At 41.7% G+C, this 285,258-nt stretch overlaps 14 protein-coding genes, 5 long non-coding RNA genes and 1 other non-coding gene across 32 annotated transcripts in view; 10 read left to right on the top strand and 10 right to left on the bottom strand.

The window, feature by feature from the left end:
* LOC112433408 (alpha-tectorin-like) overlaps positions 1-16,737 on the top strand; it is a 31,983-nt gene extending 15,246 nt beyond the window's left edge. The window contains exon 15 of the mRNA XM_076882123.1: positions 16,714-16,737. The gene's annotated coding sequence lies outside the window, so the exon portion shown is untranslated. The remainder of the gene's footprint in view (positions 1-16,713) is intronic.
* On the top strand, positions 974-9,005 carry LOC112435407 (uncharacterized). Its single transcript, XR_013095501.1, has 6 exons — positions 974-2,229; positions 3,348-3,566; positions 3,641-4,579; positions 4,653-4,711; positions 5,047-7,487; positions 7,593-9,005. It is a non-coding gene; the product is annotated as an uncharacterized LOC112435407 (long non-coding RNA).
* Positions 6,500-10,554, bottom strand: LOC143414893 (uncharacterized). Of its 2 annotated transcripts, none has more exons than XM_076879806.1 (9): positions 10,367-10,554; positions 9,979-10,285; positions 9,821-9,912; positions 9,543-9,595; positions 7,987-8,026; positions 7,811-7,878; positions 7,591-7,677; positions 7,197-7,510; positions 6,500-6,634 (listed from the first exon to the last, which is right to left on the bottom strand). In XM_076879806.1, the coding sequence occupies exons 1-9, from the start codon at positions 10,454-10,456 to the stop codon at positions 6,600-6,602; spliced, it is 1,086 nt and encodes a 361-aa protein (XP_076735921.1). In that variant the 5' UTR covers positions 10,457-10,554; the 3' UTR covers positions 6,500-6,599. The 2 variants fall into 2 exon arrangements, with proteins under 2 accessions (XP_076735921.1, XP_076735918.1); XM_076879803.1 differs by lacking the exon at positions 6,500-6,634 and adding an exon at positions 6,687-6,964.
* Positions 12,837-13,869, bottom strand: LOC143416974 (uncharacterized). The gene is made up of 3 exons (XR_013097217.1): positions 13,772-13,869; positions 13,379-13,496; positions 12,837-13,291 (listed from the first exon to the last, which is right to left on the bottom strand). It is a non-coding gene; the product is annotated as an uncharacterized LOC143416974 (long non-coding RNA).
* Positions 16,738-17,314: 577 nt separating the features above from the next.
* Positions 17,315-32,458, top strand: LOC112430838 (alpha-tectorin). The gene is made up of 19 exons (XM_076879818.1): positions 17,315-17,469; positions 18,010-18,085; positions 21,614-21,705; positions 21,994-22,218; positions 22,894-22,968; positions 23,117-23,222; positions 23,353-23,482; positions 23,616-23,853; positions 24,075-24,225; positions 24,353-24,440; positions 24,547-24,609; positions 24,797-24,996; positions 26,479-26,610; positions 26,704-26,891; positions 27,052-27,200; positions 28,627-28,872; positions 28,986-29,148; positions 30,856-30,948; positions 32,300-32,458. Exons 2-18 carry the CDS (start codon positions 18,040-18,042, stop codon positions 30,946-30,948), a joined length of 2,385 nt encoding a protein of 794 aa, XP_076735933.1. The 5' UTR covers positions 17,315-17,469; positions 18,010-18,039; the 3' UTR covers positions 32,300-32,458.
* An 11,465-nt stretch (positions 32,459-43,923) lies between these two features.
* On the bottom strand, positions 43,924-47,035 carry LOC143416973 (uncharacterized). Its single transcript, XR_013097216.1, has 3 exons — positions 46,792-47,035; positions 44,713-44,791; positions 43,924-44,026 (listed from the first exon to the last, which is right to left on the bottom strand). It is a non-coding gene; the product is annotated as an uncharacterized LOC143416973 (long non-coding RNA).
* Positions 47,036-85,634: 38,599 nt separating this feature from the next.
* LOC112431375 (alpha-tectorin) lies at positions 85,635-89,592 on the top strand. The gene is made up of 13 exons (XM_076882122.1): positions 85,635-85,671; positions 85,713-85,842; positions 86,003-86,246; positions 86,566-86,722; positions 86,847-86,934; positions 87,044-87,106; positions 87,263-87,462; positions 87,583-87,714; positions 87,808-87,995; positions 88,156-88,307; positions 88,390-88,634; positions 88,748-88,884; positions 89,194-89,592. The coding sequence occupies exons 1-13, from the start codon at positions 85,635-85,637 to the stop codon at positions 89,278-89,280; spliced, it is 1,860 nt and encodes a 619-aa protein (XP_076738237.1). The 3' UTR covers positions 89,281-89,592.
* Positions 89,593-95,410: 5,818 nt separating this feature from the next.
* Positions 95,411-110,647, top strand: LOC112429863 (alpha-tectorin). The gene is made up of 19 exons (XM_024799966.2): positions 95,411-95,557; positions 96,098-96,173; positions 99,891-99,982; positions 100,271-100,495; positions 101,171-101,245; positions 101,394-101,499; positions 101,626-101,755; positions 101,889-102,138; positions 102,360-102,510; positions 102,638-102,725; positions 102,841-102,903; positions 103,091-103,290; positions 104,762-104,893; positions 104,987-105,174; positions 105,335-105,483; positions 106,815-107,060; positions 107,174-107,336; positions 109,045-109,137; positions 110,489-110,647. Exons 2-18 carry the CDS (start codon positions 96,128-96,130, stop codon positions 109,135-109,137), a joined length of 2,397 nt encoding a protein of 798 aa, XP_024655734.2. The 5' UTR covers positions 95,411-95,557; positions 96,098-96,127; the 3' UTR covers positions 110,489-110,647.
* A 1,364-nt stretch (positions 110,648-112,011) lies between these two features.
* LOC106676844 (PRELI domain-containing protein 1, mitochondrial) lies at positions 112,012-119,236 on the bottom strand. Of its 2 annotated transcripts, none has more exons than XM_024799967.2 (6): positions 119,110-119,236; positions 118,186-118,309; positions 117,661-117,886; positions 115,925-116,038; positions 114,462-114,540; positions 112,012-113,786 (listed from the first exon to the last, which is right to left on the bottom strand). In XM_024799967.2, exons 2-6 carry the CDS (start codon positions 118,275-118,277, stop codon positions 113,695-113,697), a joined length of 603 nt encoding a protein of 200 aa, XP_024655735.1. In that variant the 5' UTR covers positions 118,278-118,309; positions 119,110-119,236; the 3' UTR covers positions 112,012-113,694. The 2 variants fall into 2 exon arrangements, with proteins under 2 accessions (XP_024655735.1, XP_076735910.1); XM_076879795.1 differs by lacking the exon at positions 119,110-119,236 and adding an exon at positions 118,436-119,096.
* On the bottom strand, positions 118,730-118,801 carry trnag-ucc (transfer RNA glycine (anticodon UCC)). The gene has a single exon. It is a non-coding gene; the product is annotated as a tRNA-Gly (tRNA).
* Positions 119,237-119,255: 19 nt separating the features above from the next.
* On the top strand, positions 119,256-145,024 carry LOC101475654 (uncharacterized). 5 transcript variants are annotated; one of them, XR_003022489.2, is made up of 5 exons: positions 130,620-131,145; positions 132,786-133,015; positions 134,683-135,738; positions 138,791-139,139; positions 141,775-145,024. XR_003022489.2 is itself a non-coding variant. In XM_076879778.1 (4 exons), the coding sequence occupies exons 2-4, from the start codon at positions 132,899-132,901 to the stop codon at positions 138,836-138,838; spliced, it is 1,221 nt and encodes a 406-aa protein (XP_076735893.1). In that variant the 5' UTR covers positions 119,256-119,379; positions 132,786-132,898; the 3' UTR covers positions 138,839-145,024. The 5 variants fall into 5 exon arrangements, 4 of the variants coding, with proteins under 4 accessions (XP_076735893.1, XP_076735882.1, XP_024655729.1 ...); XM_076879778.1 differs by lacking the exon at positions 130,620-131,145 and adding an exon at positions 119,256-119,379 and having other exon boundaries at positions 138,791-145,024; XM_076879767.1 differs by lacking the exon at positions 130,620-131,145 and adding an exon at positions 125,868-125,966 and having other exon boundaries at positions 138,791-145,024.
* Positions 145,025-151,969: 6,945 nt separating this feature from the next.
* LOC101475943 (uncharacterized) lies at positions 151,970-166,165 on the bottom strand. Of its 2 annotated transcripts, none has more exons than XM_004575230.4 (4): positions 165,885-166,165; positions 162,351-164,836; positions 161,192-161,323; positions 151,970-154,689 (listed from the first exon to the last, which is right to left on the bottom strand). In XM_004575230.4, exons 1-4 carry the CDS (start codon positions 165,972-165,974, stop codon positions 152,679-152,681), a joined length of 4,719 nt encoding a protein of 1,572 aa, XP_004575287.3. In that variant the 5' UTR covers positions 165,975-166,165; the 3' UTR covers positions 151,970-152,678. The 2 variants fall into 2 exon arrangements, with proteins under 2 accessions (XP_004575287.3, XP_004575288.3); XM_004575231.4 differs by having other exon boundaries at positions 165,767-165,902.
* Positions 166,166-169,382: 3,217 nt separating this feature from the next.
* LOC101476432 (uncharacterized) lies at positions 169,383-172,473 on the top strand. Its single transcript, XR_001167310.3, has 3 exons — positions 169,383-169,547; positions 170,095-170,227; positions 170,868-172,473. It is a non-coding gene; the product is annotated as an uncharacterized LOC101476432 (long non-coding RNA).
* Positions 172,474-179,795: 7,322 nt separating this feature from the next.
* LOC101476620 (atrial natriuretic peptide receptor 1) lies at positions 179,796-189,992 on the bottom strand. The gene is made up of 23 exons (XM_004575232.3): positions 189,913-189,992; positions 189,615-189,726; positions 189,302-189,434; positions 189,079-189,211; positions 188,442-188,546; positions 187,146-187,248; positions 186,751-186,896; positions 186,597-186,669; positions 186,165-186,309; positions 184,839-184,925; positions 184,609-184,752; positions 184,308-184,429; positions 183,846-183,984; positions 183,622-183,670; positions 183,428-183,529; positions 182,389-182,508; positions 182,129-182,222; positions 181,858-181,945; positions 181,550-181,689; positions 181,013-181,165; positions 180,833-180,931; positions 180,618-180,709; positions 179,796-180,531 (listed from the first exon to the last, which is right to left on the bottom strand). Exons 1-23 carry the CDS (start codon positions 189,946-189,948, stop codon positions 180,340-180,342), a joined length of 2,607 nt encoding a protein of 868 aa, XP_004575289.3. The 5' UTR covers positions 189,949-189,992; the 3' UTR covers positions 179,796-180,339.
* A 2,149-nt stretch (positions 189,993-192,141) lies between these two features.
* LOC101476894 (nephronectin) lies at positions 192,142-204,698 on the top strand. Its single transcript, XM_004575234.3, has 13 exons — positions 192,142-192,750; positions 193,610-193,710; positions 194,362-194,454; positions 196,147-196,266; positions 196,506-196,625; positions 196,708-196,842; positions 197,741-197,815; positions 199,815-200,330; positions 203,171-203,254; positions 203,419-203,517; positions 203,714-203,900; positions 203,973-204,057; positions 204,138-204,698. Exons 1-13 carry the CDS (start codon positions 192,683-192,685, stop codon positions 204,222-204,224), a joined length of 1,770 nt encoding a protein of 589 aa, XP_004575291.2. The 5' UTR covers positions 192,142-192,682; the 3' UTR covers positions 204,225-204,698.
* A 1,128-nt stretch (positions 204,699-205,826) lies between these two features.
* Positions 205,827-235,102, bottom strand: LOC101478398 (scavenger receptor cysteine-rich type 1 protein M130). The gene is made up of 24 exons (XM_076882121.1): positions 235,031-235,102; positions 231,816-231,892; positions 228,913-229,299; positions 228,338-228,769; positions 225,488-225,874; positions 224,913-225,344; positions 222,931-223,317; positions 222,356-222,787; positions 220,288-220,674; positions 219,713-220,144; positions 217,647-218,033; positions 217,072-217,503; positions 215,755-216,011; positions 215,377-215,533; positions 215,162-215,249; positions 214,996-215,058; positions 212,420-212,619; positions 212,180-212,311; positions 211,899-212,086; positions 208,953-209,104; positions 208,622-208,867; positions 208,377-208,539; positions 207,225-207,311; positions 205,827-206,774 (listed from the first exon to the last, which is right to left on the bottom strand). Exons 2-23 carry the CDS (start codon positions 231,862-231,864, stop codon positions 207,225-207,227), a joined length of 5,877 nt encoding a protein of 1,958 aa, XP_076738236.1. The 5' UTR covers positions 231,865-231,892; positions 235,031-235,102; the 3' UTR covers positions 205,827-206,774.
* A 10,055-nt stretch (positions 235,103-245,157) lies between these two features.
* On the bottom strand, positions 245,158-249,340 carry LOC143414847 (Fc receptor-like protein 4). The gene is made up of 6 exons (XM_076879754.1): positions 249,304-249,340; positions 248,874-248,909; positions 247,186-247,446; positions 246,861-247,106; positions 246,589-246,786; positions 245,158-246,501 (listed from the first exon to the last, which is right to left on the bottom strand). The coding sequence occupies exons 1-6, from the start codon at positions 249,332-249,334 to the stop codon at positions 246,452-246,454; spliced, it is 822 nt and encodes a 273-aa protein (XP_076735869.1). The 5' UTR covers positions 249,335-249,340; the 3' UTR covers positions 245,158-246,451.
* Positions 249,341-250,502: 1,162 nt separating this feature from the next.
* On the top strand, positions 250,503-260,365 carry LOC143414817 (uncharacterized). Of its 6 annotated transcripts, none has more exons than XM_076879752.1 (4): positions 250,503-250,892; positions 250,971-251,143; positions 258,287-258,622; positions 258,861-260,365. In XM_076879752.1, exons 2-4 carry the CDS (start codon positions 251,128-251,130, stop codon positions 259,115-259,117), a joined length of 609 nt encoding a protein of 202 aa, XP_076735867.1. In that variant the 5' UTR covers positions 250,503-250,892; positions 250,971-251,127; the 3' UTR covers positions 259,118-260,365. The 6 variants fall into 6 exon arrangements, with proteins under 6 accessions (XP_076735867.1, XP_076735864.1, XP_076735868.1 ...); XM_076879749.1 differs by lacking the exons at positions 250,503-250,892; positions 250,971-251,143 and adding exons at positions 254,524-255,324; positions 256,758-256,827; XM_076879753.1 differs by lacking the exons at positions 250,503-250,892; positions 250,971-251,143 and adding an exon at positions 254,525-256,827 and having other exon boundaries at positions 258,861-258,901; positions 258,947-260,365.
* Positions 260,366-263,237: 2,872 nt separating this feature from the next.
* On the bottom strand, positions 263,238-264,382 carry LOC143416972 (uncharacterized). Its single transcript, XR_013097215.1, has 3 exons — positions 264,007-264,382; positions 263,803-263,920; positions 263,238-263,671 (listed from the first exon to the last, which is right to left on the bottom strand). It is a non-coding gene; the product is annotated as an uncharacterized LOC143416972 (long non-coding RNA).
* A 13,733-nt stretch (positions 264,383-278,115) lies between these two features.
* LOC106676845 (myelin-oligodendrocyte glycoprotein) lies at positions 278,116-282,321 on the top strand. The gene is made up of 3 exons (XM_014414269.3): positions 278,116-278,357; positions 279,658-279,981; positions 280,220-282,321. Exons 1-3 carry the CDS (start codon positions 278,288-278,290, stop codon positions 280,378-280,380), a joined length of 555 nt encoding a protein of 184 aa, XP_014269755.3. The 5' UTR covers positions 278,116-278,287; the 3' UTR covers positions 280,381-282,321.
* The last annotated feature ends 2,937 nt before the right edge of the window (positions 282,322-285,258 follow it).

Here is a 285,258-nt window from a genome sequence, read left to right as displayed (position 1 = left end):
CCTCTTGTACCCTTCCTCAATATTGAATCTTAACATTACTTTTTAAAAACACGATTTACAACCTGAAGAGGTGATAAAGCTTTCAGCCCAATTCTACTTTTTCTGCATAATCCATCATACAAAATGTAATCAAATGGAAAAGTCTCTTTTTTTTTAACTTGTTTTATCAGTTTTAATCTTTTAACTTTATGCATCAAGCAAAAATTTAATTATATGCAACATTCTCTGACTTGAATAAATTAGTTTAACATTTAAACCTATTTTCTACACATTCCAGCACATAAAATAAAATATTTTTTGTGTTTACACTCACTCTTTCAAATAGATGCAAGTAAAACACAGCAGAAAATAAATAAAGTCAAAGACTCAGCGGTCCTGTTGCTCTATTTTCTACGGTGGCTGGGAAGTGCAAATCGCAACAAATTAAAAAACCGCAACAAATTACAAAAACCCCACAACAAAATACAAAAACCCCACAACAAATTACAAAAACCCCACAACAAAATACAAAAAGCCCACAACAAATTACAAAAACCCCACAACAAATTACAAAAAGCCCACAACAAATTACAAAAACCCCACAACAAAATACAAAAACCCCACAACAAATTACAAAAACCCCACAACAAATTACAAAAAGCCCACAACAAATTACAAAAAGCCCACAACAAAATACAAAAACCCCACAACAAATTACAAAAACCCCACAACAAAATACAAAAAGCCCACAACAAATTACAAAAACCCCACAACAAATTACAAAAAGCCCACAACAAAATACAAAAAGCCCACAACAAAATACAAAAAGCCCACAACAAAATACAAAAAGCCCACAACAAATTACAAAAAGCCCACAACAAAATACAAAAACCCCACAACAAATTACAAAAACCCCACAACAAATTACAAAAACCCCACAACAAATTACAAAAAGCCCACAACAAAATACAAAAAGCCCACAACAAATTACAAAAACCCCACAACAAAATACAAAAACCCCACAACAAATTACAAAAAGCCCACAACAAAATACAAAAACCCCACAACAAAATACAAAAAGCCCACAACAAAATACAAAAAGCCCACAACAAATTACAAAAAGCCCACAACAAAATACAAAAAGCCCACAACAAAATACAAAAAGCCCACAACAAATTACAAAAAGCCAACAACAAAATACAAAAAGCCCACAACAAATTAAAATAAACCCGCAACAAATTAAAAATCCTTGACGGAAAGGGATTGTCTGAAATACCGGAAGTGACACAACGATTAGGCTTACTCCATATTTGTAGCTCAGAAAAGTGATTCGGGATGTAAACAAACGTCGAGAAACGCACTCCTCACAGCGCTTCCTCATTACCCTGACCGTGCTCGCTGCACTAAAAATAGATGGAAAATGTTTTGTCCGTTTTGTGGCGTTAGCTTCTGCCTCTTCACCCCTTTTTGTGCTTCCTGTGGACGGTCTCTGGAGCTTTTGCGGGACACAGACCAGGCCGAAGGATCAGACAAGCTACAGTGCTGCATTAAATATTTCAACGAAGGTCACTCATATAGTGTTATCATGGACATGATGTTAACTTTGCATGGTGTAAAGATGAGTTTAAGGAGTCTTAAAAGTAAACTCAATAATGCTGGACTTTACCGAAGAAAACATTTTCACTCCAGAACAACAATCATTAACGCAATCAGAGCGGAGCTTCAAGGACCTGGGCGATTGTTTGGGTATCGAACAATGTGGCAGGTACTTAAACAAAAGCATCATCTTAAAGTGAAGAGGGATGATGTGATGAAAATACTCCGGGAGCTTAATCCTCATGGATGCCAGATGAGAACACGCAGAAGATTCATTAGGAGAACCTATCATTCGCTGGGACCCAACTACATGTGGCATGCTGATGGTTATGACAAGCTCAAACCATTCGGTTTGGCCATTTCAGGGTGCATTGATGGATTTTCACGCAAGGTTTTGTGGCTAGAATGTGGACCAACCAATAATAATCCAGTGGTTATAGCTTACTATTACTTGTCATGTGTTGGGAGCCTTGGTGTTGTACCGATGAGACTGAGAACTGACTGTGGGACAGAAAACGGCATTATGGCTGCAGTTCAGTGCGCACTACGTCACCATCATGATGACCACTTCAGCGGAGAGTCCAGTCACATGTTTGGTTCATCAACGAATAACCAGCGAATTGAGTCCTGGTGGTCCATATATCGAAAAGGAAGGTAAATATAACATTTCATTTTGCCTGATATTTAAAGGTGTAACAAATTTGAATGTTGTGCAAAAGTTGATTTATAGTCAGTCTGCCCCAGGGCAGCTGTGGCTACAACTGTAGCTGCCTCCACCAGTGTATGAATGTGAGAGTGAATGAATACTGGAATTGTAAAGTGCTTTGAGGGCCTCGAAAAGTGCTATATAAATGCAATCCATTATTATTATTATTATTATTATTATTTCAGTAATTCAACTTAAAAAGTAAAACCGATATTAAATACTCATTATTTGCCAAACTAGACATTTTTAGCCCATTTAGTAATTATGATGATTATGATTTTGAACTTAAGAAAACCCAACTCCAAAACCAGAATATTGTGAAAAGGTTAAATATTTTAGACTTAAAGTGCCACTCTACTATGAGCTAATTAATTCAAATCATCTGCAAAGGGTTCCTGAGCCTCTAAATGGTCTTTCTAATTTAGGACGACTCACAGGATGGACATGACTGCTGTCCTGACAGCTGTGGGGAAAAAAACACATAATTGACACCCTCCATAAAGAACACCTTAAAAGACGTTGGCTGTTCCCAGAGACTATCAAAGCACATTAATAGAAAGTTTTGTCCAATGTAAGTGTGGATGAAAGGGGTGTCACATAGTGTAGTGGCTAAGACCGCAAGGCTGCTACTGAAGCATCCTGGTCTTCCATAACACCTCAACACATCCACAGACTGATAGCATCCATACCACGCTGCATGGAGGCAGTAATTTATGCAAAAAGGACCCAAACAAATAGAACATGTTTTTCATAAGTTCTACGTCTTAATTATTAACATTATAACAAATACTTGAAATGCCTCACTTTGTATGTAATGAGTCAATATTGGTAATTTCACATTTAATTTGAATTACTAAAATAAATGAACTTTTGCACATTACTCAAATGTTTTCGATTTTTGCCTGTATGCAATCCCTTTCAATAGAAAACATTTAAACTGACTGGAGTCTATATATGATTCAGTTAAAATGAACTGTAAAGTGCCATGCGATGACATGTTGTGAAACGATGCCATGTAAACTAACTAAACTATTTCTAAACAATTTTTTTTTAACAATTTCTGTAGGGCTCAGTTTTGGTTGGAGCTGTTTGCGGATCTTCGAGACGCTGGATACTTCAATGGAAGTCATGAGCATCAGTGCCTTTTGAGATTTTGCTTCACTGACATTGTTCAGAAGGATCTTGATGAATGTGTGAAGTTGTGGAACACTCATCGGAGTCGTCCTTCAAGAACAGCTTCATGTCCAGGAGGCGTGCCAAATGAACTGTACTACCTACCCCACAGGTAATGGATAATAATGATCAAATAATTACTTTGTGTAAACCTATATTAATGCAATTGTCTTCCATTGACCACAGATACGGCTCCAGGGACTGTGGATTCCTGATTCAACAATCTGAACTGGACACTTTTCCTGAGTCTAGGTTGTCAGTAGTTGTATGTGGGGACTCAAACATACAGGAGTATCTGGATTTTGTAATGGAGCAAAATCATTTTCAAAAGCCCGTCTGCTGGGAGTCTGCCACTGAACTCTACATGAAGTTATTAGAAATTGCAAATTTCTAAAAAAAAAAACCCAAAAAAACCAACCTTTTTTTTTTTTGGTTTTTTACCAAAACCTATAGCATATGCTGTATTTTTGGACTAGGCTACATAAGTTGGCTGAAGATGCCAAAAGTTTAAGTTAGTGTTTGTAAAAGCACATTCTTACTGCAATGTCTTGCAAATTGTGATGCTTGTTTAGCTGATGGAAGTTGAGATACAGTCCTGAACATTTCGATAAATAATAAAATCAAATCTTGCACTGTATTGTGGGTTTATTACAACTTTTAAGAGTAGAACACGGTGCACTTTTAAATGCCTTTACTTTTAGCGGCACTGTCAAACCTTTGAACAAATCAAGTCAAGCCATTGTATTTTCAATCTCCTTTGAACATATGTACCTACATTTTAGAATAAAAAAAAACACGCTCAAATACATAACTGATTTCTGGATAAGTCCTGTATCAAAAAAACCTACAGAATTTACAATGTAATGCCAAGAAGAAGCAGCTGTAAGTGACTGGGTTATCTAATAAAATTACACCTGGTAAACCAAAATGGATTTGTGCTGTACCACTATGTAACCCAGAGTAATTTCCTGCACTTATTTCCTGCCATTGAACGCATCACAAATGCATGACTCCAACCACATGACTTTGCTCAGCCAATCGAATGGCATGTAGGCCATAGTAAGCCTGTCCCGGCTTCCTCCCGTCAGATGCGTGGAGGCAAGCCAGGTGACAGAGCTGTTGCAGGTGTGTATTGGCAAACATTTGCTTTTCCCGTTTTAATGCATTTTTTTAACACCAACTAACTTATGCAACTTAGATGCTGATTACTGTGAGCCAGAGCCATAATGTTGTTGTGCACTGAACAGAACGGAATTGGTGAGTTTGAACTTTTAATTGACTGTTTGTATTGCTACCAGCTGACCCTAATCGGCTGCTGCCGGTCCAAACAATTTGATTTTGATTTGACTGATAGTTGTTGAATAACAAATGTTGTGGAGCTACATAGTATGTATGTATGTATGTAGCAGTTGAAATGTTTTCAGTTAAATCCTTATTGGTTAGAAATATTATATTTAACCAATATATTGTTTGTTTATTTTTATAAATTGTGTACACAGGAACAAGAATAACTTAATGTATTTAGCTTAATTGGCTGACATTTTTGTATGTTATTCTTGTGATTTCTTATTGGCCTTGTTTATTTAATGCAGGCCAGGTGAACATTTTTGGGGTATGGAAAAGGATGGCGAGCCAATGAACGGCTAGGAGCAGGACTCATTCTGCATTAAAGCTTCCACTGGACTGGTAGGAAGCTATCAAAGACTACGCTCTGTCCCGTAATATCCGAATACACTGATTTCCACAATCATACACACCAGTTCCCCCGTTTATGGACAATAGCGCTTGGACATCTCTCATGGATATTCAGATAAAACTCATGGACTTCAGTGTGGATCAGTGTTTTCGATGTTAACATGTGTTATTTATGGGGAACTTTTTTTGAGAATCTATATTGCTTTGTATAAGCCAGAAGAATTTGCTTAGTTGTTTTTGTGCACCCCCACTGGGTTTTTCTATTAATTAAATAGCTACAGCAGGAATGATTATTTAAGCTTTCATTTTCTTTTCTTAATTTTCTTTGCTTTCGGTTAAATACATGGTACCTGCAAAAGCATTTTGTGTTGTGTGTATTTAATTACTGCCCATCAGCTCCAGTAGCATTCCTAAATCTTCTGATTAATAATAATCACACTCAATCCCTAGCCTGTATTAACTCATTAGCGCTACATCAGTGTTACAACTAGTATGTCCCACCTTCTCCTATTCATAACATATTTTAAAAAAATCTTGACTTAAAAACTAGAGAAACAAATCAACAGCAGGTTTGAAATACAAGGCCAGACATCCTAGAAACATCCAAATCCTGGGGAGTTTTGAATTCCAAAATCCATGTTGGATTTAAACACAGAATATGAGGTTGTCATGGGTAGTTTCAATAAGTTTAAGCATGTATTTGCCATCGGGAATAAAGAGTCATCCAGGAACTGTAGGCTTGGTAGTGGATCTAATCCAGAAGGTGGCAGTGATGTTAGCCCAGTTGCAAACATCAGAACATCGCCCACCGACACAGCAGTTTGTGATTCTGCAAAGAATTTAAAAAAAAAATAAAAAAATTATATATGTATATGTGAATTCAACACATTGTCTTGTAATGAGTACTAAAAGAAATACTGGTATAAACCTTCACAGTCCAGCAGATAGTCTGACCAGTAGCCCACAGTTTGACTTTCCAGATGTCTCCTGTTACTTCCAGATGGGCTGAAGTCAGGTTTGAAAAGTCTCTCAAGTTCAAGAGCTGTGAGTTTCTTTTCCATGTGACACAGGACCGGGGAAAGCAAAGTAGGGTGTTGCTGGAGCGCACTCAGGAAATTAAGTGCTGAAAGACCCTCTTTAAATCTAAAGAATGAGGAGAACTTTGTGTCATTTACCAGTTCATAATACATGCATAAACTATGGACACACTTTGAACTTTGGAAACCTTGGAGAATGTAAAACATTTCAGTTGGAAATTATAGAATTATTGTTATGACGGTGTTGTGCATAGTCTCTTCTATAATAGTCTTACCTGTCAATTACAGATGAGTTTCGAGCAATTATATACCACCGGAGATAGTCAGACACAATGTCTTTCTTTTCCTCAACTGTGGAAACATGCCTTAGACAACCAGCCACCTGTAGCATAGTACTGTGTTTTATGACACAGTCACGCAGGACATCCACTGAACCAGCACTGTCGATCTGAAAAACCCATAAAAATGGACATACACAATGTAAGCTTACGTGTCTGATTTTCATTCCTGTTTTTTTCCCTACACAAAGAAGATTTTAATTTCATACAGATGAAGAAACTATAGTTCTATCCTGCATTCAAATCCTGCGCTGTCCTCACCTCTAGTAAAGCTTTCCCTATGTCGTCATCTGTGACTGAGGCAACTGTTGCTTTTACTGAAGTCTGGCCTGCAAGATAATGTACCAGCTCTTCTGACAGGAAATGGGGCCCTGGACCACCATGCACAACTGACACAGCTATCATCTTTCCTGCTAGGTAGTAGTCATCCTCTCTTACAGCTGTGAATGAATACAGTAAATGATAAACTCTCTCACACACACACACCTCTCTCTATCAATCGATCAGAGCCGATCGATGTCAGATCAATCGACCAGATAGACATACTAATGCTGTGTTGAAATAATCCAAAAAAAAAATGAGTTGCTTCTGATAATAATTAAAAACAAATTGATTTACAAGTCCCAAAAATGTTTTTAAATTAAGTTTATCAAAGATCTGATCATTGCATACCCTTTGCATTGTAGACGAGGAATCGATGTCCTTCTGGTCCATCAAAAATGGGACGATCTTTCATGTGTTTCATTAGCAGACTCAAAAACTCTCGTTTTGGGCCACCTGCATCAAGTCCTTCTTCTAGAATGCCAGCATCATCAGTAAATTTAACCAACATGTCATTGGTTTCAGAGTATGACAACCGCCTGAAACCCCTGACTGCTCCATCCCAGACATTTGCTCTTGAGATGTTGAATCTGCTGACACTTCCATGATGAATAGCACTGGATAAGTTTGCAATGATGTCAGGTAGAGTAATGTTAACGTCTTCCCTGTAATCACAAAAATGAAAGACAGAATGCAAGACTATACAATTTAGCGTTGTTATTTGAAGTATTATTTGATATTTTACAGTGTTTTGGAATCCATCGGTGAAGCAACTTCAACCAGCTCTTCATCCTCGTCCTCAATGCAGGGGGCACACAGGTCTGCATATTTACTGTTGAGAAATTATAATTCCAACATTAGAAAAACTTGTGTTGACCCTATAACTATCTTTACCCATTTCACAAACCCAAACGTGTACTGTAGTTACAGGTTTAAAATTACGTATAAGACACAATTTTATTTACCTATAGGGACTCATGACTGGATTTGTTTCGTTTTGGTGATCAAGATCCTCTGTATCAGATATTACAATCTGAAAAACAAGAACAACAAAGATTGCATACTGTACATAAACATACATAGCATTGTATTATTTCAACAATAGCAAAAAACCTCATGCTGACATAAATTGCCCAAATACCTGACATGGCTGTATGGTAGATGAAGGTCCTGGAGCATGTCTGAAACAGAATTGGAATTAAAATGTCCAGATAAGAAGCTCATACAGTTTTATATTTTTTATGATACCAACATTATAAAAATGCTATGAAACCAATAAATATTTGTATTAGGGCGGGGCAATAAAATAACAATATGTATTGCACTATACTTTTTTCTCAATGGAAATATGAGACTATTGCAATAGAGCTATCCATCCATTTTACATGCTGCTTATTCCTCTAATCCCTCTTTTTTTTCATTGACATAAGAATAGTCAATCCTTATCAAGTTGCGCAGCAACCAATTGCTATGGGAACAGCGTCATGTCCAGTTAGGGTGACTTGTTACCTGCAGCACAGTGAAGTAGCAACACCACCCGTGGAGATGTTTGGGCACCATTTACATCTAAACAAACCATTAAAATAAATATACAAGGAGAGATTAGGAGAATTTGCTTTTATTTCTGTCATGGTCCTGGGTCGTTGACCCAGCGTTTTGTGTTTATTCTGATTTTGTATTAGTTTAGGGTTGAACCTGAAGTTTGGTGTATATTCAGCCCTACCTGTGTCTGTCCTTGGTGCTCTGTTCATGTCCCCGTGTTGTGTTGTAAATCAGTCTGTGTGTTTCCTGCTTTACTTTGAAGGCTCGTGTTCTGGATTTCCTGTTCTATTCTGACGGTCTGTGTCTGTTATTGTGTTCAGCTTGTGTCCTCCAGTCATCATGTGTATTCAGATCAGCTGTTCTTCCCTCCTGTGTGCGATTACCCGATTACCTTGTGTATGTGTGTGTGTATATAGTGGGTGTCGGTCTGTGTTCGTTGTTGGCTCGTCTGCGTTCTATGGTGTTCCGTTCCTGTCTCTCTGCCCCGCACCCCTTTTGCATGGTCTCAGGTTTGTCATTTAGTTCTCCCAGTTTAGGTTTCTGCAGTTGTTTTGTCATGCCTCACTGCCTGTTTTTGCCACTCCACCACTTGTAAATAAACACTCGAATCATCAGTCACTGCCGCATTTTGGGTCCTCCTTTTCCCCCACACCACACGGCTCACCCCGCCAGCCGTGACAATTTCTTAGCTTATTCATATGATATTGACAAAAACTGTCAATTTTATGTCTGTTCTCCTGTAAAACTTACTGTAAACTAAGATTTATTTTTAGAATCATTCTTTTTGGTTTTTAAATGTAATTGACCAAGCAATTGAGTGATATGGTGTTTGTTGTCTTTTGAAACTGGAAATCTTTATCCCTGACTTTTTATCTAGTTTTTAACATGTACCTTTTTTTAGTTGTCTGAAAGGAATGTAATATGGTAATACATCTGTCTGTCTGAACGTATGACAGGAAATAAATATTTAAATCAAAACAAGCTTCTGAGGATTTCACATCTTACTTATGAGCAACGGCACATTTAATATGTACAAATCTAGCTGTTTATATTGTGATGTATATCAATATTCCCTGAAATAAAACAAAGAAATATTGTGACATATTGTATTGCCCAACTCTAATATATAGCAGAACAAGCTCTGAAATAACTTACTCCTTCTCTGCATGTTTACCATTAGGGGTACTCTGGTCTTGTGGTTTGAAAACCTAAGATGAAAAATATGCACTTTTCAAAGCTTTCAACAACTTCGTATTGCATTTAGTTCATCAAAATAATAATAATAATTTTTTTAAAGAACATACAATCACACAATGAAAATAATCCACCCATGGATGTTACAGAATTATGATCATTATAGAGAAAAAAATAGAGCACTCAGCCTGGGCCACTCACAGGCCTCTGGCATGGTGGAGGGGGAAAAAGGTACACACCAATGTGTCTGCCTGGTTGAACTCAGCTGTGCTTCTTGATGTAATCACAATCTCAGGGTCTGAGTCTGAGGTACCATCCTCTGCAATCAGAGCTGAGAAAATAAACACATTATTAGTTGTTGTGTATGTAAATACATCAAAATATAAAATTAACAAACCTTGTTTGAAGTGGCTCTCTGGGCAAATGAAAAGAGAAATCCTGTTGTAGTTCTTTCCTATTTCATCTTTGTAGTCTGCCAGTCGGAATGGCCTTTCTGTCCCAGGCACATTTATCACCTCTGTGCAGTCGGGATACAAAAGGACATATGGTCCCTCCACCAAGTCCTTGTTGAATGTTATCATTTTTTCTACAGCCTGCTTCAGGAGGTCAGGGGCTGTAATTTCGGGGCTAATAAATAAGGGCAGTGTTTTCCCTCTTAGCGGTTTTAAGTCCGTTTGTTGTTTCGCCATTATTCCTATATTGATCTAGAAACAAATAATAAAAGCAAGATCACTTTAAGAATAATTGCCAAATCCTCGTTTATAAATTTACCTGTGATGGCTTACCTTGACAGGTTTACTCTGTTGCTTGAGTTTTAATTTTGCTCCACAGTTGAAGGCTTGACGCTCTTTGGATTTTGATTTTTTGTACTCCATGAACTGCTTGTATGACGGACATGTTTGTTCTGGTTGAATGAAAAACGTTTAACATCAAAACGGGGTTATAAGCACTCTCCATTACTAAACGTAGACGAGAATACAGTATAAGGAAACATAAAAAGAAACAAAAGCCAAAATGGTAAATAAACGTGCTATTTAACTGAAATAGTATAGACTGAAGAGAAAAAAAGTGAGTAATATATCAAAATTACTTTGTTCAGAATTTTTTGTATGTTTTGATGTCCCTGGGGAGTCTGATCCTTCGGCCTGGTCTGTGTCCCGCAAAAGCTCCAGAGACCGTCCACAGGAAGCACAAAAAGGGGTGAAGAGGCAGAAGCTAACGCCACAAAACGGACAAAACATTTTCCATCTATTTTTAGTGCAGCGAGCACGGTCAGGGTAATGAGGAAGCGCTGTGAGGAGTGCGTTTCTCGACGTTTGTTTACATCCCGAATCACTTTTCTGAGCTACAAATATGGAGTAAGCCTAATCGTTGTGTCACTTCCGGTATTTCAGACAATCCCTTTCCGTCAAGGATTTTTAATTTGTTGCGGGTTTATTTTAATTTGTTGTGGGCTTTTTGTATTTTGTTGTGGGCTTTTTGTAATTTGTTGTGGGCTTTTTGTATTTTGTTGTGGGCTTTTTGTATTTTGTTGTGGGCTTTTTGTAATTTGTTGTGGGGTTTTTGTATTTTGTTGTGGGCTTTTTGTATTTTGTTGTGGGCTTTTTGTAATTTGTTGTGGGCTTTTTGTATTTTGTTGTGGGCTTTTTGTATTTTGTTGTGGGCTTTTTGTAATTTGTTGTGGGCTTTTTGTATTTTGTTGTGGGCTTTTTGTATTTTGTTGTGGGCTTTTTGTATTTTGTTGTGGGCTTTTTGTAATTTGTTGTGGGGTTTTTGTATTTTGTTGTGGGCTTTTTGTATTTTGTTGTGGGGTTTTTGTAATTTGTTGCGGTTTTTTAATTTGTTGCGATTTGCACTTCCCAGCCACCGTAATTTTCACCTGTAAAGCAGGACTGGGGGTAGGCGGAGGTTTACCCTGGTGCAGGTGAGCCGCAGCGGTCAGTTGAAGAATCCGCGAGTTTCTCTGTGAGTTTCCCATTACGTCGTTGCGCACTCGGTGCTTGTTTGGAAGTTTAGGGGTTTTTTTCGCTGTAAAAAGTTTTCTTCCCACGCACAACGGACACTAATGTTTTTGTCACTTTTTATGGAATCAAACACAATATAAGGTCAGTACTTCCACGCTTTAAACGCTGCACGCTCATACTCTCTCCCACAATCGATATATGATCCATTGTTGATCTGCACACAGCTGTTGTCACTAGCGGCGCACTCGCTTACGTCACTGTCGTGAGACATTCTCGCAAAAAAATCACGGTTTTAGTAACGCAGTAACGCAGCGTTCCTACGGGAAAGTAACGGTAATCTAATTACCGATTTTGCAATAGTAATCCCTTACTTTACTCGTTACTTGAAAAAAGTAATCAGATTACAGTAACGCGTTATAAGTAGCGCGTTACTGCCCATCTCTGGTGACCATAGCAAACAGGAAACTAATGTTGTAGGAGATGAGGCAAGCACTGAATTATTTTAAATCTTGTTAGGCAGAATTTAGAAGTTGACCACACATGTACACAATACTATGCACCCCAGATTATTTCAGAGCATTAAAAACAAAACAAAAACTAAGCTTTATGCAAAAAGACTACAAGAATTTCAGAATTTTTTGGGATGAGTTTTTGGGTTCACTTTCTCACAAGAAGAACGCCGGTGAGATTTGATCCAGGAGTTTAAATCTGTACCATGACCGCTTTCGTGCATTTTTCAGGATGTCAGTGGGGCAGTTTGAGGTTTGGTTAGCAGAGTTGGGAAGACATCTGTGGAGGCAGAGAAGTAATTTTAGGGAACTGACTGACAGGGAACAGGAGCAGCTTCTAGCTGTGTATCTGAGGTAAAAATAAAGGCCTGAATACTTGCAGATGATTTTGAGCTTCTAGAAATAAATTGAACACATCATTTTTGAAGTGAGAAATGTATTTGGTGACTCAAAGTCCTCCAAGAAGCAAGTCCTTCCACTCAGTTTCTTAAAAGCCTCCTGACACTTTAAACATTAGAAAAATTTATTTCAGTTGGCTGTTTAATGTTTTTGCCAAGTACTCTTTAAAATACCAGAATAGAGAGGATGGAGGATTTAAGTTTATTAGATTGATCAGTATTGCTGAACTATGAAATATTTTGAGTGCAGTGTGTTTTTTGCATACAGGCATAACAGAATAGCTTTAGTGTTTTGTTTTTTAAACTTGAGAATGAACTTATACAAAATGCAGCAAGATATTCAAAAAACATTTTTAATGATTAAAAAATACACTATATCGGATTCATATCGGTATCGGACATATAAAGTGGTATCGTGCCATCTCTAGTATATACAGAATGTGGCAACTGAAGTATACACAGAGGGAAATTCAGGGAAGTGCAGACAGCCATGTAGAACGAGACCCAGCTGAACTAAATTATCAACAATGGCACAAGGAAAGCACAAGCACACCAACTCAAAATAAACCAAAAATGTCATAATTATATGTCAAGTTTATTTCTAAAGTACATTTAAAAACTACAGCTGATGATTAAAGTTATGTACATCTAAAAGAAAATTCAAGTAACATAAAACAGAGGACACAATCAAAGTTTAGATTCAACAGTTTTTCCAAACAGTTAGAGTTGAAGCATTCGCAGAGACAACCCTGTGTTTCATCCCTGACAACCAAATACAGCACCGAGCTCCTGTCAGAGCTTCACACTGCAGCGATAAAGCTGTGCTGCACAGTGGGGACCTAAACATAATCATCAAATTAATGACAATGATAACACGATCACATGCTTAACTTGTTACAGACAAATATACACAATACACCTTTTACCTGACATCCTGTCAGAAAACACTGGAATTCACCCTACACCTAAAAATTTCCATGTATGGTGGATCCTAGATGCACTCCAGCTGTCGATGGTGTACTGCCCACAACTCAACAATGGCCTCTGGGAACAGACATAAATAAAAAGTTGTGTAATGTTCAATCTCACATCCTGTCCAACCTTTTGGAATGAGGTCTGTCACACTAGGTGTTTTGGCAAGATGCACTCCAGAAAACATGCCTGTCACCTTTTCATTGACATTGACATTAATTTTAATGTAAATCAAATTAATTTGATTTACATTAATTAACATTAATTATGTGTAACCACATAATTTCCTCAGGGATTAATAAAGTATTCTGAATGTGTCATTTAGTTCACTAATTAGTAGCATTTACCTTCACGACAGTGGTGATGTCTTTCAATTTGTAGCACAGCAAGTTTTTTGTGTTTATGATTCTGTGAGAATCGCTCCACATGGTTTACCCAAAGTATGTTGATTTCCTCAAAATCAAATGTGAAATGCGCCCTTATATCTGCTCCTCCCAAGCCTTGACATTCTAGATGTCTCATCTCAAAATACCTAAAAATTGTCTTTGTGTCCTTGCATGATGATACTGTAACTAGTTTTGTGTTTTTGCAAATATTTTGTTGACTCTTCATAAATAAAGGAGGTTTTCACATAGTTCACTCAAGTAAAATTGTTAAAAGTTAAATTGTCTACATTCCCCACTGGTTCCTGGTCCCTAAAAAGGTACCGTCTGAGCAGAAGCAGATGTAGATTAAAGTTGTTGTAATATGATGGCATTAACAGGACTCTAACAGTGTGAATACACGGTCATCCCAAAGATGAGGTGCAGTGAGGGTGACACGAAAACTTTCAGTGCATGCAAAATGACATCATTGCACTGAAAGATCCTCATTTTACACTCGGCTCCACTAAAATCCCATCTTGATGCAGTCTGGCCAGTTTAAAATACGTGTTCTTGCACAAAAGCACAACCAGAATACCATAGTAAAATGTCATGTGATTGAAAAAGTGAGACTGTGATGAAGATGATGTACATATGACAAAAATTAAATTTTTGCAAGAAATGCATTTTGAAAGTACACATAGTGTACTTTCTGTGGTGCAGTTTGTTAGCCCGAGTACATAAGCATACGCCGACAGATGTTCACCATCAGAGAAGCATGTACAAACTTAACGGTTCTTGATTCAGAGCCCAAATGTCAGAGTAAAGGAAGGCTTTCAGAATGTAAAGTGCGTATTGTTGTTAGCTGTAATAAAATCCCAGTGGGAACAAAATGTACACTAAAGTCCTTATTATCCAAACTGTTCCACATCCTGTATCTGTGTCTACACCGAGTCAAAGCAACATGACGTATAATGGGGTTTTTCAGATGAGTGTGTTAAGGACTGATAACAACTACGTAACACTGACACGATTACCTGTAAACATGCTGTGTACTCAAATGCATCTTTTGATATTTCAGAGGGCTGATAAAGGGACTGTGGGAGCTTTTCTATCTGTTACACCCAATAATTCTGACATGAAGCTGATGCTAATGACACTTACTAGAGATTTTTGTCAAACATCAGAAAACCTGCTCACAAAGGATTGGATCAATGGGTCAGTGAGTCCAAAGACTAAGCACAATGATCCTTCTAACATCTTTAAATGTAATGACCAATATTTTACATCCTGTTATGTTCCCTCCATTCATCCGCTAAAATTTAAAATTTGGGTTAAAACTTTTCAAACTTCAACATGGCATGTGTAAACATACTAGTTTTCTTAAGTAAGCCTAAATTATTTCTGTTTCAGAATCTTATTGTCAAGAACAACAAAATTGTAATCAAACCCGTCCTGAAAAAAATACTTTTTTATTAAGCCACAGCTGTGCAAATGATCTAGTTTAACTTTAAATCCACAAAACTTGTGAAATAAGTTAAAACTGAGGATTATCTTTCAACTTACACAGATAAATTATGTCAAAACCAAAAGAAATCAGTTTAGACTTGAGAAAAAGACTTGCTGAGGCTCAGAAAGCTGGAGCTAAAAATACAACATTAACAAAAATTTTCCAGGTGTCAAGAAGTGGAGTGAGAAGGATCATCGATACATTCAAAGACAGCCAGACAGTACAGAACAAGCCTGGCAGAGACTGGAAGGAATAGATCTCAAAGACTGGACAGAAAACTAGTGAGAGACGTGTCTAAAGACCCCAGAACAACCAACTCCTAGCGAACCTCGTCCCCACAGTGAAACACGGTGAGGATGCTTCATAGTGGAAGGAAACATGAAGAAAGAAAATGTGACAACCCTGAAGGAAAACATCAAGCAGTCAGCAGCAAAACTGTGCTTGGGTCTTCACTTTGTCTTCCAACATAACCGCAAAACAAAACAGACGTGGCTCCTTCAGGAGGCGATGAAAAACCAGCTCACAATGAGCATTACTGACTGGCCTGCACAAAGTCCTGACCTGAAGCCTGCTGAACATCTGTGGAGGGAACTGAAGACCGAGCTCCATAAAAGATGATCGTCAAATCTGGAGGTGCTTGAGAATTTTGCAAAAGAAGAATAGGCTGGGGTTACTCGGTTCAGGCTGTTATCCAACAGAGACCACACACAGCTGACTGTTAGCATCAGTGATGCTAATAATTCTGACCCTGCTAGTTTTGTGTTTTTGCAAAGTAAGAAGTAATGTGAGCATTCAAAATAAAACTAGGATGTTTGAACACGCTGTTTTAAACATTCCTGCTCTGTTTAATGAAATGTTCATTGAGCGACTAATGACCTACAGTGAAGTGATCATATTAGCCAGTGAAAGAGTGACATTATTCCATTTTTACCTATAACAGTTGTGGCCGATCTGTGTTTAATTCTGGGTAACTCACTCTTACTGCTTAATCAGTCTCTCTGTAGCTACTTAGAGTTGTGTTGCTGGCATATGCGACGTGCTTCTGACAAAAATTGATTAGTGTATTAATCTTTTGTTAATCTGTCAGCACAAGGAGTGAACTAAAGGAATTTTTGTTTGATACGATATCTCTGGCCTCAAACGTTCCAGCCTTGGGACTCTCCTCCATCTCTGCCATCTCTGTATCTTGGTGGCCTTGACGACTTTCTTGCCCGTGTGCACTTGTGTTTGCAGCCACGTGGTGATTAGAAAGCTGAGATTACGAACGGGACCGGGACAAGATGTTGGTCACTAGAAAAATCTCAGCAATCAAAATTCATAAGGAATTATTTCTAATTTTATTCCATTTAAGAAGACATAAATGTTATATGCTGAAAGGTTTCAAAAAACACCTGAAGCTCTCGGGGGCTTATTTCAGGTGTCTCTCTGTAAGAGGCTGATTCATCAGTGGGAGGTTCCCATCAGGTAGCTCCTCCAGCCCTCCTCTCTACCCCACTGGTTCCTGGTCCCTAAAAAGGTACCGTCTGAGCAGAAGCAGATGTAGATTAAAGTTGTTGTAATATGATGGCATTAACAGGACTCTAACAGTGTGAATACACAGTCATCCCAAAGATGAGGTGCAGTGAGGGTGACACGAAAACTTTCAGCACAAGGAGTGAACTAAAGGAATTTTTGTTTGATACGATATCTCTGGCCTCAAACGTTCCAGCCTTGGGACTCTCCTCCATCTCTGCCATCTCTGTATCTTGGTGGCCGTGACGACTTTCTTGCCCGTGTGCACTTGTGTTTGCAGCCACGTGGTGATTAGAAAGCTGAGATTACGAACGGGACCGGGACAAGATGTTGGTCACTAGAAAAATCTCAGCAATCAAAATTCATAAGGAATTATGTCTAATTTTATTCCATTTAAGAAGACATAAATGTTATATGCTGAAAGGTTTCAAAAAACACCTGAAGCTCTCGGGGGCTTATTTCAGGTGTCTCTCTGTAAGAGGCTGATTCATCAGTGGGAGGTTCCCATCAGGTAGCTCCTCCAGCCCTCCTCTCTACCTGGGTGTGGACAGCAGGAAGGATCCAAATAAAGAGAGACGGACGGCTCACAGAGACACCATCACCAGACAGCCTCCTTAGCAGCAGCCTCCACCCTCCTCATCCTCCAACAGAGCTCCAGAAGGTAAGACGAGCTGCACGAGTAGAACAATAAAGAGTCACTGACGGGCATCTCTGTGGCTTTAACAGGATAAATAACAGACAGACGAAGGAGTGGGCAAAACTCGCACACTGACTTTTAGAACTTTTAAATGCCGAGTCCTCCTTTTAAAGGATAAATTTAGGGTTTTCTTTGTTTTTTTTGCTCATGATACGCATTCCTCCAGTCTTTTATTCATATTGTTATGTTTCTCTTCTTTGAAGTTTGGTGTTTAATGAGAAAATAAACTTAGATTCAGAGAGGAAATGTGCCAAGTGTTGGTGCAAGGAGACAAATTTCACTGACAGCTGAAGGAGCATGGAGATGTTTAACTCGCACAGTGATGATTGTTCAGTTAGTCTGTTTCTGTGACATCTTCAGAGTCATAATTTCAAACATTCTGCATGCTGGGATTTTCCTAACCTTACAGATGATGTACAGTAATAACTCCAAGTGTTACCATTTGATGTTTGTGCTACTTTCTGTCCAATCACAGACGTCCAACTGTGTTTTTTTTTCTTTCAGGTCTTTGTCAGGCGATTGGTTCCCTCCAACATGCTGTGCCCACTGCTCTTCCTGTCTGCATTCATTGTACTGGCAGGTAAGCATGCACCGCAGCTACTTTAAAAGTATCCTTACTAGACTTGAGTATTTGGTGATTAGTATTCAGGAACTGATAATCAGAGACTGAGGAACAAAGACCAAATGACCTGAAGTAAGGAGGGACAGTGAAGGCCATTTGAAGTGCTGATAATCTGACAAACATGGACAGATTTTCCTGGGATCCTTGCTTTCATATCTTTATTTTAGAATAAACAATCATACAAACAAACAAGCATTTTTAAAGAGTTCAAGGGATGTAGATCTCTGTCATCTGCCCATCCATCAATCTGATGGTTCATTAATTACATTCAACACGACTCCCTGAACTCTTTCAAACGCCCTGTCTTGTCTTTTAGTTTCTATGTTTTTCTCGTGGAAGGTTTGGCGCGTTTGACAATGCTATGGTCTTTTTTGCATTGAAAACACTGAGCTTTACTAACATTTTGCTCACATTTAACATGTTTGTGTCCTTCAGGGTCCAAACACACTAAATATAGTTTTGGTTCTATGTGGAAGAAATTATTTCCTGTTTTCTGTTCACATTCAATTTAACTCACTCATCTTAAACTTTTCACGTAATAACTGAACATTTCAAGTCCTGTTTTTTGTTAATATTGAGTTATTTTCGTGGCATTTTGAACTAATAAGACTCAGACAAATTATAACCCCTAGTCCTGATCCTAAACTTGAGTTACTAAATTGAAATTTAAAGACAATAAACCAAAAGTGTAACTTGCAGTTAACTGACAGCATTTTTTTCAGTGGCAGAAACAAGCTTCCATATTTACTGGATGCAGGAAGATAAAACTGTACCATGGGGAAAATATGGATCGCTACACACAAAAATAGCAGTGTGTGTGTGAAGAGAAAGGCACTGTAGAGAAATATATAGTACTAAAAGTTTATACTTCAAGCACTTCAGTTAGTAAAACTGAAAAATGTTTAACAAGGTCACCAATACAAATATCTGCTCTCTTTTAGAATAATATATTAATGCTTATAAAACAGAAAAGATGTGTTAAGATATCTGCAGCCAGCCAGGAGAAAATCAGCAAATAAAGTTGAGAATCTTTTTTTTTTCTTAACTGATACTCAGAGAAATACAAAAACATTAGATGTCATTGAAAAAGTTTAGACCCTCCTTACTCGCCATCAGACGCGTTACTGTAATCTGATTACTTTTTTCAAGTAACGAGTAAAGTAAGGGATTACTATTGCAAAAACGGTAATTAGATTACCGTTACTTTCCCGTATAGGAACGCTGCGTTACTGCGTTACTAAAACCGTGATTTTTTTGCGAGAATGTGTCATGACAGTGACGTAAGCGAGCGCGACGTTGGTGACAACAGCTGTGTGCAGATCAACAATGGATCATATATCGATTGTGGGAGAGAGTATGAGCGTGCAGCGTTTAAAGTGTGGAAGTACTGACCTTACTTTGAGTTTGATTCCATAAAAAGTGACAAAAACATTAGCGTCCGTTGTGCGTGGGAAGAAAACTTCTTTTTACAGCGAAAAAACCCCCCTAAACTTCCAAGCAAGCACCGAGTGCGCTACCACGTAATGGGAAACTCACAGAGAAACTCGCAGATTCTTCAACTGACCGCTGCGGCTCACCTGCACCAGGGTAAACCTCCGCCTACCCTCAGTCCTGCTTCACAGGTGAAAATAGAGCAACAGGACCGCTGAGTCTTTGACTTTATTTATTTTCTGCTGTGTTTTACTTGCATCTATTTGAAAGACTGAGTGTAAACACAAAAAAATATTTTATTTTATGTGCTGGAATGTGCAGAAAATAGGTTTAAATGTTAAACTAATTTCTTCAAGTCAGAGAATGGTGCATATAATTTAAGTTTTGCTTGATGCATAAAGTTAAAAGATTAAAACTGATAAAACAAGTTTAAAAAAAGAGACTTTTCCATTTGATTACATTTTGTATGATGGATTATGCAGAAAAAGTAGAATTGGGCTGAAAGATCTATCGCTTTATCACCAATTCAGGTTGTAAATCGTGTTTTAAAAAGTAACTAAGTAACTAAGTAATTAATTACTTTTGAAAATAAGTAATCAGTAAAGTAACGGCATTATTTTTTGGGGAGGTAATCAGTAATTAGTTACTGATTACTTTTTTCAAGTAACTTGACCAACACTGCTCGCCATACAGAGGTCCGAGGGATCTCCCAGAAATGGCCAAGCTCATTTCTGGAGAATAGGTGATTGATTTCATACCTGCTGATCTCTTACCCAGTGCAGGTTAGGTTTGCAGTATTAGTTACCATCATGATATGCCCCAGTCACACTTTCACAGGACAGGAAACCCAGCGTAAATAAGATTGAATCCACACTTTTAAGCTTAAATTTCAAAACTTACATTTAACTACTGATTTTATCTACTGTTCTGTTTTTATCTGTTTTGATTTTATATACTGTTTTGTTTGTTTGTTTGTTTGTTTGTTTGTTTGTTTGTTTGTTTGTTTGTTTGTTTGTTTGTTTGTTTGTTTGTTTGTTTTATTAGTTTCAGGTTGGCCATTCTTGTATTTTGCTCGTTTGTGTTGTTGTGTTTGCACATCTCTGTTGCTTGTGGGGCTCGCACACAAGAATTTCACTCGCATGTGCTGTGCCAGTGTGCCTGCACATGTGATGTGACAATAAAAAGTGATTTGATTTGATTTGATTTGTTAATTAGTTAGTTAGTTTATTTGCTTGTTTTAATCAATTTTAAATCATGCTTTTTATTTTTTTTTTGTTTCTAATGTCTCTGTAAAGCACTTTGAATCACCTTGTTGTTGAATTGTGCTATACAAATAAACTTGCCTTGCCTTGCCTTGCCTTGAATCCTGCTTCGTAGTGGACCTCCAGTCTTTGCATTTGGAGTATTTTCCCTGTCCATATCTGTCTGTTACTGGTTTTTCAGCTTCACCCTGATTATCTGTGAGTCCCTGTCATGTATTTCATACATTTTGTTTTACTTTGTTTTAGCCTCACTGGCACTCTGAATGTTATCAACTCATCATATTCAGATCAAAACAGCTCTCATTCTCTTTTCCAAACACTGCATAGCTGATCTATACAATGCAATATCTGAAGTTACAACATAGTAACATTTCTGTACTTTAGTGTTTAGGCCTGTCGTGAGAGTACATGTTAATGTACTACCGTAACATAGATAAGACTTCATAAGTCCCCATATATCCATCAACCCTATTTCTTTAGCAAAATAATTTGAATAGTTGTTTTACACCAGCTATGAGACTGATCATGACCTATCCGGCTGTCCATCGCTGCATCGAGTATGCTCTGCTATTACAAATGAGAGTGTAAAGTGAGTAAGTAATAAAAACGTTAAGTCTACTATACCCATCCATATAAGTTCCCCAAGTTTAACTTGTAATCTACCCTCCTTTTCCAAGATTTTGGCAACTTGTACGAATACTTTGTTTCTACAAACGCGTGAATGTGAACCTTTGTTTGTCCTAACAGCTAACAGGCTGCAGCTCACACCTCTCACGTGTGTCTGTGTCTTCAGGTGCTCAGCAACAGACAATCAGTGAGTCTTCAGTGTTGGACATCAGCTCATGTCCCATCACATATTATGGACAGACGTACGGGAAGCTCTATGTGAGTAGGATGAAGCCTGATGTTTTAGCAGAGCTTTATGTGTTGTTGCTGTTTAATCTCCACCTGTAGCAGAGATGATGTTTGCAGACTGAGTGAAGAGTTCAGAGATCAGCGTCTTATTAATGTCCTCTGCAGTGATGCTGAGTATGTAACCATCACCTGATGCAGCTTCCTGAAGCAGAGCGAGAGCTCTGACTGAAACCTGAGCACCAACAGTTCAGCTGTACATGACAGAAAAACCCACAAAATATTTTGCTATTTGATTTGTTGTGTCTCTGATTTTTACAGGCGAACTTCACAAGAGAAGTGATTGCGTTCTGTTTTGACAAGTTTTACAACCCTGGGAATAAAGGCGACTGCATCATAGGGAGCTCACCTGACAAAAGGAGAGCAGTTCTTTCTATAGTTCAAGCAGATTCTTTTCTTGAACGTTGGATTAGAAATAAAACACAAACAATTCAGAACAGTTTGAGATGCAGTGTGCAAATAATCATGCCGATCCGCCATTTAACGGTGAGTCCTGCTCTGTATCACAAAGCCTGAAGGGTGTGCCTAAAATTAATAGTTTCAATCAACACTGAAAACAAACATAAAATGAAAAATGTTTTTTTTATTTTTTATTTTTTAAAGGGACATTGTAGACTAATTAACATGAGTATGTCAGATGCAGCCGTACAGGCTAGTTTTCACCTGAAGGGTGAAGGAAAACCAAAGATGCAAAGGCATCTAAGCGTACACAGGAGACAGGACCAACGCATGTGAATGGTAAAAGTAATGCATAATCATAACCAAACAAACTAAACATCAAAAGCAACTATTAAAGATTGAAAACAGAGGCACTTTAAGACAATACAGACCATGAAAACAGAGACTTGCATGGATACCACTTCAGTATATGACAACATGTTGGATTATGATCGTGTTTGTTTAAAAATCACTTTTTCTGCTATTTTTGTTGCTAGCAGAAGGATTGGTCTGATGATTGGTTATATAATCACCTGATTTAAAAACATGTGTGATGACTGTAGTTTTTATAGCATATGGAAACACTCCATTATGAAATTCAAAATGTTTTAGCAATGCAGCTCAACAGGCCCAATGTTAATGTTGTGAACCTGAGCTTTTCTAAACACTTTCAGATGAAACTTCTTCACAGTGACTGAATCTTTCCTGTTAACCTGTTTACAGATGATCTTAAACCTATTCAACTTTGGGACAGAAGCAGCTCTGAGTTTGGAAGCACATGGCACTGGTTTAGTGGCGGTGAGTCTGTGTGTATATGAACAATAACACTTTGACGTAATATGTTAAATACTTTATATTTAATGCCAACATTTGTGTCTGTTTTCAGCTTGATGTCAGTTCTTTCTGTTCTGTGATTATAACATTAGCTGTGTTTGTTTCTGTTTAGCTCCAAACTCGGGTCAGTGATGTCGTAATCGACACATTAGCAGTTAATAACGTTCTTAACAAGTATCGTAATGATACCGTAGATATCAGTGGATGCAGACACTCAGGTTAGTGAATCTTAAACTCCTACCGTGACTTTGGGATTATGTAATTCTGAAAGATTTGATTGTTACTGTTTTATTTGCACTTACAGTTGGAAAACTGTTGAACTAAAGTGAAGCCTCTATCTCTTCCCAGGTACTGTGTATAAACCTGGTACTGTGGTCAACTCTGACCCACAAATCTGCTCCAATGTCACCTGTTCTGAGACTGCAACCCTCCAGACCTCTGGTTGTGGTCCATTGGAGTATTGTCAAGGCAACGGCATGTAAATATTTTCTCTTCATATTTTGTTACTAAAAGGTTCTACAGTGAAATAACTTAAGAAATAGAGGGTCCCCTGCGGTAACCTTCTTTGGCAGCAACTCATGGTGATGTTTGTGGTTGGTTGCCTTTGTTAGCTGCAGGTTGGCCTCCACCTGCACTGTGACCGGCCCCACTGTCATCGACGTCCACGGCCATATGAACTCCATCCAGGATCGCTGTGCGTACTCTCTGTTCTCGACTCCGTTACTCCCAGATTTCCTTGTTCTGGGGAACTTCAGGGAAAGACGTCGTAAAGATGTGAGCTTTTTGGACAGTGTGACGCTGCGTGTGGACGGGCATGACATTCACCTGGAACAAGGTGGGAGAGTTCAGGTAAGCGACCTACAGCTACAGTTCATGTGTCAGAGTGGAGTCTGATCCAAAGTCCTCCCTCATCCTCTGCTGTGTCTCCTCGCATCGTTCTTCTCAGGGCTGTTAGAAGCAGTTCTTTCAGAGCTGCTGAACTCAGTGGTTGTTGCTGTGAAATCAGCCTGTTTGTGTGTTTGACATGTTTCACTCAGTGTTTCCTCCACTTTGTCTCTGCTGTGATGCAGCTGGACGACTCCACACTGACCCTCAGCAGCTCATCTCAGCTGGTTCATGGTGTGCAGCTCTCTAAGGACCAAACTGGAGTCACTGCCGAACTCACCAAACTCAGCATCTCTGTCTTCTTTGATGGCGACACCGCACAGATCGTCTTAAAAGGTACAGAAAATAAAGTTTAACTCATGTAATGTAAACTGTAAACTGTGCTGTTATTTATTGAGCTGCTGTGTTCCTCCAGTTTGAATATTGATGCTGATCTGACTCATTCTGTCCTGATCCTGTGCAGGACAAGCTGGTTCATCTGTGGAGGGTCTGTGTGGAAACTCCAGCAGCTCTCTGAGTGACCTGAGGCTCTCTGAGTACAGCTCCACCAGGTAAGACCTCATCACAAGCTCAGAGTCCCTCTGACTGCTGCTGCTGATGTTGCAGATATTCTGTTTGTATGAATGAGCCTGAACTTTGTTGTTTGTCGCCCCCTAGCTGTGAGATGCAGTACAGTGAGCCTGCTGACACCACGATCGACTGCACCAGTGTGACTGAACGGTGAGCAGACTGATCCACAAGGCAGGATCTGTTTACCCTTTGACGTAATAAAAAACATGTGTGTTGATCTGTCTTGTAAATTACATGGTACATCACATGTGACTGTAGCATAGATGGAAGATAAACACAACTGATTACAGATTATTATTTTATTGTCTTCAATTTTGTTTCTCTATCTGTGGTACAGCTGTAATCTCCTGAAGGAGGCGCCCTTCTCCTCCTGTAACACTGACATCGACCCAGAGCCCTACATAACCGCCTGCACCGACACTTTGTGTAAATATCCTGCAGTGGACGGACTCAACTGTCAGTTCCTGAAGGCCTACGCCAGAGCCTGCAGTCTACACAACCACACTCTGGATGGCTGGACATCAAATACCGGCTGCTGTAAGATGTTAATAAGACCTTAATAAGACGTCAGATTGTCACTGATTTCTAGAATCGATTCAATTCTGATTCGATTTGATTTGAATCGGGGAAATTTGGCCTCAGACAGTCAGAAATATTATAATTCAGATCATGCATCGGTACATTTCTATATTTTTATATCTATAAAAAGAAAGCTGACACTTGCGAGACTTTATCAAAGGTGTAAGCATCACAGCAGATACCTTTGTGTCAAAGTAACTGAGGATAAAACACAGAAAAACATGAAGGTGATTTTCCTGGCCTGAGATTTTATAAAAATATTCTGTAGTAGATCAAAAACGAAAGAAACCCATTAATCAGCATATGAACATTACCTGATGCTGCTGAAGTGAAGCAGAGCAAAGTTACAGAGGTTTTATTAGAGACACAGCTAAACGTTTTGCAATTTTGCACAATTTTAAAAAGTTTAAATTTGTTCAGTAGCCTATTGAACAGAAGAAATTAGCTTTTCTTTTCGGAAGTAAGTAAAAGGAAAAAAACAGCGGCCAACAGTGCTGTAAACAATGGTAGACTTGTGCGCAAGCGAATAATGAAGAAAACAGATTTTTAGACTGGAAACTTGTTAGCAGAGACGGGTCTTCCAGCAGAATCTGCATGAATATTGAAGATACTTATTATCTAGACGGAGGAATAATCACACGTGGGGCATCGGCTTTCATGGGAACATTCACACCAAAAGGTGACTTTGTTTATTGAACTCTCGCGTATACTCCGCAGCATAACAGGAAGCATCCTTTCAAAATAAAATCACAACAGATGACAATGAGGGCATACCTATTAACTAGCTCAACAAAACTGTTCTTGAAGTAGACTGAGAGAGAGAGAGAGAGAGAGAGAGCTGTGCATGAAGTGTGATTGTATCGTGGTGGAAGCAAAACAGCAAAAGTAAGAGGGAATTCACGTCGATGTTTATCAAATGTGAAGCGTAGTTTGCTGCTTCTTTTGCTGCTGGTTCAGTGAATTTTGGTTGGAGAGAGAAACCTGCAGCTTCGGAATCTAGAGCAAAAAAGCGTGGACCCGCCGAAACATCAGAATCAGCGAGCTGTCGGCTTTCAGCTCCAGTCCGTGCCGTCGGGTGAGAAAGGCAACATCTCACTAATCCTGATCCTGATCCGCGGGTCCGCGCTTTGTGTTTACGTCTTTGTGCAGAATCCGTGTACCTGCTCTCATTTACTGTTTTAGCTGTTTGGTGGTTGTTGAAATTTTGTGAGGTTTAACCTGAGATTCTGGCTTTTTGGGCAAAATAAATTTAGATTAAAAAATCGATTCAGGATTTTAATGAATCGATATCACGTTATCCAAGCTAGAATCGATTTTAATCGATAAATCACTAATCAAAACCCACCCCTATTAATAAGCTCTCCTTTGTTAAAGAACTGAACTGTGGAGTTTTAGAGCTCCCATGTTTTCAGGATAATACATCAGTGTGTTCCTCTGTAGCCTCTGAGGCCTTCTGTCAGGACAGGACCTGCAGCGATCACGAGTTCTGTGGTGAGAAGACGGTCAGTGGTGACACTCGCTGCTTTTGTCGGACCATTTTTGCCTCCAAGTACCAAGCAAACAACTCTTTGGGTACGACAGCTGTGACATCACCATGACAACAGGGCTGAATAATGGAGGAAAACTTCTAACTGTGATTTTTCTGACTGATATTGTGACGTTCAGGTGATGCAGCGGTCTGCAAGGAGAACACTGCTTCAGTCACTCTGGTCGGTTGTCTCCTGGAGGACAAAGACATCAATTACTCTGCTTTACAGCTCAACGACCCGACCTGCAGGGGTCAGGTGGACGAGCTCACCCACATGGTGACCTTCAGCTTCAACAGCAGCAACAGATGTGGGACGGTGGTCACGGTGGGTTTCATCTCCTGCTGTTTAAGCTTTGATCTCTGTGAATTCTAAAATTTTTGGTCATCTGAAGTTTATACCAGTCAGTCAACATCTTAAACAGTATCAGATGTTAAAGATGAAACAATGAAGAACTTGCTTAGTATCTGATTATGTGACCCTGCAGACCAACAACAGCTACATCATCTATAAGAACACCATCAGGAGCCAGAATTACTCTGACGTCATCACTCGCAAAGACCAAGTCCAGATCGACTTCTCCTGTGTTTACAGTCAGCCAAGCATCCACACTGCAACCTTCAGAATCAGAGACTGGTTTGTAGTGGCTGCTAGGTATTGTTTGAATATTTGTTAAAATGTGGGCATTGCTAACAGTGCAAGTATTTTAAGATGTTGGGATTAGGGCTGCTCGATTATGGCAAAAATGATAATCACGATTATTTTCACTGAAATTGAGATCTCGATTATTTGACGATATTTATTTAACCCTTACGACCTACTATAGAACCAAGTCCGCCAGAGCTTATATTATTTTTTTACATGTTGTAGTGCCATTTGTGGGAGCATTTCAAGTTGCTATACAACTATTATAGCCCATATTTTAATAATATGTATGCATTAAGTCCATAGTAACTACATTAATTGCAAAAAAGTGCAATAAACTACAAAAAAATTGAAAATAATTTTTGTTTTTTTTACATATATTTCTACTTGGAGAAATTTAAGAGGTTTATCCCTCAAAACTTTAAATACAAAAAGTTGCAAAAAATAGTTTACAACAACAGGAAATTTATTTTGAGTGTCTTCATAGTTTTATTTTGGAGATACACCAATTTTTATATACTGCAGGAAAAACGAAAAAACAATCCTAGCATGTGCATGAAAATAAACTATTTCCAGCAGTGCAATTCGAGTTCTAAGCATCCCAGAAACTATTCAGAAAAGTCAAACATGACTTATAAAAACACCAGTGTAGGCTTTTAAGGCCTACAAGTAAAAACAACTACATTTCTGCGAAAATGACGTCATTTCCGGTTTCGGGCAGGAAATGGCGGACATGCGATAGTTCGCGCTGACGTCTGTTTCACTGTGGGAAGTGTTACGAACAGCTGATCGGATCGGCAAAGCGTGTTTCTGGAATATTATGTTTTTGTTCCTGCAAGAGCTTTTTATGCAATTTTTGCAAAGCTTTATGTGGAAGGAAACCGTGACCGAGGACAAGCTGATGGCATAAGATGTAAGTACAACTCCTCCGGTTTCATATGCAAAACAAATTATTGCGCTAGCTTACACGGCTCAGGGTTCTTCAGGGATTTAAAAATAGTTACACAAAACGGAGCATGCTGCTCTGACCGGATTTAAAGGGTTAACAATGACTTTAAAAAATAATATAAAATAGTGTGCAACACCACTGAAGTTTGTTCTTTTTTTTTTTTACCTCTCTTTTCAACCAACGGCAGTCACTCTCCTCTCCAAATAACTTCTGCTTAGCTTTCCGAGCTTCCCTCGTGTCCTCTTAATCAGCGGTCTCCACCCTTTTTTGCGCCACGGACCGGTTTATGCCCGACAATATTTTCACGGACCGGCCTTTAAGGGTAAATGAGGGAGGGGCTAATAATCGGCTCAGTCATTTTTAATGATCGTTGAAAGCCCAGATCGTAATTGTGATTAAAATTCGATTAATTGAGCAGCCCTAGTTGGGATTGTTGTTAACAACAGTGTAAATGTGTGCATTCTGCAGGTCTGTTGCACAGCGCATCACATCTGGAGCTTGGAATTACACTCTGACTATCAAGGCCTACACTGATGCCGGCCGCACACAACTTGTGGAGTGGAACAGTGAATTGCAGTTGAACGAGAAAATCTGGATGGTGTTGAAGACCGATGGCTTGGATGGAAGCATGGTCAGTGTGGTGACCGACTCCTGCTGGGCAACTGACAAGGCATCACCCACCAGCAGTCCAAGACATGATCTGATCATTAACGGGTGAGAGAAACTCAGAGGTGGTGGTTGCTCGCTGCTGCTCAGAGATTAATTCAACTCCTTTTGATCACTATTATGGACTCCTGAACAAAGTTTATTTTCCTGCTTATGATCAGCTGTGCAAACCCTGCTGACCCGACGGTGCAGGTGGAGGAAAACGGACTGGCAACCTCCACTTACTTCTCCTTCAACATGTTCCGGTTCACTGGGGGCTCTAGTGACATCTTCCTTCACTGCCAACTCCACCTGTGTCCCAAACAGGGGAACAACTGCATCCCGGTACGCAAATGTTCATAGAAAGATATACCAAATCTGGCCATCTTTTCTGATTTCATGAGACATTGCTCTGCACATAGACATTTCTCTTCAGTGTGCAAATGTTCAAGCACTGAAGCGCATTATTTACTGTTCCTTATCCATAGTGTCTTTTGCTATTGATGTCCAAATAGCTTCTAGATGTCCACAGAGAATTGGTTTGCATAAAACGAGCTGTCTTTGAATACATTAAATCTCAAATCTGCTCAACAGAACTGAAGTCTGACCTTTCGCTTCGCCATTTCATCAGGTCCAGAACTTCACATTCTTTTTTCTTGGTCAAATAGTGTCTGCACAGCTTTGACTTATGATTGGGGTCAATGTCTTGTTGGTATATGAACCCACGACTAATCAGCTCCGGTCCAGAAGAGACTCCATAATGCACTAAAATGTTGTGGTAGACTTTCTTGTCCATGACACCATAGATTTTTTTCCTAATTTGCCCGAGCTGTTAGATATGGGTGCAGTGCATCAAGCATTAACCCTTTAAAGGCGGTCGGAGCAGCAACGCTCCGTTTTGCGTAACTATTTTTAAATCCCTGTAGAACCGGAACCATGTAAGCTAGCACAATAATTTTGTTTTGCATATGAAACCGGAGGGGTTGTACTTACATCTTATGCCATCAGCTTGTGCTAGGTCACGGTTTCCTTCCACATATAGCTTTGCAAAAATTGCATAAAAAGTGCTTGCAGGAACAAAAATGTAATATTCCAGAAACACACTTTGCCAATCCGATCAGCTGTTCGTAACACTTCCTACATTGAAATAGACGTCAGCGCGAACAATCGCATGTCCGCCATTACCTGCCCGAAACCGGAAGTGACGTCATTTTCGCGGAAAATGTAGTTTTTTACTTGTAGGCCTTAAAAGCCTATACTGGTGTTTTTAAAAGTCATGTTTGACTTTATGCTTTTCTGAATAGTTTCTGTGATGCTTAGAACTCAAATTGCGCTGCTTTAAATAGTTTATTTTGATGCACATGCTGTTTTCTTTGCAAATTTGCATTATAGGATTGTTTTTCAATTTTTCTGCAGTGTATAAAAATTGGTGTATCTCAAAAATAAAACTATGAAGACACTCAAATTAAATTTCCTGTGGTTGTAAACTATTTTTGCAACTTTTTTGTATTTAAAGTTTTGAGGGATAAACCTCTTAAATTTCTCCAAGTAGAAATATATGTAAAAAAACAAAACAAAAACGATGTTCAATTTCTCTGTAGTTTATTGCACTTTTTTGCAATTTATGTGGTTAATATGGATTTAATGCATAAATATTATTAAAATTTGGGCTATAACAGTTGTATTGATGTATAGCAACTTGAAATGCTCCCAAAAATGGCACTACAGCATGTAAAAATATAAAGTAAGCTTTGGCGGCCTTGGTTCTATGGTAGGTCTTAAAGGGTTAAAAGGTTCTTCAGCTTTTGAAAATGCTGTTTCTGATGCTGTTCATTGTTATCACCGGAATTCATCATTTTTAAAAGATGAATCGACCCATATATAATAGATGCTGATCGACTTTCAGAGACTACTATCATCAGATTCAATAAAAATGTTATAATTGGAGGGTTTTGACACAAAAGATGAAATGTTTGCTGTCAGTGGCTTCAGTCCTAAATGAATGGATCACTCTTGGTTTTGTAAAGCCTGGACTTTGTCTTTAACTTCCAGACGTGTAACACACCTGCTCGGGTACGCAGATCTGCCAGTTTGACATATGAACCTGAAGCTCCAGCCTTCATCAGCGTGTCCTGGACTTATTAGGTAAGGTACAATCGGCTTTTGTGATTTACCATCATATATGTTAAGTGGTGATTGCTGAAGAGAACAGTGAAGTTTAAGTAAGAAATTCAGAAAGAGGAAAAATGCCTGAGGAAACCTCACTGGTGGAGGTGGAAAGAGACATTACAGATATGTTAGCAATTTTTACTGGAGTTAAGTTTTCTGCCCACCTAAACTGATGGGTTTGTATTTCCAACTTTGCCTGATAAGCTGTTGAGTGAATAAAATGTCCTAGTTTATACAGTGGTTCAAAAAGGTGTTTCCCCCCTTCCTGATTTGCTATTTCCTTTGTAGATTTGTCACACTTAAATGTTTCAGATCATCAAAAGAATTTAAATTTAAAATTTTAAGAGGAAAAAACCTACATGGCCCTGTGTGAAAAAGTGATCGCTCCCTTAAACCTTATAACTGGTCGGGCCAAACTTAGCAACAACAGCTGAAACGAAGCGTTTACCATAAATGGCAGTCTGTCTTGTACAGTGCTGTGAATGAATTTCGGCCCGCTCATTTTTACAGAATTGTTGTAATTTAGCCACATTGGAGGATTTTCAAGCCTAAACCACCTTTTTGAGGCCATGCTACAGCATCTCAATCAGATTCAGGTCAGGAATTTGACTTTGGCCACTCCAAAGTTTTCATTTTGTTTTTCTTAAGCCATTGAGGTGGACTTGCTGTTGTGCTTTGGATGATTGTCCTCCTGCAGAACCCAAGTGAGAATATACGGCCATCTGTTCGTGATCTCAGCTTGAGGTCAAGAATCGTTCTTTTGTGACCTCCTGGATGAGTTGCTGATGCACTCTTGCAGTAATTTTGGTAGGCTGGCCTGTGAAAGTTCATCACTGTTCGAGGTTTTGTCCATATGTGGATAATGGCTCTCACCGTGGTTCACTGAAGTCCCAAAACCTTAGAAATGGCCTTCTAACCCTTTCCAGACTGAGAGATGTCACCTACTTTGTTTATCAGCCGTTTCTTTGGATCGTGGTATGTTGTTTTGCTTTTTGAGATCTCTTAGCTTGCTTCAGTTTGTTAGAAAATTTCTATTTAATTACAAATACTTTTTCATACAGGGCCATGTTATCTTTGTCTAATATTTAAATTTGTTTGATGATCTGAAACACTTAAGAGTGACAAATACACAAAAAATAGGAAATTAGGAAGGGGGCAAACACTTTTTCACACCACTGTACGTCACCTGACAGTCCAGCATCAGGGCAGAGGTCATCCTCAAACACAGATGATTCCAACAGAAGAACTGGGATATGATTTGTGAAAAGGAGCCAAGGTCTGTGACAGAAAGAACAGCAGTCACAGTTTACTCTGGTTGTCTTCTCAGGTGGTTTCCACGGTGACTTTGATGGACTGACTGACCAACCGAGTGCTGACCTAATGTGACAGTGTTCGCAGAGACAAGAGACATGCTGCTTTTATCCATCTCCTTTATACTTGTGCTATTTCTGCTAAAGGATGGAAAAATAAAACGTGTGGTAACCAGTCTGTGTTTTTCCAGAATTTCATTACTTCTACTTTTTGGCTCTGAAACTGTTCAGCTTGAACTCCAGTCTTTTCAGCTTTAATGAATATTTCCTGCAATACATTCAGAGGCTTTGAAAAGCTGACGGGCTTAGAAAAATGAAAAGATGTGCACTAATATTAGTGTTACAGACACCACCCATTCATTCCACATTTAAACATACAGTTGTGGTCAGATGTTTATACACACTCATCATGAATGTCATGGTAATTTGGTTTTTTTAAATAAGTTATTGGAACTGGCCTTTTTCGATGGTGGAATGATGGTATAGCATACATCTTTAATTACTTTAAAAAATAAGAGCTGGGTGCTCAAGTTTGAATTTATTTGGAATTTTCTCTAATTCACACAGGGTCGAAAACTATGCATAAAGACTTAAATATATACTTACATCCTCACTAGTATTTGGTTAAATGTCTCAGAAGGTTTGACCTCAACCAAACACTTTTGGTATCCATCAACAAGCTTCTGGCATAATTCAGGCTGGATAATTGACCATTCATCATGGCAGAATTGGTAGAGTTTATTTCAATTGGTTAGTTTCCTCGCAAAGACCTGGCTTAGCTAATGTGAGCTAATGTGCTTTATCCATTTGAATCGAGTTTTCGTTCGTGTTTGGGATCGTTGTCAAGTAAAAAAAAAAGGAGAGTCCTGTATTATTGCATCCACATTGTGTAATGTACCAGTAGCAATAGTGTAAAAGCAGCCCCAGAGCATGACGCTACCACCATGCTTGACGGCCGCTGCAGTGCTACTCCTCCAAACACACCACCTGTCATTTTGGCCAAATAGTTCAACCTTTGTCTAATAATAATAATAATGGATTGTATTTATATAGCGCTTTTCGACACCCTCATAGCGCTTTACAATTCCACTATTCATTCACTCACACACTGGTGGAGGCAAGCTACAGTTGTAGCCACAGCTGCCCTGGGGCAGACTGACAGAAGTGAGACTGCCATATCACGCCATCAGCCCCTCTGGCCAACACTAGTAGGCAGTAGGTAAAGTGTCTTGTCCATCGAACCGGCAACCTTCCGGTTACATAGATGAGCTTCCCAACCCGCCGTCCCGGTCGTCTAGTCTCATCATAAAGATGTTCTGCAGAATGCATTTGGCTTGTCCATATGGGCAGCTACAAATTTCAGTGGAGTTTGAAGGTGTTATTTTTGGAGTAGGAGTTTGTTTCTTGGTCAGCACCCTCTCATTCCGTGGCAATTTAAAACTGACGTTGCTATCGACGTTGATGCTGGTGTTCCAGAAGTTTCCTGTTCATGGCAGGCTTGAGCCTGGGGGATCCCTGAACATCCTGACCAATTTCCTCTCATCTGATAGTGACAGTTTGGCTCTTCTTTCAGTCCTTAGCAATGAGACATCCAAATAACTTGTACTTAGATGAAACTGCTTGAACTGATGATCTTGGAATCTGCAGTTGCTTAGAAATGGCTCCAACAGACCTTCCCAACTCATGTTAATCTACAGTTTTCCTTCTTATATCTTCACTTAGGCTTTCCCATTACAAGCATTGGTCAATCCAGTGAGGGTTGTTTAACAAATTCTTTTTATCCGGGCAATGAGAAACTACCATTTGCAGCCTACATTTTTTTCTCTTTTATTTTCAGGTGCTTACTTTACCATGTAAGAACCATGTAGAACCTTCAGCGTCAAGATGTGTGAATAGATATTATATAGAACACACAGGGAGTGGGCAGAAGTTTTAACACTGATGTCCCTCTTCTAGCCAACATGCAGGACAGTTTATATGGCTAAAATATATTTTTGTAGCAGGCTGTAAATATCTTTATTTCTGTTGTAAAGTTTGACATTTTGCGTCTGTGGGAACTGACTCACTTTTGGTCACTTTTAGAACCAGTCTGAAGTGGATATTAGAGAAACTGCAGTGTTCAGTGCTTTAACATTAGCTTTATTTGTTAGCCCCAGAGGTTGATTTTGCATAATGCAGCTTGGCATGCTGCAATATTAACATACACCAGGTTACTGACAACCCTTTTTCAAGCCAAAACGGATAAGACTACATCTAAAACACAATATCCTCTTTAGCATGAGACAAAACAAAACTCAACTCTGACCTTCCCCTTGGTCTCAATGGGTTGGCCAATTATCCAGAACATAAATCTATTGGAATTTTAAGATCAGAGCCATACCACCAGAAAACAAACATCTACTCAAACTGGCATATGGATACTATGAAACATGCATTTCTACAACAGTCTGATTCTAAACTACCTGAATCTGATGTAAACCCGTTCCTATTGATAGAAAATCTCTTAAGACATTTACTGTGGGAGGTCCCAAAGAAATCCAAGATGACAATAATCATTCAGAGAATTCTACAAAATAAGACAAAAAACTATTTCCATATAAAAATATAAAAACAAAGATAAGAAAAGTCAACATAAACTTAAATTATTAACTTAATATCATGTTTACATTACATAACTGACAAATTACAAACTGCAAACTTAAAAAAAAAATTACTAAAACTTTAATAAGATGATTAAATCAGTCTCAAGGAATCCTGGGAATTATTGTAGTTCATTGCTCTGGTGACTTTGAAAAGTAATCAGTATCAGCTAATGTGTCACCAATCAGAACTGAGGATGAGTGGATGCCCCACCGTTTTAGTGCTGCTCTTCAAACGAGCCATAGAGATTGAAAATGTGACGTCATTCAAGGGTAAAACCGCAAAGGATTCTGGGAATTCGTGGCAAGAGGTACTAGCGCATACAGGCTTTCAATTGAAATCAGTTACACAGCGATAAAAAGAAACACAAAAAATGGAAAGAAGCTGTTGTATTATTAACTGCAATAGCCGGTCACATGACAGCCACGGGAAGCCGACGGGTAAAGCAGATAAAACAGGTTTTTTGTTTTTTTGTATCACTAATTGCCCAGTACGATTACAGCATACAATATTATTGTCACTGCTACATTTCTGTAATCCGTACCAGAAATTATTTCCACTACTAATTAATTACCATTGAGCTTAAAGGTCCTAATAATAAACGGTTAACGAATGTGTATTTATGAAGACGATTTGTGAGACTGGTAAACTTACCTTTGTTTGTACGATGGTCTTTCGTTCTACACGGTGCATTTCAAGGTCCTGCACCCATCTGTCAGTAAACTGTACCTGGGCTTGTTGCAGTGACCTGAAGTTACTAAACTTCATGAATGTATGCACTGGTGGTTTTCTTTGCCTTTTCGTCGAGTCTGTCTTTGTACAGACCGGCATTGTTATCCTTCGTTTTGTACATACCTTTTTTGGGGGGCAAAGAAAAAGCAAGAAGGTATTGGAACCGGAGAATGAACGTTTTGCAGTGCTGCAAATACTTGCATTTGATGCGGTACTTGGATTGTTTTGCCACGAGTTCCCGGCATGCAATGTGCGAAAGTCACGTGGTCTGTCAATCTCTATTGTGGGCTTGTTGTTCCTTTTTTTTTTTTTTTTTTTTTTTTTTCTAAATGACATCAGAAACAGCAGTATGCGACATTACGTGATGGCAGAGCTTCAGTTCATCCTTTGTCTTTTTTTTTTTTTTTTTTTTTTTTTTTTTTTTTTTTAATAAATAGGACAGGGGGAATGAATGAGAGAAAGAGGGGGAGAGAAAGAAAGAAAACCAAAGGGGAGAAGAGACGGTGAGAAGGGGGGGGAAGAGAGAGAGAAAAAAAAAAAGAACTCCTGGGTCACCTGTATGGAGAAAAAAAAAACAAACAAACAAAAAAAACAAACAGAGGAGACAGCAAACAACAAAGAGCAACATAATAATAGAGAAAACAAAGCACCATCACAATAAACTAGCTAGTCATAGATATCAATATTTACTCAATAATAAACGATATTGTGCAGCACGCAAGATAGACAGCGCACAGTGTGCTTTGAGGCAGCAGCCAAGAAAGCTTTAGTCCGCGTCTGTGAATACCCATGTGTGCATACCTGTGTGGATCAGCATGCTTGCATTCCAAAGGTTTCTCCATGTAATGATCTGCTAGGGAGTGTGGGGGGGCCACAGCCCCGTCCTCCAGGGTGTGAAGCGGGTATGGAGGAGATCAAAACTCCAGACATCCAGAGGCCCCCAGAACACAAGAGACCAAGGAAGACCAACAGAGGGGCAGCCGCGCCACTGTTCCAGTAAGAGCTGAGGAGAGTCCCAGATGAGGGCTCGCCCAGCAGCCGCGGAGCAGAAGTCAGGGGGAGTTGCAGTGACGCGCCCGTGAGCTCCGCCGGCCCCCAGCTGTGCCTGAGTGACCAAGCCCCAGGCCGAGAGGCCGGGGGCACCCCACCTCCAAAGGGGCCCGAGCGAGCCCCAGGCCCCAGGCCCCGACAAGCGGCCGCCAAGGAGTGAGCCGGTGTGTACCCGGACGCCCACCCCCAGACACAAAGAACCACCAACACACCGACACCTGAGGGAGTCCGCCACCGGCAGGGGAAGTGGTGGTGGGTGGAGATAGGCCTCCAAACCTTGGAGGGCCTGAGGTGTCCCCAGAGAGGTGGCGTCTGATACCCAACCTGACATATAGACACAGACATACAGGCACACACAGATACAAACATCCATTCCCACCCTCATGCTCTCATATGCACTCACTCCACACTCAACCAACGTGGAGACAGACATAAAGAGACGCTGTACACACAATCACACTCCCCAAGCGTACTCTACAAACCGGGTCTAGGTACCCTTGCCCCTGGAGGGGGGAATTGCACCCAGACCCAGGTGGTGTTACCCTTTTCCCTGCGGTGGGGAGAGGCAGACCACCCCGACTCCGCAGCAGCAGGGAGGCCCCACACCCCAGACCGCAGTCGGACGGCCAACTCCTCCTACTAGCCCTCCCGCTCCAGCAGGCCGCAGCAATGGGGGTGGGAGAAGACTCCAAACCTCCCTCCACCCGCTCATTGTAGTGTTGATGCATATGTGTTCTAAGGTGCAATTAAAACCCAGGAGGGCATGGAGCTACCTGCCAAGGAGCAGCAGGTAAGCGCATAGTCCCTCCTGCTAGCCCTCAATGACTAAGTGTATTTAAAATTGAGAGGTGGGCAACGACGTCAGGGGTGAGGTATACACCCTGATGGTAATTTGGACTCCGTGATTGTGCCCACCCCCAAGATCCTATATGTATGTGTAATGAGAGTGTGAATAATGTGAATGTCTAAGTTGTGGGATAAAATTGAGGCAGAGGCAGCCAGAAGGGGACGGGGGGGGGGGGGGGGGGGGTAGCCTCCTCTGCACCCTGGTGACATACCCCCACTCCAAGGCCCTGCATGTGTGGGTGGTTGTGGAGGAGTGGGAAGAGGGAGGCAGCTGGAGATGGGGAGGGAAGGAAGGGAGGGGCAGGTAACCCCTCCCTGGGGCCAGCTCCCCCGCTGACCCCAGTAGGCACTCCCACCCTTCGCGACCCGCCAGGGAAGGGGGGCCCAGGCCCATCAGACCGGGGCCCAGTGCAGTGGCGCCCTCCGGCTCCACAGAGCCCTGGACAGTCCACCCAACCCCACCACAGAGAAAACTGCACCCACCCCACCATCCACACATCTTCCAGACTACATAAGACGGTAAACGCCCAGGCTGAGATCTTCCTCCACCTCTCCTGTATCTCCCCCTCCTGCAGAGAGTTCCTGAAGAGAAGAAAGCTCCTGCAAGATGTGACCATCCCCCCCACCAGTTGAAGAGCCCCCCAGGCGGCTCGACGCACCGGCGGCACCCTGCTCCAGGGCCGGGCCCCCATGCACCCACCCGCCCACAACCCCGGCAACACACCAACCAGGACCCAAGCCCCCGAGGCCCGGCCCGGGCCCCAGCCCAGAGACGGAGCGCCCCCAGAACCTCACGCCCATCCCGGACCCACCCAGGGGCAGCCAGGTTGCCAGGTCAGTAACCCACGTCCGTCAGCACAGACCCTCCCCTAGCCCCGCTGCACGCAGCCGCGAGGAAACAGTCACCTGAGAGCCAACAGAGCCCCCAACCGGACGTGACCGCTACCCCGGGTTGAGCCCCCCAAGGAAGATGCCTCCGGGGAACCCCCCGACGCCCTAAGCCTGTCCCTACCCCCTCACCAATCACAACAGTGAAGGCGGGACCAAACTATGACCCCCCACCCCCACTAGGTGATGGAGCTGATAAAAGGGGCCCAGAGCAATTGATCTAATGTGGTGGCAGAGGCTGTGTCAAGACTAATGTAATCTAATAGATAATTTCTATATTGGTTAGAATTAAGATTATTTTTATTTTTCCAGTTCATGAGGACTGTTTTCTTGGCTATGCATAGGGCAGTGAAGATCATATGGGCTATATTCTTTTCTGAAGTGACATTATCTAAGCTGCCCAGTAGACACACTAAGGGGGAAGTTGGAATGTTACATTTCAGACACTTTGATAAGTCTTCACATATCTCGCGCCAAAACTTTTGCACTGGTGGACAGAACCAAAGAGCGTGGATGTAATTGTCTGGTGTATTGCCTTGACAGTGTGAGCAGTTGTTGGAAGATGTAAAGCCCATCTTGAACATCCGATGACCTGTATAGTGCACTCTATGAAGTATTTTGTATTGTATTAATTGCAGACTGGGATTTTTAATTAATTTAAAAGTTTTTAAGCAAATCTGAGACCAGAAGTTTTGGTCTAGGTTGACTGATAAATCTGCTTCCCACTTTGCAGTAGGAAGGGATATTGATTCATCTAATTTAGAAAGTGTTCTGTATATTTTAGATAATAATTTGGGGGATTTAAGAGTAAGAAAATGTGCCGCACTTAGTGGTGTTTGTAATTCAACTTGACTGAGGTTAAATTTCTTTTTTACTATGGATTTAATTTGTTGATATTCTAAAAACCTTGTCTTGTTGATCCCATATTGTTCAACTAGTCTGTCAAATGGAATAAATTCTGTTCCCTCTAATATATGTTCTAAGTATTTAATTCCTTTACAACTCCATTCTGGGAAATTAATCATATTATTGTTTTGTAATATGTCAGGGTTATTCCAGATAGGTGTACGTTTGCATGGGATTAATGAAGACTCCGTTATTTTTAGAAACTCCCACCATGCTGTTAGAGAAAAGCTGATGTTGATACTTTTAAAGCATTCATGTCTTTTGATGTTTGAGCTAATAAATGGTAGGTCTGAAATCTCTAGATCCTTGCATAGTGCCTGTTCAACATCTAGCCAGGGCTCAACTAAGAAGGTATGTTTTAACCATTCTGAGATGAACTGAAGCCTGTTGGCTAAGAAGTATTGGTGAAAATTAGGCAGATCTAATCCTCCTCTATCCTTGGTTCTTTGTAGCGTTTTTAAGCTAATACGCGGGGGTTTATCTTTCCAAAGGAATTTGGAAATATATGAATCCAGAGATCTGAACCAATCTTGTGATGGTTTGTTAGGGATCATCAAAAATAAGTAATTTATTTTTGGCAAGATCATCATTTTTATAGTGGCGACCCTTCCCATGAGTGATATGGGTAAAGATTTCCATCTAGTCAGATCGCCTTCTACTTTCTTTAGAAGTGGGATGTGGTTTAGTTTAGTTAAGTCTGAAAGCTTAGGAGAGACATTAATACCTAAATATTTAATATTTCCAGATTGCAGTGGGGCAGAGGAAGAATTATGGAAGGAGCAGTTAATGGGGAGAACTGTAGATTTTGGCCAGTTAATTGAATAATCTGAAACTCTTGAAAACCAGTTTATTAAAGTAATTACCTCAGAGAGGTTGGTTTGTGTGTTTTGCAGAAAAAGCAACACATCATCCGCATAGAGACTGATTTTATGTTCTATGTTCTTACATTTTATGCCCTTAATTGTCGTAGCCTGTCTAAATGCTGCTGCTAGAGGTTCGATAAAAATTGCAAAAAGTGAAGGGGAGAGTGGGCATCCCTGTCTGGTGCCCCTCAGGAGACAGAAGCTGGAGGATGTCTGGTCATTTGTTCTGATACGAGCCGTTGGGGAATTGTATAATATTCTTATCCAGTTTATGAAAGAGTTTCCAAAACCAAATTTGTGTAAAGTTGCGAATAAAAATTTCCAATTAACTCTGTCAAATGCTTTTTCTGCATCTAGAGATAATATTATGGTTTCGATGTTTTTATCGTATGAGTAGTCTATTAAATTAAGTAATCTACGAGTGTTTGTTGAGGAGTGCCGACCTTTTATGAAACCAGTTTGGTCAGGATGAATTAAGAGGGGGGTCATTTTCTCTAATCTCTTTGAGAGAGCTTTGCAGATTATTTTAAGGTCTACATTTAAAAGAGAAATTGGACGATAGCTTGAGGGAAATAAAGGGTCTTTGCCTGGTTTTAGCAGGAGACTAATGTTGGCAGAATTCATATTTGGTGGTAGTCTGCCCTTTTCCTCGATTTCCTGCAACATGCCGTGGAATACTGGTGCCAAAATTGTCCAGAATTCTTTGTAGAATTCTGCAGGGAAGCCGTCTGGACCTGGAGCCTTATTATTGGGCATACTTATCAGGGCTTCCTGGAGTTCACTTGGCGTCAGTGGCGAATCCAGTTCCATTGCTTGACTGTCTAGTAATTTTGGAAGAGTTACGTTGTCAAGAAACAGATCAATTTCATTTTTAGATGGGTTTATTTGTGGTGAGTATAAAGTTTCATAGAAATCCCTAAAAATGTTGTTTATTCTTCCAGGATCATATATTGTGTTCCCCGATAAATCTTTAGCAGCACATATAGTTATTTTTTCTTTATTTATTTTTAGCTGGTTAGCTAGAAATCGACCTGATTTGTTACTGTGTTCAAAATTCTGCAAGCGAAGTCTTTGTATAAGGAATTGTGTTTTTTTATTAATAGTTTCATTTAATTCTAGTTTTGTTTTGCATATTTTGTTCAATGTTTCCTGATCTTGGTGGGACGCGTAGGCTTCTTCTAGTGATTTGATGTTTTTTTCTAATTCCTGAATATTTTTGTTTTCTTCTTTCTTTTTGTGTGATGAGAAAGAAATTATTTTACCTCTCATCACAGCTTTCCCTGCTTCCCATAGAACAGAAGCAGATATTCCGGGAGTGTCATTAAAGTCTAAATATGAAGTCCATTCCTTTTTAAAGTATTTAATAAAGTCTTCATCTTTAAGTAGTGATATATTAAATCTCCAGTTTTTACTTGGCGTAGTATTATTCTTGTGCATTAGTGTTAAAGATATAGGAGCATGATCGCTGACAGCTATAGGATGAATCTCAGTGTCTGAAATGTCACACAGCAGTGAGCTGCTGACCAAAAAATAATCCAGACGAGAGTAAGAGTGATGAACATGCGAGAAAAAAGTACATTCCTTACTGGTGGGGTGAAGAGAGCGCCATGCATCGCAAAGACCAAAGTCGTTCATATACTGTTTGATTATATTTGTGGACTGCCAATTACGCTGAGTTCCTGTTGTGTTGAGCCTATCCATTTCTTCATTTAGTCCAAGGTTGAGGTCACCGCCAAGAATGAGTGTGCAATCAAGGTGTTCAGAGAGTGCACTAAAAAAACCGTGGAAGAATGAGGGTTCATCAACATTTGGACCATATATACTAACAATACATAGTTTTTTGTTCAATATTGATAGTTTAATAATTAGAAATCTACCCTCTGGATCTATAACTGTATCGAGTACTGTAAAATTAACATTTTTATGTATTAAAATTGCTACTCCCCGTTGTCTAGAATTATAACCGGCTGCAAACACGTTAGGAAACTCAGGTGTTTTAAGTTCATTTAAACCTGTGACAGGTTTGTGAGTTTCTTGTAATAAAACAACATCTGCCTGTAGTTTTTTAAGCTGGTTAAATATTTTTAACCTCTTTCCTCTGGTGCCAGCTCCATTTACATTCCATGTGACAAACCTCAGCATGCCCTTAATTGTGCGTGTATGTCTAATGATGTATGCTGGGTGTTTCGTTTAGACAGGTGGAGAGAATATGGAAACATCCCTTGTTTGTAAATAGAAAGAGAAAAAGAAGTGTGGTCAGAGACTCCATAATTCTGACTATGTGTGTGAATATTCACTAATATGAACAAGCGTGGCTTGCTTATGTGTCCTGCAAGTCTGTGCGTGCTGTGAGGCTGTTGTGAATGTGCTGCCGTTGAGCTGATGTGTTTGCGTGATCGTGTTGTGAAAATATGGAGAAATAGAGGGTGTTGTTTGTAGGTGAGTGGGGAAGTAGGTGACCACAGCAGTGAAAGACAAGAGAAAGAAAGAAACCACATGAACTGTGAGCGACAACAAAAAAAAAGAAACGAAACGGAAACATTCCAATTAAAGCAATGACGGAGGGTGACGGTGTTATATCTGCTATGACATCATATTGATATTACTAGCTTAAACTCATGTTAAAGGATAGAGTGTGAATGAATAAGAAAAGAGTGTAGCGGGTTCTTATCTGGAGTGCAGTTAATATAACCACGGTGTGGTGCCGAGGTCGCGGTAAAGCTGTCCGTCCACGTAGAGCCGGTCCACGGCGATGACAGCACGGGAGCCTTTCTGGATGAAGCTACGTCGAACTGGGAACAGGACCTTGCGTCGTTCCAGGATCTCTTTGGGGAACTGGTCGTTCACGCTGAAGTCCGTTCCTTTCAGCTCTCTGCCGCGACTCTTCACCTGTTCCTTCTGTTTGAATTGACTGAATTTGGCCACAATAGGCCGTGGTCTCCCGGTCCGCGACCGCGCGCCCCCCAAGCGATGTACTCTATCGAAGTCGATGTTCTTTACGGTGTCCTCTGGCAGCTTCAGGTGGATTTTAATGAAGTTTTTCACCGTTGCCTCTGCGTCCTCTCCGGCAGTTTCTGGAATACCAGAAAACACAAGATTATCTCTCATGCTACGGGCTTGTAGATCGATAACGGACTCTTTTATTTTTTTATTTTCAATGTTTAGCTGGGTCACGTTATCGGTGAGAGATTTAACCGACTCCCGTAGCGTGGCATTTTCAGCGGCAAGCGTTTCCACCTGCTGCTAGCTGAATTCCAGGGATTCTCTCAGAGATTTAAATTCCCGGTGTAAAATCTCCACCAGGGACAGCCTTGCATCGAAACTGGACAATCGCTTGTCGATTGACTCCAGGATTTCTGCGATGTCTTTGCCGGCAGGCGATGTTGTACCGGGGGAGTCTGCCTGGCGACTTCTCTTCGATGACGGCGTCTCGATTTTGGCCGGGGAAGATGCACTCTGGGCCTTATGCATTACTAAATCTTGAAAACAGCGGTCGATGTAATCTTGGAGAGCGTCTAAACTCTCCCCGTTGTCCTCCAGGGTGTTAGAGATGATAAAGCAGATGTTGTTAGTTATATGACAATTGATTAGTATATTTGGTAATACTGAAGCTTGGAAAACCTTTGTTAAACTCTATGCTACCATTTGCTTTTTCTCCGCCAAAATCTCCGGCGTCTGATGTCACCTACAACATCACTTCCGTCACTCTTGTTGTTCCTACTGAGGTTCAGACAAACTGTTTGGGTTTCTGGTTGGGGGTCGGCGTGGCTTGTGGTGGGAGGGGCTTTTGCTTCTCTGATGACTCTCCCTGGTCACTAGCTGTGGATAAATAAAAGTAGAAAATGAGGAACTGTCACACTGATCTGAGCCCTGAAGTGAAAAATAAACTGAATATGAGCATAATGGAGCTGAAAATAGGTTTAAGGTTTAAAACAAGAAAAGAAAATGCACAGTTCTCACACCCGGAGTGTACCGTCGTCTTTTATATGCAATCTAAGGTTTAAGTTCTAATGACCGAAAATCAGGCTGATCTAAACTACATCTACATAAAAAAGTCAAAAGAGAAAACTCATATGACATTTGTTATTCATATTTTAATAAATAAAAAAAATTGTGAATCCTGTGACCAAATCTAAAAATCAATGAAAAATTTGACATCACTCTAAGCCACCACCAAAGGTGTGCAATACAGTAAATGTTGATCTCAATCTGATACTAGATTGAGACCAACGTTTAATGAAATGCTCTAAAAGTTAAATTAGACAAAGATGATCAGAGAAAATAAAAACCATAGTTTTTAAATGATGATTTCCCTTTTTAAGAAAGAAAAAAACAGCGGTTTTGTGATAGGCTGACGTTTGTTTTCTTGGTTTTAACTGGATTTCTTTTTACAGTTTCAGGACTTTTGTACAAAAACACATAGCTTGTGGTAATTAAGCTTCAGGTTTTGGTGAAGCCCTCAGAGGTGAAATACAAATGTGTGTGTGCATGTATTTGTGACTTACTCTGTAGCTTGGAGAGAGAGTACTCCAGCCCTCTCATGGCTTTAGCTTGGTTACTTTTAAACCTGGCGAGACCGAATTCCTGGCGGAGAAAGACAAAGAATTAGTCAAAGATAAATACCCGCACCATACGCAGTGTTGGGAAGGTTACTTTTAAAATGTATTCCGTTACAGAATACAGAATACATGCCCCAAAATGTATTCTGTAACGTATTCCGTTACGTTACTCAATGAGAGTAACGTATTCTGAATACTTTGGATTACTTAATATATTATCGTGCTTTTTACAACAACGTGAATGTACTATTGCTGTGTGATTTATTACTATTACTGAAGGTCCGCGACTCCGAACTGTAGTAAAGGGACCTCTGACTAATACGGCGGGGTCCCTGTCGGCTCGTAGCCGAAAAATAGCTTTACTTTGTTGTGTGGGTCAACTTTTCTTGCGAGAGACAGAGAGAGGCGTTGAAAGGCTGCTCCAACGGAACTTATTGTTTTCGGAGGAAAACACGAACACGGTGTACAGTCGAGTCTTAATAGCTTACTTACAACTGGGCTCGTCAGGCACTCTTCTTGGCTGCAGTGGTTATTATTATATTTACATGCTTCCAGCTCCCGTTTTTCCTCGACGACAACTCGTACCTTTCCACTCGCCTTTTTCTCCCTCCTCGCGCTCACAGACACATAACGTGTATGGCAGTCCATTCTCCCTGCAACACGGACTACACTGCCCATGATGCTACATTCTTTAGAGCTATGCTTGTAGCATTCTGCCTGTTAGCTTAGCACAACAACAACAACGAAAAGGCGCTCTCTCACCCAGGAAACACACAGTCGCAGAAAGAGAGAGAGAGCATCGCCCTGTAACCATGGCAACCGTAACGCTGCCGCCTGGAACAAAAGAACGTAGCTGTCAAACAAAACCCAAACAGTCCTGACCCGCGACAAAATGAAACAGGAAAGTACCGCAGTGTAATCCATTTATTTCAACAAAGTAACTGTATTCTGAATACCACCTTTTTAAACGGTAACTGTAACGGAATACAGTTACTCATATTTTGTATTCTAAATACGTAACGGCGGTACATGTATTCCGTTACTCCCCAACACTGACCATACGTTAGCTGTATATAGATACTGACGAAGTGTCACATAGTTGGTTTTGGTATCTTGGCTTGGCTTGAGAGCCAGGAGGTATTACTTCACAATTTTCTGAGTGTTTGCAGACAAGTCAGCATCTTCCATGCAAACTATGGGCGACAATGGACAATCTGATAAGAGACCAAACCAATCGCAGACAGAATTTTGGTGCAGCACCCTCTTTGCAACGAATTTCCCCAGCAACAACTCGCTAACTAGTCATGCCAGTTATAAAGAAAGACAATAAATTGAATGAATTATGAAACGCTTATTTTTTTTCTATTAGATCTGAAAATGTTGTGTAATACTACAACCTGAAACTACAAACAGATTTTGTTGGCCTGTACAGAAGAAAAAGGGAAAAAAATTTAACAACAGCTGTGAAATGGAATAGTCCAAATCACCAAAAGTAAACTGGACCTGGGCTTGTTGCAGGGATCTGAAGTTAATAAACATGAAGTGCATACACTCACACTTAGGACCATACAATAATAAATATGTCCGTGATGAAAGTTGGGCAGCACGCTAACGTCCTTACTCCACTCTGTATGCTCGTATGGGTCTGACCCTTTCAATCCTTTGATTTTTTCCTTGTCCTTTTTTTTTGCCTTTTCGTCAAGTCTGTCTTTGTACGGACCTGCCGTGTTGTCCGTCGTTTTGTACATAACTGTTTTTGGGGTAAATAAAATGCAAGTAGGGATTAAAACCACAGAATTAATGATTACCGGTGCTGGAAATACTAGCGCTTGATGCAGTGTTTTGATTTTGTTGCCACGGGTACCCACAAAGCAATGCACGAAGGTCACGTGGTCTGTCAATCTCTATCAGAAATACACTAAGAGAAGCTGGTGTGTTCTTTATACTTTAAGTGATAGTAGGTTGAGTTTGGGTTTTGGTGGCCAATTTTCCCTAGGACTGAAACATTTGTATGTTTGTGTATACCTGTATGGGTCGACCCAGTCCATATACAGCTGTGGAGATCCAGGCCTCCCTCCTCAATTTGGTCCAAGATGGCCGACCATGGTTCTCTTCAAACAGACACCGCTCCACAACAGTCTTAGAGGCAGAGACGGTAGAAAATGTACAAAAAAGCCCGTTTTTACTCCAAACACAAACTATGTTCAAGCACAGGAAAAAGTATTATATTCAACTTAGTTAAATACTGAAAATGTTAAAACCAACCAGACTGTAAGAGGCCTTGTAGTTTTCCAGTCAAAAAGCATTTATACCTGTGTTCAGTGCAGTTCTTTAAATCTGCAAATTCATCCATTTTCTTGTCCTTTCTGAGATGAGCAAAAGTGGAGAGAATGGCCTCATTTAGGAAACTATCTCCAGCCTTTCCAGCAAGGCATTCCCAGTCCAGTCCTGTTTCTGTCCCAGGTCTCCTCACAGCTGGACATGCCCAAAACCCCTGACCTAGTCCATCAAAGTCTAGATGTGCAGGAGATCTCCTATTCAGGTGCTCAAACCATGTCAGCTGGTTCCTCTATTACAGTGGTTCCCAAACTTTTTTTTGCTGCCTTTGTTTTACAACACGCACGCACACGCACAAACACATCCTCCAACCACACACGCCCATATTTTGCTCCATTGCGGTTTCTTTCACACCTCAAACATTTAGTAAACAACTAAGCAAATACAAGTAACTTGCAATAAATTACAGGCAGTAAGAAAGTAAACTATTACGCTACGTCCACAACTACATGGGTATTTTTGAAAACGCAGCTGTTTCGTTCACACATAAACAGCATTTCGAATCACCGAAAACTGAGATTTTTTTAAAACTCCTTTTTTTCCGTTTACGTGTGGATGAGTGTCAGAAATTTACAGTTAACAAACAGTCAGGTGAATAAACAACAATGAGACACTTGTGTAGGTTAACGTGCTGCACGGGTGAAAAACTCAGAGCAAATCACACCGAACTGAAGTATTTGTTTATTTTTATAGGTTACATCGTCAATATGCAAATATAATCACATTTCCTGTTACGCAGGTCCTGATGTCTGTCTGCATGCAAGCTGTGTGTGTGTGTGTCACAGAGTATGTGACACACACACACACCACTTAATCATACTTTATTATCAGCCAACAATCACTTGCTTTCAACACTTTCAATTGTAGCATCATTCAGTATGTGTGAGTGTGTGTATTCCTATACTAAATCTTCTTCGTCCGGTTCATCTTCTTGTGGCAGTCCAACATAGGTGATTACTGTGGCCTGTACCATTTTGTCAATCATCGATCTGATACAGGGTAGAATGCATGTAGAGAACATGCAAAGCAATAAAAGAAGAACTCCTATCAAGACAAGTCCTTTGATCATGAGGGTCCTCCAGCTGCCGCTCAGCAGCCAGGTCAGCCAGTTCTCTGTGTTCATGACATAGTCTTGTTGCTGTGCATTACTAAGTTGTCGTAACTTCTCCAGGGCGGTGGTCATGGTCAAAGAATGCACGTTATCTGGAATATAGGTGCAGCAAGTGGTGTTGAATAAGACACAGAGGCCCCCTCTCTCAGCGAGAATCATGTCCAGGGCGACTCTGTGTTGCATGACCACTATTCTGATCGCGTCGATTTCCTCATTCTGAGCCTTGTTTATCCATATTGAGCTGTTCAGGAAAAGTCCAAATCGGTAGTCAAGAGTCTCGATTCTTAGCATGGTTTTTCCATTCCCGATCCATGGGAAAAGTGAGTGCAGGACTTTCTGTCCGGTGGTCCACAACTTGAACTCCGCTGGCACATCACTGCCCCAGATTGGATCATGAGGTTGCACATCATCAGTGCTCCTCTTGCGTCTTGGTTGGTCCTTGTCTTTCCTGCGGCATCCGGAAAGTCTGGGAGCAGTTTTGGTTCATCCCCAGCTTTCTGTTTCCGTATGCGAAGGTGAAACACATTGGATGTTGTATTCCTGGTTCCCTCCTGACGTTGAAAGATTTTCCCTTGTCATTGGTCGCATTCAGGTTTACCCAGTATCGGTCATCACAGCTGTAGTTCCAGTCTGAGACCTCTGGTGCACAAAATACTACCTCATTAGGTTTATAGTTGATCAGTGTTCCATTACACCGTCGCAGGTCAGTTTTTGTGACTTGTCTTTTTAACTCCAACTTGAAGGCGAAGATGTCTTCGGGGGAACATGTTCCGCTGTTGGCTTTGTAGAATATACATAGGGCTTCGGAAAGGCTGGGTGATTTTCCATACAGGGTGGCTTGCATTGCTGTTGTTGGGAGGTGTGAACAGACGTAGCAGCCAGTGTGGTTGTCTTCTGTATGTACTCGGTTGTAGACGTACCGGTACCAGGCATTGTTCAGTCAGGGGTGGTTGTGGTCTTTATCCATATCCTTCAGGTGTAAGTTGTCATATGACCATTTCTTCTGCAGGTGGTGCTGTGGGTCCTTGTCTCTCCAGGTGAGTATCAGTAGGCTCACTAGGAGCGCAATGCCAGCCACTATGAGGACAAGGTTCTTCATGATGACCAGGCACACCCGGGCTCCAAGTGAGTAGACCACTGGCGAGAAGAGAAAAGGGCGGGATATACCCAAACAGCCCTTTCCTCCACCAGGAGAACACCTAGGAGTCGGGGGAACCGGCGTCTATGCTTGTGTTGTCACTCACTTTTTTGCAGTGGCTTTGGTGGATCCAATCAACTGGTTGCAACCTGCAAGAAACTGGAGAGATATTGCTCGGCAGTTTATTGTTAGCACAATCTCTTTATTCTCAAATAACTTAGTCATCCACTCTGCTAGGGTGGTTTCTCTTATAGACTTATTAATAGGCTCACTAGTGAGAGGCAGCGGAAATAGCCTCCCGTGAACGATTTCAAAGGGTGTGAGCTTTTTGCGAACCCTGGGTTAGTTGCATCCACATCTTCACCAGGCCCAAACACTCAGGCCATTGTCTTCCTGTTTCCTCCATACATTTTCTCAATCTCTGTTTTATTGTGCCGTTAGTTCTTTCCACTAATCCTGCGCTTTGTGGATGATATGCGCAGTGATGTTTGATGCTGAAACCCAGAGCTTCAGAGACTTTACTAATTACATCATTAACAAAATGTGTTCCATTGTCTGATCTTATCAGAGAAGGAATGCCGTATGTAGGAATGAAATGGTTGCATAAACATTTTGCTACTGAGATTGCATCTGCTCTTTTCACTGGATAAATTTCTGGCCATTTGGAGAACACATCCACAATTACTAGAGCGTATTTTGATGCTTGACATTCGTTCAGTTCAATAAAATCCATGTGGATTGTGTGAAATGGATGCGGTGGTGTTGGGGAAAAGCCTCTTTTAGGCTTGAGGTTTCCCTGTGCATTATGTTTCTGGCAAATCATGCATGTTCTGATAAACTCTTGTGCTGAAGCTTCAAAATTTTGAGTATAGAAGTGTTTGGGGAGGATACTCATCATTCCACCCCTTGACAAATGCTTTAAGCTATTTGTCACTAATGCTGCTGTCTTGTGTAGCAATTTTGTAGCCGTGCTCCACACTTTAACCATTTCTTTTGCTCCGCTATAGGAGCGGCTTCCTATTCATCTCTAAGTACATCAAGTGGTATTAGCTGTGAAGTTTCAGACATTAAAGTTCATATTGGTTGCTGTGCGGCCTTCTTTGCGGCTTGGTCTGCGAAGTTATTGCCTTTAGTAATTTCTGAATTATCTTTTTTGGTGTGCAACGCATATTGACTGTCAGTGTGAATATTTATATCTTGACCTTTGCGCAGCATGCACGTATGATAGCCGCTAGTTCTGCACTCTGTGCTGAAAAAGAGGAAGCTAAAGGTTTCGCTTCTAAAACAGTAGGCTGCAGTGTACTAAAAATGTCTGGTCGGGGTTTCATTTTTTCAGTTAGCTTCAGCATACAGCTGTGTTCGGCACCATCTACTTCCACAGGAAGGAGAGTGCTTGTCACAGTCAGGCAAAGCTAAAACTGTGCTTGTTTGCAGGGCAAGTTTTAAGTCAATAAATGCTTTGTCTGCCTCTGGTGTCCATTCTATTTCATCTTTCAGAGCTAAGTGTTTGCCATAGATCAAGTTTTGCAAAGGTTGGGCAGTGCATATTCAGGTATCCAACATCTGCAAAAGTTGCAGAGACCTAAATAACTCATCATTTGTTGTTTGGTGACAGGCTTAGGGGGGGTTTTGTACAGCTACTTTTCTGCTGTCTAACAGCTGTCTGCCTTGTCCTGTCAGTCTGTGGCCAAGGTACGTTACTTCTTGGCTCCACAAGTGCAATTTATGCTGTGAGACTTTATGGCCTTGCTCCGCTAGATGTTGCAAAACTGTCAGTGTGTTTGCTACGCAATTAGTCTGTGTGTAGCCTGTAATCAAAATATCATCAACGTATAGCAGGAATTTACCTGGGGCAGGAAGCGTGCAAAATGACATGGGTTTTCTTAGAGCTTCTGCATAAAGAGTGGGGCTATTCTGGAATCCCTGAGGCAACCTTGTATAGGTATACTTCTGGTTGGCAACAGCGAATCCAAATAGCTTTTGTGAGTCAAAGTGTAGGGGTATGGAAAAGAAAGCATCGGATAGGTCTATTACAGAAAACCACTGTTCCTTTGGTGTTACTTGATTTAAAATTGTGTGTGGATTTGCCACCACAGGTGGGGTTTGTTCTGTTATGTCATTTATCGCTCTAAAGTCATGTACTAGTCGATATTTCCCCGTGTCTACTTTTTTCACTGGGAAAATTGGAGTGTTACAGGTTGTTTCAGTTGTTTTTACTAAAATGCCTGCTTTTTCCATATCTGCAATTACTGGTCTGATCCCTTTTTCTGCTTTTGTGCTTAAGGGATATTGTGGATTAACTGGCCTGTAAGTTGTGGTAGTTTTTACTACAACTGGATCTGCTAGATCTGACAACAGAGGGTTTGTGTTCAGAGCCCAGAAGTAATTGTTCTATGTTATACACGTCTGTGTTTCCATTGCTCTTTGCCTCTTCGTCTTTTTTTTTTTTTTGTTCATTACGTTTTCACTTGAGGCATTCCTAGATACCGTCTAGTTTTTCAAAGAATTCACACATTTCACACATCTTACATATTCCAACTTTGAAGTTAAAGTTTTCTTATTTTTATCTCTCTATATATATATTTAAACTTTGAATTGCTCACAGTTTACAGCTCTAAAACTGGGCATTTGTAAATCATGTACGTGAATTCGCATATGTTGCTTTTGCAGTGTTTCAGACCCCTTAAGCAGTCAGTTTTCTTTCCCAAATTTGCTAACCTATGGGTTTCTTCCGACCGCTGCACCTGGAGAATTGGTCCAGGTCTGTTTTGCTCCTGAAGAAACACAACTAAGACATTTTCATTATTATCCTGAGTACTTAAACTACCCGTTTCCCTCTCTCTGGTCAGAAATACCAACTCATGTTATGTGTATAAGTGTAAGCAGGTCTTCATTACTTGTCGTATGCATGTTAATGTTCAGTGAGTGTAAGCTGCTTCCTTCATTGCCTCTGTATGTTATTATCAGGTTTAATTCATGCATCTTTACACTGATGTCTTAATTCAAAATCATCTCACTTCTGATTCTTTCCAAAAATAATTTCACATGTAACAATTTGTGTATGTGTGTTTTCTATTCATTGATAGACAGCTCCCTGTGCTGTCCTCTATGCAACTTCTGCTTTAAAACAAATAAATAAAAATGTTTAACTTGCTCATTAGCTTAGTAGTGTCCACATATTTAAATCAGCTTTTCAATCTTGTAGCTTTAGCTATTATCTACAGGGTTGGGCTTATTAGTTGTCATTATAAATGTGCTCTACATCTCAGTAATATTTATCTAGGATAAATGACAGATTTTCAAGCAGGTTAAGTGCCTCTATGCACCTAATTGGTTTAGATATTGCCTTTATTTTCTTCATCTCATATGTCATTATACTGAGTTTGAGCAATCCTTAAGCTTGATGCAGACTACTTCATAACAATTATCCATCTCACATCATACTGACTAGGATACTTCTTGTCATTAATATTATATTTTTATTAATATTATCATCTTTTTCTTTCTATATAATGACAACAGTATAATTCCCTCGAAGCACAGGCAGACGCAAGTGGTTTTCTGTCACTGGTTTATTTGAAGACTTCTCTCCAAAGCCACCGTGAAAACTATACAGCATTAACAAAATAAAACTCAGCATAAGACACAGCAGTAAAAACACTGTACAACAAACACGATAAATAAATAAATAAATAAATACCTCGTTGGCTGCATGCTGCAAAAAGGGAATTAGCCGCCGTTCTTCTGAGGTTTCCTTTTAACCGTGTGTAGTCAAAGTCCACTTAACATGTCTTTCAATAAAAACCATCCTTTCTGCGCGCTTACAGGTGTTTTTCTTCGTTCTACCCAAAGAGGAAACTAGCGCAACTTGTAAGCGAACTTGACTTTCAAAATAAAAGCACCAAAACGTTGACTACAAAAAACAAACAAAGTAATGTACAGCTTAAATAATTTACAATCATGACATGGATCTTGACGAGATAAAGAAATAATCCAAATTATATACAATGTCATCATGCCAACAGTTACACTCCCACCAAATCACACAAATCTTTACGTGGGATTTCCCTAATGAAATAGTCTCTCCAAACAAGCATTTCTACTTATCACCAAAGACTTCTCGTTATCAACCCTTTGTCAGGTAACTTCCAGCAAATAACCATTTAGTCTGCTTCTAAGAGAGTAACCACTCTTTGAACAGGTCTCTCAAGAACAACAGTTTTAGCTGTGTGGCTCCCTCCTTTGTCATGTGTATCACTGACGTGCAACTTTATTCTCCTCACTCGATTATCTGATCCTGGATAAACTTCTGTGACTCTAGCCATCTTCCACTCATTGCGTGGTGCCAGATCATCTTGTAGAAGGACAATGTCGTCAACCTTGATGTTCCTTCTGTTCTTCCGCCACTTTTGTCGCTCTTGTAAATTTAGAAGATATTCTTTCTTCCATCGAGTCCAAAACATATTAGCCAAACACTGCACTCGACGCCATCTTTTCCTAAGATAAACATCTTCTTTGACAAACTCTCCAGGCGGGGGCAGAATGATCTTGGACTTCATTGTTAAGATGTGGTTTGGAGTCAATGGTTCAAGGCCTGATGGATCATTCAAATGTTCAGTCGTGAGTGGTCTGCTGTTGATGATAGCCATGACCTCATACAGAAAGGTTCTCAAGGAGGTGCAGTCAAGCCTTTGAGATGACTGATCGAGAATAGCGGTAAGAACACTTCTTATAGTCCTTATTTGACGCTCCCAGACACCTCCCCTATGGCTTGCTGTTGGAGGGTTCATGAGAAATTCACATCCTAGAATCTTAGCCTTTTCTTGATCCATTCCCTTCATTAACTCCATGAACTCTCTCCTAGCACCAACAAAATTTGTTCCTTGGTCGGATCTTAGCTGTCGAACATTTCCTCTTATGGCTATGAATGCCCTTAAAGCATTGAGAAATGCATCAGTTGTCATGTCATCAACCACTTCTATATGTATGGCTCTTGAACATAGACAGGTAAACAAAAGACCATATCTTTTGAGAGTCTTTCTTCCTTCCTTAACATAGATTGGACCAAAGCAGTCCATGCCAACGTAGGTAAAAGGCGGTGTTGTTTCTGTCCTATCTTGTGGCAAGTCACCCATTTTTTGCTCTTCAGTGGATCTTCTGTACTTCCTGCAGGTCACACATTTAAAAATATGTGATGAAACTGCACCGCTACATCCCAGGATCCACCAACCATTTGCTCTCAGTTCGTTCATTGTCATTCCACGTCCTTGATGATGGATTCTTTCATGAAAATGCTTGATTAGTAAAACTGCTACGTGGCTATTTTTTGGCAGAATTGCTGGGTGCTTCACATGAGGGTGCAACGTGGCTTGACTTAAACGTCCTCCCACTCTTAAGATCCCTTCTTCATCCAAGAAAGGATTTAACTTGCACAGTGGACTGTTTTCAACTATTGTCTTTAGCTCCAAGCTCTTTATCTCATCTGAGAATGCTTCTTCCTGAACCAACTTGACAATCACAAGTTCTGCTTCTTTTCTCTCCTCTAGACTTGTGCTATCACTTGTTCTTTGCTGAATACCTTTGTGCATTCTGATGTATCTTTTCAGTCTGGCAACTGCTCTCGATAACCTTGACCAGTCAGAGAATTTCTTGAAGTTATCCAACAATGATTTGTCTTCCTTTGACTTTGTGTTACACACAATCAGCTTGCGGAGTTCAGGATCATCCTCCTTGATTTCACCCACCTTGCATTGTCTGCCAGGAAGTTCTTTTTGCCAAAGAAATGTTGGGCCGGTAAACCAATTTGAGGTCCTAAGCCGCTCTGCAGTCAAACCTCGAGAAGAATGATCAGCTGGATTATCTTCTGAAGCGACATAACCCCATTGTTCAGGGTTTGTACTTGACTTGATCCTCTGTATGCGATTTGCTACATATACCTGAAACCTTCTGGCGTCGTTGTTTATGTAGCCAAGAACAACAGTGGAATCTGTCCAGAAGAATTCCTGAAGATCCTGGATTTCCAGTTCACTGCGAAGCATGTCGCTGGTTCGGGCTGCAACAACTGCTGCAGTGAGTTCCAGTCTTGGTATCGTAGTAACACTGATTGGGGAAACTCTGGATTTTCCCATTACCAAAGAGCAATGTACTTCATCAGATTCACTGATGGCTCGCAGGTAAGTACATACACCATATCCTGAGAAACTGGCATCTGAAAAATGGTGAAGTTCATACCTTTTGACATTACCAAAATCAGAAGGTAAGAAGGATCTTTTGACTTGCATGTTAGTCAGGTTGGGAAGGTCTCTAATCCAGGACTCCCACTGAGGTTTTAGGATTTCTGGAAGCTCCTCATCCCAGCCAATCCTTTCTTTACACATTTGCTGGAGCATTTGTTTCCCTACAAGGACGAAGGGTGCGATGAATCCCAAGGGGTCATATATAGAGGCCACAGTAGAGAGCACACCTCTTCTTGTTAGTGGATTGGATTTCACTTGAACTCTGAACTTGAATGAGTCAGACGTGACGCACCACTCTACTCCAAGAGCTCTTTCCATATGTGGTAAGTCCAAAGCCATGTTCAAATCCTTGATTGTGGCACGCTCTTCTTGTGGAATGGTTGCCATGACATTCTCGCTGTTGGAAACAAACTTATGCAGTCTCAATCGTCCGATACTACAAAGCTCTCGTGATTCCTTGACAAGCTGGATGGCTTCCTTCTCAGTCGGAACACTTGCCAATCCATCATCTACGTAGAAATTCCCTTGGATGAAATGTATAGTTTCTTCGTTGAACTGACCTTGTCCTTGAGTTGCCAGATGTTTTAGGCCAAAATTGGCACAGCCAGGCGACGAGGCCGCTCCAAACAAATGAACCTTCATTCTGTAAACTGATGGTGAGGTTTCCAAGTTGCCATTCTCCCACCATAGGAATCTCAAATAATCTTGATCTTCCCTTTTGACATGAAACTGGTGGAACATTCTCTCAATGTCGCACATGATTGCAACAGAACCTTTTCGAAAGCGACAAAGGACACCCACCAATGTGTTCGTTAAATCTGGACCAGTGAGTAGATGGTCGTTGAGAGATGTTTCTTGGAATTTGGCAGAGCAGTCAAATACCACACGTATTTTCCCTGGTTTCTGTGGATGATAAACCCCATGATGTGGAATATACCAAGCCAATTTCTCATCATTTTCTTCATCAGAGACCTTCTCTGCATCACCACATGAAATGATGTCATTCATGAAGCTTACGTAGTCTCTGTAGTACTGTTGGTCTTTCTTTAGTCTCCTTTCCAGGCACTTCAAGCGATGTATGGCACATATCTTGTTGTTGGGTAATTTAGGCCTGTCTTCTTTGAATGGCAGTGGCATTTCAAAGTGACCTGTATCATTTTGCACAGTGTTTTTTCTCAACTTTGTCAGGAACTTGAGATCATCTTGAGACACAATATCATCTCCAGTTCTTTCTGAGAAGTCTGATTCCAAGACCCTTATGATGTCTGAAGGAGTTACTTCCTTCACTTTGGTTTGGCTCACATAATGCACTACCCTTTTGAGGTTGACAGAAGACTCAACATCTGGTATCACTTGTCTCACTACTATGCGATGACTGATTCCGATTGCGTCCCCATAATCAACACAGGGGTTTCCATTACCAACAATACTCCATCCAAGGTCTGTACGTTGTGCATAAGGCTCGTTCTCTTTGCCAGACACAACTTCTCTCGGAAGCAGGGCTTGTGAACAGTCATATCCGATAAGCAGACCCACGTCACAGTCCTGCAGAGGTGCAATTTCTGACTGTAAGTGTACTAGATGGGGCCACGCTTCTGCAGTTTCATTGGTTGGGATGTGAGTTCTGTTAGCTGGGATGAAATCACGCGTGTACACTGGTGGTAAGGAGATTCTCTTGTTGGAGTAAAAGCCACGGACTTGTAGGTTACTTACTCTTAGAGAACTCACCACTGTAGTTCTTGACGTCATGGTAGAAAGCTTAAGCTTGACTTGCTCTCCATTTGTCTGTAAGGTTTCTGCTGCTTCACTCAACACAAATGTTGTGTCACTCTGCGAGTCCAATAAAGCATACACAAGGACTTCTTGTGCTGGTTGTGTTGTGCAGGAAAGCCACACTGGAACTATTGCAGCTGTTTGCATTTTAGCTCCATGAAGCATTACTGTATTTGAAGTAGCAGTTCTGGTCATTTCGTAATCCTGTACTAGTTGTACTTCTTCATGAACCTCACTCGAAGTTTCATGATTCCGATTTTGCTTGGCCTGTGGTGGTTTTTGCTTCTCTTTGGTTCGTTCTTCGTGCAAACAAGTAGGATGACGCTTCTGGCACTTGTCACAAACACTCCTACTGATGCAACTCTTTGAGTGATGACCGTACTTCAGACAACCAAAGCACAACTTTTCCATTTGAATGAATTTAATTCTATCATTAACTGCTTTCTCCCCGAACTTCCTGCATTGGTGCAATGTATGCCCAGTCCTTTTGCAGAAAAGACATGTATCAGCATATTTTTCACTGGAACTTGTGATGAGTGTCTTTGCTGCAAAGTTGAAATGTCTTGAGGATTTGGTTTTTTCAGTTTCATCTTGTTTCAGTGCCTGCAGCGATGTGAGAGGGTTGCAAGCAATTTTCACCTCTCTTGTCAAGAACTTCACAAATTGGCTGAAGGAGGGAAATTGATTAGTCGCTTCTTCTATTTCAATAACTTGTCTATTCCATCTTGCTGTTAGCCAATCTGGTAATTTTGACAAAATTTTTCTGTTTTCATTACAGTCATTCAAGATTTCCAGTGCCTTAATATGGACCATGGCGGCTTCACAACTACGGAGAGAGTCAGAAAACTCTCTGAGTTCAAAGCTGTCCTTGGAGCCTATCTTGGGCCATGTCTGAAGCTTATCTCTATATGCCTTTGCAATCGTGAATGGGTTTCCATATCTTTCCTCCAGAATCTCAACTGCAGCAGCATAGGCTGATTCAGTTCCAAGAAGGAAATAGCCATCGATTGCTTTCTTAGCTTGTCCACTTACATACCGGCGAAGGTAGTAGATTTTCTCCTTGTCTTGAATGCTCTTCTGGTCAATCAGCGTTTCAAAGGAGATTTTCCAATCACTGTATTTCAATGGATCCCCACTGAATACTGTAGGTTCAGGAATTGGAATTCGGTTGGCACTTAAAGCTCCTGCCAGCACTTTGACAAGTTCTACAGTACTGTCACTTGAAGAAGTGGTCACAACTTGTGGTGCAGGAGGCATACACTGGGGCAAAGAGCCTGTGGAAGCACAAACTTTATTATTCACTACAACCTCAGGTTGCAGTACGTCCTTTTGCTCTTCCTCTTTGTCATTCTCTTGATTGTACACCAGCATTCTCGCCCTTGCTGCACTGAGATCCTTCATTGCCTCCAGATGCTGTAATTTTCTCCGCTTTTCCTCCAGAGTCCTTTGTAGAGCTATGTGCTCTTCCTCTAGTTGAGCCTTAATTTTAGCTTCTTCTTCCTCTCTCTGCATTCTTCGTTTTACCTCTTCTGCCTCTCTTTCTAACCGACGTTTTACTGCTGCTGCCTCCTGCTCAGCTATCTTTTTCTTAGCTTCGGCTTCTAGACGCTCGATCTCTAACTGTTCTTTTTCTTGTTCTTGTAACACTTTAAGAACAGCCTGACTTGCAGCAACATCAGCAGCAGCATCTTGTCGCCTTGCAGAAGACCTGCTTGAAAGTACTGAGGTGCCTTTCAAAATGGAAGCAACAAAACCTGAATTGCAGGTGCTTGAATTAAAGAGAGAGCCTGCTTCTGGCCAGTCTTGCTCCTCCTTTTCTGGAGACCTTCCATGCAACCTACTTGAGGCTCTGGATGCAACAAATGTAGAAATCTCTACACACCGATCCACTCTACGACGCGTGACCTGGTCTGGAGCAGAGATCTTTCGTAGCTCTTCATAGACACGCTGGACATCTGCAGAAAGACCTGTGACATCACTTATAATGTCATTAAGCAAGTCCTCAGATAAGGTCTCTGTTGTCTGTGATAAGGATTGTCTTGCAGATTTAACTTGTGTTTTCCATTTGTCATATATATAGTTAAACCTTTGCTGGAGTGCTTTAATTTTCTCATCTTGCATTTCTTTGCCTTTCTCTGTTAGAGTTCTGATTCTTTCACTTCGTCTTGGCTGCTGCGCTTCCTCTTGCTGAGCTTCAGCACCATGCACTTGACCTTCTTCAGACTGATCTTGAAAGTCTGCACTGTCACTAAACTGAACTGTAGGCTCGCTTGGTTCTGACATTTTACAGCACTTCTTAATCAACCCACTTAGAAATAAGAAATGTAGATGGTTAACCAAGCCTCAATGTTTAACACTTACTCATATGTAAATGGCACAAAAATAACACAGTTCAAATGGAAGTGTTATCTTACAAAAATACACCTGATAATAAACTTCAAAACAGTTCAAGAATTTACATCCAAACCTTCACTTATTGCTTCCCAAATGCACTTTTATCTTAAAATCTTCAAAAGTTTTAGCTTACACCAAAACAAGATGTACTATACACCACAGTAGTTATCAATCACAGTATTCTTCAGCAATGTTTGCAAAGGTCCCTTCTTAGGCCACTTAACTTAAACACCTTTCCTTAAAACACTGCCCTTTAATACTTGTGCATGTGTCATATCACCATATGCATATAGTACTTTCAGCTTATCTGCCAGTTCTTGTCAGCTCCGCTGCGCTGTAGACATGTAGGAACAAGCCCGCTGATGCTTTGAAGTTGCCGCATCGTCAATTAGTGGCCGCTTGCGTTGATGAACAGTCCGAGTTTTCACTATAATTCCCTCGAAGCACAGGCAGACGCAAGTGGTTTTCTGTCACTGGTTTATTTGAAGACTTCTCTCCAAAGCCACCGTGAAAACTATACAGCATTAACAAAATAAAACTCAGCATAAGACACAGCAGTAAAAACACTGTACAACAAACACGATAAATAAATAAATAAATAAATACCTCGTTGGCTGCATGCTGCAAAAAGGGAATTAGCCGCCGTTCTTCTGAGGTTTCCTTTTAACCGTGTGTAGTCAAAGTCCACTTAACATGTCTTTCAATAAAAACCATCCTTTCTGCGCGCTTACAGGTGTTTGTATTCGTTCTACCCAAAGAGGAAACTAGCGCAACTTGTAAGCGAACTTGACTTTCAAAATAAAAGCACCAAAACGTTGACTACAAAAAACAAACAAAGTAATGTACAGCTTAAATAATTTACAATCATGACATGGATCTTGACGAGATAAAGAAATAATCCAAATTATATACAATGTCATCATGCCAACAGTTACAAACAGTATATTACAACATTTTATCAGTGTAAATCACTATACTACTACTGAGCCAATTTAATAGTTTAGGATCATCTTACTCAGCAAACAGATAATTTAGAATTCATCCAATCCGTACAAATTTGCTTTTTCTCCGCCTACTTTTTAGACTGGTCTTCTGTTTGCCTCATCTCAGATCCAACCTTCAGTCACATTCATTCTCTCTGTTGCATGTTGAACCAAGTAATTTATTATTATTATTATTTTTATATTTTATTTTGTATCCATCAAGGGCTCTGGGTGGGCTGCAGTCCCACCCGTCATCCAGGCTGGAGACATTTACCTTTACACACACTTTCCTTGGCTGAACAATGAGACAGCCTTAATCTACCTTATGCATCTCTCTTTTTATAGAAAAGGTTTTCATGTGAATGATTTCCTTTTATTTATTTTATACAATCTGGGAATGATCGTCATGCCAACTATATTTCATTATTTAGTTCTGTTTGTAAGGTTCCTCTTAAAATAGTTACTGCAGAGGGACTGCAAACCATTTGGTTTCGTTTTGTAGAAGATTTGTTTACAAGGTATTTTATTGAGTTAAATATACAGACAGACCCGTGAAGCTGTCACTGGCACGAAGAATGAGATAAGTTATCAACAACAGGCTTCTACTTTCAGCTATTCTTGAAAGCGGTTGTCGATTTTACGTGATGACGCACAACTTTAATTTCCCATTCAGCCAGTACGTGAGCTATCAACGGTAAACAATTCAGTGGAGTAGTTCAGCCACCTTAATGTGCTGTTAAATCAACTTACTCCACCAACAAAACAGTAAAAACAGTTTATGCGCGCAATTTCTATCCTATGTTAGTTGACACTTTCCGTACACTTATTTACTTTCCAGTAAATTTAGACTTCCAGCCTTTTTTTAACTGCGAAACGAGTGTCTATTACACTGCCAGTTTCGACTTACAAGCGAGTCTTAAAACTGCCAGTCCCCGTAGGACGAGTTTTCTTGGAACAGTGTCACCCTAAACACCGATAATTTTACGCAAGGTGTGTCAAATGTGGAATAATCACCTGGCTTCGCTGTTGCCGGTCTGTCAGGCGTCCCCCTTCAAGTCCCACAGCCGTGGGCCTGTATAACGTCGGCCAGGACCCGAATTTTAGCTTCCCTGGACTTTCAACCCTATCTGGAGGGCGCTCTGCAGAGACTTCGACGCAGGTTTGTCACGGCGTCGGGACTTGAGGAAGGATACCACTGTGAAATGGAGCATAATATTATTATTAATACCAGTCCATTAACGACTTCGAAGGACCAATTAAATGTCAGAGATTTACAGTTAACAAACAGTCAGGTGAATAAACAACAATGAGACACTTGTGTAGGTTAACGTGCTGCACGGGTGAAAAGCTCAGAGCAAATCACACCGAACTGAAGTATTTGTTTATTTTTATAGGTTACATCGTCAATATGCAAATATAATCACATTTCCTGTTACGCAGGTCCTGATGTCTGTCTGCATGCAAGCTGTGTGTGTGTGTGTCACAGAGTATGTGTGTTGCAGGTCAATTTCTAAGAATAATATAATGCAAGTCAACTTCTGCGGATATGTATTTCTGTACTGATCTCTTGTCAGCGTCACAGGGTCAGCTTCCTGTTTCAACAGAAAGCTGTGTCTGGTGAAATATGTATAACATAACATTTGAAGCATAATCAAATAAAACAATAAAAATTCCTTAACAATGAGGAATACAGAGTTCGTCACGCAACGTCAAAGGTATGTGCCTTTTTTCACGTCACGCTGTGCGCACGTTATTGTTTACATGAGATGAATTGCAGAATGGCAGATAGAGACAAAATACTGTTAATCTTACTGTCTACAGGTTTTACACACTAACATATACAAACGCAGTTACTGTCCCTCCATTTAGAAAGGCAGAGGCGTCACGGTGTGATTATTTTACTGTATGTGTAATAATATTCAACATTGCTATCAATGCATTTTTCAAAAAATGCCTCTCTGTGCAAAATGGGTTTAAAAACATAAACAACTGTGGGATACTGTTTGTCCGTGATTGGGAGAGCACAGTGCTGCTCCTGTCCTTAATTGGAAAACCAATCCTGCACGGGAGACCTACCTTGGCACTTGTGCAGGTGAAACCAAAGGGCAAATATGCTTCACCAGATTTTCTAGTCTTTGGCTTAGAATGAAGTTGGTTTGGAAACATATTCAGCGATGCTTCATCTCCTGCTTTGCATCTCTGTGGGCGCCCTGTGCTAGCAGTGTCCAAGAGTTTTGTTTTTTCTCTCCCCCCCCCCCCTTTTCATACCCCCCCCCCCCCCTGCATTGGCTCTGTCTTGGTGATGAGCGTGTGGGCCTGAGGGTCCACGATAGAATCTTCCAGGACGTAGACCCAATGGCGTGTCCAGCGGGGTGGCCTGGGGGGGCACAGGCCACCCCCCAAACCAGACTGGCCACCCCTGGTGCCACCCCAAAGGCAAAACAATAAAATTCAATCAAATATCAAATGTCCGATTATGTTTTCACGGTGACGCTCAGATATCCGAGTGTAAGTGAATGCAGCATCGCTTCTGCGCTATGCGCATCACGTTAGCAAAGGTAGGAGAGCCAAGCACGAAAGACGGCACTGCAGGAAACAATTTTTCGGTGAAAGAAAATGAGGACAGAATAAATGTCCCGGTAAGTAATATCAAGTTTGTTGAGTTTAGTAAACTTCGGTGAAATTAGAATACCAAGGAAAAAAATAACACTTAAAGAATTATTGCTGCCATCAAATATTTCAGACAGTATGCTACTGAGGGCAGCTAACATAAGAGTTATGAGTTATAAGATAATCTAAGTCGTAACATTGCTGTATGGAGCTGCAGATTTGGTTGCAGGTTAACATAGCTGGACTGGCCATCGGGCATACCGGGCATATCCCCAGTGACTTATTTTTTATTTTTTTTGTAACGGCATGAACAATGAGAGGTGGTGGATTGGCCAGATGCAGGTCGATGTGTAGAAATAACTCCGTTGTTTGGTGGTGGCTATGACGGGGCTTCCACAGAGGCAACAGGTGGATGAGGGAAGGGGAGGCAGGACGAGAGACCCGAAGCAGCCGCCAGTCCGAGTGTCAGGTGAACTGAACTTCAGGTAAGAAGTTATGACCTGCAGTCTATCTGGGTCAGATATAAACCAAGTTTAGGTGGAGTTTATTTTCATGTTGCTGACTTTTTACTGTCAGTTGCAATAACTCATACTGCGTTCTAGCCAGTTTGACGGAGTTTTTATACAGCTGGGTGGGTGCTATGATGTTACTGATAGTGAACTTTATTTTATTCATAAGGTTAGTAGAGTTGCCAACGGCTCCTTAAAAAAATGGGATGGTCCCTCATTCAGAGAAAATATTACGCGTTTCGTATTGAGCTGAGAAGAGACGCAGTTTGTCCCGGACTTTAGCTAGAATGGAAAAAAGACACAAAGCTGGAGTTATTCTGTCGTTACGCTGCACAGCTGCCTCTTCTCTCATTCTCCCCCCTCCCTCTCCTGTTGCTACTTCAATCATGAAACTGATCAATGATCAGCTGATCGTCTCTCTTATTTGTTTATCGCCCACTTTGCGCCAGAAAGAGGAAACCAGCGGATGTCGCGCTAAACAACAGCAGCACGTTTAAGCTTGATCAGCTGTTGTTAGAATGTATTTAATATTAATTTCTAGTATCAGCTGATGTTTGCTGGAGCCACAGCTGTAAAGCTGCTGGTCATGATGTCTGTTTAGATATGTGGTGAGAGGGAAACATGAAGATGAAACCAGGAGATGTCCTTACTGAATCATCAGAGCTGAACAGGTGATGGAGAAACAGGTTTACCTTTTAGGTGACATGAATGAGTTGAAGTTATGAACTGTTTCTGAGAGACAAATAACACCAGGATCCTTTTTTATGTAGCTGACAGCTGGTAACTGTGCAGGGGCGGGTCTAGCAAAGTTTTGCCAGGGGGCCAGGTAGGGCATTAACAGGGAAAGGTGGGCACAAAGAAATACTTTTCTTTCTTATTCTCATTTAAAATACCTAGTTTTTATTAAATAATTATCTAAATCTTACAACCAAAGTTTTTATCTGACGTAAAATGTATAGAAATCATACATATACCAACAAGACTGTACATCACTGTCACAACAGCATTTGTTTTCATTCAAAGTCTTTATGGCTTTACTACCTGGTGGGTCGGTCTGTAGTAAAAATGCCCAATTTTTTTGTCCCAGTCCAGCCCTGCAGGTTAATACTGGCAGTGTCACCATACCAGCTGACTGTATTTCATCATCAGCCAGTGTTGTTCTTGATCAATATTACCAAAGTTTACCATAAGGCAGCATAGAAAGTATTTACTTGCTTTCAGGTTTTATTCAAATGTTAGTCTTTTCATTTGTTTCCCCACTTTTTTCCTGTTTCAAAATCAAAAACCAGTTTGTGAGAAGATTATCTTCTTTTTTTAACAGGCAGATAAAGTTTTGCATTGGCATTGGCTAATTTGTCAATTGTTTGTTACAAATGTTCGTATTTTAATTTTCAAAAATGTTTTTGCCCAAAACATATGTGCACTATATGTCAGTAAAAATACTATGCAAATATTGATGTCCTTGAATGCTGAGTAAACACTGACAAAGCACTGATTGTATCTCTTGTACTTTATCAACGCAGTATCTAAAAACTTTGCACCGTAGTGGTTAAAATCTCATTCTAATAAGAGTTAAAAGTGCATTTGGTTATTAGGTTTATAGGATTATTGAATTATGGTTAAGGGTTGGTAGAATTTTTTTTTTAAACATTATCTGCCAATTAAATCTGCCACCCTTCTCCAAATCTGTGCCCCTACCTGGCCCCCCCAACAAAAATTTTCTAGACATGCCACTTCGTAGACCGCCCGAGCCATGTGCATGGGGAAGACCCGCTCCGCCCAGCCCGGCAGGCGGTTGGTCTTCGTCAGCAGTCGCCTGGACAGCAGGTGGTTGGGTTGGGTTGAGTTCCTCTTCATGTTTAAGTTTGTAGAATAAAATTTATGTTCCCGTTGCTATGAACACTCACTGACTTTGATCACGGCAAGCAAGAGAAGATAGGACAGTCGTGCCAAAGTCCCCATTAACAGGACATAGACAGCTGATTGTGCCTGCATTAGTGCCTGAAAATCCGGGTAGCTTTAAATTCTAACAGTGTGTTTAAATGACTTTAGTTTTCATACCACAAAAAGTTTTCAGACGCTAGTTTTCAGACACCAAATGAAAACCGTTGGGGTGAGCACGTTTTTAAATATGCAATTGTTAACAGTAGAATCTAAAGTTGCCACTTTAGTGAAAAAATGACTTTGCATTGGCTGGGAATTGAACCCGGCTCAATTGCTTGGAAGGCAGCTATGCTAACCTCTATACCACCAATGCTCACATTAGGAGAGTGGAAAGTAGAGCGACTTATCCTGTGATTAACACAATACTAGTACTTCTATGCAATGCTTTTCATCATAGCATTTGTTTACTGTAAAAACTGTTAGCTGCGACCGTTATTAGGTGTTGCTACAGCTCCGAGGCCAGCATTGCTAATCCCTTTGTTTTATAACCGCACTTCACCAGCGGGCTCAAGCTAGTTAGCTGTTTAACGCGGTCGCCGGTCGCGGATAAAACCGCCCGCAGGGGCGTGCTGGGTGTTATATAAAAACACCCAGCACGCCCCTGCGGGCCTGTCCTTCCATGATGGTTCCTCGTCTCCCTCCTCTTTCTTGGGTTTCTGCTGCCTGAGGTATTTACTGAGCACTCGGTCAGTTGGGGCCATCTTCCCAATGTATTCTTGGATGTTCGTTGTCTCATCCTGGACTGTGGTGCTGACACTCACCAGTCCCCGGCCCCCTTCCTTCCGCTTAGCGTACAGCCTCAGGGTGCTGGACTTGGGGTGAAACCCTCCATGCATGGTAAGGAGCTTTCTTGTCTTTATGTCAGTGGCTTCTATCTCCTCCTTTGGCCAGCCTATTACCCCAGCAGGGTACCTGATCACGGGCAGGGCGTACGTGTTGATGGCCCGGATCTTGTTCTTACCATTCAGCTGACTCCTCAGGACTTGCCTGACCCTCTGCAGGTACTTGGTGGTTGCAGCTTTTCTAGCGGCCTCTTCATGGTTCCCATTCGCCTGCGGGATCCCCAAGTACTTGTAACTGTCCTCTATGTCTGCAATGTTGCCTTCTGGTAGTTCAATCCCCTCAGTTCTGACTACCTTCCCTCTCTTTGTTACCATCCGACTACACTTCTCCAGTCCGAACGACATTCCAATGTCATTGCTGTATAGCCTGGTAGTGTGGATCAGTGAATCGATGTCTCGTTCACTCTTGGCATACAGCTTGATGTCATCCATGTACAGGAGGTGGCTGACAACTGCTCCGTTCCGTAGTCGGTATCCGTAGCCAGTCTTGTTAATGATCTCACTGAGGGGGTTCAGGCCTATGCAGAACAGCAGTGGGGACAGAGCATCTCCTTGGTAGATCCCGCACTTGATGGTGACTTGTGCTATGGGCTTGGAGTTGGCCTCTAGTGTTGTATGCCACATCCCCATTGAGTTCCTGATGAAGGCTCTTAGGGTCCCATTGATCTTGTACAATTCTAGGCATTAGGGCTGGGCCATATTATACCGTTCACGGTAATACCGGTATAATGTTAGGCAACGATAGGAAAATGAAATATCGCGATAGAATATGAGTAAAACGCGCATGCGCAGTGCCTTTGTTTTCATACGCACATGGCCGATTGTTGAGTGAAACAGATGAACCAGAATTGGTTTGTAAAAATGGTGCAACTTCAGTGATGTGGAACTGGTTTGGTGTTTGTCCGTCAGATACACGACAAAGCACATTTTTTTGCAGAACATGCAAGCGGCCGTCGTTATTGTCGTATTTGTCGGACTAAGATGCTCTTAAATCTGGGAGTAATCTGGGTCCTAAACTCCGTATTCTTCAGGTCAAACGAACACTGCAGCATCACTGAGCGTTAAAAACTGTCTAAATTCTTTCATCTTTAATAAAACGATCAGCATTGCTGCTTTACCAGGGGTAACTATGAAGTTTAACTTCCAGGCATCCATGAAAACAAAATTTATTACATTTAACGGAGTTAGAAGTTAGCAGGAAGCTAGCGGAAGTTAGCTCGCTAGTTTCGCTAGTTACCTAAGCATGATATAGCATGTTCTGACTGAGAGATTTCTGAAAAAATTCAAACGTACAGCTCTGCTATCACTTCCAACATAAATGAAGACAGGAAACTAAACAGCAGTGATGTTTGTAGGGTTACTGAAGTTGGGCTAGCTACGTAATCGCTAGCGACACAGCTATGTTAGCATAACATAAACAGTGAAGCTGGAGGACAAACACTAACACTTTTCCACTTATAAAAGTTAACGTGAAGGTTCCTCATGGTTAGAGACAAATGCAATCGCATGGCAGGATGCTGTAAACGGACCAAACTTCGGTCCGGAGAACAACTGAGATAATCCATCCACAATACGAGGTTAGTCATTAATATACTGCAACAACATGGGAATAGAGCAGCTGCTAGAGAATTCAACATTAATGAACCAATGGTACAGAAGTGGAGGAAGCAAGAAGAAGGAGTTTAATAAAGTTTGATTTATCTGACTGCTTTGTTTCGCTTAATGTGCCTTATAATCCCGTGCACCTTATGGTCCAAAAAATACGTACTGCACACTGCAGTTTAATGTTGCAAAGCACCTCTTTTTAACTTCAGTGGATATTATATATGGTTATGCTCAGGATATGTCAGCCCATTTCTACTGGAAATGCCTTTTGGTTAAACTTTCAGCAAGGAATTAGCATTTGCACTGTTACATTTTTATAAAGCTTTAATGTACATAAAAACCAGCTTCTTATTTAAGTGAAAATAAATGGAAGGTTGTCTTTTTGCGCTAGTAATGTTGTGGAGTTGTATTTTGTCTCGCATCAATTATATCGTCAGTTATATCGTTATCGCAAATTTTCAAATATATATCGTGATAAATGTTTTTGGCCATATCGCCCTGCTCTACTAGGCATTCCAGTATCCAGCTGTGGGGCATTGAGTCATAGGCCTTCTTGTAATCAATCCAGGCAGTGCACAGGTTGGTCAGTCTGGTCTTGCAGTCTCGGCTGATTGTTCTGTCTACCAGTAGCTGGTGTTTTGCGCCTCTGGTATTCTTGCCAATTCCTTTCTGTGTCCCGCTCATGTATTGACCCATGTGCCTGTTCATCTTAGCCGATATGATGCCTGACAGGAGCTTCCATGTAGTACTGAGGCAGGTTATTGGTCGGTAGTTGGAGGGGACCGGTCCCTTCTTGGGGTCCTTGGGGATCAGGACCGTCCGGCCTTCAGTTAGCCATTCCGGGTGTCTCTCGTTAACTAGCAGCTGGTTCATTTGTGCTGCCAGACGCTCGTGGAGTGCAGTCAGCTTCTTCAGCCAGTAGGCGTGAACCATGTCGGGCCCTGGTGCTGTCCAACTCTTCATACTGGAGACCCTTTCTTGGATATCTGCCACTGTGATGGTTACTGGACCCTGTTCAGGGAGGTCGCTGTGGTCTGCCCTCAGATCCTCTAGCCACTGAGCATTGCCGTTATGGGTTGCATCCTTCTCCCATATGCTCTTCCAGTATTGTTCCGTCTCCAGCCTTGGTGGTGCTGTTCTCTTATTGTTCCCTTGCCACTGAGAGTACACCTTTGCTGGTTCTGTGGAGAACAGCTGGTTTATTCTCCTGCCTTCTATCTCTCTGGTGTACCTCCTCAAGCGGCTGGCCAAGGCTGTGAGTCTTTGCTTGGCAGTTTCCAAGGCCTCAGGTATGGACAGCTTGCTGTATTTCTTAGGCACCTTATTTGTCGCACCTTTCTGCAACTCCGTTAGTTGGCTAACCTCCCTCCGTGCTACTTTGATCTTGCCCTCTAGCCTCCTTCTCCATGGAGGGTACTGCCCCTTGTGGCTGTGTGGCTGTTCAACTTGTAGCCAAGCATCTCACTGATCACTGCTGCCGTATTGTAAATCAGCTTGTTAGTGTCGGTAATCGTGGTTGTACAGTGGGGCAAAAAAGTATTTAGTCAGCCACCGATTGTGCAAGTTCCCCCACCTAAAATGATGACAGAGGTCAGTAACTTGCACCAGAGGTACACTTCAACTGTGAGAGACAGAATGTGAAAAAAAAATCCATGAACCCACATGGTAGGATTTGTAAAGAATTTATTCGTAAATCAGGGTGGAAAATAAGTATTTGGTCAATAACAAAAATACAACTCAATACTTTGTAACATAACCTTTGTTGGCAATAACAGAGGTCAAACGTTTACTATAGGTCTTTACCAGGTTTGCACACACAGTAGCTGGTATTTTGGCCCATTCCTCCATGCAGATCTTCTCGAGAGCAGTGATGTTTTGGGGCTGTCGCCGAGCAACACGGACTTTCAACTCCCGCCACAGATTTTCTATGGGGTTGAGGTCTGGAGACTGGCTAGGCCACTCCAGGACCTTCAAATGCTTCTTACGGAGCCACTCCTTTGTTGCCCGGGCGGTGTGTTTTGGATCATTGTCATGTTGGAAGACCCAGCCTCGTTTCATCTTCAAAGTTCTCACTGATGGAAGGAGGTTTTGGCTCAAAATCTCACGATACATGGCCCCATTCATTCTGTCCTTAACACGGATCAGTCGACCTGTCCCCTTGGCAGAAAAACAGCCCCATAGCATGATGTTTCCACCCCCATGCTTCACAGTAGGTATGGTGTTCTTGGGATGCAACTCAGTATTCTTCTTCCTCCAAACACGACGAGTTGAGTTTATACCAAAAAGTTCTACTTTGGTTTCATCTGACCACATGACATTCTCCCAATCCTCTGCTGTATCATCCATGTGCTCTCTGGCAAACTTCAGACGGGCCTGGACATGCACTGGCTTCAGCAGCGGAACACGTCTGGCACTGCAGGATTTGATTCCCTGCCGTTGTAGTGTGTTACTGATGGTGACCTTTGTTACTTTGGTCCCAGCTCTCTGCAGGTCATTCACCAGGTCCCCCCGTGTGGTTCTGGGATCTTTGCTCACCGTTCTCATGATCATTTTGACCCCACGGGATGAGATCTTGCGTGGAGCCCCAGATCGAGGGAGATTATCAGTGGTCTTGTATGTCTTCCATTTTCTGATGATTGCTCCCACAGTTGATTTTTTCACACCAAGCTGCTTGCCTATTGTAGATTCACTCTTCCCAGTCTGGTGCAGGTCTACAATACTTTTCCTGGTGTCCTTCGAAAGCTCTTTGGTCTTGGCCATGGCGGAGTTTGGAGTCTGACTGTTTGAGGCTGTGGACAGGTGTCTTTTATACAGATGATGAGTTCAAACAGGTGCCATTCATACAGGTAACGAGTGGGGGACAGAAAAGCTTCTTACAGAAGACGTTACAGGTCTGTGAGAGCCAGAGATTTTCCTTGTTTGAGGTGACCAAATACTTATTTTCCACCCTAATTTACGAATAAATTCTTTACAAATCCTACCATGTGAATTCATGGATTTTTTTTTCACATTCTGTCTCTCACAGTTGAAGTGTACCTCTGGTGCAAATTACTGACCTCTGTCATCATTTTAAGTGGGGGAACTTGCACAATCGGTGGCTGACTAAATACTTTTTTGCCCCACTGTAGGTATTGCCCGTAGTGCTGCATTAACATCATCTAGCAGACCTTCTGAGGGTACTTCACGTAATCTTGGTAACCGGCTACGGGGGATCCAGGTTTCAAGCTTGGCCAAGCTTGGCCATATATATATATATATATATATATATATATATATATATATATATATATATATATATACATATATACATAAAAGTCACTTATCAATAAATAGCTGAAAAAGAAACATGTGTAGCTGTAGCAGTAAACAGTGTGTTAAGTGGATGCTTTGTACAGGGAGATGGCCACAGGCAGGAATGATTTCCTGTGTCGTTCAGTGGTGCTTTTCGGTAATCTCAGTCTCTCACTGAACGTGCTCCTGTGACTGACCAGCATGTCATGGAGTGGGTGGGAGGTGTTATCCAACATTGTCTTTATCTTGGACAACATCCTCCTCTCCGACACCACCTTGAGGGAGTCCAGCTCCATCCCCACAACATTACTGGCCTTACGGATCAGTTTATCGAGTCTGTTGGCATCTGCGACTCTCAGCCTACTCCCCCAGCATGCAACAGCATAGAGGATCGCACTGGCCACAACAGACTTGTAGAAAATCCTGAGCATTTTCTGGCAGATGTTGAAGGACCTCAAAAAATAGAGACGACTCTGGTCCTTTCTGTAAAGTGCTGTGGTGTTTTTAGCCCAGTCCAGTTTATTGTCAATGTGTACTCCAAGGTATTTATAGTCCTCCACAATGTCAACACTGACCCCCTGGATTGAAACAGGGATCAAGTGTTTCCTGGTCTTCCTGAAGTCCACGATCAATTCCTTGGTCTTTGCCACGTTGAGCTGCAGATGATTCTGTTCACACCACGTGACAAAGGAGTCGACCACAGCCCGGTACTCTGTTTCATCATCCCTGCTGATGCATCCAACCACCGCAGAGTCATCAGAAAACTTCTGAAGATGGCAGGTCTCTGTGCAGGGGATGAAGTCTGTGGTGTAGAGGGTGAAGAGGAAGGGGGAGAGGACAGTCCCCTGTGGTGCCCCTATGCTGTTGATTACCTTGTCAGACACACACTGTGGGAGACGTACATATTGTGGTCTTCCTGTCAGGTAATCTACAATCCAGGACACCAGAGAAGCATCCACCTGCATCGCTGTTAACTTATCACTTATCACACACACACACACACACACACACACACACACACACACACGGTACTCTTTGTTTGTATGTAGACGTCCGTCGTATGTTATGACCCTATGCATATTCATGTAACCACAATAAAAGGAGTGCTATGGGGAACCTGGCTGGGAGTCTGACGGAGGTCAAGTGGTGGAACGACACTTGGCTCCAGGCAGGTCTCCCTCATGCATGAGTAACAAGAAGAACTTTGCCTACTTCGTGTCTTGCTTGCTGTGTAATTATATTGTCTTCAACGTTCCAGCGAATAGGTTCAAACTACAAACCTATCATTAATTGGTCCTTTGAGAGCCGGAGCCCTGGAGTCGACATTCACCAAGGGGAGAAGAGACACGCTGAAAGACTGACGTCAGCCAGGAAGTTCCTGTAGTAAAGTCCCAAGACGTGAGAGTTTGTCATCAGCCCAGTGAATGAGCTGTCTGTTTTCTCTCCTTGATGAATGGCGATCGGCGGGATCTGAGGCTATACTACACGCTAAGCAACAGCGAGTAAGTTTAGAGTCCAACTCTATAACTGTACGTCTTCGCCGCTCAGTGGGGCGTTGTCCATGGCCGCTTAGTGGGGATAAATTCGCCGTCTTAGTGGGGCGATGTACAAAGCCGCTCAGTGGGGTTTTTTTGTACAGAAGCATTAAGTCGCAGAGTTGCGCAGTTCGAACTTTTTTGGTTCGCCGTCTTAGTGGGGAGAAATGTAGACCGCTTTGTGGGGTCCGCCGCTTTGTGGGGTATTGAGAAGTTCCGCGGGGTCCAGATTGTGCTGGACAATAGCCCTTTTTTGTGTTGTTGTTGTGTGAGTGTGTGCGGAGCAGAACACGTGGTCTGTGACGTCAGCAGCTGTTGTTGTTATCATGAATTCCTAAGCAACCAAGAGTGTGTCGGAGGGTGACAGACGTTTATGCTGGACTTTGCTCCTGGCAGCACAAAGTATTTAAATAAAAATAAAAGAGAGCAACGGCTCCATGGCTGCGCGGGTTTCACGCGGACCTGAGCCGTGCGGTTAATCGCAGGCTTATAAATGGAAGAGATTCAAATGTTAGAAGTTTTCAGAAAACACATCAGCCTTGAAGAGCGTGTGGAGAAGGCCAGCCCACATCAGCAGCACTTAAGATATGCTCTGGTGAATGGCTTTCCCCCACCCCTTGCTGACACAAAATGTTTATTCTTTAGCTTGTTCGACAACAGCCTGTGCTCCAGACCATAGATTTAATTGAGGTGGATAGTTGTTAAAAGTAATCTGCATTAAGCTTAGGGTTGCTCAAATTCAGTACAATGACATATGAGATGAAGTAAAATAGGCAAATATTTAAACTAATGAAGTGCATAGAGGCACTTGACCTGTGTGAAAGACTGTCGTCTTAATATGAGCCATTGTTGAGATATAGAGCACACCTGTGAAAACAACTGTTACGGATTCAAATATTGGGGATGGATACAAGAGGAAAAGCCAAAAGAACAACACTGGTCCGGCCGGGTTAAGTCAAACAATGATTTTAATGGTCACACGCGTGGGAGATGGACACTGTACGCAGACAGCATCAGATCTCAAAATGGTGGAGCATTGATCAAACTCTTATAGCCTCTAGTGGCCCCCACCTAATTATAAAAGCCTAAACATTCACATTCTTTCTCTCACACAGCGCCTAAGCTACGGCCTTGGCTCCCTGTTTATCTGCTCCTGCTGAGATGGGGCAGAAAACTCCAGTATGTTCTGTTCTCTTCTAATCAGACAAATAAGGCGATGACTTTCTGCGAACAGTATTTCTTATAACTCAGCAGTATAATGCATCATAAAACAATATCATTCATTCACAATAAATCAGCAGTCTAATGCAATGCAAATCAGTTTAACAAATGCAATAGTTATCACCTTCTTCTAATTCAGGAGAATAATGCAAACCAAAACTACATAATAATTCACAATCTTTAATTAGGGGTCTAACATGGCATACAATAATATTATAATCCCACACTCCCCCTGTTGAGCTCTTTAGAATAAAGAGCTCACCTACACCCTGCATTCCAGTGTGGCCGGGTTCATTTCTTCTTACCGCTCAGGTCCTTTGTCCCCCTGTTGGGTGAACCATATGTGAGATGGCCTCTGTGTTTGCGCAGTTCAGATGCAAGAAAAACTATTATTACAACAGTAGCAGGTACAGATGACACTCCCCAGTTCTGCCACAGCTTTATTTTGGTGCTACCTATACCCTCCAGACGTATTCAGACTAGAACCCCTGTCCGAGGAGCTTTTAGCCTCTATTTTATTGCTGCAGCTACCAGTGTCGTCCAGTTGGGTGATCATCTGCTCGTCTTTCTTCAACCTCAGGGGTTAGACAACCCTTCAGTCGTTGCACAGATCAGGGGATTATTCTGCCCCGATTTCAAACAACAATCTGTGTATCCTCCGGTCCTGTGTATCCTCCAGAAAAAGGAACAGGAACGTGTCCCCCTTTTGACCAAGAGCCTCTCGAACCTCGCTGGTCTGGTGTTCCTGGATTTCCGCCAACCCCTTCATGGTTATTGCTGTGTTTATGGGATCCATCCTTTTGAGGTGACTAATCGGAGCCCAAGCGCCATGACACTTGAACCCAGTTAGTGTCTCGGCAGTCACTGTGTCTGTCTCTGCTGCGAAGGATCCTCGTATATCTGTGACCTCGTCTGGTGTCTGTTCCTTTCTCTGTAAGAGACAGAAAACCAAAACACCTCTCTGCCTAGCCCTAATAATCTAATGTTGTTATCTACTGATCTTCTGGCGATTCAGAATTGGTTTAGAATATTCAGAATGTCCCAGGGACTTATTCTAATCATATCCTATGTGTGTGTAAGCGTGTTTGCATTTAGCCCTCTGCACTCAAAGTCAATACCTGCAATATATCAGTCCGGACCATCACGCCGAACGAAGCTTATGACCTTCAAAAGACCAAGTGCCAACTCATTATAAGCACATTTGCAAGGCGTGTCTGAAAATTATTAAAACCACTCATTTTAACAAAAGACATCAAAAACAAATTAGCCATTTTTAATTCTAACATTTGCCCCCCGTTTTCATGTGTTTGCTTCCGCCTACTGTCCCACGGTTTCCTCTCCAGTGTGGTACTCAGCTTCTCATGAACACAGGCATTTTATCATCTAAACGCTATTCAGTTCATTTCAATGATTAACGCTTAAACATGGAAATAATGATTTATGCTTCTCACGGATTCTATAAAAAAGTCCGGAAACCTCTATTAGCTTAAGCTTTACCATACCTACGTCATTAAAACACAAATGAAGTCATAAAAATGTTCATATAATCCTTGTTTGATGTTAAAACTCAACTTCCCCCCCTTTTTTGACACATTCCCATGTGTCAAATCAACAGAGCTAGAAAATTAAAAGAAAAGGTTAGTGACCTCGTATCTTAGAAAGTATGAGACTTTCTCCTATCCAGTGTCGTTGCTCCAGTCCTGTCATCCTGTGTTAGAGAATGAAATCATTTTAATTGTCATGTTAGATCTGTTCAACTCCTGGCTCTGCCCAGAGCCTGCGTCCGCAGAATTGCCAAGAAACAAAACCTGTAATAATATGAACTTCACTTCAATATGAACCTGTTGACTATTTCTGAGACAGCAAAGGAAGATTCTCTCCTCCTCGAGGACAGGCACTGACTCCCACTTATCTCCTGGAGCCAACTGTCCCTTATGGAGACACAACAATGCAGCCACAAGGTTTTGCAGATTGTTAAGTTGATCTGTGTGTAATGCTCGGAATCAGGTATGTAATATTAAATGAATGTTGTTTAATCAACTGCCACTACTTAAAACTTAGCAAAAGATATAACTGAATAAAAGAGCACAAAGAAAAGCATGATATCAGTGTTATGTAAGCGCGTGCGGCCTTCTATGCTCGAAGTCACTCCAGTCCATAGATCAGCCAAACATCGCGTTGACTGTAGCTTTTAACCCTTATTAACTTGAGCACAACTCTATAATGAGCAACAAACTGCAATATGTATAAAAATGATCATGGTTACACCTGCAATGAAAGATTATATGATTATTCTAACACCTGTAAATAGAAGATTAACCTGAGGTTATAAAAATCACTGTAAAACAAATGTTAATGTAATGTCAATAGCTTCAATAAATGTTTAATGCAATGCTTGTTATATGATTCTTATGTAATAATAATGCTGATGCTAAAATAACAGTAAAACACCCCCTTTTATCCTGTTTATAACCTTCACACATAAACGTTTATCCATGCCTCTTTTAATTTCACTTCCCCCTGTTTTCCCCTCACTGACCACAGCAGGGGAATCTATGTTTTGATTCAGCCATGAATGCAGCTCACCTGATTAATCACTGAGCCCCACCGTCACTGGCGTCTGACAGGGTGGCGCTGCATATTCTTCCTTTAATGTCACTATTTTCAATCTGTTAATTAGAGTGCTTAAACATGACTGGTTCATCCAGAGCTGTATAATCTTGAAACATATATGCAACAAGCCAAACCACACCTTGGTCACACCAACACTTTTCCGCCCTGAAGATGTCCAACGCCATCTTAGTCTGGACCAGGGTTTTAATAGTTTTGCAATTTTCATTAGTTTTATTTTTATTTAGTTTCGACTTCAGATTTTCAATTTCCTGTCAGTTGTAATTAGTTTTTACCAATTGTTTGCTAGTTTAGTTTAGTTTCTATTTTTTCCTCTGAAAATCCTTAGTTTCAGTTTAGTTTTGATTAGTTTCAGTTATAGCTTTAGTTGTGTTTGCAATAACTAAGTGAAATGAAATCCCCGTTCCATCATATCAGTCATGCTCTTCTGCTTATCCTTGGGTATTGAGACTATTAACTCTTGCAGCACCAGGATGGTCGTAATTTTGGTTCAAGTGAATTGATAAACTTTTTGAAGGCAATTGACTCACACAGTTATGTAGATGTCCCCGTCCTGTTGTCTCGGGATGCATCACGCTGCCTTGCCTGGGGTTAGCTTCTGTTTTCTGGGGAAGAGGGTTGAGTGTGCTCCCTTACCTTCTCAAGGTAAGCTAGGTTAGCCTTCTGGTGTGAGCTTTTCAAGTGCACTTTAAGATTTGTGGGAGTTTTTTCCCTTTAGAAATGTCCCTTTATCCAAAACACAGTCATATTCAAAGTAATCCCAAATTGGACTCTGGCGCTTTCTCCCGACTTTTCCTGACCTGAGTCTGCGCGTGGACGGAGCAGCAACCAGTGTCGCCAACTCCTCAGTAAGGAAAATCGCTATTGGTTGTCCTAAAAGTCGCTAGAAGTCGCTAAATGACGTCATCGCCTAATTTGCATAATTGGTCATGCTAATCTCATTGTAACCTAAGTTGTTGGAGAGAGAAATAACATCGCTAGGTGTGCGTTACAGCACCCGCTGCTTGTTGAGAGTAAAAGTGATACGCGCTTTCACGTCTTTTTTTTTAGCTAAGGGGTCTGAAAGGGGTCGCAGATGCCAACAGACTTAATAAACTGATCCGTAAGGCCAGCAATGTTGTGGGGATGGAGCTGGACTCCCTCAAGGTGGTGTCGGAGAGGCGGATGTTGTCCAAGATAAAGACAATGTTGGATAACACCTCCCACCCACTCCATGACATGTTGGTCAGTCACAGGAGCTCGTTCAGTGAGAGACTGAGATTACCCAAAAGCACCACTGAACGACACAGGAAATCATTCCTGCCTGTGGCCATCTCCCTGTACAACGCATCCACTTAACACACTGTTTGCTGCTACAGCTACACATGTTTCTTTTCCAACTATTTATTTATAAGTGACTTATGTATGTATGTATGTATGTATGTATGTATGTATATATATGTATATATTGTACTATTCTTAGTTAGCGTATTGTCTGTCTTGTCTTAATGTTGGTTTAAAATGGAGCACTGTAACAAAAAATAATTTCCCCCAGGGATCAATAAAGTATTCTGATTCTGTGTCACGAGCTGAAAGCAGGGACTCAAGCGCAGAGCAGGTTGATGTCTCAGAACACGATTTATTTACACACCCGTGCAATAATATATACAGTGACGGGAAATTCAGGGTTCCAGGGGATTAGGGGAAGGCTCTCTCTCTCTCACGCTCGCTCACGTCCTCACACACGTTCGTACCGCGGGGAGGTCACAGGTCCGGGAAGATAAGCTGGAACAGGGAAAGGGAGACATCACTCACAAATCACGAAGGCATAAAGGTGTAAGACCACGGGAGCTGGAAAGGTAGACTAACGTCAGTAGCGCAATCATCCCGCGATGAGAGGATCTGTGACCCAGCCTCAAATAGAAGACGATAATCAGCTGATCGCCAACAGCTGTGAGAGCCAAGGGCGGGAGCCAGCTGTGAGCTCCGCCCAGGCAGAGAGATAGGGGGAGAAAGAGAAAAAAAACACAAGTGTAGCCTTGTGAGGCCGGCTGGGCAGGCACGGGGACCATGACAGTACCCCCCCCTCAACGGGAGCCTCCCGGCGACCCACCAGGCTTACCTGGATGCCTGCGATGGAAGTCCCGAAGCATATTCCTGTCCAGAATAGCCGCCCGAGGCACCCAGGAATGTTCCTCTAGCCCGTAGCCCTCCCAATCCACCAGGTACTGAAAACCCCTGCCGCGGCGCCGGGAGTCCATGATGCGGGAGATGTCATAGACCAGCTGACCACCCACAAGCCGGGGGGGGGCGGCGGGGGCCTGGCAGGAGGACACAGCGGGCTGGAGAGCACCGGCTTGACCTGGGACACATGGAAAACATTGTGAATCCGCATGGTACGAGGCAGCTTGAGGCGAACGGACACAGGGTTGACAATGGAGTCTATGGGAAAGGGGCCAATGAACTGAGGTGACAGCTTCTTAGACTCCGTCCGCAACGGCACAAAACGGGTAGACAGCCATACCTGTTGACCGATGGAGTATTCAGGGGCCGGTGTCCGGTGACGGTCAGCGAGGGCTTTGTTGCGCTCCTTAGTGCGGAGTAGAGCGGCCAGAGTAGCACGCCAGGCCCGGCGGCACCTGCGGAGGTGAGCCTGAACAGAGGGGACAGAGTGCGCACCTTCGACAGCTGGGAGCAGGGGTGGTTGGTAGCCCAGGGATGCCTCAAAGGGTGACCTGCCCGTGGCGGCGGAGGCGTGGCTGTTGTGGGCGTACTCGATCCATGGCAGCTGTTCACTCCAGGTCGATTGATTGTGGGAGGCAACACACCGGAGGGCAGCTTCCAACTCCTGGTTAGCCCGTTCGGACTGTCCGTTGCTCTGTGGGTGGAAACCGGAAGAGAGGCTGACCTTGGCCCCCAATGCGGTGCAAAACTCCTTCCATACTCGGGAAGTGAACTGTGGTCCCCTGTCCGAGACGATGTCCTCGGGGATCCCGTGGAGCCTGAACACATGTGAGGCGAGGAGCCGAGCCGTCTCCAGAGCCGTAGGGAGTTTAGGAAGGGCGACAAAGTGTGCGGCCTTAGAGAAACGGTCGATGATAGTTAGTATGGCGGTGTAACCTGCAGAAGGAGGCAGTCCAGTGATGAAGTCCAGCGCGATGTGTGACCATGTTCGAGCCGGCGTAGGGAGAGGTAGAAGATGGCCCGACGGAGGTTGGTTTGACCGCTTGTTCTGGGCGCAGGCGGGGCAGGCGGTCACAAACTCCCTGGCGTCCCTCGCCATGGTGGGCCACCAGAAGTAGCGTCGAAGGAAGGACAGGGTACGGAAGACCCCGGGGTGGCATGAGAAACGGGCAGTGTGAGCCCACTGGAGTACCTGGGAGCGGACCGCCGAGGGGACGAAGAGGCGGCCCGTTGGGCCGGTCCCAGGATCCGGTTCAGTCTCTTGTGCCTCCTGAATGAGGGATTCAATCTCCCAGGAAACGGCTCCAACCACCCAGGCCGCCGGCAGAACTGGTTCGGGTACCGACTCCTCCTCCGTGGTGGAAAACTGCCGGGACAGGGCATCCGGTTTCACGTTGCGAGATCCGGGCCTGTAGGTGATGGTGAAATCAAAGCGAGCGAAGAACAATGCCCACCTGGCTTGCCGAGAACTGAGGCATCTGGCCGAACGGATGTACTCCAGGTTCTTGTGATCCGTCCAAACAATGAATGGGTGAGCAGCCCCCTCCAGCCAATGTCTCCATTCCTCCAAGGCGAGTTTTATGGCCAAGAGTTCCCGATCCCCGACGTTGTAATTGCTTTCTGCGGGTGAGAGACGGCGAGAGAAGAAAGCACATGGGTGAAGCTTACCGTCCTCCTGTTGTGAGAGAACCGCCCCCACCCCGGAGTCAGAAGCGTCGACCTCCACCACGAACTGCCTTGTGAGGTCCGGCTGCCGGAGGATGGGCGCTGAGGAAAACCTCTCCTTGAGCTGGACGAAGGCTCGCTGAGCGGCAGGGTCCCACAGAAAAGGAACCTTCGGAGAGGTGAGTCTAGTGAGAGGGAGAGAGATTTTACTGAAATCGCGAATGAATCTCCTGTAGAAATTAGCGAATCCCAGAAAACGTTGCAGTTGGCGGCAATTAGGAGGGACTGGCCATTCAACCACCGCACGCACCTTCCCAGGGTCGGTACGTAGATTTCCGTTCTCAACTATATAGCCCAGGAAAGCCACCGCAGGCGCGTGGAACACACACTTCTCCCCCTTCACAAACAGCCGGTTCTCCAAGAGGCGTTGCAGGACCTGTCTCACATGCACCTGATGCTCCGCGAGTGACTTAGAAAAAATGAGAATATCATCCAAGTACACAAAGACACAGCGATTAACAAAGTCACGAAGCACCTCGTTCACCATGGTCTGAAAAACAGCGGGAGCGTTGGTGAGGCCGAAGGGCATAACAAGGTACTCAAAGTGCCCCTGGTGAGTATTGAAGGCCGTCTTCCACTCATCCCCCTCCCGGATGCGAACCAGGTGGTAGGCGTTGCGCAGGTCCAGCTTAGTAAAAACAGTCATGCCCTGGAGCAGCTCAAAAGCAGAGGAAAGCAGCGGCAAAGGATACTTGTTCTTGACAGTGATCAGGTTAAGGCCACGAAAGTCGATACACGGGCGCAACGAACCGTCCTTCTTGTCCACGAAGAAGAACCCAGCCGCAACCGGGGAGGAGGAGGGACGGATCAAGCCCGTAGTGAGCGACTCAGAGATGTAACGCTCCATAGCGACCCGCTCCGGCTGGGAGAGGCTGTACAGGCGGCTAGACGGCAACGGAGCCCCCGGAAGGAGATCGATAGCGCAGTCATACGGGCGGTGGGGGGGAAGGGACCGCGCCCGATCCTTGCAGAACACGCCACGCAAGTCATGATAGACCCGCGGAACCGCCGAAAGATCTGGGGAGTCGGACGGCGAACCAGAGGGCAGAAGCGGAATGGGCGCCGTGGCCGCCCGAAGGCAGGACATGTGACAATTAACACTCCAACCCAGGACGTCACCCTTCTCCCAGTCAATGTGCGGGTTATGGAGCACAAGCCAGGGGTGACCGAGAACCAGCGGAGTGAGTGGAGCCGTGAATGCAAAAAAACAAATCCTCTCCGTGTGATTGCCCGAGAGAGACAACGAAAGGAATTCCGAGACATGAGTGATATCGGGCAGGCGGTGACCAGAGAGCCCGTGCACGCGGAGAGGGCGTGACAAGGGCTCCAAAGCGATGTTCAGCTTGGCGGCGAGCGAGGTGTCAATAAAGTTCTGCTCAGCCCCAGAGTCAATGAGTACTGAAAGCGAGTGAAAAACAGATTGTACTTGAAGTTTGGCCGGTAAGAGAAGTCTGGGGAGAGGGTTTTTACTAGACAGATCGCCCACCAGCACCCTCTCAATCACTGGCGAGCGCGCCCTTTTGCCAGCGTCGGGCACGAGGAGACAGAGTGACCCTTACGGCCACAATAGACGCACTCACCGGCGGCCAGACGGCGCTGGCGCTCTGCAGGCGTTAGCCGCGAGTGTCCAAGCTGCATGGGCTCCTCCTCATCACCGGCGTCAGAGTCCCGCGGCCGGCTGGAGAGGCCCCGTGATAATCCAGTGATTCCTGTCCCGTCCGTGTGTGCGCGCTCCGGTGTGCACGTACTCTGTCATCCAGCCGAACGCACAGGGTCATAAGCGCGTCTAGGGAAGAAGGCAGTTCACGAAGCATCAGTTCTTTCTTTATGTCTTCGTTAACATTAGAAAGCAAAGTACTCTTTAAAGCCTCCTCCCCCCACTCTGTCTGTTCAGCTAAGGTGAAGAAGTCAATAGAGAAATCAGCCAAACTCCGCTTGCCTTGTTTGAGCGCGAGCAGGCGCTGGCCGGCTGTGAGCGTGGTGGATTTTCTATCGAAGACGCCTTTGAACTTATCCAAAAAGTCAGAATACGTTATGTCAGGGTTGGCGTGAAGCACAGCTTGAGCCCAAATCAGAGCCCGATCCTGGAGTAGTTGAACTATATATGCAATCTTAGCACCATCGTTAGCAAAAGCTTGCAGTTGCTGACGAAACTGAAGGGCACATTGAGTGAGGAAGCCAGCACATTTATCAATTTCTCCGGAGAAAGCTTTCGGTGTGGGTAGAAATCTGTTAGCTTGGGAAAGTGAAGAAGCAGGAGGTGTGGCACTTACTGCTGAGGCCGAGGCTTCCTGGAGAGGAGCGGCGGCAGGTGGAATTGCCGGCAGGGGTGTTCGTTGGGCCACAGCCTGCGTGAGAGCAGCGAGCTCGCCACGGAGATGAACAAACATCTGTTCGTGTCGCTCCAGCATTGCGGCCAGGGTGGCGAGAGTGGGAGTGGAGGCCGCCGAGTCTGCTGAGTCCATTTCCTGGCGGGATGATTCTGTCACGAGCTGAAAGCAGGGACTCAAGCGCAGAGCAGGTTGATGTCTCAGAACACGATTTATTTACACACCCGTGCAATAATATATACAGTGACGGGAAATTCAGGGTTCCAGGGGATTAGGGGAAGGCTCTCTCTCTCTCACGCTCGCTCACGTCCTCACACACGTTCGTACCGCGGGGAGGTCACAGGTCCGGGAAGATAAGCTGGAACAGGGAAAGGGAGACATCACTCACAAATCACGAAGGCATAAAGGTGTAAGACCACGGGAGCTGGAAAGGTAGACTAACGTCAGTAGCGCAATCATCCCGCGATGAGAGGATCTGTGACCCAGCCTCAAATAGAAGACGGATAATCAGCTGATCGCCAACAGCTGTGAGAGCCAAGGGCGGGAGCCAGCTGTGAGCTCCGCCCAGGCAGAGAGATAGGGGGAGAAAGAGAAAAAAAAACACAAGTGTAGCCTTGTGAGGCCGGCTGGGCAGGCACGGGGACCATGACATTCTGATTCTGAAACTCGCTAAATATAGCGACAAAGTTGCTAAGTTGGCAACACTGGCAGCAACACAGATGACACGACTAACGTACTGCCACCTTCTGGCATAATGAGACAGCAAGAAAAAATCTGGAAACTAAACTTCATCTTCACCCTTGACTATCGTATGTCACACACACATCAATGAAAACGAAACACATTTTGCTATAAATTCAGTTAATTTTAGTTAGTTTTGTGAACACTCATTACAGTTTTAGTTAGTTTTCCTTTTTTGTTTTTATTTTTATTTCTGTTAACGAAAATGTTTTTTCACTTCTAGTTTTCGTTATTTCGTTAGTTTTTGTTAACGATAATAACCTTGGTCTGGACTGTCAATGGTGACTTTAATGCTGACTGTTCCGACAATCCATTTTATAACATTTCCTGGTCAGATTAGCCAATCTCTGTACACTGGAATAAACATAATCAACATGGTCAATATTTTTCTTGCGTGTTATTTCACCATCTTATCAATTCCAATGCTCCATCCTTATGTGGTTTGCGACATTATGTTTATCCACTCTGTCTCTAAATGTTTGAAGAATTTTTCAAGTTTGGGGTCAAATTTTGAGAATTTGACCATAAGTGAAAGTTATGGTGTTATCACCCCCTTCGGGGCTTACCTTTCCCAGTTTTGATGATATTCCTCCCTATTCTTTGCAAGTACCCCCTGTTGGTGACGAGAAACTGTTGGTGTGGTCAAGTGGGTGCTGTAAAAACAAAAGCTCAGGACAGAACAGTTATCAGTCATGTACTCACACACAAAATTAGCATATATCGAATTTCATATTGATCCTCTGAGTGTAATGGTACGTTTTAATTTGAATTTCTCAAAGCTAAACACAATATTTTTCTTTATTTTGCTCTTGTTCTTGTGCAGCACCACCCCTCAGCACATGCCCCTGTCGGTTATATCTGTACTTTTCTGAATTATTGACTATTTCAATGAAAGGACCTAAAAGACGGGGACCAGTGTTTATTATTACATATCTCCATTTTGAGTGTGACAAGTCTATCATTCCCCTGTTATTCACAGACCTCAATAGAGGGTTTTTTGGCTTTTTTTTTTTCCTCTATAAAAGTTAATTGACTCTTTACAGTGGCCTGCTATGGTTAATAATAACACGTTCAGTCATGAGTGAAATCAAACCTTTTCTTCACTTTAGCATTTAACATTCCCAACAATATAATGTGATACATTAATCGAAACACAGCTACAAAAACACAATTTTCTTAATGCAAACATCAGTAACTCAAAATTAGCAACCAAAGGGTTAAGTCTGCATTTCACACTCATGTGAAGCTACAGCCTCCCCCTTTAGTCTCTGTCATCCTTCTGTTCCTGCAAAAACAAAACGAAGCAAGACAAAACATCCACCCTTCTTTTACAGGCTGGGTGAATTGTTTGTGGACATTTACTAATCCTAAAGTCAGTACCGTTTTTGTCTCAGTATCAAGTCAGTTAAAACTTTTAGTCGTCAGTCCATCACAGTCCAGTCACATGCATACATCCACACACATTCATACCAGATATTGTTGATAATCGAGTCATTGTTAATCTTCAAAACTGACTAGGTTACTTTTAAACATATAACACTGTCAAAGTGTTAATTTAACACTCAACAGTGTTAATTTAACACTGGAGATTTTGCTGTGTAACATGAGTTTTGTGTGGTTCTGCTTAGGACTTGGAAGTTTACATCAGTGGTATCAAAGTGACTACAGTGTACAAGAATACAATACAAGATATCAGTGGATGCAGACACTTAGGTTGGTGAATCTCAGGCTCATTACTTTGACGTTGGGATGTTACAGGGAGTGCTGTGCCTTTCTGCTTGCTCTTGTTGGTTTTTAAACTAAAGTAAACCGTCCATCACTTCTCAGGTATTGCATATGAACCTGACACTGTGGTGAGCGCTGATCCAGAAACCTGCTCCAAACTCACCTGCTCTGAAACTGCAGTCCTTGAAACCATTGGCTGTGGTCCACTGGAGCGTTGTCAAGGAAACAACACGTGAATATAACCCCATTTATATTTAAAAGAAAGATCTGATGCATTAAGGGATTTTTTTAATGTAATTTAATTAATTATTTTTATTTTGTGTATTTGGTCTCTTCCTCATCAGCGGCTTATGAGGTTAGTGGTTGATTGTTTTCTTCTTTGCTTCCATCAGCTGTGTAGTGGACACCACCTGTAATGTGACTGGCCCAACTGTCATCAAAGTCCACGGCCAACTCAACTTCATCAAGGATCGGTGTGCTTACTCTCTGGTTTCTATTCCGTCAATCCCAAACCTGTACCTCGTGGCAAATTTCAGAGACGGCCGTCGTGAAGATGTGAGCTTTTTGGAACGCGTGATACTGCGTCTAGATGGGCCAGGTGTTCATATTCATCTGGAACAAGGCGGGAGAGTTTGGGTAAGCTGCCTCAGGCAAGCTAAGGGTACATCTTTAACCATATTGCCATGTACATTGTTGCAGCCATTCCCCGATTCTCAATGGTGCTCATGGCAATTAATTAATGGTCATAACAATTCGGTCGATTGTTGGTCAGTGGTGCAAGTTTAGGTTATGCAAAGAAACTGCTGTGTCTCCTCGCATCGTTCTTCTCAGGGCTGTTAGAAGCAGTTCTTTCAGAGCTGCTGAACTCAGTGGTTGTTGCTGTGAAATCAGCCTGTTTGTGTGTTTGACATGTTTCACTCAGTGTTTCCTCCACTTTGTCTCTGCTGTGATGCAGCTGGACGACTCCATGTTGACCCTTGAAAGTTTGCCTCAGCTGGTTCATGGTGTGCAGCTCTCTAAGGACCAAACTGGAGTCATTGCCAACCTGTTGCTCTCCAACCTCAACATTTCTGTCTTCTTTGACGGCTACACCGCACAGATCCTCTTAGAAGGTACAGAAGTTAAAGTTTAATTCATGTAATGTAAACTGTAAACTGTGCTGTTATTTATTCTTCTGTGTTCGTCCAGTTTGAATATTGATGCTGATCTGACTCATTCTGTCCTGATCCTGTGCAGGACCTGCTGGTTCATCTGTGGAGGGTCTGTGTGGAAACTCCAGCAGCTCTCTGAGTGACCTGAGGCTCTCTGAGTACAGCTCCACCAGGTAAGACCTCATCACAAGCTCAGAGTCCCTCTGACTGCTGCTGCTGCTGATGTTGCAGATATTCTGTTTGTATGAATGAGCCTGAACTTTGTTGTTTGTCGCCCCCTAGCTGTGAGATGCAGTACAGTGAGACTGCTGACAGCACGATCAACTGCAACAGTGTGACTGAACGGTGAGCAGACTGATCCACACAGCAGGAAACATCTGTGTTGTACCTTGATCTCTGTTCTAAATTATATGGTACATCACATGTGACTGCAGCATAGATGGAAGATAAACACATCTGATTACAGATTATTATTTTATTGTCTTCAACTTTGTGGTACAGCTGTAATCTCCTGAAGGAGGCGCCCTTCTCCTCCTGTAACACTGACATTGACCCAGAGCCCTACATAACCGCCTGCACCGACACTTTGTGTAAATATCCTGCAGTGGACGGACTCAACTGTCAGTTCCTGAAGGCCTACGCAAGAGCCTGCAGTCAACACAACCACGCTCTGGATGGCTGGACATCAAATACCGGCTGCTGTAAGAACTTAATAAGACCTTAATAAGACATTAATAAGCTCTCCTTTGTTAAAGACCTGAACTGTGGCTTTTTAGAGCTCCCATGTTTTCAGGATAATACATCAGTGTGTTCCTCTGTAGCCTCTGAGGCCTTCTGTCAGGACAGGACCTGCAGCGATCACGAGTTCTGTGGTGAGAAGACGGTCAGTGGTGACACTCGCTGCTTCTGTCGGGACATTTTTGCCTCCAAGTACCAAGCAAACAACTCTTTGGGTACAACAGCTGTGACATCACCATGACAACAGGGCTGAATAATGGAGGAAAACTTCTAACTGTGATTTTTCTGACTGATATTGTGACGTTCAGGTGATGCAGCGGTCTGCAAGGAGAACTCTGCTTCACTCAGTCTGGTCGGTTGTCTCCTGGAGGACAAAGACATCAATTACTCTGCCTTACACCTCAACGACCCGACCTGCAGGGGTCAGGTGGACAAGCTCACCGACATGGTGACCTTCAGCTTCAACAGCAGCAACAGCTGTGGGACGGTGGTCACGGTGGGTTTCATCTCCTGCTGTTTAAGCTTTGATCTCTGTGAATTCTAAAATTTTTGGTCATCTGAAGTTTATACCAGTCAGTCAACATCTTAAAGAGTATCAGATGTTAAAGATGAAACAATGAAGAACTTGCCCAGTATCTGATTATGTGACCCTGCAGACCAACAACAGCTACGTCATCTATAAGAACACCATCAGGAGCCAGAATTACTCTTTTGACGTCATCACTCGCAAAGACCAAGTCCAGATCGACTTCTCCTGTGTTCACAGTCAGCCAAGCATCCACACTGCAACCTTCAGAATCAGAGACTGGTTTGTAGTGGCTGCTAGGTATTGTTTGAATATTTGTTAAAATGTGGGCATTGTTAACAGTGCAAATGTGTGCATTCTGCAGCTCCGTTGCACAGAAGATCTCATGTGGAGCTTGGAATTACACTCTGATTATCAAGGCCTACACCGACGCTGGGCGGACACAAGTTGTGCAGCTGAACAGTGATTTGAGACTTAACCAGAGGATCTGGGTAGCGCTGGAGACTAATGGGCTGGATGGAAGCATGGTCACTGTGGTGAGGGACTCCTGCTGGGCAACCAACCAGGCATCACCTACCAGCAGTCCAAGACATGATCTGATCATTAACGGTGAGAGATACTCAGAGTCACTCATAAGTTCACTTTGATCACCTTTATCAGCTCCTCAATAACGTGTATTTTCGTGGTTATGAAAAGCTGTGCGAACCCCGCTGACCTGACAGTGGCAGTGGAGGAAAACGGACTGGGAACCTCCACCTTGTTTTCGTTCAACATGTTCCGGTTCACTGGGGGTTCTGGTGAAGTCTACCTGCACTGCAAACTCCACCTGTGTCCCAAAGAGGAGACCAGCTGCATACCGGTAGGCCTCGCTGTCAAACACTCATAGCAAGCTTTACCTATTCATCCCACCTGTTACAGGAGGGCTTGATTTGTTATGCACAAACCTAACCATCTATTCATTGTTCCAAAGCACACCATTAACATATATGGTCATATATAATCATTTTGGTGCTTTAAGTAAAGCAGGTGCATGTGTTACGTTCTAACTAAACACCTGTTTATTACTAGATTATATTGTTCTGTACATTTTTATCCTCATTTAACTACACTCACAGCATAACACTGAAAACATGAAGTGAATTCAGTTGTATTTTGTTTGAACATCCAGAATTGTAATGCAGCAGCTCGCAGAGGCAGATCAGTTGGATCCAAATACGAAGGTGAAGCCTCCATCGGCATGTCCTGGACTCATTAGGTAACTTCAGGTGACAAATCTAATGAGTGGTGTAAGAAGTAAGATTGGCTGCGAACAGAATCACGAGAGGGCAAGAGTGGTTTCCATGCTGACTACGACTGAATGACCAGTTGCCGACCAAATGCTGAACATTGTTTTTGAGGACAGTGTTCAGCAGACACACAGAGCAACAGTACTTTACTCCATCTTCTTTATTCAATTTTATTTATATAGTGCCAATTCACACCAAAAGTTGCTTTGAGGCACTATATATTGTAGAGGCCCTACAATTATCTTTATTGTTGTACTTTCTGCCAAAAAAAAATAAAGAATGTGGCAACAACCAGCCTGAGTTTGATTCTTGTTTTCTGGCTCAAACACCACTCAGGTAGAAATCCAGTAATTATCCAGCTGACGATTTCTCCTTTTACGCCACCTAATGGAGTCAAAAGCATACAGTGTATCACGGTCCTGGGTGATTTGACCAAGTGTTTTTAAGTTTTTGGACTTTCGTTTTATTTATGTAAATATTCTATTTGACTCTTGGTTTACTTGTTTATTTGGTTTCCTGCATTTTCCTTGTGCCTTGATTTTAGCTACCCTTTCATTGGCTCACCCTTCAATTTAGTTTACCTGTGTCTCGTTATCCCCGGCTTTCTCCACTCCCCCTTCTCCGTGTACATATAGTGCTGTATTGGACTTTGAAGTCTGTTCATCTCATCTCTGTGTTTCTGCAAGCTTTACGTTTCAGTTGTTTATAGCTTCCCCCCCTTGAGCACACAGTTTTTGATGAAAACAGAGAGGTGTGACCATAGCAAACAGGAAACTAATGTTGTAGGAGATGAGGCAAGCACTGAACTATTTTAAATCTTGGCAGAATTTAGAAGTTGACCACACATGTACACAATACTATGCACCCCAGATTATTTCAGAGCATTAAAAACAAAACAAAAACTAAGCTTTATGCAAAAAGACTACAAGAATTTCAGAATTTTTTGGGATGAGTTTTTGGGTTCACTTTCTCACAAGAAGAACGCCGGTGAGATTTGATCCAGGAGTTTAAATCTGTACCATGACCGCTTTCGTGCATTTTTCAGGATGTCAGTGGGGCAGTTTGAGGTTTGGTTAGCAGAGTTGGGAAGACATCTGTGGAGGCAGAGAAGTAATTTTAGGGAACTGACTGACAGGGAACAGGAGCAGCTTCTAGCTGTGTATCTGAGGTAAAAATAAAGGCCTGAATACTTGCAGATGATTTTGAGCTTCTAGAAATAAATTGAACACATCATTTTTGAAGTGAGAAATGTATTTGGTGACTCAAAGTCCTCCTAGAAGCAAGTCCTTCCACTCAGTTTCTTAAAAGCCTCCTGACACTTTAAACATTAGAAAAATTTATTTCAGTTGGCTGTTTAATGTTTTTGCCAAATACTCTTTAAAATACCAGAATAGAGAGGATGGAGGATTTAAGTTTATTAGATTGATCAGTATTGCTGAACTATGAAATATTTTGAGTGCAGTGTGTTTTTTGCATACAGGCATAACAGAATAGCTTTAGTGTTTTGTTTTTTAAACTTGAGAATGAACTTATACAAAATGCAGCAAGATATTCAAAAAACATTTTTAATGATTAAAAAATACACTATATCGGATTCATATCGGTATCGGACATATAAAGTGGTATCGTGTCATCTCTAGTATATACAGAATGTGGCAACTGAAGTATACACAGAGGGAAATTCAGGGAAGTGCAGACAGCCATGTAGAACGAGACCCAGCTGAACTAAATTATCAACAATGGCACAAGGAAAGCACAAGCACACCAACTCAAAATAAACCAAAAATGTCATAATTATCTGTCAAGTTTATTTCTAAAGTACATTTAAAAACTACAGCTGATGATTAAAGTTATGTACATCTAAAAGAAAATTCAAGTAACATAAAACAGAGGACACAATCAAAGTTTAGATTCAACAGTTTTTCCAAACAGTTAGAGTTGAAGCATTCGCAGAGACAACCCTGTGTTTCATCCCTGACAACCAAATACAGCACCGAGCTCCTGTCAGAGCTTCACACTGCAGCGATAAAGCTGTGCTGCACAGTGGGGACCTAAACATAATCATCAAATTAATGACAATGATAACACGATCACATGCTTAACTTGTTACAGACAAATATACACAATACACCTTTTACCTGACATCCTGTCAGAAAACACTGGAATTCAGCCTACACCTAAAAATTTCCATGTATGGTGGATCCTAGATGCACTCCAGCTGTCGATGGTGTACTGCCCACAACTCAACAATGGCCTCTGGGAACAGACATAAATAAAAAGTTGTGTAATGTTCAATCTCACATCCTGTCCAACCTTTTGGAATGAGGTCTGTCACACTAGGTGTTTTGGCAAGATGCACTCCAGAAAACATGCCTGTCACCTTTTCATTGACATTGACATTAATTTTAATGTAAATCAAATTAATTTGATTTGCATTAATTAACATTAATTATGTGTAACCACATAATTTCCTCAGGGATTAATAAAGTATTCTGAATGTGTCATTTAGTTCACTAATTAGTAGCATTTACCTTCACGACAGTGGTGATGTCTTTCAATTTGTAGCACAGCAAGTTTTTTGTGTTTATGATTCTGTGAGAATCGCTCCACATGGTTTACCCAAAGTATGTTGATTTCCTCAAAATCAAATTTAAAATGCGCCCTTATATCTGCTCCTCCCAAGCCTTGACATTCTAGATGTCTCATCCAAGTTTTTATAAATCTCAAAATACCTAAAAATTGTCTTTGTGTCCTTGCATGATGATACTGTAACTAGTTTTGTGTTTTTGCAAATATTTTGTTGACTCCTTTCAAATAAAGGGGGTTTTCCACATACTTCACTCAAGTAAAATTGTTAAAAGTTAAATTGTCTACATTCCCCACTGGTTCCTGGTCCCTAAAAAGGTACCGTCTGAGCAGAAGCAGATGTAGATTAAAGTTGTTGTAATATGATGGCATTAACTGGACTCTAACAGTGTGAATACACAGTCATCCCAAAGATGAGGTGCAGTGAGGGTGACACGAAAACTTTCAGTGCATGCAAAATGACATCATTGCACTGAAAGATCCTCATTTTACACTCGGCTCCACTAAAATCCCATCTTGATGCAGTCTGGCCAGTTTAAAATATGTGTTCTTGCACAAAAGCACAACCAGAATACCATAGTAAAATGTCATGTGATTGAAAAAGTGAGACTGTGATGAAGATGATGTACATATGACAAAAATTTAATTTTTGCAAGAAATGCATTTTGAAAGTACACATAGTGTACTTTCTGTGGTGCAGTTTGTTCGCCCGAGTACATAAGCATACGCTGACAGATGTTCACCATCAGCGAAGCATGTACAAACTTAACGGTTCTTGATTCAGAGCCCAAATGTCAGAGTGAAGGAAGGCTTTCAGAATGTAAAGTGCGTATTGTTGTTAGCTGTAATAAAATCCCAGTGGGAACAAAATGTACACTAAAGTCCTTATTATCCAAACTGTTCCACATCCTGTATCTGTGTCTACACCGAGTCAAAGCAACATGACGTATAATGGGGTTTTTCAGATGAGTGTGTCAAGGACTGATAACAACTACGTAACACTGACACGATAACCTGTAAACATGCTGTGTACTCAAATGCATCTTTTGATATTTCAGAGGGCTGATAAAGGGACTGTGGGAGCTTTTCTATCTGTTACACCCAATAATTCTGACATGAAGCTGATGCTAATGACACTTACTAGAGATTTTTGTCAAACATCAGAAAACCTGCTCACAAAGGATTGGATCAATGGGTCAGTGAGTCCAAAGACTAAGCACAACGATCCTTCTAACATCTTTAAATGTAATGACCAATATTTTACATCCTGTTATGTTCCCTCCATTCATCCGCTAAAATTTAAAATTTGGGTTAAAACTTTTCAAACTTCAACATGGCATGTGTAAACATACTAGTTTTCTTAAGTAAGCCTAAATTATTTCTGTTTCAGAATCTTATTGTCAAGAACAACAAAATTGTAATCAAACCCGTCCTGAAAAAAATACTTTTTTATTAAGCCACAGCTGTGCAAATGATCTAGTTTAACTTTAAATCCACAAAACTTGTGAAATAAGTTAAAACTGAGGATTATCTTTCAACTTACACAGACACATTGTGCCAAAACCAAAAGAAATCAGTTTAGACTTGAGAAAAAGACTTGCTGAGGCTCAGAAAGCTGGAGCTAAAAATACAACATTAACAAAAATTTTCCAGGTGTCAAGAAGTGGAGTGAGAAGGATCATCGATACATTCAAAGACAGCCAGACAGTACAGAACAAGCCTGGCAGAGACTGGAAGGAATAGATCTCAAAGACTGGACAGAAAACTAGTGAGAGACGTGTCTAAAGACCCCAGAACAACCAACTCCTAGCGAACCTCGTCCCCACAGTGAAACACGGTGAGGATGCTTCATAGTGGAAGGAAACATGAAGAAAGAAAATGTGACAACCCTGAAGGAAAACATCAAGCAGTCAGCAGCAAAACTGTGCTTGGGTCTTCACTTTGTCTTCCAACATAACCGCAAAACAAAACATACGTGGCTCCTTCAGGAGGCGATGAAAAACCAGCTCACAATGAGCATTACTGACTGGCCTGCACAAAGTCCTGACCTGAAGCCTGCTGAACATCTGTGGAGGGAACTGAAGACCGAGCTCCATAAAAGATGATCGTCAAATCTGGAGGTGCTTGAGAGTTTTGCAAAAGAAGAATAGGCTGGGGTTACTCGGTTCAGGCTGTTATCCAACAGAGACCACACACAGCTGACTGTTAGCATCAGTGACGCTAATAATTCTGACCCTGCTAGTTTTGTGTTTTTGCAAAGTAAGAAGTAATGTGAGCATTCAAAATAAAACTAGGATGTTTGAACACGCTGTTTTAAACATTCCTGCTCTGTTTAATGAAATGTTCATTGAGCGACTAATGACCTACAGTGAAGTGATCATATTAGCCAGTGAAAGAGTGACATTATTCCATTTTTACCTATAACAGTTGTGGCCGATCTGTGTTTAATTCTGGGTAACTCACTCTTACTGCTTAATCAGTCTCTCTGTAGCTACTTAGAGTTGTGTTGCTGGCATATGCGACGTGCTTCTGACAAAAATTGATTAGTGTATTAATCTTTTGTTAATCTGTCAGCACAAGGAGTGAACTAAAGGAATTTTTGTTTGATACGATATCTCTGGCCTCAAACGTTCCAGCCTTGGGACTCTCCTCCATCTCTGCCATCTCTGTATCTTGGTGGCCTTGACGACTTTCTTGCCCGTGTGCACTTGTGTTTGCAGCCACGTGGTGATTAGAAAGCTGAGATTACGAACGGGACCGGGACAAGATGTTGGTCACTAGAAAAATCTCAGCAATCAAAATTCATAAGGAATTATGTCTAATTTTATTCCATTTAAGAAGACATAAATGTTATATGCTGAAAGGTTTCAAAAAACACCTGAAGCTCTCGGGGGCTTATTTCAGGTGTCTCTCTGTAAGAGGCTGATTCATCAGTGGGAGGTTCCCATCAGGTAGCTCCTCCAGCCCTCCTCTCTACCCCACTGGTTCCTGGTCCCTAAAAAGGTACCGTCTGAGCAGAAGCAGATGTAGATTAAAGTTGTTGTAATATGATGGCATTAACAGGACTCTAACAGTGTGAATACACAGTCATCCCAAAGATGAGGTGCAGTGAGGGTGACACGAAAACTTTCAGCACAAGGAGTGAACTAAAGGAATTTTTGTTTGATACGATATCTCTGGCCTCAAACGTTCCAGCCTTGGGACTCTCCTCCATCTCTGCCGTCTCTGTATCTTGGTGGCCTTGACGACTTTCTTGCCCGTGTGCACTTGTGTTTGCAGCCACGTGGTGATTAGAAAGCTGAGATTACGAACGGGACCGGGACAAGATGTTGGTCACTAGAAAAATCTCAGCAATCAAAATTCATAAGGAATTATTTCTAATTTTATTCCATTTAAGAAGACATAAATGTTATATGCTGAAAGGTTTCAAAAAACACCTGAAGCTCTCGGGGGCTTATTTCAGGTGTCTCTCTGTAAGAGGCTGATTCATCAGTGGGAGGTTCCCATCAGGTAGCTCCTCCAGCCCTCCTCTCTACCTGGGTGTGGACAGCAGGAAGGATCCAAATAAAGAGAGACGGACGGCTCACAGAGACACCATCACCAGACAGCCTCCTTAGCAGCAGCCTCCACCCTCCTCATCCTCCAACAGAGCTCCAGAAGGTAAGACGAGCTGCACGAGTAGAACAATAAAGAGTCACTGACGGGCATCTCTGTGGCTTTAACAGGATAAATAACAGACAGACGAAGGAGTGGGCAAAACTCGCACACTGACTTTTAGAACTTTTAAATGCCGAGTCCTCCTTTTAAAGGATAAATTTAGGGTTTTCGTTGTTTTTTTTGCTCATGATACGCATTCCTCCAGTCTTTTATTCATATTGTTATGTTTCTCTTCTTTGAAGTTTGGTGTTTAATGAGAAAATAAACTTAGATTCAGAGAGGAAATGTGCCAAGTGTTGATGCAAGGAGACAAATTTCACTGACAGCTGAAGGAGCATGGAGATGTTTAACTCGCACAGTGATGATTGTTCAGTTAGTCTGTTTCTGTGACATCATCAGAGTCATAATTTCAAACATTCTGCATGCTGGGATTTTCCTAACCTTACAGATGATGTACAGTAATAACTCCAAGTGTTACCATTTGATGTTTGTGCTACTTTCTGTCCAATCACAGACGTCCAACTGTGTTTTTTTTTCTTTCAGGTCTTTGTCAGGCGATTGGTTCCCTCCAACATGCTGTGCCCACTGCTCTTCCTGTCTGCATTCATTGTACTGGCAGGTAAGCATGCACCGCAGCTACTTTAAAAGTATCCTTACTAGGGATGGGTACCGGTGCACCGGTTCTGACATAAACGGTAGTAACCAGACCAAAAAGCAGCGCACATTTCGGTGCTTTATTTCGGTGCTTTTTTTTCCTGAGCTGTGATACACTTTAGATTCTAGCCAATCATTTTACGTTTCCGAGGATAGTAGGCGGGTCCAGGTACGTACGTTCTTTTAGAGCAGAGCTACAGATTAAAAATGTCCAAGGTGAAGCGTTCAAAAGTCTGGCTGTACTTCACAGCAAAATATGCAAACTCAGCAGCAACAAGTGCTTTAAGCTGATACTGTGATACTGTGCAAAGGAGGCAACACCTCGAATCTGATGAAACACCTGGCGACGCATAGCGTTTTTTTAAAAGCCGAGAAATGCGCCGTATTTGATGGCAGCAGCAGCCGAGAGGAGAGTCCTGGCCCCTAGCCCTGCCAGTGTAGCAGAAATGATGAGGATGATGATGCAGCAGCAGCCGTTCTTCTCTGCGTGAATAGCTTAATGTTGTTCGTGTGTAGTTTACGTTGAGTAGGCTAACCACGTTATTACATTAATGCATGTAAGGTGAACTAGCAAACATCATCATAGCTACATGCGGCTGTCTTCTTGTTTGATGGCAGATACTCCCTTCACCCTGGCCAAAAAGGCTAAAATGACCAAAGAAAAAGTGGGAAACCTCACTCATGTCATTGCCTGGCCCTATTTGGTTCATAACAGACAGAAAGAACATTACCTTAAAAAGGTACAAGAGGTTTTTGGACAAAGTTTGTATTTTTTCCATTGTTTAAGCACTGCTTCCAGCCAAGAGTGATACCATACATGCCCCATAGCTGCAGAAAAGGCTAACATTGTTGTCTTTTTACAAAAAACAGCTGAACATGAGAGGTTTTTGGACCAATTTTGTGATCTCCATTCTTTAAGCACCGGTTTGAGCACCGTTTGAGCACCGGCACCGTTTCAAAAGTACCGATTTGGCACCGGTATCGGATAAAACCTAAACGATACCCATCCCTAATCCTTACTAGACTTGAGTATTTGGTGATTAGTATTCAGGAACTGATAATCAGAGACTGAGGAACAAAGACCAAATGACCTGAAGTAAGGAGGGACAGTGAAGGCCATTTGAAGTGCTGATAATCTGACAAACATGGACAGATTTTCCTGGGATCCTTGCTTTCATATCTTTATTTTAGAATAAACAATCATACAAACAAACAAGCATTTTTAAAGAGTTCAAGGGATGTAGATCTCTGTCATCCGCCCATCCATCAATCTGATGGTTCATTAATTACATTCAACACGACTCCCTGAACTCTTTCAAACGCCCTGTCTTGTCTTTTAGTTTCTATGATTTTCTCGTGGAAGGTTTGGCGCGTTTGACAATGCTATGGTCTTTTTTGCATTGAAAACACTGAGCTCTACTAACATTTTGCTCACATTTAACATGTTTGTGTCCTTCAGGGTCCAAACACACTAAATATAGTTTTGGTTCTATGTGGAAGAAATTATTTCCTGTTTTCTGTTCACATTCAATTTAACTCACTCATCTTAAACTTTTCACGTAATAACTGAACATTTCAAGTCCTGTTTTATGTTAATATTGAGTTATTTTCGTGGCATTTTGAACTAATAAGACTCAGACAAATTATAACCCCTAGTCCTGATCCTAAACTTGAGTTACTAAATTGAAATTTAAAGACAATAAACCAAAAGTGTAACTTGCAGATAACTGACAGCATTTTTTTCAGTGGCAGAAACAAGCTTCCATATTTACTGGATGCAGGAAGATAAAACTGTATCATGGGGAAAATATGGATCGCTACATACAAAAATAGCAGTGTGTGTGTGAAGAGAAAGGCACTGTAGAGAAATATATAGTACTAAAAGTTTATACTTCAAGCACTTCAGTTAGTAAAACTGAAAAATGTTTAACAAGGTCACCAATACAAATATCTGCTCTCTTTTAGAATAATATATTAATGCTTATAAAACAGAAAAGATGTGTTAAGATATCTGCAGCCAGCCAGGAGAAAATCAGCAAATAAAGTTGAGAATCTTTTTTTTTTCTTAACTGATACTCAGAGAAATACAAAAACATTACTTTGAGTTTGATTCCATAAAAAGTGACAAAAACATTAGCGTCCATCGTGCGTGGGAAGAAAACTTCTTTTTACAGCAAAAAAAAACCCCTAAACTTCCAAGCAAGCACCGAGTAGCTACCACATAATGGGAATCTCACAGAGAAACTCGCGGATTCTTCAACTGACCGCGGCACACCTGCACCAGGGCAAGCATCCGCCTACCCTACTCCTGCTTCACAGGTGAAAATAGAGCAAAAGGACCGCTGAGTCTTTGATTTTATTTATTTTCTGCTGTGTTTTACTTGCATCTATTTGAAAGAGTGAGTGTAAACACAAAATAATATTTTATTTTATGTGCTGGAATGTGCAGAAAATAGGTTTAAATGTTAAACTAATTTATTCAAGTCAGAGAATGGTGCATATAATTTAAGTTTTGCTTGATGCAAAAAGTTAAAAGATTAAAACTAATAAAACAAGCTTTAAAAAGAGACTTTTCCATTTGATTACATTTTGTATGATGGATTATGCAGAAAAAGTAGAATTGGGCTGAAAGATCTATCGCTTTATCACCTCTTCAGGTTGTAAATCGTGTTTTTAAAAAGTAACTAAGTAACTAAGTAATTAATTACTTTTGAAAATAAGTAATCAGTAAAGTAACGGCATTATTTTTTGGGGAGGTAATCAGTAGTTACTGATTACTTTTTTCAAGTAACTTGACCAACACTGCTCGCCATACAGAGGTCCGAGGGATCTCCCAGAAATGGCCAAGCTCATTTCTGGAGAATAGGTGATTGATTTCATACCTGCTGATCTCTTACCCAGTGCAGGTTAGGTTTGCAGTATTAGTTACCATCATGATATGCCCCAGTCACACATTCACAGGACAGGAAACCCAGCGTAAATAAGTTTGAATCCTGCTTCGTAGTGGACCTCCAGTCTTTGCATTTGGAGTATTTTCCCTGTCCATATCTGTCTGTTACTGGTTTTTCAGCTTCACCCTGATTATCTGTGAGTCCCTGTCATGTATTTCATACATTTTGTTTTACTTTGTTTTAGCCTCACTGGCACTCTGAATGTTATCAACTCAACATATTAAGATCAAAACAGCTCTCATTCTCTTTTCCAAACACTGCATAGCTGATCTATACGATGCAATATCTGAAGTTACAACATAGTAACCTTTCTGTACTTTAGTGTTTAGGCCTGTCGTGAGAGTACATGTTAATGTACTACCGTAACATAGATAAGACTTCATAAGTCCCCATATATCCATCAACCCTATTTCTTTAGCAAAATAATTTGAATAGTTGTTTTACACCAGCTATGAGACTGATCATGACCTATCCGGCTGTCCATCGCTGCATCGAGTATGCTCTGCTATTACAAATGAGAGTGTAAAGTGAGTAAGTAATAAAAAAGTTAAGTCTACTATACCCATCCATATAAGTTCCCCAAGTTTAACTTGTAATCTACCCTCCTTTTCCAAGATTTTGGCAACTTGTACGAATACTTTGTTTCTACAAATGCGTGAATATGAACCTTTGTTTGTCCTAACAGCTAACAAGCTGCAGCTCACACCTCTCACGTGTGTCTGTGTCTTCAGGTGCTCAGCAACAGTCAGTCACTCAGCCTTCAGTGGTGGACATCAGCTCATGTCCCATCACATATTATGGACAGAAGTACGAGAAGCTCTATGTGAGTAGGATGAAGCCTGATGTTTTAGCAGAGCTTTATGTGTTGTTGCTGTTTAATCTCCACCTGTAGCAGAGATGATGTTTGCAGACTGAGTGAAGAGTTCAGAGATCAGCGTCTTATTAATGTCCTCTGCAGTGATGCTGAGTATGTAACCATCACCTGATGCAGCTTCCTGAAGCAGAGCGAGAGCTCTGACTGAAACCTGAGCACCAACAGTTCAGCTGTACATGACAGAAAAACCCACAAAATATTTTGCTATTTGATTTGTTGTGTCTCTGATTTTTACAGGTGACCTTCACAAGACGAGACATTGTGATGTGTTTTGACAAGTTTTACGACCCTAGGAATGAAGGCGACTGCATCGTGGGGAGCTCACCTGACAAAAGGAGAGCAGCTTTTAATATAGTTCAAGCAGAGTCTGTTCTTGAACGTTGGGTTAAAAATAAAACACAAACAATTCAGAACAGTTTGAGATGCAGTGTGCAAATAACCATGCAGATCAGCAGTTCAAAGGTGAGTCCTGCTCTGCATCACAAAGCCTGAAGGGTGTGCCTAAAATGAATAGTTTCAATCAACACTGAAAACAAACATAAAATGAAAAATGTTTTTTTTATTTTTTATTTTTTAAAGGGACATTGTAGACTAATTAACATGAGTATGTCAGATGCAGCCGTACAGGCTAGTTTTCACCTGAAGGGTGAAGGAAAACCAAAGATGCAAAGGCATCTAAGCGTACACAGGAGACAGGACCAACGCATGTGAATGGTAAAAGTAATGCATAATCATAACCAAACAAACTAAACATCAAAAGCAACTATTAAAGATTGAAAACAGAAGCACTTTAAGACAATACAGACCATGAAAACAGAGACTTGCATGGATATCACTTCAGTATATGACAACATGTTGGATTATGATCGTGTTTGTTTAAAAATCACTTTTTCTGCTATTTTTGTTGCTAGCAGAAGGATTGGTCTGATGATTGGTTATATAATCACCTGATTTAAAAACATGTGTGATGACTGTAGTTTTTATAGCATATGGAAACACTCCATTATGAAATTCAAAATGTTTTAGCAATGCAGCTCAACAGGCCCAATGTTAATGTTGTGAACCTGAGCTTTTCTAAACACTTTCAGATGAAACTTCTTCACAGTGACTGAATCTTTCCTGTTAACCTGTTTACAGATTAGCTTACACCTATTCAACTTTGGGACAGAAGCAGCTATGTTTTTGGAAGCACGTGGCACTGGTTTAGTGGCGGTGAGTCTGTGTGTATATGAACAATAACACTTTGACGTAATATGTTAAATACTTTATATTTAATGTCAACATTTGTGTCTGTTTTCAGCTTGATGTCAGTTCTTTCTGTTCTGTGATTATAACATTAGCTGTGTTTGTTTCTGTTTAGTTCTATACTCAGGTCAGTGATGTCGTAATCAACAAAGTAGAGGTTAATAACATTGTTTACCAGTCTCAAAATCATACCATAGATATCAGTGGATGCAGACACTCAGGTTAGTGAATCTTAAACTCCTACCGTGACTTTGGGATTATGTAATTCTGAAAGATTTGATTGTTACTGTTTTATTTGCACTTACAGTTGGAAAACTGTTGAACTAAAGTGAAGCCTCTCTTCCCAGATACTGTGTATAAACCTGGTACTGTGGTCAACTCTGACCCACAAATCTGCTCCAATGTCACCTGTTCTGAGACTGCAACCCTCCAGACCTCTGGTTGTGGTCCATTGGAGCATTGTCAAGGCAACGGCATGTAAATATTTTCTCTTCATATTTTGTTACTAAAAGGTTCTACAGTGAAATAACTTAAGAAATAGAGGGTCCCCTGGGGTAACCTTCTTTGGCAGCAACTCATGGTGATGTTTGTGGTTGGTTGCCTTTGTTAGCTGTGTGTTGGACACCATGTTGGACTCCACCTGCACTGTGACCGGCCCCACTGTCATCGACGTCCACGGCCATATGAACTCCATCCAGGATCGCTGTGCATACTCTCTGTTCTCGACTCCGTTACTCCCAGACTTCCTTGTTCTGGGGAACTTCAGGGACAGACGTCGTAAAGATGTGAGCTTTTTGGACAGTGTGACGCTGCGTGTGGACGGGCATGACATTCACCTGGAACAAGGTGGGAGAGTTCAGGTAAGCGACCTACAGCCACAGTTCATGTGTCAGAGTGGAGTCTGATCCAAAGTCCTCCCTCATCCTCTGCTGTGTCTCCTCGCATCGTTCTTCTCAGGGCTGTTAGAAGCAGTTCTTTCAGAGCTGCTGAACTCAGTGGTTGTTGCTGTGAAATCAGCCTGTTTGTGTGTTTGACATGTTTCACTCAGTGTTTCCTCCACTTTGTCTCTGCTGTGATGCAGCTGGACGACTCCACACTGACCCTCAGCAGCTCACCTCAGTTGGTTCATGGTGTGCAGCTCTCTAAGGACCAAACTGGAGTCACTGCCGAACTCACCAAACTCAACATCTCTGTCTTCTTTGATGGCAACACCGCACAGATCCTCTTAGAAGGTACAGAAAATAAAGTTTAACTCATGTAATGTAAACTGTAAACTGTGCTGTTATTTATTGAGCTGCTGTGTTCCTCCAGTTTGAATATTGATGCTGATCTGACTCATTCTGTCCTGATCCTGTGCAGGACAAGCTGGTTCATCTGTGGAGGGTCTGTGTGGAAACTCCAGCAGCTCTCTGAGTGACCTGAGGCTCTCTGAGTACAGCTCCACCAGGTAAGACCTCATCACAAGCTCTGAGTCCCTCTGACTGCTGCTGCTGCTGCTGCTGATGTTGCAGATATTCTGTTTGTATGAATGAGCCTGAACTTTGTTGTTTGTCGCCCCCTAGCTGTGAGATGCAGTACAGTGAGACTGCTGACAGCACGATCGACTGCAACAGTGTGACTGAACGGTGAGCAGACTGATCCACAAGGCAGGATCTGTTTACCCTTTGACGTAATAAAAAACATGTGTGTTGATCTGTCTTGTAAATTACATGGTACATCACATGTGACTGTAGCATAGATGGAAGATAAACACAACTGATTACAGATTATTATTTTATTGTCTTCAATTTTGTTTCTCTATCTGTGGTACAGCTGTAATCTCCTGAAGGAGGCGCCCTTCTCCTCCTGTAACACTGACATCGACCCAGAGCCCTACATAACCGCCTGCACCGACACTTTGTGTAAATATCCTGCAGTGGACGGACTCAACTGTCAGTTCCTGAAGGCCTACGCCAGAGCCTGCAGTCTACACAACCACGCTCTGGATGGCTGGACATCAAATACCGGCTGCTGTAAGATGTTAATAAGACCTTAATAAGACGTCAGATTGTCACTGATTTCTAGAATCGATTCAATTCTGATTCGATTCGATTTGATTTGAATCGGGGAAATTTGGCCTCAGACAGTCAGAAATATTATAATTCAGATCATGCATCGGTACATTTCTATATTTTTATATCTATAAAAAGAAAGCTGACACTTGCGAGACTTTATCAAAGGTGTAAGCATCACAGCAGATACCTTTGTGTCAAAGTAACTGAGGATAAAACACAGAAAAACATGAAGGTGATTTTCCTGGCCTGAGATTTTATAAAAATATTCTGTAGTAGATCAAAAACGAAAGAAACCCATTAATCAGCATATGAACATTACCTGATGCTGCTGAAGTGAAGCAGAGCAAAGTTACAGAGGTTTTATTAGAGACACAGCTAAACGTTTTGCAATTTTGCACAATTTTAAAAAGTTTAAATTTGTTCAGTAGCCTATTGAACAGCAGAAATTAGCTTTTCTTTTCGGAAGTAAGTAAAAGGAAAAAAACAGCGGCCAACAGTGCTGTAAACAATGGTAGACTTGTGCGCAAGCGAATAATGAAGAAAACAGATTTTTAGACTGGAAACTTGTTAGCAGAGACGGGTCTTCCAGCAGAATCTGCATGAATATTGAAGATACTTATTATCTAGACGGAGGAATAATCACACGTGGGGCATCGGCTTTCATGGGAACATTCACACCATTCACACCAAAAGGCGTATACTCCGCAGCATAACAGGAAGCATCCTTTCAAAATAAAATCACAACAGATGACAATGAGGGCATACCTATTAACTAGCTCAACAAAACTGTTCTTGAAGTAGACTGAGAGAGAGAGAGAGAGAGAGAGAGCTGTGCATGAAGTGTGATTGTATCGTGGTGGAAGCAAAACAGCAAAAGTCAGAGGAAATTCACGTCGATGTTTATCAAATGTGAAGCGTAGTTTGCTGCTTCTTTTGCAGCTGGTTCAGTGAAAACCTGCAGCTTCGGAATCTAGCGCAAAAAATACGTACACACAAAGTGTGGACCCGCCGAAACATCAGAATCAGCGAGCTGTCGACTTTCAGCCCCAGTCCGTGCCGTCGGGTGAGAAAGGCAACATCTCACTGATTCTGATCCTGATCCGCGGGTCCGCGCTTTGTGTTTACGTCTTTGTGCAGAATCCATGTACCTGCTCTCATTTACTGTTTTAGCTGTTTGGTGGTTGTTGAAATTTTGTGAGGTTTAACCTGAGATTCTGGCTTTTCGGGCAAATTAAAATTTAGATTAAAAAATCGATTCAGGATTTTAATGAATCGATATCACGTTATCCAAGCTAGAATCGATTTTAATCGATAAATCACTAATCAAAACCCACCCCTATTAATAAGCTCTCCTTTGTTAAAGAACTGAACTGTGGATTTTTAGAGCTCCCATGTTTTCAGGATAATAGATGAGTGTGTTCCTCTGTAGCCTCTGAGGCCTTCTGTCAGGACAGGACCTGCAGCGATCACGAGTTCTGTGGTGAGAAGACGGTCAGTGGTGACACTCGCTGCTTTTGTCGGACCATTTTTGCCTCCAAGTACCAAGCAAACAACTCTTTGGGTACGACAGCTGTGACATCACCATGACAACAGGGCTGAATAATGTAGGAAAGCTTCTAACTGTGATTTTTCTGACTGATATTGTGACGTTCAGGTGATGCAACGGTCTGCAAGGAGAACTCTGCTTCACTAACTCTGGTCGGTTGTCTCCTGGAGGACAAAGACATCAATTACTCTGCTTTACAGCTCAACGACCCGACCTGCAGGGGTCGGGTGGACAAGCTCACCCACATGGTGACCTTCAGCTTCAACAGCAGCAACAGATGTGGGACGGTGGTCACGGTGGGTTTCATCTCCTGCTGTTTAAGCTTTGATCTCTGTGAATTCTAAAATTTTTGGTCATCTGAAGTTTATACCAGTCAGTCAACATCTTAAACAGTATCAGATGTTAAAGATGAAACAATGAAGAACTTGCTTAGTATCTGATTATGTGACCCTGCAGACCAACAACAGCTACATCATCTATAAGAACACCATCAGGAGCCAGAATTACTCTGACGTCATCACTCGCAAAGACCAAGTCCAGATCGACTTCTCCTGTGTTTACAGTCAGCCAAGCATCCACACTGCAACCTTCAGAATCAGAGACTGGTTTGTAGTGGCTGCTAGGTATTGTTTGAATATTTGTTAAAATGTGGGCATTGCTAACAGTGCAAGTATTTTAAGATGTTGGGATTAGGGCTGCTCGATTATGGCAAAAATGATAATCACGATTATTTTCACTGAAATTGAGATCTCGATTATTTGACGATATTTATTTAACCCTTACGACCTACTATAGAACCAAGTCCGCCAGAGCTTATATTATTTTTTTACATGTTGTAGTGCCATTTGTGGGAGCATTTCAAGTTGCTATACAACTATTATAGCCCATATTTTAATAATATGTATGCATTAAGTCCATAGTAACTACATTAATTGCAAAAAAGTGCAATAAACTACAAAAAAAATTGAAAATCATTTTTGTTTTTTTTACATATATTTCTACTTGGAGAAATTTAAGAGGTTTATCCCTCAAAACTTTAACTACAAAGAAGTTGCAAAAAATAGTTTACAACAACAGGAAATTTATTTTGAGTATCTTCATAGTTTTATTTTGGAGATACACCAATTTTTATATACTGCAGGAAAAACGAAAAAACAATCCTAGCATGTGCATGAAAATAAACTATTTCCAGCAGTGCAATTCGAGTTCTAAGCATCCCAGAAACTATTCAGAAAAGTCAAACATGACCAGTATAGGCTTTTAAGCCCTACAAGTAAAAAACTACATTTTCCGCGAAAATGACGTCATTTCCGGTTTCGGGCAGGAAATGGCGGACATGCGATAGTTCCCGCTGACGTCTGTTTCACTGTGGGAAGTGTTACGAACAGCTGATCGGATCGGCAAAGCGTGTTTCTGGAATATTATGTTTTTGTTCCTGCAAGTGCTTTTTATGCAATTTTTGCAAAGCTTTATGTGGAAGGAAACCGTGACCGAGGACAAGCTGATGGAATAAGATGTAAGTACAACTCCTCTGGTTTCATATGCAAAAAAAACTTATTGCGCTAGCTTACACGGCTCAGGGTTCTTCAGGGATTTAAAAATAGTTACACAAAACGGAGCGTGCTGCTCTGACCGGATTTAAAGGGTAAACAATGACTTTAAAAAATAATATAAAATAGTGTGCAACACCACTGAAGTTTTTTTTAATCAGCGGTCTCCACCCTTTTTTGCGCCACGGACTGGTTTATGCCCGACAATATTTTCACGGACCGGCCTTTAAGGTGTTGCGGATAAATGAGGGAGGGGCTAATAATCGGCTCAGTCATTTTTAATGATCGTTGAAAGCCCAGATCGTAATCGTGATTAAAATTCGATTAATTGAGCAGCCCTAGTTGGGATTTTTGTTAACAACAGTGTAAATGTGTGCATTCTGCAGGTCCGTTGCACAGCGCATCACATCTGGAGCTTGGAATTACACTCTGACTATCAAGGCCTACACTGATGCCGGCCGCACACAACTTGTGGAGTGGAACAGTGAATTGCAGTTGAACGAGAAAATCTGGATGGTGTTGAAGACCGATGGCTTGGATGGAAGCATGGTCAGTGTGGTGACCGACTCCTGCTGGGCAACTGACAAGGCATCACCCACCAGCAGTCCAAGACATGATCTGATCATTAACGGGTGAGAGAAACTCAGAGGTGGTGGTTGCTCGCTGCTGCTCAGAGATTAATTCAACTCCTTTTGATCACTATTATGGACTCCTGAACAAAGTTTATTTTCCTGCTTATGATCAGCTGTGCAAACCCTGCTGACCCGACGGTGCAGGTGGAGGAAAACGGACTGGCAACCTCCACTTACTTCTCCTTCAACATGTTCCGGTTCACTGGGGGCTCTAGTGACATCTTCCTTCACTGCCAACTCCACCTGTGTCCCAAACAGGGGAACAACTGCATCCCGGTACGCAAATGTTCATAGAAAGATATACCAAATCTGGCCATCTTTTCTGATTTCATGAGACATTGCTCTGCACATAGACATTTCTCTTCAGTGTGCAAATGTTCAAACACTGAAGCGCATTATTTACTGTTCCTTATCCATAGTGTCTTTTGCTATTGATGTCCAAATAGCTTCTAGATGTCCACAGAGAATTGGTTTGCATAAAACGAGCTGTCTTTGAATACATTAAATCTCAAATCTGCTCAACAGAACTGAAGTCTGACCTTTCGCTTCGCCATTTCATCAGGTCCAGAACTTCACATTCTTTTTTCTTGGTCAAATAGTGTCTGCACAGCTTTGACTTATGATTGGGGTCAATGTCTTGTTGGTATATGAACCCACGACTAATCAGCTCCGGTCCAGAAGAGACTCCATAATGCACTAAAATGTTGTGGTAGACTTTCTTGTCCATGACACCATAGATTTTTTTCCTAATTTGCCCGAGCTGTTAGATATGGGTGCAGTGCATCAAGCATTAACCCTTTAAAGGCGGTCGGAGCAGCAACGCTCCGTTTTGCGTAACTATTTTTAAATCCCTGTAGAACCGGAACCATGTAAGCTAGCACAATAATTTTGTTTTGCATATGAAACCGGAGGGGTTGTACTTACATCTTATGCCATCAGCTTGTGCTAGGTCACGGTTTCCTTCCACATATAGCTTTGCAAAAATTGCATAAAAAGTGCTTGCAGGAACAAAAATGTAATATTCCAGAAACACACTTTGCCAATCCGATCAGCTGTTCGTAACACTTCCTACATTGAAATAGACGTCAGCGCGAACGATCGCATGTCCGCCATTACCTGCCCGAAACCGGAAGTGACGTCATTTTCGCGGAAAATGTAGTTTTTTTACTTGTAGGCCTTAAAAGCCTATACTGGTGTTTTTAAAAGTCATGTTTGACTTTATGCTTTTCTGAATAGTTTCTGTGATGCTTAGAACTCAAATTGCGCTGCTTTAAATAGTTTATTTTGATGCACATGCTGTTTTCTTTGCAAATTTGCATTATAGGATTGTTTTTCAATTTTTCTGCAGTATATAAAAATTGGTGTATCTCAAAAATAAAACTATGAAGATACTCAAATTAAATTTCCTGTGGTTGTAAACTATTTTTGCAACTTTTTTGTATTTAAAGTTTTGAGGGATAAACCTCTTAAATTTCTCCAAGTAGAAATATATGTAAAAAAACAAAACAAAAACGATGTTCAATTTTTCTGTAGTTTATTGCACTTTTTTGCAATTTATGTGGTTAATATGGATTTAATGCATAAATATTATTAAAATTTGGGCTATAACAGTTGTATTGACGTATAGCAACTTGAAATGCTCCCAAAAATGGCACTACAGCATGTAAAAATATAAAGTAAGCTTTGGCGGCCTTGGTTCTATGGTAGGTCTTAAAGGGTTAAAAGGTTCTTCAGCTTTTGAAAATGCTGTTTCTGATGCTGTTCATTGTTATCACCGGAATTCATCATTTTTAAAAGATGAATCGACCCATATATAATAGATGCTGATCGACTTTCAGAGACTACTATCATCAGATTCAATAAAAATGTTATAATTGGAGGGTTTTGACACAAAAGATGAAATGTTTGCTGTCAGTGGCTTCAGTCCTAAATGAATGGATCACTCTTGGTTTTGTAAAGCCTGGACTTTGTCTTTAACTTCCAGACGTGTAACACACCTGCTCGGGTACACAGATCTGCCAGTTTGACATATGAACCTGAAGCTCCAGCCTTCATCAGCGTGTCCTGGACTTATTAGGTAAGGTACAATCGGCTTTTGTGATTTACCATCATATATGTTATGTGGTGATTGCTGAAGAGAACAGTGAAGTTTAAGTAAGAAATTCAGAAAGAGGAAAAATGCCTGAGGAAACCTCACTGGTGGAGGTGGAAAGAGACATTACAGATATGTTAGCAATTTTTACTGGAGTTAAGTTTTCTGCCCACCTAAACTGATGGGTTTGTCTTTCCAACTTTGCCTGATAAGCTGTTGAGTGAATAAAATGTCCTAGTTTATACAGTGGTTCAAAAAGGTGTTTCCCCCCTTCCTGATTTGCTATTTCCTTTGTAGATTTGTCACACTTAAATGTTTCAGATCATCAAAAGAATTTAAATTTAAAATTTTAAGAGGAAAAAACCTACATGGCCCTGTGTGAAAAAGTGATCGCTCCCTTAAACCTTATAACTGGTCGGGCCAAACTTAGCAACAACAGCTGAAACGAAGCGTTTACCATAAATGGCAGTCTGTCTTGTACAGTGCTGTGAATGAATTTCGGCCCGCTCATTTTTACAGAATTGTTGTAATTTAGCCACATTGGAGGATTTTCAAGCCTAAACCACCTTTTTGAGGTCATGCTACAGCATCTCAATCAGATTCAGGTCAGGAATTTGACTTTGGCCACTCCAAAGTTTTCATTTTGTTTTTCTTAAGCCATTGAGGTGGACTTGCTGTTGTGCTTTGGATGATTGTCCTCCTGCAGAACCCAAGTGAGAATATACGGCCATCTGTTCGTGATCTCAGCTTGAGGTCAAGAATCGTTCTTTTGTGACCTCCTGGATGAGTTGCTGATGCACTCTTGCAGTAATTTTGGTAGGCTGGCCTGTGAAAGTTCATCACTGTTCGAGGTTTTGTCCATATGTGGATAATGGCTCTCACCGTGGTTCACTGAAGTCCCAAAACCTTAGAAATGGCCTTCTAACCCTTTCCAGACTGAGAGATGTCACCTACTTTGTTTATCAGCCGTTTCTTTGGATCGTGGTATGTTGTTTTGCTTTTTGAGATCTCTTAGCTTGCTTCAGTTTGTTAGAAAATTTCTATTTAATTACAAATACTTTTTCATACAGGGCCATGTTATCTTTGTCTAATATTTAAATTTGTTTGATGATCTGAAACACTTAAGAGTGACAAATACACAAAAAATAGGAAATTAGGAAGGGGGCAAACACTTTTTCACACCACTGTACGTCACCTGACAGTCCAGCATCAGGGCAGAGGTCATCCTCAAACACAGATGATTCCAACAGAAGAACTGGGATATGATTTGTGAAAAGGAGCCAAGGTCTGTGACAGAAAGAACAGCAGTCACAGTTTACTCTGGTTGTCTTCTCAGGTGGTTTCCACGGTGACTTTGATGGACTGACTGACCAACCGAGTGCTGACCTAATGTGACAGTGTTCGCAGAGACAAGAGACATGCTGCTTTTATCCATCTCCTTTATACTTGTACTATTTCTGCTAAAGGATGGAAAAATAAAGCGTGTGGTAACCAGTCTGTGTTTTTCCAGAATTTCATTACTTCTACTTTTTGGCTTGAACTCCAGTCTTTTCAGCTTTAATGAATATTTCCTGCAATACATTCAGAGGCTTTGAAAAGCTGACGGGCTTAGAAAAATGAAAAGATGTGCACTAATATTAGTGTTACAGACACCACCCATTCATTCCACATTTAAACATACAGTTGTGGTCAGATGTTTATACACACTCATCATGAATGTCATGGTAATTTGGTTTTTTTAAATAAGTTATTGGAACTGGCCTTTTTCGATGGTGGAATGATGGTATAGCATACATCTTTAATTACTTTAAAAAATAAGAGCTGGGTGCTCAAGTTTGAATTTATTTGGAATTTTCTCTAATTCACACAGGGTCGAAAACTATGCATAAAGACTTAAATATATACTTACATCCTCACTAGTATTTGGTTAAATGTCTCAGAAGGTTTGACCTCAACCAAACACTTTTGGTATCCATCAACAAGCTTCTGGCATAATTCAGGCTGGATAATTGACCATTCATCATGGCAGAATTGGTAGAGTTTATTTCAATTGGTTAGTTTCCTCGCAAAGACCTGGCTTAGCTAATGTGAGCTAATGTGCTTTGAATGTGCTTCCATTTGAATCGAGTTTTCGTTTGTGTTTGGGATCGTTGTCAAGTAAAAAAAAAAAAAAAGGAGAGTCCTGTATTATTGCATCCACATTGTGTAATGTACCAGTAGCAATAGTGTAAAAACAGCCCCAGAGCATGACGCTACCACCATGCTTGACGGCCGCTGCAGTGCTACTCCTCCAAACACACCACCTGTCATTTTGGCCAAATAGTTCAACCTTTGTCTAATAATAATAATAATGGATTGTATTTATATAGCGCTTTTCGACACCCTCATAGCGCTTTACAATTCCACTATTCATTCACTCACACACTGGTGGAGGCAAGCTACAGTTGTAGCCACAGCTGCCCTGGGGCAGACTGACAGAAGTGAGACTGCTATATCACGCCATTTAACAAATTCTTTTTATCCGGGCAATGAGAAACTACCATTTGCAGCCCACAAGTTTTTTCTCTTTTATTTTCAGGTGCTTACTTTACCATGTAAGAACCATGTAGAACCTTCAGCGTCAAGATGTGTGAATAGATATTATATAGAACACACAGGGAGTGGGCAGAAGTTTTAACACTGATGTCCCTCTTCTAGCCAACATGCAGGACAGTTTATATGGCCAAAATATCTTTTTGTAGCAGGCTGTAAATATCTTTATTTCTGTTGTAAAGTTTGACATTTTGCGTCTGTGGGAACTGACTCACTTTTGGTCACTTTTAGAACCAGTCTGAAGTGGATATTAGAGAAACTGCAGTGTTCAGTGCTTTAACATTAGCTTTATTTGTTAGCCCCAGAGGTTGATTTTGCATAATGCAGCTTGGCATGCTGCAATATTAACATACACCAGGTTACTGACAACCCTTTTTCGAGCTACCAAATGGAAAAATGGGAAAATCCAAAACGGATAAGACTACATCTAAAACACAATATCCTCTTTAGCATGAGAAAAAACAAAACTCAACTCTGACCTTCCCCTTGGTCTCAATGGGTTGGCCAATTATCCAGAACATAAATCTATTGGAATTTTAAGATCAGAGCCATACCACCAGAAAACAAACATCTACTCAAACTGGCATATGGATACTATGAAACATGCATTTCTACAACAGTCTGATTCTAAACTACCTGAATCTGATGTAAACCCGTTCCTATTGATAGAAAATCTCTTAAGACATTTACTGTGGGAGGTCCCAAAGAAATCCAAGATGACAATAATCATTCAGAGAATTCTACAAAATAAGACAAAAAACTATTTCCATATAAAAATATAAAAACAAAGATAAGAAAAGTCAACATAAACTTAAATTATTAACTTAATATCATGTTTAAATTACATAACTGACAAATTACAAACTGCAAACTTAAAAAAAAAATTACTAAAACTTTAATAAGATGATTAAATCAGTCTCAAGGAATCCTGGGAATTATTGTAGTTCATTGCTCTGGTGACTTTGAAAAGTAATCAGTATCAGCTAATGTGTCACCAATCAGAACTGAGGATGAGTGGATGCCCCACCGTTTTAGTGCTGCTCTTCAAACGAGCCATAGAGATTGAAAATGTGACGTCATTCAAGGGTAAAACCGCAAAGGATTCTGGGAATTCGTGGCAAGAGGTACTAGCGCACGCAGGCTTTCAATTGAAATCAGTTACACAGCGATAAAAAGAAACACAAAAAATGGAAAGAAGCTGTTGTATTATTAACTGCAATAGCCGGTCACATGACAGCCACGGGAAGCCGACGGGTAAAGCAGATAAAACAGGTTTTTTGTTTTTTTTGTATCACTAATTGCCCAGTACGATTACAGCATACAATATTATTGTCACTGCTACATTTCTGTAATCCGTACCAGAAATTATTTCCACTACTAATTAATTACCATTGAGCTTAAAGGTCCTATTAATAAACGGTTAACGAATGTGTATTTATGACGACGATTTGTGAGACTGGTAAACTTACCTTTGTTTGTACGATGGTCTTTCGTTCTACACGGTGCATTTCAAGGTCCTGTACCCATCCGTCAGTAAACTGTACCTGGGCTTGTTGCAGTGACCTGAAGTTACTAAACTTCATGAATGTATGCACTGGTGGTGGTGAAAGTTGGGCAGCACGCTAACGTCTTTTGTCTACTCTGTGTGCTCGTAAGGGTCTAACCCTTTCACTCCTTTGATTTTTTTCCACGTATCTTTTCTTTGCCTTTTCGTCGAGTCTGTCTTTGTACAGACCGGCATTGTTATCCTTCGTTTTGTACATACCTTTTTTGGGGGGCAAAGAAAAAGCAAGAAGGTATTGGAACCGGAGAATGAACGTTTTGCAGTGCTGCAAATACTTGCATTTGATGCGGTACTTGGATTGTTTTGCCACGAGTTCCCGGCATGCAATGCGCAAAAGTCACGTGGTCTGTCAATCTCTATTGTGGGCTTGTTGTTCCTACTGAGGTTCAGACAAACTGTTTGGGTTTCTGGTTGGGGGTCGGCGTGGCTTGTGGTGGGAGGGGCTTTTGCTTCTCTGATGACTCTCCCTGGTCACTAGCTGTGGATAAATAAAAGTAGAAAATGAGGAACTGTCACACTGATCTGAGCCCTGAAGTGAAAAATAAACTGAATATGAGCATAATGGAGCTGAAAATAGGTTTAAGGTTTAACACTAGAAAAGAAAATGCACAGTTCTCACACCCGGAGTGTACCGTCGTCTTTTATATGCAATCTAAGGTTTAAGTTCTAATGACCGAAAATCAGGCTGATCTAAACTACATCTACATAAAAAAGTCAAAAGAGAAGACTCATATGACATTTGTTATTCATATTTTAATAAATAAAAAAAATTGTGACTCCTGTGACCAAATCTAAAAATCAATGAAAAAGTTGACATCACTCTAAGCCACCACCAAAGGTGTGCAATACAGTAAATGTTGGTCTCAAGATTGAGACCAACATTTAATGAAATGCTCTAAAAGTTAAATTAGACAAAGATGATCAGAGAAAATAAAAACCACAGTTTTTAAATGATGATTTCCCTTTTTAAGAAAGAAAAAACAGCGGTTTTGTGATAGGCTGACGTTTGTTTTCTTGGTTTTAACTGGATTTCTTTTTACAGTTTCAGGACTTTTGTACAAAAACACATAGCTTGTGGTAATTAAGCTTCAGGTTTTGGTGAAGCCCTCAGAGGTGAAATACAAATGTGTGTGTGCATGTATTTGTGACTTACTCTGTAGCTTGGAGAGAGAGTACTCCAGCCCTCTCATGGCTTTAGCTTGGTTACTTTTAAACCTGGCAAGACCGAATTCCTGGCGGAGAAAGACAAAGAATTAGTCAAAGATAAATACCCGCACCATACGTTAGCTGTATATAGATACTGACGAAGTGTCACATAGTTGGTTTTGGTATCTTGGCTTGGCTTGAGAGCCAAGGTATTACTTCACAATTTTCTGAGTGTTTGCAGACATCTTCCATGCAAACTATGGGCGACAATGGACAATCTGATAAGAGACCAAACCAATCGCAGACAGAATTTTGGTGCAGCACCCTCTTTGCAACGAATTTCCCCAGCAACAACTCGCTAACTAGTCAGGGGTTTTATTTATGACCTGCATTGCCAAGGAGTAACCGAGATATTAGCTAATCCAACATGAAGCTATGTAACAAGCATAACAACCCAACTGCAAAAATAATGGAATAAAATTATAATCGCAAACATGCAGAACATTAAGGCAAACTAAGCAGCCGTTATCAAGTTCGTGTTGAGCACACCTCCAGCCATTACTGGGGATCTTTTATAGAGATTGAAAATGTGATGTCATTCTGGGGTAAAACCGCAAAGGATTCTGGGAATTCGTGGCAAGAGGTACTAGCGCACGCATGCTTTCACATGAAAACAGTCACACAGCGATAAAAAGAAACACAAAAAATGGCGAGAAGCTGTTGTATTATTAACTGCAATAGCCGGTCGCATGACAGCCACGGGAAGCCGACGGGTAAAGAGATTGTTTATGGGATTACGTCGTGGAAGAGAAATTGTTCAAGCCATGTTTCCGAAGTAACAAGAGCTGACGTATGGCCTGGATTGCAGCAATTTGAAGACCAAATATAACGTTTCAGAACACTCCAGCTCACATGTTAGTCTGCTCCAAGCATTTCCACAAAGGTACGTCTTCTGTTGTAGTTATTACGTAATTTATCATAACATAATTGTTGATGTAGGTTACAAGTAAGTCTTATATTGATTTGAATAGAATTCATTGCGCTATGCTGCTTTGTTCACTGTGGCTTTGCGGGCTAATGTTTGTTATGTTTTGTAGGAAAACCAGCCTACAAAATGCTGGAATGCGATCCAGACTGGGCGCCCTCTATCAACCTTTGTACGGACCTGCCGTGTTGTCCGTCGTTTTGTACATAACTGTTTTTGGGGTAAATAAAATGCAAGTAGGGTTTAAAACCACAGAATTAATGATTACCGGTGCTGGAAATACTAGCGCTTAATGCAGTGTTTTGATTTTGTTGCCACGGGTACCCACAAAGCAATGCACGAAGGTCACGTGGTCTGTCAATCTCTATCAGAAATACACTAAGAGAAGCTGATGTGTTCTTTATACTTTAAGTGATAGTAGGTTGAGTTTGGGTTTTGGTGGCCAATTTTCCTTAGGACTGAAACATTTGTATGTTTGTGTATACCTGTATGGGTCGACCCAGTCCATATACAGCTGTGGAGATCCAGGCCTCCCTCCTCAATTTGGTCCAAGATGGCCGACCATGGTTCTCTTCAAACAGACACCGCTCCACAACAGTCTTAGAGGCAGAGACGGTAGAAAATGTACAAAAAAGCCCGTTTTTACTCCAAACACAAACTATGTTCAAGCACAGGAAAAAGTATTATATTCAACTTAGTTAAATACTGAAAATGTTAAAACCAACCAGACTGTAAGAGGCCTTGTAGTTTTCCAGTCAAAAAGCATTTATACCTGTGTCCAGTGCAGTTCTTTAAATCCGCAAATTCATCCATTTTCTTGTCCTTTCTGAGATGAGCAAAAGTGGAGAGAATGGCCTCATTTAGGCAACTATCTCCAGCCTTTCCAGCAAGGCATTCCCAGTCCAGTCCTGTTTCTGTCACAGGTCTCCTCACAGCTGGACATGCCCAAAACCCCTGACCTAGTCCATCAAAGTCTAGATGTGCAGGAGATCTCCTATTCAGGTGCTCAAACCATGTCAGCTGGTTCCTCTATTACAGTGGTTCCCAAACTTTTTTTGCTGCCTTTGTTTTACAACACGCACGCACACGCACAAACACATCCTCCAACCACACACGCCCATATTTTGCTCCATTGCGGTTTCTTTCACACCTCAAACATTTAGTAAACAACTAAGCAAATACAAGTAACTTGCAATAAATTACAGGTAGTAAGAAAGTAAACTATTACGCTACGTCCACAACTACACGGGTATTTTTGAAAACGCAGCTGTTTCGTTCACACATAAACAGCATTTCGAATCACCGAAAACTGAGATTTTTTTAAAACTCCTTTTTTTCCGTTTACGTGTGGATGAGGAATACAGAGTTCGTCACGCAACGTCAAAGGTATGTGCCTTTTTTCACGTCACGCTGTGCGCACGTTATTGTTTACATGAGATGAATTGCAGAATGGCAGATAGAGACAAAATACTGTTAATCTTACTGTCTTCAGGTTTTACACACTAACATATACAAACGCAGTTACTGTCCCTCCATTTAGAAAGGCAGAGGCGTCACGGTGTGATTATTTTACTGTATGTGTAATAATATTCAACATTGCTATCAATGCATTTTTCAAAAAATGCCTCTCTGTGCAAAATGGGTTTAAAAACATAAACAACTGTGGGATACTGTTTGTCCGTGATAGGGAGAGCACAGTGCTGCTCCCAACGCAGGGAAAACCAATTAAGCACGGGAGACCTACCTCGGCACTTGTGCAGGTGAAACCAAAGGGCAAACATGCTTCACCAGATTTTCTAGTCTTTGGCTTAGAATGAAGTTGGTTTGGAAACATATTCAGCGATGCTTCATCTCCTGCTTTGCATTTCTGTGGGCGCCCCGTGCTAGCAGTGTCCAAGAGTTTTGTTTTTTCTCCCCCCCCTTTTCATACCGCGCCCCCCCTGCAATGGCTCTGCGCCCCCCCCTGGGGGGCGGGCCCCACACTTTGGGAAGGTCTGCTCTATTACATCCACCTCTTATGACCATGATCTCATGCTTTCATGCTATTCACAGCTCGTGGCCATTTTCTGATTGGTTATCTCAAACTGCAAACTGCCCCATTCAAAGTGGGAGAAATCACTTGATGACAATAAGACCATCGATCTGAACTCTATCCTATCTGTCATGGGGTGGGGGTGGGGGGGTTAATTAACCACAGTGATCTAATCAGAGCGCATCTCACCATCAGCGTGTTGTGGTTCAGGTTCCAGGTCTTGGTGATGAGCGTGTGGGCCTGAGGGTCCACGATAGAATCTTCCAGGACATAGACCGCCCGAGCCATGTGCATGGGGAAGACCCGCTCCGCCCAGCCCGGCAGGCGGTTGGTCTTCGTCAGCAGTCGCCTGGACAGCAGGTGGTTGCTGGAGGTGACCTCGCGGTATAGGACATCTTCCGTGAGTACATGGGTGCTGGTACACCAAAACAGATCTATTTTTTAAGGACACTCACACATTCTTTTTTTTTAAATGTCTTTTATTGTTTAAAAAACTGAAGTTCTCCAAACAACACCCAGGGTTGATGCAGTCAAGATAAAAGCACGACAGTTTGGTCCACTTTGTCCATTGTCTGGAGAAAATGGACTAATGTGTTTTTTTTCTTTTATTGTACTAGATAATAAGGTGACATTTTTCACTGTTTTATAAGGGAAAAATATCAGATTCATTGATGGAAATGACTTTGCATATTCACTGAAACAATCATTAATTACCTGTATGGGTTTGGGTAGCGCTGCCAGAAGGCAGCCAGCACCTGATGCCACGGGCTCTTAATGTCCACCTCGCTGTGGAAATACCTCCCCATGTCGGCATGTACTAACAGAGCTCATTCAGCAGCTGCAGGAACAACATAAGAGACAAGTTATATTTTTTTAAAATATATTTTGTATTTAGTGTCATGAGTTCCTCTTCATGTTTAAGTTTGTAGAATAAAATTCCTGTCCCGTTGGTATGAACACTCACTGAATTTGATCACGGCAAGCAAGAGAGGATAGGACAGTCGTGCCAAAGTCCCCATTAACAGGACAGACAGCTGATTGTGCCTGCATTAGTGCCTGAAAATCCGGGTAGCTTTAAATTCTAACAGTGTGTTTAAATGACTTTAGGTTTCATACCACAAAAAGCTTTTCCCCCACAAAAAGTTTTCAGACGCTAGTTTTCAGACACCAAATGAAAACCGTTGGGGTGAGCACGTTTTTAAATATGCAATTGTTAACAGTAGAATCTAAAGTTGCCACTTTAGTGAAAAAATGACTTTGCGTTGGCCGGGAATCGAACCCGGGTCAACTGCTTGGAAGGCAGCTATGCTAACCACTATACCACCAACGCTCACATCAGCAGAGGGGAAAGTAGAGCAACTTATCCTGTGATTAACACAATACTAGTACTTCTACGCAATGCTTTTCATCATAGCATTTGTTTACTGTAAAAACTGTTAGCTGCGACCGTTATTAGGTGTTGCTACAGCTCGAGGCCAGCATTGCTAATCCCTTTGTTTTATAACCGCACTTCATCAGCGGGCTCAAGCTAGTTAGCTGTTTAACGCGGTCGCACAAACACCCTCTACCGTAAACGTCGCAGTCTGTTGTAGCTGCTGAGGAAGCTAACAGCTTCGGCTAGCCAAGTAACGGACGTACCTAAAGCGCGTGTTTCTCAAAGCCCGGCGGACTGTAAGTGAGCCGGCATGGATAAAACACAGCAGCGGGGCAGCTCGGGGGTTTCTTTGTAGCAGCTGCTTATTTGAGACAGAAACAAAGAAGAAAAAAAGTGGACCCAGGCGGTCATACGTGCACTTACCGCCTTTTTCCACCAGATGGCAGACTAGACAAGCAGAAATCAGGTCGCGCTGCTTGGTAAACGGTTCACGACTAAATCCACATGATCTGCAGACCGCATGAAGTTTGGAGGTCTGTGGCAACTCTGCAAAAATTTGGTGCCCTCTGTGCACTCACTCTGTCAATTTACATGATTTACATATTTTAGTCTAGGCAACCCAAAATGTGACGTTCACATATGTGGACGCCAGGTTCTAGGAGGTTAAAGAAGTCCAGATGCTTTTCCTTCCAAGCTCCTTAGATCACAATACAGTTTCTCTCAATCTTTTAAAGTGTAAATCTGTCTGTACGTGCTGGTACCACTTCTGTCTGTTGCACTTATTTACTCTAGGATGGGTGTCAGCTAACAGAAAAGGAGTAAATACTTTTTTCCATTGTTACAAAATAAAATAATAAATAAATAACTATACTGTACAGGCAAAAATATACTACAGACACTTTTCAGTTGTGAATTGAAGCAGGCCTGGTCAGATTTAGAGCAAATCTAAGTTTCAGGTGATATATCCACTTAGACTATGGTGTAAAGATCTAATGTTTAAGAGAATAAAGTTGTTATGATGAGATTGAGCAGTGATTGATCCCCTGGACTTGCTTGATACCCTGCACTTTCCACGGAATTCCTATCACATAAGCTGGCCCTGAAGACCTGCACTTCATGTTGTTGATGAAAAAAAGACAGTTGAAAAATGCATGAAATGTTTAAGAAATTCTAAGATTTTTTTTTTCTTTCGCAATCACTGTTTAAACATAACTACCAAAAGAGCTGTACAGGAAAGGAGTGTCTCCTGTCTGGTAAAATACCATGAATTCAGTCCAGGTTAAATGACTCAATAATATGGGCTGCACCCCATAAAGTAAAGAAAACTTGTCTTGTAAAATTAGGGTGACCATATTTTGATTTCCATTTGATTTCCAAAAAAGAGGAGATTTGGCTTAGTCATGAAAAACTTTAATAATACAATTGCTTAAAGAAAACTTTAACATATTTAAACGATAGGCTTTTACAAGTCAACAACTGCAAAAAAGAGGACGGTTGGTCACCCTAGTAAAATGGTGAAATATTATCCGTTCATCCATTCTCTTCTGCTTATCCAATGGGGAAATATTGTTTTTCTGAAAAATTCTCAATAAATTACTTAGTACAGTGGTCCCTCGTTTATCGGGGTAGTTATGTTCTAAAATTAACCTGCAATAGGTGAAATCTGCGAAGTAGCCAACTTTATTTTTATACAATTATTATAGATGTTTTAAGGCTGTAGAACCCCTCACAACACACTTTATACACTTTTCTCAGACAGGCATGAACATTTTCACACTTTTCTCTCTTGTTTAAACACTCTCAAAGTTCAAACCTTTGTAGAAAAATAAGTCCAGTATTATAGAATGAAACCAAAGAAACCCGCAGGTGACTTTGGCGGTGCAAAACGTTTCATCGACATTGTTGTGTTTGTTGGCAAGAAAACTTACAAACACACAGTACAGCACTTCAAAGCCACACTGGTAGCGATCGAAGATTTATTTAAACTTGACAAGCTGGACACATTCTGTAATGTACTGGAGACACGGCACGAGATTGATTGACAATGGTCACCCTGTACACCTCTGACTTCTGCTACAACTCTGAATTATGCCACATTCAGAAGTTTGCAGATGACACAGCCATCATGGGGTGTATCTGGGATGATCAGGAAGAGGAGTAGAGAAGTCTGGTGAGGAACTTTGTCGCATGGAGTCACACAAACCACCTGCAACTCAACACCTCAAAGACTAAGGAACTGGTTGTGGACTTCGGGAGGTCCAGAGAAGGTCCCCTGCCGGTTCAGATAGAGGGGGAGGAGGTGGTCAACAAGTACAAGTACCTCGGGCTGTGGGTGGACAACAAACTGGACTGGTGATGCAACACAGAGCACCTGTATAAAAAAGCCCAAAGCCGACTGTACTTCCTCAGGAGGCTGAGGTCTTTTAACATCTGCAGGAAGCTCCTGAGGATGTTTTACCAGTCAGTGGTTGCTGGAGTACTTTTCTATGCTGTGGTGTGCTGGGGGAGCAGCACAGCAAAGAAGGACTCATCCAGGCTGGAGAAACTGATCAGGAAGGCTAGCTCTGTGGTCGGCATGAAGCTGGACACTCTGGTGACAGTGGCAGAGAAAAGGACACTAAAAAAACTGCTGGACATTATGAACAATGCTGGGCATCCTCTGCACACGGCCATAAACAACCAGAGGAGTCTGTTCAGTGACAGGTTGCTTCTCCCAAAGACAAGAACCAACAGACTTAAAAACTCCTTTGTCCCACACGCCATCAGACTGTTTAACTCCTCTCTGGAGGGGAGAGGGAGGGGAAACAGGAGGACAAAGGAGGGGGGAACAACTAAGCTGTAGTGCCTCTTCACTTCACTGTGCAATACCTTTTGTGCAATACTCTTGTTAATAGTCAACGGTGCAATAGACCTCAATACTTTAAATGTGCAATTCACTTGTATTTTTATTTTTATTCCTATTTATTCTATTTATCCCCTTCGTATATTTATATGTCTCTGTATTTATATGTGTGTGTGTGTGTGTGTGTGTGTGTGTGTGTATATATATAACATTCTGTAACTCTGTAACTTCTGTCGGTGCTGTGCTTTTGGAAACCGAATTTCCCAGAGGAACCCACCCGAGTGATTAATAAAGTCTTATCTTATCTTATCTCTCTCTTATCTGGTCTACAGCCAATCAGGATGCAGAACACAATGTGCTGTAAAAAAAAAAAAGAAGAAGAAGAAAAAGAAAAAACTACGGAGCCCTGCAAGGGACATGGGAGAACAAAAATGAAGATGAACTTTTGTGAGATTTCGCAAAAGTAACTCGGGATCTCACAAACGTTTTGCGAGATCTCGCAAAATAGGCTGCATCCTTCAGAGGCTGCCAGCTTGAAGCTGACGACCCAGGCGACGAAGGCTGGCCCAATTCAAAGGCTGCTCCAAATGTGTCCTTTGTGGGCCAGCCTTTTCAGGCGAGAATGTAGCTGTGTACACTTCAAATATCTGCTTGGTTTATCAAGACATCACATATTTGCAAAGGTGCTCCAACGTTTTTGGAGATGTCTGTTACCCACCAGTTTGAAGTTTTGCGAGATCTCGCAAAAGTTCATCTTCATTTCTTTTCTCCCATGTCCCCTGCGGGGCTCAGTAAAAAACAAAGCATGCAAAATTTCATGCGAAACAGCAAGGCAGCGAAAGGTGAAACGTGTTATAGTGAGGGACCACTGTATTGAAAAATTAATTACAGTATAATTTGTTTCTCCTTTCCTGTAAAATACCTACAATTTAGGCCCTATTTAAAATTATTTATGCAGTACTTGAATGTAGTTAAATAAGAGTTATCCTCTTATTCGAGTGTACCTATTTTGCCTGGTGATTTTGTGTCATTATACACATTAGACAAAGAAATTTAGAACCAAATTTTACATTTCATACTGGTGTTTACTATATTATACTATGTGTCTGTATCAAGTATCAGTGTCTCCTTTGTCTCCTTCTTCTTGGCTTGGTAACATGTAACAACTGAACATGTTGGCATTTTACAATTATCCCCTCTTTCTGTCAGCATTATAGATTCAGCTGTGTTGTAAAGTTAATAGGCTAAATAGGATAAGTGATGTGTCCTAAAGTATCCTTTAGATCAATGACTAGATGCTGGAAAAAAAAGAGCTCACCTCTTGGGTCGCAGTTGCCTTTGTCTTCATCCACAAGTACACGGTTAATTTTTAAAACAGCTCCCCCAAGTTTCTTTAAATAAAATACCCCCATCCACATAAAACTAAAAAGAAAAACCCATCTCAAGCGTTGTCAAGACCCAAACAAACATATAACCCTAATCTGACTGAAAATCAGAATCAGAATCAGAATACTTTATTGATCCCTAGGGGACATTATTTTTTGTTACAGTGCTCCATTATAAACAAACATTAACAAGACATACACTACACTAAGAATAGCACAATATATACATATATATATATACATAAAAGTCACTTATCAATAAATAGCTGAAAAAGAAACATGTGTAGCTGTAGCAGTAAACAGTGTGTTAAGTGGATGCTTTGTACAGGGAGATGGCCACAGGCAGGAATGATTTCCTGTGTCGTTCAGTGGTGCTTTTCAGTAATCTCAGTCTCTCACTGAACGAGCTCCTGTGACTGACCAGCATGTCATGGAGTGGGTGGGAGGTGTTATCCAACATTGTCTTTATCTTGGACAGCATCCTCCTCTCCGGCACCACCTTGAGGGAGTCCAGCTCCATCCCCACAACATTACTGGCCTTACGGATCAGTTTATCGAGTCTGTTGGCATCTGCGACTCTCAGCCTGCTCCCCCAGCATGCAACAGCATAGAGGATCGCACTGGCCACAACAGACTTGTAGAAAATCCTCAGCATTTTCTGGCAGATGTTGAAGGACCTCAAAAAATAGAGACGACTCTGGCCCTTTCTGTAAAGTGCTGTGGTGTTTTTAGCCCAGTCCAGTTTATTGTCAATGTGTACTCCAAGGTATTTATAGTCCTCCACAATGTCAACACTGACCCCCTGGATTGAAACAGGGGTCAAGTGTTTCCTGGTCTTCCTGAAGTCCACGATCAGTTCCTTGGTCTTTGCCACGTTGAGCTGCAGATGATTCTGCTCACACCACGTGACAAAGGAGTCGACCACAGCCCGGTACTCTGTCTCATCATCCCTGCTGATGCATCCAACCACCGCAGAGTCATCAGAAAACTTCTGAAGATGGCAGGTCTCTGTGCAGTGGCTGAAGTCTGTGGTGTAGAGGGTGAAGAGGAAGGGGGAGAGGACAGTCCCCTGTGGTGCCCCTATGCTGCTGATTACCTTGTCAGATACACACTGTGGGAGACGTACATATTGTGGTCTTCCTGTCAGGTAATCAACAATCCAGGACACCAGAGAAGCATCCACCTGCATCACTGTTAACTTATCACCCAGGAGGGTCGGCCTGATGGTATTGAAAGCACTAGAAAAGTCAAAAAACATGACCCTCACAGTGCTCGCCAGCTGGTCCAGATGGGTGTAGACACGATTGAGCAGGTAGATGATGGCGTCCTCAGTTCCGAGATGAGGCTGATAAACAAATTGAAGGGGATCCAGATGTGGTCTTACTATGGGTCGCAGCTGGTCCAGGATGAGCCTTTCCAGGGTCTTCATGATGTGGGAGGTCAGTGCCACGGGCCTGTAATCCTGGGGGCCACTGGGACGTGGCGTCTTTGGAATAGGGATGAGGCATGATGTCTTCCACATCACCGGGACCCTCTGCAGACTCAGACTCAGCATAAACAGTTTATGAAAGACTCCACACAGCTGGGGGGCACAGGTCTTGAGGACAAGGGGACTCACTCCGTCTGGTCCAGCAGACTTGCCTGAGTGAAGTCTCCTCATTTGCATCTCAACCTGGTATTAGATAGTAGAAAAAGTAGATAAAGGCAAAAACATCGCAAGACAGCATCTCTGTTTTCCTTTTTCGTGTGTAAATGTAAAAACCGAGTCTTTCATATGCTTCATTTACATGTGCACAAAAACATATAGCAAAGAAAAAGCCACATTCGCCAAAATACAAGTGTACATGTGGACGTAGCTTTTGTGTCTCTGTTTTCTGCTGCAGGTGAGAGACGAAAATTGCTGCTCAGTCCTCCCTTTGCGCTTCTTTTCTACACTCAAGCAGCATTTCATTTATCACAAGTGCTCACATGCAGACATACCAACACTACTCACTCACTGACATATCACATAATTTTTTCCATATAGTGTTTTTGACATCCTATTATTTGTTGTGACCTTTGAGCTACTTGTAATACTGCAAAGTGTTTTTTACGATAGCATCAAGTGATTTCAGTTTGTGTGGCGGGAGGAGGAAAACAGTGGAGCAATCTACAATTTTTGAGGAGTGGACTTGCAGGCTTTTATTGCATAAAAAGACAGGACTGTAATGGTAAAGTGCAAACTGGATCACAAAACAACTACATTTGATTGCCAACACAACTTTTAGCATGTGTTAGCATGTCTGTGAAAGCACCTGCAGAGACAGCCTGCTAACACAAATGTAGCCAAGCTGAGCACAGCAGGCAGAGCCTGAACTTAAAAAGGTAACAAAGACAGTAATTAGCAGTTCACCTTGCAGTGTTGTATGTCCCATTTCTATCTGTATGTTTCAGCACTGGATGTGTAGTTAGCTTAGTTGCCTTCCAAGCAGGTGTGATTCCTGGCCAAAGTAAAACTGTTTTGAGATTGTAACTCAGGAGGAAGAGTGGGCTCTACAGCCTCTTTTCCTTGATTTCTTCTTGGAATTGCCAAGGGCACACAAATGGTGGGGGGAAAGTTTTCCTATAACCAGTGTTGGGACTAACGCGTTATTAAGTAACGCGTTACAGTAACTACGTTATTATTGTGGTAACGAGCACGGTAACTAGTTATTATGCCAAAATCAGGAACGCGTTAGTCGTTACTGGGATTTAGATAGGGTCGTTACTCGTTACTTCGTGTGGTGGCATCGCGGAGCTTCCACAGATTCAGTAACATTAGCAAGTGGTGGCCAGCAGGTGGATGAAGGAAAAGGGACGCAGAAGGAAAAGAGAGCCGAGGCGGCCGCAGGTCCAAGTGTGAACTGAACTTCAGGTAAGAAGTTATGACCTGCAGTCTCTCTGGGTCAGATATGAACCAAGTTTAGGTGGAGTTTATTTTCGTTATGCTGACTTTTTCCGTACTGCGTGCTAGCTAGCATGACGGAGTTTCTATACAGCTGGGTGGGTGCTATGAAGTTAATGATGTTGCACTTTATTTTGTTCATAAGTTATTAGAGTTGCCAACCGTCCCGTCTGGTATTCAGAGAAAATATTACGCGTTTCTTATTATTGAGGTGAAAAGGAACAGTTTGTCCCGTAATTCAGCTACAATGAAAAAGGCACAAAGCTGGAGTTATTCTGTGTCTTTGCTGCACAGCTGCCTCTTCTCTCATTCTCTCCCCTCCCTCTCCTGTTTCTACTTCAATCATGAAAACTGATCAATGATCAGCTGATCGGCTTTTCTCTCTTGTTTATTTATCGCCCACTTTGCGCCGAAAGAGGAAACCAGCGGATGTCGCGCTAAACAACAGCAGCACGTTTAAGCTTGATCAGCTGTTGTTAGAATTTATTTAATATTAATTTCTAGTATCAGCTGATGTTTGCTGGAGCCACAGCTGCAAAAAAGCTGCTGGTCATGATATGGTTTGGTTATCTGGTGAGAGGGAAACATGAAGATGAAACCAGGAGATGTCCTTACTGAATCATCAGAGCTGTGATGGAGAAACAGGTTTACCTTTTAGGTGACATGAATGAGTTGAACGGAAGTTATGAACTGTTTCTGAGAGACAAATAACACCAGGATCCTTTTTTAGGTAGCTGACAGCTGGTAACTGTGCAGGTGCGGATCTAGCAAAGTGTTGCCAGGGGGCCAGGTAGGGCATTAACAGGGAAAGGGGGACACAAAGAAATACTTTTCTTTCTTATTCTCATTTAAAATGTCTCGCTTTTAAAAAAATAATTATCTGAATCTTACAACAAACGATTGATAGATTGATGCATATATACCATCAAAACAGTGTACATCACTGTCACAACAGTGTTTATTATCATTCAAAGGCTTTATGATTTTTCCTATAATGATGGGCCGGTCTCTAGTCAAAATGCCCGGGACGATTTATTTGTCCCAGTCCAGCCCTGTATGCAGCTCATCTGCAGTCTGGTGTTACCTACATCTTCCTATTCAGAAGGCAGAATTTCCGAGTTCTGAGTACAATAGAAAGCACCACGACTGCAGTTTTTGTGTTGGATGTAAAAGGCGCACATGACACTGTGACGTAGGCTAGAATCATGGCAGTAGTCAATGACGGTCCAGGCGTGGGATTTCTCTCGTGGAAATATGCACATTATCTTTTCCTTTCTATTGGTAGGTGGCACAGTGCACCTGTGGCAAGTAAGCAAGCTAGAAGACTGGCAAAGTTATGGAAGCAACACATTAACAAGAGAATTCTGAGTAAAACCAAAGTTACTTTCCCTAGTAACTAGTTACTTTGAAAGTAACGAGTAACTTGAAGTAACTGAGTTACTTTTGAGAGAAGTAACTAGTAATGTAACTAAGTTACTATTTTAAAGTAACTTACCCAACACTGCCTATCAGTGAGTGAGTGGTTACTCTGATTACTCTGCATATCTAAGTGAGCTTGGGCAATATACTGAACCCTAATGCTTTCATGTGAGTGAGTGCAAATGTTAAACAATGTTGTCTAACATGTTGAATGTAAATGTTGAATGTCTGTTACTTGGTGTAAAAAGCTAATTTAGAGCTCCAATTGAGTGAAAAGTTTTTATTGCTTTTATTGTTAATGTACAAAAAAACAAGAGCATGCAAATTGTGTCAAAAAATTCATTGTGCTACTAGCACAACCTTTGTCCTCAGCAGATATCTGCACAGACAATAATAACATAACGCTAGCGAAGATCCTAGAGTGACATCAAAGCTGAGTGTATGCAGACCTGAGCCCAGCAGCCAGAGCCTGAACTTCAACAGGTAACAAAGGCAGTGATGAGGAATTAGGCTTGGACACTGGAGCCTCCATTTGACCTGCATTTTTAAGTATTGGTGGTATACTTGTTAGAGCTAAGGCTACAGCTATCGATTATTTTGGTAATCGAGTTAGTTATCAGTTAGTCCGTCTTTTAATCGGATAAGAAATGCTTTTGTCTTATTAATGAGCAATAAAACCCATTCAAAGAAAGAAAAAAAAAACAACCCACAGGTCTTTCAGAATGAACTGCATATTAGTTTGCATTTTAGAAATTACAATGTTTTAAAGTTTAACTGCATACAATAGATTTTTTTATAAAAAAAAACCAACAAAACTAAACTCTTTGATTGGATGTACATTTCATACTGAAAACATTTTCTTAAATTCAAAAATATATAAATAATCTCAAGTACGATCAAAGGGCAAAGTCAAATAAAATAAGATGTATACGCAATCGAAAATAAAGCATACCTTTACTCTGTTTTCTTGCCTGTTTTCTTGGAGGCAACTTTTTGTACTGCGGAAAACAGATGCTATGATGATATAGACGTTAACTAATAGCGTCCAACCGAACAACAACCCTCATGTCAGTGGCTCAGAGTTGCCCATGTACATTTTTATTGGCCTGTGAAAAAAGCTTTTATTTTTATATTTTTAAACGCGAATCCAGTTTAATTGATAAAATATTTTATATTACTCCACTTTCAATCTAAAAAATGGTACGAACGCCTTGAAATAAATCTGGACTAGTACACCCCATGCCCCCCTTTAGAGTCACCACTATTTGCTGGAGGTATCGCTTCCATATAAAATTTGAATACACCTTCTGGAGGCTTACTGCAGACTTATTGCTGTGTAAAACAAACAGTGGTGGAGGGAAATGCCAGTTTCCTTTTCCTTTTCTTCATGTCGGAGTTTATTGATCAGGTGGTTTGATGAAGGACTCCTGCTAGCTTTTTCCCAGTTAAGGTTTTAATGGTAATTACAGGAACAGGGCCTCTGTTTTAAACACTAGAAACACTCTTTCTTTTACTCAGTTTGAGCTTACCATCTCATTAAAAAAAACTGTGGCAGCGTCATCATCACTGCTGCTATGTTATCTGTGTTTTTGTTTAAAACTGGGGGCTGTGTGGGCTTAATGTTTTCAGACTTTTTATTCAAACACTGCTCCTAAATACGTTCCTACTGCAGAGCTGTTTTTAGTCACAAGAATGAAATGTTTGTCTTTTCATCATTTAACACAGCGGTCCCCAATCCACCAGTCCGTGAGGCGTTTGGTACCGGGCCGTGACAGTTGAGGCTTGGGTGTGAAATGTACTGTTTCCAGGGTTTTTATTGTTTTTTATCGTTATTTTTTTAAATCATTTTTATCATTGACTCGGTTTCCCCGGGTTTTTTCCTGTGTGTTATGAAGAAATCTTTTTTTGGGTACCGGTACTGGTTTTATTTTGTTGTATTTGTTTGCGACACCTTAAAGGCCGGTCCGTGAAAGTATCATCGGACACAAACCGGTTTGTGGCACAAAAAAGGTTGGGGACTGCTGATTTAACACATCGGCATACTGCAGAGTCATGTGTTAAATGATGCACTGTCTGTGTCAAGAGTTTTATAATCAAATTACTGGAATTACTCGATGAATCGTTGCAGCCGTAGTTAGAGCAGTTGATCTGGGTTCGATTCTGAGTCAATGCAAAGCTGCTTTGCTGCTGTAGCGGAGAGGAAGAGCAGGTTGTCTACTGTCCTTGGCTGCTCTACTCTTTATGTAAAAAAATATTTTTGGGCAAGATACCGTACCTGATGAGCTTGTGTGTGTGTGTTTGTGGGTGTGTATAATTGTTAGACAAGGTGCGGGTGAAATAACTCCCCAGACTAAGCGGAAAGGTGCTTTATACGCACCAGCAATCACTTCAAAGTTTGTTGTTGTTGTTTTTGTGTTTGTACTGTAAGAAAAATCATATGTGTATTCTCATTAGCATATATGATGAGGATAGGGGTTTGTGGCGGTGCGTGGAACTGTAGCCTCAGGTTTATATTGTTATCACGTTATGTGACAGTGTGTTTAAGTTCATGTTACAGAGTTAAGCAAAAGTAACCAAATTAGTTTCTCTGGAGAGTAAATAAGCAACACACTGCATTGCTTTTAAGGAAAGTAACAAGTAATGTTTAACGCTTTAAACTTTTTGAGTAACGACCACAACATTCTGATAACTTTACCCTCCGACCTCTTTAAATGTGGGCACGTCTGGGTCCAACAAGTCCACATTAACAAAAATGTAGTAAACAATCGCACTAATAATACAACAGCAATCCAACAAAGTCACAGGACTCAGTTAAAATCATCCACACTGTCACAAAAATATCGAGTAAATTCATTCAGTGTTTCCTCGCTCAGCTCTCTCTCTCCGTGTGGTTTCTAAGGTCTCTCCATCTCTCTCTGTTACCGGCAGGCAGCCAATCATCTGCAGGGTCTCGCGCCTCCTGTTTTCGCCTCACCTCGCCTCAGTGCCAATCAGACCGTTCACACTGCGCACACGCCACGGCACGTCGCCACGGGCGCCGCTGACAACAGGAGACACGGCGGAGGGCACAAGCCACCACACACACACACCTCCCCTCCCTGTTACTGAACATCAGCGTTGTGTGTACCCCCTGCCACCACCCTCCCTCGCTCCCTTCACTCTGTCGCAAGAGCGACGCACGTATCCGTTCATAACCTCCGCCATTATTCATCACCCCCTACCCCCTCCCTCTCCCCCGTCCTTCTCCTTTCTTCCCATGGTGCCGTTTTTTTTCCTTTCCTCGAGCTCGTCTCTTTTTCCCACCCCTGCAGGGTCTCCACAGAGCTGCTTCCTCCTCGCCTCACCCGGGCTAATTTAACGCCTCTCTCTCTCTCTCTCTCTCTCTCTGTGTGTGTGTCTCTCTCCCTGCCTCGCACTGGCTTGTGCCAAGCCCAGGTGATTATCCATCCGCCCCCCGTTATCCGTTACCCCCCTCCTCCTCCTCCTCCCCCCCCCCCTCCATTCCTCCTCCTCCTCTCCTCGGTACCAACAGACCGACAAATCCCTCCCGGTGCTCCTTTCTCCCCCCTACCCCTCCTCTCCTCTCCTTTCCTCTCTCTCTCTGTCTCCTTCCCGCCAGCCATGATCCGTGGCGGGCTAATTCCCAGACGGTCTTCTTCCTCTTCTCCTCCTTCCTCCTCTTCTTCTCATCACCCTCTTCCTCCACCACCTCCTCCTCCTCGCGGGCCCGGTAAGTAGCAGCAGCAGCAAGCGCCGTCCATCTTCTCGTTTACTCCTCCTCTCTCTGTCGGACTGCATGCTGTGTTCACGGTATTTACCGCTCGTTATCGAGTCTGGCTATTTTTTTTTTTTTGATTGACCCCCCCTCCCCCCCAACACTCACCCTCCCCCCTCCCTCTCCTCCTTCTTCCCTCCTTCCTTTTCCTTTCTCGTGCTGTGCCGGGGGAGGGGGGGGGGGGGGAGGAAGGAGGGGAGGTGTTAATGTGTCGCGTGGGAGAGCCGTTTTCCCCCCTCGTGGCCGGTGGCCACCATGACCTTCTGTCGGAGCTCGCGCCAGCCCGGTTGACCAGACAGGGTAATTAGTTACGCCTCGGGGGAGTGGGAGAGTGGTGGTGGTGAGGAAGGGGGGGGGTGGGATGTTGCGAGAGACACACACACGCAGACACACACAGGCTTGACGTACACACTGGCTGCGCACGCAGAGCAGAGCGCACGGACGCACACACACATTTGAGGCTGCACACATTCAATTCTTTTCACATAGACATGCACACACACACACACACACACACACACACACAGGGACACAATTTCAGTCTCTTTCTTTCTCCATGCAAACACATTTTCAAGCTCACACATTTGCAGCCCATTTATTCTGCACACGCTCACAAACGACAATGACTCCTTTACAGTTGGACTTAACCATTTGTGTGTGAGTTTGTGCGTGTGCACACCGAGAGGTCAGAGGTCACTTATAATCAGATTATTCCACCCTTTCTGATATTTCGAGGCCTCTGCTTGGACCTGAGATCTGCCTTACGTGAACTTTTTTGCCTATTGAGTGCCCTCCGTGGAAGCACTGGGGTCACAACCTGGCCTTGAAACCGACGCTGACGAGCTACAAATAGAGGCCTCAGTTCACTCGATGTCGGATGTTGCGGTGTCCCTGGTGGGGATTCGGCGCTTGCTTGCTCAAGGGCACGTCATCACCTGAGGAAAAGGGAATTCCACAAAGGAAGACGAAGAAGATGGCAGCTTGTTCTTTGTTTCCTCTTTTGTTTGCAGCCTTGTGTCATCGCCATCTCCATATAAAAGACAAGACGTAGCCACCGTGATGTCACCAGGTAGTTTGTTGGAGCGTTTTGTGCGCTGCCATCATGGTTTTTGAAACCAAGTGAGCTGTTGATGTGATGATTTTGAGGAGAGCTTATTCTCGACTAAATTTCCTATAATTTTTAAAATTCATTAGGAAAGCATTAGCCGAAGTCAGACATCGAGTTAGAATCAGACTTCTACACAGTTAGACTTCATTTTGCAGCTATGAGCAGTCGCCCCCTGCCGAACCTCAGAGGGAATGCAGGCTTAAGGGATTTCCCCTCGCTTACTGTCACAGGATAGTCGGTCTTTCATGTCCTCTGACGGCTTTACTTTCTGGGTTTACTTTCAGATTAGATGTGAATAACTGAGGGTAATGGCCTGCCGACTTAACTGACCAATCAATCAGCTACATTAAAATACTCTCTGTAGATCATTTGTGGGACTAAAACCACAGAAAATCTTGTTGCTGAGCCTGAAAAAGATGATCCACGAGAGTGAGGGTTTTCTTTATTGAATGCAGCACCTTCACCTGACTTTTCTTTTTACTTTCAGAGCAAAACGTGGCGACCACGCAGAACTAACTAGCTTCCTGTGCAACAAAGCCCACCTGAGTGTGTGTGAGTGAGTGTGTGTGTGCGCTTGTATGTATATGTGTGCGTGAGGTCATGTCGGGCATGACGAGTGGCGTGTGTGTGGACAGTGACCTCTCCTCGATGCTCCAGAGAAGCTCAGCCCCCTCGCACCATCACCCAAATCACCATGGCTACGGTGGACAGGGACAGGTGAGTTGACGTGTAAACTTTTGCATCCATGTTGGTCTCCCAGTGCAGGGCTGCAGAATCAGCGGGTGAAGCGAAGGTTAAATCAAATTAAATTTAGAAGGTTCCTGTTGAAACTGGCCTCGGGTCATTGCCAAAAACTCAATTAGATCATCCAGGTAGGCATCAATTACAGAACCCACCGCTGCTCTGCTGCGAGGGCGCCGATCTCAGGGTCAGCTGGTCGATTGTTCGGTCAATACGCTTTCTCATTAGTCCAATCCACTGCGTTACTTTCAAAGAACGAAACAAGCCTTTTAAGGATTGATCCATTAGCTGTGAAAATGACCCCCACATTTTCACAGCTAGGGGGGGGGACTGCCAGCTTAATTAATGCTCACATTTACAGAACTTTTACTTTTCAGTTTCCTTCTTGTCACTCTGCTCCGGAGAATACAGCGACGGTGTGGTCAGACCAACTGCAAAATAAATGTTTCCTGCAGTGAGACGACAGACGAAGTCTAGGCAAAAATGGATTTACTACAAAGACAGAATGTGGTACTGTTCATTAAGAGTTGTACTTTGGAATAAAGTAGTTCTTAGATTGGCTCTCATGAACGAATGTTTGTAGGCAAATAATAGAGATGAATAAAACTGCACTGGTGAATACAGCGGATATTTCTTTGTGAGCTGTGAAGGAAGGAAAACGTGGAACAGATCTGTGCAACAGTATTTGCTCCCTTCCAGATTTTGTAGCGATTTGCATATATGTCTAGGATTTTTTTTTAGATTCGATTAGATAAAACTTTATTAATCCCTCTGGGAAATTCGGTAAATCGTTTAGATTTAATGTCAATATTAGACAAAGATAGCCTGAGTAAATACAAAACACAGTTTTTAAATGATGGTTTCATTTATTAAGGAAAAAAGCTATCCAAACCCACTAGTTCCTTTGTGAAAAGTAATTGTTCTCTAAACCAGGGGTCCCCAATCCCAGTCCGCGAGGGCTGGTATCCCTGCAGGTTTTAGATAACACCCTGGGTCAACGCACCTGAATCACACGATTAGTTCATTACCAGGCCTCTGGAGAACTTCAAGACATGTTGAGAAGGTAATTTATCCATTTAATAAATCAGCTGTGATGGAACAAGGACATATCTAAAACCTGCAGGGACACCGGCTCTCGTGGACTGGGATTGGGGACCCCTGCTCTAAACAGTACCTGGTTGTTCCACCCTTGGCAGCAACGACTGCAATGCCAATGAGTCTTTCGTGTCATGGTGGAGGAATTTTGGCCCACTTTTACTCTGCAGCATTGTTTTAATTCAGCCACACTGGAATGTTTTCAAGCATGAGCAGCCTGTTTAAGGTCATGCCACAGCAGCTCAATCTGGACTTTGGCTAGGCCACTCCAACACCTTCATTTTGGTTTTGTTGGGCAATTCAAAGGTGGACTTGTTGGTGTGTAGCCAGCTTTTAGCAGTCGTCATTAGGCATAGTATCAACTCTGTCGCCTTGGTGTTTGCTGATATTTGAGGCTCCATTAACAGGTGAACCGCTCTGTCCTTTTTATTTTGCTCCATGAAGACAGCTCTGCCCACCAACCTCCCTGTAAAGCCACTTTATCCGTGTGCTTTTTTAAATTGATTATGGCTGGTATTGATAACAGTGATTGGTGCTATGTCCTGCAGGTGTCGGGCCTGGCTCCCATGCTGGACTACACTACAGAGATGGATCGGTACCGCTCCTCCATCGCCAGTTTCTACAAGACCAACGTCAATATGAACATGAACGTTACAAACTTCCCTCAGTCAGCCAAACTGGCCGCCCGCTTGGCCGCGGCCGCCCCCATCTTCCCTCCCACCGCTGCCAGACTTGGGGCTATGGCGACGACGCCCTGGGGTTGCCACGACAACATGAACATGAACATGAACCACCCGGCGGCAATGTTCTGGGGCCGACCTAAACCCGTGGCGGCCACGCCGACGCACCACCCCCACCACCATCATCACCCCTCTGCGACGCCGGGTCACATGACCTCCTCGCACCCCCATAGTACCAGCATGCACCAGAGCAGCAGCAGTGGGTCGGGAGGGGGAGGAGGTGGTGGGAGCAGTGACGGTGGAGGGGCTGAGAAACACGGACACACTGCCTCACTTCCTGTTTCACAGGGAACGGCACACCATCACGCCATGGCATCAAGCAACGGGAACTTCCTTCCTGGATACAGTGGCGGAACAGACTGTGGCGTCATGAACAAGCAGGGACACACCCACGCGGACATGATAGGCCTATCAGAGGGTGGCAGCTGCAACGGAGGAGGGGTTATGGGTGGCAGCTTCCTGGGGGGGCTGGGACTACCTCCCGGGGTCATTGTTATGGCGATGGGGTCAGCAGGGGGCGGGATCTCAGACGCTAGCAGCGCCTTTCAGATGACAGGCGGCCAGCGGGCGCTAACAGACTGCCAGCAGCATGCCAACTCCTCCCCCTGCCCCTCCTCCTCCTCGCCCCCATCATCAGGCGTGACAGCGGCGGCCGTTTCTCTGTCGTCATCATCATCTTCGTCATCCGGGACGGTGGCTAAAAGAAAGAGGAAACGATGTGGCGTGTGCGGGCCGTGCAGGCGGCTCATCAACTGTGGCGTCTGCTCATCGTGCCGCAACAGGAAGACGGGTCACCAGATCTGCAAGTTCAGGAAGTGCGAGGAGCTGAAGAAGAAGCCGGGGGGAGGAGGGGGGGTGCTGGAGGTGAGTTCATGCACGCACACGCACGCATACACACGTGCACACGCACAGCATTGGCTGGACGTTAGCAAATGTATGTCTCATCTTCTCTTTCTTCTGTGTGTGTGCGCATCTCTGTCTGTGTGTGTGTGTGCATCTCGGTGTGCGTGTGTGTCTCGGTGTGTGTCCTGGCTCACTTAACCCAGATCACTGGCAGTGATGCTCGAGCTGGAAGGCATCGCTCACCCTGCTGAGTGTGTGTGTGTGAGTGCTGTGCAGATGGTGGGTGGTGAAATGCGAGAGCTCGGTCCCTGCTGAGGTCTGGCAAGCCGCCAGCAGACACACACACACACACACACACACACACACACCAACACTGATTCACGGTGATAAAGCGGCCGGGCGAGAGGGAGGGAACAGCGAATATTTATGTGATCTACCACTGCTGTGTGCGTGCGTGTGTATAAGAGTGTGTGAGCGCAATAAGAATTAGTGGCGATCAATAATTCTTTGACACCAGCATTCGACCTCACTGATGACTCTATATATCTCTCTCCCTTTCTCTCTCTCACACACACACACGCACACGCACTTCCTGTGGGAATCGCTACAAACTATCACTAATTATTCCCTCATCTGCACACATGTGCTGTGAGGACACGCGCTGAAACACTGTGTGTGTGTGTGATGGGAAGAGAGTGAATTAGCAGCCATAATCTTCCTCAATTACACGCTAATTGGACCTGTGGAGGCTAACGGCAAGTGACAGCGGCGTGTGTGTGTGTGTTACAAAGTATGTGAATGTTTGTGAGGGCAACTCTCTCTCTCCCTCTCTGTGTGTGTGTCAGCAGGTGGTTTCACACTCTTGCCTCATTCTTTCCGCTCTCTTTGATGTCGACCTGACAAACTCTCAGCCTGGCACCAAGTTTACTCTGTGAGATGAACAGCAAAGCACCCTGGGTAGTTTTCTCCACCTTTCTCTGCAGCAGGATAACCTGTCAGAGCCCAGAGCAAACTGGCCACTAACTTCAAAGTGATTTCAAAACCAGTCACAGCTGATTTCAGTGCACTCGATGCAACATATGCAAGGATATCATACCCCGCATATGTAGGCGTCGTCACTTTTAAGAAGTCCAGTTTTGAAGCCTTAATTTCAACTTCATGTCCATCGTCATGTTGGCGGTTGTGGAGCTAGAAGCGACCATATTTGGATGAGAGGATGTAATTGAGTTATCAGTTAACTGTGCTAATTAGTGAGTGTCACTGACCAAAACTGAAGCACAGACTTCTTCGATGGTCAACTCTTAGCAGGTAGGGTGACCACATGTCCCTCATTACGCAGAATTTATGGTTCGAGTCTAAGGATGGCCCTTCTACCTGCAGTGGCGCCAGTGTACAAATAAGTGGTACAACTGGTCTGTGGGCCATTCTTGCTTGTTTTGTTGTTGGTCCGTTAGCCAGCCAAAGAGAAGAGTGAAGTTATAAAATACAAAGAGAGATCATGGCAGCGGTGGAAACTTTTCATTGTTTTTTACACTCGGTTTCACTTCAAACATTTTTCTATTCACGGAGTGAGCAGAGAAGGGTTTTCAACCGCAGACGTGCTCCCATCCTGGCCTCCAAAATCCTAACTACAGATTGCTACCATATGACATTTGCATCTGCCAAATGCTAATTGGTTGACAAGTAGGTCAGAATAGGACAGGAGCAACAGGAGTTCACCAGGAATGGGAGAACTGTGAAAAAACCCCATCGAAGATTAAAAAAGAAAAAACAAACAAAAAACCCCCCAGCAATGTAACAATTATGCAGATTGAAAAATTATGCTTCAAGTGAGACTGCACAACATCTTAAACATCTTACAAAAACCTCCCACATTTTGACTGGTTCTGCACTTTTCTACGCCTTCTTTTACCCAGAGCATATGAAGGGAAAGCATTTTATTATAGTCACATGAAACTTAGCCAGTTTAATACTGAGCTCATATTTTGTTGAATATGATGGAAACCACCATAAAGGAAATGAAGTGGTAGTATATTCTGAGAAGTAACATTTTTGTCTTTCAGGTTTTTTTCTTAAACATATTTTTCAGTTTCACACTGAAGAAGAGTACATGTGTCATAGTTGGTTAAAAATAGCGAAATTGTCACATATGGCTCTGTCAATCTACAATGTATCGCTACTGAAAACCACAGACCACTGACCATACAGAATTGCAGCTGTACAGGGGTGTATAAAGACTATTTCATGGACCATAAAAGAAACTTATTATCTTACTATCTTATTAAAAGATCGAAAGCAACAGGAAAAGTTGCATTGAAATATATTAGTCTATTACGACTATATTAATCATCAGATAATTGCAATAATATCCTCCAAAAGGCTCAAAGAGATCAAACAGTCCAAATGTAGCGGAGCTGAACCTGTGTCGCCAACCATCTCTCAAAGAGGCCACACCCCCAAAAATGCTGGGGACTGTTTCATTATTGGGGTCACCTTTTAATTTATATTAAAGAACTTGTTTTTACATGCTTTCCCTTTACAGATGAATACTTTACTTTGTGACTGGTGGCTCTTCTTTCAACAAACCCTCTTTTTTTTAAGATTATCTCAGTATTAAACTAAACCAGTGATAGTTTGTGTATCCACACAGTCAAAGAGATTTGCTGTTTTTCGAAGTTAATTTATATCCCAAACCCCAAATTATAATGAAATTAAACTTTATCACAAGGTGACAAGACAGGAAATCTATATTGACTCTATGAAGTTCTGCTGGCAGCTTTTCAGAGGAAGGAGAGTATAGTCGCAGCAGACCGACTTTGATCTACAGCCTGCATCACTGCGGATGTGTTTACCCACACAAACGGTTCAAGAAACACAGCAGAAACTGCGAGCCAGCGTTGATGCTGATGTGATCCAATATTTACAATTTAACTGAAAAAAAGTCAAAGGTAAAAGACTAAGATTCAGGAAAGAAATAGTAGAAACAGACATTTAGGTGTGTATTTATTTTGTCATTTCGATTTTACTGTCAGTTTTCCTATGTCTCACGCCACATTTTGTCTCCTATTCTTAGCGGCCTCCCTCTGTCCCAGCCAGTGAGGCATTTCGTTGGTTCTTCTAGCCTTCCCTCCACCAACAGAACCAAAATCTGGAGGCCTAGCAGGAAGTCACCATCACACGGACTGCAAAATCAGCAAAAGGACTACAACCTCTGGAACTGAAATTGATTCTCTGCGACAGGATTACAATTTCATACTGTATGGATGACAGTTCCCAGACTGAGACTATTCCCACCTCAGCTGGAACAGGGAGTAGCTAGACAGAAGGAGAGGAAGAGGGGGCAGTTTGGTCACAGGCAACCGGACTTGGCCAATTGATGTGGTGATGCCATAATTGCATGTTTTTCCCAAGATTGTGTAAAGGTAAATTTATAAATCAATTCTTAAAAAGGCGCACACAGAATGTCCAGACCGTAGCAAGCAAACTGGCTAGAACAGATACTAGTCTGTATTTGTACTGGCTAAACAAACTTGTTCCAGACCTCTAAATTGTCTATCACTCCTCCTGTTTGCTTTTCTTAACAAACAGTTCAGGCCTTGACTATTGAAAGGATAGGCCGCTAAGTAGCCACATAAAAATAATCTATAAATTCTGTAGCTCTAATCTATTACATAAAAATTTCGAAAAGCTCAGGTTGTTCCATTGCAAGCTTGACTGGATGAATATCGAAACATTAACGGTTCTCTTATGGCTTACTCATAGAGTTGCAATCAATTCAAAGACTAGTGCTGGAACAAAGCTGCCACTATGTCTATGTCTGTAGCTAGGCTGTTCTTAAAATTACATGAAATTGTATCAAAACGACATCTTTGAGGGTATATGAAATCTGACATCTACTGGTGAAAATGCAAGAGTATTGCCCTGTACCTCTACTTTTAGCAGTTCTTTGTGTCAAGATCTAATCCACTTTTTATGGACTGATTTTTAGACTTTCTTTCATTGGGTCTCAGCCTTATAGGTAGGGTAAGGATCTCGGATGCTGCTCTTTTGCATCAAAAGCAGCCAGCTGTGGTGGTTTGAGCATCTAATTAGAGATTCCCTCTGAGTACTGTCCTTTGGAAGGTTCCAGTACAATCCAAGCTCGAAGGAGCCATGCAGATTGTAGATCCCATTTCAGCCAAGAGAAAACTGGGAACTCCCACGGGTAACTGAAAAATGTTGCAGACATTGGGAGAATAATACCCTGCATAGTTTGCTATCAATGCAACCTGACCCCGAAAAACAGAAAATAGAGGCATGGCATCAAAGATCAATAAGCCAACAGCAGAGAGAGTGTTCTGTACCTGCTTTCAACAGTAAATGTTAGATTTGGGAAATTGGGCTTCTTTGTAAGCTTGACCAGATGTTTTGGCCAGATGTTCCGGTCACGTGATTGCTCTGGCAAAAGCGGGTGGTGTTATCAATAAGGTAGATTATCCATTTCAGATCCCAGTATGGACCTCAACATGAAGTTTACCTTAGCCTGGTGTACCTCATGTAGCCTTGATTTAAAAATGTCTGAAAATAAAAGAAGAAAAAGGAAGGAAAAAGGCAATCAAAGCAGTGTTTTTGTAAGTTCCAGAACAGTCTTGACAATCTCATTCACATAAACATGTATTAATTACATAGAAATCATTTTAAGTGCCAACATTGTAACCGTTTTATCCATTTCCTCTAATGTGTTATGTAGCTTTTCTGTAAAGGTCCATCAAGTCACAAAGCCCAAAGTCCACACCAAAGGAAGGTAGTCTCTCCCAGAAGAAGAAAAGCCCAGTTTGTAGCATAGGATTTCCTGTTGTTACTTATAAACATCATTCTGAAATAACAATATATGCCAGTTTGGTCCTGTTAAACTAATGACAATGGATTACTCTCACTGTAATCCCCCTGACACTAGGAAAATCATGTAGCTAACATTACCTCACCTCTGACTGGCCACCCACAGGAAAGAGCTTTCTGGAAATAATCTTCAGTAAATATAAGAAATTATACAAACTTTAGTACCAAATGTAAACCAGTAAACAGATTTCATGAAATTCAGCAATCTTGCTGACAAACATATTTTGCTAAGAGAAAAAGTATTATGTTAATAGTGACATTATTGCAAGGACGCTTTGTGTACTGTGCAATGTAGCAACTTTTTTTTTTTCTTTTTCCATAACACTTATATTACCAGGAAGTAAAACAATTGAGATGAAACATCTCTTTCTGGCTTCCTGGATTTTGTGAGAGTGTCCTTATCCTAAACAGGGAGCATAAGTCTAGCCTGGTTTTCAGTTATGGCAATTATGACAAAACCATAGTTCTCAGAGAAAAGCTGTTCAAACATGGGGAGAACATGCAACAGGGCTTACCACTGAAGCATCGTGCTGACGTGCTTTTATAGAAGACTGTTCTTGTTCTGGGTCAAGGTCCAAACTCCTTAATCTGGATTTCTTTTATGAATAACATATCTTTAAGGTATGTAAGCGGTGTTCACATAAACATCCAAGACATTACCAGTGAAAAGCTGATTGTCTGAAAGTTCGAAGTAAATAGAAAAAATAACTATACCGGATTAAATTGGCTACTCTTCCTTTCAGGGTGTTCAAATTCATGTGCAGCCCAACATGGCTTAGGTTGCATAGTGGAAGTCATCCTCTAACCCCTCAGGACCCTGCCTCGGGATGTTGGAGCAGAACTCTGCATTGGCAGCCTGACACCTGAGAGTGAACTCAGGGTGCACAACACACAGTTTGCCATAATATCAACTAGCATGGTAGTAGAACTCCTGATCTGACCTTTGAGCTTCAATTCTTCCACATTCTGCTCTCTCACAGTTGCACTTTTTGATTTTAGTACATAAAGTATAATTTTGGTCAGCTGTAGTCTTGCTGTCTTGAGATGTCCGATAATGTGAACAGAAGCCGTATATATGGTATATAGTTTGTGATCATGGCACAGATTATGTATGTTTGTGTACAGCCTTCACAATCTGTGATAAAACTGTCACCTGCTTCCTCTTCTTCCTCCTCCTAGCAAACCACAAACCCCATTGTAGCCAAACCAGGAAGATTCAGGACTTAACCACAGAAACAATTACAGTCTGACCAAAACCGGATGACACGTTAACCTCAAAGGGAAAAAAAATCACCACAGAGAGGATACAAACTGACCTCAGCAGGACGTGATTCAGGACTGTTATTAAGGACTACAACTTCACCACAGTAGGACTACCACATCACTGTTATCTGTCTCTTCTGTCTACCTCCTCCTCAAGAACATTAAAGGCACCTTGATTGATTCTTATTGGGCTCTGTTCATGTTGGTACGGCATGATCTGCTTCTTAACTCTCTAGATGGTCCGGAGCTGATCTGCCTCTTGTGGAATCTGGTGTTTAGATTTTGTATTTGCAAGTGTACTCTGCTGTCTAAATGAGTCGTGAAATGTCTGAATTTATTTTATTTGTCTAGATTTAATGGAAAGTTCTCAGGGTGCAGTCACACTTCTGGTTTATATGAACTACAGTAGACTGAACACAAAACTCACTTTGTTGCATTTTTTTTACATTTGATTAAAAGGTGGCAGTTGAAGGTTTGAAATTCCTGTCTTCACTAAAAGCTTAAAATGGCAAGATGCATTTTTAGAGAAGTATGGATCAGAAAATCTGCTCTCAAGTTACACCTCCAGTCCTGAATATTCAGATCTCTAAAGTTCATATCTATGAGACCCCTGCCAGGACCTCCAAGAGAGTTCAGAACCAGTTTCTCTGTACTTGTATCTGGGCATATTGTACCACACATGGTGACCAGTAGGATCCAGAACAGAAGAACTCACCTGCAGTTTATTTGTGGCACAGAGACTCACCCTTGGATCATCTGGAGAGCTCTGAGGTTCTGAGTATAACTCTGGGACTAAAAGGAACTGAACTGAACTAAAAGATCAAATCAGAACATTACACACACACAGAAAAAAATAATGTTATTTCCAACACGTCTGTAGGCCATTGATGAGGCCCTATGAGACTTTGTGCACAAAAACCTTTATTACTGTTAACAATAATTTGTCTTATAAAATGATTGGACGGCAGAATCCACAGCCTTCTTAAAGTCTTATTTTGAAATATTATCTTCACGAATGTTGAGCAATCTGCCATCAGAAGACCTTTGATATGCCATATGGATGAAAGTACTGGGCCAACCACACATTAGGAGCTGCTCGACCATGGAAACCCATGCCATGAAGCTTCTGGTGACGTATTTTGCTGATGCTAGAGGCCTACTCTTTGTAATGTTTAAAATGTTTGTAGAGGGACGCTGCATGGCTAAGTGCTTGATTTTATACACCTGTGGCAATGGAACTGAAAAAAACCTGAATTTACTGATTAGGAAGTGTGGCCCAGCACTTTTGTCCATATGGTGTATCTGGAAACAGTCAAGAATGTTAGCCATTTCACATGTTTTCTGGGTTGGATCACATAACATTTAGAAGATTTTCATTATAACACACTCTTGTTACTTTATCACTTATCCACTCAGTAGATAAGTGATTTGTAACTAAGAAAGGAGAACATTAACTCCTGAAATACATAAATGTGATTCCAGCCAGACACTATAAAAAGGTGGATGTAGATACTGTAATGCCATCCAGTGGTTTTTGAAATCCTGGGAAAATTATTTCTAAATCCCCAGTCACGCTTGTCTACAAATGGTTCAGTGACCTGATGGCAACCTTATGGTTAGCAAAAACTTCCTTGTGATTGCTTTGGTCACTGGCAGATTGCAGTGGTCATAATTTGGATGAATGTGAAAGACTTGTCTACAAACAGTAGTCAGTTACCGTCCAAGCTACAGTTAAACTGAAAAGAAGGATGCAAACTGGAACTGGATACTATTTGCCTTCATGAAACCGAACTTTTACTATAGAGGCAAACATTCTCCCTTTCTGGTTTGCTTCAAACTTTTTCAAGTTTTACTACCCTAGCAGCCTAGCAGTTAGCAAGTATTTGCAAACAAACATGAAAAATTTTAGTCAACTGTGGAATTTGGTAGCAACCAAATTTAACATCAGGAGGTTTTTGGTAGTGGACCTTTTTTTTTGCAACAGATTACACCCAGTGTGCAGCAGAAACATTGAGGAACCACTACCAACTAGTTGGGAAAAACAAATTTCCTTAGCTACCAATACAGCAAAATTGGTTGTATCACATCCAACACTGCAGACAACTCTCGAGCAAAGTGTGCATAACATCACATAAGAAACGTCAACGGGACCCTAAGTCTTTCTGCAACCCTAGCTACCACCATCTAGTGGCTTTCAGATAAATTGCAGTGTTTAGGTACTTGGGCATTGACTTCATTTTTCCAACCTGAAAATACATCCGTGTTTTATACTATGGTCCTGTGTAGCTGATCAGTACTTCGACAAAGTGGTCTTTAGGTGAAACACAAATACTGAACTATATTTTCTAACACTATATTTGTTGAATTTTGACCAGAAAGAAGAAATAACACAAGACAAAAAATAGTAATCACAACCTGATCCTTTTGTTCCACAGACAGCAAGCCCAAAAATTCCGATTTAATAAAGAAAATCTTTATTAATTTTTAATTATTTCAAAGAGCACATATTTGTGTTAATTTGTTGCAAATAATCTGACATCATCAGCATATAGCTATGTAGCTTTATGCTCAATGCATCCTCCTATTATTCCATAAATATATGAGTGTGATGCCATCATGATTGCTTGCTCTGACATGTTGACAAATCTGTACCTGACAAATATGGCGACAGCTTCTTGTAATAGAAACTGGCAGTAAAATATTTTAAATGTTTTACTTGGACGTTCACGTCCATAACAGACTGCACCACTAGTAGGTCAGAATTTCAACTTCAAAGAAAATGTCTTGATAATTACCTGATGATTTGGTGTTAAATTTGTACAAAGATTCAGGTTTCCCGCTGAATGATTCCTATTAGTTTGTTTGTGGCTGGTTTCAGTTACTACCATCAGTGTGTTGAAGTTTCTGCACCTGCCGACGTGATGGAAATACAGATTACTTTTATTTTGACGTAAGCCTAATTTATTTTTGGAGGAAAATGTTCCATTGCCTCGTTGTCGGAATCAAACATCCCCTTTTTCTCAGGTTGGCTGAGGTGTCGAAGGTGTTGAGGGGGGGTTTGAGAGAGGAAGGGGGCGTTTGTTTTGTATGTGTGTCCTCCTCCTCATGTATTCTGTCTCTGTGACCTCCTCATGTGCTGAATTATAATAAAGCATTTCAAAGATTAGCTGCGAGTGTGTGACAGACACGCAGTGGATGTCAGGTGATTGCATCATACAGTATTGTTTGTAATGATGTGTGTGAGAGGGAAAGTGAGAGAGCTGGAGGGGAAGGGGGAGAGTGAGAGCAGGCAGGCATGAAAATGAACAATATGTTTTCTTGTGTTTGTGTGAAATTCTCTGCCACAAGATGGAAGCTGAGTGTGTGTCTAAGAGTGTCTATGTGTGCGCGTGGGCTTCTCATCTCAGTAATGGTGTTGCTATCAGAAAAAGAGAGAAAGACTGAAAGGCTGGTTGTCCCTGACGACAGTGTTCCGTGTTGCCTAGCAACAGCGCTAACAATGGCCCACCACCAGTGTTCTAGAATGTGGGCGTGGCCTGACAGATAGAGAGGGGTTGAGTGATAGAGGAGGGCACTTTTCTCTCAGCAGAGTTTTCAGCCCATTAATCTCGTGATAAACAGCTGTGACATGAATGATTGATGTTTATTACAGTCTGTTGCAAATCTGCGAATAAAGCAGCTTTCCTTAAATCTGTCAGAAATCTAAACAAACAAACAAACAAACAGCATGCAAAAGGAACGCCATTACACAAAAAGAGATGACAAATCTAAAGGCACATCTACAGCTTTAAGAACCACTTCGTGCTTATGCAAAAAACAAAAAATGAAGTCTTTAAAACTCTGACGTGAATAAAATTCTGCACAGGGTTGAGGTGCAAAAGACATGGTATGCTGAAAATGACCAAATCCAAACAAAAATCATAATAATAACTGCACTATTGTACAAAAAGTCTTGATCCACTCTTCGCTTCTTTATTTGCTGATAGGAAATTAGGAATTACAGCAGGTTAAAAAAGTATTGAAGAAAATATATTTCTAAAGTTGCTATTGACATGAAATTCTCACCAAAGTCAGCTACAACCCATCCCATCTGCACACAGAAAGAAGTAGAACATAGATGTCCATAAATTATGTGTAATAATGAGGTAATAATGACGCTCACCACACAAGACTCCAAAGAAATCTCCCTGTTGGAGCTCAGTCTGGGGGGAGTTATTTGTATCTCCTTATCTTTCCTCATGTGGTACATTTTTCCATTGTTATACCTCTCTGACCTGTCTTCCCCATGTGATGTTTTGTGTAATGTATGGTTGTGTCCAAATTCATGGGCTGCATCCTCCTGAGGACCCGGCCTTCGCGGTCTACGTGGGCCGGGTCCTCAGAAGGTCGGGTAGGCCGGAAGTAAACTGCTGGGGAAATTGGACGGTCTAGCCTTCAGATTTGCGTCACCGCTGTCTCGGTGGAGTTTAATAAACTCAGCCGTCTGCTCCTTGCTATCTAAAATATAACAGGACACTGGCGTAAATTTTCGACTGTCTCATACTTCTGTTTAATCAGTTTTCTGTTTGACGTTTAGTCAGCTGTGTGAAAACCAAGGAGGAACCCACCCGGGGGATTAATAAAGTTTTATTTTATCTAATCTAATCTAATAACTTTAATCTCAGCCAAACCAATTTACTCACGAACAAACAAAACACTGAAAAAAGCCCAACAATAACATTTTTAGGTTGTCTAAGTGAATTATATATTACATTTAACCCGAGTAGCGAAAGTCCGCGGTGATCTGAAAATGATGTGCCGGGAGTTGTGCCGTTCTCGGCTGCATCAGTAACCCTCGAGCTCCCGGCTAGCTATCGAGCTGGTGGGTAGCAGATGCTCCGAAAACATCGAAGCACTTTGGCAAATATGCGATATCTTGATAAAACGAGCAGATATTTGATGTTTACACAGCTACTTTCTCGCCTGAAAATATGTTAAAAGTTTATTTTGTGACCCAGAAAGATTAGTAAGAGTAATTTTAAAACTTAGTAGCGGCCGCCATTGCTGGAAACTGGAGTTTGGCTGGGATATGGTGGGCCACGAAGGACACACCCGACCCATCCTTCAAATTCGGGGAAAAGGAGGACGCATTTGTCGGCCGCATTCGGAGGAGTCTATGGTCGTGTCCAAATTCATGGGCTGCATCCTCCTGAGGACCCGGCCTTTGTGGTCTACGTGGGCCGGGTCCTTAGAAGGTCGGATAGGCCGGAAGTAAACGGCCGTGAAATTGGACGGTCTAGCCTTCAGATTAGCGTCACCGCTGTCTCGGTGGAGTTTAATATACTCAGCCGTCTGCTCCCTGCTATCTAAAATATAACAGGACACTGGTGTAAATTCTCGACTGTCTCATACTTCTGTTTAATCAGTTTTCTGTTTGACGTTTAGTCAGCTGTGTAAAAACCAAGGAGGAACCCACCCGGGGGATTAATAAAGTTTTATTTTATCTAATCTAATCTAATAACTTTAATCTCAGCCAAACCGATTTACTCACGAACAAACAAAACACTGAAAAAAGCCCACTTTATGTGTGTGTGTTTATAAGTAGTTTTAAACGTTGTGATCCACAAAACAGCATAACAGTAAAAGAAGAACTGACTGCGTTACAGTCAGTGCGGGAGCAGCGGTTTCGCTCATGCGTGGTTCATTTGCAGTTTGGACGCATAGATGTGAACATCTCCTGCAGCTGGGGGAGGACTATCCTCTGCCCATGAGCGCTTTAGCACGGGTGAGGTGCCCACAGCAGCACCGCTGCTTGTCGAGAGTAAGAGCAACACGCTCTTTCACGTCAAAAAGTCGTCATAAATAAGTCTCCAATAACACCAGAAAAAGTCGCCAGACTTGTCGCTAGTCGTTTTTTAGAAAAAAAAACTCACTAAATATAGCGACAAAGTCGCTAAGTTGGCAACACTGGCTACTGAAGCGTACGACACAGAGCGCCCTCTGCTGGCGCACCTTACATGACAGGAAATGGACATTAATAGTGTCCTTACCAAAATAAAGTGTCTTTGGGCATAAAATAAAATGGGGGGGGGGGGGGGGGGGGGGGTGACTATTTTCATGTGTTTATCTTTATCATAGTGCCACCTATGTGCAGACACCAGACAGGTTCATCCCTTTTTACGCTTGTATGATTCACTGGTTAGTGGCTTACCAAACTAAAAACATTCCTTTGAAAGTGGTTGTGTACAAGGACTGGACTGAGAATGAGTGAAAAAGCAGCCAAGGGACAGACCTTTGGAAGACCTTCAGAAAGCCTGGAGAACAACTGCTCAAGATGACTTTAAACAAAAAGAAACATGTAAAGAAACTAGGGGTGGCTCAAGACTTTTGCACAGTATCTTTCAAAACAAGACTTTACAAACTGTGAAATTGTACTTATAAAACAACTTCATATTTATGCTGTGCAAAGACATGAAATTCACTTCTGAAGAGTAGTTTTATGGGTTTTCAACAAGTAGTTTTATTTTGAAATTTAAAAAATGTAAATTCAGCGTTATGCTGCTGTCTATACTGTCTGAGGTTCATTTCAAATCTTTCACAGCACGTTTTCCAGTATGGACATGTATGCTGGAAAAGATGCTGTTTTCCACTTGTGTACTCAGCTTTTTCTTTAGGTGTTTTTGTACAGCTCATCATGTCATCTTTTCTCCTTTACACTCCTCATGTTCTTCAACTGTAGTAAGGAGTTGGCATTGATCCATCACAGTGTGTAACTGTGTGTATTTAACAGCCATTTAGTGGGACCCCAGCGGCTTTAATTAGTGTGGGAGAACCGCTGTCGCTGGCTCGGTCTCTCTCGGGGCTCATTATCCCACTTAGTGTTCTTGCTCTCTTCTAAGGGCCAGTGAAGAGGAGGACACGGAAATTGGGAGGAAGAAGGAGAAAGTGAAAGATGAGGATGTGGTGAGAAAGTGATGACATGATGAGGAAGAGGAAAAGGGGGGGGGAACCACTCCTCTGGCTCCATCTGGTGGTGAGAAACATAAACTGCACTGACTTTTCTGTTACTCTTTTTTTCTTGTAAAAATGTAAATCACAGAAAAACGTTATTTTTTCTAACTTTATTAAATGATTTGATGAGACGGGCGATGAACTGTGGGGGAACTGATCCACTAGTCCTTCACAGTGAAGGGATCTGGAGGTTCTGTCACTGTTGAGTCAACTTATCCCCTTAGACTGCAGGCCGAGGTACTACCTGTATCTGCATGTGGTTATTTTCATGTCAAATAAATTGTTATTTTTAACTGAAAATTTTTTAATCATGGATTTAAGTGGAGAAATGTTCCTATGATGAGTTTCTGGGCTCAGCCTTAGAGTGAGAATAGCTCAGAGAACTGCTGCTGCTCCACATCAAAAGGAGCAAGCTGGCTAGGATGCCCTTCTGGGAGCCTCCTAGCTGATGTCCAACAAGGAGAACACCCTGAGGCAATCACAAGAGAAGCTGGGGAGACGATGGGAGATTTTCAGTATGACAATGATCCCAAACACACTGCGAGTGCAGTAAAAGCCCACCATGATACAAAAACACACAGCGGACCACTATCAGTCATGGATTTTCTGAAGCCCAGATATTACTGATGAAGTGTGGGCTCATCCTGACAGAGAACATGACAAAAGACAACATCTAATGTAGAGCTTTGAATGTCCTTCAAAAAGCCTGGAGAACTAGTCCCGCAGACTACTTAAAGGAATTACAAGAAAGATTTGCTAAGTGAGTTCCGGCTGTGTTGAAGAATAAAGGTGGTCATACCAAATATAGACTTGCAAGCTCGTTGACAAACTCTGTTTTTGCCTTATATTTTTTGTTTTTATGTTTTCCAAGAGCTACTACTCTGAAAAATAATTAATTGAAAATTAAGGAATAAATGAGATCTAAAAAGGAAAAGTTTTATGTGTTTTTATTCTCCTGTTTTCCACATTGTTGGTTTGTCCTTCACTCTGATTTCCTGACTCGTTTTTATTTTCCTTTCCTTTTTGATTTTTATTCATTTTATGTTGTTGCCACCTATTCTGTTTTACTGATTTTTTAATGTCACCTTTGCATAAAATAATTAAAATTTACTCAGATGAAAGAGATCTGGAGAGGCCTCCCACCTGTTAATCATAACAATCACACAGCTTCAGATACATTTTTCCAGTATTGATAAATTCGTTTATAACGCACTAAACGTACTGTGTGTATATAATGTCTGTAAGCAGTCATTTTATATTCTTTTTCATATATATATATATATATATATATATGGGCTTAGCAAATTCACTGGGCCACCTTTCACAAAAACCAGAGGACACAAATATGATTCCTTAATGCTTTGTAATTTCAGAATACATTATCTGGTTTACCTGTTTACCTGTTTAGACATTACAAATAACGTTTAAGTTACAAAAAAAAAAATCCCATGGTTTGGCCTGAAGTAGCACAATTACCATTTCTTTGTGTCTGTGAAGGTTCTCAGTCATCCAGGTCATCGTAGTCAAAGGAGCTTGCAAAGAAAAGCGTCTGGACTTCTTTAAGTTGCTTGAAGACGTTTCACCTCTCATCCAAGAAGCTTCTTCAGTTCTAAGGTCAAATGGTGGAGAGTCCCAGATAAGAAGGACAGACGCAACAACATTGTCATCCCCTATGTAGCCGGTGTATCAGAAAAACTCAGGAGAGTTTTCTCCAAGCATGACATCCCAGTGTATTTCAGACCCAGCAACACACTCAGACAGAAACTGGTTCACCCGAAAGACAAAACGCCAAAACACAAACTTAACAATGTGGTGTATGCTGTACAGTGCAGCGAGGAATGCTCAGACCTCTACATTGGAGAGACCAAACAGCCACTTCACAAGCGCATGGCACAACACAGAAGAGCCACCTCCACAGGACAAGACTCAGCAGTCCATCTGCATCTTAAGGATAAAGGACACTCTTTTGAGGATACCAATGTTCACATTTTGGACAGAGAGGACAGATGGTTTGAAAGAGGAGTGAAAGAAGCCATCTATGTCCACTGTGAGCGACCATCTTTGAACAGAGGCGGGGGTTTACGACACCAACTCTCTGCCATCTATAATCCAGTTTTGAGATCCCTTCCCAGACGCCTTAATGCCCACTCACATCCTGGGCCATCTGACCTCAGGAAATCACATGATAGGGTGGGGCCAGGTTTCACAATGAGCTCACCCGAAACTCTGGCTGATTGGGACCCACACCCAGTTTCACACCTTGGCTCAGGCGATTAGAGGATCATCAGGAGGTCCTTTTGTCCCTCTGTGGGGGGTCACTCCCACTAGGTTTAAATCTGGGACTCTCCACCATTTGACCTTAGAACTGAAGAAGCTTCTCGGATGAGAGGTGAAACGTCTTCAAGCAACTTAAAGAAATCCAGACGCTTTTCTTTGCAAGCTCCTTTGACTACCACTTCTTTGCTTTCATAATATGATGATGCAACTTTAGACCAGATGTGCACTTCCAGTCTGTTGACTGGTATAAAAAGCAAATAAAAAACAAACCCAAAACCCGATGATTCATATCCGTGAACACAAATGCACAGGCAGCTATTTGTGACTTTACCCCCCCACATTTTGCTACTAGACTGGGCCAGACCCCAAACACCCCAAAAAACTATTTTTTTTGCTAGCTTGGGAGTTGTGGAGGGTTGAGCTAACCCTCTTCCCTACTGTTTTCATTTGGTTGTAGGAGCTGGAGTGGGCAAGTTAATGACTTGCATGTCTTTGTTACCTTTCATTGTCAGGCATGTCAGATTTCGTGTTGTTGTTGTTTTTTTTGTTTTTTTTTAAATCGTAAGTCAAATTTGTTCCATGTAAGTTCGTACTTTATGTTTAATGTGAAAATAAATGCAGCCGCCCTTTTCTACAAATCCCCTGTGGGAGAGGAGCTGGAGTGGGCAAGTTAGTGATTTGGAGGTCTGTTTCTTTTACTTTTCATTGTCAAACAACGCAGGAACACACCAGTGTAACCAGTTTGAAAAAAGAAAAGAAAAAAAGATCCGTTACCACGATAAGCTAATGTCACGTATTTTTAAGCAATGGACCCCAGTACATAAATCCAAATTCCATTCAAATATATGATGAGTCAGAAAGCTTTAATGAGTCATTACTTCTCCATCTGTTTTACAAGCCACTGCCAACATTGCTCATACATTTGAGTAAAAAAAGCATTTTTTTTACATTACTGTAAAAGATTTTTTTTTTAAAACCAAACTTTTATTCAGATTTTTTTTTTTTTGCACACAGAACATGTAAACGCACAAACATCCACTCACTTACACAAGCATGTGTCCGAGTGTCATTACCAAATTCAGTCATCATTCCCCTGAAAAGGCCAGTTTTGTTCAGGTTTACACCTTGTCTTTTACTTTTAGTCTAGAGCTACCGGTTTTGTGGACTACATGTGATTGAGAGCGCTTCACTCTGGACTCATCCTTACACTTTTTTTTTTTCTTAAGCAGTTTGAACATGGGAAAAAAAACAAAAACCAACCAATTGATAGCGAGGTTTGGAGGGGGTTTCACCCGCTTGCCTCAACGATTAAAATAATAAAAGTAATACAAAAGTACATGACAGTGCTCATGTCTAAACAATCAGTTTATTGGTGCTGCCTCAGAAAACAAGTTTATTTTGAAAATCAGTCACTAGGAATGTGTTTGTACTCGAGTTAAATTCTAAATAAACAAGTTTATAAATGGTTCATGAAAAATGATGCTAAAAGTATAATGCAACAGTTTGTCCCTGACATTTATTCCGAACATTTAAATCTCTCGTTTCATCGTGTCCTACGTGGCGGAGCGTTCGTATGGATGGGTGTCAGTGGTAGAAGTGGAGTTATACTCCGAGATGATGTGATTGTCCATGTGGGGCTCAAAGTCCCTCTGAGCGTATTTTGGTGGTGGAGGCTCAGAGTCAGGGGGGAGGTTATGTTTTGAATCAGGATCAACGTGGTTGGGGGGCCGGAGAAGATTTGGGTCCATGCCGAGTTCGGACTTTCTGTGCGAGGCGTTGAATGTAATGCTGTGTTCAGAGGGAGTAGAGGAGGAGGAGAAGGCTGTGTGGTTCAAGTGTCCGTCAATCAAACAAGACGAATGCAAGTTAGCAGGTGCAACAAGACCCACCGAGAGTGGCTTTCCCTCGCAGTTCAGCACCGACGCCGTCTCCTCGCCTGTCCGTCCTCCCGAGGCCGGACTGGAGGAGTGGAAGTCAACTGGAAGCAGGTTCACGGTGGACGGCGTGGCAGCTGTTGTCAAGCCAATTAGAGTCAGATTACTGGAACAGGGGGAGTTAGGGGGTGAGACATCATTCTGAGTCCTGGAATCACTAACAGAAACGGGAAGTGATGTGTCGTGAGAGTTGACTCCTGAGTACATGCCGCTACGTGCCGGGGGACCTCCAGCAGCACTGCTGAATCGATGAAAGTCAACGGGTGATGCCCAGAAGGAGTTGTGAGTCTTATTCCTGCAGCCGGCGGAGGTAGAGTGAGCAGGAGCTGGCTTCTCTTTGGACCAGCCAGCAGCTGAGTGGAAATCAATGTCCGATGAAGAATTCACAGGATTTAAGTCGACGGGTGAGAGGATGGAAGATATTCCCATCGTGCTCTCCCTGGTGGAATGTAAAGCTGAGGAGTTTAAGGAGTAATAACGAGAAGCCGTGGGAGTCGAATCACACGCAAAAGAAGAGGAAGAGGGAGCGACAGGAGGTTTGTGACCGGAGCGATCGAAGTAAGTGGTTAGTGCTCGGACTTTAGAGAGAGCAGCTGAAACGCTGCTCATGTTGGCCGGCTTGCTGCTCAGTGCGAACGTGCTGGTCAGATGTCTCTTCAGTGCAGAAATGGGCGGGATGGACTCGCTGTCGTCAGGCAGCTTCGCGGGCGAACAGGAGTCGGTGGGATTTAAACTATGCAGAATTGGTCCGGCAGAGGTGTGATCTGAGTGGAGGTCTTTGTTAAAGATAGGGGAGCGGCGTGGACTCCCAGCATCTTTGTGTTTTAGTGGTGGCGGCGTGTTCCTGTTGTATGACCGAACCGGGCTGGCCTGTCTGAGGAGCGGAGGGGCATCCCTCCCCTCCTTCCATTGCTTGAGTTGAGATGGCGAGTTTATGGACGTAGCGTCCTGATTCTGGACTGGCTGCTCCTCAGAGAAAGTGGATTTCCAGCTGTCCTGCTGTTGATGAGCCTGACTAACGCCACACGGATCTCGGTAGCGCCTTTTTTTGGAGTCTGGGGAACAGCTGGCGTCAATGTCCAACGGGGCTTCACGTTTAGGTGCAGTGATCCTGTCCAGGTCACTTAGGATGGAGGCCAAGAGGTGGCTGTCAGAGGTTGAAGCTTCAGTATGTCTTTTATGAAGAAGATCAGTCATTACGCGGGCAGCATCCTGGTCTCCCATTGGTCGAGAGCCCACGCTCACAGAGCCCATGTTTCTGTGACTGTCGGCGTTGGGTGTCTTTGGATCTGTCGCTTTGATTGGTCCTTCTACATCAACATCCAGGTTCTCCACGTCCACCTCGTGATCGCTGTTGTCAATGGCGATCAGTCTAGCTGCCTTGGAACGGCCCGCCAGCTCTGTGTCCGACCCATCGTATCCTCGGTCCAGAATGTCAACGGGAAGCTCTCCGATTTCAGCGTCCAAAACGCCGCCCACACTGGCCGAATGCACCAATGGAAGCGGAGGAAGGTCTGAGAAGTCGACGGTCTGCTGGCTGCTGAGTGGGCTGCTGCTGATACTGCCGCTATTTTTGTTGTTGGCGTCGTCGTGGGTGCTGTCGCTGTCCAGGGTGATGATGACCGGAGAGCTGACAGAGAGAAAGACAAAGAAATAAAATCAGAATAAAATCAGAAATAAATAACAGCAACAATCCTCATCACTTGAGTCTTCTGTGATCAATAATGGTGTTCTTCTACAAAGGGATCAATACATAGATCAATCCCACCTGAAGTACATATTGTGGTAAAAATCTTAACGTTATCCATCCATCCATTCGCTTCCGCTTCTCCTTTTCAGGGTCGTGGGGGGCGCTGGAGCCTATCCCAGCTGTCATAGGGCGAGAGGCGGGGTACACCATGGACAGGTCGCCAGTCTGTCGCAGGGCTAACACACAGGGACAGACAACCATTCGCACTCACATTCACTCGCACATTCACAGCTAGTGGCAATTTGAATTATCCAATTAACCTATCCCCACAAGCTGCATGTCTTTGAACGGTGGGAGGAAGCCGGAGTACCCGGAGGGAACCCACACAAACACGGGGAGAACATGCAAACGCCACACAGAAAGACCCCGGCCTGATGGTGGAATTGAACTCAAGACCTTGCTGTGCGGCAACAGTGCTAACCACCGTGCTGCCTATCTTAACGTTATTAAAGATTTTATTCAGCATTTGTGAGCATTTATAGCCTTATTAGTGCAGAAGACACCCACATGACATTTGTTGGACTGGTGAACACATTTTAACTCTGCAGTAAGCACAAAACTGAGTTGGTGTCAATTTTTAGCAGAGGTTAAAACTGCTTTTTTTTCCTGGAAATTTTTACTGTACTTACGGAGCTTACAAATAATACATATTTAATCCTGTAATGTGTATCGTATCTGTGAAAAACCCAAATAAAACTTTTAAGAAACCATCTGCACAAATAGAAAAAATTATTCATTTAAATTAAAATTTGTATCTGCAAAATGATATTTATTTTCCTTTTTTCTTCCTAGTAAAAGGTTCAACAAACAGGTTTTTTTTTGGCATTTATTTAATTGTTCAGGCTTTACAAGGTGAAAAACCTCAAATTTGGACGTTTTATTTGGGGAAATTGTAAAGTTCAGCCATTTCTTTTGTTATTAACCTCCTAGGACCTGCCGTCCACATATGTGGACATCACATTTTGGGTTATTTAGACTAAAATACTCAATTTTGCTCTACATGGGCCTGATATCCACTTACGAGGACATTATACTGCCACTGTTCTATCAAAATTTGAAACGAATATCCTCATATGTGGCTCTTATTTTTCTTAAAAACAAAAATAAGGTTAAAAAAAAAAAACTTTGTTTTTACATTCATCAGGCCCCAATATGCCCAAATATCAAAGAAAAATTAAAATGCATGTCGTGGAAGAGTTCGGGTCTTAGGAGGTTAAAGTAACGTTTTGAACAAAAAAGTAGATTCTACTCATAATGTTTGCATCACCAGAAACAAAAATGAAATTGGACAAGAAAATTGCAGTCTCTGCACCTACGTGAATGTTCCCCGCAGATGGCTATAATCAAGCTTTTCTGCAGACACAGTGTCTGAAGGTTAATAATGAAACAAAAGATGGAAGCTCTGCCAATAAAATTTTAAGTCAAACAGGCAGATTTCCTCAGGAAGGCAACAGAAGTGGAGCCATCATCAGAGATGGATGAACTCTCTAAACACAAAGGAAAGGAGTTTCAATGCTTCCTTACTTGCCTCATTTAGCAGAGGATACATTGAAGCATCATTCATGAAAGGAAAAGAGATAATGACATCACAAAATTCCCTGAGACAAACAAAATACCTGCTAAGTGTTAGATGATATTAATGTTTACCATCCGTTACACGCTACAACCTGATGTTGACCCTTAAATAGCTGAACTCTGAACGCCACGCTGCTGCAACCTTAAAAATTACCGTATTTTTCAGACCATGAGGCGCATTAAGGGAAACAAAACAGTCAGATAACTTAAACTTTACTCAACTCATTCTTCTTGCCTTGTCTACTTCCGTACCATTGATTCATTAATGTTGAATTCTCTCGCAGCTGCTCTATTCCCATGTTGTTGCAGTATATTAATGACCCAAATACATGAATGTACTATTGCTGTGTGATTTATTACTATTACTGAAGGTTACTCGCCATACCAATACCAACTAGATATTTAAATCTTAATATAAATGAGTAACAGTAGAGTGGACATTAGGTAAGACTGCACTTTTTGCAGCAATCTTGTATAGAAAACTATTCCACGCGTATATAAAACAGGTCTGTGGCTCCGAACCGTAGTAAAGGGACCTCTGACTAATACGACAGGTTCCGTGTTGAGCTTGTAGCCGAAAACTAGCTTTACTTTGTTGTCTGCGTCAACTTTGCTAGCGAGAGACAGAGAGAGGCGTTGAAACGCTACTCCACTGGAACTTATTGTTTCACATGAACACCGTGTACAGTCAAGTCTTAATAGCTTACTTACAACTGGACTTGTCAGGCACTCTTTTTGGCTGCAGTGGTCATTATTATATTTACATGCTTCCAGCTCCCGTTTCTGCTCGGTGACAACTTGTACTTTTCAACTCTCCTTTTTTGCACACAACAGGTATGGCAGTCTATTCTCCCTGCAGCATGGACTAAACTGCCCATGAGGCTACATTCTTTAGGGCTATGCCTGTAACACTCTGCCTATTGCCTTGATATAAAATTTTTAGAGTAATAATTTTCGCAAGTAGAGGTGACATGGGCCGTGAGATTGAGACACAGGCATTAGAGCCTGCTAATGCGTGTTTTGTTCGGGTTTCCATCCATGCCATGCCAGCCATGTTTTTTCGCACACAATGCATTCTGGGACGAGGACGTGTATTGGTTGTCGGCAGTTTTCCATCGGTGCTTTCGTTCAGCTAACCTGTTTTGTTTTTTAAAGTGTAACAACAGTTTTAATTAACTTGCCTATTAGTGACCTGGTTACGACTTGGTAGACCAGCACTATCTGGTCTTTGAGTCTGACGTTATTAGCCATGTCTGGGCCCAAACTCAAATGATCACTGCAGCATTACTGAGAGTTGAAAAACTGTCTAAATTTGCTCATCTGTAATAAAATGATCAGCGTTCTGCTCTGCCAGGTGTAACAATTAAGTTTAACATCCAGGCATCCATGAAAATGGAATTTACGTTAACTGAGTTAGAAGTTAGCAGGCAATTAGTTTGCTAGCTTCCATCTAAATATAATATACCATGTTCTGACCGAGAGATTTATTTAACAAATTAAAACGTACAGCTCTGCTATCACTTCCAACATAAATGACAACAGGAAACTAAACAGCAGTGACTTTTGTAGGGTTACTGAAGTTGGGCTAATGATAATGATGTGCTACGTGATCGCTAGCGCGACAAGCTATGTTAGCATAATATAAACAGTAAAGCTGGAGGACGAACGCTAACGAACAGAGGACTTATGTTTGCAAAGTTTGGTGTAAATGTTACAGAGCTGCGGTGATGTCACCGTTTGCAGGTCCTTAAACTTAGACTGCGTTACTGGATATAATGCCTGTGTTACAACTGTTGCAGTATAATACTGCTGCTGCTGGCACTTTGTTGGAATTGGACGTCATCACTAACATTGCAGGGTGGAAATCCCGTCGTTAAGTCTGACGTCACTAGCCGTGTCTGGGTCTAAACTCCGCTGCAGGTCCATATATCAAACGATCACTATGGCATTACTGAGAGTAGAAAAACTGTCCAAAGTCTTTCATATTTAATAAAATGATCAGCGTTCTGCTCTACCAGGTGTTTAACAATTGAGTTAATTGAGTTTAACATCCAGGCATCCATGAAAACGGAATTTATAACATTTAACGGAGTTAGAAGTTAGAAGCTAGCGAGCTAACTTCCTGCTATCTAAATACAATATAGCATGTCCTGACTGCGGGGTTTTGGAAACAAATTAAAACGTACAGCTCTGCTATCACTTCCAGCATAAATGAAGACAGAAAACTAAACTGCAGTGACGTTTGTAGGGTTACTGAAGTTGGGCTAGCTGGTATATAATGATGTGCTACGTGACCGCTAGCGACACAGCTATGTTAGCATAATATAAACAAGCTAACTTTTTTTCTCACTGGATAAAAGTTACCGTGAGTGTTCTCGGTGGTCAGGAACAAATGTAATCGCATGGCAGGATGCTGTAAAAGGACCAAACTTCAGCCAGGAGAACAACTGAGATAATCCATCCACAATACGAGGTTAGTCATTCTTATACTGCTGCATGGGCTGGGCTGTAGCTACATCCTAAGGTTTTAAAAACTGAGCTTAAATAAATGATTAGCGGTAATAAAATCCGAGGGAGGTCAACAGTGATCACTGACTGTTTTAGGAGCTTTTCTTAAATAGAAGAAAATACTTAACATTAAACATGTTAGCAACACAAAAGCCATATTAAACGCAGACTACTTTAGGCCCGGAAGTAGGATTCATCACGTCATCACTTAACGACTGGATAGACAGGTGAAACACGATAGATCATGTTCTGACTGAGAGATTTCTGGAAAAAAAAAAAAAAAAAAAAACGTAAACGTACAGCTCTGTTATCACTTCCAACATAAATGAAGACAGAAAACTAAACAGCAGTGACGTTTGTAGGGTTACTGAAGTTGGGCTAGCTGGTATATAATGATGTGCTACATGCCGCTAGCGACACAGCTCATGGCAGGATGCTGTAAACGAACCAAACATCAGGAGAACCACCGAGATAATCCATCCACAATACGAGGTTAGTCATTAATATACTGCTGCATGGGCTGGTCTGTAGTTACATCGCAAGGGTTTAAAAACTGAGCTTTAAAATGATTAGCGGTAATAAAAACCACGAGAAGCCGACAGTGATCACTGACTGTTTTTAGGGGCTTGTTGAGATTAAATCGAACAAGATACAAAACATTAAAACATGTTAAAAACACAACAGTCTTATTAAATGCAGACAACTTTGGGCCTGGAAGCACGATTCATCATGTTATCACTTAAAGACCAGATACCGGTCATGGCTGCCCAAAGAACATCTGGATTAAGACAAACGGCTTAAAAAAAGTTGGTACTTTACAACAAACCTTCTCAGTCGCCGTTGCCATTGGCAAGCAGTAGCCGCATAGACACCAGTAGTTTTCCCTCACTCTCTCGTCCTCGTGTGACGGATTGTTTTCATCTTCATCTAAACTAAGTACTTGTTGACTATTTTCATTCGCTCTCTCGGTTTGATCTGGTTCAAACTGGAAAGGTTGAACAGAAGCCATTTCCAGTGCACTGCTAACTGTGAACTCGATGCGGTGCAACCATATGACGTCACTACCCAGAGTGTATTGAGAAGTAAATAACAATGGCGGCCTACTGGTAAATGGTTTTATATAAAATGTGTTTAAAAGGAAAACATTTGGCGTATTTTAATACCACATGTGTTATTGAAAGCACAGTACATATTTTAACGCAAACATGTCTTGATAGCCGGGGTTCCCTTTAAAAGAAGACGCAGTGCAGCAGATCACTTTTGGACTAACAAAGAAAGTAATGTCTTGATGCATTCTCAATCATCCAGGAAAGTAAATCTCCAAAAGCTGATTCTGTTCATCTGGACGTAGCGTTTTGTGGGAGAAAGGTTTCGTCACTCATCAAAGTGACTTCTTCAGTCTCAGCTGACTGCAGGTTTCCCCAAATCTTATAAACCAGGGGTGGGCAACTCCAGGCCTCGAGGGCCGGTGTCCCTGTAGGTTTTAGATGTGTCCTTGAACCAACACAGCTGATTTAAATGGCTAAATTACATCCTGCAGTTCTCCAGAGGCCGGGTAACGAACTAATCATGTGATTCAGGTGTGTTGACCCAGGGTGAGATCTAAAACCTGCAGGACACCGGCCCTCAGGGCCTAGAATTGCCCACCCCTGTTATAAACAGTACATTTGCATAATGACTGAAACCAGCCCACTGAAGGAACAATGGGCTGGGAGGTCAGTTCCTTAATCTTAATTATGCAAATTGTCATGACCATTGATCAACAACCACTGACCAAAACCCACTGATCAATGGCCATGAGTACCATTCACAGAGAGTTGGGGAATGGCTGCAATCACAGCATTGTAAGATGGCGAAAGATGTACCCTTAGGCCCCCTCCTCGAAAGAAAGTAATATATCCTAAACAAACCAGAGAAATACAGGCAGAAAAATCCACCTTTAGGCTGGAAATGTAGCAGCAGAAATGTAGCAGCCTGTAATTTCTAAATAGCATTTCTGTTCCCCGTCTGTGAGCAAAGTGTGATGCAGGGATTGACAAAGACTTGTAGAGTGGATGTGTAACATCTCACATTCAAAAACTGATATCACCTGTGCAAACGGTACACCTGATAATGATCAACAGAAGTGTTTCATCACTGTGTTCATTTAAAATAACTGATTTCACAGTTAATCAGGTGACGACCACTTCGCTTCGTCTCAGACTCTTCTTTACGTGTTAATTACTGTCAGCTGTATGAATTTGTGTAACGTGCTAAAACAAACCTTTTTTTCCCCTCCCAGCAGTGTGACACCTCGTACCTGCTCTGCTGAGCCTTGCGATGACGTTTCCGGCGCCGTTTGTGGGCAGGAGGCTGCGCCCCGTCGGCGGTGATGGTGCCCTCGTAGATGATCTCCACGCTGGGGCTGCGGTCTTGTCTGGACCTCCGGCTGCTGCAGAGGGAGAGCATGGAGTGAGCAACTTCTGGAAACGTCATTAAAACACCTGAACCACAGGAAGCTATTGAGAGGTCTTCCTCATCTGTTGAGCTGAGCACTTCACACAACAGCTGGTGAGATGTTTCAGCTGACAGTTTTAGAGTCAGGAAAGCAACTCTAAAAAAAGAAATCAACAGTAAGAGGAGAAACAACACGCGAACATGAAGCCTTTTCATTGCTGAAAAGAAAATCCCAAACATTAATATTAGACTGAGGTTCATTTAAACTTAAGAAAATACAACAAAACTGTGTCTGTTTCCAGAATAAAGAGGAATACGTTAATGCTGATCTCTCGTGGTAAAGGATTCATTTTTCGTGCATCGTCCCCTGAATAAAGAGCTGCAGCTTAGTGATTAACCAAAGATAATCATTTTCAAAACCTAAACACTTGCTTCTTCTGTTTACCTATCAATCAGATCTAGCTAGAAGCAGCCATCACATCAAAATGTATAAACAATGTTGCTAGGCACCACTGGCCTGCGGGAACGCTTTTACATTAATATTTATGGGTTCAAAATCACATCCCCTGTGGGGAATTCATTTACATGATTTTGAAAATCACAAGAGGTCAAAACGATGAGAACCAACAGGCAACATCCCAGGTAGGAAATGTTTCTTAGTTTCACCGTACAACCAGTGACATCATGTCTGCTTGTGCAAGTCGCGCTTTGTGGTAGCTTCAGTCGGCAAAATAAATGTGTCAAATTACCGAAAAACTTAGTAGCTCAAGTTTTTCACTCAAAGCACTGTCCTGTGATTTTAAAACAACCTTTTTGTCAATTTGAAGAAAATCAGAGTGCCTTATGGTCCGAAAAATACGGTACAAGTCAAATGAAACCCAAATCAGAGGTGAGGGTGGTGGGTGAAACCGGCTTATCCTGCAAATCAAAATTTGTCAAAAACAGTCAATAATAGACCACTGATAATTTACACTCTTCTGGAAAGTCTAATAATAATAATAATAAATCCAGTGGCCTCTTACCTCTCGCCACCGTAGCCACTGCTCGCCCGCCTGTGCCTCTCCCTTCTCCTTCCTCTGTCTCGCTCCTTCCTCTTCCTCCTCTCTTTCCTCTTCTCCTTGCGAATACCGCCACTGCCGCTCGGCCTCCATGTGGGATCCTTGACATTGTTGTCCAGGTGGCGGCTCTTGCATTTCCTTTTCCCGCCGGGTTTTTCTCCGTGATGAGCGCTGTCGCTGGGGGACAGCGTGGGCGTCGGTGGCGTCCGCGGTGGTGGTGGGGGAGGACGTGGTGAGGACGAGGAGAGGGATGGTGAAGAGGCAGAGGAGGTGAGAGGGGACACCTGGGCGCAGGGGTACTCCCAGCTGGAGTCCGGCGGGCTGGGCGACGGCGGGGAGCTGGAGTCAGCGCTGGAGTCAAACGGAGGCGAGGAGCGGTGCCGCATCATGGCGGGATAAATGGAGCGATTTGGGTTGAACAGAGTGCCACTTTTCCTGTGCTGATTGCTGCTGCGTTCTTGCCTTCTCTTCCTCCTCTTCTCTCTTGCTGCCTCACTGGTGGACTTCCTGTCTCTCCAGCTCCCCATCTCCTGCTGCCGCTCAGTCTCTCCAGGCGTCGCCGGGCTGAGCGTGCACACAGAGCTCCTGCTCCGACCAGAGCTCCCTGACCATGAGCGTGCACGCGAGCGCTGTCCTGCCACCTCGCCAATTTTCTGCCCCTTGTCCTGCTCCTCTCTGTAAGTACCTGATGTGGAGGGAGGGATCGCTGGTAGGTAAGAGAGGGGAGGTGTTGCAGAGGGGGGAGGAGGAGCCTCCTCCTCTTTCTTCTTCTCTACCTCCTCTTCTTCTGTGTCAGAGGAGAGCTGCACCAACTCTGGCGTCCGTTCTGCAATCGGCTTCTTGTACCCAACGATGAGACACTCATCCTCTTCTCCCTGCCTTTCTCCTCCATCCTGATTGGCTGCCTCCGGCAGGGCAGGACTGAACGAAGATGAAGGCTCGGCGGTGGAGTAGGAGGGGCCTGGGGTTTCATCGTCCCAACCCGAAAGGCTAAGGACACTCGCTGTTTGGATGGGGTCATCTTGAGCTCCCACCTCCCTCCCCAGCCTCTCCTCGGACCCTCCCCCTGCCCCCCTCTCTTCATCCTCCCCCTCGGAGATGGCAATGACAGAGCTGCCATCGGACGAGCTGCTCATCCCATCCAGTTCCACTGCAGTGTCCGGTGGCTCGTACACCGCCTGCAGGTCATAGTTCTCCAGGCTGAGCGACGAGCGGGCGAAGCTGATGAGCTCATGCAGGAAGTGCTCAGTGCGTGCCAGCAAGAATGGCCGCAACTCTTCTTCTATGTTGGGTGTATTCTCCAGGCCGTGGCGGGCGAGCCTTGCCATGATGATGCGCTGAACGATGTCAACCAACGAGGTGTGCGAGCCATACAGCACCGTGAGCTCCCTCCGCAGCCAGGGGCGGAGCCTGTTCAAGTGGGCAGGGTTCCGACGGAAGCTATCTGCCGTGATGTCACGCTGTCCCTCGTTGCCGTGTACTCCGGCAACCCCACGGACCCGAATGCCACAGCGATAGAGGCCACGGCGAAAAGCCACCGTCTCTCTCTCCCTAAGTCGACGCACGGTTCCACCTTCACGCTGCAAACGCTGCCTTGCCGCTAAGCGAGTCATCAGTCGCCGTGATGCCCGGTCATTGGGGGCAATGGGTGCCACTGCCCCTCCAAGGCCTGTTAGTCCTTCAAATATCACACCGCGCTCCACCAAATCAGCACCTCCTCTTATCCTCTGTTCCTCCCCATCCTCACTGTCCTCAGCAACGACTGGAGGGTGAGGAAGAGGAGGGAGTGGAAGGGGAGGGGAATCGAGGTACCACTCCCAACTCCCTGCCCTCTCCTCCGCCCTTCTGGCCCCTCTCTCCCTCCGCCGCCTCCTTGTTGTTGTCTCGCCAGCCTCTGAGACCCGGTGCCGCCTCAGCATTAGCCTCATTTGATGGCTGCTTCTTGCAGCTGACGCCATCGCTGCCACCATTGCCACAGTAGCGGCCACGCTGCTGCTGGGGGGCGCTGAGCGTAGCGTATATTCCTTGAAGTCATCCTCAGCTTGGTTCCGGTAAAAGATTGAAGCAAAGGGCTGCTTGCAAAGCGGACACTCTGGCTTTTTGTGAGACCACTCCTGGATGCACGGGAAGCAGAAGCGGTGCTTGCAGCGGTCCAGGAATGCCAAGTTGTTGAAACGGTCCAGGCAGATGGGGCACTTGGAGTCAGGCGACGCCTCCTCTGCTGCCATCAGATGGGGGCGTGCTGACGTTGAGGCGGAGGACGCGGGTGGAGACAAGGACGAGGAGGATGTGGCCGCAGTAGAAGATCTGCTAGCGTTTTTCCTCCTGCTGCCACTCTCTCGACTCTTCTGCTCTTCATCTTCCTCCAGCGCAGCACCACGTCCTGCAGCACCTGCGGCTGCATTGTCACGGCGGCGAACGCGCAGCTTCATTCGCGTCGGTGCCATCACCTGAAAACAAACAACGCAGGAAGAAATGTGTCCTTATTCAGCTTTCAGGATTCAGAACTGTTGAGTACAGGTGAAATGACACCTGCTGAGAACAAAAACAAAGTCCTGGATTACAAATTAATCAGGTCACATGGCTCCCCAGTGCTTCACTTTGATCTAAAAACACAGGAAAGCTGTGGCACCAACACAGCTAGCAGCTACTGCTTCTTTGTCACTCTTTAAATTTCGCTACCCATTTGACTTTCTGCTTTTATATTTGACTTTTTATTGAAAAATAACTTAACTGTAAATCAAAGCCCCTCTTGTGGTGCTGTTCTTTATAGATTTATACTTCACTGATGCTCCTTGTAGCCACTATGTTAGCGTGCTAACACTGACTAACTGAAGCTCACAGTCAGGATTGAACACTGCGGTAAACACTTTGCACCTGTCAGAGCCTCTGTTTGTTTAAATCATCCGTCTGTTTAACCCTCCGTCTGTGGAAACCCTTCACACAGTTGTGTTAATATTAACACTGATTATTATTCTAATTATTCACCCAATTACCGACACGGAAGGACTCCCCTGAGTTTGTTAGCCTGCTAACACACCAGCTAGCTGTTACCTAAGCCTTCCATTTTGCTTAATTCTATCAATTCTATAAAGACCTTTAATTTTGCAAAGATTATTCGCGAAAAATCTAATTGTTTAAATTAAATATGTTTTTTTGTTTAAAGATTTTCAAGCTAGGGATGCTCATCGTTGCTTAAAAACCCTACATGCTATCTCTGGCTAACAGAAGCTCCCTGCCTGTTAGCATTTAGCCCACATTTGTTATTTTCTACGGTCATTATAAAAATCTGCGTTTAATTACTTGGCTTTACTCTTTAATTCTTTCTCCATAACAACAATGATGTTTTAAAACATTATATTGTTTATTTTATTACTTACAACATATTCTAGCAGGACCGATGCCGAGGTTGCTACCAGACCAACATGCTAACCAAAGCTAGCCGGGTTCAAACAAACGGCTTCCCCCAGCCTGTTAGCATGCCTGTTAGCTTCGTACCTGAGCTGAGGAAGCAGCAGGCTCCGCGGGTTGCTCCTCATCCGGATTCTTTCTCCTCCTCCGGGTCGAGCTCCGCGCTTTCAGCGGCATCCGCCGTCACCGAGCTCAGCGATGGCCCCGGACACACTGTATCGATCCGTTTAGAAACCGACTGCTGTGAGAAACACACACATCTGCCTGTCACTGTCCTCAGAAGCGACGCTCCTCACAGCTGGAACGAGAAAAACGCCGCGATGGATGATGGGAAATACAATGACAGTCGAGTTTTCTTCGTCTTCTTCTGTGGTCAGCCCCCACAATCAGTTTATCACTGCCACCTAGTTGGGTGGGGTGATGGTACGAGGATTCTGAATGCAATCTGCAGCACAGGGTGTGAGGGACAGCACCAGAGGCGGAGCCAGACATTTGAAACACCTGGGGCTTAGCCCTAAAGGGTAGTATGCATGTGGGATTTTTTTTTTTTTTTTTAGAATATGTAGAATAGGTAGAAATGACTGAAAGATTAATTGGCTCTGTTTTGAGTTTTGTTCAAAAAAGAATGACTTCATATAGGAAAAAAATATATCACATATACAGGACACCTTAAGCTAGGTTTTTAATTAAGCAGCAAGGCAGAACAAAATCAGGGCTGTATCAAGACACAGGGACTAAACCCCAATTCAACCAGACCCAGAACTGATCCGGAATTAAAACAGGACTACAACAGTTCAAAATCAGGACTACTGAGGACTTAACCAAGACAGAACCAGAATCAGAACTAGATGATAGCAGCACTAAAAATCATCATAGACCTGCACTACACTTATTTTTTAATTCTACCAAAGTCCAATATTTAGATTGAGAAAAGTTTATATAATTATTTATCCTTGTTGTGCAAACAAGCCTGCAAAACTTAATAAATATAGAATTTGAAAAATAACAAACCTAAAAAGAAACACTAGGTACGAGATACATGAGGTCCTGTGATACGGTGATACTTCTGGTAAACAACCATGTGACTAACATGTGAGTCTCACCTGCTCTTGTTTCACCTCTCTCTGTGTGTTCCTCTCTCCTTCTTTGTGCTGACAATCATCAAATATACAGTTGAAACCAGATATTTACACACAAACACTTTTTTAATTGTAACATCAAATCAGACTAAATGTTATTTTTTTAGATTGATAAATATAAAAACATATTTGTTAACTTTAAGAGTAAAGAGATAAACTGTCTGTATTTCTTAATTGTAAATGGCACCAAATTGTATTCAAACTTGAGCCACATTTATGGAGCTCCACAGTTCTCTTCCTGGTGTTTTGTTGACATCTCTTGATGTTCCCATGTCACAGAAACAGGCTCTGTGTTTTGCCTTGTATGCATCCACAGCTGTGCCACCAGTTTACTCACATGGACTCTACGAACCAATCAGAAGCTTCTTCAGCTCAGAATGGAATCGTCTGCAGTTTCTTATTAATTAACAATAAACTTAGTGTACATGTGCTCCTAAATTTGATGAAAGTGATAAAAAATAGAAGCTCTGTCTCTCTTTATTCTGACATTTAACTAATTCAAAAGATATTTCAATATTTATTTATTTTATACTGAACAACATACAAAGCATAATATATAAAATAACATCTACCTGAGTTTTTCTTTGAAAGAAGCCCCTTATGTCCATTCTTGTATATCAGTGCATTACTGAAACCGATTTATTTAGCCATGGAGGGAAACAATTGAAAATATGAAATAAACACATGTAAGCTGAGACTCTCTAAAGAAACAGCATTGTTGTTGTTCGGCTTTTCATTTCGCCATTTGTTGATTCACTTGAAGAGCGAGTAACGTAATATTGGTCAAGTGATCAGTTTGATATCAATCTTTCGTGATTCACCGTCATATTTACATTATTTGTACAGTACAAATGATTTGCTTTGGTACCTGGTCAAACTTCAGTTCTCCTCTGTCTGCCTGGCTGCGTTTCTCCAACAGCGCACTGGCAGGCAGCAGCTGCCCCGCCCCCCGCTTAGTGTCTGAGCTCGGATCATACCAATATCAGGGGGGATTCACGCACAGTCGTAAATTCCCACAGTGTGCACTATGTGCTTCGAATATTGTGTGTAGTTTTTGTTTTATACAGTTGTCAGCCAGGCATCTAACTATGAAAAAATTACACTCCAAAAGACCCCGGGCTTCTGACAAAACAACCCGGGCTTAAGCCCAGTAAGCCATACCCCCGCTCCGCCCCTGGACAGCACGGGGGGATCTATGGGCTCAAAATATTTTGCACTTGTAAATAAGGATTTGTATGTGTGTAAAAAAAGATTTGTATGTGTAAAAAGAATTTGTGTGTGCTTAAAAAAGATTTGTGTGTGGACTTAGCCAAAAAATACGTGAGATAGTCTGCACTCAAGTTTCAAGTTACAAGTACGAATTGTGACCCTATTTTTCGTCCTTTCATCTGATTGGCCAATGTCATGTCAATCAGAGAACACATGGGTTTGGCTTTTTTACACACACACAAATTCTTTTTACACATACAAATCTTTTTTACACACACACACACAAATTCTTTTTTACACATACAAATCCTGATTTACAAGTACAAAATATTTATGACCACAATTTGAGCCCATAGGGGATCGCAAGATCGTTTCCATGATTAGAAAAATTACTTCAGAGCAAGAGAAGAAGACTCTCCGGGGAGTAGGCATATTATCCCACTTGGGTTAGAGAGGATCAAGGCTGAGATTGTGCATGTGTGCAGGAAGGATAGTGGATGTATTGGAAAAAAGAATGTTGATAAGTGCAATCTAGATGACTTGTATACCCCCAGTCTATATTTGAAATCAACTGTAGAACTACTGTAGTGCTGATCTTTAGCCTAAATTTAAGATGTTTAACAACAACTATTCATGAGTTTCAGTCATTTCTTACACAGCCCCTGAATTCTCAGTAAAGTAGTTTGCACACTAACAAGCATTTTCCTGAATCTGATCTCTGTTCATGGGGACAGAGGCCAATATTAGGCTGCAAAAAGAAGGTCCTTTACATCTCTATCTACCATTGCAGAGTCCACAGGATACCTGGCTCCTCCCTTAAAGACCCTACTCACTACCAACAAACTGTGTTCACACTCCCAGCCTCTTGCTGGAGGTGTAGAAGTGTGTGACTGAAGAACTCTTTCTTCCTGCCATCAGACTCCTAAACACCTGACAGGAGTTTGTAAACTTGTTTTACCTCCATCTATATTCCTCTGTTTGCACACATGCAATTGCACACTCACTGCTGTCTACTGCACGTGCAGCTGAGGTAGCATTCTAGATTGATATTTACATAGTATTTGATTTGATTTGTATATATTTATATAAAAATAGCATATATTTTTTAAAAATGTTATATTCCTATTATTTTATAACCTATTATAACCATCCGTTATTCTATTTATCTAATTTATTTGATTTTCTTTATTTGACATCTCCTGCTGATTGATTGAAGGACCTGAAGGGGCAGCAATACGCCTTTTGTTGAGTCTGCCGGAAATCCAAGAAGAAGAAGCAGCGGCAGTCGAAGAAGAAGAACTGTAAACAAACTAAAGTGAGGCGGCGTTTGTGTTTAGTTTTTAGGTTTTAACAGAAGATGGAGGCACTCAGCAGGCGGGCTCTGGACCGGATTTACTCCGCGGTAAATTTTCTTTATTTATTCTATTGACTTCTCAGTCACCGGGACTAGACGCGGTAACCGTTAGCAACAAGCTACAGCCTGGAAACAGTAAAGCTAGCGAGGAAGACACTAACAAGCTGATATTTAACATCATAAAGACCAAAAATAAATGCATAAAAATTTTCACTCACATCAAAAATAGAACACGTAGAACATTGAAATGCCTGTTTGATTGTGAAAACACAAAATTACCGACATGTAACAAATTGCTTTATCGTGTGCGTTTATTGTGGTTCAGTTTTTGTTTATTACGTACGACAGGAAAACAGTCATAGTCTGAATGTCAGCATCATGTGAGTTTGTCACAGAAAAGTTGTGTGTGGTCTTATACACTCATCAGCCTCAACTCATATTAGGTACAACTTGCTGGTTGGACATGAGCTGCTTTAACTCTTCGTGGAACAGATTCAATTGTCCAAAACGTGTTTAAAAATGCTGCTTAGAGCACGTTTAACCATCTTTCCAAGGTTTGAAGTCCTTCTGAATCAAGTCTCTCTCCGGCCTTCAGGTATTGCTGGCAGTTGTGGTTTTGTCCTGGTCTTATGTGATCTACGCCAGCAGGATCGCCTCCGTTTGGCTGCTGGAACAGAGGACGCGTCGTTGAGGCAAGACTGACCGTGCGTCAGAGTGCAAGCGTACAGGTCTGTGTTCTGGTCATGATGACATGTGGTATCATAAATAAAGTCATCTCCACGGACACCTGCACAGTGTAAAGGGTGTAAACTGTGGTATTGTTCAAAGCACAAAGTGAGCGTCATGCATAAAAGACAAAGCATGTTAGGAAGAGCTCTTTTAGCTGCTGGTACAAATGGGAGAAACAGACCCTGTTTCCTTGCTCATATGAACACCTCACTGCTCTTTTCACATCCCTTTAAACCCAGCCAGGTTGAAGTCACTGCAGCACCACCAGGGGTCAGTATATGAACTGTGATCTGCTGCAGATCTCAGGCTTCAGTCAGATTTTTGCTTAACTTTTTAAATTTGCTAATTAAAGTTCCTAACTGAATGACATGACCCTAAATATGAGCCTGGTTGTGGGTTAGATTCTCTAGGTACATAACAAAAGACCCTTTAGTGCTTGCCTCCTTTAGTGGAGTTGAAGCTTGAAGATCAGGCTGGTCATTTATCCCCGCACGATAGGATGTTGTAGGATTTTTTTTTCCTAAAGTCTACAGTCGTTTGTTTAGTTGTGGATGTATTAGTGTGTCTGGAAGGACTTTCTTTGAAGTGAAGTTCTTTGGTTTCAGAAGGTTAAACCTGTTCCTCCTGCTCTGGTCTCAGGCTGATGGACCCCTTTGAGCCCTCGTTCCAGAGGTTCAGACCTGAACATATGGTGACTGTTCAGGTAGGAGAGGACAGAAGCGGCTGAAAGCACCAGAGGTTTCCAGGAGGTCAGATCTGAAAGGAGACGACACAACAACCAAAAACTGGTTTAAAAGTGGGAAAAGACGGCGTAATGAGAGAAACAATGAAGACGAGCTCCGAACTTGAGCGGGTTCTATGGGGACTGCGTTTAGCCCACAACACAGTAAAACCCACAACATCCACTCTGATACTTTATGTTGTAATTACTGCTGAGTAACTTAGAGTAATTGAAGTTGGATTAATGACTTCTTGGGCAGTCAGACCAGATCTCTCTCTTTAATTGAGACTTTTATACATTGTCCCACATCTGTCTCACATTTTGACTTCTTCTGCACTTTTTCTAAAGTGTGGCTTTTACCCAGTGCATATCAAGGGAAGGCTTTTGTATATGTGTCAAATAAAGATTAGCCTGTTTAATGTTGCGAATGTTACAAATTACCAGAAAGTCATAAGATTTTCACATTTTAGTGATTATGATTGGAACCACCACAAATGAAATGGAGTGTCAGTATTTTAGAATCAAAATAGTGTTTTTGTTGTAGTTGTTTTGATTTTGCACGGAAGCAAGTCTGGTGTGAGGTGACACAGTATGCTGTGCCACAACTGACTAAAGATAGCTAAACTCTGGTGTACTTTTTATTGACATAATCTATGGATACATCACTACTGACACCCACAGACAGTTTCAGTTGGAACAGCAGGAGTATGTAAAGACTATCACATGAGCGCCCTTTAAATCTTATTATATTTACTTAAAAAAAGAATTGGGAAAATTGCATTCACATATATTGGATTACCTCCCAGCATTTTTAACACTTTGTCCCACACTTACACATATCATTTATTGGGATCTGGTCAGCCAATCAGGAATCTGTACTTTTTTTGTCTTATAATCACAATAAAAATGCTCCAACAACATAAACAGGGTCCAGGGGTCCAATTCAGGAACTCCAATTAGCTGAGGTGAAGCTTAGCCGCCTGTGTCATCATCCACCTGTCAGTCAAAGAGGCCACGCCCCAATAATGCAAACTTTAAACCTTAATATAATTTAAACAGATGACTTATAAAAAATTCACCCTCCCTTAGAGTTGTTAAGAAGAGGGGAATTAGCTATAGGGTTCAAAACCTTTATTGTAGCAGGGTGTAAATATGTTTGTTTGTCTTGTAAAGTCAGATGTTTTAACACAGTCACTCTAGTGGACATTAGAGGAACTACAGGCTTCACATTCACAAAGTTATTTATTCAGTACATGTAATTCTATAACTAGACACTACGGCTGAATCACCAAAAAGTTTTCTGCAGTTTTTTTTAATGTTTGTTTTTTAAAATTCAATTTAAACTCCCAAGTGTGAACTTCCCTAAGGTCTAAATGTGTCTTTAACATTGGGAAACCTGATGGTCTGATGCTTTGTTTGTAGTTTAATATTACCTGATCTACCTCTAAATTAATATAAAAGCAATGAAAAACGAGTATCTGGTCATTTTTCTGTATATTTCAACATTAAAGATTAGTTTCTTCAGCTCATGTGTGTTGAGATGTTTCATTTTCATGCCACCAGGGTTGAACAGATTTATGTTAAACAGAAGCAGGGATAATAATGGAGACGTGTGTCCTCTGATGTATTCAGTAAATAAACCTCAGACACACACACAGGAGGTTGATTTGGAAGGAAGAGGTTTGCTCTTTGATGTGTGCCCTCAGATATGTAAATGCTCTTAACAGAATGGGTGAGTGAGGGCAAGTGAGGTAAGGAGAGAATGAGAAGCAGAGAGAGGGGGTTCTCTTTATGTAAATACTCATTCTGTTATCAAAAACCACTTCAAGCACACACACACCTTCTGTCATCTGTAATTAAAATCCTGCTCATCGTGTCTCCATCTGCTCTCGTGTTTGGGGCCCCGAGACCTTTTCATGGAAAATTAAAAACATTGATGGGAATGTGGGCACGATCCCACCTGCCAGAAAGATCCAGAGCCCTCTGGAAACCACTGGAAATATGTGATAAATGTGAGGGGGGTGCATAAGGGTCTCCTAGGAACTACAAGTGGCGTCTGGAGTCTAAACAGAGTCTTTCTCAGTTAGGTAAAACACTTGTTGACCTACTTATTAATTAACCAAGGTGGTATAGTTCCAAACGTATTTGGACAGAGGCAAATGTTTTGCTTCTTTTTCCTTCTACATCACCAAAAATCTATTTGAAATCAAGAAAAGAAGTACTGAAGTGTTGGTGTGTTCACATGTGTTTGCAGCCCTTCGTGCTTTTTAGTTTTCGTGTTCAGCAGTGAAATACAGCATGTTGAGATCAGTTGGTGTACTCAGCTGCTTTCCAATAGTCTTCACTTTCAGAGTGCTGATTCAGGGGATTTTTGTCCGTCTAACCCAGCCTGTATGATTTGCATCTCAACTGTCTCTTATGAAGTCTTCATGATACATTACTGACATGTCAAGTCTTCTTTTAGCTGGATGTTATAAAAGGCTTTTATTTTATTACAATGGAAAAGATTCTGTGATCGTCCACCACTTTTGTATTCCCTTCTTCTTGGTGCTCTTGCAGCCTGTTGATTTCATCTTTCACCTGTAATGACGCCTCTTTGAACTCCATACAGCATTACTGTGAATGCAAAACTAGCCACCCATTCGATTATGGATTTAAATCAAAGTGTTGAATTTTTAAATTGAACACATAGAATTAAATCCAGTTTATCTCCTTAACCTGTTTGGAATTAATCAGAAATGAAATGACACCTTGTAAGGACATGTTATGTTTTTGAGGTTTGGTTACTGTTTTGATCTTTTCCTGATTTTTGTAGTCAGTTCATGTGCATCTCCAAAAAATCTTTTTTTGAAATACAGCATTTTTACATTTTATATTTTGATATTGATGGCCATTAACGTGCACTGTTTCTATTTAATTAAAAAAATAAATAAATACATGGTTGCACTGAGTCCATTGGATGATGAATACCTGTTAAATTAGCACGATGTCCTCTGAAGTGAGACGTCACTGCTCTGCATGCTGGAAAGAAAAAGCGAGCTGCCTTCTGCAGCTGTGCTTGTATTCAAACCTCTCATGCAGATGAGCCATAAAACACACAAGCACTCGTGTGAGGCTGCAGGACTCTGTTTATTCACTCGCTATCAGGCACTTTGTATACACACACAGCATGTAGAAGTAAATCATGAAATATATATTCCTTTTTGATAAGACACACGGGAGTAGGATGTCTTCACAAGTTGTAGGTCAAAATTATTTGAAGCATTTCAGTCAGGTTTCAGGACTAATCACAGTCAAGAAACAGCGTTAGTGAAGGTTACAGAGAGAGAGCATATATCTCCAATATTGGCTTGTCTTTATTGGCTCCCTGTTAAATCCAGAATCAAATTAAAATTCATCTCAGGAGATAGAAGCTAAAAATCTGTAAGTAACACTTTTTAATCAGTTATATCATCAAGTCAGTGAAATATCTGGGATATTGATCTGGTCTGGCAAGTTTCAGCTGCTTTGGTGCACTAGAGGGGCAACAATGAGGCATCCCTCAAAACAGGAATGCTTTTACAGGTGGAGGCAACTGGCAATTTCTCCATCCTCATTTTTTCTGACTGTTTTTTCACTAGTTTTCTATTTGGGTAGGCTCAGTGTCACTATTGATAGCATGAGTTGATACCTGAACCCTGCAGAGTTTGCACTGGTAGTCCAAGTCCTCCAGGGCAGAACATCAATTTGTCCAACTGACAGAAGGTTTGCTGTCTCCCAGCACAGTCTCAAGAGCATGGAGGAGATTCCAGGAGACAGGCTCTTTCCACACTAGGAGAGCTGGACAGAGCCATAGATTGCCCTAAACCCTTTAGCAGGAAGGGTTTCTTCACCTTTCTATACAGTGGCTTGCAAAAGTATTTGGCCCCCTTGAACTTTTCCACATTTTGTCACATTACAGCCACAAACAGGAATCAATTTTATTGGAATTCCAGGTGAAAGACCAACACAAAGTGGTGTAAACGTGAGAAGTGGAACGAAAATCATACATGATTCCAAACATTTTTTACAAATAAATAACTGCAAAGTGGGGTGTGCGTAATTATTCAGCCCCCTGAGTCAATACTTTGTAGAACCACCTTTTGCTGCCATTACAGCTGCCAGTCTTTTAGGGTTTGTCTCTACCAGCTTTGCACATCTAGAGACTGAAATCCTTGCCCATTCTTCTTTGCAAAACAGCTCCAGCTCAGCCAGATTAGATGGACAGCGTTTGTGAACAGCAGTTTTCAGATGTTGCCACAGATTCTCGATTGGATTTAGATCTGGACTTTGACTGGGCCAGTCTAACACATGGATATGTTTTGTTTTAAACCATTCCATTGTTGCCTGGCTTTATGTTTAGGGTTGTTGTCCTGCTGGAAGGTGAACCTCCGCCCCAGTCTCAGGTCTTTTGCAGACTCCAAGAGGTTTTCTTCCAAGATTGCCCTGTATTTGGCTCCATCCATCTTCCCATCAACTCTGACCAGCTTCCCTGTCCCTGCTGAAGAGAAGCACCCCCAGAGCCTGATGCTGCCACCACCATATTTGACAGTGGGGATGGTGTGTTCAGAGGGATGTGCAGTGTTAGTTTTCCACCACACATACGTTTTGCATTTTGACCAAAAAGTTCCATTTTGGTCTCATCTGACCAGAGCACCTTCTTCCACAGGCTTGCTGCGTCCCCCACATGGCTTATGGCAAACTACAAACGGGACTTGTTATGGTTTTCTGTTAACAATGGCTTTCTTCTTGCCACTCTTCCATAAAGGCCAACTTTGTGTAGTGCACGACTAATAGTTGTCCTATGGACAGATTCCCCCACCTGAGCTGTAGATCTCTGCAGCTCGTCCAGAGTCACCATGGGCCTCTTGGCTGCATTTCTGATCAGTGCTCTCCTTGTTCGGCCTGTGAGTTTAGGTGGACGGCCTTGTCTTGGTAGGTCTACAGTTGTGCCATACTCCTTCTATTTCTGAATGATCGCTTGAACAGTGCTCCGTGGGATGTTCAAGGCTTGGGAAATCTTTTTGTAGCCTAAGCCTAATTTTCCAATAACTTTATCCCTGACCTGTCTGGTGTGTTCTTTGGACTTCATGGTGTTGTTGCTCCCAATATTCTCTTAGACAACCTCTGAGGCCGTCACAGAGCAGCTGTATCTGTACTGACATTAGATTACACACAGGTGCACTCTATTTAGTCATTAGCACTCATCAGGCAGTGTCTATGGGCAACTGACTGCACTCAGACCAAAGGGGGCTGAATAATTATGCACACCCCACGTTTCAGTCATTTATTTGTAAAAAATGTTTGGAATCATGTATGATTTTCGTTCCACTTCTCACGTGTACACCACTTTGTGTTGGTCTTTCACGTGGAATTCCAATAAAATTGATTCATGTTTGTGGTTGTAATGTGACAAAATGTGGAAAAGTTCAAGGGGGCCGAATACTTTTGTAAGCCGCTATAAGTAGCAGGATGAACACTGCCAGCAGGCTGCTAGTGTGAATGTCTCTGATCAAACAATCACAAACAGACTTCATGAGTGTTGCCTGAGAGCACAACATCCTCTAGTGGTTCCTGGACTCCCTGCCTGACACCCTGGAACCCGATTGGCATTTTCCACAGAATACCAGAATCGGCACGTCCACCACTGGTGCACTGTGATTTTCACAGAGAGCAGGTTCATCCTGAACACATGTGACAGATGTGAAAGTGTCTGGAGAGGCCGTGGAGAATGTTATGGTGTGCGTGAAATTGATCACCATGACTGTTTTGGTGGTGGGTCAGTGATGGTCTGGTGAGGCATATCCATGGAGGAACGCACTGTCCTCTACAGCAGGGGTGCCCAATCCCAGTCCTCGAGATCTACTATCCTGCAGCTTTTAGATGCATCCCTACTCCAACACAGCTGAATCAAATGGTGTGATTACCTCTTCAGCATGCCATCAAGTTTGGCAAAGGCCTGATAACAAGCCATTCAGTTGATTCAGGTGTGTCAGAAGAAGGGTGCGTCTAAAAGCTGCAGGACGGTAGCTCTCGAGGACTGGGATTGGGCACCCCTGCTCTACAGGCTAGGTGACGAATTTTAATTCCCAGCAAACAATGTGGCATCCTTGTGTTCCTAACATGTTACCCTTATCAGTATGGAGATGCAGAAAGATTTTTTCCCCATTGAGATGTGACATGTTTTCAAAGTGTTCATATATTTTTTTGGAACAGTATAGTTAAGGTTGGATCAGGTGACCCTGAATCCTCCCTTTTTTATGCTGCATAGGCTTAGGCTGCTTTCACTCTGTTTATGCACCTCTCTGCATTAAATCATCAGTAATTATTAATCTGGCTCTCTTACACAGTGTAATTATTGTCCTGTCTTCCTCCCCTCAACCCTAACAAGTTAAGGCAGATGGCCTCCCTGAGCCTGGTTCTGCTGGAGGTTTCTTCCTGTCAAAAAGAGAGTTTTTCCTTCCCAAGTGCTTGATCATTGGAGATTGTTTTATTGCTGGAGTTTTCTCTCATATTGTAGGGTCCTTACCTTAGAATACAGGATGGTTTGAGATGACTCTTGTTGTGATTTGGTGCTATATAATGAAACAGAGTGTAATTAAGTACAATCATTGACCAGGTTTAATGAAGTAATTAATTTGGTAATCTTGGGAGGGTCAAATGCACTTACTAACAGTGTTGGTCAAGTTACTTGAAAAAAGTAATCAGTAACTAATTTCTGATTACCTCCCCAAAAAAGTAATCCCGTTACTTTACTGATTACTTATTTTCAAAAGTAATTAATTACTTAGTTACTTTTTAAAAACACGATTTACAACCTGAAGAGGTGATAAAGCGATTGATCTTTCAGCCCAATTCTACTGTTTCTGCATAATCCATCATACAAAATGTAATCAAATGGAAAAGTCTCTTTTTAAAACTTGTTTTATTAGTTTTAATCTTTTAACTTTATGCATCAAGCAAAAATTTAATTATATGCAACGTTGAAATTTGTTTAACATTTAAACCTATTTTCTGCACATTCCAGCACATAAAATAAAAATATTTTTTGTGTTTACACTCAGTCTTTCAAATAGATGCAAGTAAAACACAGCAGACAATAAATAAAGTCAAAGACTCAGCGGTCCTGTTGCTCTATTTTCACCTGTAAAGCAGGAGCAGGGTAGGCGGAGGTTTACCTGGTGCAGGTGAGCCGCAGAGGTCAGTTGAAGAATCCGCGAGTTTCTCTGTGAGTTTCCCATTACATGGTAGCGCACTCGGTGCTTGCTTGGAAGTTTAGGGGGTTTTTTTTGCTGTAAAAAGAAGTTTTTCTTCCCACGCACAACGGACGCTAATGTTTTTGTCACTTTTTATGGAATCAAACTTAAAGTAAGGTCAGTACTTCCACACTTTAAACGCTGCACGCTCATACTCTCTCCGCACTCGATATATTATCCATTGTTGATCTGCACACAGCTGTTGCCACAAACGTCGCACTCGCTTACATCACTGTCATGAGACATTCTCGCAAAAAAATCACGGTTTTAGTAACGCAGTAACGCAGCGTTCCTACGGGAAAGTAACGGTAATCTAATTACCGTTTTTGCAATAGTAATCCCTTACTTTACTCATTACTTGAAAAAAGTAATCGGATTACAGTAACGCGTTACTGCCCATCTCTGCTTACTAAATATTAAAAATCTACTTTTCTTAACTCTCCACCTATATTTTTGGCCAAAATAAAAATTATTTCTGAACAAAGCCACAAAACCCAACAGCTGTGAGTAAAATGCAGTTTGTCACTTTATGTCTGTAGACAGGAGAGTCTGGAACTGGGAACTCATCTATTCTCCCTCAGAGCCTCTTCTTCTTCATGTCCGCCAGTTGTCATGTCAGCCATCTTTGACACAAAAAAGTAAACAGACCACATCGCCTCCATCTCTTTAAGTCTTCCATCTGCTCAACAACGTGACATGAATATTCACACAGAACATTCGTGACAAAAGGTGCTGATTAACCAGCCGGTGTGAAGTGTCTGAGTATGAAACTAACTGGGAGGAGAAAGAAATGGATGGAATAATATAATTGGTTTGATTTTATTAATGCCTTTAGAGAAAAACCTCTGTGTTGGTTTATTGTTGAGTATTTCATGGATATCACCATTTTAACTGTTGACCTATTTTATTTTGAAATATTACACAAATGCTATAAAAACTAAAAACTAAACTATAATTATGTTCACTCCAGTATGTTTGTAGGCTGACTTTTGTGTCTCGTTTCTAATAATATTTCTATTATTCCAAGTGTTTTACAGAAAAAAATAGGAGAAAAAAAATCTAAGATTTGATTAAAAACATAAAAATAAAACTAAAACAGGCAAACGGGACAAAACATAAAACCAATATGGCCACATGTTAAATGTTCATGAACCACAGGCGCTAAAGAAAACACTGGCAAGTACCACCAAAAGTCTTTGAAGTCAAAATGTCTGCTTTTCAGGTTTGAAATCACAGAGTCCCTGTTTTTCATGAAGCATATGCAGTGTTTGAGATCATGAATGGAACTTTACAAAAAGGGCTGGTTTTGCAAAACCTTGTGCCATGATTGCGAAAGCCCCAGCGAGTCGATTGCAGATTGTCTTTGATTGTGTTTGAATCTGTGTGACTGTGATTTGAAGCTAAACAGTGACCTAGAAAGGTCCATAAAACGAGTAACTGCAGTCTAGACACAAAAGAGTTCAAGAACTTCCTCCAGCAGTTCTTTAAATTATGACAGGGTTGCTCTAGTCTCACAAGAGGGACTGAATGTATTAAAAGAATATGCAGAAACTTCAGCAAAACTTCCCATGAACACAGGATGTATTTATTCAGCATTAATGTCAGTTTGAGTTTTTGTGCACAGTCCAACAAACAACACAAACTAATAGTAGTAAAATATACATGCAGTATTCTGAACTGCAGTATTCTGCCTTTCACTTGTAAACAAATTTAAGACAAAACATCGAAGAAGAAACAAAGTAACTCATTGGTTCAGACCAGGTGCTGTCTTCATCTAAAAGCATCCCTGGTGTCACATTAAAATTCTATACATAAACTTTTCATCCTCATAGTCGACTAATGGGAAAGTGCTTCTTCACAAAAACATAATAACAGCATAGAATATAGTAAAACATAAACTATCAGGCGAAGATTTGACTGGAGTGAAAAACATAGCAAATGGCAAAATTTAGACTAAGATTATTCTGTTTTTCAGTTTCGTTGAACATTCCTCGGTGGATTATTGAGATCCACCGGGTGACCATACATGTGAAATGTAGCACACAACACAGTAATGTATTCTTCTTAGGCTAACAGTGAGGACATCACAACAAAAGATAGATCCACAGTTTGCGGTTCAGGCTGGGTCCAGGAGAAGATCGTCATTCAGATACCCCGGTATTGATGAATACAGCTCTTGCTTCTTCTCTGCTTCCTCTTCTGTCTCCGTGGTGATGAGTTTGGCTGTCTTTGGGTCTGCAATGATGTCCTTGGAGACCAGAGAAGTCTTCTTCCCTTCCAACCAGTAAGTAACCATGTCACCTTTACCCTGAAGAAATTAATCAGGTCCAGAGTGTTAACTGGGCAGCTCCCAGTTTTACCTTAACTGGACTCCAATGGGAGTGTACAGCTCACCTTGACCTGAAGTGTTCCTCTGCACTCCAACACGTAGCCACCAATCTCTTCCAGTAGGTAAAAGACACTGGAGCTGCACTGGATCTTCAGGGCTGCAAAAATGGAACATACCAGCTTGTTTCACCCCAAGAAGAAGAAAGTTAAGTCTGTGTCCAGTAACCAGCATTTGTTCCAGTAATAATTAGTCATACTCTTATTAGGTCCTGCAGTCTTACCAACGCTTGTTGACTCCATCCTCGATGCTGTGTTCACTGTATCTCCAAACAGGCAGTAACGAGGCATCTTTGTCCCAACCACCCCTGCCACCACTGGACCTAAAAGGACTCAGAAGAGTCACGGGTGGAAAAATGATTTAACAAAATTTTTTAATTACAGTGGCTTAGTAGCTTGTATACCGGAGTGTATCCCAGCTCGTATCTGCAGCTGAGTGTTGGGTTTATGGGGGATCCTGAAGGTGCGACAGACGCCCACCAGATCCAGAGCCATGCTGGCGATCTCTGAGGCGTGGAGTATCCCGTTCTCCTGTGGAACACCAGAGACCACCATATCTACACAAAAACAAACAAACAAAAAACAACAATCAAGTAAAAAGATTTCACAGGACACTATAGAGTCTTGTGAAAAACCAAGTACACCTTTATTGCTTCCACTTATGAGCAAGTGGGTAAGACGGAGCCAGATGCTGCTAACATAAGAGAGCAACATCCCAGAAAATTAACCACGAGGTCGGACCAAGGTCAGTTTTGAGAGAAATTAACAAAACCGAAAGAGCTACATCTTTGACTCTACCGGCTTCAGTTAGCATTTTAAATCTTTTAGTTCATGGCAGTACAATTAGAAAAAAGACCAAACAAGTGTGGCTTGTTTGGAAAGGCTGCCCGGAAATGAGCTATATATTTATATAGCTATATATTACCATGTGTGTCACTCACATGCGTCTCCGATGGTTTCTACCTTGTAGACATCATAATTGTCAATGATGTCATCGAAAGTTGTGTAGAGCTTGTTAAGGAAGTCCACGACCTGGTAAGGAGTGCTGCTGCTGGACAGCTGGGTGAAGCCCACTATATCACTACACAAACACACACATACCATCCTTTATTATGGTGGCTGTAAAAATATAGAAAAGTAGAATAGAATCCATAGAAATTTATTTAGCTCATGTGGTTGCTACAAACCAGCATTATTAGCCTCATCTGACTAAAGACCCCACAGGTTTTCAACTCTAGTCTATCTTTACCTGAAGTAGATGGTAGCACTGACATAGCTCTGAGCTTGGGAGGGTTTTCCCTGACGGAGGTCATCAGCAACCTGTTTGGGAAGCATACCTGAACCACAAACATACAAATGTCAGTAAAAGGCGAGTTTTAACTGGTCAGAGATATAGAGAATTGTATAATCTGCATACAAATAAATGTTTTCTGGATGAAAATGTGTGTAATAAATGTGAAACAGAATCATCCTACTAACCTAGTAACACATTAGTATGTGTGTGTGTTTGTGGGTCATACTGTATAGCAGCCTATCAGTTTTCTGTTTCTCATGCATCAGATCCTGAGTCCGCTCAGCCACCAACACCTCCAGATGTTTGCTGTATTTCTCCATCTGAAACAGACAAAAGAAAAAAGCTTTACATATACAGTATATAGCATTGATGTAATTTAACATATGATATTACATGAGAACATGGTACAGTGCACAGTTTGTTACTATAGTAATAACATATAATGATTATTGGACTGTCCACTGTATTGACAGAGTTTGTTTTTACCAGGTTCATCATCATGTCCACTGGGCTGGTTTTGATGGGGTTAATTCGATGCACAAACTTCTTGATCTGTTCAAAGGTAGGTCTGTGGGTAGGGTTATGAGAGCGACATCGCCGAATCAGCTACGGAAACACAGGTGGGTCAAAAGAGCAGAACAGCTGAGATTGAATATTCAGTCATCGAGGATCATTCAAAGAAGAAAACATAATTTAAACAAAACATCAACTAGTTCAAGTATACACGACCACAAATGCAAGGAACACCTGACAGCTGTCAGCTACAGACATCCTTCACCCAGTCAAAACATTAACTTGACTGTTCTTCAGAAGTCCAAATCACTCGTTTCAGGTGAAAGTAAATTTAGTGTTTAACTTGGAAAGCAAGGTTTTAGAGTATAAAGGAGTAGTGTAGAGGCACAGAATCCATGATGTTTTAAGTCTGATGTGACGTTTCTGCATTCTGTGATAATTTGGGGTACTTTATCATCTCCTGGTCTTGGTGGTGGTTCATCCACGTGTTTTATCAAAGTCAGCACAGCCCTCTACCAGGAGATTTTAGAACTCTTCATGCTTCAGTTTGGTGACGATATTTATGTACATGCAGATTCCCTCTTCCGAGAGGACTTAACACTTCCACTACTAAGTAGTTAATAAATTGTTTGGTGGTGCCAGAACTACTACCAAACAGTTTGCTAACCATTTTATGACTATGCTTATTTGGGGAGCTAACTCACCTAACCTCAACCTGACAGATTCTACAGCTCGCTGAGAGAAGGAAGATGAGGAAGTTGAAGCTGAGGTGCCACAAGCTGATCACCTTCATGGTACGAATACTGTAATTATTGATGCAGTAATTTGTGTTAAAAGAACTATAACTAAGTTCTGAGTATATAAATGAACACATTTTTTCCTACAAAAGTATGCTTATAACAACCTAGCATACGAACACTATAAATTTTTATTTATTTTATTAATGATAGCACATTTCATACAGCCTGCTTTCAACCATTTCATAACAGTCAGTTTAAAGGGAATGACATACCTCTACATAGTCAGCGGGACAGGGGCAGGTGTTGTCAGCTTTACTGGAGATCAATTCAGGAAGAGGAGGACACCAGGAACACTCGAGGTTTGACTCCTCTGCCTGTAAACCAAAGCATTTTACGAATTTTACTGAGGGAGACCATGAAAGCAGCACAGTTACAGTGAAGGGAAAGGACACTCAGACTGACTTACAGGGACCGGATCACTGCGAGTTGCAATCTCCAGCAGGATGATGGAATAACTGGGAAATTTACATACAGAGAGTATCAACTGATCTATATTTATTTATCACATTGTGGAGACTGAGCTAAAACTACAGTTTTGCTTTGGTTTAGGGTAAAGGTGAGGGAGGCAGATGGAAGTCTTCGGGGAACTGAGGTGAGTAAGTGAAGGAAATTTAAAGTTAACTCTGTGACCTGAACACATCTCCTGCCAGCGTTGGCTCCGTGTTAGAGTCCTGAAACTCAGGCGGCAAGTACACTTCCAAGAGCCTCTGCTGATAGGTGGAAAGAGGCTCCGCCCCATCGCCCGTGCGGTAGGTTCCCAGACCGTAATCTAATTGGAGATTATATGTAAATAAAAACAATTGTAGATATATAATCAAAAGTTTTGCTGCATTCTAGATTATTTTTCAGATCTATTTTAGGATGACAAAAATTAGGTTTAATTAAAATGACAATAAAAAACGGAGATTAGAACAATTCAGAAAGAGATTTCAGTTATAGAAAATGATCTTCACTAAATTAGGAATAAAGCAAACGTTCACTTTCAAAGCTAGTTTATATCTGGTAAGTTTAACAAGTATTTACTGGGTTTTTTTTATTTACACGTATAGTTTTAATACTTTTAGGAACATTCTTTCTGCACGCTCAGATCACCTGTTATTTTGCAGACCCAGCGGTCGTCTAAGACACAGTTTAGAGAATTCAGTCGGCCGTGACAGATCTTATGTTGGTGCAGGTACGACATCCCTCTGGCGATGTCTGTGGCGAAGGAAAACCTGGCAGGCACAAACAGTCATGCATCTAAACAGACCTTATGAGAACCCCAAATGAATTGGAAATGTGTGTGACCAATTAACTTACAAAGACAAACACTTTATGTGTAGTCGCATTATGCCTTAATTACCTCAAGATGTCATTGTACCATAAGCAAGAGTCTGTGTGATTATCTGAGTACCTGAATCCCCAGTTAAGTGGGATCTCCTCGTTAAGAAGGACATCGTTAAGGCTTCCTTTTGGGCAGTACTCTGTCACTATGGCAACATTTGGCACCTCAACACAGCCACCGATAAACTTACACAGGTTGGGGTGATCAAGCTCCCTGGAGACAAACATAAAGACAGAAAGTCAGACTAACATGCTGTGTATTTGCAGTATGAAGGGGATAGGTTTGTATTTGCATCTTACCTGACTTGCTTGACTTCCTGTCTGATGGTTTTGGACAGAGAGAACGTCTTTGTGTGAATCCTTTTGATAGCCACGGTGCGCCCATCACTGGAAAACAAAGTGGCTTTTAACATACATTTCCAAATAATATACCAGGAAGCTGGAGACATTTCTATTGGCGATAGGTATGGATGGTGCTATAACCAGTGTGTGACACAGAAGTGGCAAAGGACAACTTGTGGCTTTGACAAACAAAAATCTTGACCTCTGGGAATCAGGAAAAGATACTTGAAACTGGCCCTGGTGGCCTATCAAAGTATCCGAAATAGCACAGTACAGTTTTATATAAAGACAGACAGGCGGTTATCAGGGGTGCAACAATACTTGTATCGGTATTGAACCGTTCGATACAGTGCTTTCGGTTCGGTACGCATATGTATCGAACAATACAAAAGTTTTAATTTGTTTTATCAAATTTAATCGAGCGCAGATCCACTGAGCGGAGCGCAAGCTAGTGAGACAGAAGCTAACCTCGTTGCAACATAGCAACTGCCTCAACGCTACCCGAAATTGAGCCTCCCCCACCTTCATTCGGATCTGGCGTTTGGAACTATTTTGGTTTTCATGTGAAGCATGACCCTGATGGACAAAAGTAAAACAGTATGTCGGATGTGCCACGCAATGCTCAATTGGTGGGAGCTAGTGTGTTAGCGCACTTAGCTTGTTAACGTGTTGACGCCGTCCAGCCCCACACACGGGGCGATCCGTGGTAACTTGTTAATGGAGATTTGCCGTGTTGTGGCGTTAATGTCATTTTAACGAGTTTAAAGCTGACAGCACTGGTGGGAACACAACGAATATGACTGCACATTTACGCCGACATCATCCTATTGCAAAGACAAGTGGAAGCAGACAAAAAAAACAACAAGCACGCATGCTACAAACTTTACCCGAGTCATTTAGACAGCCGTTAGCACATGATTCTCCTTATGGGGACCTGATATGTTTAATATGCTGCTGAGAATATAGCCCAGAAGAAGCGTATAGTATAGCTTTTATTTTGGAAAGAGCCATTTCTCTGTAATAAACTCTCTTTTCCAAAGATGAGTGATTTCTTGATCAGACAGATTTATTTATTTTTATTATTTTGTTGTTTCAGCAACATTAAATTTAAAAACGGTACTTTTGAGGTAAAATATATATTTATAATTTTATTAAATGACAAATTAAAAAGGCATGAACATTTTTTTGTATCGAAAAAATATCGAACCGTGACACCAAAGCATCGAACCGAACCGTGAATTTTGTGTATCGTTGCACCCCTAGTGGTTACATAGGTAGGCGTACTATATGCCAGTGCAGGTGAACATTGTTTTTCGGGTTCCCAGTTGTCCTGTACAGGTGCTTAGCGCTGATACACAGCTAGTATGACTGTCATTGTTCCCCACTGGTACACTCATTATGCTGCCCATGGTCATGTGCCCCTCTTGATCTGCAGAGAAAAACAGAGTTAAGTTTTAGATTTCCTTCATGTACATAAAATGTATACAAATTTACAGATGTGGGTCCATTTCAAATCATTCTAAATCAGTGCTGTTAATTAAGTTTTTTTGTGGTGCTTTGTGTCCTGCTCTGCACTGTAATGTTTTAGATCTGGTTCATACTCTTTTTGCAGTAATATCTCTCTTGTGCAGCTTTTAGGCAATTCCAGCATACACTCAGAGCCTTTCAGTACTTACTAAGCTACTCTCAGAGTTTTATGTAGACTGTTAAAAGGACCTTGTTTTATTGTAGAGAAGTCGATGATCCAGCTTTCGTCCCACAACATTTTCTGTTTCTGGTACCTTAGCCACTACAAGAGACAGATTTATTTATTTATTTTTAACTGGCAGACTTTTTTTGAGCATATGTGTGTTGTTGTGTGAGTCCTTACCACAGCAGTCATTATGAAGGAGAGGCAGAGCAGACTGAGTGGCAGACCGATGGCAATCTTCGTGGAAGGGGACATAGGGCATTCACCACAGTCAGCTGGACAGGTGGAACAAAACTCCGCCTCCTCACAGACACCATCACCACAGACTTCAAGGGTGAAATTTAAAGATGAAATTGTGACTTATTTACTTTTTTATGGCAACACTATGTTTGGGGTTGACTGACTGCTGGAACCTTATGACATCTTTGCTGCTGGGTTATCAGTATAATCTCTGTCATCAGTGGCCAGAAAATGTTCACATAACAATGACAATATGATCTAATACAGAAGCTTTTGTGCACTCCTTGTTGCACTTCTTATAGTCAAGTCAGGATTTTGAGAGGGGAAAAACATACCCACAGCAGGCAACACGGTGGTTTTGGCCTCCAGGGCAACCTGCATGGTACCGACCCGAATGTGAGCGATGAGTGAGTTTAAGCCAGGATGAAACAGAACCACCTACAAATCAACATGTTAGATTAACTGGCTGTAGACAAAACATCAGCAAAGAATCAGAATGTGAGTATTTAATAGTAACTGAGTGTAGCATCTGCATGCAATTATATTATTTTGTCATTGGGACAGATTATAATATTGTAGTATTGCCCTACTTTGAATGAAATAGGTTTGTCTGTACAGAAGCATATGTTACATCTCTGCTTAATGTTCTGTATTTAAAGAAACTTGGTAACCAGTAACCAGTACAAAAGGCTTCATTTCTGAAGAGACTAGGTCCTAGACTTGAAATAACAGTCAAACCAGAAATTTTGAAAACTGTAAAAGATGCTTTTTGGACAGCTTCCTCTTTTGCAGAAACAATGTAGGGTGTAAATACTAGAATTAAGGAAGAAGAACACTGTCTGTATAAAACAATGGAATAAAAAAGAATAGCAAAATACAGAATTATTCATTCACTTGAAATGACAGCACGAGGGAAAAGGTTAATTTTTCAATGGCTCTGGCTCTAGTGATCCTGTGATACACTCTTTGTGCTTAAACCAGACAGTTATCATTCCTGCTGAGTTATGCATCAACCTAAATTGCTAAATGCAACCAATGAGATGACCTGTAGGTCCAGTAAGTGTATTAGTATGTTCCTAAAATGTTAGTTTTCCTATTTTAAGTTTTTGTTTCATTGAGAAACTGCTGTACTTTTGAAGACCTCAGTGACCTCATTGCTGGATATGCCCAATCGTGTGTTGTGTATGGATTAATGTAAACTATTTTAAACAATTATTTAGGCTTAATGTTCACTATTACACTTCCATCCAGCCATTTTCTACCGATTATCCAGGTTAGGGTTGTGGGGGCAGCAGTCTGAGCAGAAAAGCCCAGGTTTCCTTCACCACCTCCTCTAATTTATCCAGAGGGGACACCGAGTTGTTCCCAAGCCATTTGTGAGATATAATCTCTTGAGCAAATCCTGGATCTGCCCTGGTGCCTCCTCCTGATAGGACATAACTGGAATACCTCACCTACGAGGCATCCAGGGGGCATCAACTGGGTGAACTGGCTCCTTCCAATGTGGCTCTACTCTTATTCTCTGAATTAATTGACCTAAATCCATTTAATCAGTGGTGGAGTTATATTTATTTTTGAAGAGGAACTATGTGAGATATGGACTTATTAAGATAAACTGGCATGTGTGTTACCTTCGCGGTCCAGTTGGTCTGGGTCATCTTCCCAGAGGTCGAGACGGTATGTGTGAAGATTTTTCCATCATCAGGAATCCAGGGGCCACAAATGCTCTCTGTTGTCTGTTAGTGAGGAAAAAACAGAAAACTTTATTTTTATGAGAGAGCTTTTTATCTGTTTACTTATCTGTCAGACATTACATAGATGGACTACATCTAGAAAGTAGATCTGGGAAAAGTAAACGGATCCTAAGGTGTCTTAGACCTGCAGTTTCTCACCACTAAGGGGTGACTACTTTGGGTAGAAAATAAGTGAATATGTCAAGAAGTCTAATAGAAAATGATCCCACTGCTTATGTAATCTGTGACCTCATTAAACACTAGTCTGGTTTATTTATGGCCTCTGTTGCGAGTTTAAAGTTTAACTGAAATCAGCATAATTTAGTAAATTATGGTCCCAATTTTGAGTTAAACTGTGTAAACAGTTTAAGTTTTGGAGCTGACCAACCTTGGGATTAACCTGTATCTCCATAATACTCTATTGTGTGAGGATTGGTGACAAAATTTGCCAAACTACGTTTTGCAACTGGATTTTGGAGTTCTCTGTGGATTGTGTTACAGAGAGGAGTGATGAAGACAAGAAGAAGCAGTGCACCATGTATCCCAGCGGGCAGGAGTGGATGTTAGCGTGGTGAATGCAGCAGTTCTCGCCATTTGCATCTTTCCAGTTGGCCGGACATTCGTGATGTTCACAGAACCTCCGAGCTGATTCAGCGTCTTCTATGTCACTGAACACACAGACAAAGCAGACCAGTTTATCTAGTTTATTTTGTTCAGTCTAAAATTATTCTGCTTTATACCCAGTTTAACCAGTTTACCTTTGAGTGAAGACGCGGTTTTGGACGGCCCAGTGGTAGAAAGAGTCCTGGGCGGTCACCGAGTATATGACACTGAATACCTCACCACTCTTTATCAACTCTGGAGGACGAAGAACCCAAGCCATCTCCAGACCTGGACAAGAGCCACAGGATAATAGACAGACAGAGATTTTAGACTGCAATCTTTAAAATAAATAATTTCAGCCTTCACTGGGGAGCTGTAATACTTGTCATTTAATCTCGAGACCAACCAAAATCTCTCTTCAAGACCTACGGTTGATGATTGTATTGTAACTGCCGTCTGTTTTCTCACCTCCACAGTCGATCATGTTGTACTCGTTGGGCCTGTCCAGAGGCCAACAGTCGTACTCGCTGTTGTCCAAATCGTGCCAGCAAAACACCAGACCAACACCACAAACAGACACCTGGAAACCACATGACACGTGTTCAATGACCAAAATTACACCACAAATAAAAAAGGAAAAAGCATCCAGAGAATCATCCGAGGTGCTCACATGATTAAAAACTATGGACCTGAGCTCGTTCCTTTGAATTTAAATATATTAAACTTTAGGCCTGTAAAAAAAGGTGTTTCATATATGATGTCTTACCCAGAACAGAAACCAAAGTCTTTGTTGTTTCTTCATACTGTTGCTGTTGAAAGACAGACAGGTGGACAGGATGGAGACAGGTAGGAAGACTGACTGAGAGTCTCGGACATCTGCAGCTTCTGAGCTGCTCGCTCGCTGTGGAGTCAGAGCTGATGGAGCGGTGGTAGGTAGAGCGAGGCAGGAGACACTAGAGAGAGAGAGAGATTGGATCCCGTATTTCTCCCGTGCGCTGTCAAAGCTGAATTCAATGTTTTACCTAGAGATGGCTACACTTCACTGCCCTCTGGTGGTGGCTGCTGTTACTGCACTGATCTTTAAACATTTACTATTAGCTCAGTTGAGTTTTTCCCTCTCTACATTTTTAATTCTCTACCGATAAAGGCTTTAAAGAATTAAGAAATATTGTATTTTTATTCACTATGCAAACCCAGTTTTCTATGTGTGGTCTTTTGGAGTTTTTTATATTTTTTTTTTATATTTAAAAGACAAATTCTTCTTCAAACTTCTTGCAGGTTTTTTTAAAGAGTCAACATGCGCTGACTTCACTTGCTTTATTTACTTTGTAATGATGGATTAAAGCAAAAAAAAAAAACAAACAAACAAAAAAAAACTTGTCAGTTACAGTTTAACCCTGTAAGGCAGCGGTGTCAAACGTTTAGCCCACAGGAAGTAAACCAGCCCACTGGATGGATCTTTTGAACTGTTAAGATATTGTGACAGACTTTACCCATGATCTGCTGCACCACACTGCAGGGATCTGTGCTGATGGCTCTCCTTGGGTTGTTCCCAGTACTGAATGTGGAAAAAGTCAGACATATTGATGACTTTGCATTTAATTTTAGATTGTAGGAAATATTTAAAGATGCTTTTCACAAACCAACCAAGATGTTTGCATAAAGGTTATCTCAGTTTTTTTTTTACTGGTCTAGCCGAAAGCAGACCAAAACTGGTCTGTATGCAGCTGATGGTCCACCCCCTTGCTTGAAGGTTTATGACTTATTGTGAGTGTTCAGGATGTTACTCTAAAAAATGAATGCTACATTCCTTTCCTTATGTAATTACTCAATAGTTTTCCCACTCTTGTCCATTTGAACAATACAAATTAAAGTGTCCTTATGTCTACTCCAAAGAGGTTACAGACCTCTGTGTCCTACCTTGGGGCGATCGTGGCTCAAGAGTTGGGAGTTCGCCTTGTAAGCGGAAGGTTGCCGGTTCGAGCCCCGGCTTGGACAGTCTCGGTCGTTGTGTCCTTGGGCAAGACACTTCACCCGTTGCCTACTGGTGGTGGTCAGAGGGCCCGGTGGCGCCAGTGTCCGGCAGCCTCGCCTCTGTCAGTGCGCCCCAGGGTGGCTGTGGCTACAATGTAGCTGCCATCACCAGTGTGTGAATGGGTGGATGACTGGATATGTAAAGCGCTTTGGGGTCCTTAGGGACTAGTAAAGCGCTATATAAATACAGGCCATTTACCTGTACACAAGCTGAAATCTGCTCATTGTAGCACTAAATAGCTTTTTTTCTTTCTATCTGCTCATCATACAGACAACTGAGGAAACTTTGTAACATACATAACGGCATATTTGTAGCTAATGTAATCACTGATGTTAACACACACACGCGCACACATATAAAGTTTGCTGTAGCTCTGGTATTTTAGGTTCCTATATAACTCACAGATTTTACAAAGACTGTAATCTCCAAAAGAAAACAACAAATCAGCCAGCTCCTGACAGCTGTGCCAGCTACTTGTAAACATGAACCACATCCTTAATTATCACTAATGAGATCATTTAACTTCTAATATAACTGTTATAAAATTGCCATGCTTTCATTGAGTTATCCCTTTGTTTTTATTTATCCATGAACACATATACGAGGGTCATAAACTGCAAACTATATATTCTTATCAGAATTTAAACATCTATGTTAATATCTTAAATATTGATATAGAGTAACACAGTGTCAACCGTATTTTATTTATTCCATATTGCCTAAATTATTTTTACAGCAGTTAAAATGTTGATGACAAAATAACACTGTTATTATTGTTCTTGTTGTTATTACTAGTACTACCGTCAATAATAATAGTGAGAAAAAAAGTATCAGTAATTATTTATTAACATTGTAACTTTGGTCGTTCCTGACTGCCTAAGAACATGACGTCACAGGGGAACAGCTTCATGAAGTGAAAGGCTCTGATTGGTGCAAGATGTTCATGAAAACGGACGTGAATGAATAACCCCACGCGCCTACGCTCCATCTGTGTTTATGCATCAACAGAGAGCGCGTGGGGGGTTAAAGAAACAAATCCGTCTTCGTGTTAACGACTATAAACTTCCTGCTCGCGCGCTGTCCGAATGTCTGTCGGGTTATTCCCCGGCACGCGACTCCACACAGTCCAATTCAAGCGCGCGAGGACACTCTCCCGGCTCTTTCTCTCGCGCCTGCTCGCGCGCAGGGCAGTGAGAAGCGCAATGATTTAGCGGCTTTTAATTCATTTTTCTCACATTTAGCATCGCAGCTGTGTTATTCTACATGTCGTTTTTGATCTATTTTTATGTTTTACTCACTGGATTCAGCGGCTTTTTGCACTTTTGATGAGCCTTCTTTTTAACCAACTGCATGTTTTAAATGTCTCGGGTTTTTTTTTATTTTACGCACTGTGTAAGTTTGCACGGGTACCGGTTCCCTGCCGAAATCCGAGATATTTGGAGCGAACTGTTTGACTAACCCGGGCCGTGCTAGTGTTAGTGTCCCGGGTTAACACCGCAGGATGTTGACCATAGTTCTCCTGTCTTGCTTCTGTTTGTGGACACGGGGCCAGCGCTTGGACCACGACAGGTCAGGAATTTCTTTTTCGTTTTAGCTGGTTAAGCTTTTTTAAGGCAATTTCATTGAAAACATGTTTTAAAAATAAATGTAACTAGATCATTCTAAATAATCTTGCTCACAATGATACATTTCAACTGTCTGGTGCTTTTCAGTGACAGTCACAGTAACGCACACCTGTGCAAAACACGAGCGTCTTCTTCCTTTCTGCATGGTCTTGTTTCTAATTAAAGGGTTTGGCTCAGAAGCAGTGCTGAAGAAAAGGCAAACAAGTCAAACACTTTAATGTCTGTGCAATTAAAGAACATTTTAACTAAAAGACAGCAACTAAAACCGTGAATTCACCGTGAAGGGGAGAGACCTGGGAAGGAAGGAAGAAGAAAATCCAGAGTTAAAAAATAACTAGCAATGAATGATGATGGGAACACTGAGGAGGACATGATGAAGAGGGGAAAGTATGTGGAGGGAGTGGAAAAAAGGCACGCACAGCACCCTCCCCTCCTCTATGGCTGATATATTTCATGTTCAGACAGGCACCAGGAAACAGGAGATGTCAATAACACACACACACACACACACACACACACACACACACACTCTCTCTCTCTCTCTCTCTCTCCAGCCGGTCTCAACTAGTACAGGCGACATAAAAAAGTCATGGAGCCACAGAGTAGTTTTTTAAAGCCTCAAGTCATGTTTCTCCCTCAGATTGTTTCTGTGTCTTTTCTTGTTGTCCTAACAGTTCATTGGATTTTTGTTCATCCACAGGGTCACATGACCCCGTGCAGGCAGCAACACCCCCCCACAACGCCCCAATCCTAACAACATGATATGATCCTCAAACATGCTGTGTGTTCATGTGTGTTTGCAGCTGGGCGGACCAGGCCACGTTGTCCCGTGGACTCTGTCGCTATGGAAACAGCGTGGAGTGCTGCTGGGGCTGGAAACAGTTGGACTGGGGGCGATGTGAACGTAAGGACACACATTTATACGTCCTTTCAGTGAAGTCAGGCTAAAATCCTCCCTAACCAACTGATCAGCCAGTGGACTTTCCTTTTAACCTACTTAATGCGACTGCTGATAGCTGTTAAAGACACAGACTGTATATAGAAGAAGGCAGTAGATACAGTGATGTCACTTGTAGTTTTTTTTTAACCTGCATATTTTTAAGCTTCAGTTTTAGCTTTTGTGATCAGGCATTTGTTGGTTTGTGAGGTCAGACATGATGGTATTTCAACCCTAGGGTTCAGTGATCAGCTGTCAGCTAATGCTAGCAAGCTAGCATCCCCAGCAAAACCAGCATGTTGGTTAGAGAAAGTTTACATTTGTTTCAATGGGGGACCACAGTCAGACTGGTGATGGAAACCAGTCGACAAATAAACTGGACTGTGTTGACTGATGGTTCTTTGTTAAACCAGCAGCTGCTTGGAAGGAAGGAAATCAGCTTTAACTGTGTTTTTGTGCATCTGTTCAGGGTTTAAACACTGAAGGAGCAGCTGCAGAGACCGGAGTGTGTTATTTTATTTAGGACTGAAAACTGATCTGCAGCCAGTCAGCCTGACATATGTTTGTACATGATTCAGTGTATGTTAACACCCTCTGTGTGTGTGTGTGTGTGTGCAGCTCACTGCCAGCAGGGCTGTAAACATGGAGAGTGTGTGAAACCAGACCAGTGCAAATGTCACCCAGGATACACGGGAAAGGCGTGTAACCAAGGTATGTCTTTTTACTCAGCACAGAGTACACCAGGTTCAGACGTACCTATTCAAACTTCTCTATTTTTATGCATTTGTAATTAAATGGAGGTGTTACATTTAGATATGAGTGATGCACAGATGCTGTGTTGCTGTTAATAAGGAATATCACATTTTTTAAAACTGGCCATGCCATACCATGGCAGAGATAGATACTGTGGTGCTTTGGATCATTGCCCGTTTCTATCCTCCATCATTCTGATAAAAATGTCTCATCTCACCTTCATGTTTTTGAATTTAACCAGTGTTTTGCACCTTGTTGTGAAGCCTTTGCCTTTAGTCATTCATTCATGTTTGTTTGGTGGTTGTGAATGTTGGAGGTATAGTGGTTAGCATAGCTGCCTTCCAAGCAGTTGATGTCAGTCAACTGGGTAAAAATGGCTGTGATTCCTGAGCACTTTTGTTAAACCCATTTGAATTAAAGCCGGAAGTCTGTACTTCAGTCACATCTTGCTAGTGTGATTTTTGCTAGTGTGTGTGGGTACAGAGAAGAAAGTACGAAAGCTGTATGTTAATATATATGCATGTTAAAACTTGACTGTGGATCTGCTTCTAAATTAACCTCAGTGCATGAGCAGTGCAGCAGTGAACCTCACAGGTGTGTTTCTAAATTAAGATAGATATAAAACTGCCTTTTAATAACCTGACAGAATAGGAGATTGCTCATAAAGTTAGCTCACAAAGTGAGAACTCTTCAGCACATCTGCAGGGAGCTGGTCCAGATGTGGACTCCTGGTTTCACAGAGATCAGATTGCCCATCATGCATCTGTTTTGCCTCAACAAAACAGATGCATTCCTGTCATGTTTGTTTGACCTGCAAGGGCGTGTTTTACCTGAAGACCCCCAAAACACACAAACACACTCTAACTACTGTTTCTAATCTTAGGCCTACTCCACCCACACACAGTGTTAATGTCCTGATTAGAGGCTTCATTATGACTCATATCCTGACCATAAAACAGCATCTGGAGACCCCCCCAGAGACACTGTCACACAGCGTGTGTGTTTGGACTTCTGTCTTTGAGAGGACACTCACTGAGAGACCTCAAAAAGCCCTTTGAAGCCATGACGACCGTCCTGCTTATGATGGTTTCAGTCCTGAGTTTATCTAAACTCAGATGTTTCTCCAACACTTCAGAGCACACCGCTCTGTCTTCCTTTCATTTAGATAACTTAACCCTTTAACACACAAAATTGCAAAATTATAAAATAATTCTCTTCTTTCAGGAACCATTTCAGTTTTCTCTCGAGCCCAAAATGTGAAGCGCACATGGCAAAATCTATTTGGAGCTGATTTTCTTCTGTGCTGCCACGATAAATCAACTGTCAGCATAAAGCCCGTCTTCTCTCCTTTCCAAAGATGATTCAAGTTTGTCTGTAGCACAAATGGAAATTTAAAGAGCGCTTGTAAAATGGCCCTGCTACTGAGCCTGTGGTAATAAAGGGTTAAACCAGGTGTTTACCTGAGGAGTGGGTGATTTGTTCCACCTGGAATGCACTTTTTGTCTCAGAGCAAGAGGTGTTTTTACAAACACACACTTATTTAAAATGCTCAGGGCTTAAGGTCAAAGGTTAATCCCGCAGGCTGACAAGATGAGTGAAAACAGGGAGGAGTTTTATGTTTAATACCCCCTCTGTGTGTGTGAGTTTCAGATCTGAACGAGTGTGGCGTGAAGCCTCGGCCCTGCAAACACCGCTGCATGAACACGCCAGGCAGCTACAAGTGTTACTGCGTGGACGGGTACGTGCTGCAGCCGGACGGCAGCTGCAGGAGTGAGTTACTCATCGAGCGTTCGATTCCCTTTCGCAGAAGTATTTATGCACGTGTTCAGTGTGAGCTATAAACTAAAACACAGTGCAGTCACCAGCTTTATGAGGCCTACTTGTTTTTCTTGTGCAGAGTGTTTTATGAGTTGTCTCTTAGTAAAGACAAACATTATAATCCTTTTTGTCCTGTTTATTTTTCTCTGTGAGTCATACTTTGATTTTTTTCGGTGTCTGTACGCTCGCAGATGCCCAAACCTGTTACCATGCCAACTGTCAGTATGGCTGTGAGGTGATCAAAGGGGCAGTGCGATGCACCTGTCCATCGCCAGGGTTACGCCTGGGTCCAGACAGACGCACCTGCGTCGGTAAGTTAGCTTGCTTTTTTAAATTCCTGGATGAAGAAGTGCAGGATCATCTTTCGTCCTCCACCTTTTTCTTTCTGTTCAGACATCGACGAGTGTTTCTTGGGTGGAGGCGTGTGTCCTCGTCGCAGAAAGTGCGTGAACACTTTCGGGAGCTTCATCTGTAAATGTCACCTGGGCTTCAGACTCGTGTACATCAACGGGCGGTACACCTGCATCGGTGAGGCTAAAACCCTGGAGATTAAAGTAAAATAAAATAAAATGTGATTTTACAGAGCTTTCATTTCTTCTTATACATAAAATGTCTTAACTATTCACAAAACTCCCTGCTAAGTCACTGTGGCTGTACATAGACTCTTTAGCATTTTAGCCACTGCCCTGCTGTTTCAATTAATTAATTAATTAATTAATTTTGGGGGGGAAGTGACCATATTTGGACAAGAAGGTGAAGTTTTAACTTATCAGTTAATGCTAGCGTATTTGGTTTGCAAGCAGCATCACAAGACTGTATGGGTGCATCACACCTATCTAAATATCTAACCCATAGTTAGATAGGTTTACTGCAATTAACTTCACAGCAGCCATATTAGCGGTCAGACAATTACATGTAAAATGTTCCGATAACAGCATAATATGACAAACATGCCACAGGTCCAGTTCAGGGACTCTAGTTACCTGAGGTGGAGCCTAGCAGACAGCTAGCAGCAACATCTGCCTGTTTCCAATGATCTATAAAGACCAAAATGGTTTTCGTTTTTTGTAGCAGGCTGGAAACATGTTTAGTTTGCTGTGAAGTTGGCCAGTTTGACATCTGAGTCTGTGGGGACTGACTGAGTTTGGGGGGCCCTCAAGTGGACATTAGAGGGACTGCAGTCTATCAATTCCATGCTGGCTTTATTTTTAGTTCTGGAGGTTGCTGCTTGTTTTAATGGAATGTTTTATCTGCTGTTTTAGCCATAAAAATATGCTTTGTTAGTCGAATTCATTTTTTTAGACGGATTTCTGGTGTTGTAAATAACTTATTCTTCAGACTTAATCAGAATGAAGTTTAATTTGTTAGAAGTTAAAAGAAAAAAGAAAAGAAGGCGCTTCTTCCTCGTTTCTCTCTTTGTTACCAGATAAGGACACTCGTCCGTTCTGCTCTCTGAATCCATCGTCTCCAAAGTGCAAGTGTAAAGACGGCAGCTGCAAAGGTAAAAACAGCTCTTTATCACAAACACCTGTCCATCTCTTAAAAGGTTAGGTTAGGGTTTATTCTTTAGACTTTTCTTGTCGTTTCAAATAAAAAGAGAAATCTGTCGAGTTCTGAAGTTGTATGCTGCATTTCACACAATCATATAATCAGCACGGTAAAGTAAAATGATGGAAAAAAGTTTAGATCTGTTGATTCGGTAGTGTCCCAGACCTTCCTTCAGTCTCTGTCTTCTGACTCTTTTATTGCTACTCAGGACAGATGAGAGGCAGGTGTTGGTGAACTGCAGGCACCAGTCAGACACATTTCAATGATAAAATCTGCTTCAAAGTCTGAGCTGAACTTCAGCTTTGCTTCTGTAAATTTCCCCACCAAAAACACAAAACTTTAAAAAAGGTGTTGAGCTTATAATTAGCTCCACTTTGGGCTGAAACAACATAATGAACACTGGCTTTGTCATATCTTCACACACTGCTTCTGGTTTAGATTTAAATAAATAATGACACAGTGCAATATGCCATGTGAATTTTTTCCTTTGAGGTTGGATTTCATAATCTTTTATAGTATTATGTTTTAATTAGTGCTGTCAAAACTAACGCGTTAAAGCAAATTAATCCGCCATCACGGTCAACGCGATTAAAATTTTTAATGTAATTAACGCATCTGGAGCACAGAATGACTCAAAATCCCTGAAATATTTCAGCTAACACATTTCGGGCAGTTTGTCCAAGTAGAGTTACCTATGCACATTCGCAAATAGGCAGTTGATCTGGTAGTGACGGGCAGCTGAACCAATCAACTCTATATGGAAGATGATAATGATTTCTCAATGGGAAATTTGAGTATTAAAAAATAACAAGACGGAGCAGTCGACCGACATAAAGCATTATGCACATTGTGCCAGAAGGAATTTTCTTTTCACCGAAGCACTTTGAGCTTAAAATTTCACATTGGCCCAAAGCATACATTAGTCTGGGATGGTGCTAGGACTTTGGCTAATGCGTCACCCAGCTTGCGACAAACCACTCACGGAGCAGGGGACTCAGTAAGTCTACCTCGGACATATTGACTGAAACAATGCCATGTGGATTGCAACAAACTGCAGACCTATTGATATCAATGAGAACACGCTCTTTACATAGCTTTGGTTCCTCATTTCAAGGACTTGAAGTGCCTCGCCAAGAGTGACAGAGAGAGAGAGAGGGGATAAATGTTTACAGAGTTTTTTGTTAACGTGAATGTTCAAGCTGTTCAATAAACATGTTAAGTGCGTATATTTTCCCTTTTTCTTGAGTCTGTTTGCTCATGCAAAATGAAATGCGATTAATATAGAATGAAAATGAAGGATATTTAATCGTGACTAATCAATATTAATCCACAGTAACCCAGTGATGAATCTGATTCAATATTTTAATTGTTTGCCAACAGTAATATATATTATATATTAGTGTACACTTACCTATTAATATATAGGTTTTTAAAAAAAGTTGTATTTCACAGGAGAGAACCTGTGTTAAAAGATATAAGTTAAAACTATTTAAATTCTCTCTGAAATGCTGTCATTGGACTAACATCACACAAAGTCTAAATATGATGTCTTAGCAGACAAACAATAGACAGACAAACAGATTATATAATATAAAGTTGGGTCTGAGAACAGCCTGTGTAGATCAACAGCATGGAAACATGAAGGAAACCTGAATCTCTTTCTCTTCTTTACAGCTGATGGGAAGATTAAGTTCACTTCTTTACGTCCCAGCACACTAGTTCTTGTTCCAGTTGTTTTATTGGTCTTATGCCTCTTGTGTATCAGTTAATGGCACACAATTTATCCAGACTGTACAAATATCGCCTAACAACCACTCATTTTTCACCTGCCTGTCCTCCCTGAGGTTTACACTGTTTTTAAGCACGTCAGCAGTTCCCCCGACTGCAAGTTTTGTTTTTGGCCTCAAACTCTGAGGCAGCAGTAAAGTTTACTTTCTTTGTTTTACTCATAGCCATCCCCAAAGTGATGGTAGAACCGCAGAGACCAAGAACTACAACTCCCATGACCTCCACCATCATCACTACCGCTACATCTCCTCCAACCACCACAACTGCTCCCATCCCAACAACCTCCCTGTCTACATCCACTGATGTTATGACCACCACTCCAACACCTATAACTGATACCACTGCTACACCAGTTACTGCCACTACTGTGACAACAACAACACTTGCTGCTACTACTACAACTGAAATGGATACGACAACTCCCACAACGCCTCCTCCGTCCACCACTTCTGCTATTACTACTCCTAGTACAACAACAAATGTTACTACCATCACTGCAAGTTCAACTACACCCACCACTCTGCTAACTACAACCCAGACGACACCTTCTTCTCCTCCTCCTCCAACAACAACAACACCAGCAATCACTACAGTGCTGCCGAGTACCTCGCTGCAAACCACCACGGTGAACAACAAGATCAACAAAGACGTGACACAAAAGCAGCGAGGAGACGTGCACAGTAAGGACACACAAACACAGCACACAACCACGGACCTGCCGAGTATGAGCTCGCCCAATCACACTGTTTATTAATTAATTGGGAAGAAGTCGCTCTTGTTGCTGTGTTTCATTATGGCCAGGTACAAAGTTAATGTTATAAAATGTTTGCTGTGAAATGTTAGCTTCATGTATCAAATACTTTTATTTTTAAAGCCAGTTCATCAACTTTCAGGACATTTTTTCAAACACTAAAATCATCAGTTTCTCAAAAACTATTAAGGACTAAAGTCTGAACTTTTCACGGACCCCAACGTAAAAGTGACTCAGTGTCTGTAATATGGGACAGATGCAGATGCAGATCTGAATGTTGACCAGTAAAAATAGAAAAAGAAAAAAGAAAGCCCACTCCGGGTCGGGGATGAGTTCCTGCCCCAAGTGGAGGACTTCAAGTATCTCGGGGTCTTGTTCGCGAGTGATGGGAGAAGGGAGCCGGAGATCGACAGACGGATTGGGGCTGCAGCTGCAGTAATGCGGACGCTGCACCGGTCCGTCGTGGTGAAGAGGGAGCTGAGTGTAAAAGCGAAGCTCTCAATTTACCGGTCGATCTACGTCCCTACCCTCACCTATGGCCACGAGCTGTGGGTAGTGACCGAAAGAACGAGATCGCGGATACCAGTGGCAGAAATGAGCTTCCTCCGAAGGGTGGCTGGCCTCTCCCTTAGAGACAGGGTGAGAAGTTCGGCCATCCGGGAGGGGCTCAGAGTAGAGCAGCTGCTGCTCCACATCGAAAGGAGCCAGCTGAGGTGGTTCGGGCATCTGACAAGGATGCCCCCTGGGCGCCTCCTGGGTGAGGTGTTCTGGGCATGTCCCACCGGGAGGAGGCCCCGGGGCAGACCCAGGACACGCTGGAGAGATTATATCTCTCGGCTGGCCTGGGAACGCCTTGGTGTTCCCCCGGATAAGCTGGAGGAGGTGGCCGGGGAGAGGGAGGTCTGGGCCTCTTTGCTTAGGCTGCTGCCCCCGCAACCCGGCCCCGGATAAAGCGGAAGAAGATGGATGGATGGAAAAGAAAGTCCAACACGTAAATTCTAATTGGGGTGGCTATAGCTGAGGTGGCAGAGCAGGTCAGCCACTAATCAGAAGGTCGGTGGTTTGATCCCAGGCTGCATCCTGGCTGCATGCCAAATATCCTTGGGCAAGATACTAACCCCGTGTTTGCCTACTGGTGGTGGTCAGAGGGCCCGGTGGCGCCTGTGTCTTGCCTCTGTCAGTGCACCCCAGGGCAGCTGTGGCTACAATGTAGCTTGCTATTGCCAGTGTGTGAATGTAGTGTAAAGCGCTTTGGGGTCCTTAAGGACTAAAAAAGCGCTATACAAATGCAGGCCATTTAATATTAACCTCCTAGGACCTGGCTTCCACATATGTGGACATCACATTATTATTGATTTAGTTATTTAGACTAAAATACTCAATTTTGGTGTACAGGGGCCTGATATCCACTTACGAGGACATTATACTGCTACTGTTCTATCAAAATTTTAAACGAATATCCTCATATGTGGCTCTCAATTTTCTTAAAAACAAAAATAAGGTTGAAAAAAAAATCTGGTAATTCTTTGTTTTCTACATTCATCGGGCCCCAATATGCCCAAATATCAAAGAAAAATTAAAAATACATGTCGTGGAAGAGTTCAGGTCTTAGGAGGTTAAAGCAGAAAGAAAAAGAAAACTAATTAAATTAGTTGGTGTGTTGTTGAATTTCACAGTAATGTCAAATGAAACACTTAGAGTACTTTTTTAACATGAAATACTTGATTACAAAAATAAAGAAATTTCTATTTTCGTTGGACTTCAATGCTCGATTAAGAAGATGCAACAAAGTAAAAAATATCAAAAACAGTCAAAAATGAAAGAAGGTCAAGCAGAAGATACAATAGCGTTAAAGCTAACCTTCATGTTTCAGTATGTTTGGTCTACTTAAAGTTTTATAAAGCTTCACACTGCCAGTTAGAGCTTCAGCAGCTCCACCAAGATCATGGTGGATGTGAAGCCTCCTCTCAAAACGCAAAAATTAGCTACTTAATATGAGAAACAAAAAATTAAGAAGATCGAGACTATAATCAAGCGAAATAATCTGGCAGTAAGATGATTTCACTTGGTAAGATTTCTTAAAATGAGATTTTTTTTAAACATGTGAGAAATATCTTAAAGGAAGTGCTGAAACACTCCTTCCAAAAAAGTTCAAAACAAGCCTGTCAATGCTTCTTTCTCATTTTGAGAGAAAATATCTTGAAAAAAGATGATTCTTCTAAGGCACACAGTGAAGTCGAACCCAGGATGGTGTTGCTGTGAAGCAGTAGTGCTAATCACTGCTCCAGTATTCTTACCTTTTGTAAATCGTTACTGGGAGGTCTTGAAGTAAGTTTTTGTCTGATTGCGTTGTTACTAAGCCAAAATAATTCAAAGAAGTGACTTAGATTGATGTCTTCCAGTTAAAGATTCATGAAAATAAACAAAGGTAGAAAAATGAAACCAGTTTTTGCATGCTAATCTAGACTTTAAATTTTTTTTAGGATATGTAAGAAAGTAAAAACTGCAAACTTTGGACTTCAGTCTGGTTTTCACATGTGTGTATACAAAGCCTGTGTGTTGGTTGAAGAGGATTAACATTGATTTTTCTCTTTTAAAATTTTCAGTAATTAGTTTATATATGTGCTGGTGTGTTTGCTTTTGTTGGTTTATAGACTGAATGTCTTTGATGGGCGGTTAGAAGCATTTTAAATACTGAATATCAGCATGAACCAAATAATACATTTAGGATAAACTGATCGTTTACTTATTTGTGTGTGTGCTCTGCAGTCCCTCGACATCCCGGTCACAACCACGTGTGGGAGTTTGACATCGAGCTGGGAAACATCGCGGAAGATGCCAGAGACGATCCTGGTAAGCACCGGTTACACTGCGTGATAAAGGAGGTTAATATTCATATTTTTAAAAAAGCAGACACATCTCATTCCCCTGTTTAAAAGAGGAGATTACAGGGTCATATCAAACTTCCCCCAGCTGGTGACTTTAGTAGCATTCCTGTTTCCCTTCTTTGATCGTAGAGGTCGGGGAGCTCCGTTGCAGCTTCAGTCACAGACTCTGTGACTGGATGTCTGACAGTGAGGGAGATCTACACTGGGAGACGGTTCAAAGTCCTGCAGGTAACACACACACACACACACACACACACACACACACACACACACACACACACACACACACACACACACACACACACACACACACACACACGTTTTCATGTCATAGTAAGGATGTCTGATTGACATGATGTGTTCCCAGTGAAAAGTAGAATTAGTTTCAATTCAGTTTCTGCTCTGATGATCGTATGTGTCTCAGGTGGGTGGTACCTATCTGTCCCCGAGCTGAAGGCGGGACAGACAAGCATCCGTGGTGCTCGACTGGCCATCCAGGTAGTCCCTTCCTGGAGCCATGGCGACCTGTGTCTCTCCTTCTCCCATTGGTTGACGGGGCATCACGTGGGCGTGCTGCAGCTGTTCATCAGGAAAAAGGGACGAGACCAAAGGTACTCGAGTCAAAGTGCCACGACTGTTAACTCCTGCTGGAGTCGCCTCTGTAACACTTTTTGCTGCTGCAGGTATGGCCCCGCCCTCTGGAGTAGGACAGGTGGGCACGGTTGGAGACACACGCATGTTACCTTGACAACACACTCTCTGGACAGGGTGAGGCAGACGTACATGACCCAAATTTGTTGCTGAGCTGAGTTTGTGAAGCTGATGATGACGGATGTGTGTGCGTGCAGGTGCTGCTCAAGGCCGAGCGGAGGATTGGACGAAGTGGACAGATCGCTGTTGACGATGTCACTTTGAGACGGGGGCCGTGTCGATGACACCAAATATAGACCTTCAGGTCACATGATTTAAAGGACCAATGTTGCTGCAATCCCAGCATCAGGATTTCTGCCCCCTCAGAGGAAGAGGAAGTTATGTGGGTTTGTGGTGAAGCCACAGCAGCAGTGCTTCAGTTTAAATTTTGTGCTGCGTGACAGTAGAAGTTCCTGTTTATGAGCCGGACTGAAGATTTGGAAACACTCAGAATTCATTTTGGAAAGGTTTCAGATTTACTTTAACTGTTTACTTTATATGTTAATGAGTGCAAAGATTTATTATCATTAATTATCATTTATAATCAATGTAGTAAAAGTAACATATCGTTACAAAGATTTACAATTTCACACTGATTTCACTGATTTGTACAAGGATTTCGATTCATAGAAATACTGCAGTGAGAGTGTAATAAATATTTAGGTCCATATGTTTTTGTTTCACTGTAACGTTGTAATAAACTTTATCGATCATATAAATCATGAGTAAGAAATCATTCTAAATCTTCTGTGTTGGGAGACAGATGCAACTTCACATGCAGGAAGAGAGGATGAGGAGGGCAGAGATTTGCCTGGTGAGCATCTGCTTCAGAGGGCGCACACAAAGAGATGGGTGGAGCAGCCAGAAAGCTGATTGCTACTTTCCTGTTAGATTTATTGGTTTATAGACACGTGACTGTGGAGAGTGAAACCTGTCGTTAATCTTTAAGCCTGTATGTTTAAAGACGGTAACACCGCAATCACCAAAGTAAACCAACTCCACTCTACAGCCAAGCTACGTCATATTGTCTGTCAGAACAACACAAAAGTCATTACATTGAATCTATATATGCATTAAGTTAGTCTCTTTTCACAGATCCATGCATTTAACTCGGCATTTTTCAGGGAAATGTGGTGTTTCACTGCAAAATGTCCTGTAATCCAGTTTATCAGTACATCTTCTTCACCGTTATCTAACATTGTTGTTTTATGTTGTTAATAAAAAAAAGTATTGTTTAAAATAGTAAATCAAGAAGGCTTAGAGTTAAATCTGATGCCCGATACAATCATTAACTGCAGTGGAGTCATGTGTAGGATGGATGCAATTAGGCAGTGGAGAAAGTTTTATGTGTCAAAATACTGAAATACAAGAAGAGAGATTGTTCTCACTTTGGTACAATCTATATTTAGATTTCATTGGACAAGCACTGTTTGAGTGCTTGCCCTCACAGAACATCACTGAGTTGAAGCTACATGTTTTATCTCATCTCTTTCTCTATTTCTAATATGGATTGTTGCTTATTGTCTTGTAATCTCTCTTCATATATGAAAGAGACTTATTGTGGTTTAATACTTCAACTCTGGTTTAGAGTTATGCTGAGTACAAAGTACTTATTGGTAGCCCACAAAATGTTACTCAACAGAAGAAAAAACAGGTCATTGCCTTCTTCTTTCTGATTTAACAGGTGTTAAATAGATGAAGCCTGCATAAACATGCACTGTTCTCAGTGTATATAGAGCCCCGTGTCATTCAGAAAACCACTGTAGTTAATGGAGTTCGGGCTAAACAGTTTCTTAGTGAGACAGTGGAAATAACAAAAAAATGCTTGAAGCTTCATTTTTACCCTGACCTTTTATTTTATTTTTGGTCTTTCATGCAAACAGTAAGACAGAATAAGAAAAAAGAACACAGCAATAACTCTTGAATGATCACTTGAAGGCAAAATTCAAAAGTCAACCCATACATAATCAAATTAAAACAAAAGCAGCTAGAAAACAAGGAGTAAGGGAATAAATGATACTGCTCTCCTTTTAATGACTCACCCTGGTAAAGAATCAATTTCCATTTATCTATATGGGACTTTATGGCCCCAAAATATATGTTTCTCAAACTCTCCTCTTGTCATTTCATTTCATTTTCCTCTCAAATGGATACTTTCACATCTTTATGAGTACGGTAAAACATCTTCACCTAAAACAACTTGAGAAGAAGGAATGCTTCTTTATTGCTTGTGAGACCTGTTACCAAAGATGTGTTTATATTCAGAAGGGCACAAGTCCAACAAGTCGTTAGTCTCAATTCTAATCCAACATTTGACACCCTACTGGTCCCCAGAAGTTCTAGAGTGCAACCAGCTTTGCTTGGAGACATTTGAGGAATATATCAATTTGTTCAAAAAAAAAAAAAAAAAACTGACACACTTCCCTTCACCATGTTAATAATAAAATGTAGTAAATGCTCCGATGGCTGCATCAGAGAGCAACTTCAGGTTAGTGTTTTGACTGGAGCAGCCAGGGTTCAAACAAACAACCTTCTGGTTAGTAGATGACCTCCTCTACCTCCTGAGCTACTTCCACCCATAAGGAACAGAATCATTATCTCTCTGTTTGGTCCTGTCCTTACAATACTTCCAATAAAACTGCTGCCTTTTCCAGCTGTGTAGTGATCACAACACCATAGCAGCCAGAAGACAGCTCAATCTTTCATACAACCAGCATCCGGATCATCATCAAAAGACAGGGATCATCATGGAGGTGGGCAGCCTGTCAATCAGTCCGAGTCACCATGGAAACCACCTGAGAAGATGAACGACACTGAATGCTGGAAAATCTTCCTGTTTCTGGTGTCATACCAAATTGTATCTATCGTTCTCCTCCCACTTCTTCCTCTTATCTGCTCATCATCAGTATTTGAGATGGACCTTCACCCTGATCCTGGACTGTCAGGCTACAGACACCCAACCAGGACATTTCACTGACTTAGAAGATCGAACTCATCAGATGTCAAGTTTATAGACTTTTAGTGGGAATAATAAAGACATTATATTTGCTTTAACTCAATTCAAGAACCTGAAATCATAGTTCAGCTGGAATCAGTATTATTTCTGTAGTTTTTCTTTCACCCTCCATCAGTGAGGTTTGAGATGTTTCTATTATATTGAGGCTTTTCATTGTGCTAATGAATAGCACTAACTATCAGCACAGGTCTCAGAATGATATCATCTAAAACAGCAGACTGTGTCTTACCTAATGAGTCCAGGCCATGCTGATGAAGGCTTCACCTTCATATTTGGGCCTGGCATATCTGCGTCTGCGAGCAGCTCCAGGACAAGTCTAAAGACAAAGAGAGACAAAGTCCAGACTTAAGAACATCAACGCTGATCCTTTCATTCAGGACTGAATCTGCTGAGAGCAAACATTATAGCTTTTGTGTCAGAATCCCTTAATTGGACCAGTTTAATTCCCAGTGTCCAGTGTTTTGTATAAGTTTTACTTCCCTTGCAGTCTTTTTGCTCTGGCTTTTGGAGGAGGCGGATGCATCTTTCACCCTCTCCTTACCCTTATCTTCCCTGCTGCTGCTTCTATGTCCTTGTCTGGTCTTGTCTCACTCTAACCCTGAGAGAGCCTCTCATTCTTGCTCTTGTCCTCTAAAAAGTAAAGAAGAACTATGGCTTTGATTAACTGGTCCCTTAATGCACTTGACACCCTTTTCTCAACGAGAAGCCTAGGATTGGGAGAGCCTGCGTGCTCTGGAGGGACTTTCCTTCCAGATACACGATTTATGGGTGGCAGAAGTGGTGCATCATGTGCCTAGCGGGACTGTCTATTGAAGACATTGAAGACATCTACCTATTCAGCACCATGATAAAGGGGCTCTTCCTGATCTGAGCTGGCTTGGCCCTGGTTTATTGGAAATTGAAGAAAACGGTGAATGCTGTTCAAAAGCCCACAAGGCTGGCTGCTTTGATCGAAAATGTGGGAAGAGTGGTGAGTGCTCAGATTGCAATCATTGTGTCTATGCATGTCTAGTAGTTCCAGTTTTAAATTGTGTGTTAACCTTTCCTTATTTCATTGTTACTGTGGATTCTGTTTATGTTTTCCTGGTTGATCACTTGAACAGCCGTTAATGAAGCGCTTTATGTTATGTATGTTGTCTGCCTACTGAACTGCATTTGGGTCATCATTCGTCACTATGTGATGCAAACATCAAAGCCGTGGAAGAATTTTAGAGATTTAATTTGCCTGTGGGTACAGGTATGCCAGATCAATACATCTTTAAAATTCAGTAATGTAGGAGTAGTTACATGCAAATACCGATAATAAAACTCTGAGATGCAAATTTGGTATGTTTTGATAGAGCTTAACACATGCTGCTAGTGTGTTAGCAGAATGCTGTACCTGGAGGCAGCTGTACTCCTGTTTGGGACACACGTGGAGTTTGCAGTGCAGGAAGACTTCACCAGAACCCCCGGTGAACTCAAACATGTTAAAGGAGAAGTAGTTGGAGGTTCCCAGTCCGTTGTCCTCCACCTGCACAGTCTGGTCAGCAGGGTTGGCACAGCTGCTCACAGACAGGAAAACACACTTTGTTCAGGAGTCCATGAGAGAGATCAAAACCACATGACTCTGTGAGTCTGTCTCACCCGTTTATGATCAGGTCGTATCTCGGAGTGCTGTCGGGTGATGGCTGGTCAGTTGCCCAGCAGGAGTCGGTCACCACGACGACCACGTCTCCGTCCAGCCCGTCAGTCTTCAGCTCCACCCAGATCTTCTGGTTCAGCTGCACTTCAATGCTGGACTCCACAGCTTGTGTGTGGCTGACGTTGGTGAAAGCCTTCATGGTCAGAGTGTAATCCCAAACTCCAGATGTGATGTGCTGGATCACAGAGCTGCAGAACACAAACACACTTCAGCTTTCTCTGACTCACAAACCTCATGAGAAGCTTCACATCTTAAAGTAATTCAACCACACACCTGTCTCTGATCCTGAAGGTGGCAGTCTTGATGTCCGGCTGAGTTTGGACGCAGGAGAAGTCGATGTAGACTTGGTCGTGACGAGTGATGATGTCAGAGGAGCTGTTCTGGTTCATGATGGTGTTTTTGTAGATGAGTTCACTGTTGTTGGTCTGTGGAGTCACACAATCAGATGACGCTAAACAAGTCGGTTCATTTTAAAATTATAGTATATGTATAATTTTTTAATGCTGGACATCAGGAATCAACAGAGATCTGTTATGTTTCTACAACTTACCAGGTACTATGATTACTTGGTCAACACAAAGAAATAGGAATGCACCAATCCAACTTTTATTTCTGACCTGATACTTATATCTCCTGATATCATTGTTAAATTAATTAGCTTTTTTCATAACTCTGAGGTGATGAAGAGATTGGGAATTGTTCTCCATGTTCAATGCAACATCTAACTCCAAATGTACAAGCTTCTTGTACATATAGGGTCCCCTTGTGTCTTTGTCCTCTGTGTCCCTCCCTGTGCGTCTGTGTTTATGTTCCTATTGGCTTGTTCCCTCCTTGTGCCATTGTGTTTCCTATTTTATTTTGACAGTCTTAAGTTCCATCTTCAGTGTGTTTAGTTTTGCTGCCTCTGTCTCATTACATTAATTTGTCTCAGCTGTGTTTCCAATGTATTTCCTGTTCACTCGTCATTGTGTTGTGTAGTTAAGCCCTCTGTTTCTCTCTGTCCATTGACACATTCTGCTTCATGGTTGTATGTTTCTCTGTGTGCTTCAATGCGTGTTTAGATGTTTGCCCTCGGGCAATTGAGAGCTTCGCTTTTACACTCAGCTTTCTTTTCACCACGATGGACTGGTACAGCGTCATCACTGCAGCAGCATCAATTTGTCTGTTGATCTCCAGACCTTTTTCGAACTGTGCTCGGCCGGGCCCCATAGACTAAGGCGCGTTCACCAGACGTTCGACCTCGGGCACCCTCCACGGGCCTGACTCCAGGGCAGGGCTCTGATAACCCTAAGCGCGCAAGGTGAACTGTTCCCTTGATGCTCTATTTATAGGGATCTTTTGAATCGCTCTTTGTCTGGTCCCTCACTAAGGACTAGTTTACCACGGGTGACCCTCCCAGGGGGCAAAAGCCCCCCGACAACATAGCCCCTGGGATCCCTGGGACACACAAACCCCTCCACTACGGTAAGGTAGTGATTCCCTTCTGAGAATTACTACCTTAAGATAATAAATGTTATTATCTTGCACCAAATGTTAATTAATCATAATAAATCTTTTTCATGTGACAGTCATTAGGCTTCTGTAAACAGCTGTTATTTACACTGTTGGTTTTTGATAAAGGACAACTGGAATCAAATAATATTTAACTGAGTTGCTGTTAAGATGTCACACTACCATAAATATAATAAAAGCGTATAAAACCGGTTTGGCAAACCAACAGCCTAGCATATAATTCGTAAGCAGATGAGTATGCACAAGAGAAAAAATATTACATTGCATCTTTTTAGTCATTTCAACTCACTTTAACCAGCTTCCTCTGTTTTGCTTTGTTTTTTTTAAATATAACAAAGCAGAGCAGCAGAAGCTCAGCAGATGCTGGAAGATGTTTGGCTGCTTGTAGTAGACTTGTAGTCAAGACCGCCTAATCCGAGACCAAGACAAGACCAAGACCAGAGGGTATCGAGACCAAGACAAGACCAAGACCAGAGGGTATCGAGACCAAGACAAGACCAAGACAAAAGTCCATCGAGACCAAGACAAGACCAAGACCAGAGGGTATCGAGACCAAGACAAGACCAAGACCAGAGGGTATCGAGACCAAGACAAGACCAAGACAAAAGTCCATCGAGACCAAGACCACGTAAAAGTGGTCTCGAGACCGGTCTCGAGACATCCAACTCTAGTCAGCAACCACATAAATATGCCCATTAAAGTCGACAACAAACCACACCATACCAGCCCTTAAAGTGCTCACTGAAATGGTTTCAATATATTTCTGCTCAATGAATTCACCAAAATACCTAAAGTTAATGAAAATTGTTTAAGTAGCTGAACGCCACTGCTAGCGCTAGCTACCTGTACATAGCATGTACTGTAACGTTAAGTTAAAGTTATGTCTGCAGGGACAGTTGCAAAAAAACTGTCCCTACATAATTTATAATGTTTGAAGAACACATTATAGATAACAATATTACATAAACATGACCACGTCATCTGAGGTTGGAAAGGTAGTTAGAAGAGTTTGAAGGTGTTTGTTACCTTTGAGGGTGTTTGCGCTCCAGGTGCCTGCTGAAGGTTGAGGTAGTCCTGGCTGTCTCGGTCAAGGAGACTTTGCAAAAACTGCACTTTGCCGAATGCTTCTTTTTTGCATTTACCAAAAACTATTTGTGTTCTATGAACGCAAACTTTATGACAGACGAAGTCGCTTACATTTCTGTAACTTACTGACCGGGCATACTGCTCAATCTAACGGGTTGCATTTAGTTGTGTTTGAAGGGCGCGAAAGGCAAAATAATAAAATGCCACAATGTGGAGGGATTTGAGCATGGCTGAGCCACTGTGTGTCGCTGTGTGACAGCTGAGCAGGGAAATGAAATTAATTGAGGAGCCGGCTCTCGCTCAATGGGAGTCGACTATTCTGATTCACTAAAAAGCACTCTCTAAGCACGGCTCTTAGAGCTAAAGCTTTTGCGCATGATACATTATCGAACGTTATGCTGTGTGTCATGGATACTGTTGACTCCAAATCTCCCGACCACTATGTTGATCTGAGACAGCAAGACCGAGACAGCGAGACCAAGACAAGATCAAGACCAAAGTCCGTCGAGATCAAGACAAGACCAAGACAAAAGTCCGTCGAGACCGGTCTCGAGACCAAGACCGGTCTCGAGACATCCAACTCTAGCTTGTAGAAGGTAAAGAGGCGGAGATGAAACCCACCATGACCACCGTCCCACAGCTGTTGCTGCTGTTGAAGCTGAAGGTCACCATGTGGGTGAGCTCGTCCACCTGACCCCTGCACGTCGGGTCGTTGAGGTGTAAGGCAGAGTAGTCGATGCCTTTGTCCTCCAGGAGACAACCGACCAGAGTGACTGAAGCAGAGTCCTGCATGCAGACCGTTGGATCACCTGAACATCACAATATCAGTCAGAAAAATCACAGTTAGAAGTTTTCCTCCATCATTCAGCCCTGTTGTCATGATGATGTCACAGCTGTCGTACCCAAAGAGTTGTTTGCTTGGTACTTGGAGGCAAAAATGTCCCGACAGAAGCAGCGAGTGTCACCACCGACCGTCTTCTCACCACAGAACTCGTGATCGCTGCAGGTCCTGTCCTGACAGAAGGCCTCAGAGGCTACAGAGGAACACACTGATGTATTATCCTGAAAACACGTGAGCTCTAAAACTCCAGAGTTCAGGTTTTAACAAAGGAGAGCTTATTAAGGTCTTATTAAGGTCTTACAGCAGCCGGTCTTTGATGTCCAGCCATCCAGAGTGTGGTTGTGTAGACTGCAGGCTCTGGCGTAGGCCTTCAGGAACTGACAGTTGAGTCCGTCCACTGCAGGATATTTACACAAAGTGTCGGTGCAGGCGGTTATGTAGGGCTCTGGGTCAATGTCACTGTTACAGGAGGAGAAGGGCTCCTCCTTCAGGAGATTACAGCTGTACCACAGAGAAAACAAAATTAAAGACAAGAAAATGATCAACTGTAATCATTTGTCTAAATATAGCTTATCAAACACTACTTATCTTGCGTATGTGCTTCTCTAAATCTAATGGTTTTTTATGGTAGATCAAAATTAAATGAAGTCTCTGTTTTTGTAATTTTGCTTCTACACTGTCATAATGGTTGTTAAATAAAATCATGCAAATCAATCAAGATGTGACTGAACTGCAGTTTTTCACTTTTCATTTTCATTTCATCAGTTTCAAGGGACTTGACTGCTTGGTTTGTATCCCCTTGTCAAGTCTGCATCTGTGTTATGTTTCCTGTTTTACTTTGACAGTCCATGTCCTATGTTAATGTTTACCGTTTTGCTTCCTCTTGGTCTTCTCAGGTTTGATTACTCCCAGCTGTGCTCCCTTTGTGTCTCTCGTTCCCTCCTTATCCCTCTGTGTATTTTAGCCCTGTGTTTTCCTTGGTCTGTGTTGCGATCTCCCTCATTCATGGCTGTGTTTCCTGTGTGCCTCACTCTATGTTTAGTTATTACTTCCACAGTGTAGTTTTTATTGTTTTACCCTTGAGTCAGAAATAAAGCTGCTTTTTGAGTTCACTTTTTTGCTCTGTGAAGTCTGCATTTTAGGTGCTTCTCTGCCTGCACACAGCCTCTTCATGACATTTTTTCAGGGAACTCAAAATGGGTTAACAATTCAAAACTGTTCTGTAGGAGGTTGATCAAGGCTTGAAAGCTGGTGCTGCAAATTCCAACAGGTGATCCCAATTTTTTGGATTACTTACAACCCCCTTTGTCTGCGTCACTGCAGTATCATACCCTCTTGAGCATCAGTTGATCAGTATTATACTGCTGAAAGAAGTGTGTTGCTACAAAAATGGTGAGAAAAAAAGCAATTAACAATGGAAGAGACACAAACCATCGTAACACTTAAAAATGTAGGTTTTTCCTACAGAGAAATTGCAAAGAGAGTCAGGGTGTCAGAGAGTACAGTTTCTTTCACTATCAAAAGTTACTCAGAAACTGCAGCAAAGTGACAGGAAGATGTCGGGCAGACCCAATACCACAACTGAATCAGAGGACAGCCTGCATGATAGGCGGCTCAAAGGACAACAGCTTCAAGCACAAGCTTAATAGTAGTCATGGCAACCAAGTCTCAGCTTCAACTGTGAAGAGAAGACTTCGAGCTACAGGTTTGACAGGATGAGTTGCAGCAAGAAAGCCACTGCTAAGACGTAAGAATAAAAGGCTCGCCTGGGCCATGAAACAAAACCTTTGGGCTACTGAACACTGGAAAGGAGTATAATGGAATCAAAAATTGAAATCCTGGTTTCATTATGCTGGATTTTCGTATGCTGTTGAGTAGGTGAAAGATTCCATGGCATCAAGTTTCAAGGAGGAAGTGTGATGGTCTGGGGCTGTTTTGCTGGATCCAGAGTCAGTGACTTATACAGAATGAGGGGGACCCTGAACCACAACAGTTACCACAGCCTTGTCCTGCGCCATGCAACAGCCTCTGGCCTAGTTGATCTGGGGTTGGTCATCCCACAGCAGGATAATGACCCAAAAAACAAGTCCAAGCTATGCCAGAATCAGGAATAAAGAACAAGATGATACGCTTGAAAACATGGAGTGGCCGGGACAGACTCCAGACGTAAACCCCATTGAGCTGTTTTGGGATGAACTGGACAGAAACGTGAAAGCAAGGAAAGTGAGAACATAACTGCACTTAGACTGTGGACGGCCTTTTTTTCTTTTTGGTGAGGCGAGAGATGGAAAGAGGGAAAGCTGAGACCAGCGCTGCCCTGACTGTGGGTTGTTGTATGAATGTCCAATAAAATTGACAACTGTGAGCACAACTGTTGTCGGTGTGAAGTGTATTCCACAGTATCATTGCCAAAATTGGCAATGAAGATATGCCTTCATGAATGTAAATACAGAGGATTCATAACAAACTAAGGGATACAATTACAAACAAGAAGGCTGATTTTGACTTTAGTAGCGGAATGATGAAGTTTGGAGGAGAGAAATAGTTCATAATCTGAAGCACCACATTATGACTCACACATAATGGAGACAGTGTTATAGCATGGGCATGAATGCCTTTCAGTGGAACCAATTATTTCTGAGCCTGTGAAAACATCAAACTGTGTATATGTCTGTAATTCCTAAACAGTTAATGCAAGACTTTTGCTGAACACCTTTGCTTAATGCTATAAATCTAGACTACATTCAAGGCTTAAGTGTGGCATTTAATGTGGTGGTCTGCAAAGGCAAACTTCTAAAGAAGTACACAAGGTAACTGCCACAAAAATTATATATCCAACAATATAACAGATGTTCCCTACTGTGTGGATCTGCTCACCGTTCAGTCACACTGGTGCAGTCGATCGTGCTGTCAGCAGTCTCACTGTACTGCATCTCACAGCTAGGGGGCGACAAACAACAAAGTTCAGGCTCATTCATACAAACAGAATATCTGCAACATCAGCAGCAGTCAGAGGGACTCTGAGCTTGTGATGAGGTCTTACCTGGTGGAGCTGTACTCAGAGAGCCTCAGGTCACTCAGAGACCTGCTGGAGTTTCCACACAGACCCTCCACAGATGAACCAGCAGGTCCTGCAGAGGATCAGGACAGAATGAGTCAGATCAGCATCAATATTCAAACTGGAGGAACACAGCAGCTCAATAAATAACAGCACAGTTTACAGTTTACGTTACAATAATTAAACTTTATCTTCTGCACCTTCTAAGAGGATCTGTGCGGTGTAGCCGTCAAAGAAGACAGAGATGATGAGGTTGGAGAGCGACAGCTTGGCAGTGACTCCAGTTTGGTCCTTAGAGAGCTGCACACCATGAACCAGCTGAGATGAGCTGCTGAGGGTCAGTGTGGAGTCGTCCAGCTGCATCACAGCAGAGACAAAGTGGAGGAAACACTGAGTGAAACATGTCAAACACACAAACAGGCTGATTTCACAGCAACAACCACTGAGTTTAGCAGATCTGAAAGAACTGCTTCTAACAGCCCTGAGAAGAACGATGAGAGGAGACACAGCAGAGGATGAGGGAGGACTTTGGATCAGACTCCACTCTGACACATGAACTGTGGCTGTAGGTCGCTTACCTGAACTCTCCCACCTTGTTCCAGGTGAATGTCATGCCCGTCCACACGCAGCATCACACTGTCCAAAAAGCTCACATCTTTACGACGTCTGTCCCTGAAGTTCCCCAGAACAAGGAAATCTGGGAGTAACGGAGTCGAGAACAGAGAGTACGCACAGCGATCCTGGATGGAGTTAATCTGGCTGTGGACGTCAATGATAGTGGGGCCGGTCACAGTGCAGGTTGAGGCCAACACACTGGGCATCTCAGGTAGAAATTCTTAAAAAACAGAGGGGAAAGGGTGTCTTAGTATCAGCTCTACAAGTCTTCTGGATTTTGGAAGTTCTAAGTTATTTAGAACTTCTTGAACAGTTTCACAAGATATCATGATAAGTTCAGGAGATGCATATGTGAATATCTAACCATGGTCACACTTTTAGTATGGATGATATAACCTCTGGAAATGACTGGTCTCTTGGATTATCTTTAAGATAACATTTCAAAATATCTCAGCACACAATCTACTTTGTCTTTTGCAGAAATGACCAGAAGTGAGTGACAGGTGGTATGAAGCAGACTTGTTTGGGCATTTTTTGTTGTGTCGTTTTCTGTTTACTGGGGTGGAAAGATTGTTCCTTTCAGCCAGTGGATGGAACTGGGTACTGGAAAATTTTGAACAACTTCAGTATGATCGATTTTAATTCTCTTCATGCAGCTAATATTAAATGAAATCATTATCTCTTAAGATACAATTTATGTTCAAATATAATGCCTGTAAATGTCAAAAAGGCCTTAAAATTTTAATTAAAAATAAACATCTGTATTATTTTGTAAATAATTATCAAAAAACCAGAACAGATACAATGATTGAATTCATGTCCAAAAAAGAAAGAGCTTGTGGGTAAAACATGTAGCATAAATCAAAAAAATCATAGTTGTTGACTGCAAACCTGTCAGCTAATATCAAGAGCTGTGGAAACGCATTGCAGTTTGGTGTTTTATTTTGGTGTTGTCCCACTTTAACGAAAACTCAAAAGCCTCCCAATTTACCATCACAAAGAGCTGAAAGAAGAGTTGGTTCAAGTGCAAAGCCTGTAAAGAGTAAAAAATCATCCAAATTTGCTTTTTAAATGGAAAATGATGGACTTTTTGTTGGGTTTACAGTAAGGCTCCAAGATATTGTCTGTAAATAAAATATTCAATGTGAAAGAGCTTGTGGGCAAAACAGTGTAACATAAGTCAAAGCTATCATAATCGTTGACTGCAAACCTGTCAGCTAAACATCCTGGACATATAATCAAGCAGTGGGACTTCAGTGTAAGCAGCTGCACAAATTTACCTTCACAGATGACACCAGCGTCCTCAGAGTGTCCACAGTTGTGAGATCCAAATCCTAAGTGCTGGCACTGAGTGAGATTTGATTCACTGCCTGAGCAACTGACATCATCCAACCAGATGGGTCCGGTGCCCTGACCAAACTGAGCATTTGCTGGTGCTGAGACGACCCTGCCGCAGCCCAGCTGTCTACACACCACCTGAGCATCCACTAGGTCCCATAAATCATCACACACCGTCCCCCACTGCCCACTGTGGAAGATCTCCACCCTGCCAGAACACGAGCTGTTTCCTCCAACCAGGCGGATGCGCCCCTCCACTGCTGCACTGTTGCTCACTGCTGTTGTAGAAGTGAGCCTGACCTGATTGGCTGTAGAGGTCTGCGGTATTGGAGCAGGTGTGGTTGAAGAAAGTGCAGATGTTGTTGTGTTCACCTCTGTTTACAGTCAATACATAAATGAATAAGTGAGAGTACTGCGGTAAAGCTGAGAGCATTTTCCTTCTGAACAGTTGAATTTAGCAGCAGGATGAAAAAGATGAATTTGTTACAGTGTGATCATGCTTAGAGGGCAACAATACCTGCACAGTATGCAAGGTGACACACAGATGGCCTCTCAAGTTTGTAGACGTAGTAGTTTCCATAGCATAGTTTGACTTGGATGGTGTGTGATGGAAACTGGCAGCAGCTTCCAGACCAGTTGTTGCACACAGTGCGATTTACAGTTTCACCTGGCTGTGAGGGATGAGGTTGTGTTATCCACAGAGGAGCATGGGTTCCACACCTGTTTGAGTCTATACACCTCTCGGGAATACGAGCATTGGAGCTCCCCAGAAACAGGCGGTACCAGCCTTGCCAGTTAATAGATTGATCACAGTGTAGGTCCTGAGTGTTTGTGTTGTTTGTTGAACGCCATTGATCATTCAGCACAGTGTAGTTGTAACAAGGATCGACACTTTGGGAATATCCTGAAGGATGAAAAGAAGTCATCTTTTTAAACAATCACACACACTGATAGATGCATTGGGGACAAATTGGGTTCAATGTCTTGGCCAAGAAAGCTTCGACATGCAGACTGAAGGAGCAGGGATGAAACAGCGTGTTTGTACCGGTCTTAAAGATTTCTGTTGTGCATATCTTTAAAAGAATAGTTGAAACATTTATTCCACCCACTTTATTTTGTCAAATAAACTCAAAACAAGCCTGTCGGTGCTTCTTTCCGCATCGCCTCTTCCTCAATTTAAGAGAAAAAAAATCTTAAAACAACAGCAAATGTAAAAGATGATTCTTCTGTTCACAAGTCAGTCATAGGGCTTACAACCATTCTCACACACGGACATTTTAGAATCACCAGTTCACCTATCTTCAGGAACAGCAAGTCATCGAACTGTGGGAGGGATCCGAATTACCCAGAGAAAACCCACAAGGAGAGGCCTTGAAACCAGGGTCCACAGCTAAAAATGGCTGTAAAATACAATGTAAATTCCAACAGTGTGGCCATATGAATTAGTCTAATATGCATGTAAAGTGCTCAATTTACGGATTTATAAACAAAATAAAAAATAAAAGGCATATATTCTCAAAAGAAGATTAATGATCTCATTCATCGTGCTCTTGCTTACCCTGTTAGTCTCAAAACAAAATCAAAAAGACTTTTGGCTGGATATAAAATTGTTAGATTTGCTGAGACAGACAATTTATGTATTGCATACACGGTGTTGTTTCAGCAGGCATGAACACACATGAGCATGTAGGAACAGAGGATCACCGGAGAAAACTCCTTTTTTATTTTTCTCCTTCCCAAGTACCACAACAACAAGGATATTCATTAGCGCCCTCCAGTGCTTCTAGTAAATGCATCTACAGAACAAAATGCAATAGTATGTGGACACAACACAGGGCCATAACATTTCAGTGCATGTCACATGTCCAGCAATCAGGGCATTTAATGCAGTCACATGGGTGTTTTAAGTCTTGGATATTATTTTGCTGCTCACAGTCAGAAAGAGGGACTTCCTGTGGACATAAGGTAAGGTTATAGAGGACCCACTAACTATGTTTCATGCAGCTGTGTATCATTTGCAGAACCCACAGTGAAAATGTAGTCTAGAATGGATAAAGTTTAAGCATTTAATCCTGAAGTCCTGTTTCTACCAGGTGCAAGTATGATTGTGACCAAATGTTGTTACTTAGACGTCTCCAGAATATGATTCTCATGGAGCCTGTAAAAGCAGGTACATGTTGGATAACATATATTTGAGTGGAGCAATATCAAGAGCTGTGGAAACGCATTGCATTTTGGTGTTTTATTTTGGTGTTGTCCCACTTTAACGAAAACTCAAAAGCCTCCCAATTTACCATCACAAAGAGCTGAAAGAAGAGTTGGTTCAAGTGCAAAGCCTGTAAAGAGTAAAAAATCATCCAAATTTGCATTTTAAATGGAAAATGATGGACTTTTTGTTGGGTTTACAGTAAGGCTCCAAGATATTGTCTGTAAATAAAATATTCAATGTGAAAGAGCTTGTGGGCAAAACAGTGTAACATAAGTCAAAGCTATCATAATCGTTGACTGCAAACCTGTCAGCTAAACATCCTGGACATATAATCAAGCAGTGGGACTTCAGTGTAAGCAGCTGCACAAATTTACCTTCACAGATGACACCAGCGTCCTCAGAGTGTCCACAGTTGTGAGATCCAAATCCTAAGTGCTGGCACTGAGTGAGATTTGATTCACTGCCTGAGCAACTGACATCATCCAACCAGATGGGTCCGGTGCCCTGACCAAACTGAGCATTTGCTGGTGCTGAGACGACCCTGCCGCAGCCCAGCTGTCTACACACCACCTGAGCATCCACTAGGTCCCATAAATCATCACACACCGTCCCCCACTGCCCACTGTGGAAGATCTCCACCCTGCCAGAACACGAGCTGTTTCCTCCAACCAGGCGGATGCGCCCCTCCACTGCTGCACTGTTGCTCACTGCTGTTGTAGAAGTGAGCCTGACCTGATTGGCTGTAGAGGTCTGCGGTATTGGAGCAGGTGTGGTTGAAGAAAGTGCAGATGTTGTTGTGTTCACCTCTGTTTACAGTCAATACATAAATGAATAAGTGAGAGTACTGCGGTAAAGCTGAGAGCATTTTCCTTCTGAACAGTTGAATTTAGCAGCAGGATGAAAAAGATGAATTTGTTACAGTGTGATCATGCTTAGAGGGCAACAATACCTGCACAGTATGCAAGGTGGCACGCAGATGGCCTCTCAAGTTTGTAGACGTAGTAGTTTCCATAGCATAGTTTGACTTGGATGGTGTGTGATGGAAACTGGCAGCAGCTTCCAGACCAGTTGTTGCACACAGTGCGATTTACAGTTTCACCTGGCTGTGAGGGATGAGGTTGTGTTATCCACAGAGGAGCATGGGTTCCACACCTGTTTGAGTCTATACACCTCTCGGGAATACGAGCATTGGAGCTCCCCAGAAACAGGCGGTACCAGCCTTGCCAGTTAATAGATTGATCACAGTGTAGGTCCTGAGTGTTTGTGTTGTTTGTTGAACGCCATTGATCATTCAGCACAGTGTAGTTGTAACAAGGATCGACACTTTGGGAATATCCTGAAGGATGAAAAGAAGTCATCTTTTTAAACAATCACACACACTGATAGATGCATTGGGGACAAATTGGGTTCAATGTCTTGGCCAAGAAAGCTTCGACATGCAGACTGAAGGAGCAGGGATGAAACAGCGTGTTTGTACCGGTCTTAAAGATTTCTGTTGTGCATATCTTTAAAAGAATAGTTGAAACATTTATTCCACCCACTTTATTGTGTCAAATAAACTCAAAACAAGCCTGTCGGTGCTTCTTTCCGCATCGCCTCTTCCTCAATTTAAGAGAAAAAAAATCTTAAAACAACAGCAAATGTAAAAGATGATTCTTCTGTTCACAAGTCAGTCATAGGGCTTACAACCATTCTCACACACGGACATTTTAGAATCACCAGTTCACCTATCTTCAGGAACAGCAAGTCATCGAACTGTGGGAGGGATCCGAATTATCCAGAGAAAACCCACAAGGAGAGGCCTTGAAACCAGGGTCCACAGCTAAAAATGGCTGTAAAATACAATGTAAATTCCAACAGTGTGGCCATATGAATTAGTCTAATATGCATGTAAAGTGCTCAATTTACGGATTTATAAACAAAATAAAAAATAAAAGGCATATATTCTCAAAAGAAGATTAATGATCTCGTTCATCGTGCTCTTGCTTACCCTGTTAGTCTCAAAACAAAATCAAAAAGACTTTTGGCTGGATATAAAATTGTTAGATTTGCTGAGACAGACAATTTATGTATTGCATACACGGTGTTGTTTCAGCAGGCATGAACACACATGAGCATGTAGGAACAGAGGATCACCGGAGAAAACTCCTTTTTTATTTTTCTCCTTCCCAAGTACCACAACAAAAAGGATATTCATTAGCGCCCTCCAGTGCTTCTAGTAAATGCATCTACAGAACAAAATGCAATAGTATGTGGACACAACACAGGGCCATAACATTTCAGTGCATGTCACATGTCCAGCAATCAGGGCATTTAATGCAGTCACATGGGTGTTTTAAGTCTTGGATATTATTTTGCTGCTCACAGTCAGAAAGAGGGACTTCCTGTGGACATAAGGTAAGGTTATAGAGGACCCACTAACTATGTTTCATGCAGCTGTGTATCATTTGCAGAACCCACAGTGAAAATGTAGTCTAGAATGGATAAAGTTTAAGCATTTAATCCTGAAGTCCTGTTTCTACCAGGTGCAAGTATATGATTGTGACCAAATATTGTTACTTAGACGTCTCCAGAATATGATTCTCATGGAGCCTGTAAAAGCAGGTACATGTTGGATAACATATATTTGAGTGGAGCAATATCAAGAGCTGTGGAAACGCATTGCATTTTGGTGTTTTATTTTGGTGTTGTCCCACTTTAACGAAAACTCAAAAGCCTCCCAATTTACCATCACAAAGAGCTGAAAGAAGAGTTGGTTCAAGTGCAAAGCCTGTAAAGAGTAAAAAATCATCCAAATTTGCATTTTAAATGGAAAATGATGGACTTTTTGTTGGGTTTACAGTAAGGCTCCAAGATATTGTCTGTAAATAAAATATTCAATGTGAAAGAGCTTGTGGGCAAAACAGTGTAACATAAGTCAAAGCTATCATAATCGTTGACTGCAAACCTGTCAGCTAAACATTCTGGACATATAATCAAGCAGTGGGACTTCAGTGTAAGCAGCTGCACAAATTTACCTTCACAGATGACACCAGCGTCCTCAGAGTGTCCACAGTTGTGAGATCCAAATCCTAAGTGCTGGCACTGAGTGAGATTTGATTCACTGCCTGAGCAACTGACATCATCCAACCAGATGGGTCCGGTGCCCTGACCAAACTGAGCATTTGCTGGTGCTGAGACGACCCTGCCGCAGCCCAGCTGTCTACACACCACCTGAGCATCCACTAGGTCCCATAAATCATCACACACCGTCCCCCACTGCCCACTGTGGAAGATCTCCACCCTGCCAGAACACGAGCTGTTTCCTCCAACCAGGCGGATGCGCCCCTCCACTGCTGCACTGTTGCTCACTGCTGTTGTAGAAGTGAGCCTGACCTGATTGGCTGTAGAGGTCTGCGGTATTGGAGCAGGTGTGGTTGAAGAAAGTGCAGATGTTGTTGTGTTCACCTCTGTTTACAGTCAATACATAAATGAATAAGTGAGAGTACTGCGGTAAAGCTGAGAGCATTTTCCTTCTGAACAGTTGAATTTAGCAGCAGGATGAAAAAGATGAATTTGTTACAGTGTGATCATGCTTAGAGGGCAACAATACCTGCACAGTATGCAAGGTGACACACAGATGGCCTCTCAAGTTTGTAGACGTAGTAGTTTCCATAGCATAGTTTGACTTGGATGGTGTGTGATGGAAACTGGCAGCAGCTTCCAGACCAGTTGTTGCACACAGTGCGATTTACAGTTTCACCTGGCTGTGAGGGATGAGGTTGTGTTATCCACAGAGGAGCATGGGTTCCACACCTGTTTGAGTCTATACACCTCTCGGGAATACGAGCATTGGAGCTCCCCAGAAACAGGCGGTACCAGCCTTGCCAGTTAATAGATTGATCACAGTGTAGGTCCTGAGTGTTTGTGTTGTTTGTTGAACGCCATTGATCATTCAGCACAGTGTAGTTGTAACAAGGATCGACACTTTGGGAATATCCTGAAGGATGAAAAGAAGTCATCTTTTTAAACAATCACACACACTGATAGATGCATTGGGGACAAATTGGGTTCAATGTCTTGGCCAAGAAAGCTTCGACATGCAGACTGAAGGAGCAGGGATGAAACAGCGTGTTTGTACCGGTCTTAAAGATTTCTGTTGTGCATATCTTTAAAAGAATAGTTGAAACATTTTTTCCACCCACTTTATTGTGTCAAATAAACTCAAAACAAGCCTGTCGGTGCTTCTTTCCGCATCGCCTCTTCCTCAATTTAAGAGAAAAAAAATCTTAAAACAACAGCAAATGTAAAAGATGATTCTTCTTTTCACAAGTCAGTCATAGGGCTTACAACCATTCTCACACACGGACATTTTAGAATCACCAGTTCACCTATCTTCAGGAACAGCAAGTCATCGAACTGTGGGAGGGATCCGAATTACCCAGAGAAAACCCACAAGGAGAGGCCTTGAAACCAGGGTCCACAGCTAAAAATGGCTGTAAAATACAATGTAAATTCCAACAGTGTGGCCATATGAATTAGTCTAATATGCATGTAAAGTGCTCAATTTATGGATTTATAAACAAAATAAAAAATAAAAGGCCTATGTTCTCAAAAGAAGATTAATGATCTCGTTCATCGTGCTCTTGCTTACCCTGTTAGTCTCAAAACAAAATCAGAAAGACTTTTTGCTGGATATAAAATTGTTAGATTTGCTGAGACAGACAATTTATGTATTGCATACACGGTGTTGTTTCAGCAGGCATGAACACACATGAGCATGTAGGAACAGAGGATCACCGGAGAGGATATTCATTAGCGCCCTCCAGTGCTTCTAGTAAATGCATCTACAGAACAAAATGCAATAGTATGTGGACACAACACAGGGCCATAACATTTCAGTGCATGTCACATGTCCAGCAATCAGGGCATTTAATGCAGTCACATGGGTGTTTTAAGTCTTGGATATTATTTTGCTGCTCACAGTCAGAAAGAGGGACTTCCTGTGGACATAAGGTAAGGTTATAGAGGACCCACTAACTATGTTTCATGCAGCTGTGTATCATTTGCAGAACCCACAGTGAAAATGTAGTCTAGAATGGATAAAGTTTAAGCATTTAATCCTGAAGTCTTGTTTCTACCAGGTGCAAGTATGATTGTGACCAAATATTGTTACTTAGACGTCTCCAGAATATGATTCTCATGGAGCCCGTAAAAGCAGGTACATGTTGGATAACATATATTTGAGTGGAGCAATATCAAGTACTGTGGAAACACATTGAAAACTGAAAAGCCTCCCAATTTACCATCACAAAGAGCTGAAAGAAGAGTTGGTTCAAGTGCAAAGCCTGTAAAGAGTAAAAAATCATCCAAATTTGCATTTTAAATGGAAAATGATGGACTTTTTGTTGGGTTTACAGTAAGGCTCCAAGATATTGTCTGTAAATAAAATATTCAATGTGAAAGAGCTTGTGGGCAAAACAGTGTAACATAAGTCAAAGCTATCATAATCGTTGACTGCAAACCTGTCAGCTAAACATCCTGGACATATAATCAAGCAGTGGGACTTCAGTGTAAGCAGCTGCACAAATTTACCTTCACAGATGACACCAGCGTCCTCAGAGTGTCCACAGTTGTGAGATCCAAATCCTAAGTGCTGGCACTGAGTGAGATTTGATTCACTGCCTGAGCAACTGACATCATCCAACCAGATGGGTCCGGTGCCCTGACCAAACTGAGCATTTGCTGGTGCTGAGACGACCCTGCCGCAGCCCAGCTGTCTACACACCACCTGAGCATCCACTAGGTCCCATAAATCATCACACACCGTCCCCCACTGCCCACTGTGGAAGATCTCCACCCTGCCAGAACACGAGCTGTTTCCTCCAACCAGGCGGATGCGCCCCTCCACTGCTGCACTGTTGCTCACTGCTGTTGTAGAAGTGAGCCTGACCTGATTGGCTGTAGAGGTCTGCGGTATTGGAGCAGGTGTGGTTGAAGAAAGTGCAGATGTTGTTGTGTTCACCTCTGTTTACAGTCAATACATAAATGAATAAGTGAGAGTACTGCGGTAAAGCTGAGAGCATTTTCCTTCTGAACAGTTGAATTTAGCAGCAGGATGAAAAAGATGAATTTGTTACAGTGTGATCATGCTTAGAGGGCAACAATACCTGCACAGTATGCAAGGTGGCACGCAGATGGCCTCTCAAGTTTGTAGACGTAGTAGTTTCCATAGCATAGTTTGACTTGGATGGTGTGTGATGGAAACTGGCAGCAGCTTCCAGACCAGTTGTTGCACACAGTGCGAGTTACAGTTTCACCTGGCTGTGAGGGATGAGGTTGTGTTATCCACAGAGGAGCATGGGTTCCACACCTGTTTGAGTCTATACACCTCTCGGGAATACGAGCATTGGAGCTCCCCAGAAACAGGCGGTACCAGCCTTGCCAGTTAATAGATTGATCACAGTGTAGGTCCTGAGTATTTGTGTTGTTTGTTGAACGCCATTGATCATTCAGCACAGTGTAGTTGTAACAAGGATCGACACTTTGGGAATATCCTGAAGGATGAAAAGAAGTCATCTTTTTAAACAATCACACACACTGATAGATGCATTGGGGACAAATTGGGTTCAATGTCTTGGCCAAGAAAGCTTCGACATGCAGACTGAAGGAGCAGGGATGAAACAGCGTGTTTGTACCGGTCTTAAAGATTTCTGTTGTGCATATCTTTAACTAAATTGTCTCTTTAGTTTCCAAACTTTTTTTGTTCAATACAATCAGTATTTGGTATGAACACTGCAAAGATTTGACATCTAAATATTTGGCATGAAAAAAGTATTTAATTTCAAAAAAAAATCCAGACTATAATCAAGTGACATAATGTCTCGATCTTAGACATGTGAGAAATATCTTAAAAGAATAGTTGAAACATTCATTCCACCCACTTTATTGTGTCAAATAAACTCAAAACAAGCCTGTCGGTGCTTCTTTCCGCATCGCCTCTTCCTCAATTTAAGAGAAAAAAAATCTTAAAACAACAGCAAATGTAAAAGATGATTCTTCTGGTCACAAGTCAGTCACAGGGCTTACAACCATTCTCACACACGGACATTTTAGAATCACCAGTTCACCTATCTTCAGGAACAGCAAGTCATCGAACTGTGGGAGGGATCCAAATTACCCAGAGAAAACCCACAAGGAGAGGCCTTGAAACCAGGGTCCACAGCTAAAAATGGCTGTAAAATACAATGTAAATTCCAACAGTGTGGCCATATGAATTAGTCAAAAATGCATGTAAAGTGCTCAATTTACGGATTTATAAACAAAATAAAAAATAAAAGGCCTATGTTCTCAAAAGAAGATTAATGATCTCATTCATCGTGCTCTTGCTTACCCTGTTAGTCTCAAAACAAAATCAAAAAGACTTTTGGCTGGATATAAAATTGTTAGATTTGGTGAGACAGACAATTTATGTCTTGCGTACACGGTGTTGTTTCAGCAGGCATGAACACACATGAGCATGTAGGAACAGAGGATCACCTGAGAAAACTCCTTTTTTATTTTTCTCCTTCCCAAGTACCACAACAACAAGGATATTCATTAGCGCCCTCCAGTGCTTCTAGTAAATGCATCTACAGAACAAAATGCAATAGTATGTGGACACAACACAGGGCCATAACATTTCAGTGCATGTCACATGTCCAGCAATCAGGGCATTTAATGCAGTCATATGGCTGTTTCAAGTCTTGGATATTATTTTGCTGCTCACAGTCAGAAAGAGGGACTTCCTGTGGACATAAGGTAAGGTTATAGAGGACCCACTAACTATGTTTCATGCAGCTGTGTATCATTTGCGGAACCCACAGTGAAAATGTAGTCTAGAATGGATGAAGTTTAAGCATTTAATCCTGAAGTCCTGTTTCTACCAGGTGCAAGTATGATTGTGACCAAATGTTGTTACTTAGACGTCTCCAGAATATGATTCTCATGGAGCCTGTAAAACCAGTAGAGGTGGGAATCACCATACGTCCCACGATACGATATTATCACAATACTTAACGCACGATACGATATTATTGCGATTTTTAAAAAAATATTTTGCAATATTCAGATTCTGTACATAAAGTTAAACTTTATCAATATTCATTTTATCTAATATCAAAGTCTCGCACTCAGTCTTTCTCTCATTTCAGTCAGTTTTATCGTTGACAAAGTGAACGGTTTGTATTACAGTCTAGTCCAACTTAACTGAATGCAACCATCTGGTACAATTATAGCTATTCTGAACTAAGCAATTTATGAAAACTATGAGGCCCATTCAGCAACTGAAGAATTTGAAAGTAAATTAAAACAAAATATAAATTTAGATTAAATAAAAAAGTTTTAAACTTAATTAAAATAAAACATGTCTTAAATTAAAATAAGTAAACTGTCATGTTTATTGCTGCCAAAAAAAAGTTAAACACATTTTGACAGTGAAGGAATGTCAGGATTCTTGCTCAGAAAAAGGATCAACATGCTCTGAGCACAAAAACCTTTTTTGTAACAAAATATCGATTTCTGCTGTCCATGTATTGATACATTATTAGCAAACAAAATATCACGATACTACACAGTATCGATTCTTCCCCCACCCCTAAAAAGCAGGTACATGTTGGATAACATATATTTGAGTGGAGCAATATCAAGTGCTGTGGAAACACATTGAAAACTGAAAAGCCTCCCAATTTACCATCACAAAGAGCTGAAAGAAGAGGTGGTTCAAGTGCAAAGCCTGTAAAGAGTAAAAAATCATCCAAATTTGCATTTTAAATGGAAAATGATGGACCTTTGGTTGGGTTTACAGTAAGGCTTCAAGATATTGTCTGTAAATAAAATATTCAATGTGAAAGAGCTTGTGGGCAAGACAGTGTAGCATAAGTCAAAGCTATCATAATCGTTGACTGCAAACCTGTCAGCTAAACATCCTGGACATATAATCAAGCAGTGGGACTTCAGTGTAAGCAGCTGCACAAATTTACCTTCACAGATGACACCAGCGTCCTCAGAGTGTCCACAGTTGTGAGATCCAAATCCTAAGTGCTGGCACTGAGTGAGATTTGATTCACTGCCTGAGCAACTGACATCATCCAGCCAGATGGGTCCGGTGCCCTGACCAAACTGAGCATTTGCTGGTGCTGAGACGACCCTGCCGCAGCCCAGCTGTCTACACACCACCTGAGCATCCACTAGGTCCCATAGATCATCACACACCGTCCCCCACTGCCCACTGTGGAAGATCTCCACCCTGCCAGAACACGAGCTGTTTCCTCCAACCAGGCGGATGTGCCCCTCCACTGCTGCACTGTTGCTCACTGCTGTTGTAGAAGTGAGCCTGACCTGATTGGCTGTAGAGGTCTGTGGTATTGGAGCAGGTGTGGTTGAAGAAAGTGCAGATGTTGTTGTGTTCACCTCTGTTTACAGTCAATACATAAATGAATAAGTGAGAGTACTGCGGTAAAGCTGAGAGCATTTTCCTTCTGAACAGTTGAATTTAGCAGCAGGATGAAAAAGATGAATTTGTTACAGTGTGATCATGCTTAGAGGGCAACAATACCTGCACAGTATGCAAGGTGGCACACAGATGGCCTCTCAAGTTTGTAGACGTAGTAGTTTCCATAGCATAGTTTGACTTGGATGGTGTGTGATGGAAACTGGCAGCAGCTTCCAGACCAGTTGTTGCACACAGTGCGATTTACAGTTTCACCTGGCTGTGAGGGATGAGGTTGTGTTATCCACAGAGGAGCATGGGTTCCACACCTGTTTGAGTCTATACACCTCTCGGGAATACGAGCATTGGAGCTCCCCAGAAACAGGCGGTACCAGCCTTGCCAGTTAATAGATTGATCACAGTGTAGGTCCTGAGTATTTGTGTTGTTTGTTGAACGCCATTGATCATTCAGCACAGTGTAGTTGTAACAAGGATCGACACTTTGGGAATATCCTGAAGGATGAAAAGAAGTCATCTTTACTTCAAGCAAATTCCACTGATTTACGTGAAATTTACATAAGTCATACAACCCTTTTTCTTATGCTTTAAGGATAGACCATATTCAGACAGAATGTGATCAGATAGAGTATATTCTGTCTGATCACAATACTTTTTTACCCCGGTAAAATATTATGTAATTTGCTTATATATATTCCCTAGGTAGTGATGGCCAAATTAAGTTTTCTGATGCATTTAAGCTTGTATTGAAAAACAGTTCTTCACTAGAAGCTGTTCAGTACAGTCTTTGGTGACATCTGGTGGTCACAAATATGAAGAGCAGCTTGAACCTACAAATTGGAATGCACTGCTTTATTAGGACTGCCCCCCCCCCCCCCCCCCCCCCCCTCCCAAAAAAAGGACTCCCCACTCTATACAGCTGAATTGACAGTGACGTGCCGAATGAAGTTTCGGACATCATTGATCACTTTGTTCAGACAAACCAAGCTTCAACACAGTGTTTCTGAAACAATGAGTTGATTTTTTTTGACACTTACACCAGAGCTTCAGCTTTAAATTGGCCATCACTACTCCTAGGCCCTAGGTATATAAATACAATATACCCTAGGCCCTAGGTATATAAATACAATATACCCTAGGCCCTAGGTATATAAATACAATATACCCTAGGCCCTAGGTATATAAATACAATATACCCTAGGCCCTAGGTATATAAATACAATATACCCTAGGCCCTAGGTATATAAATACAATATACCCTAGGCCCTAGGTTATATTGTATTTATATATCTGTTTAACGTCATTCGGTGTCCAGCATTGTATTTACCAACAGTGTTGGGAAGGTTACTTTTAAAATGTATTCCATTACAGAATACAGAATACATGCCCCAAAATGTATTCTGTAACGTATCTCGTTACGTTACTCAATGACAGTAACGTATTCTGAATACTTTGGATTACTTAATATATTATCATGCTTTTTACAACAACGTGAATGTACTATTGCTGTGTGATTTATTACTATTACTGAAGGTCCGCGACTCCGAACTGTAGTAAAGGGACCTCTGACTAATACGGCGGGGTCCCTGTCGGCTCGTAGCCGAAAAATAGCTTTACTTTGTTGTGTGGGTCAACTTTTCTTGCGAGAGACAGAGAGAGGCGTTGAAAGACTGCTCCAACAGAACTTATTGTTTTCGGAGGAAAACACGAACACAGTGTACAGTCGAGTCTTAATAGCTTACTTACAACTGGGCTCGTCAGGCACTCTTCTTGGCTGCAGTGGTTATTATTATATTTACATGCTTCCAGCTCCCGTTTTTCCTTGACGACAACTCGTACCTTTCCACTCCCCTTTTTCTCCCTCCTCGCGCTCACAGACCCATAACGTGTATGGCAGTCCATTCTCCCTGCAACACGGACTACACTGCCCATGATGCTACATTCTTTAGAGCTATGCTTGTAGCATTCTGCCTGTTAGCTTAGCACAACAACAACAACAACAACAACGACAACGAAAAGGCGCTCTCTCACCCAGGAAACACACAGTCGAAGAGAGAGAGAGAGAGAGCGTCGCCCTGTAACCATGGAAACCGTAACGCTGTAGCTGTCAAACAAAACCCAAACAGTCCTGACCCGCGACAATATGAAACAGGAAAGTACCGCAGTGTAATCCATTTATTTCAACAAAGTAACTGTATTCTGAATGCCACCCTTTTAAACGGTAACTGTAACGGAATACAGTTACTCATATTTTGTATTTTAAATACGTAACGGCGGTACATGTATTCCCTTACTCCCCAACACTGTTTACCAAGGACTTAAGTTGTTGTTTAAAATTTGCAGGATGGTTGGGGTTAAAGGCTGAATGACCTCACAGGCCTAAGGGTTGCTATTTATGGTCTTTGTAATGTACTTTGTTTGGTTGTTTCATGTAACCTTGACAGGATCCCACCTGCGATACGGAGTGACTGCAACTCAGCCATGAAGTGGTTGACCACACAAAACAGAGCAGTGTCAGTGGATGGTAAATGGTACTGAAAGCAGCTGTACATAATTGTCACAAATACTTTTTCCTTGATTGGTTTTATGTGTGAAGAAATTCATGAAGTCCTTGCTAGTTAATGTTAAAGGAATGGTTTGCTCAACATAAATGACTTTTTGACAGTTTGGTTACCGTGCTGAAGAGAAGACACTAAGATTTTTTTCAGGGTAAATGAAGATCTCCTAAATACATGAATAGGACATGACTTTCAGTATAAATTCAAATGGAGAATGATCAAAGGTAAATGATCGAGGTAACTTCCTTCTGAAGAGGAGTGATTTTGGTCTTTGTGTGAGACCCAGATAATCATAACAGACACACATGCAAAATATCACACATTATTGTCAGGTCCTGATCAACCTATTTTATCACAAAGATCAAATATTCTTTTAAGGAAAAAAAATGCCGGTCAAAAACTAAATGTCACCCCCAAATGGCTTTTAATTGACTGCCAGCTGTTTTAGCTTACCTGCTGTCAGCAAGCTGAGAAGAGACAGGATGAGCAGGGGGTGGAGCATGTTGCAGAGAGCCAATCAGGCGACGGAGCTGTAAGACACACCACACACGTAGTTGGATATCTCTGATTGGATAGAAAGTCACAATCCCATTCTCCCATCATCAAAACTTGGTATTCATCCTAATATTGTACATCATCCCACAAGGTGGATGAGATGTCTGTAAGTTTCCATTTGTTTATCTAAATGTTTGAAACCCTCACCATCCAAAGAAGAAAATATAATCATTTGTGACTTGATATATGGACTGATAAATACCATACATTATTTCCTTTTGATGTGTACAGTTTGCTATTTGCCTCGAGCGTAATAACTTGTGTGTGTCTTTGTGATACAGTGCGGTTGTGGGTGATAGGAGTCACTTTTTAATTCTGCTTAAAAAAGTATTACAGTTTTATTGAGTCATTTAATGGACATCTAAAGTTTGAACAAACCTGTTTATTTTTGAAGAATTTGGTACCAACAAAAATGGAAATGTGGAAGATTCCCAACAACCAAAATTTGGTTAAGACAACAATGTAGTAAAAATATCTCCAAAAGTTGATTCTGTTCATCTGGACGTAACGTTTTGTGGGAGAAACATTTGGTCACTCATCCAAGTGACTTCTTCAGTCTCAGCTGACTGCAGGTTTCCCCAATCGTATAAACAGTACATTTGCATAATGACTGAAACCAGCCCACTGAAGGAACAATGGGCTGTGAGGTCAGTTCCTTAACCTCCTACCTGCCGTCCACATACGTGGACATCACATTTTGGGTTATTTAGACCAAAATACTCAATTTTGCTCTACAAGGGCCTGATATCCACTTACGAGGACACTATACTGCTACTGTTCTATCAAAATTTTAATCAAATATCCTTATGTGGCTCTGATTTCTCTTAAAAACAAAAATAAGGTAAAAAAAATGATCTGGTAATTCTTTGTTTTTACATTCATCGGGCCCCAATATGCCCAAATATCAAAGAGAAATTAAAAATGTATGCCATGGAAGAGTTTGGATCTTAGGAGGTTAATCTTAATTATGCAAATTCTCATGACCATTGATCAACAACCACTGACCAAAACCCACTGATCAAAGTCCACTGATCAATCGCCATGAGTCCCATTCACAGAGAGTTGGGGAATGGCTGCAATCACAGCATTGTAAGATGGTGAAAGATGTACCCTTAGGCCCCCTCCTCGATTCAGAGGTGGTCTTTCCCTTTTCACTTAAATGGCCTCCTTAACTCTGCACTCAAACCAGCGTTCCTCCCTGTCCAGGATGTGTACATCCTCATCCTTGAAAGAGTGTCCACTGGCCTTTAGGTGTAAATAGACTGCAGAGTCTCGGCCTGACACGGTAGCTCTTCTGTGTTGTGCCATCCGCTTCGCCAGAGGTTGTTTGGTTTCCCCAATGTATAAATTCTGGCAATCCACCTGGCACTTCACAGCGTACACTATGTTGCTCTGTTTGTGTCGGGGGACCCGATCCTTGGGGTGGACCAATTTTTGGCGCAGCGTGTTTTGGGGTTTAAAAGCTACAGAATGCATGTTTAGAAAAATGCGTCTCAACTGCTCTGATCCTCCTGACACATGCGGGATCACCATCTCTGAATTGAGGAGGGGGACTAAGGGTACATCTTTCACCATCTTACAATGTTACAATCAATGTTGTGATTGCGGCCATTCCCCAACTCTCTGTGAATGGTACTCATGGTCATTGATAAGTGGCCATTGATCAGTGGGTTTTGGTCAGTGGTTGTTGTGGTCATGAGAATTTGCACAGTAAAGATTAACGAACTGACCTCCCAGCCCATTGTTCCTTCAGTGGGCTGGTTTCAGTCATTATGCAAATGTGCTGTTTATACGATTGGCGAAACCTGCAGTCAGCTGAGACTGAAGAAGTCACTTGGATGAGTGATGAAACATTTCTCCCACAAAACGCTACGTCCAGATGAACAGAATCAACTTTTGGAGATTTACTTACCTGGATGATTGAGACGTAGTAAAAATATGCTGTTATAATATTTAAAATAGCAATGTTGATATTCACACAATAAATGTTCTATATGAATTCAGCACAAATTTAAGGTGTTCTATTCACAAGTAAAGAATTAAGTTAATACCGTTTGCCCTATGCTCTAGTAAGTGTTGAAAGATGCAGCTTAAGAGTTCTGAAGCATGTCTTTATTAAGTAATAACATGGCACAAAACAAAGGAGACAGGGATTCCTGGTACTGAAAAACCTTGGTAACCAGACACTCGTGGAATAAGTTGATGTCTTTTGTAAAGAAAAATGTGGGTAATCTGAGACGCCATTGATATTCAAGGACTTGCAAACCTAGTTTTTGGGTAAAGAAGAAAGAAAAAGGTCTTAGCTTTTAAAGCCATATGAGAATAAGTATAAGGTGATTTAAAAGTGATCAGGACGTCATCACAATAACAGGTTTTGAGTATCTTACAGTCAATCCAATTAGGACAAAAGCACAAGAGGAGTGATTACTATGAGCCAAAAACACTGAATTTATTTTTTAAATGAAGATAAAAATAAATAGTTAAATGAAATGAAAAAAATCTAAAGTTTATGTTTGTGTTTCCTTAACTTTATCTGTTATATCTGTTGATAAGGCCTCAGAGCTGCATGTTGATCTCAAACTGTTTCTGTATGTGTATTGTCCAGCTTATGCAGCTTGTTAACAGGCATAAAATTGATGTGTGGTATCTATGCCAGCTGAGCAGTCCTGTTGGAACAGGGGTCTCAAACTCCAGTCCTCGAGGGTCGGTGTATTGAATCTTTTCAATGTGTCCCTGTTGCAACTTACCTGAATACAATTAGTATGTCATTAGCAGACTCGATAGAACTCTACTGCATGCTGAGGTGGAAATTCAGCCATTTGATTCACGTTACAGCAGCTCATGAGTGAATGAACATGGTGCAATAAAAGTACTTTTAGAAGTACAATTTTCCAAACACTTACATTTATTTAAATTTAATTGAGTAGCGTTAGGGGTTGCCACTTCAGCATGCAGTCAAGTTCTATACTCTTGCCAATGACCTACTAATTACATTCAGGTGTGTTGCAACAGGGACACATGGATATGTTTCAAGTCACCAGCCCTCAAGGACTTCAGTTTGAGACCCCTGTGTTAGAGGAAGAATAAGAGTACAAGTGCGCAGCTCGTCTTACCTTCTGCAGCTCTGATGGAGGATGAAAGCTGATGTTCAGGAGACTATCTGGTGGATCTGCAGTACTTGGACAGATCTGTCTGTTGGTGTCTCTGTGAGGACACCACTCTGTCTCTCTTTATGTACATCCGCTCCACTCTCCACACCCAGGAGGGGTGGATACAGAGGCGGCATCTACAGTTGAGCTACCTGATAGCTCCACTATCAGAGTTAATATAAAATGCAGCACAGATGGAAGACATGCAAAAAAAAAAACAACCCCAGCTTCAGTATTACTCAACCCATAGCCAAGCTTGTACTTACATAGCCAAACCTTCTCCTAGGATAAGCCAGGTATGGAAACAACGTGATGATACCCTTTGACATTTCTCGAAGGACTTGTCCTACACAGACAAACACAAAGTGCAACCACTGTTAAAAGTCTAAATGCCACCTTCAGCAAAATAAATGTGGGAGATGCATAAAAAGAATTTATGAGATATAAATGTATGAAATAAGTATATCAGCATACCCATGTCGTACACGTGTCGTATGTGCCACCAATATCTTGACCATCTGCTATCCGTCAGGCTTTATATCCGAGCATACTGTATTAAGTTTGAACCGTCAGCTCGTTCAAACACACGTTAAAGTCCGTTTGGCTCGACACCACCGAACAGAGGCAGCAATATAACATAGCTAACATTAACAGTGCAGTGGATCCTGCTTGTGCCGTGATATTCAGGACTGCAAACCGAGCAGCATCACTGACTTTCAGCTTGTTGTGTTTGTGGATGTATGACTGACTTTAATTATCCACAAAATCGTCAGATTCTCTGTAAGACTGAGGTCGACTATCTAACGGCGTATAAAGCAAAGGCTTTAAAAACCAAGCTGACGCTGAAAGTACAAACATCACTAATGTCACATAACTTTGCCGACATGTGGCCAACAGTAATGTTTTAATGTTCTTCGTTATTAAACATCGTCGGGTCTGCCGTGATATGTTTACAGTGGGACTTCTGCTCATGAACCTCTACGCACAGTGTTAGCAGACCGGGGCTGTACGAAGTCACTTTCATCTTTACGCAGGACAACCGCAGTAGATGTGCACGGTGTGAGGTCTCGCAGCAAGCTATCAAATATGGCGCATTTCTCGGCTTTAAAAAAAACAAAAATGCTATGCGTCGCCAGGTGTTTCATCGGATTTGAGGTGTTACCTCCTTTGACAGTATCACAGTATCAGCTTAAAGTACTTGTTGCAGGCTGCTGAGTTTGCATATTTTGCTGTGAAGTACAGCAAGACTTTTGACCGCTTCGTCTTGGGCATTTTTAATCTGTAGCTCTGCTCTAAAAGAACGTAGGTACCTGGACCCGCCTACTATCCTCGGAAATGTAAAATTATTGGCTAGAATCTAAAGTGTATCACAGCTCAGGAAAAAAAAGCACCGAAATAAAGCACCGAAATGTGTGCTGCTTTTCGGTCTGGTTACTACCGTTTATGTCAGAACCGGTCCCATCATGGCACCGGACACCGGTGCCCATCCCTACGCAGGACTGTAAGCTGTCGTCTGTGAGGCGTGAGCGGTTTTTGCTGGGGAATAGCTGCTCAAATACGTATGTGGATCCTGTTAAGATTAGATCATTAGATCATTTGCAGTGCCTCAATAATGCTATGCTTTTTATTAATAAGTATTATAAAGTTATATAGTGTAGTATAAGTGGGCACAGCCCTGAAAAATAAAGGCATTACACCATGTGTCCTTGGGGATACAGTCTTGTGTGTTATGTTAGTGTTTTCAGTTTTGTGTCTCGGTGTTTGTGATTGCTCCCAGCTGTGCTCTCCTCCTGTGTCTTGTTCCCAGATTATCCCTCTGTTTCTTCAAATCATTTTTTCTCACTTTAAAAGTATGTCAGCTAACTGCCAACAGTCCATTGAGTTTCGTTTCCAACTTTCTTCACGTGAGACATGATACGTGAGCTGCTGAGTGAGTGAAATGTCCTGGTTGGTTGTCTGTAGCCTGACAGTCCAGGATCAGGGTGATGGTCCATCACAAATACAGATGATAAGCAGATAGGAGGAAGAAGTTGTGTGTGTATATCTATCTATCTATCTATCTATCTATCTATCTATCTATCTATCTATCTATCTATCTATCTATCTATCTATCTATCTATCTATCTATCTATCGTCAAACTCTTACCCACTTTATTCCCAGTGTGAGCGGAAATCAGCATTATGACTAATAAAATGAATTCCAGTTTATTCAATAAATATCCATCTTTAAACACTGACCTGTGTTCATTGTGGAGCTGCTCAGCTTCAGGACAAACTGAGCAGTGACAGGAAGCTGCCAGGAGGTGGCAGCACACAAAAACAACTGTGCCAGAGGAGCTTCAGTGGAGTCAAAAACAGGTGTCACACAGCTGGCAATGTGATGGCTGTTAATTTCATGTCTATTTCATGGTGAAACTGGTAAAACCAAGGTTTGGAGGCCTATCTCCACCCACCACCACTTCCCCTGCCGGTGGCGGACTCCCTCAGGTGTCGGTGTGTTGGTGGTTCTTTGTGTCTGGGGGTGGGCGTCCGGGTACACACCGGCTCACTCCTTGGCGGCCGCTTGTCGGGGCCTGGGGCCTGGGGCTCGCTCGGGCCCCTTTGGGGGTGGGGTGCCCCCGGCCTCTCGGCCTGGGGCCCGGTCACTCAGGCGCAGCTGGGGGCCGGCGGAGCTCACGGGCGCGTCACTGCAACTCCCCCTGACTTCTGCTCCACGGCTGCTGGGCGAGCCCTCATCTGGGACTCTCCTCAGCTCTTACTGGAACAGTGGCGCGGCTGCCCCTCTGTTGGTCTTCCATGGTCTCTTGTGTTCTGGGGGCCTCTGGATGTCTGGAGTTTTGATCTCCTCCATACCCGCTTCACACCCTGGAGGACGGGGCTGTGGCCCCCCCACACTCCCTAGCAGATCATTACATGGAGAAACCTTTGGAATGCAAGCATGCTGATCCACACAGGTATGCACACATGGGTATTCACAGACGCGGACTAAAGCTTTCTTGGCTGCTGCCTCAAAGCACACTGTGCGCTGTCTATCTTGCGTGCTGCACAATATCGTTTATTATTGAGTAAATATTGATATCTATGACTAGCTAGTTTATTGTGATGGTGCTTTGTTTTCTCTATTATTATGTTGCTCTTTGTTGTTTGCTGTCTCCTCTGTTTGTTTTTTTTGTTTGTTTTTTTTTTTTTCTCCATACAGGTGACCCAGGAGTTCTTTTTTTTTTTCTCTCTCTTCCCCCCCCCTTCTCACTGTCTCTTCTCCCCTTTGGTTTTCTTTCTTTCTCTCATTCATTCCCCCTGTCCTATTTATTTAAAAAAAAAAAAAAAAAAATGACAAAGGATGAACTGAAGCTCTGCCATCATGTAATGTCGCATACTGCTGTTTCTGATGTCATTTAAGAAAAAAAAAAAAAAAAAAAAAAAAAGAAACTGGTAAAACAAAAACCTTCCTGTTGTGTTAAAAAACCCTGCCCAGCTTTTAGTTTTTAGATGCATAAACGTCTCTTTTAAATTTGTTTATTGGACCAAGGTTTTATTTGACTTTGTCAGGAATCTCTAATTAGACAGAAAGACACAAAAAAATAGAATTTCACTAAATTATAAAATGCTCTGGTGAAAGTCATGATGTTTGTGATGAGTATGAAATGGGGATCATATCTTTGCTGAAGATGAGGAAGAACCAGAACAGCAAAGCAATATGGATGAGCATCTTCCTGAGGACGATACAGATCCACTAGTGGACAAAAATACATCTGATGAGTCTGAGGAGGTCAATCCCTGGACATAAACCTTTCCTTCGGACTGAGAATGATCACATCCGTTGTGAAACAGATGTACCAGTTTGGCTCTGACCTTCCTAAATCTTGATTAATCATTAGTGTTATGAGCAAGCGCTTTGGCAACAATGGCAAGGAAAAACTCCCCTTTAACAGGAAGAAACCTCCAGCAGAACCAGGTTCAGGGAGGGGCATATGGGCTCAAAATGTGGTCATAAATATTTTGTACTTGTAAAAAAGATTTGTGTGTGCGTAAAAGAGATTTGTATGTGTAAAAAAGATTTTTGTGTGCGTAAAAAAAATTTGTGTGTGCGTAAAAAAGATTTGTGTGTGCGTAAAAGAGATTTGTATGTGTAAAAAAGATTTGTGTGTGCGTAAAAGAGATTTGTGTGTGCGTAAAAGAGATTTGTATGTGTAAAAAAGATTTGTGTGTGCGTAAAAGAGATTTGTATGTGTAAAAAAGATTAGTGTGTGTGTAAAAGAAATTTGTATGTGTAAAAAAGATTTGTGTGTGCGTAAAAGAGATTTGTGTGTGCGTAAAAAAGATTTGTGTGTGCGTAAAAGAGATTTGTGTGTGCGTAAAAGAGATTTGTGTGTGCGTAAAAGAAATTTGTATGTGTAAAAAAGATTAGTGTGTGTGTAAAAGAAATTTGTATGTGTAAAAAAGATTTGTGTGTGCGTAAAAGAGATTTGTGTGTGCGTAAAAAAGATTTGTGTGTGCGTAAAAGAGATTTGTGTGTGCGTAAAAGAGATTTGTGTGTGTAAAAAAGATTTGTGTGTGCGTAAAAAAGATTTGTGTGTGCGTAAAAGAGATTTGTGTGTGCGTAAAAGAGATTTGTATGTGTAAAAAAGATTAGTGTGTGCATAAAAGAGATTTGTATGCGTAAAAAAGATTTGTGTGTGCGTAAAAAAGATTTGTGTGTGTAAAAAAGATTTGTGTGTGCGTAAAAGAGATTTGTGTGTGCGTAAAAGAGATTTGTGTGTGGACTTAGAAAAAAAAACCCTGCAAGTTACAAGTGCGAATTTTGACCCTATTTTTCTGCCTTTCATCTGATTGGTCAATGTCATGTCAATCACAAATGTAACAATCCAATCAGAGAACAGATGGGTTTGACTGTCGGAGGGGCGCTTTTTTGAACTGCAGGTCTTTGAAGGGAATAAATGTCCTTTTATATGCTTTTTTTTACGCACACACAAATTCTTTTTACACAAATCTTTTTTACAAGTACAAAATATTTATGACCACATTTTGAGCCCATAGGGGCGGCCATCTGACTCAATGGGTTGGGGATGAGTAGATATTACTGGAGCATTTTGCAGTGTTTTAGCACTCATAAGTAAATAATGTGACTGTTTCTTCCTAGTGGAGAGTTCACAAGGTTGAACTCTAGAACTAAGGTTCTGCACAGATGCCCAGTACAAAATAAAGGAGGATTATTTTCAGTTCTGAGTCATGCAAAGTTACTCCAGCAGAGCCAAGGAATTTTAAAAAATTATGGCAGTGGAAAATAGCGGCTTATTTTGTCGAGCACAGTGGACAGTCACAGGCTCTACTTCGAAGAGTTTTTACAGAGGATGATTGTGCTTATTTAAAGTAACGTAGCTGCAGGACTCCCAGCCCAGCAGGGGGGCAGTTTTAAACCTGCAGCCAAGTTTAGAAAGCATTTTTCTGAAAAGCCTGTAGAGGAGCAAAAACCACAGAAACCACAGCAGATGTTCTGAGGAGGAGTCACAATGTCCGTACTTTGAAAGCCTGAAACTCTCCACAAGCGTAAAGGAGCACATATAGTCTTTGTTTTACAATTTAGGAGGACAGAGGCATCATGTAAAGGAGATCTGAAGCGTAAACCCAGACTTCGGCTTCACGGGCTCAGTGTGTTGAGTCTGCAGTGTTCAGTAAAAGTAAGCAAAAGAACAAAAAAACAAACTCAAAGAGGATGTGAGAATGTGTCGCCCTGTCAACCACAGCCAGACCACAATAAGCACACGGACTTTCCATCTAACTGATGAGTGGAAAAACACTGTGAGTGCCTCTTTATTGAAAAAACAAAACTTTATTTATTAGATGAATAAAAGCATAAATATAGCATATACATATATATGTACAGTGTTGGGAAGGTTACTTTTAAAATGTATTCCACTGCAGATTACAGAATTCATGCACCCAAATTGTCACGGCGGGGTGCACCGATGTGTGATGAAACAGGACCCAAAAGCAGATGACGACGAAGAGTAGTAAGGTTTTAACAGAAAGGTGAGGCTTTATTAGATGACTGCAGAAGTAAACCAGGAAACCAAAGTAAACTGACAAGACACTAAGAAACAAAATACTAAAACGGTACTGAGACCAAAAACTAGAACTATGACTGAGGTGAGGTAAACAGGCGACCCGACAATAGCATGCAGAAAACAAAGGGCTTAAATACATACATGAGGTGATCAGGGGAAGTGAAGACACATGGGGGAACAGCTGACTGACATAAACCTAATGACAGGACCAGGGCCCTGTTTCAGGAAGCCGGTTTAGTGGAAAAACTGAGTAAGTATACCCTGAGTTAACGAAAACTCTGGGTGTTCGGTTTCACAAAGCGAGTTCAGCTGCAGCCTGAGTGAGTCACTATGACGACACACTCCGTGAAGCTAACCTGCCCCCTAGCAGGTTTACTACAACTAACCCTGACTGTCTCCGCCCCTTTGTCGGAAACCTGACAGTAGGAAGTGTCAGACATGGCGTGCCACTTCCTTGAAGAGCCAGTAGATTGTGAAGCCCAAATTCTCCGCAGAGCTCTCCGCCGGGAGAGAGTGATCAGAGCGCGTTTGGACATTTTATCATTTCCTGATGATTTTCTGTGCGAACGTTACCGTTTCTCAGCACAATCTATAATTTATTTGGATAACATCCTCAGGCCATATATTACGCATGTGACACATCGCGGACATGCTCTCAGTTCTGTACATATTATTTGTATTGCACTTCGGTTTCTTGCAAACGGGAGCTTTCTGTATAATATTGGTGACGCTGAGCACGTTTCCAAGGCTACCGTCTGTCGGGCAGTCAGGAATGTTACAGTTGCACTGAAACGTCTCCTGTACTCGTTTGTGGTGTTCCCCGGTCACAGACCCACAAGATTTATCAAAGAGGGATGCCACAAAATTGCAGGTATCAGGATGAACAAAACTTAATTTATGATGTGGTGATACTTGAACTACTACTTAAATTTTACATTTATTTTCAGGGTTCCCAGGCGTGATTGGCTGTATAGATGGCACTCACATTCCAATCATTGCTCCTTCAGTAAATGAAGGAGACTATGTGAACAGGAAGTCTTTCCACAGCATTAATGTACAGGTACATAGTTCCCTGTAGCATGTCAAACTAACAAATTATTTCATTATAGTAATGGATGCTAATTTGTGTTCTCTGCACTGTGAAGATCATATGTGATGCTGCCAACATTATCACAAATGTGGAAGCCAAGTGGCCAGGCTCTGTCCATGACTCACAAATATTCCGTGAATGTACACTGAGCACAAAATTTGGACATGGTGAGTTGAGAATACTTTAAAATATATAAAGACCAATTGCTTCAGGGACATTTGAACTGAAGTGTATCCTTCTGTCTTAGGAGAGTTCACTGGCTACTTGCTTGGTGATAGGGGGTATCCATGTTTACCCTATTTGCTTACCCCTTACCCTGACCCTGAACCGGGCCCACAGCAGTGATATAATCTGGCTAATTGCAGGACAAGAGCCAGAGTTGAAATGACTATCGGAATGCTTAAGGCCCGGTTCCAGTGCCTGCAAAGACTCAGGGTCACCCCAGAAAGGGCATGTGACATTATTGTGGCATGTGTGATTCTTCACAACATTGCCACAATTAGAGGAGAACACTGTCCTTCTGAACCAAACATCAGCAGTGATCCAAACCATGAACATCCTGACCCTCCCACGGACATACAAGATGGAAGAGCAGTCAGAGACACCATATGTCACAATCATTTCTTTTGACCCATCACCTCAACATGTTGAAAGAAGAATAAACAGATTTTTTGTTCAACTGGCTTTATTGGTCGCCTGTATTTCCTGTACACAAAGTATTAAAAGATGTAAACCTCATAAAGTGTCTCTGTTGCTTCCTCCTCTGTAACAGCTGTCAATGTTTCTTCATTATTTTCCTGTAGTAAAGAAATAGACAACATTGCTGTTCTACTGTAAACTCATATAATCTGTGGAGTATTAAGAGTACTCACAACTGCATGTTGGTCTGGCTCAACAGGAGGCTGCACCAGATGCAGTACACCATCACCATCAACTGATAGAATATGAGGTTTATACAGGTCACTTATAACTTACAAGGGACCAAATGGCAATTAACAAACATACCAATCACCTTACACTTCATTGTCATTATGCTCTCAAAGACAACCAAGGCTGAGGGAAGGCAAAATCAGTCGGAAAATAACTTCACTACAAAATAATCCATTATGGTAAAGAGTTTATCAAATGAATGTGTCGCACTGCAAAGGTGACTGTGAAGAAAGGATGTATGCACATCATGTATTATTTTGAATTTACCTCTTATGTAGGCACTTGTGTCTTGCGGGGTTATTGACTCAGAGGATGTCCCCGCAGAGATGCCTTCGGCCACAGGGCGCCCACTGTTTTGGCTGAGGGCCAACTGCTCAGCCTCTGTGAGTGGTGGTGGTGGAGGACCCCCACCTGTTTTTCGGGCCTCCGCTTTTTTTCTGTTGGCTATAACGGGCCACATTTGAGCATACAGAGTAAGCAAATATGTACTTGTAATGTGCTCAGATAATTTCAATAAGTGCTTACAGAAAGAAAATTAATGTAGCCTCTAACTGCAATTGATTTACATCGGACAAACAGACCAAGCACTATGGCTCATAATACAATTACACCTTACCTGTTTGGACTATATTTTTATATTTCATTTTTACTTGCTGCCAGGCACGTTTGGGGCCTGTTGGGTTGCACCTGCGCTCACATCACGTCACAAAATAAAATGTATAAAATAACAAATAAAATAACATATGATAAAATAACGTGTTAAATGGGTGGAAATCCCTCGATCAATGTTTAAATTAACACTCACGCATTGACTCTGTCGGCTATGTTTTGCCATGCATGCTTTTGCAGCTGTGGCTGTGTTACTTTTTTCCGCGGAATTTGCATGTTATCGGCATATGCTGCCATCAGAATTTCGGCCTCAAGCGCTGTGAAATACATTGACCGCGCCTTCTTTCCCTCCGTCTCCATGGTGACTCGCTTAATCTGTGCTCCGCTTATCAGGGCTTTATGTATCCTCGTCCGCGCGCTTCACTTGGGGTTAAAGCAACTCCGCGTTGATTGAACTAATTGTTATCAGCCTTTCTGAAACCGAATATTCCGAGTTGGACAGTTCGGGGTTACTCAACCGTGAGTGTCGTTTTTCACTCTGAGTTTTCCAAACCGGCTTCCTGAAACAGGGCCCAGGAGAGGAAAGCTAAATACAATGAACAAAGAACATATGACACTGTCAGAATAAAACAGGAAACACTAAACCTAGACATGACAACACAAACTTAACAAACCTAATGCGTGATGAATAATACAAGAACCCAAAACATAGAAAACCAGAGGAACAATAAACAATAACTGCCCAAACTAAAGACAGATAGGAAATGACACAAAACTAATCACATAACAAAATGAGACAAATACAAACATGAACTCAGAGCGCTGGGTCAGAGACCCAGCCTGTGACACAAATGTATTTTGTAACGTATTTGGTTAAGTTACTCAATGAGAGTAACATATTCTGAAGACTTTGGATTACTTAATATACTGTCATGCTTTTTACAACGACATGAATGTACTACTGCTGTGTGATTTATTAGTATTATTGAAGGCTACTCGCCACCCCACTAACATTGTTAGCTGCCGTTTGCTGAGGTTACTTCATAGACCGCTTTCAGAACTGCACATGATTATTTGCAGCTAACAGGTTGTTAATCCTATCCATCAAGTCTAACAGTCTGCAGTCTATGAACTAACCTCAGCGACACTGTCGCCAAATTGCTTGCTCATAGGAGGTTATCTGATTGTTGTGGTTTTCTCTCTTTTCTCTGTATTATTGTACAGAGAACATTCATTGTACTTACAATATAAAGCACCTAAAGGCAACCTTTGTTGTGATTTGGTGCTGCATTAATCAAACTGAATTGAAAACGTAATTGTTTTTATGCCAATAAAGAGCACTGAATATAAATCCTAAAGAAAAGAGAGGTCCCAACGGTTAAGTATTCATAATAATAATAATAATAATAATAATAACAATAATACATTTTATTCAAAATGTGCCTTTCAAGACACCAAAGGACACTGCACAATAGGATAAAACACATAATAGAACAATGACACAATGAAGAACAATAAAATAAAAGCACAAGATAAAATGAACAAACAGTGGATTCACAGTGAATATGCAGATTTGAACAGACGGGTTCTGAGCTGAGATATAAGAACCAATGTTTCTTATATCTGGGGGTAGAGAGTTCCACAGCCTGGGAGCAGAGCAGCTGAAAGCTCTGCTTCCCATGGAGGTGAGGCGGAAAAAAGGCAGGTCAGGTGCTTAACAGGTCAGAAAGATAAGGAGGAGCAAGGTTATGAAAGGCCTTGAAGATGAGCAGAAGAAGTTTGTACACCATCCGGAGTTTCACTGGGAGCCAGTGAAATTCCTGGAGCATGGGGGTGATGTGCTGGTAGAAGGGATTTTGAACCAGTTGAAGCTTCTGGAGGGATTTTTGGAGGAGACCATGTAAGAGAGAATTACTATAGTAAATGAAGGAGGAAGGAAGAGAATGAGACTATGGACTAGAATGGACGTAGACTGGGTGGAAAGAGAAGGACGTAATCTGTTAATGTGGTGTAGATGGAAATAGGCAGAAAGGGTGAGATTGCTGATGTGAGATTTATAGGAAAGTGAACTGTCTACGATGACACCAAGGCTCTTAACCTGAGGAGAAGGGAAAACTGTGGAGTTATCGATGGTGAGTGAGAAATGATTCGCCTTCAGTAGGTTGGATTTGTGCCAAGAAGGAGGATTTCAGTTTTATCCTCATTGAGCTTTAGAAAATTAGAGCTGAACCAGGATTTTGTTTTAGATAAGCATTCTGTAAGAGGAGAAGGTGGGAGGGAGCAAACAGACCTGCAGGATGTCATCAGCAAAACAGTGAAAGTGAAGATCAAATTTGCGGAAAATGGTACAAAAAAGGAGGATGTAAATTATGAAGAGAAGAGGGCCGAAGACTGAAACTTGGGCACACCAGAAGTGAGCACAATATTCATCAATTAAACACTCATGGACATAAAAAGAAGAAAACAAAACTCTCTCTCTTTGGTGAGTCACATATTGATCCTAAGAATGTATTTAAGAAATTTTACGAGTGAAAAGCAACAAAAACAACTGCTATTAATGTTTTTAAAAGGATTTATGGAAAAAGCCTGACGTTAAGACCTAACAGGGGAAGATCAGGAAGCAGACATATCTTTGTACAAAGAATCTATGTTGACTTTTCTAAGCTGCATCTCACACTTGATGCTCAGTGGTCAGTCAAACAAGTCGTCAGGCAACTTCTGTCCAGTGCAGGTAGGTGGTGCTGTTACCAAAGAAACAAGGAGCGCCTGTTGAATAAGTTAATCCCAGATCGAGCTTTAAAAATATTCGAGGGGAATCAAAGTGTTACCTTTGGCTCTGCGTCGACATAAAGACACCATGAGGACAGTGGCAATGAAGTATGGACAGAACACCAGCAGGTGGAAAGGCAGTCTGAACTCAAGCTGGAGGGAGGGGGCATCAGGGTGTGAAGCTGATCCAGGGGTGAGGGATGTAAAAGTGGGTGGTGGGGGTGTAGATGTAGGCAGGACTGTGGTTATTGGATTACCTGTAGAGAGAATCCCACCTGTTCAGTGAATATGTGGATGAAATCAGAGCTGAAATCAGAGTGAAGCTCCTCACCTGTGACAGTGATCCAGCTGGATGGAGACTCTCCATGACCGCTGATGTCACACTTGTAGAGGCCTTCATCAGACCTGGAAACATGCTGGATGGTCATGTGACCTGTAGTCTCACTCCCAATGAAGACACCATCTTTATAGAAAGCAGCTAGGAGGTTGGAGGGAGTGGTCTTTGTTTTACAGAGCAGAGTGACGTCATCTCCCTCCATCACAGGGAGGACAGGACTCTGCAGGATCACTGATCCACCTCAACACAGAGACAAACTACAGCATTTCATCCATTTACTCACAGCTTCATCAACACTAACTCCACACACTCAGCTTACCAGTGACTGTCAGGTTAACCATGTTACTGATGGGACCCTCTCTGGACTCACACCAGTAAACTCCACTGTCCCATGGGAGCGTCATGCTGATCTTACAGGAAGAATTGGACCATCTTCCCCACGTTTTTCCACAGTGACTCTTTCCTTCAAGTGTGCTTCTCCTCAGAGTCCATCCAGCAGAGTTTTCGGCCCCCTCACAGCTCAGAGACACAGACTTTTCTTTGAAGAACTGAGAGCTGTTTGGGTTCACAGTCAGACGAACTGAACGAAACAGGGAAAAAATACTTGGATATGAGAAACTGTCAACCTGAGCACTGATCACAAAGGTCAAGCAAGCTTCCACCGTAAATATTGAATTTTTAACAGTATGTAAGTGATCCAGTTTTGGCAATCACACTGATCCAGGTACAGACTTTTAAGGTTTATCAAATCTGGATTAGCAGGACTCTATTTGGGATTACTGGCAGTGCCGAAATTCATTCAAAATAAACAATGTTTAATTACCAGTGTTAGGTTTAAAACTAAGAGGTATTTCATTAGCAAGGCATTAATTTTTTTTTACACACAGCCATGTTTACCTTGCATACACAGTGACACAGAATCGCCTGTAGGACCACAAAAGCCACAAGTCGGAGAGAAAAAGTTGCCTGCTGCTGTTAGCTAGAAGAGCTAATAAATAACAAATGCTTCCAATTCGAAGCACCAATCTTTCCAGGCTTTTGTCTTCATGCCTTTACTCCACTGGCTGTAAACATTAAGGCCATATGAACAGATTCTTATCTCAACTCTAATCTACTTGTGAGCACCCTTGAATGACTTAATTCATAACACATTTTTAAATGAATGTCTTGACTTTACCAAACAGTTAACAGTTTGTCTTTATAATTCTAATGAATAAAAACTTATTTATATAAAGAAAATATTGCATACAGTTAATCATAAAAACCTAAATGTGTACTACAAAATAAATGTACTACTTCTGCTATATTTATTTAATGGTACTGACAAGTGGAGGTGAAATTTTTAATTGTTCTAAAAGCACATATAAGATGTCTCTGCTCCAGTTTTAGTGATTGAAATTTTAGAATTTTCTTTGGATGTCACTTAGCACTAACTAGCTAGCATTAGCCAATAGCTTAGCATTGACCTCTCACCCAAGTACGGTCACTTCTAAGTACGATGTTCCCGATTGAAGCTAAAACTAAAGCTTTAAACAGTTCACTAATCATTAACATACTGTTGTTCCATTTGACTTCAGCCATCTTTTATATACAGTTTATAGTCCCAGACTGCACAGATAAACAGGCTCTGGTCACCTGCTGATGAATTTTCTACTCTCATGCTCCGATCACTGCCTGTTTGTCTCTGTAACAGCGTCACTTCCTCCTTTTCTGCTTTCATTATCAGTGAGGCCACCAATGGGAGCTCTTGTTAAAACCATCTCCTCCCTTTGTAGCTGTTTGTTTCCTTTCCTTTTATTTTATTTTTTTCTCTTGGTACAACACGAGTTTGACCTTTTTCATGTTTTATACCATCATGTTGCCCTGTGAAGCATCGGGGTGAAGCAGATTGTATGAAATGAGAGTTTAAGCATGTCATCAATGAGTAATAATAATCAAAACTTTTCCTTAAACCAACACCTGAATGCTTAAATTAAGTTTTTACTAACAAAGACAAAGCTCACTGACCTTGGTTTGTCGTGTAGATCAGCAGTGAGGTCAGGACTGAAGACAAATGACACTTGGGTTAGTTTTTAATTTGAGAGGTTTAACGAAGTGATCAGAGGGCAAAGTGACAAAAAAACCACTGAAGAAAAGTCAGCAAAGGAAGGAGAAAAAGTGCTGAAAACAAGGAATTGATTCAAACGTAAAGAGAATTTAAATACAATTTCAACGTTTGTATTTGTTACGGCCCTAGCAGGATGTAACAGTATTAAAATGTATTAAAATGAAAAACATGAAAACTTCCTGTAAGAGTATCATTACGACCTTTCTGAGTAAGTCTCACAAATTAATCGTAACAAAGCCAAACATCCCTAAAAGCATACTTTGGAGAAATGTTTTTGTTCCCTTTTGCAAGTATCTTTAACTAAACTTTGTAGAAACAGAGGGAACTTACAGAGCAGCCACAGCACAGAAACTTCCCCCATCTTCACACTTGGTAAGTTAAAAGTTTATAAGTGATCAGTTTCTATGCACACCCTCCTCTTCCTCCTCCTCTGTGACTGTGGTTTCCTCTTCACTCATCAGTACGAGGCTTTTCTATTAAATCAAAGCTCTAATATCTAATATGAAGTAAATATGAATGTGATTTTATTAACCATGAGCTCTTTGATTCCCTTTCATGGGGAGAATCAGAGAGCTTTAATGGACAATGATTGATGAGGTGATGACCTGTTATGTCAGAACATTAGGTTTTGTTTTCCTGATAGTGAGAGCAGTTCACATGAAAGGAAGTGAGATGGAGGTGGTGTTGTGCTTCTCTCTCTTTTAACCACAATCGGGTGGTTTGTAAAGGTTTTATTGGCGACTGTCAAGCCTTTCAGTCGCCGAGCAGCTGAATAGGGGAATAATGTTGACGCGCCCACTGTTTAAAACGTAAGTCAAAGTACCAGGTTAAAACTCCTTTATTTGTTATCAAATCCTTAAAATCCGTAGAAAAAACAATCAAAAACATTCTAAACTTGAACAGTCAGCAAAAGTCGACTTCCCCCATCACCCACTCATTCACAAAAATTCCCTCGGGACGTGAACAGGTCATATAGCAATCACTATTACAGACACCACGTGACCCAAAGCTATGCCTATCCACAACAGGTGTCATTAGACAAACTTCCTTATGCCCTTATGCAGTAGAGGTTTTTGATACAGGCGACATGGGCAAAAAAAAAAAAAAAAAAAATTGCTGTACTCATCCTGCCCCCATGTCATGCCAGCGCATATTGGGAATGGCATAGGCACCGATCGGTTTTCTGCCGCCCATTTGCTGGGAGTAAGGGCGCCCTCCGTTTGCGAAGTGCGCCTGCTGCTTGCTGCACAGGGAGGAGAGGGCGGGGCGGCGGGGGATTCTCTGACTGGCTGAAGCAGCATCTAATAACTGTGTGTCTTTGTCCTGTTTCCCTCCCCTCACCCCCAACCAGTCACACGAAATAGCTGCCACTGAGTGTGAATCTGTCAGGTATTTCTTCCTGTTAAAAGCTAGTTTTTTCTTCCCACTGTTGCCAAGTGCTTGCTCACAGGGGGTTGGGCTGGGTTGTATTATTGTTCGGTCTTTACTTTACAACATAAAGCACCTTGAGGCAACTGTTGTAGTTAGGGATGGGTATCGAAAACCGGTTCTTGTTGAGAACCGGTTCCCACTGTTTCAATTCCTTGGAATCGTTTGCCATTTTTGCAAACGATTCCCTTATCGATTCCAGTCGCCCCGAATGACGTCACCACGTTGCGGAGCGTCATTTACCTGGCAGGAAACACGGCGCCTAAGCGGCTCAAACGCTCAAAAGTTTGATTATACTTTATGAGAACCGATGACAACAGGGCAACTTGCAAAGTAGATATTTCATTTAAGGGAGGAAACACTACGAATATGCAAAAGCATTTGCTCACAAAACACGCGATGACACGCGTTTTTAATTCCGCTCCGGACTCGTGACTCTCAACCCAGCAGCAGCGCTAACGTTTGCACGTCCTCTCCCGTTAATGCGGCAGGTAAATAATCAACTAACAGTGCATATTAAGTTAGCGCAATCTGCCTTATTACAAGACCTGCCATTACTGTACATGTAGGTGACCATGATGAGAGAGACAGACAGAGTCTGGCTCAGATGCTGGCAGTTCTCGCTGCAGTCTACCGGTAGCGTCTCCTTTCAGGCCAGGATAGACTAATGTCACCGAACAGTGACTAAGTTTGTGGTAAAAGGCTTGCACCCATTTGCTACAGCAGATGCCCCCGATTTTTGGTAAGTGAATGTGTTTAATTGTGGGCAGGGACATTACTGGATATTCTTGTGTAATTGCCACAGAACAATTTATGTTATACTTTGTTATTGCTACAGAAGAATGTTGCAGCTTTAAGGCAGGGATGACTCCTGGAGTTGCTTTCTCACTGCATATGCTTTATTTCACAATCAGATCGATTCGATAACAAAAACATACAGCAGCTCCTCTCCTACTCCTAGCCCTTCGCTGCGGTGGAAAAAAGAACGACTTCAATCCCCTTCAAGGAACATACGTACAAAATAGTTTTCCTGATACACCAATGGGGCGTTCAATGCCATCTTGTAAATATGAGTACTCTGGCAGAGTAACAGTTCAAATGAAAAATACACCAGAACAAACAAGCAAACAAAAAAAGAAGTGTGGGGTACCTTTGAACCAATGAACAAAGTATAACAATTTATACTTTTTAACATAACCCGACCCCGTCAATATGTGATATGTCTCACAAGAATATTTATTTTATTATTTTACATTTACAATTTTTTTTCCTGGGGACCCTGTGACACCCCATTGAAGAGCCGTAGGCTGGATCTCTCAAGATCTCACTGTTGGGTTTGTAAGGCCATGTTACTCCTAAATTTCTATCTTGTTCAAAGAGAAGATATAAAACAAAGCTCTGAGCTAATCGACCTTAGTGTTCTCCTTTTTAAAAAAAAAAAAAAGAATCGATAAGAAAATCGATAAAGAATCGAATCGTTAAACAGAATCGAAAATGGAATCGGAATCGTTAAAATCTTATCAATACCCATCCCTAGTTGTAGTGATTTGGCTATGCATTAATAAAATTGAAATGAATTTCAATTTATTATTTATTGATTTATTATTTATAAATCAATAAGTTATTACTACAGGTGAATACTACTAGGCTGAGCTATGGCAGAATAATGAATGAGAAATCCATAGAAGTTGAATAATAGTATAATAATTCTGTTTTCTTTTTATGGCTAAAAAAAAAAGACTTTTCTGCATCATTTCACATGGAAAGTGTTTTAGCCCTTCAAATTGAAAAAAGTGTGAAAAGTTGTTTTTTTTTTATTGTGAAATACTTGCAGGAAGTCTGAAATATGAAAAAATGTTAAACTGTGAAACATCAGGAATATAGTTTCATTCTTCACACCATAAAAATGAAGGTTTATTGACATCTAGTGGTTCAAAACAAGAACTGTAGTGAACATGTGTGAGCACTGTCAATCAATTTAATAGAACAAGTATTTTCTTAAATTAGTAATTATTATTATTAGAAATCATTTTCTGTGACAGGAAGCAGGTAGGATAGGCTGAGACTCTGCACGTGTTTCATATATCACAGTAAAGCCTGTGATATTGTAAAGTGAGGGTTCATTATGTTGATCTGAATCTCTCTGAACCAGGGGTAGGGAACTCCAGGCCTCGAGAGCCAGTGTCCTGCAGGTTTTAGATGTGTCCTTGATCCATCACAGCTGTTTTAAATTTATTATTATTATTATTAGTTTATTATTAGATTTAAATGGCTAAATTAGCTCCTCAACATGTCTTGAAGTTCTCCAGAGGCCTTGTTAAGTCTAATTGTTGAATGTTGCCATTGTGTTTCTTAAATTTGTACAGTCTTAGTTTAAGCAGTAGGATCAAAGCCATCCCTTTGATCCTGACCACCTCTCCAGCCACTTTGTGCTGGGGGAGGTTTTATTGTAGATACATCCTATCTGAAAGATCTGTTTCTTTTGATGTAAACTTTCTGGGTTTATGACCCTTTGGTCAGCAGGAGGTCTGACACACACACACACACACACACTCTTACAGAAGTTCACACATATACATTTACATACAGTGCCTTGTCTTTGTAACCAAAGGGAGTTGCAAGGGAAGGTGTTTTGTAAACTATTGTTTGAAGTTTGTCAATAAAAGGCAGCGAGAGGAGGCCATCATGGGGTTCTTTGTCGTGCTGGACACAGACGAGGCCTCCCTTGCGCAAGTAATGGATCGATCGACTGTCTTGTTTTCTTCATGATGAATAAGTCTCTAGAATCAGCGGGGTTTGTGGAAACACAGACCCAACATTTATTTGGTCCTTTGGAGCCGGAGCCTAACACATTGCATCCACCGAGGAGAGGGAGAGGACGCCACCGCAACGTCTGGGATGATTGACGTAAAGCCCTGGTGTTTTTGGCTTGTCACCAGGCCGGGAAGTTTGCGCCTGACCTCCCCTCGGGATGGGTGACGATTGACGGGATCCAGAGACTCTTCCCATGAACGTAAACAAACAGTGAGTACAGAAGGCCTTAGAGAGCGGCTACGTGACCCTGCGTTGACCGCAGGTACGGGAGCGCGCTAGCCGCATGAGAGAGACGCAGGCTTCTCCGCCGTGTGGGGCGTAGAGACTTCTCCGCCATTTGGGGCGTGGAGATAACCTAGGTTCGGCGTCTCCGCCGTGAAGGAGTCCGGAATCTCCGTCATTTGGGGCGTTGGAGAGTTTTCAACAGAGAGCGCTAGCTGTGCGTGCAGACGCAAGCGATAGGCCTATGTTGTGTGTGTGCGGGCCAGACGTGGTCTGCGTGAGTGTGGCTGATTGTTGTCTTGTAATGGAGAATAAAATGTGTAAGTCTGCCTTAGAAGGAGATGTAAAATTTATGGAGAAATTTTTACCAGGCAGCACGCAGTATGTAGGTTGTTGGCGTAAGAAATGTGGATTTGAAAGGACATTAGTGGAAGTTAAGTGTAAAATGCTGGTAGAAAGAATAGCTGTAAGTGTAGCAGGTAAAACAGGGAAAGCGAAGCAGAGGAAGGAATTGCAGTTAGCAGTTATACAGACCCAACAAGATATACATACATATACATATACATATATGTATATGTATGTGTATATATATATATATATATATATATATATATATATATATATATATATATATATATATATATATATATATATGGTTTTGTATGGTTTTTTATAAGCTTTATGGTTTCATGGACAAAAGAATTTCTGTGGCTGCAATATGATGAGCTAAATAACCAGGGCTGCATATAAGTGGTCCACAGGTGCGTATTCGCTGTCAAAATAAAAAACACGCACAAGGGTTAGGGTTAAATTTAAAAACTGTACTTTTGTGTTAAAATATATATTTATAATTTTAATAAATGACAAATTAAAAAGGCATGAACATTTTTTTTTGTATCGAAAAAATATCGAACCGTGACACCAAAGTATCGAACCGAACCGAACCGTGAATTTTCTGTATCGTTGCACCCCTAATATATATATATATATACACATACATATACATATATGTATATATGTGTATATATATATACATACATACATATACATATATGGATATACATATCCACCATCAGGCCGGGGTCTTTCTGTGTGGAGTTTGCATGTTCTCCCCGTGTTTGCGTGGGTTCTCTCCGGGTACTCCGGCTTCCTCCCACCGTCCAAAGACATGCAGCTTATGGGGATAGGTTAATTGGATAACTGGATAATTGGATCACTAGGTGTGAATGTGAATGGTTGTCTGTCCCTGTATGTTGGCCCTGCGACAGACTGGCGACCTGTCCAGGGTGTACCCCGCCTTTCGCCCTATGACAGCTGGGATAGGCTCCAGCGCCCCCCGCGACCCTGAAAAGGATAAGCGGAAGCGAATGGATGGATGGATGAAACTCTTCCCTGTCTATGTAAATTACATATTTTGGTAGAATTGTTTTTTGTTTTTTTTTTACTTATAAGTGATCCTCTTAGTGCGGTACCTTTCTGTAAGTGCTTTCTAGTTCGTTTTGTTTGTTTTGGGGGCGGCGTGTTTTATAACTAAAGTTTGAAGAGGAAAAAACAGCGGTTTGTTTACTTCCTATTCGAACGGGAACCGCCCACAGACTTCCTGAACCATTTCCGCGTGATTAGTTTAGCTTTTTATTGGGAAAAAAAGAACGACATCAATCAGCTATTTAAACGAACCATGTTTACTTTAATGTAATTTCGGAACCTTAAAAATCTAAACGAATAAACAAATGTCGGTTAATGTATCTAGCAGAACTCTCGGCTCCTCCGCTGGTCTGGAAAACTCCAGAAAGTTCTGGAGCCGGTAAAGAAGCTTCACCGGATCCGGTGCGCTCATTCAGAGTAGTTTCCACCGTGGTCGTGTTGGCTGTACGTGGCTGAGAGCTCGTGAGTAACTGACGGAAAACCTTTAAAAGAGAAACGTTTACCGGCGTCTCTGTTTTTACTGACACATTGAACGTGACCGTCGATGTTTACCGTGTTATTCACCATTAATCTGTAAAGCGCTAACGTTTAAACGGGTTCACGGTACGAGCTGGTACAGCAACGTCACATCATTTTCTGCCGTAGTTTAAAACGACGGTAAACAAACGGATATTTCAGTAAATCTTTACTGTGTACGTAAACTAACTGGACTCCGTGACTTTAACCCTGCGTCTATTCCCTCCTCATTCTTTGCTGTTTTAGGTTAAGCGCAAATGGCTGTTGTAACGTTTTCGTGGCCCTGCTGGATTCTGATGCTCGTTGTCGTCGCCACCGCGTCCACTTTCGCCGGTGAGATTTCGCCTCGGCGCCGAACCGTGTTCTGTTATTCATAACATCACTGAACACTCCAAAACAAATCACCCCCGCTGACTGTGAAAACGTCATTTTGTGTGATTAAGTATTTGAAGCCTTTTATTGGTTAAAATTTTTTCCAAAATCTTAAAGTTGTGGCGACGTCAGGTCATCGTAGATGGCGCGTTGGTCGGAGGTTTGGGAGCTGTTGATTGGGAGAGTCGCGAGTTTAAACATGAAGACTTGAGATTGTTCCCTGCGGCGCTTACTTGTCAAACATTGAGCCACAAACAACGTTCCTGTCAAAAGGGAGAAGCTGCAATCAATTTTCTGCTAATAACTTTAATAGACATACAAAAAACGCCTTTCAAGAGTGCCAATATATAACATTTCTTTAATTTTGTTCAGATGTTTTTATAAGGTAAAAAAGACGCAGGCACAAATATGCTTGCAAACAGGGCCGCCTCCAGACATTTTCTTAGCCATATGGGGGCTCGCCCTAAGGCGACTATTGTTGTGATTTGGCGATATATAAATGAAATTGAACTGAATAAGAAAACCAGATAAGATTTTGAAATCCATAATAAAAGCCTCTCTCTTGTGCTCCGTCTGCCATCGCTGTAACAAAACAAAAAACAAAACTGATCCATTGGAGTGAATAGAGATGACGCGACTGATGCATTGTAGTGTATCAAATCCCCCCACGGCCGAAAAAGTAGGAGGGCCGCCTCTACAACGTCACACTGGATGCTCGTATTCGCAGAATTCCAGTAAACTAGGTGCCACATGAGTTCTACTGACACGTCCAAATATCAAACTGCAATATTTACTTGGGGAGTTTACACTCCACTGATTAAAAAGGCATTTTTGAAATGTTTTTGGGAAATACATCACTTGAACCAACTCTGCAAAAGAGGAGCTCTGAGGAAAATGAGTGTTAGGGACACACTAAGTAGAAGAAAAATATTTTCATTTTGAAGGGTTTTTTGTTTTCTTTGGATTTGTCAACCAAAAAACAAACAAACAAAAAACTGGTGCTCCAGAGCGGAAGGAGAGCAGACAGGAGGATGAGTACACCCCCCAGGACTTGGGATTTGGGCATTGAAGCCAATGGTGGGTGTGAAACATGAAGGTGTCATGGGTGAGTAGTTTGGGTTTTTTTGTAAAACAATGACATATTGTTAGCACTTATGCTCGTACTGTAACTTGTGTGTGATCTGCTGGCTCACTGAAAATGATTGTTGAATGAGGAGTTGTATAGACGAGTGTGGCAAGGCTTAATCTATTTTGTGTGTGTGGTAACCCGGATGAAGATGACTGTGTGAGTTTATACCCTTAACTCAAATTAATTTGTCCAGACAGAGAGAGCCAATAATAACTTGCTGCATTATTAACCAGAAGTGTGCTTACAGATGTTATAAGTGTATTTATGATGCACTTTTAAATAAAAACTAAACATACTGTATATATGATATATTATAATTAAAACATTGTTCATTAAGCTATAGTTTAACTTAGTGTCACCTGTAGAAAATTACCTGTTTTTGCCATGTTTCAATTGTATTGCCATGTTTTCTTTTAGAATCTTTCCTCATTGAATGAAAAAATTGCATCCCACAGTCTGACACCCTGAACATCTTACAAGCTCGATGCAGGATCTATGTGTTTATATCTCAAGTGGGTGTCGAGTTGACGTTTGTGTACAAAAGTTGTCTATTAAAATGAAACTAGGGCTGCCACGATTAGTCGACTAGTCACGATTACGTTGACTATCAAAATCGTCGACGACTAATTTAATAGTCGTTTGCAGCTTTGTAAGATCCCAAAAGACGCTGGAATAAGTAGGATTTAAGAGTGTAATAACGGACTGAAACAGAAGATGGCAGCACTGCATGTACAAGGATGCCAGCTGCCGTTAAACCTCGAAGAAGAAGAAGAAGCTGTGTCCAGTATCCTAGCTGTGTCCAAATACAGGAACCACATCCTCCTGAGGCCGCATTACATCAATGCGACACGACGAAGGCTGTCCAATTTCGAAGACTCCGACAAATGCGGCCCAGAAATGGGTCCTTCATTTCTCCGGATTTGAAGGATGGGTCGGGTGTATTGTTCGTGGCCCAACCTATCCCAGAATTCATAGCGCAGCCCAGCCTATTCCAGTTTCGAACAATGGCGGCAGCTACTTAGTTTTAATATTACTCTTATTACTCTTTCTGCGTCACAAAACAAACTTTTAACATATTTTCAGGCGAGAATGTAGCTGTGTAAAGTTCAAATATCTGCTCGGTTTTTAAAGACATCACATATTTGCAAAAGCACTCCGACGTTTTCGGAGACATATTTTACCCACCAGCTCGATAGCTAGCCGGGGTGTTGTGATCAGAGTGCAGTAGATAATGTCTGACAGCAGTTTGAAGAGGAAATGGATTCTGTTCTGTTCTTCACTCATCACCTACCTGACAGCTGACACCTCACACCTGTTTCTCACCTGCAGGTCAGACAGGAGGACACACAGAGGATGGAGGGAAGGGATTCATGTAATGTGTAAACTCTTCTCTGTTTCCTTTTTTAGTCCAGACGAAGACAGCTGAATCTGGAAAGGACGTCACTCTGCCATGTCAAGCTCCACACAACAACTTGATAGGTGTAAAGTGGCGCAAAGCTGACCTGGGGGAAGAATATGTCTATTTGAACCGCAGAGGGCAACCTCAGCCACAAGGGCAACATCCATCGTTTAAGAACTGGGTGGATCTGCAGGACAGACAGATGAAATATGGAGACCTGTCTTTGACCCTTAAGAATGTGACGAGGAGTAACACTGGAACATACGAGTGTCTTGTCTTCGAGGACGAAACAGTCTCGTGGAAATCACTTAGCAACATCAGCCTGACTGTTGTTGATCCTCCAGGTGAGTGAGCAGAGTTGAGTGTGTGTGTGATCAGAGGTGAAGCTGCTTCCTGGTTGTTGATGTTTGTTTCTAAAGATGTTGTTGATGAGACTTTGTAGAAAGCAGCTGGTCTGAGTGATGTGATCAGAGTGCAGTAGATAATGTCTGACAGCAGTTTGAAGAGGAAATGGATTCTGTTCTGTTCTTCACTCATCACCTACCTGACAGCTGACACCTCACACCTGTTTCTCACCTGCAGGTCAGACAGGAGGACACACAGAGGATGGAGGGAAGGAGGATGGAGGGAAGGAGGATGGAGGGAAGGAGGATGGAGGGAAGGAGGATCAATCTGTCGGACTCAAAGTTGGACTGACAGTTTGTACTTTGTTGCTCTTTGCAGTCATTGCTGGGATAATTTATAAATTCGTTACATGCAAGGAGAAGAATTCTCATGACCTTCCTGCTGATCAAGATGTTTGTCTGAAGCAAACCATTTTTTCCTTTAACTCCGTGTAACGGAAAGAGACGGAGACAGATTATTTTATTTTTTCATGAATACATGAACTGCACTCTGGGTTTGGACCCCTGAACATCAGACAAACCAGAGTTTCCCACAGCGTCATCCTGTCATTAAGATGATGACCACAGCAGCAGGATGGACACATCTCAGAGTTCCTGTAACTTCAACTTTTAGTGTGGATAAAACACATGCTCAGGTCGTGGCGAGAGCTTCACTTTCCTGGTATAATTATAAACTGTATAAATGAAGGACTTGGACACGGTGACACCAACCTTTGGCTAGACTCCACATTTTAAAGCCTCCATGTGTGGGTTGATAAGTTTATCTCCAGCATCCAGGTGGATGTTAAAAAAATCACCCCTGTAGAGTTTGTATAAAGTAAGAAACTGTCAACAGAGAATGAACCTGTTTTTATACCTGTGCAAAGGTGGACATTTGAACATGTATTTATTTATGGAGACATCTAATCATGAAATCTGTTGTGCAGTATTTAAGATGCTAAAAACATGCTAATATATGGAATTTGTTTTTTTTAATCAAATTATTTGTTTTTACATGTTGTCTAATTGTGTTAATGATTGAAGTAAATATTTGTTTTTTTTCTGATGTATTTGACTTTTTTTAAAATGTCAGAGTCTGTGTGATGCTATATAGCCATAAGTGTGACCATTTAATGTGAACTCTGCTGGTTCAGTCTCTCACAGCAGACAGGCTTTAATTTTGAGGATGGATGAAGGAGACACGGTAGAGAAGGAGGCAGGTTTTCTTTGAATCCTCCTGTCAAGTCAGACTTTCTAATGTCCTATATCGTACAATTGATATCGGATCTCTAATCTACACAAGTGTGGGTGTTTACAGACACTGAAGTCTGTTAGGTAAGAGTTCATTATTTTTGTAATAAAATATACTAATCTGAATGAGGACAGAGGCAGCGATCACTGGATTTATCAGCTAAAAATTGTTTCTGTGACTCTATTACAGGATGTTACTGTTGTTCATGAGGGTTTACCCCATCCTGAACCCTGTACAATCACCATATGTATTTTTTATATATTTATTTAATTGTTCTAGTCTAATCAGGGAACAAAGAAAATAACCATTCTAACTGACACATAAAAACTTTATGACATTCTTACTCAAAAAGTCCATTTTGGCTTTGTCCATAATCCAGAGTTATTGTTGATAACTTGAAAATGTAAGCTAGGTAGGTACTGATTGCATGGATAAACGTCTTTTTGAATTTCTGGCTTTGTTGTTGTACTTGTGAGCACCAGGAATCCTTATATCACAGCTCCATTGATGATTGTTTAATTTAAATAATTGTGGAACAGATAACCCAACCTGCTCTCTCTATCTAAAGGGCCAGAGTTGCAGCACCTGAAGACCATTACCCTCTAGTACTCCTCTTACCAAACTTTAAAACTTAATTCTCTCAAAAGGGGATGTGCAAATATCAAGGGTGTAGAGCTATCGGAATGTGTCCTGTACATTAGATGGAAGAGTTCTACTGAAACATATCCACAGGTAGAAAGGATTTTCCGTGTCGTTCATTCGTACATTATCAGTAATCTCAGTCTCTCACTGAACGTGCTCCTGTGACTGGCCAGCATGTCATTGAGTGGGTGGGAGGTATTGTCCTTACCTTGGACAACATCCACCTCTCTGTCTCTACGTTAAGAGAGTCCAGCTCCTGACAACTTTCTGGCCTTGTGGGTCAGTCTATTGAGTTTCTTTTCATCTGCAAATCTCAACCTGCTGCCCCAGCATGCAACAGCAAAGAGGATGCCACTGGCCACAACAGATTCATAGAAAATCCTGGGCACTGTCCAACAGATGTTAAAAGAGCCCAGCTGCCTCGGAGAATAAAGCCGACTCTCGCTCTTCCCGTGGAGTGCAGTGGTGTTTTTAACCCATTTTATTGATGTGAGTAAAGAAAACATAAAACAGAATGCATAGTTTATTTTGACTGTTATATGTTAACCTAATTTTTTATTTTTAAGAGTGTGGCCATGATAAAAAAAAATCCAGCACTGGTTTATTTTTCACAACCTTTTCACAGCTAAAAAAGGGGTTGATTGACCTTGGATGACCTCTAGAAACTTATATTAGTATCTTTAAAATGATAGAGGCACAAACAAAAACTTTTGCAGCACAAACGTTTGACATTAATTTTGTTTGATGTGAAGAAGGTGGGGGGCCAACTTACACAGCGTTATCAGGAAACGTCTGAAGATGGCAGGTCTCTGTGCAGTGGCTGAAGTCTGTGGTGTAGACTGTGAATGACAAAGGGAAGAGGACGGTCCCTTGTGGTACCCCTGTTTTGCTGATCGCCTTGTTAGACACAAAATGTTGAAGATGCACATATTGTGATCTTTCTGTCAGTAATCAACAATCCAGGACACGAGAGAGGCATCCAGATGTGTAGGTGGTTGTCCTCAACTCCAAGGTAGTGCTGGTAAGCGAACTGAGGGGATCCCAGTTTGGCCTCACTATCCGGTCTTTAAATCTGATGTCATTAGCCGTGTCTGAGCCCAAACTCTGGTGCAGGTCCCAAAGTCAAACGAGAAATGCGGCATCACTGAGAGTTGAAAAACTCTAATTTCAACTCTCTAAATAATGTCTAAATTATTTCATCTGTATTAAAATGATCAGTGTTGCTGCTTTACCAGGTGTAACAATTAAGTTTAACATCCAGGCATCCATGGAAACAGAATTTATTAAATGTAACGGAGTTAGAAGTTAGCAGGAAGTTAGCTCACTAGTTTCCACCTAAATATAATATAGCATGTCCTGACTGAGAGATTTCTGAAACAAATTGAGACGTACAGCTCTGCTATCACTTCCGACATAAATGAAGAAAAGAAACTAAACAGCAGTGACGTTTGTAGAGTTACTGAAGTTTGGCTGGTATATAATGATGTGCTACGTGATCTCTAGCGACACAGCTATGTTAGCATAATATAAACAGTGAAGCTGGATGATAAACACTAACTTTTTTCCACTCAATGAAAGTTAATGCTAGGCTTCCCGATGGTGGGTAACCTGATCCTGGGAGATCCTGGGGGCGAATGGGATGTGGTGTCTTTGGTACAGGAACAATGCAAAATGTCTTGGACAGCACTGGGACCTTCTGTAGACTCACGCTCATTATGAAGAGTTTATCAAAGAAAGGGATAGGTGGGAAAGAGGTGCAATGACATTCACAGGAGCCCATAGTGCAATGTGGAGAGAGGGACAAAGAGTGTGCAGGCTTACTACAGCTAAATCAGTGGGGATGTGCTCTATTGGGTAACAATGGAAAGTCTGAGTTGGGGCAATAGAGTCAGTGCAGAAGGTTATGTAATCACCGATACACTTAGTGAGCGCATTGATGTCCTAACTAAGAGGGTGCTGGGAGGTTTGCGTCTCTCTGCTGTCTGTCTGCATCCTGCTATACAGACTGTAAGTTTACAAACTGTCATGGTCCTGGGTCGGTTACCCAGCGCTTTTAGTTTGTTATCATTTTCTAGTTTATTATGATGATGATGATTATTGTTTGAGTTCTATGTGTTATGTTTGGTCTGCCTCTGAGTCTGCGTCTGTGTCTCTGTCTATGGTGTCACCCCATCTGTTTGTGAATCTGTCTGTTTAGTTCTGTGTCTTGTTTGGTTCCCCGTGTCTGAGTTTCCTGTTTTATTGTGAAGGTCTCTGTCTGATGTGAGTGTGTTCAGTTTACGTTTCCCCTGTCCCGTCAGCTTTGATTCCTCCCAGCTGTGTTGCCCTCCTGTCTCTCATCCCCTGATTACTGGTGTGTCTATTTAAGCCCTGTGTGTTCTCCTGCCTGTTGCTGGTTCGTCTGTGTTCCTCCGTGTCAGTCTGCGTTTACCCTGTGTTCAACGGTGTCCTGTTCCTTGGCTGCGTCTCATCCCTTTGTCGTATGCTTCCAGGTCTGTTATTTTAGTTCTCCCAGTTTAGGTGTCTTCAGTTATTTGTCATGCCTAGTGATGGGCAGATGAAGCCCCATGAAGCACTGAAGCTTTTCATCCAATTGGTTCACCCCAACGCGAAGCTTCATGAAGCTTCATTTGCTCTAGCAGGACACCTACTGGACGTAAAAATAATAGCTGGCATGAATTTGAAGAGTGTGGCATTTTGCACACAGCCTGTAAATGTCAACAACAAAAGGAGTGTGTAAAACATGTATATTGTAGTGATGGCAGTATACTGTGTATATTTATAGTGGCAGTATGGGAAATGATTATTTGGAAATGCTTGAAATGGAAATGATCATTTACTGTGAGGTGAGGTGTGGTTGGGGTGTGGACAGTGGTTGTGCTTTTGTAACGTTGAGGTATGGACAGCTACACACTGAGCCTCAGTCCTGCCTGTTCACATTTTATTCTGTAAAAACTAAATTTTCACTGCTTTTATGACCTTTTTAGTGGGGAGAACATAGCTAGGATTTAATGATTTAACAAATCTTTTGAATCCTTTGTCCTCCACAATGCTAAATGGCTGGGAGTCCTCAATCACCATGCTGACCAGGTCTTCATCTATTTGAGATTGTTCTCCTGAGGAAAGACAATAAAGACAAAGCACAAATATAAATATCACACACGTAACTTATAACAGTTGTATAATATTGTTATATCATTTAGTAACATTACTGCATCCTATATTATCATTGCATTTGATGGCTCACCTGGTCTTGCTCCACAATCGGTGTTCCTCTTATTCTCATGCAAAGCTCTGTAGTGCCTAAGCATGGATGAGGTGTTGCTGTTATATCCCAGCTCCCTGGCACATAGCAAACACTTCACCTTGTACAAAAGTCAAGACAGCTCAACATAAATTGTATTGCAGCATCAGTATTATGGAAATACATCTTCTGTAGAAATTTACATACCTTGTTGGGAGGAATAAGATCAAAATGTTCCCACACAGGGGAGGACATCCTCCTCTTCTTAGCTGGCTCCATTCTCTCCTGACTTTCTCTCCTCACTCTCATAAACCTCCAAACGGTCTCCAAACTCTCACTAACAACTCTCCATCAAACACCCACATTTTGAATGAAGTCTGAGGGGTTTATATCGCTGTCATAGCTCGCGGCAAAGTTCGAACCACTTCATGAACCAGTCACGTGGTACAGCCGGGCAGCGAGGCTTCGGACGTCATCATTTTCAGCTCCTCCCATAAATGAAGCAAGCCTCGATACGCGCTTCGCGGAAACGCCCCCTCCATTACTCGACACACGCTCCGAAGCCTCGATACAGAACGTCACATCACTAATTTGTCATGCCCCACTGCTTGTCTGCCACTACACCTTTGTAAATAAACCTCATTAGCATCTCATCCACTGCTTGCATCTTGGGTCCTTCTTCCAACTCCACACGGCTCGCCTCGGCAGCCGTGACACAAACCATATATGCAACATAAACAAGTCATTACCTGCACTGTTATGTAGCTAGGCTATTTTTATTTTTTTTAAACGTAGCCTTCAAAAAGCTGGATCAATTTTGGATAGTTGTGTCCATGAGTTTTAGAGTTTTTATTGCAACCAAAATTTGTTATAGCCTACATGAGCATTTTAGTTAAGAGTAGTGCAATACTATAGATTTGGATTATAGAACAATGATTCCAAGTAAATACAGTTTCAGTATTGCAGATACTGATATTTTTAACCCATTAGGGGAGCTTACGTTAGGGAGAGCAGTTATATGGAATGTAAATGTATCTGTCTTTAATGCACTTTGGGTCAACTTTCTCTGTTTAAATCTCATACAGGCTATAAATCAAATAGACATGTTAGTCAACACAAAAAAGGTTCAAACATTTGTCATAGTAAAGTTTGAAGTATATATTTTCATTTAAAAACATAACACAATTCAATGGGCTACATACTGATTTTAAAGGATAGAAAAAAAGTATTGCTCTTGATAGTATCGATCCAGTACTTTTTTTTTTCAATTTTATTTATATAGCAAAAAATCACCACAGCAGTTGCCTCAGTGCATTTCATATCATAAGGTAAAGAAGCTAGATCAACAAAGAGAAAACAAAGTCCCATCAATCAGTCGAGAAGTAAAAGGAATGCTTTGCACAACACGTTATAGCTGCAGTGATACATAGACAGCACATGATGAATATCCTCCTTTGAGTTGGAATATTTACAATTACTGTTATTTATTCTACATAAAAACATCCAGAGAACTACATCAGAGTCCGTTTATTCAAATCAACTCCACAACAGAGGTGACGAGGACAATGTAAATGAGACCCACCAAGAAACAATCGAGCTCTGATTCAGAGGTGATGCTCTGTGATGACATTAGACCACAGAGTATCTCATGTCACCACATCATTATTCTTATACAGTGGGGCAAAAAAGTATTTAGTCAGCCACCGATTGTGCAAGTTCCCCCACTTAAAATGATGACAGAGAGACAGCGGGGGGGGGGGGTTCACTGTTATTGCCCCGGCTAGCTGTCGAGCTGGTTGCTAACAGACGTCTCCGAAAATGTCGCAGCACTTCTGAAAATATGTGATGTCTTGATAAACCGAGCAGATATTTGAAGTTTACACAGCTACATTCTTGCCTAAAAATATCTTAAAAGTTTATTTTGTGACTCAGAAAGAGTAATTGGAGTAATATTAAAACTTAGTAGCTGCTGACATTGGCGGAAACTGGAATTAGCTGGGCCGTGCTAGGAATTCTGGAATATGGTGGGCCACCAAGGACACACCCGACCCATCCTTCAAATTGGAGGAAAAGGAGTATGCATTTGTCAGAGTCTACGAATTTGGACTGAATTGTACATAATAATATCACGGATGATAAATTAAATAGATTTTAAGTAGATGCTTGTGCATTCTTAAAGTCTTATAGGTTGAATTGAACTTTGTGATCAGTTCAGAGCCTCCCAGTCAGTGCTGTTCTCCATGCCTGTCTGACTGTACATGATGTTATTAGCACAAACACTTTAAAGGGGATCAGTTAGGACTTCAGCAATAATACAGACAGCAATCTAGTTAGCAATAAAACAGTTTTATTTGGAATTAATTTAAAAAACAAACAAACATCTCTGTCCTATTTTTTTTGTGTCATACAGGAAAGAAGCAGCAGCAACAGGAGATGGATATCTCTAACAAGTTGATTTGTTCACATTTTCACATCTTAATTTTTAAGTGAAATGTGCATTTTGAGTTTATAGACTATATGCATATAAGGTGACAGTTTCCTTTTGCAGAATTTTTGTGTGGTGCGTTTTTTCTATGTCTTAACAAAAGGGGGAACAAAGGTGCTTAATTTAACCTAGACCTGACCCTGAAAAAGGCGTATGAACCCTGTGAGTAATTGTAATTTCATTACAGAAGATAGGTCCATTTAGAGTACCCGTAGTATCAGATTTGATCAAAAAATCGGAATTGAGCATTAAGACCTGCAGTGTGAACGTAGCCTTAGAGTAGGTTGTTTTGTTTGCTCTCAGTTTGACAGCCCTATTAAAGATTAATATCAGTTTGTACATGCTTCAGATAGCTTTTCTTCAAATTCTTTAATTCTCGCTTTTGCAACTTTTTGCTTTTGCGTTACTCACAACAGCAACTCCACCTCATTGTTTGTCCATTTAAAAAAACTTGGTGGTTTTCCTCAACCGTTTGCCGCAACGTTTCAGAGAGCCGGAAAGTAAATAAACAGCAGATAGAAATGAGGCAGGTCGAATCTTCTTGCGTTTCACGCATGCGCAGTACTGGAACGTAAGAGTTTTCGTCTGTTTCAATGTTGACGCACAAATCTGTCAAAACAACTGAAAATGCTAGTGTGGATGTGGAGCGTTTTCAGATGAAAACAGTTTTCAAATCTGTCCGGGCTAGTGTGGATGTAGCTTTAGAGGGGCAATGACAGACGAGGTCTCAATATTTAATCTGTTTCTGAGAAGCAATTAGAGAAAACTTTAAAGAGCTCATGTGAGATGGGTGGCTTCTAAAAATAAATGACAGGCGTTCTTTTTGTCTTATATTTCATTCTGTTTATTCATCCTTCTGTGGGTCAATAATTTCGAATTTGTCCTTTTTTTCTTTTTTTTTTAACACTTGATAAGGTGCCTGTTTAAATGAATTCACTCATCTCCCTTCATGGACTACACTTGAATAACATTGCACTCTACCTTATCTAACCAGCATATTAAGAGGCTGAGACACCCTGTGTTCAAAGGGCAGGTTCTTCCTCTGCTTCTCGTGCTTCAGCTCCGCACACCTGGGTTCATTAACTCACATACTGGTAAAGCTCTGATCAGTTGCCCACTACTTATGATGGAGGAGGGATTTCATCAGATGCTGCATTATTAGGCTCAGAAACAGTTATGGAAGTCGGCTCTTTCAGTCTAAAACTTTGCATGCTTCGGCTCATTCACCTCATCTTACCCTCTCTGCAGGAAATTGGGACCCACTGAGAGAGAGAATTCCTGTGGACCTGCCTGAACTGAAGCTTTGGATTCACTAACTGGAAATCCTTCTGTTGTCACATTCTGTTGTTACTTCACTGTAAATAAACGCACTGAACTTAATCCTGCAAGTCTGTGTTATGAGTCCAGTCAGTCCATTAGTTATGACCGTGTGGGGGAATTCCTCATCTGATTTCAATGTCTTGGTCTAAATCCCCAAATACATCAACAAGAAAGAGATTAGTAACATTCAATTCAGTTTTATTTATGTATTTATTGTATTTAGCACCAAATGACAACATTTACCTCAAGGCACTCACAACCATTTTAAAAAACTCTGTGGACTTTAATATATCTTAATGTAGCGATTAAAGAAGTTGGTAAGTAGACATGAATCCACATAAAACACCGCTCAGGATGTCGCATCAGAAATAAATGCAGTGTAAAATTATGATAATGAAAAACATTTTCCAGGCTCATGTTGGACCCCTTGTCATCACACAGCATGTTATAAAAAAGTGGCTACTCAAGAGTTTAACTCTTTAATTTGCCAAGCTATGTTTGTGACATTTAATTACTCTATTTGTGATTATCATGCCTGTACTGGTTCTTTTCATTTTAAAATGTTACTTATTTGACCTTTTTAATCATTTTTAATGCAGAGAGGGGTTAAACCATCTCTACGGAAATGTCACATTGGACTCAAACTATCTGCTTCGACATCAAAATGTGGTTATACAAAGTGGAAAAATTAAAATCTAATCAAATAGATAAATAAAATCTTTAATTTCACAAAATATACATATTTATTACACACCAGCAAAGCCAGCAAAACTATCAAAAGAGGTAGGGTTACATATGTATATTAACCAGTTATCCATACTTTATTACAACGTCTTTGCTCTCCACCATTGCACATATAAATATAATATTGTTTGTGGCTCAAATCTAAGCTTTTCTCTATAAAACACATGAGTCACGAAAAGAAAATCAAATGTAACTGTATGAAAAAGAAGACCTAATAAGCAATAATATACAGCTTTCATTTTTCTCTTACCATCAAGGTTTATGTGAATATTATACATCCAGTGGAAGAAAGAAGAACGTTTATTTGAATGTGTAAAGGTGACAGGAAGTATGAGATTTTCACACATTCAGAGGAGATTGTGTTTCTGAAACAGATCAGGACATAATTGAAGAGGAGACTGTCTGCAGTGAGAAGAAATTCTCAACTGAGAGCAAAACATGAAGGCAACATCAACACCTGTGTGATGCCTTCACTGACCAGACCTGAAGGGAGTGTTTGCATTTTTCTTTTTTTTTAGAAATGTTTTTTAAAAATCAATTTAAAAATGTAGAATATATTATGGAAAGTGTTGATTTTATCATTTGTCTGTAAAGCCTGTTTTTTCATTCTTTGTGTTACAGCCTTACCAGTGAGATCTGGAGATGAATGATGAAGCCGATGTACTTACTGTTTACCACTGACCAGCAGGCGTCTGTATGCTGGGCTTACACTTTCTATGGACGTGTAACAGTGTTTATGTCGTATGTTTATAGTGTATGCCAGGTTAACCACAGTATTGTGAGGGTTATTGGCTCAATAGCGCCCTCTCTCATAAGCAGTGAATAAATGCCACTGGCAGCATTAAAACATTGCCAGATTACAGGGGACAAGGTTGAAGTGAGTTGTAGATCACAGCACTCTGCATCACAGTACACTTTCTGGGACCATTACATATTGGTATTATTGCTATCACTATATGGAGAATATGACCACTGTATATTGTCTGACTTTTAATAAAATAATCTCCACTGATGACTGTTAATAAGAACTAAAGGATAAGCAAGTCTCGTTCATCATTTACTACACAACACAGAGACAAGTGATGTTTTTTGAACAGCCAGCAAAGTGATTGAGCCTGGTTACAGAGGCAATATGCTAGCTGAGCTAGTAAGGATTAGCTGGCCACAGCATGTTACTCATTTATCCAAACATGGTCAGTTCTGGTCAGTACAACATGTTTGGCAGTGAAACACTACGATACTATTAAAGATTAGTAAGAAAAAAAATAATTTATTCTACAAGAAACGAAACAGCAGTTTGAAACAGATCAGCTCTTTAGTACCAGGAGAGGTTCCGGATTTAAAACAAATTTATAGTTTCTCTTCATATCTTTGTTTTTCTTCCATGGATAGGTGATCCAAGTAGTTTTGGCTCAGGACAGGTGATAAAGAAAAAGACTGCAGTACTGCTGACTGTCACAATGAAGTAATGTTTTGGACAACGGTGGTGAGTTGGTCATGTGACTGAAAATGAATACTGTATGATGAAATATGTATATATGCATTGAATTGTGCTATTTCATCAGAATAAGAACAGAATAAATACAAAAAAATTCAACAAAAATCTCAGCTTTGAATTAAAAACAGAAGCAAACCCTGAGACACAGTTCAAAGAAATACATTCAAACTTGCTAAACATAGCGGTTCTTGGGACCCACTGTCCCTATTTTTGGGCTCCTCCTCCTCCTTAAAACAGCCCATAGGATCTCCATCCCAGTCAAAGACAGCAGAGGCATGAAAAACACAGAGTGAACTTACAGAACAGACACAGCAGAGACGTTTCCTCCATCTTACTGCTCACTGATATCAGACCAACACTGATATCAATTCACTGTCACTTCAAGTAAAACATTGCTCCTCCTCTTCATCTTCTTCCTCCTTCTGTTTGACTTGGTGTCAACATTCTTGTTTTCCCGAAACCCTGCAAAAGCAGAACCTTTGTGATGCCTTCACGTACACTTCAAATAAGTCAGAGGGATGTGTTTCTGCTCTTTTTTCACAGATAAACTGAACTTAATGACTGCATTACTGAAAATATTTGATTTCTTTATCAATCCTGTTTCATATTGACGGACACAAGATTCATTTTCCTGTAGACTGCAAAAAGTGTTTTTGTCATTACCTCACAAAGCAGCTGTAGCTCTCTTCACGACAACACAGACACAGGTCGGTTCTTTGAAACGGGCGTTTATTACTTGGGCTTTCTGTCCTCAGCTTCACCATCACCAGTATGCCGATACGCCACTACATCAATACGCCGTGAGAACTGGTCAACAGTCAACAGTACAAACCAATTAGCAACGTTACAGTACACATATTAAGTCCAAACACAAATAAAAACATTTCTCAAATGACAAATACCTCATTGACTGCTTGTCCTGAAAAGAGGTCCTTAAGTCCTTGTGTTGCTTTTTCTTTTAGTAAACTTTTAGCTTAACAGGCTTCATGAGAGACATCTGCTCCCTTGCAGTCCATAAAAAGTCTCGTGTACTCTCCTTAAGGGTATTCTCACGAGAGACTAACTCTTACACTGTACACATGCACATTTCAAATAAAGACATTTTAACACAAACTATATACATATTCATGAAATTATGTAACTTATTATAAATCAGTCATCCACATCATGAAATCTACACAGAACATTTTACCAGCATTTACAGCAGCAACTTGCAGAGCTGTAAACTGAAGCCTGCACCTAAGTGCCAAAACCTGCAGTTCCTCTCATGTCCACTAGAAGCTGTCTCTAAAAGTTGTTCAATCTGCATGCTAAGCAACTAAGCTTGGCACCGTGAGCTCATAATTTACCACCCACCCCTGTCCAAATATGGTCACTTCTGCTTTCAAACAAAAAAAAACAACAACAACGTGGTGACATCATTGATGCTAAAATGTGGAGACCAAAACCAGATAGTGTCATCACACATGCTGCATCCATCTTTAAAATGTTTGTGGAACTTAACAGACGGGTCATGACAGATTTGAGGAACCTTCAGGATTCGGATCAGGCAGTTTAGATCCATTCATCTTACTCTCTGCTCCAGGTTTTTGCAGCATCACAGGTAGAAGGATCCTGATATGAGTGTCCTCAGTTGGGGTCTCTCTGTGGACATGTCATGCTCTCCACTTTCAGTCTCCATGTCTGAGTGGGTTTTCTATAGATACTATGCAAATGCAAAGATGTCTTTTCTGTGCCAGTTTTACAAAATACTCTGGACTGACAGAGTCTGTCTCTTTAGTGGATCATTCCCATGTTGAAATAGTTTTTACAGACAGATGTTGCTTTTTCTTCCTGCTTCTTTGTGTTGGTGTAGCACATGTTTGGGCAACAGGGGGCAGCCACCTTTAAAAGGAAACCATTCATTTATTAAAGAGAAAGCCGCAGAGTGTTTAAAAACAAAAAACTTCATTCATGAAGAATAAGGACACACATTTGTTAAAATTATCTAAACATCTGACGGCTATCGCAGATGTAATCACTTTGTAGAGAATCTCTAAATCTGAAAAATACGTTCCATGTAATGTGAGATTTTTCCATCAAGCAGTGGATGTTATCATGATTTCATAGAGTAAATATTAACTTCTTTCCCATGCAGAACCCTTCCTGCACTGCAACGGCACATCTGGACACTTTAGCTGTTTTGTGCACCATTATTGACAGAAATAAAGGCAGAAATCTTCCTTTTGTCTCATTTTTACTTTTACTGAGATGTTTCATTGGCATGTGATCTGAGGCCGTAAAATATGGAATAAAGTTAAGTAGAAAGGACAGGTGAGATGAGCTCTTCTATGAGGACGTTCAGGTAATGGCAAACTTTTTTTAAATTATACAATGAAGGAGGCGTACGGGGTCGAGGGCAGACTTTCAGGAATCTTACATGCTACACAACCTCCACAGCAGTGTCCTTGAGTCATATCGGGGTGTGCATGGGCCGCTTTCCTCTGAAGTCGAATACCAGTTTTGTTTGGGGTCTTTTCTGCATTCAGGAACAAGTTTCTGTTACTGCACCATCCTGTAAAGGTCTCACACACTCCCTGTAGTCCTCCGACATGCTGCTAGTGTCTGCATCATGTTGTTTGTGTCTGTATTGTCTGTCCACTCTGTTAACACTAGACTCCCATTGGAAATTTAAAATTCCTGCAACTCTTTAAGAAACAAAACCTAATGATCCCATATTTCATGGCTTTTCCAAAAATGGGGTTAATCATCAAATACTGAAAGTTTGGGTGAGTGGGGTCAAAAGGAAAAAAAAAAGGAAAAAAAGGAAGTCATTTCACCTCATAGAAATGAATATGGAGCCACTTCTGGGGCCAGGTTATTGTTTACACAGATTTTAACTTGAAGGCTGCTGTTGCACGAGGCAAAGCTGGCTAGATATGATTCATAAATATATAGGGGTTTGTGGTTAAGCTGAGGATTTTGAGCCAGAGCAGAGCTGGTCAGAGTGGGGAGTGTGTGACCGACTGTCTGGAAACTGGGCAGGCTCCTGGCTGTGTGCAGGCAGGAGAGGACTCAAATGCAGACTCACAGAGGCGAAGAGTAAACTCAAAACAGCCCAGCTTTATTTGCTGGCTGGTAAAACAATACAAAGTACTTTGGGAAATGATATAAACTAAACACACACAATGGCACACAGGGAAACACAACCATGAGGGTACAGAAAGAAACACAGGGCTTAAATACCCTGAGGGCAAACAAGGAGATGAGATACAGCAAGGAGTAATCACACCTGAGGAGTCCAAGGGGAAGCAAAACTAGAAACATTGACATGAGACAAGGGCCCATCAAAGTAAAACAGCAGAGGCACGGACTAGACACTGAAGGGAACACAGAGTACAAGGACAGGAGTGACATGAGAAGCAGAGGAACCAAAACCTAAGAACTAGAATTCCAAAATAGAAACCAAAACACTAACAGACTAAACAATGAGGAAAATAAAGATGAATAATGATACAAATGTCAAAACATTGGGTCACCGAGCCAGGACCGTGACACTGACTGTGCAGAGCAGCTGGGAAGTGGACCTGAGCAGAGAGTCCAGAGTGTGGAGAACTGATCTGAGCAAATAAAGAATGAAATCCAGGATCAGGTCTGAGCAGGAGAGCTGAGGAGGTGAAGCTGACCACTGAGGCGGAGCACAGTGGAGGGTGGATGAAAGGCAGCAGGTTTGGTGATCAGATGTGGCCGAGATGATAAACTTTCACTGTTCTACTTTTACAGTAATATTGTTTTTAAATGTGTTTTAGCTGTGAAGTCAGTTTTAAAACAAAGACAATCAGCTGTTCAGTCTGTTTCACAGTGAGACTCTTTCTAGACTCCTACTTTGAAAAACAAAAGTTACTAGAAATAAATCATCTCTAACACTCAGATGACAGAAGACCTCTTTGTAGAAATGACAATAAATGCACAGCTTTATTTATTACTGATATAAAGTTTGCAGAGATCACCGAGACACAATAGAGGCGATTCAGAGGTGATGCTCCGTGGTGACATCAGTGATGACATCATTATTCTCATCATTATGAGAAGCACAAAGGAAATTTCCTGTAAATATGTAGAAAGACTAGTTTACACAGGGAGACTAGTTCATCATTAGCACACTGAGTGATGAGTCAGTGATTCAGTGTTACCTTTGGTTCTGCATCGATACAAAGACACCACGAGGAGAGTGAAGTATGGACAAAACACCAGCAGGTGGAGGACCACTCTGAATGCAAGCTGGATGGAGCTGCAATCAGGGAGTGGAGCTGAGGAAGGGGGCACTGTTTCCATGGTGGCTCGCACTGTAGCTGTGGTTGTAAGTGTACCTGCAGAGAGAATCCCACCTGTTTAATCTAAATTGTATTTAATCAATTCACTGTTTCTTCAAATAAAAACATTACTCTTCCTCTTCACCTTCTTCCTCCTTCTATTTGACTTGGTGTCAGCATTCTTGTTTCCCCAAAACTTTAGAAAAGCAGAAAGCAGAACCTCTCTGCAATGAAAAGAGAACATGTTGGATTTACTTAATTCAATAGTAGACATTGGTTGCACACAGAGGTTTTTCACCTTAAACAACTGAGTTAAATCACACAGGTCATTTGGGCCTATCCCAAATGTGATAGAGCGAGAGCCGGGGCACACCCTGGACATGCCACCAGTCTATTGCAGGGCTAACGCTGGAGAATATTTCCCAACTAACCTAACCCCAATAACTGCATGACTTTTAACTGTTGGAACCAGAGTACCCAGAGAGAACCCACTGCTAACTAGCTGGATTGCAGACGTGAACCCAGGACCTTCTTACTGTGAAGTAACCGCGCCACCAAGCTGTCAAGCCTGACTTCCCAAAAGTAGGAAATCTGTGGTTACAAGGCTTGATGCAGAATTTTCTTTACGTTTTTGTCCTTGACAGGTTAAACCACAATAAATAGCAACAGCATACACATAGTTGTCTTCCTCTAATAACCCCAGTGATTTTCCTGTGGTTTGAAATCTCGTGTGATCTTGTGAATTTCATAAGTCCAGGCAATAAACTATTCTTACTAGATTGTATCATGTCATCGACACAAGATCAAATTAAGTTGTTGAATTTCATGCAGATCCCACATGATTTAATTATGTTGAGCATAGAAACATTAAATTGTTTTGTTCAAATTCTAAGTTAGTAAACTGTAAATGTAACAACCACCCAATTTCCTTTTCTTGCATGTGGTGCCTTTGCTTACACTTCAAATAAATCAGAGGGATGTTTTTCAGCTTTTTTTCACAGATACACTAAAATTACTGACTGAGTTACTGAAAATATTCATGATTATCGATCATATTTCATGTTGACAGGCACACGATTTGTCTTCTTGCAAACTGGAAAAACTGTGTTTCCAACCTTTTTGTCGTGACCTCACAGAGCAGCAAATTAAAATGATGAAAATGAAAAACAAAATAAATTTATTTGTTGCTGTTGCTACGTTATAAGGTCAGCTCCTTGTCGGTTTTGCTTTGGTCAAGAGTTGCTCACAAACTAATAATCCACCACCAAAGAGAATCTGGAGTACATAAAACCACAAACAATGGCAAAAAATCCTCCCCTTCGTCATCATTGTCACCTGCCACATTTTTTCACCACTCAAAGCTAAAGAACAACATGTCTCCGTTATTTAAACCACTTTTGTTTGGACTGAACTGAGCTGCAGAGAAGTCATTTAGTTGATTTGTCTCCAGAATTGCATCTCTACAGCTTTCTGTAGTGCCAGTTCAAGTTGGCCCTTAGCCTGAGACACCTCATTACCATCAAACACATCCAGCACTGTTTCACACAATAAGACATGAAATAAACATAATGTTTTAAGAACAGATCAAAGTGAGTGAGATTAAAGCAACAAGGCAAGGATGAAATGCTTTTATGTAACTTAAGCCAGGTACTGTACTTGTTTCCACCAGCCTTGGACAGCTGAGGGAAAACAGGTTGAGGGTTGAATAAAAGTATAGTTTTTGGTGTAGAAGGTTCTACATCAAAAGAGTTCACAGGATATAGAAGTGCTGGGCAATTTATTGAGGATTGCTTCAGCTTCACTGAACAGGATTTGGAGACCTTTGTCACCTGTTTGCCGTGTAAAAGAGGAATCAGTGACCCTTAGCTTACTCCCCTCAAACATGGTATTTTACTGATGTCAACTCTTCCCCCCTAACCTCTTTCTTAGTACCAACAAGATTAGTTCCATTATCAGACCAGACAGGCCAGATACATTTTAAAGTATTTGCTCGGATATGAACTTAAGTGGCATCTCATTCTTAATCCATATGGTTTAATATAATGTTGTCCCACTATTTTCAGCAATGGGAGCTTCTGCACTTCTGTGTAGGTTTTCCACAAGGTTTAGGAGTGCTAATGGGAATATTCGATCATTCTCCAGAAGTGCATTTGTCACATCAGACACTGATGTTGGATGACAAGGCCTGACTTACAGTCTGCACTCAAATGGATCCCAAAGATGTTCTGTTGGGTTGAGGTCAGGTCTCTGTGCTGGCCAGTCAAGTTCTTTCACTCCAAACTCATTAATCCACCATCATCCGTGTCTTTATGGAACTTGCTTTTGTGCACTGTTAGAACAGGAAGAGGCCATCCCCAAGCTGTTGCAGAAAAGTTGAGAGTTTGAAATATTAAATTATACCTCAAAGTGGCAACATTGCTTGAAAGAAGAGTCTGAGTCCACATTACCTCTTCTTCTTTTTTTATATTTCCACAAACAATTTGGTCCACAAAGAGACTTCACCCTGTTTAAATCCTTACTAACTCTTTCATCTGTCGCCCAAGTTGACCTTTGACACCAGAGGGAGGAAACATTAGCACATCTCTGACATTTACAAATAATTTTCTAAGTGTGGTGCAAATGGTTCTGTGTGTAAAGATAGCCGGGACTTTTGAATTACATGACTTCTGTAAAAGACTTCAGTTGAAGTCATGTGACTTAAGAGAAACTGGTGAGCTTTACACTTTATCTGTAGACCTGCCTCGTTCACTCTGCTGCTGCTCTCTGAATAAACACCTGGCCACACAATCATAGCAAATGTTATAAACAAGTTACAGTGAAGTTATCAAGAAACCGTTTAATATGATCATTTCAGAATCAGAATCAGAGAAACTTTATGAATCCCAAGCTGTCAGCAGCAGAATACATACATGCAGCAGACAGCAGAGCAATCGTATAAAAAGAATTGTAGAAACAGAGATAAAAATATAAAAGGAAAGTCATATTAACAGTAATGTTAGTGGGATATTAACAGGTATTATAGCTGCACAGGTATGCAAATGTACGTTGTGGTGTACAAAAAGTGACGGTTTGCAGTGAGGTGTGTTTACTGTGGTTCAGGATGTGTGGATCTGACCACGTGGTTGAATTAAAGAGTCTGACAGCAGCAGGAAGGAACGGCCTCTGTTGAAACCAAGGAGGTTGGAGTCATCGCCAGGTTTCTGTCACCAAAAATAAATGAAATAAAGTTCATGTGAGGTTAAAAGTTTAATTAAGAGTAAAAGTTTTGACTGCAGCATTCTGAGGGTCCTGTATGGATGTTACTGAGGTTGTGGGAATGTTCCTTGATAACCGGGTAACAGTTAAAATATCTGAAACAAAAGTTTTTTTCACATGTTTCTGCTACACTGATATTTTTTTTTTTACCTTTTTCTTAACGTGACCGAGTTGGTTAAATTTAGTGGCGGGATGAGAACTGAACAGTAAGTATGAAAGTTTCCTGAAAGAACAAAACTTTTACTTATTCTGATGCACAAAATCAACTGTTTTTAGTGAGAGGCAGCAGTTCTGACAGCTTTTTGCACTGTGGCTGCTGAAAGTCGGGGTTTTGTTAGCAGTCGACTGTCCTCAGTTTGTTTTCTCGCTCCTTTGTTTATTTTGGTTCTTTCAGTTTACTTTCTTGTTTAAAGACATGACTCACTGTGTGCACTAGCATTCATATAGATAGGCTGCTGCTGCAAGCCCCACAGCACGGTGGACTAAACCATTTTTTTATCTGTAAGGGGTGAAATGGCATCACACCTACTGTTATCACAGCTAGTTAGGAATCAAAGTTTAGTCACCTGACTGATTTATTCATGAAATTTAAATATGATACTAATTAATAAGAAACAAAAAAAAATGCAAACTAAAAAAAAAAATGTTTCAGGTTTGGATAGACCCCTCCCACCTCAGGGGCCCTGGGTAGTCCTACTCTTCCTCCACCGCTTCCACGCCCCTGCTTGCGTTGACACGATCACGGAAGACGCGGAAGACGCACGGATATTTAAACAACATTAAATGTTAATGTTTTTAATAAAGTCCAACTCAGATAATCTCACGCCCAGGATCTATCGATAAGGAAGTTTAAAGTTTTTTTAAAGCTGAAGAAGGAAAAGTCCGAACACGGAAATGAGAGCTGGCAGGTCTGCGTGTCTCTGCTGGAGTTTACTGTCTGTCTGCGTCCTGCTGGTCTCTGCAGGTGAGACTCAAGCTGTTTTAAAGCAACATGAAGTATGAGAGTTCACTTTATATTACTCTGAAAAGTCCGTAATACTGAGCCTATAATATCTGTGTCATTAGTGTCTGTTTAACCTGTGCTGTGGAAACTCAGCACGCAACCCGATTTATTTGCAGTTATTCTGAAATACGCACGGCGGGGTGCTGCGCTCAGTTCCCAACAATTTCTTTTCACTAACACGACAAGGTCCGGAGAAATGATGTTGCTCTGCGCTGTCACTGAGGGAGGAGTTTAAGGTGTGCAGGAGGAGGTGGAGACTATATGGACTGCATGTTTCCAAGTGATTCATGTATTTTAAAAAACAGCTTTTACTATAACCTATAATTTCCTATAACCTGCATAAAACTAGACCCGTTTTGGATAATTAATTGCAAAAGTTATGCATTTTTACTACCACCAACAGTTTATTTTGTTCCCCTTTCTTGGAACATTATGTTATAGCCTACAACAGGATTTTTACCAAAGAGTAATGCTGTGCAATACTACATATTCTTGTATTCATCCAATATCAAGTAAATAGCAGTATAGCTTTTAAGTCATAAAGGCAGATTATGTTGGGGTGAGCAGTGTGTTGTGATTTATGGGCTCAGTCATCCTCAAATTGAAAATTCTGAACACATTTTCAATCTGATACCAATATCATCACTGTACTGATATTTGCATGGATCTGCCCACCTCTATAGGAAGGGTTCAGAGGCCGATGTGCTCCTAATACCTGTCCCAAGACCAGATAGCTCAGTGCAGGTGAGCTGAGTTCTATCAGGGAGGGTACAGGGACGTTTCCCGGTGGCCTTGGGATCATTTTTGCCAGCCATGGACTTCAGCTGTGCAGGAAAGCATTGACAGGGCTCTGACAATCCACACATGTGGTGTGGCTGTGTTAGGCTCACTTAAAGACTGTTTGCTGTTACCAATGCATTTGTAGTTGTAGGGGACTGTAACACTGTCATGAGAACTCCCTCTGTTCCATTTATCCACAGTGTTCCCGCAGAGACGGAGACCTGCTGATCTTTGAAGGATTATGAAGAATCTCCAAACAGTTTAATAGTAAAACGGCACCGAAAACAAGAAAATAAACAATTTAGATTAAAAGATAGATCATAAAAGGACTTAAGGGGCTCATAAGATTATAAAGTTACCTGAGCTGCCGTGTGAAACGCATGAAAATCCCACACTGAGTGGTCTCTTAGCTCCTTACTCTGATTGGCTACTATACTTTGATCCCATTAAACTCTCTGCTCTGAATTGTTTCTTCTTTCAGACCGCAAAATCATCACAGCGGATAGTGGACAGACTGCCACTCTGCCGTGTCGAGGTCCGAACAGCGACATCATAGGTGTGGAGTGGAGCAGAGCTGACCTGAAGACACAATATGTCCTTTTGTACCGGGACGAGCAGCTCGATCCAACAAACCAGCATCCGAATTTTAAGGACCGGGTGGATCTGCAGGACAGACAGATGACGGATGGAGACGTGTCTCTGATTCTGAAGGATGTGAAGACTGAGGACACAGGAACATATGAGTGTCGTTTGTTAGATGGGAAGTCCATCAGCAGCATCTACCTGAGAGTTGTTGATCCTCCAGGTGAGTGAGTAGAGTTGAGTGTGTGTGTGATCAGAGGTGAAGCTGCTTCCTGCTTGTTGATGTTTGTTTCTAAAGATGTTGTTGATGAGACTTTGTAGAAAGCAGCTGGTCTGAGTGATGTGATCAGAGTGCAGTAGATAATGTCTGACAGCAGTTTGAAGAGGAAATGGATTCTGTTCTGTTCTTCACTCATCACCTACCTGACAGCTGACACCTCACACCTGTTTCTCACCTGCAGGTCAGACAGGAGGACACACAGAGGATGGAGGGAAGGAGGATGGATTTGTTGGACTGAGAGCTGGTCTGCCTCTTCCTGTGATGTTCATCATTGCTGGCGTATTTTTAATTTACCGAAAACATAAAAAACGCAGGCGTCACGGTTTGTACTATCATGTGTGAACTGAAACTCTTTGTTGCACTACATGAAGTAGGAAAACGGTGGAGCGGTTTACAGTGGAGATGTGGCCATTACTTTTATTTATTTTTTGCACAGAAGGACAACAGAACAATGCTAAACTGCAGTATCCTGCTAACAGAACCTTGGCTCTTTGCAACCATTTGCACAGACAGCATGCTAACACTAAGTTAGCCAATAACACAGAGTGTTGCTGAAAGTGGGTGTATGCTGACCCCAGCCCAGCAGCCAGAGTCTGAACTTGAACAGGTAACAAAGGCAGAGATGATCAGTCAGACTTGAAATTGGTGTTTCTACCTGTCCGTGTTTCTATAGTAGAGCAGCTGTGGTGATCACTTTGAAGTCATCTTTGCTTTGTGTTGAAACCTGAATAATAAAAGAAAGATCATATATGTGTGTCCTCATTAGGACAGGGATTTTTGTTGATGTGTGGGACTCGGTGTAATGACACCAAAGCTGGTTATAAGACACAAACACAAGAATCAAACTGAGCTGTTAGAGTTCATGACAGAAACTGAGTAATTTGTCATCACATGAAGTGTTTTAGGTTCACAGATTATATCAAGTAATTAATAGACATGGAACTATTTTTTCTTCTCTCCATTAAGTGTTTTCTCTTAAAGGTGAAGCTAGTTTTCCTCTCTATGAATTATAATGTAAAATGTCCTGTTTTTACAGTTTTGTAAACAAAGCTTTATATTTTATGCGCTAATGCTAACAAAAACTGTTTCATTTGTGAATGTGAAGATATCCTGTAAGTTGTCAGATTAATGTAGCTATTACAGTAAAATGACTCTTTGCACAGATAAAGCTTTACCTCCATGTGTGAGTGATCGAAGCAGATGCTGTATAGACATATTTGTATTCACTGAAAGTCACAAGAACGTCTCGTGTGAAGTTCACATTTAAAAACAGGGTCTAAACGGTAAAGATGATTTGGTAGACAGAGGATGGAGGGTGGGTGGATGGATTGATGGATATTTTTTATACATCCAAATAAGAAAAAATGATTATAATTAAGGATTAAACTATATCACTGTACATTCATGCTACTGGAAGGATTCATTAAATAGAATAACATCAAGTGAAACGCTACATGTATAAAGGCTACCTTACACCACAAAGCCTCGCTCTAAAAAGCTTTCACAGATTTAACACTGTCTGTGAAGCTGGGAATAAAGTTTCTATTTTCAGAGTATGTTTGGCACCATGTTGTGCAAGTACCGCATGTGATGTTACTGGGTTGGTTGGCTAATAGACTTCTATTCATTTATGTTAGCTAACTAGTGACAGATCAGATTACTTGGTGTAAAGTGAGAAGCAGTAAAAGGGTGTCACTTTTGTGAACCACCAGTGTACCTGACTCAAACTGGCTCTCCTCCTCACTCTTAAAACAGGTGGATTTTCATGCTTCAGTTCAGCTAGCCGATGTTGAAGAATCACTTGCTGCTAAAGAGACAGAGGTGTAAATTAACCTTTACACATGTAATGTTTCATGTCCACTTTAAATACAATGCAGGGATTTAGTGTAACACATGGGATACGTCCAAGTGAACACATTTACGTTAATTACTTACATAAAAGTCTTCTTAGCTTACAAAGTTTTTCTATCAGGCTGTAAAGATGTCGTTATGTAAACTTTAACAGATTGACAGGTGACAGGATATGATGTATGCTGCTGTAGTGAAACTGGAATGGGGTTTAAAACTTGTGATTTTAACACAGATAATTTATGCACTTTTTAATTTTATGATGTTTAAGACTTTGAAAAAGTATTTTCATGAAGTCAGAGCTCCTATCTTGAGAGCACAGGGTTAGCTTAATGTGACATCAGAGGCTGAGGAGGGGGAGAAGCTTCCACTTTATCTTTGTGGTAAAATGTTTCACTGTGTTTAAAGACATGAATAAAAACTGTGTTAAATCAATGTTTCTGTGCTGACTGTGTTGTTTTCTGGTAGAAGGAAGTTTCAGGAGGAAAAGGTTTTAAAACTCAGAGAAGCTGTGCTGAGCTTTCTGTTCCTTCCAGGCAGACGCAGATCAGGGTGTGATCAGTTAAGTAAAGACGGCTAATGCCCAGGAGTGCAGGGTGCTGTCCTCAGACATGCAGTTTTACTAACGCACAGACATGAAAAACGGAGAGAGTATAGAGCGCTCTTCCAACAAAAGGTCAAAGGTCAGTAAATGCAACATAAAATCCAAAGCAAAGAATTACTCGGACATAGAAATGGTGATTAGTGATCAGACGTCTGAATCTGGGACTTTTACTGTGAAAGGGTTTTAAAAAACTGCTAATTAATAACCAGACAATACAGACCAAAGAGAATTGAGGGAAACATTTACAGGCTGGATTATAAAAAAAATCAAACAATAATCAAACATCTTATTTGGTCTCTTATGACAGAAAAACGCTGAGCTCAGGCATTTAAAGAAGACATTAAGATTAGAGACATGTTGCCTCACACACTGACCACACATTGGTCTTTTTGTAGAAAGTATTTGTTATTAGTATCATGTAGTCCATCCCAAGCTTCTCATTGACTCTTGAAACAAAAGGCAGTAAACTCTTGGTGTGTCCTCTATACTAGACTACAGGTGGACACAGATGTAGTCTAAAGGGGAAAAGTCTTTCAGGTCACATCAGGGAAAGAGGCTATCCTAGATCATAGAATATTAAACAGATTCAAAGTCTAATCAGAATTCCTGATGGGTGTAAAGGAGTAGCTTCTTGAAGCAGCCAGCAGGTGGCAGCAGATCACCTCTTCAGTATCCTTAGAGAGCAATTTAGGATGTAAAATTGGATTCAGAATCCAGCATTTCTCCATGAGTCAGTGAAATAGAGACAAAGATGGTTAAAAACTACAACACAGAGCAGAGAAGTGAGTGCAGAAACAAAGAAAATAGAAGATTGTTTAACACAGACAGGCGACTAAGACAGAAACAGATGTGATGCCCATATGGAAAAGAAATAGATAAAAAAAAATTATAAAAGACTTGCATAAGATGTGGCCTACTTCATACAGTGAATCATATAAGGCTTATATGATTTACTCATGAAAGTGGCCACTTTCTCATTACTTTCATATATTGTTTTAATAAGTATCCAAGTATACAAGTTTCATTTATATAATTTTTCAAGGGATCTTATATCTGTTTTCACTCTTGTATGCTTTTCATACAAGTTTCACACAAGAAAGATACAAACAGATATCTCCAAGCTCATAACCATGCTGCACTCAGTGAGCCCATTCTGAGAAGTCGGGAGTGTGTGTCATCTGTCCATAACTCTGGTTTTCAGAGCTAGCCTAAAGCTGCTCTCAGAAACACGGAAAACACACAGTGACAAAGGCTTAACTCAGTGTGAACACACCCAGAAATGATTAACAGCATGATCAAGGAACAAAAAGTCGGAGCTTAAATTAGACTCACAGTTTTTTAAACATGCTTTATCTGTGTCTGTAGCTCAGACTGACCTTTGAACCAGAAGAATGACACATTAGAACATTTACTCAGCTCGCCATCAGTCTTTGTTCATACAGCAGGGACCAAACTAGGTGCAGAAACGCATTAATGAGGTGTGTCTGTAGGAAATGTACAGATATTTATTTTACCTCTCCAAAAGCTGATTCTGTTCATCTGGACGTAGCGTTTTGTGGGAGAAACGTTTCATCACTCATCCAAGTGACTTCTTCAGTCTCAGCTGGCTGCAGGTTTCCTAATTTATAAACAGTACATTTGCATAATGACTGAAACCAGCCCACTGAAGGAACAATGGGCTGGGAGGTCAGTTCCTTAATCTTAATTATGCAAATTCTCATGACCATTGATTAACAACCACTGACCAAAACCCACTGATTAATGGCCATGAGTACCATTCACAGAGAGTTGGGGAATGGCTGTAAGATGGAGAAAGATGTACCCTTAGGCCCCCTCCTCTATTCAGAGGTTTAAGTGTTAAAGAGTGTCTACTGGCCTGTAGGTGTAAACAGACTGCAGAGTCCTGGCCTGTAGAGGTAGCTCTTCTGTGTTGTGCCATCCGCTTCGCCAGAGGTTGATGTATAAATCCTGACAATCCTCCTGGCACTTAACAGCGTACACTATGTTACTCTGTTTGTGTCGGGGGACCCGATCCTTGGGGTAGACCAATTTTTGGCGAAGCGTATTTTGGGGTTTAAAAGCTACAGAGACCCGGTGTTTTGAAAAAATGCATCTCAACTGCTCCGATACTCCTGACAGAAACGGGATCACTACAGGTTTTCGCTTGGGCAGCAGTTGTCCTTCTCTCCTGGATCAGCTGGAGCTTTCTTTAGGTGCCTTTCCAGCTTTGACAAAAGTCCAGCTGGGATAACCACATTTACTCAGGGCCTTCTTGATGTGCTGTTCTTCTGCCTGTGTTCAGAGCTGCCCACCAGCGGGTTGCGGATCGAAACCAAAAACTTGGAGATGTTATAGGTGACAGAGTTGATCATGCAGACTATCGGTCTTAAAGGTGCACCCTGTTTATGTATTTTCGGTAAACCATACAGACTTCGTGTAGACTCCCCTGGATACAGCCTGTGGTATGAGGTCCAGTCAATAGCCTTGTCTTGTTCTAACTGCTTCAGAGAACTCTCCCCAACTCTCTGTGAATTGCCATTGATCAGTGGGTTTTGATCAATGGTCATGAGAATTTGCATAATTAAGATTAAGGAACTGACCTCCCAGCCCATTGTTCCTTCAGTGGGCTGGTTTCAGTCATTATGCAAATGTGCTGTTTATATGATCGGGGAAACCTTCAGCTGAGACTGAAGAAGCCACTTGGATGAGTGACGAAACGTTTCTCCCACAAAACGCTACGTCCAGATGAACAGAATCAACTTTTGGAG

The sequence above is a fragment of the Maylandia zebra genome, linkage group LG3 (assembly GCF_041146795.1).
Source record: "Maylandia zebra isolate NMK-2024a linkage group LG3, Mzebra_GT3a, whole genome shotgun sequence".
Taxonomy (NCBI): Eukaryota; Metazoa; Chordata; class Actinopteri; order Cichliformes; family Cichlidae; genus Maylandia; species Maylandia zebra.
The sequence above is the reverse complement of the archived record's forward strand: the minus strand, read 5'-3'. Positions and strand labels throughout refer to the sequence as shown.

What these genes read in the sequence shown, in the direction of transcription:
- LOC112430838 (XM_076879818.1), top strand. Translation starts at nt 18,040, where the DNA reads ATGCTGTGCCCACTGCTCTTCCTGTCTGCATTCATTGTACTGGCAG. An exon ending in AACAAGGTGGGAGAGTTCAG is followed by an intron (nt 23,854 to 24,074) that starts GTAAGCGACCTA and finishes GCTGTGATGCAG; the next exon opens with CTGGACGACTCCACACTGAC. An exon ending in CGCACAGATCGTCTTAAAAG is followed by an intron (nt 24,226 to 24,352) that starts GTACAGAAAATA and finishes GATCCTGTGCAG; the next exon opens with GACAAGCTGGTTCATCTGTG.
- LOC143414893 (XM_076879803.1), bottom strand. Translation starts at nt 10,456, where the DNA reads ATGGAGTACAAAAAATCAAAATCCAAAGAGCGTCAAGCCTTCAACTGT. An exon ending in GGTAAACATGCAGAGAAGGA is followed by an intron (nt 8,027 to 9,542) that starts GTAAGTTATTTC and finishes ATTCTGTTTCAG; the next exon opens with ACATGCTCCAGGACCTTCAT. An exon ending in CCAGTCATGAGTCCCTATAG is followed by an intron (nt 7,678 to 7,810) that starts GTAAATAAAATT and finishes ATTTCTCAACAG; the next exon opens with TAAATATGCAGACCTGTGTG.
- LOC101476894 (XM_004575234.3), top strand. Translation starts at nt 192,683, where the DNA reads ATGTTGACCATAGTTCTCCTGTCTTGCTTCTGTTTGTGGACACGGGGC. An exon ending in CGGGCGGTACACCTGCATCG is followed by an intron (nt 196,843 to 197,740) that starts GTGAGGCTAAAA and finishes CTTTGTTACCAG; the next exon opens with ATAAGGACACTCGTCCGTTC. An exon ending in CAACACACTCTCTGGACAGG is followed by an intron (nt 204,058 to 204,137) that starts GTGAGGCAGACG and finishes GTGTGCGTGCAG; the next exon opens with GTGCTGCTCAAGGCCGAGCG.
- LOC143414817 (XM_076879749.1), top strand. Translation starts at nt 256,782, where the DNA reads ATGAGTACACCCCCCAGGACTTGGGATTTGGGCATTGAAGCCAATG. An exon ending in TTTGGGCATTGAAGCCAATG is followed by an intron (nt 256,828 to 258,286) that starts GTGGGTGTGAAA and finishes TTCCTTTTTTAG; the next exon opens with TCCAGACGAAGACAGCTGAA. An exon ending in GACTGTTGTTGATCCTCCAG is followed by an intron (nt 258,623 to 258,860) that starts GTGAGTGAGCAG and finishes TCTCACCTGCAG; the next exon opens with GTCAGACAGGAGGACACACA.
- LOC143414847 (XM_076879754.1), bottom strand. Translation starts at nt 249,334, where the DNA reads ATGGGGGAAGTTTCTGTGCTGTGGCTGCTCT. An exon ending in TTCTGTGCTGTGGCTGCTCT is followed by an intron (nt 248,910 to 249,303) that starts GTAAGTTCCCTC and finishes ATTTGTCTTCAG; the next exon opens with TCCTGACCTCACTGCTGATC. An exon ending in GATCTACACGACAAACCAAG is followed by an intron (nt 247,447 to 248,873) that starts GTCAGTGAGCTT and finishes TGTTTCGTTCAG; the next exon opens with TTCGTCTGACTGTGAACCCA.
- LOC101475654 (XM_076879778.1), top strand. Translation starts at nt 132,899, where the DNA reads ATGTCGGGCATGACGAGTGGCGTGTGTGTGGACAGTGACCTCTCCTCG. An exon ending in GCTACGGTGGACAGGGACAG is followed by an intron (nt 133,016 to 134,682) that starts GTGAGTTGACGT and finishes TATGTCCTGCAG; the next exon opens with GTGTCGGGCCTGGCTCCCAT. An exon ending in GAGGAGGGGGGGTGCTGGAG is followed by an intron (nt 135,739 to 138,790) that starts GTGAGTTCATGC and finishes TCCTATTCTTAG; the next exon opens with CGGCCTCCCTCTGTCCCAGC.
- LOC106676844 (XM_024799967.2), bottom strand. Translation starts at nt 118,277, where the DNA reads ATGGGGAGGTATTTCCACAGCGAGGTGGACATTAAGAGCCCGTGGCAT. An exon ending in TGAACCACAACACGCTGATG is followed by an intron (nt 116,039 to 117,660) that starts GTGAGATGCGCT and finishes TCTGCCTCTAAG; the next exon opens with ACTGTTGTGGAGCGGTGTCT. An exon ending in GACTGGGTCGACCCATACAG is followed by an intron (nt 114,541 to 115,924) that starts GTATACACAAAC and finishes TTTCTCCGCCAG; the next exon opens with GAATTCGGTCTTGCCAGGTT.
- LOC106676845 (XM_014414269.3), top strand. Translation starts at nt 278,288, where the DNA reads ATGAGAGCTGGCAGGTCTGCGTGTCTCTGCTGGAGTTTACTGTCTGTC. An exon ending in CGTCCTGCTGGTCTCTGCAG is followed by an intron (nt 278,358 to 279,657) that starts GTGAGACTCAAG and finishes TTCTTCTTTCAG; the next exon opens with ACCGCAAAATCATCACAGCG. An exon ending in GAGAGTTGTTGATCCTCCAG is followed by an intron (nt 279,982 to 280,219) that starts GTGAGTGAGTAG and finishes TCTCACCTGCAG; the next exon opens with GTCAGACAGGAGGACACACA.
- LOC112429863 (XM_024799966.2), top strand. Translation starts at nt 96,128, where the DNA reads ATGCTGTGCCCACTGCTCTTCCTGTCTGCATTCATTGTACTGGCAG. An exon ending in TGCAGATCAGCAGTTCAAAG is followed by an intron (nt 100,496 to 101,170) that starts GTGAGTCCTGCT and finishes ACCTGTTTACAG; the next exon opens with ATTAGCTTACACCTATTCAA. An exon ending in ACCTTCAGAATCAGAGACTG is followed by an intron (nt 105,484 to 106,814) that starts GTTTGTAGTGGC and finishes TGCATTCTGCAG; the next exon opens with GTCCGTTGCACAGCGCATCA.
- LOC112431375 (XM_076882122.1), top strand. Translation starts at nt 85,635, where the DNA reads ATGTTACAGGGAGTGCTGTGCCTTTCTGCTTGCTCTT. An exon ending in GACATCAAATACCGGCTGCT is followed by an intron (nt 87,463 to 87,582) that starts GTAAGAACTTAA and finishes GTTCCTCTGTAG; the next exon opens with CCTCTGAGGCCTTCTGTCAG. An exon ending in GCTGTGGGACGGTGGTCACG is followed by an intron (nt 87,996 to 88,155) that starts GTGGGTTTCATC and finishes GTGACCCTGCAG; the next exon opens with ACCAACAACAGCTACGTCAT.
- LOC101478398 (XM_076882121.1), bottom strand. Translation starts at nt 231,864, where the DNA reads ATGCTCCACCCCCTGCTCATCCTGTCTCTTCTCAGCTTGCTGACAGCA. An exon ending in CCACCTTGCATACTGTGCAG is followed by an intron (nt 225,345 to 225,487) that starts GTATTGTTGCCC and finishes GACTGTAAACAG; the next exon opens with AGGTGAACACAACAACATCT. An exon ending in TCACCTTGCATACTGTGCAG is followed by an intron (nt 217,504 to 217,646) that starts GTATTGTTGCCC and finishes GACTGTAAACAG; the next exon opens with AGGTGAACACAACAACATCT.
- LOC101475943 (XM_004575230.4), bottom strand. Translation starts at nt 165,974, where the DNA reads ATGCCGCTGAAAGCGCGGAGCTCGACCCGGAGGAGGAGAAAGAATCCG. An exon ending in AGTGGCTACGGTGGCGAGAG is followed by an intron (nt 161,324 to 162,350) that starts GTAAGAGGCCAC and finishes CTCCCTCTGCAG; the next exon opens with CAGCCGGAGGTCCAGACAAG. An exon ending in CGCAAGGCTCAGCAGAGCAG is followed by an intron (nt 154,690 to 161,191) that starts GTACGAGGTGTC and finishes TCTCTCTGTCAG; the next exon opens with CTCTCCGGTCATCATCACCC.
- LOC101476620 (XM_004575232.3), bottom strand. Translation starts at nt 189,948, where the DNA reads ATGAAGAAACAACAAAGACTTTGGTTTCTGTTCTGG. An exon ending in AACCGCGTCTTCACTCAAAG is followed by an intron (nt 189,212 to 189,301) that starts GTAAACTGGTTA and finishes CTGTGTGTTCAG; the next exon opens with TGACATAGAAGACGCTGAAT. An exon ending in CAGGAAGTCAAGCAAGTCAG is followed by an intron (nt 184,753 to 184,838) that starts GTAAGATGCAAA and finishes GTTTGTCTCCAG; the next exon opens with GGAGCTTGATCACCCCAACC.